This window comes from Ambystoma mexicanum, chromosome 2q, assembly GCF_040938575.1.
Source record: "Ambystoma mexicanum isolate Mex_15411 chromosome 2q, UKY_AmexF1_1, whole genome shotgun sequence".
NCBI lineage: Eukaryota > Metazoa > Chordata > Amphibia > Caudata > Ambystomatidae > Ambystoma > Ambystoma mexicanum.
In genome coordinates, this window is record NC_090924.1 from 1,273,428,380 (window position 1) to 1,273,716,737 (window position 288,358).

Here is a 288,358-nt window from a genome sequence, read left to right on the forward strand (position 1 = left end):
TCCTATGACTGATGATCCATTCTCGGCCACATATAGCTTGCAAAATGTTTCTCTATCCTTGAACTTGAGGTGTACCCATTTGTATCCTAAAATGCTGATTGGACTCTTGCCATAGCCTGTGGCTCTCACATTAATAGGTTTTAAGTCTATTTGACACCCACTTACTCATTTTGATAGCTAAGAACATCCACTATAGTGTAGGGTGACCCAGTGTCCACCATCACATCTAGGAGGGTCTTGTATTTCACCATCTGCTCCCAAGGACCTTTCTTCTTGAGGGAATATACAGTGAGAATGCATATCGGACCTTCTTCCTGGTCCGTAATGCTGCGGAGGCTGCTGGGTCCACCATTCTCTTCAAGGGCTTTTATACTGCGGCACCTTCTAACCTTGGGATTTTGCCATAGTGCCCCAACATACCACACCTAAAGCATTCAATGTTGACAGCTGGACACTCCTTTTTGCCATTATAATGTCTGGTGCGTCCACATCTATAACACCTTTATTGAGGTTGTGTACCCTGCACACACTTGTCAGGGGACTTCACTCTTTTGACCCTGTCATTTGCACTTAGCTTGCGCCATGCTTCAGAGCCTGAAGTTCTCTTCACTAATGCAATTGTTGCATCATCACTGTCATCATTGCACTCTTCCATCCTCTTCACTTCCGGGGTGGTGGAATCTTGATGTTCCATCTTGATGTACCACCTTCATGCACTTCTTGTCCAACTCATTTGTCCATGCCAAATCAATGGCTTGTCCAGCATAGGGTTTTTAACCTGCCACAACCTCTGTTGAATTTGCAGGTCCATGGTGTGCAGTATGAGCCGATCTCTAAGATATTGCTGGAAGGGATGAGACCCCTCAGCGCAGCAATATAATTGTCCACCGATTCTCCTTTGTTCTGGTTTCTTGTAAAAAAGTAGTACCTCTCAAGCACAACATTAGTCTTATTCCCAAAATGTTTTTCTATATTGAACAATGCTGATATTTCATGGCTGGCCCCAATGCCCTAGAGTCCTCTGCCCTCTCTGGGCTAGATGAATGAGTTACTTACAACTGGTAACGTTCTTTCGACTGGATATTCCACCAACGTTTTCCTCATCTTTGACATGTAATGTCCAGCTTCAGCTGCTTCAGAAAACATTTTTGGCAGAGGGCGCTGTGTGTCGATGGCGTTGAGTCGATGTCCCTTGAGGGCCTCCATCGAGGGTGCTGTCATTGAAGGGCATATATAGCAAACGCAGTGCCCATTGGCCTCAGTTCTGTTTTTCAACTCCTCTTGCAGCATAGATGCCCATAAATACAGGCATGACAGTACTCAGCCTTGGTGGAAGTGAAGCTGTAACAGCATGGGAAATTCTACAGAGGGGAAGGTTGGGAGGGCAATGAGGAATACGTTGGAGGAACATCCATTTGAAAGAACGTCACCAGGGTTAAGTAACTTGTTCTTCGAATGGATCATGTCCTCCAACGTATTCCTCATCTTTGACAGACTCCCAAAGCAGTATTATGTTAGCAGGAGGGTGTAGAGCAATAGTCTATAGATTTTCATTGGCAGAGCAGAGAACTGCCTTGCCAAAAAATCCATCCTCACCATGGGAAGAATCCAGGCAGTAATCTTTTGTAAACGTGTGGATGGAAGACCACGTTGCCACTTCACAAATGTTTCTAATAGGAACACCCCTTTGAAGGGCTGTAGATGTTGCCATGCCCCTGGTGGAATGAGCTCGCAAACCTTCAGGAGGGTTTTTCACTGCCAGCCTGTAGCACTCAGAAATTGCCAAAATGATCCACCTAGATAAGGTCTATTTGGTAACAGCCTGACCTAGTTTGTGTCCTGTATACTCTACGAAAAGATGATCATCAAAACATATTTTGGATGTTCTCGAAATGTAAAAGCTTAGCGCTCTTCTAGGATCTAACCTAGGATGTCTTTCCTCCTCTAGATTAGAAGGAAGGCAGAACAATTATGTTGCTCAAATGAAAATCCAAAATGATTCTGCTCAAAAACGAAGGTTTGACGTTCAAGACAACTTTGTCTTTGTGGACGACTGTAAAGAGTGGCTTGAATGACAGTGCCTGCAACTCGCTCACTCTGCAGGCGGATGTGAGAGCAACCAATACAATGGTTTTAAAGGTTAATAACCTTAGAGGACATGTGTGCAAGGGTTCAAAGGGTGCACACATTAGGAACTTTAAAACCAGATTTATGTCCCAAACCGGAACCTGGAAAGGAGATGGAGGGTACACATTAGTGAGCCCTTTCAGGAATTGAGTCACCAGTGGCATTTTGAAATAGTAACATTCCTCTAACGAGCGCTTAAAAATGGACAGTGCCGCCAAATAGCCTTTAATGGTACCAATCTGGAGACCCAGCTTGGCTAAGGATAGATGGTAGGATAAAACATCTGGTGTTTTACACAGAAAAGGATCTACATTCTTTTGCTTGCACCAGTTGCAGAACTTGTTCCCAACAGCAACGGTACAAAGATTTTGTTGCTGGTCTTCTAGACGAAAGCAACACCTGAATAACGTCATCTGGGAGGCCCCAATCTTTATAACTTCGCCTTTCAGAAATCAAGCGTGAAGGTGGAGAGTGTTGACCTCTGGATGAAGAACCTGACCCTCCTCTCGCGAGAGAAGGTCCTCTCATTGTGGAAGACGTATTGGAGGACAAGTGGACATGTCCAGAAGGTCCGGGTACCACGTTCTCCTGGCCCCATCCGTGGCAATTTGGATCATGTGTTTTCTGAACTTTCTCAACCTCCTGATTACATTACATGAGGAATGACGGGACTGGCAGGAATGCGTACAGGAGTGGAAACTCCACTCCACCAAGAATGCGTCTCACAGAGCTCCTTTTGGAGGAAATTCCCTGGAGCAGTATGCTTTGCACTTCCTGTTGACCGCAGCTGCAAACAGATACACTTGAAGGGTTCCCCAAAGGGTTGAGATCTATTGAAGGACTTCATAAGCTAGTTCTCCCTCGTGTGAGACTGTACTCTACCTGCTCAGAACGTCCGCCACTGTGTTCTCCTCTCCGGCTAGGTGAACCGCTGATAGGGTGATTCCTTCTTGAATTGCCCAATACCAGAGCTGCATTGCCTCTCAGCACAGTTGGTAGTGACCCTACACCTCCTCTCCTGTTGAGGTAGTACATGGCCACTGTGTTGTCTGTCATTATCAGGACAATCTTTCCCCACACAGAGGGCAGAAAGGCCTTCAGCGCTAGTCTGATTGCCCTCATCTCAAGGTTGTTGTGTAGTTTGACTCTGATGGAGACCAGCGACCGCTGACTGTCAGATCTTTGGCATGGGCTCCCCACCTCGTGAGTGAGGCGTCCGTCACTACTGTAATCTGCGGCCATGGTTGCCAAAAGTGTTCTCCATTCAGCATATTTTCCTTGCAGGCCCACCACAGAAGATCCTGTGAGACTCTGTCCAACATCTTTCCTGAGAACTGTGACCATTGTGTTCTTAGAGCCCATTGAAGGGATCTCATTCTCAGGTGGGCCTCTGGCACCAGAAAAATGCAGGATGCCATGAAGCCAAGCAACCTCAAAAAAATCGAAGGCCAGAAGATTCTGGGCACTCCGAAATTTGGTAACCATCTGAAGAATATCTTGGACCCTGACCTTGGATGGCAAGCTCTTTCCCAAGGATGTGTCTAGCACAGCTCCGATGTACTGGAGCTATTGAGACGGTGTCATGTGGGACTTCTTGTAATTGAAGGAGAAGCCCAGTCTGTGAAGAGAGGGACAGGTGAATGAGATGATCCAAGACTTGTTCGGGAGAACGCACCCTGATCAGCCAATCGTCCAGGTAAGTATAGACATGAATCCCCCCATCTCCTGAGATTCGCTGCCACTACCACTATCAGTTTGGTGAAAACCCTTGTCCGGAGGTCAGCCCGAAAGGCAGAACTCAAAACTGATAGTGAGAACCGCCAACTGCGAATCTCAGGTATTTTCTGTGCTTGAGATGTATTGGCACATGAAAATAAGCATCCTGAAGGTCCAATGACACCAACCAATCCTGAGTTGGAGGGCCTGAAGGATCTGAGAAAGTGTGACCATCTTGAACTTGTCCTTCCTGAGGAACTTTTCAAGTATCTCAAGTCCAAGATGGGTCTCAGTCCTCCGTCCTTTTTGGGGATCAAAAAATATGGGTAGTACCAGGTCTTGTTCCTCTTCACTACAGGTACTGGTTCTAGAGCACCTTTCTCTAGCAGGGTTAAAACTTCCTGCACAAGGAGCAGATCTGGAATCCTCAAAGAGCGGTTCCCCAGTGGATTGTTCTGAGGTCTTCTTATAAAAGAAAGGCAATAACCGTGGGCTTTGGTTTTATGGTTTCCAAAGCCCAAGCATCCAAATGAATGTCTTACCATTCTTCTAGATGCAGATACAGTCTGCCCCCCACTGGTTAACTGTGACTCAAGACCTCAGAGTGGCTTTGTGGCTGCTGCCGCAGAAGCCGATGGTAAGGAGTCTGCTGCTTGTGCTGGCTTAGCACCTCTACCTCGCCCGCCACAAGGAATTCTTCTCTGGCCTCTTTAACTGGCCATTCCTCTCGTCCTTCCAACTGAGGAGTAGCAGCAAAAAGATCTAACCCTCTAAGGTTGTCCACTAGTGCGAAAAGGCGGAGGTTGCCTAAAAGCAGGCCTAAAGATTTGGCTGCCTCCTTCGAGGTCTGCAACTTCTCAAGGCTCTCATCAGCCTTGGTGCCAAAAAGAGGAGACCCGTCAAAAGGCATGTTGAGAAGCCTAGACTGCACATCCGGTGAAAAACCAGTCTTCCTCAACCATGCAAATCTGCGCATAACAGTGCTGGTAGCCATGGATCTGCTGGTGCTATCTGCAGTAACCAATCCTGATTGAAGGGAATCACAATTAGCTTCCTTGCCATCCTTAACAATAGCTAAGAATTCATCCCTTTCTTACCTTTCGGGAATGTGCTCTGCCGCCATAGAAATGAAATCCCACAGAGTATACGAAAATGTTGCCAGGACACAAGTGGAGTTGGCAGATTTCAGTGCCATGCTCCCTGCAGAAAATACCTTTCTCGCCCATCCATCCACACCCTTTTCGTCCCTATCAGGAGGGATGGTAGGGTACGCTGCTTGTTCTGAAGTAGCTGTAGCTGCCTGCACCACCAGACACTCTGGAGTGGAGTGTTTCGACAGGCAGTATTTTTGGTCAGATTCTTATTAACTGCCGGATTGGCCTCTGGAGTTTCCCAGTTTCTAGCCACTCTTTTTTGTAATGCCATAAGAAAGGGAAAAACAGGATCAGTCTGAGGACCCTTATCCAAAATATCGGTGAGATCATCTGGTTCATAAGGGAGTGGTGGCCTACTCCATCCCATGTACTCCACTACCTGGGACATGAGTTGCCTGTATAAAGCGTCAGCATGTTCGCCAGGCTCAGGTCTTCCAAACTCCAGTTCGGGTGAAGTATCTACTCCACTTGCAGACTGCAAATTATCATACAAGTCTTTAATTCTGGATTACTCCGATATGAAACACTCTGGTACATTTCGTGTACCATATTGTAACCCAAAAGGAGCATGTTCCTCATCAGAGTGTTCCTCTTTTTCAAAAACTGAAGTGAGCGTTTTCAAAAACTCCTTCTTGGAAAGAGGAGCATAAACTTTTTCCAGTTTGGAAGTCCTAGGCTTTGAAGACGTCGAAGGCTTTAATGGCACCGACAGAGGAGGTGCGCTCAACTTCGATGGAACAGCTGGCGTATGTGGCGCAGTAGGCGTTGAAGGTTTCGGCGTCAAAGGTTTTGGCGTTGATGTCGAAGGTTTCGGGGTCGATGTTGACGACGATGTCGAGGGCCTGGCGGGTGTCGAAGGCACCGCGGGCATCGAAGGTCTCAATGGTGTCGAGGACCTCGACCTCAACTTTTCTTTTTCGTGCTCATTATCGGATGAAGGCCTTGAGGGCTCCCGATGCTCATCAGGCCGTTTTTCCAGGCTTGAGGGTGTGTGGGATTTCAGGCAAGACCTATCCTTACCGGCTTCCTTTGAATGCTCAGTAGGAGCATGACATTGCTTTTAGAGATTTCTTTACATTTTCAACTGAAAAGCTTCCCATTCAGCTGGGGTGGATTTTTTTTGTAGGGCAAGCTTCCCTTTTCGGGGGAGACACTGGACGAAGAAGTCGACGAAAGCGACCTCCGGTGCCTTCTCTTCGACTTCTTCAAAGATGAAGAAGAGTGGTGGGAGCCACTCCTCGACCTAGAACGATTGGCCTTTTTCCTCCGAGGAGAGTCGCCTCTTGACTCATCGGTCGAAGGCTCAGCGGGATGGGGATTTTGGTACTTTTCCAACCTTGAGTTTCCCCTTGTGTTCCCTCAATGCCTTTCCTGTCATGGACTGACACCTGGAACTGGACGTATCGTGGTCATCCCAGAGGCACCACACGCAGATACAGTGCGGGTCAGTAAGAAACATCTTGGACCCGCAGTCCTGGCATTTTTCTGAAGCCCGACTTTGGTGTCGAAGATGAAGACATTATTTTAAAAGAATCTTGTAACAAACCGTCACAGAATGAGGCGTGCTAAATTTTGTATCGAAGGAAATACTGTCGCAAAAAGTGGAACTAAGGCAAATGGGTGCTGCACGTGCTATATATGCCCATCGATGACATCACTCTCAATGGAGGCCCTCGAGGGACATCGACTCGATGCCATCGATGCACAGCGACCTCTGCCGAAAATGTTTTCCGAAGCAGCTGAAGCTGGACATTACATGTCAGAGAGGAGGAATATGTTGGAGCACACAATCCATTCTAAATACCAGGATGGGTAGGGAATATTTTCAAAGCCTCAGCACCAATGCAGTTCAACAGTGAGGCTTCCTTTAAGTCATCATTGAACTTGCGACCTCCAATTGCTCAAAAGGTACACCTGGAACAAATCAATCCATTGCCTCCAACGTATGGGAGGATCTCCAGTCGAAGCAAGGAATGAGCACGGGGCAGGTACATTCAGCATTGTAGGAATATTGTCCAGTCTTGTGGTTTATCTTTTCGGTATCTTCATTTTCTATGATAGGTACTGGCATGAGAAAGAGTGCATCAGGAGTAAAACAGATTAAACATCAGTTGCACCGTTGTCTTGCATTACCCCTTTTCAATCTTTCTCAGCAAACTTCCTTTAGCACTATGGCAGGTACTGGCACAAGGAAGAACGTGTCTGAAGGAAAGCAGAGTGCAGCAGACACAAATTACCACCAAACTAAAATTACCTGAGGTGCCTCCCTCTAATGTTCTGACGCTCCGATGCACCGCTCTGCAAATGGCGCAGCTCTTCTCACGCCCTCCATTCTCAAACGGCTCACCCGTTGTTCCAGTGCCATAGGAACTGCCTGGCCACCCATCAGCATGTCGTGAGCACACAGCAGGAGCAAAGAAGTTGCAAACACTCCACAGGCGTCTCTGGCTCTGCCGCGACTCACCTTACACAACTCCGCCACCCGGCATCCCTTCAGGCACTGCAAACTCGTCTGAAGGGATAACAGCACTTCCCTTGCCTTGCCTTGCTCAACTCCACTCAACCGCTCTTCCGTGCCACTCTAGAATCCATGCAGAGACTCTAGAATGGCACGGGAAGAGTCATCAAAACACTTGGTAATTATTTTAATTGGGCAGGATACAACATGTCGTATATATAGCACTGGCTCCTTGGCAGGTTCTTCGCCTCCTGAGCTGCCTACTAAACAGCTGGGAACATTACAGAAAGCTCGAGTTCTTAGAAGTATTATATTCAAGGACCGCTGTCTCCTGTGCATGCTTGAGTATAACATCTATTTCACAATATTAGCAGACAGATGATACACTTGGCACCAGCTTTGGCAGATGTGTGGTGTGATCTTTCTTCAGTGAAATGAGGAGACACCTGGAAGTGATCCAGCAGATCCACAAAGAAGTGCCCCATAGAAACTGCCATGTAACCATTCAGGGGCCACATTATCCAAACCTTGCCCTTGTACAAACATTGAGCAAACGAATTTAGCAATAATTGCTACTTCGATCATTCCGAATAGAGCAAACAGGTTTAGCCCCAATCCATATCATCTCAAAATGTTTTCACAAGTGCAAAAATGATGCAGGTAGTTTAATCTAGTAGGTTTGCTACGTAACATGCGAAGACATTTCAGAAGTACATTTCTTTTTATGTCAGGCCCCAAACCCGATACAAAAACAGTACGATTATTGTTGCTGTAGAGCAAACATTTTTAGATAGTACATATTGCGATACTATATGAATTTATCATTTAATCACATTTTAGCATTGATGCATATATCAAATAATCTGGCCCCAGTATTTTTAGTAGTAACAATGTGCTGGATGGAAGGTTTTGAATGAATCTTAACCGCTGCTCTGGGCAACCATCCACATCGCCCTTTTTAGCACTCCTAAGCCAATGCAGAATGGGATCAGCCTTATGCAAATCAATATTAGAACTGCCACCAATGGCAGAAGACCAGCCAAACGTTTTAGGCCTCGCCCCCTCTGCACAGAAAAACCAGCAACTCCAGAGATGTTACGGCCTTGTTGGGCTTCATTAGTGAGGTAAAGCTTGATTTATTATGGCGGTGCAAGCAAAGGACCCACGTTTGGGCATAAGGGGGGCATTGTGCATAACACTGAGAAGGGAAAGAAGGAGCTTCAGTGAGGAAGTTGGCGGCCAAGAAAAGGAGAAAGGCGGAGCAAACATTAGGATGTAAGAAGAAAGGAATATCAGGGTGGAGGTTGATGGAGCAGATAAGGTGAATGGCAGTGAGAATGGTGATGAGGATGGATGAAAGAACACTCTAGAGAAGTAGAAGTGAATATTCACAAGGAGAGTACAATCAGGATGAAGAAACAGAGAACTTTGTGGAGGAGGGAGGAAGGAACATCGGGGTGAAGACTGAGATAAACATCCAAGAGAAAAGAGCAATGATGGAGCGTAAGGGTGGAACTTCAAGGGGAGGGAGGTGGGAACCTCAGGGGGAGGGAGGGAGGAACCAGAGGGGTAAAGGTAGAGAGAACACTCACGAGAATGAAGGAAAGGGCATTCACGAGGAGTTAGGAAGTGGAAGTATTCAGAGGTGTTCTCGCCTCTCATTACTTCCCAGAAACCCAGGAAGTTGTAAGTAATCAGAAGGTAAGCATGAAGTCTAACAAGAGTGAGACTAGGAAGGGATGAGGCACACGCACATGGCATGACCTTGAAGAGATGCAAGGGGAGAAGGAACATCTGGTAGAACTGAAGGCCAGGAGACAACCTTGCAGATAGGAGACCATTGTTGCAGACCATTGAGGAGGTGGACGAGGGTCTGAACTTTGCTGGAATTAGCTAGAAGCCCCAGAAGCCAGTTTCTAACGAAACCATGGAAAATAACAGCCTCCAGTGAAATATCTGGGACTGGATAAAAAGCATCTCTGCACTGAGACCTCCAACTGCTCAGGCCCAGGCTGCAGGCGCCCATAGTCCCAGCGATCTGAGCAGGGTCTTGCCAGTACTGAGGATGAGAAGCAGACGACCTCACGTCAATGGATCAAAGAGTCCAGAAAGATGTGCCTTGGGGCACTTGCAGGCTGTTTCCTTCACATGGGACGGGTACCAGGATGCACCCAAAGGACTCAATATTGATATTACTGTGCACAAGGAGAAATCATCCAGTTTATATTGGTGATTAATGTGTTGCTTTATCACACTTTGCATCACCATTGTAATTCCCAGAAAAAAAACATTTGTTTTTATATAACTTTCTTTCTTTTGAGATAGAGAGGATTCTAGCAGTGGCATTTGTTTTTTCAAGAGAAGGCAACAGCAAAACCAAAAGACACTGAAAACCACTGTACTGTTTGGTGTAAGAGACACCACTCTTTTTGCGGGAGAAGAGACAATAACAGAACAATCTGTGATATATTTGGTGGGTGAGAACACAATAACAGAGAAACATGCAATTTATTTCTGAAGGAGTGGAGCACCATGTCACATTGAAACACACATGATTAATTTACACAGGAGAACAACACATGACATGCATGACTCTGCAGCACCGATTTATGTGGATGGTGTGGCAATGCCTGCAATGTACCCTTCAGAACAGAAATAACTCTTTGGAAAGAACAGGGCAGTCTGATACAAGGCGTTCTGGTGTTTTGTAATGAAATGTAATGTCATATGCTTGGATCGGATGGGACAGGTGGTAGTTTGGGAGAAGCCACTCATCCGGGCTACAAGCAGAAAAACAGATCTAATTAAGTTATGCACAAGGAGGCAAATCAACAGACAATGCACTGGTGTTGGTTATTAAAAATGAGCCTCCTCTCAGTTCATTTGTTTCAAAACATGGCAATGAGTAAGACAAAGCTACAACACAAATTGTATATTCTGTCACACTGGGGTAGACTGAGCAACATCTTTGTGGGGGATACCACTGACATCAAGGAGGACAGCCACACAGATCAAGAGAATACCGACATTGGTGATCCAGTGGAAAAGACAGATCCAAACATGGGTCTCAGACAACAAGTGCCAAACACGTTAAATCAGTTTCTTTATAAAGATAGCCTAAAATGTCCAATGGGGGCTATAGCAACTCGTAATAAAGCAAAATTACCAAAACACCATCAATAGCACCACAGCAATCTCTGCAATTCACGGTATTACCCAAATTGTTCGTTTACAATTGTTCGAATGAACAATTGACCGAATTTAAAGGGTCATAATTGACCTTTTCACAATTGACCATATATATATATATATATATATAACATGGCCACGGTAGTGGCCATGTAGTTATGGTTAAGTTGCTGTTTCCATAGGAAGAGCACCTTTTGGGTGGCTTATAACTTTGCTCTCCCTGGACGGATCCTCACCAAACTTTGCAAAAAAAGTGTTTGGGTCACTCTGAATATTTTTGCATAGTTTGGTGAGGATTCGTCCAGGGGGGGGCAAAGTTGGCCAATCGTCTTGCGTGATGTTCGCGGACATGCAACGTGTTCGCTGATTGGACGGCGTGGAGCGTGAAGCGCGTCAGATTTTTCGGTAGCGCCCGCCATCTTGGATTCCCGGACGTCCGCGGACAGCGCGGTGAAACTTTGTTCAAAATGTGTATTTAGTAGAGTGTGTTGGTGTGTAGGAGTGTTTGGGGAGGGTGGGAGTTTATGAGATAGGATGAAAGTTGTGTTTTTTATGTGTTAGACGTTCTTTTTGTGTTCGATTTGTTTGCGGACATCACGGGTGTTCTGAAATGTTCTAAATAAACTGACTGGGGGGTGTTCTAAGGACTCAATATGTGTCAGTTTTGTTCGGAAGCAAAGTGAAACTGTTCTAAGAACACTTGCGGTGTCCGGGGAGTGTTCGTAGGGGGTGTCCTGAGGACGCTGTCTGTATTGTTCTCTGTCAAGTTGAATGTGTCCTAAGAACACTCGCGGTGTCCTGAAATGTTCGCAAATAAACAAGATGGTGGTGTTCTGAAGACGCTTCTAAGAACACTCGCGGTGTCCGGGGAGTGTTCGTAGGGGGTGTCCTGAGGACGCTGTCCGTATTGTTCTCTGTCAAGTTAAATGTGTCCTAAGAACACTCGCGGTGTCCTGAAATGTTCGCAAATAAACAAGATGGTGGTGTTCTGAAGAAGCTTCTAAGAACACTCGCGGTGTCTGGGGAGTGTTCGTAGGGGGTGTCCTGAGGACGCTGTCTGTATTGTTCTCTGTCAAGTTGAATGTGTTCTAAGAACACCCGCGGTGTCCTGAAATGTTCGCAAATAAACAAAATGGGGTGTTCTGAAGACGTTTTTGAGAACACTCCTAGTGTCCTGGAATGTTCATAGGGGGTGTCCTTAGGACGCTGTCCGTATTGTTCGTTGTTAAGTTGAAAGTGTTCTAAGAACTATCGCGTTGTTCTGAAATGTTCGTAGGGGGTGTCCTGAAAACGGTGTCCGTATTGTTCGCTGGCAAGTTCAAAGTGTTCTAAGAACACTCACATTGTTCGCGGACATTAAAAGTTTCCCATAGATCATAGTTGAAATGTTTGACTCTATGGATGTGATATGCTGCAGTGGTTGTTGCCAGGGCATAGAGTCTTGGGTGCATGGCCATTTGGCCATGCACCCACGACTGTATGCCCTGGCAACAACCACCGCAGCATATCACATTCATATTTGCTTATAACTTTGGGTGAAAAACAAATGTATGGTTCTCTGTCAAGTTGAATGTGTCCTAAGAACACTTGCGGTGTCCTGAAATGTTCGCAAATAAACAAGATGGTGGTGTTCTGAAGACGCTTCTAAGAACACTCGCGGTGTCCGGGGAGTGTTCGTAGGGGGTGTCCTGAGGACGCTGTCCGTATTGTTCTCTGTCAAGTTGAATGTGTCCTAAGAACACTCGCGGTGTCCTGAAATGTTCGCAAATAAACAAGATGGTGGTGTTCTGAAGAAGCTTCTAAGAACACTCCCGGTGTCCTGGAATGTTCGTAGGGGGTGTCCTGAGGACGCTGTCCGTATTGTTCTCTGTCAAGTTGAATGTGTCCTAAGAACACTCGCGGTGTCCTGAAATGTTCGCAAATAAACAAAATGGGGGTGTTCTGAAGACGTTTTTGAGAACACTCCTGGTGTCCTGGAATGTTCGTAGGGGGTGTCCTTAGGACGCTGTCCGTATTGTTCGTTGTTAAGTTGAAAGTGTTCTAAGAACTATTGCGTTGTTCTGAAATGTTCGTAGGGGGTGTCCTGAAAACGGTGTCCGTATTGTTCGCTGGCAAGTTCAAAGTGTTCTAAGAACACTCACATTGTTCGCGGACATTAAAAGTTTCCCATAGATCATAGTTGAAATGTTTGACTCTATGGATGTGATATGCTGCGGTGGTTGTTGCCAGGGCATAGTGTCTTGGGTGCATGGCCATTTGGCCATGCACCCAAGACTGTATGCCCTGGCAACAACCAGCGCAGCATATCACATTCATATTTGCTTATAACTTTGGGTGAAAAACAAATGTATAAGGAACAAAGGTATTAGATACTATGGATGTGATATGCTGCTATGGTTGTCCTTATTATTGTATACTTACTGTTTGGTCTAGTAATGGGAGTCCATGTTTTTCTTCATTTCTGTGATAAAAGAAAATAGCATGTTAGTATTAGTATTTTGTAATGACTTATTACATTGCATAAGCAATATACTTTTATTTTTTTTCGACCCTCATATTTAGTAGAGTACAAATCAGAGTACTGTGCAATTTGCTCAGTTTCTGTATTTGTTGCTAAAATCATTGGGTCTGTGGGAGAAAAAAAAATCCATGTTGGATTAAAAAAAAGACCTTTTTCTGTTATGCTACAGTTTATTTGTTTGTTTGTTTTCAGTGTTCACTTGTTGTTTCTGGCTAATGCTTTATACTTTGCTTTGTTGTATTTTGTTTGGAGCAGTAACAGATTCTTCATTTGTTTTGATATTATAAACTTTTGGAGCAGTTAGATACCAATTGGCGTATTCTAACTTTCTATTTTTTTAATATATTTTAGTGGTTTTGATTTATCTATTTGGATATTGTTAAATTTTGGGACAGTTAGATACCAAGTGGCGTATTCTAACTGTATTTTTTGGTCTAATTTAGTGGTATTCATTTATCTGATTAGTTGTTGTAGAATCTTTGAGTAGTTAGATAGCTTTTGGAGTATTCTAACAGTTTATATTTTTTTAACACAAATTTACTTAAAGGTTTAAATACAGTTTATTTATCAAATTTTGGTTTTAAGAACATCAAATAAGCGTTTGTAAGATTTGCTGGTAATCTCTGCTTTAGAGTAATGGTACTATCATTACATTCAAACCATCCACATTTCTTTTTTTATATATGCCGTGTAGTGCCCTGAATTGGTAGTGGCTCCTGCGTGGTAGTTTATACCTATTGTTGTGAAGGTTTTCTTACCAAGTGATATTTGACTATGTGTGAATCCAGTCAGCTTGCAGTTGTTTTTGGTACCATCTGCATTGTAACGTAGAAGCATTAGTATTACGTATTTACTATGTGTTTGTATTACTAACGTGGAGCGATTATCAGAATTGCAGGTAGAGCATAATCTACCATGGTTTGCATTTTGTACAAGTTGCTGAAATGGAATGGATTCACAATTTGGTATTGATATATACATGAAGCGTTCATTGGGAATTTCTTCTTGTGTCACATTGTTGCACAGAGTGCATGTATGTTTCCACATGTATGAAATCTGGAAGATTTCCTTTATAGGTATGTTTTTGTTTTCCAGTACTTGTAGTAAGTACATTAAAAATTCTTGTGGATCTTCCTGTGAGTTTATAGTGAATTTCACCATTCCAGCACAGTAGTCCAATTGTTGCCCTATTCCATAAACACTATATGTGTTGTCAGGATTGTTTTTTGCGTTTCTATGAAGTACTAACATTTGCATACACAATGGGTCTCTAAAGTGTAAGTAAATGTTGTCAACAATTGGTGGTAATTGAAATAGAATATTCATTGCTACATTTGCATAGCAACTTACACCAACTATATTTGAGAATTTAAATGGTCCAGGTAGTTCTGTATCTAACTGGTTTTTTTGGAGTTTGTCTTCCTTCTTTAAAGAAGTACCTGGTTTACTTTCTCTAATTGATTCTTTTTTGTTTGTGGTACTTGATGTAGTATTAGTTTCTTTTACTCTCTTTGGAGGATTTGCAGTGACGTCCTGTTGCATTTCTGTTTGATTTAGTTTTCTTTTACAACGTTTTAGTTTTTGTGGAACAGAATATGTGTTTAGATGGGGAGTGTATAGTGAGCAAAGTCTATTATATTCTAAAATGCAAGGAATATCAGCGTTTACTTTACTTGCATCAAAGTTGATTAGAAATAGACCGTCAAGTGTACGTAAGCGTGATAGTGCTACGTAGCTCATGCCTTCTTTAAAGACTGTGTTACCAATATCTATCATTGCTTTGTCTAGGGTAAGACCTTGTGATTTATGAATCGTGACTGTGTATGCAGGAGTTAGAGAAAATTGTTCTCTGCGTACATACATATCTTTGAAGAGAAGGAATCTAGCTGTTGAGCGTCCTATCCGTTTTACTTCTGAAAGTTTGTCAAAGAGTATATTGACAAACTGAATTTTGTTGTCACGTGGGTATGTTTGAAAGCCAACAACTGTACCCAGTGCTCCATTAACTAGTCCTTGGTCCACGTCAAGGTTACGTTTAAGCATTACTCTGCAATTTAAGGAGAATTTTAACATCTTTTCTAAGCCTGCTGTGTTTGAGATTGATTTTTCTAAATTATTTAGTCTTGTTGTGGCTTGGTCACACATGGGTAGTGTCATACCATGTACATCTAGTTTGTCTGTGGCGCTAATTTCCATTATTGGTTGCATTTCTTTACTTAACATTATTTCATTGAATTTGAGACAGCTTGCAAGAGTTGGCATTAAGGCCATACAATTGACATTTTTGTGGGCTAATTGTTCCATAACATCTGTAGCACATGCATTATCGCCATAAAGTGCATTAATGTGCCGGGTTTTCAATGTTGCTTCTGCTTCTTTAGAAAGTATACCAACTCTCAAACTTTTTAAAATGTTGGCATAAGTTAGATCTGCAGATTGGCGCATGTTTTCTGTTAATTCTCTGTATTGGAAATGTTGCCAAAGGTTGACATTTCCAATGCTGCCAACTGTTTTACGGCAGAGTTTGTGCCCTAATGTTTTAAAAATAGGTTCACCTTTTACTGGTGTTAATTGAAGCAGATCTCCAAAAACAATAATGTGTTTTCCTGCAAAGAGCTCTTCATAGTCTGTTTTGAGTACTTCTTGTAATCTGAGGTGAATCAAAGCAAACATCAGGTTGGAGACCATACTCACTTCATCTATTAGTAGCATTTTCATTTGTTTCAATACTCTGTGTAATTCCATTGCAGCTTCTGCAGAAAGTTTGTAATAGTCTAATTTGTTCTGGTGTTCTACTGGTAATAGTAGTAATCGGTGTAATGTAACACCACCTATGTTGTAGGCAGCTAAACCTGTGGGGGCAGTGACAACAGCTGACAGTTTGTTGTTTGTCAATTGTTGAAGGAACTTACTAATGATTTTGATTAGGAATGTTTTGCCAGAACCAGCTTCACCACTGACGTACAGTAGTATAGGTTTATAATTATGGCAGGAACATTCTTTATTTTCATGTTTTACACCATGTGCAATTTGTTTTGTTACTTCTTGAAAAATGCTACTTTGCTCATTGTTTAGTTTTGATTGTAGTATAGTTAAGTCTTCCTTATCTTCATACTGACACATGGTGTTTTCTACTTCTATCATAGGTAATTCTGCCTCATTTGTTATTAGTGGTTCTCCGAGTGGTTCTTGGCTTCCTGTTACAGAAGGTTGACTACTGTCAGGAGTATCCTTATCTAGTTGGGCTTGGAGTTCTTCTTCATGTTGCTGTTCATTGTGCAATATTGTTTTGTACTGTGTAAAGTTTACATCAGTTATAGTGCTTTCATTTGCTTTGAAAGCATCCTCATATGAGTCATAGTTATCTAGTGATTGTTCTTCTTTTCTCCATAGTTTGAAGAGTTGTAGCAGGGACATGTAATATACTTCTTTATGTTGAGGAGTCTTCAATGACAATTTGATATGATTAATTAAATTTGGTTTAGTGAGTTTAACTAAGCTGCCTTCACAGTCTGTCACTCTATATTTACCTTTTTTTTCATCAGGTTTCATATTATTTTTGTATGTGTAGTTGTGGGCTATTTGGTATAGACACATGTTTTCCAAAGTATTACTTCTGTTTGGGTAGTATGTGTCCAATAAATTGTTTCTTAAAATGTCTTGGCTGTTGGGATCATGTTTGGCTATTGTTTCTATATCTTCATATGATTTTAGAACTCTTTTTCTAGATTTAGCTGGACCAAGACTTAGCCATACTATATTTTCAGATTTACCATACAATGAAGTACCAGTTAAACGATCAGCTGCTTCATAAGATCCACATTCTCTATGGGTGAGCATTTTTATGCCCAAGCTGTATAATTTCTGAGATACTGTTTTATCGGATGACGGGTCATTCCAGAGGTCTTGGAGCTCTGTCTTTTCTGCTTTAGTTAAGTATGCTGTGACATATCGTGCAACTGCAGTAGAATTGTCTGCAATGTACTGCACATGTATGTTTGCATTCCATAAGTGGGCAATGATTGCATTATAATCATTGATATATTTTTCTTCTTTTCTTTTTATGTAATATGTATTTTTAGGTGACTTACCTTTAACACTATGTCTAACTGAAGACATGAGGTTGTTTACTTGACCTGTATTTGTAACTGGTCTAGGGAAACCAAATCGGCATTTGGTGTAGTATTTGCCTTTGTTTTTGTATTTGCGACGACAATATTTTCCACATTTGTGTCTTTGAAATTGTAAAATGTGTGCATGAAGATCACTATTTGTGGCTTCTGATGGAATTTCACAAGTGACTTATTTTTCAATAAACTGTAAAACAGTGGCGTCACTGTCTTGACCAAATTTAGGAGCATCTTTAATCCATAAAAGCATGTGGATATGTGGTGCTCCTCTGGCTTGGTATTCTTTTCTCCAAAAGAAGTGTTGCACTTCTCCAAGGGGAGGAACAGTTTTATTACAAATAAAATGTAGCATAGCAATGAAGCGATGGTGAAAATATCTTGAAACATTAACAGGATCCAAAGAACAAAGTTCTCCAGGTGTTAGAATATCTATGTTTGTTTTGTTTTTATTTGATATGCGTAGGAAATCATGTAAATCTTCCCATGCATATTCTGCACAACTTAATGTAACAAACCAAGTGGGTGGGCCAAGGTTTCTGATCATACAACGTACATCTCCATGACGTCGAAACCAGTACTCTTTAGTACCACGCATATTTGCTAATAGATTTGTAATATTTGATTGTAAAACCTCATCCTTTTGTTGCACTTTCTCTAATAATTGTGTAGCTGTCATATTTTGAAAATGTGATCCTGATTTTAATATGTGTGCAACTCCGTAACATAAAGTTGCTAGTTCACTTTCAAAGAGTAGGTGGAATATGTATTCCACATTTTGTCTAAATCTGGGATCTTCAGAATACATCCGTAATGAGTGGTATTCTGAAGCTGATATTTGAATAGGTCTATCATCATACCTTCCTCCTTTGCCAGTAGGAAAGAGTAGAGGAAAAGCACGTGCTTCTATACTTTTTTCCCATATACTGATTGGCGATCCTTTTGTTTGACGCATTTGGTAAGTTTCCAGTACATCTTGTACGGTGTCATTACAGTGCAAAGGATGCATTGTATAATGGTCTAAAGTATTTGATATTGTAGCAGGATCTAGTAGCTCAAATTGACCAGCTTCTTGTGTTTCTTGAATTATTTCGGTTGTATCTTTCAAGTTTTCTTCAATATTAATTTCTTTGTAATATTCATTATTCTCTTTAAGATATTGGAAGGCTTGTCTAACTTTATATAAATCTACCAGCTGTTGCCATATTTTTTTGTCTTTTGTAGGTATTCCATTTACTAATATAATTAAAGATTGCTGCATTGGACGTTGCACTCCTAGAGTATGCACATTTTCTTTTAGATTTAATGGTAAATAAACTACTTTTCCACGAATGCCTTTTACCAATTCAGAGGGAGGTAATTTTGCTGTTTTTGGTTGAAGGCGTATTATTGCTTGAAATGGGTGTACTGTTTGAATTATGATGCTCTCATATAAATTAAGTTGTTTTAGAGGTTTTGGTACTGGGCATAATTCCAAATTATTTGTGTTAGAACGTGAAGGAGTTTGGTTGTTGTCAAGTTTTGTAGTGCAATAACTGCAAAGTATTAAGGGCTCAGTTATTTCATATTTGGTTTCTGCTACAAGGTAGAGAGCTAATTCAAACCATTTAGAATCTTCATTGTCTTCTATTTTGTATGATAGGTCCACAGTTTTTGTGTTACTTTTATAAAAAATTCTACGGCAACATACACATACATGGTTTGGTACTTCAGCTGATGTACGTTTAAACTTTAGTATTTCTTTTTTGTATGTGTTTAGCAAAAGGTTGCCATGTGTAGAATTGTTGCTTAATTGGTTTAAAGCTATTTCATTCTGTAAATGGCTTTCACTGCCAAAATATGTTTTCTGGATATAGTGAATTTCTTCAAGTAGGTCTTTTGCTGTACCATGTAGAAGGATGTTATTTAACTTTGCTAGTGCTAAAGCAGGACTTTTAGCATAGTACAGTTTATAGACTAGATTTCTTATAGTTGAATGATGTGTTGATATCCTTTTGATATCATGGAAAGTGGTTTTACAAGTAGGTCCTGTAATGCAGGCCAATGAATGTCCTTGTAGTCCTGTGTACTTGCGCACTGGACAGGTATCTATATTTTGCAGTAATTTAATTTTCATTTTGTCTTTGCTTTTTACATATTTATTGAGGAATTGGCGTAAAGATTTGAAACATTGTTTGGGAATGTTACACATTGACGTGCATGGCCATTTGTACACTAGACATTCTGATTCAGTTGAATGGAGGGGTAATTCTAAGTTTTCAGGGCATATTTTTGTAAGAAGTACTTCTTGTTCCATTATGGTATTATTCACTTTTTCATAACCTCGACCACTGCTATGTATGGCAATTGTATTCATTTGTTTTTGTTTGTACGCTTCTACATTAAAATATGGTTCTGTGCTTGTAGTGCGATTCCATTCACCTCCGCTGATACTTAAGAAGTTCTTTCTGTTGATATTTCGCTTATTGAGAAGTCTTTTTTGTAATTTAGTTATTAGTTTTGTTAGTGGTTTCATTTTGTTTAACAGTAAAATAAATCAATTTCTTTTGAGAAGAATTGCACTGTCCATCAATGCTTCTAAGATTAATTTCCTACGATAGGTTTTAAGCTTTGAACCTGATTTCTCTCCTGTTTTTATAAGATTTTGAAGGACTTTGTGACGGTATATTTTGGCTAAAATACTTTTCTTGGTATGCTTACTTTGCACTATATTAAAATTTGAAGAAGTAGTTTTATCTGTACAGATAGCTGATTTTCTGTTAATTGTTTTTTGGTTTGTTTTACATTTTGATAGAGGAAGCGAAGTTGTTGTACTTGAAACTTCTTGTGTTTCACTAAATGATTGTATTAGCTATTTTGTTTCAACTTTTTTTACAAATTCTGCTAGAGATGGATGCTTATGTTGGACACCTTTATTTTAATTTGCTCTACTTTTGCGTTGCTTTCTACGGACTTGACTTTTGGTAGGCATTCTTTAGGGTCTGTTGAAAAAAATAAAGAAGATATGGGTTGGGGTGTTCTGGAATGTATGTGTGCTGTGTGCATGAGTGTTTGAGTAAGATGATAAAGATGTAAGTAATGGTGTGTGATTGTGCATTGGGAACTAAAACTAGTAGGGATAGGTATTCTTGAATTTATGTGTTACTAAACTGGGGTTCAGATGACAAAAAAAAAGTAAGCTAGTGGTGTGGAAAAGTACAAATAGTAAATCTAATGTATACAATTAAAACAGTTGTTTGTTCTATAATATGAAAATTGTAGTGGTTCAGTTGGGTAATTTGTGTGTCCAAAAATAGAAATTTGTGGGCCATTCTGGCTGTAAATCGCTGTTTAAGACATGGAAATTTTTGGACAAAATGGTACAAAATCTCTATTTTTAGAAACCGAAATAGCTCGTATTAGCGTTATAGTATATTTGATTAATAATACAAATATTATGGTGATATTTTACTTACTTTTTTTTTAAATTAACAGGTAACTTCTTAGTTTTTCTTTCTTCTTCGAATTCGGCTGCTTCTTTTCAGGAAACTGGTCTTCACTGCAATTGTAAAAGCTTCAAATTAGTAACTTTGTTTGTATATAGCACTGTTTTTAATTTAGATATTGATTTTTTTAATTGAAATCCTCAGTGCCTTCTTTAAAACCATTAAACTAATTTATTTACATAAGATACATTGCATCAGTTCAGTACATATGATATGTTCTTAATGAACAAATTGTATTGAATGACTAACTGTAGCAAAAAAAAAATATCTTTCCTATGTCTTGTGAAATTTATAATATATTAGTGAATACCATTATTTCCGTAAGTAAACTGTTCTAGGTAATAGAGCCTCAATGTCATGTCTAATTTAAAGTAATTAAGTAAATAAATAAATAAAAACAAAAAATATGAAATTGTATAAGTATTTTTATAAAGGTTTAAACATAGATTGTGTTTGCATGCAATTTTGTTTGAATATATGTAGTCTATATATTTCATTTAACAAATGTTAGTTTAACATGATTTGAGTGTGTGTGTATAAAGAAAGTAAATAGTATAAAGGTTTATAAGTGATAGTTGATTTTAGGAAATTGAAAAAAGTACAAGTACATTTTACAGATTTTACAAGGTAAAAGTCTGTTTGAAAATGTGTTCATTTACTATACAGAAAATATGCATACCTGAAGTTTGTGTTCATGCATATGGATATGCATGGAGCTGCAAGTAGAAATCTTGAAGACTTGTACAGTATTTCTGGTAGATGCTGCTTGCCAATGATATGACACTTGTACTCAGAGAGATTCAGAGTACATTTGCAGTGCTGATCTATGATGATGCAGTTAGATGTAGAGGTCTTGAATGTGATTGGTGCATGGTCATGTGATTTTTGAGGTACATCCAATGAGGGAATGGCAGAGAGAGTGTAGTGGAAATGGTAGAAGGGCTGTTCATGTTACGATATGTCCGCGGACATGGCGGTAGTTCGCGGACATCGGGAGTTACATCCGGGGATTTTTGGGTTCAGAAGTCTTGCAAATGAGAATAAGCACTGAAAGGGATTGGTCAGGAAAGTTTGGTGGGTGTGTTGTGCCAGGAGAGATTTTCTCAGATACTCTTTTTGCTGAGAGAACAAAAGATAGCTATGGCTGTGTGTTTCAGAAAACAGATTGTTTGGATTTTAGGAGATTCGTGGATACATTGGTTGAAGGTGCATGCAGAAAGCTGTGGAGTAGCTGTAGATCTTGGATCCCCACATGTGGAAGTACACTGGCATGGAGTACGTGGAATGAAGTGGTTGGACTTGCTACCTCTCTGTGCTACTTTGGAGACAGAGCAACATCCAGACATAATTGTAATTCATTGTGGAGGGAACAGTTTAGGACATGTGACTGGAATTTCTTTGCAATTTGCTATGAAAGGAGGACTTAGGAAGGTTATGGACATGTTTCCTAATTCTCAAGTGATATTTTCACGGATTGCGCAGAGACAAATATGGCTTCGTTCTTCTTCATTTGGTCCACAAATGGAAAAAGCAAGGCGCAATGTTAATAAGGCTGTTTGTGCCTTTCTAAGAGATTTTGGCATGTCTTCTTTTCACAATGAAAATATTATGTTTTGTAGTACATACATTTTTCGCAGAGATGGAGTCCATCTTACTTATGCTGGCAATCGGATTTTTCTGAGAAATGTACAAAATGCATTGCGACCTTTTTTGGAAATACAACAACGATTTTGAAGTAGATGTTAAGCATTTACAATTTTTGACTTACAAACACCACCCAAAGGCTCTTTTCAGAGCCACCACTTCTTTCCAGAGAAAATTACAATGTTTGTGATGGAGTAGTAACCCAATTTTTTTAATGTTCGCGAACTGTCCGCGGACTTCTAAAAAATACAAAGAGCCCTGCTTCATTTATTTTCACTTCTATTTTTTAACTGGGAAAGGCGGCTCTGAAAAGAGCCTTATTTTTTTTTGATTTTTGTAATTTTGTATTTTTTGGTTTTTCAGACACGACACACTAGGAGAGGAGGGTAAAGGAGGGTAAAGGGGGGGACACCAACCACAGGGATAAGAAAGGGCGAGCTGAGAGAGGAAGATGTAGAGTGGGTTTTATTTGGGTAGTGAGCAGGTCTTCTCGTGCTCTGAGACGATAGTCTGAAAAGCACTCCGAAGTCGCTCCCCCCTGCAGAGTACTGTGTCACAGTACATACATACAATTGTGACCCTCGAAAGGTAAGGGTCATCAGCATTCTGTATGGCCTGTGAGGCAGCTTGAGGAAGACGCTGTCCCACAGAGGTGGTCCTTGTGGTGACAGGATCAGAAACAGAGGATGAAGTAGAGGAAATCAACCTGCTACGTTCTTCGCAAGGTACAACCCTGCGAATAGCCCCAGAGTGAAATGACCTCAGGTGTCGCTTCATAGTAGTGGTCCCAAAGCTGTACTTACCATGCTTCCCCCGACTGAGTATCATTTTGCACCCATTGCAGGTAACACGGTTCGCACGAGCCTTAGGAACATTACCATGAATGGTAAATAACTGCCACACCCAAGACTCACGCCTAGTGCGGGTAGTAGGGTTTTCCTCTACCTCATTCTCATCATCCTCTTCTTCCTCCTCCGCATCCTCACTCCTGTTCCCCTCTTCAGGCCCTTGGGGAGGTGGTGGTGGTGGAGGGGGTGGGGGTGGTGCTGAAGCAGGTGCAGCACCAAGTGGCAGTTCAGCAGCCAAGGATGCCATCTCGATGATGGTGTAGTCTGCAGGTGGCAGCAAAAATCACTGTGTTCTGAAGAATAGCCACAAACACAATGGGAATAAGCTCTTGGGCGTGGTCTTTTATAGGGGTGCTTGTGCGCGGTTCGCGGACATGCGCACTGTCCGCGGACAGATCGAACACAAAAAAAGGATCGGAAAGTTTCAAAAGGTATATAGAAACTCAAGATTGCTATGTGGGACTTGTGCCATGGTGAGATTTTATTGAAAAATATTATGGATTAACTGAAAATGTACTTTTAAATTGTTCGGGGACACGAACAGTGTCCGCATTTCAGGACACACGATGAGCGTGGGCGCGGTCATATGATCCGTTTGCGAACTAGTCCGCGAAGGAAGCGCCTGTCCGCAGGACACCAAGTGCACGGAGATTGGTTAGCGCATGCGCATTGATGTCCTACGGACACTGTTCGGGTTCTGAAGTAATTAAAAGTGCGTCACACGTGAAACGAACATTTCAGGACACCGCGTGTGTTCTTAGAACAGTTTAAACTTGGTAGCGAACAGTAAGGACAGATATAGTGTTCTTCAGGACACGTGTAATTTCGTTTATGTACGAACATTTCAGGAAACCAATTGTGTTCTTAGAACAGTTTCAATTGGGTAGCGAACACTACGAACAGGTATAGTGTTCTTCAGGACACCTCCATTTTCGTTTACGTACGAACATTTCAGGACACCAATAGCGTTCTTAGAACAGTTTGAACTTGCTAGCGAACAGTACCGGACAGGTATAGTGTTCTTTAGAACACTTTAATTTTTGTTTCTTTACGAACATTTCAGGACACCACGTGTGTTCTTAGAACAGTTTGAACTTGCTAGCGAACAGTACGAACAGGTGTGGTGTTCTTCAGGACACCTCCATTTTCGTTTATGTACGAACATTTCAGAACACTCGCACTGTCCGCGGACACTAAAAGGAAACTATTCACAATACAATATAAAAATTAAACTTTATTTAACATATATTAATAATTTATGACAGAGAAGGTGAGGCAGAAACAGAAAAAAAAACAGGAGAATTTGGGGTTTCAACATGATTGGTATTAGGTGAAGAAGGGATGGGAGTCTCATCAAAACGTTTTGGATTATGGAGAGGGTTTGGGGATAATTGACTGGGATATGGTGAGGAGGGACAAGTACATGTGGGGCAATGGTACGAGGTTTTTGGTTTGAAATGATTTTCTACAAAAGTTTTTAAATTATTAAAATTAGCCAACAATACATCCATTTTTGCTTCTATATTGTGAAGACTGTTATCCATAACAGGGTTTTCTGAAGTTTTTTCTATTTGGTATGCTCTGTACAAAAAAATAATATATATGTTAAATGTATATAAAAAAAATAATAAATAAATGGTTTATATTATAAAGTGTTTACCATTAGTTTCACTAGCTTGTGACATTTCTTCATGTGGGAAATTGTCCTCTAGCCATTCCAGAGTACTAGACATTTCTGTGAGAAAAAAAAAAAGATAATGGGCCTCATTACGACCCTGGCGGAGTGGGTTTACGCCAGCGGTATTCGCGGCGGACCCTTCCGCCCTACTACGAGTTCCCGTAGCGCCATGGAGCCATTTTCCGCCTGGTTTTTCCGGGCGGAGAAATCCATGGTGCTACGGGACCTTGTTGTTAATTACGCCACCGTATTTTACGGTGGCGTAATTAACGCCTTCCCCACTCCCATTATACCCTATGGGGCAAAAATGGGAATGGGGAAGGGTAAAATGGGGATTGGGGATTTACCGCCCCGCCAAGGTCGGAATGGGGCAGTAAATCCGCCAACCCCCATGGCGGTATTGGCAGCTTTCCGCCGTGCTCCATGGTGCATATTGCACCACGATTTCCGCCAGGGTCGTAATGAGGGCCAATATATTTTTTAATCTAATACAGAAAGTTTATAAATATATGAGTAAAATGAAGTACACTTACTATTTCTGGTAAGATAAGTCCTATGTATTCAATGGGTCTGGTCTTGTTCTCAGTTCTGTTGTGTCTGTGAGGTAATTATGTTGGAAGCCAATTTATCTTCTTGTGGTATATTCCATTTCAGAACATATTGTATTTAAATGAATGGTTAGTGTGTTACATATATGGGTTACATTTCTTATGTATTACTATATATAATGCGTTTGTGTGCTGCTTTTTGAATTTGTTAAATGTTCCTATATTATGATATAACAATCAAACATACCCCCCCACCCCCCCCACAGCTTTTTAGGTAGTGGTACTGTTCTCCGAACATGTCCGCGAACATTAAATAAGTTTGCGGACATCAAGTTCATAAGAAGAGATCTAGTCAGTTCCATATGACATGTATATAAAGTCAAAGTCATTATTGTTAAGTTGTGCTACTAAAAAACTATGAAATTCAGTGAAAAAACGTTGTTAAAAGGACGTTATGGTTAAGTTGCGCTACTAAAAATCTATGAAATTCAGTGAAAAATACTTTGTTAAAGGGAGGTTATGGTTAAGTTGCGCTACTAAAAACCTATGAAATTCAGTGAAAAAACTTTTGTTAAAGGGACGTTATGGTTCCAAGTAAAACCGAAAAACCCTTGAAATTCGCCAGTTATGGTAAGCTAAGCAACCATAACTCGCGCCACCACCGTGCACTGCTAAGACTAACACCCAGGACATCAAAGATGACATCACAAATGTCATTGATGACATCACTGATGACATCACATGTGTATGTACTTCTCATGAAAAATGTGTAGAAGGGATTCTTATTATGTTGCGAAAAAAGTGTCAAGAATCATTGCAAGAAATATACCCTAATAAGTGCATTGAACGATGCATTGATATAAATAGCATCCTATTATGGGGTTCTATCTAGTATACTAAGCTACTCATACAGAAACATAACATTGTGTGCAGCGTACAAGATGAAGGTATGATATTCGTAATGTTAATATGTTGAATAATGAAATGATAATTGTTTTCTTAATAGATTTTTGTGTACTGTGAAATATGTAATAAGTAGCTAATAAATCCCATGTATTACATAATTGCATTACTATAGACAAAACACAAAGACACAAGAACACATACCAATATGGGTATATACAGGGAAAGTGAAGTTAGCAAAAAAGCACAAGTAGTAGCAGAAACAATTCATAACTTAACTGATTAGATTCATGCAAATAAATGATTGCTCTGTTTCAAAGCTGCGATCTACCCTATGTATATGTATCACTTGATGTGATTGGACCCTAAGGAAAGTAGTGTGAGTACAATGTATACAAATATGACCATATACAGGGAAAGTACAGCCATAAAAAAAACAACAGAACTATCAGAAAGTGCTCCTAAGTCTAGTGATTATCTTTATGCACAAAAAGGATTGCTGTCTTTCAAGCTTGTGTTTTCCCATATGTATATGTTTCATATGATGTGACTGTACTCTAAGGGAATTACTGTAAGAACCTACTAGAAGGATATGTCTACAAATAAAATAAAATTCTTAGTTTCTGACTGTGACTGAAGAAAACCATGTGGACTAGATATGTCAGCAAAAGAAAAAATAGTGAGCCAGACATGTGATGTCATCAATGACATTTGTGATGTCATCTTTGATGTCCTGGGTGTTAGTCTTAGCAGTGCACGGTGGTGGCGCGAGTTATGGTTGCTTAGCTTACCATAACTGGCGAATTTCAAGGGTTTTTCGGTTTTACTTGGAACCATAACGTCCCTTTAACAAAGTTTTTTCACTGAATTTCATAGGTTTTTAGTAGCGCAACTTAACCATAACGTCCCTTTAACAAAGCTTTTTTCACTGAATATATATATATATATATGGGTTTTGGGGGGTTTGGCGTTGGGTGGGGGGGTTGTGTGGGGTTTCCCCCCACTTATATGTTACAATTGACCTTCACAATTCGGTCAATTGTAATTCGAACAGTTGTAAAACGAACAATTCATATACAACCCAACTCACACAGAGGAGAACTGAAGAACAGGAAGACCTTAAAGTCCAGCTCGGTCCAGAATCCAAATCTACTGTGTGGAGTTTCTACAGAGCAAACAAGCAAGGGCCACATGGTGCCAGCTGAACTCTGTGCAAGAAGAGCATCTGCCGAGGGAAGTGTTTGGCATCTCATCTCCGAGGTCCCATTTAAGGCAACACCACCCATGTGTTTGGGGAGAATTGACAGAGCATCATCAGCAGGTCCCTGTTCTCCTGAGCCACTGACCACAATTCCACACCCATACCATTACCATTGGGAGTCTAACTGACTAATTAAGCAAGCAATGACAAGATTGTGCCCCAATTCCCCAGCCTATCACTGAGCCATTCCGGTTAAAAGGTTTCACAAAAATATAAGGGAGTGTGATTACTAACCATCAATTGTCAAATACATTAATATATTTCTATTAATACGCCAGACCTTACATGTATCTAAGTTCAAATGTGGGCTATGTGAACAGCTCATCCATCTGGCCACTTCAGACCATTTGGCCAACTTTCTTTGTCTCCCTATGTTAGCTTCAATGCCAAGAGAATATAACCAGACACTAAAACAAAACACAGTAAAGCCAGTGTCTAGAACCCCCTTATAGGATGTTTTCATTTTTTTCCTGGGCCATTTCAATTTCTTGCCTGCAGCTATGACACTAATCGTGCAGCTTTCTCACAATAGGAAAACATATGTTCACACTTAAAAGGTTCAGGTTCGGATTTCTTCTCATTTATTTATTTGTGTGAATGTTTGTATTCTTGCTGCCAAACATTGTGAAAGGATACATAGAACACATAACAGCGTAGGCTTTCTAGCATTACAGTGATGCATAAAAGGTTCACTATTTGGTTTATAGCATGTTGTGCGTTTGGGTGTGTTAGCCCCTGGAAGAGTCTCACTTACATCGTGAGAACTGGTGTAGATGAAGACGTCTCATATCAGGAGGATGGTAGAACGTTGCTGCCTATACAGAGTGTCCTGTACAACATGAGCATTTTATGTGGTAAATGGTTATGTAAATTAGTAAGTTTGGATTTTCTGACCTCGGTGGGTACCGGATGGAACATGCCACGCGTCTAGCGCAGTAGACTCTGATTGGGCCCCATGCACAGCTGAAATCCCATGTGCATCACGAGGATAGGTGGTTCATCTGTGTCATGAGGGTTGACTGAGCCCTGGATAGAATCGCAAGTGCATCTCAAGGGTTAGTGGCAGTAGCCCTGACTAAAATTCCATGTTCAGCACATGGGTTGGGTGTTGCTTCCATGGACAGAATCATATGTGCATCACCTGGGATAGGGTGGCTTGCCCTGGGTGAAATTGCACGAGCATCATATGTTTATAATTGTAACCTTGCATGGAGTTGCCTGTGCATCACATGGGTTGGGTGATTTTGGCCTTGATGAAGTGTCATGCAATTCTCAGGGGTCGGATGTCATAGCCGCAGATAAAGGACTGACGTCACCTGGATCCTCACATTCCACAAGTTGGATGCTGTCCCCTCTGGCAGAGGCTTGTGTCAGTCATGCAGGGTGGGTATTTAGCCATTAGGCGAAGTCTCACGCAAATCAGATGTGGGTGGGAGCAGTCTCGGCTAGACTCTTATTGTACATTACACATGTTGGATGTCATCATCTAAGGAGTTGCCAATCAGCAAGCCTTTTTGAAGCAGCAGGTTTTCAGCAGTCTTCTAAAAGGCAGCAGGTGCTCGATGGCGCTGGTGGGCAGTAGCCCTAACTTCCAGGGCCGAGGAGCACCGACCCTTAAGCATAGGCCACCAGATGTGGTTGTCTTGTCTGTTCAGCCTTCGCTAGTATCATGGCCATGGCTTGCACTGCATGTAGACTTTAACTTTGGGGATTTTCAGGTGCTGCGCTTTGTAATATGCATTTAAAGTTAATATATCCTTTAATAGAGTGCCTGTGCACTTGATGAAATGTTGATATTTAATCCCAATGTCCAATTTCAATGTCTTTACAGTGTTTTATATGAAAACACACAGGGTTGTGTCTTAGCGCCACTCGATCTGCGGCAGTGAGCCACCATATATTAGCTGAACTTTGGGCCTGCAACGCACATGATGCAATATATTGGAAAGGCAATGACCTCCATTTTCTATGTACGGTATGGTATTTTCCCAACTTCAATATTCGTCCATTACTTTGGAAACGCATATTTCATGTATTAATGCCATGGTTGTGTAGTCAGAAAAACAATCTCAAAATATGTCAGCATATAGTGCACAGGAAACCTCAGACTGACTCTTAATATTGGAGTTGCAAGAAGCCGAAGATATTGCTGTTTTACCAACAATCCATTCGTCTTCTCAGGAGCTTCACAATAAAGTTTTGAGTTTCACGGGCTTGGTGTTTCTGGGATATTAATGGTCCCTGTTGTGTTGTCCTGCTGTGTGGCCAGCTACTTGAACTCTATGGGAAATGACGAAGATGGCCGCTCAGCATCCCGCAGGTGGTGGTGCCTGTGGCTGTGCCTCTCGCATGGTTTCCCGCTGCCGCTGAGCCTGTTCATTGGAGCGGAGGGAGAGCTCAGCGCCGCTGCTGGAATCTCATGGCTGCCATTGTTGCATCGGTGCACTAACACTGGGTCCTTATGGCTGGATTTGCTCTTCAGGAGACGCTGGAGCACCTGCTTGTCGGAACGCTCCTTCCGGAAGTCGTCTTCGTAGACTTTAAGCTGCCAAGGAGAGTCAAAAGATATAAAGTCAAACCTCACCTATCATCAGATGCAATTTGGAAATTTGAAAAGTATAACAACTTTAATGCGCATTCAGAAATATTCAAATACAGTCACATTTGTCATTATTGTGACTGATCTGAAACCCCCCCTGCGGCATCAACAGCAGATACATTTTTAAATACATTTTTGCAAATATTTTATTAACCATTTTAGAGTATAAAAACATAATCACAACATTGTTGCTTACCACAAGCAGCTGCACCAGTCAGTAAATAGTGCAGATTAGAATCGTATTTCTAGAAACATCTGCTCCGAAAGACAGAAAAGTAAATCACAGAAAACAGCTTATGTTAGAGGTGGTACAGGCTTTAATACTCTCCAGATTAGACTACCTCACTCTGCAATGATGGGTCTCCCAAGAAGCAAACTGGTACCACTCTAGCCCATCCTGTAGATGAGCAGCCACATGCCTCTGCAGGAAGTCCCGCCCCCTATAACATATATGCTGGGAGCCTGAAATCGTAGCATGTTTGACACCGGCAGTTGTGACCATTCCGCTGTGAATATTCGAGAAAAGGTACCCGTTGAGAATGCCATATCAAATGTATTCCCCAAGAGGAGACAATCTAATGGTGGAGCTCTCCTAGGGGATATGAAAATGAGAGAAAGAGGAGCTGGTGACATCACAAGAGGTGAGCGTAGCGCACTGAGAAGACTGGCTGAACAAGATGTATGGACCTTATAGAAGCTGATGATGAAATAAAGAATTGAGCAAATATTCATATGCGAAAAGGAGCACTTCAGAAAATCTAAGCCATTTCATAACTGTACAGATGAAGCAACGCAAGCAGACTAAGCGATCATAGAAGCTGGCTATACGTAGTGAATAGACTGCAGGCGGAGCCGCCATTATATAGAAGCTGGACATCAGTGTCACAAATTTAGTAAGTTCAAACCCATGGAAAAGAAGGGCCGAAAGCTGTGTCGCAGCAAAGAATTAGCTGGTATCATGGAAGTAGCGAGAAGGGCTGTTTGGCCAGGTGTCAGGGCTGAAGCAGCCAAGACTGGTTATCTATTCTTGAAGGCAGTAACCGTGAGATGCTGAATCATCCCTTGTTAAGGTGCAAAGAAAGAACACCATGAGTGGCGAGTTTTATTCATTCAAGACAATTAAATGCTGCAAAATGGGCCGAATTGTGATCTCCTGTCATGTGAGTCAAGGATAAAAAAAGGAGTTGGACATGCAGTTCTGGTACTAAAATAGCGCGTGCTCGCAATCCCTTTTATTCCCAGAAACGATAATACACTGCAAGACCAAGTTCAAAGAGAATCTTCACGACAGAAGACATGGGTGATGAGACGTTGGGCTAATTGGATGGGGAGGTAAAGTCAAGTCCTCCTCCTGAGTATGAGCTTACGTACTGCTAGTGAGCCGACTGTTCCAGACTGCCAAGAGCGAGCCAACCAATTGTAGAAGGACATATAAAGCAAGGCCTTATCATTTGAGATCCAATCATATACTGTGTATATAATAATGATGAAGAATGACTTGCAATAGAGGTGGGCATAAGTAGTCCACCTGACAGTAGATGTCCAATCACAACCCAACCCCTTTTAGAAAGTATACTTAGATGTTCCCCTTGAGCGTATCATAACTCTTAGGTTTTTCTTAGTTTGCCACAAAGTATGACATCACGTATGACAAATGTTTGCTATAAAAGTGTAATTCTTTATGAAATGCTTTGAGAACGCTTGTGGGACGTCCGTTGATGTCCGTTGTAACTCCCGGTTTTAGGTAATTGATGTTAAAACAGAAAAACACTTTGCCATCTTCCTGAGTTGGTTCGATTATTTGGTGTCTGAGTTATTCTGCATCCCATCCAATGCATGTGTGCTACCAAAAGGGCTCTAACGCTCAATCCCATCTGCAGCAGCACAGCTCATATTTGGTACAGGCCGCTGTGTACGCATAATGCCAAAACTGATCTCCTTACACTGGCTCTCCACCAGAGCCAGCTTCGTCTTTAAAGCTGTCTGCATGACCGGCAAAGCCATACACCAACATTCTAACCCTCACCGTCACTGGCAGTGTGCAAGATCAGGACTCCAAAGGGCTGCTTTTTTTAATAGTTCTTCAGCTCAGAGAGCAACATACCCTGAATCGGTCTCAACCTGTTCTACAATTTGGAATGCTGCATTTCCTTGTTGGAGACTAACCCCAGATCTTAGCATGTTCCTCCTGAGGAAATACCTCATCAAGTAATTGTGAGATTCCGAAGGTATATGTTGCAAAGATGCCTTCATAACACCATGCTTAATTATAGGTCATCATAGTTACCAATTCAATTGGTTTGATGCATACAAGCGAGATTATATGCATATGAATAATGGGTGTCAAGGCTTCGATCGTACAACTAGTCTGTTGAGCTACTGTGCATGACTTGCGTCCTACCTACTTCATAGCTCAGCCATTTACCAAATGTTTGTATGTGACATCTCCTTCTCTTGAAGTCTTAAGGATAAGGCGATTGAGGATATGATTATTTAAGCAGGGAAGAGGAAAGTCATGATGGCCTTTGCTAAAAAAGGAGATGTCTCCAATATAACACAAGTGCACTGGTAAGGATTTCACTAGTGAGGCTAAGCCGGATGGTCGCCTACATGCCTTATTTTAAGTGTCGGGACAACCATAGAAAAGGATTAAGAGGATCTTAATGTGCGGGCAGGGAAGCAGTACAGGAGCTTCTGCTGGGTAAAAAGAGGCCCTCATCATGGAGTGCCCTGTGGGACATGCAGAGTATCTTAAAGTTGATGTGCTGGTACACATGGAGCCAGTGCAGTTAGTTAAGCACAAGGGAGACAGGATCAAACATTCTCAATCTCAATAATAGATGAGTCGCAGCATTATGCAGTCTCTGCAGCCTAGTAAGAAGGTATTTGTGTAGGAGGAGGTATGTGCTATTAAGGTAGTTTTGGACAGGACAAAGGCAAATGTTGCATGCACTCTGCTGGGAAACCTTGAGTAGGGAAATGGTCTTTAAGGTATAAAAACAACTCTGCACGATTACACTTTCTAATGGGATCATATTAAGATGTGGCATCCAGTAGGATGCCCAACCTTTTCCCCAATGGAGCAGGAGAGGAGCAAGGGGCCAGTGTTAGGGCCAACGATTAAATGGACATTGTTCTGTTTGATTCTCTATGACCATAATCTCTGCCTTTGTTGAAGTTATTTTTCGACTGTTGGCTTGCATGCAGCTGCAAATGTCTGCCAAACAATCCGAGAAGCTGTTTTGTGCAGTGGGGTCATAAGGACTATATTTAAAGATGAATTTTGTGTCATCCACATAGTTATAAGTGGTGGCACCAAATGATTTAATAAGTCATAGATGGGGGCTGCTACACATGTTGAGCAATAACCTGGAAAGTGTTGAGCCCTGAGGGACTCCACAGCCGATCACCTATATCTTTGGCTGAAACAGGCGTATTGTTACCATTTGTTCTGTGTCAGGAATGAAGGGAGTGAATCAATTTCAGGACAGCATGACCAATGTTCAGTCTTGCTAGGCGGGAGAGCAGCATTCTATGGTATACCATGTCAAAAGCGACAGAGACATGTACATTGGTGCCCAGAGCAGCCAGATCTGCATGCCATTTAAATCATCTAAAATGGAGGTGATAGTTAACTTTATTCCATGCAAAGGCGTAAACCCTGCTTGATGGGGTGGTCCATTACTCCATTACATTCTACAAAGGTGTGCAGTTGTTGTCCTACTGCTCTTTCTATGGTGTTAGCCAAAGAGAAGAGGTCGGAAAGTTAGATAGATCCAGAGAGTCTGTAAAAGGCTGCTTTAACAGAGGGGCAAATGCTGTGAACTAATGGCTCCTGAATAGACTGTGCCTAATAGCACACAGAGGGGCACAGGGAAAAACAGAGAACCAAGGAAAGAGGCGTAACAGGGTTTATGGCCAGCTTCCTAAGAATTGTAGGGGAAAGGTTTCATAAGGGGAGCCTGAGGAAAACCTCTGGTGTATGCCAGTTTGATAAAACACTGGTAATATCCGATGTTGTTTTATTTTTATTGTTATAGAGGGCATAAGCACCTCCTGGGAGACTTCCTGACATAGAAGAACACACACAAACTGACAGTGGCAATTTGGCTGCCGTAGTTTGAGGCCTATCTTAGAAGGCAAATTGAAAGCAAAGTGTATTTAAAGATTTTCGGGATTTACCACAATCCCTCTCCTCCCATAGATGTAATGGGAGTTTATTCTAAAGTTGTGCTGTGCAGAAAGCAGAATAACCGACACCTCGTCTTTGAAGGCACATTTCTGGTATACAGAATGGATAGAACTTCGCTGAGCATAAACAAATCTGACGTTTGCCACCATAAAGGCCAGTCCTCTTTCATAGAAGGCTGTATGTGCTATGCACAGGGCATTCCATTCTATCCATTCTATCCAGGCCCTCTGGCAAATCAGAAGGAGGACTAGGATAACAATGGGTCATGGTAGATACATATTTATTCTAATTAAAAGGAAAATGCCTAACTGACCCTACCACTATGAGTGAAATTCCCTACTTTATAAAAACAAAAGCTAAGGGTGCTCGTCATAGACCAATATAAAGAGTCCGGAGTCCAAAGGCCTACGTTCCTAACTGGCCCCAACACTTTAGAAAAAACCTATCTAAAAAGAAAAGGAGGCTTGCAGAACAACCTTGGCATGTGCTTCTGCCAGGCCCGGCTCTTGGAGCACTTCTCTCAGTCGCAAAGTTCGATTAGGAAAGCCCTACACGTGTTCACTTACAATGTGAGTATTTTTATACAGTTCTTGCTTTCCCCTCCAATTCTTCTTGTTTTTTCTCATTTGTGGTTTATGACTGGCTAAATTCCTTCAGGATCAATTTAGCATTTATTTCCATGCTCCACTCTGCTATATCTGATACTCTTGATGTTCTTGCCCCTGTCATGAGGATCCGCTTGACGCCCAAAGCCAAGTGCAACTCCTAGTACGACTCAGACCTTGCCACCCTTAAACGCAAGTGCAGGGTGGCTGAGAGGAAATGGCGTGCTTCTGGTGCATCCTCTGACAAACTGGCCTGCCGCCTGCTCCAAAGGCAATACCAGCTCTCTGTCCGCACCAAGAAGAGAGCACACATCCAAGAGCGCATCTCTGTGGCATCCAACAACTCTGCCGAACTCTTTAAAATCTGCAAGGAGCTGGCCAATCCTGCTGCAGTCTCTACCTCTCCTGTCCCCTCCCAGGACCTGGCTTCTCATTTCATCTCTAAAACTCAGGACATCCTGTCCTCTCTCCCTTCCTCTCCCCCTCCTTCCTCTACTCTCTGCTCCTCCTTTGGCCCCCTTGTGGTCCCTTCTCCTCCCTCCTTCTCTGCCTTTCCCCTGTTCTTCCCTGATGAGGTTTCTAGATAAGTCTGATCTATGAAAGTCTTGTCAAAATAGGTTCTCCCCTGTTCCTGCAAAACCATCAAGGACCACATTGACAACCTCGCCCCTGCTCTGGCTGATTTCTGCAACCACTCCTTCACCACTGGCGTCTTCCCTTCTATCCTTAAGCACTCTCTTGTGCACCCCCTTCTTAAGAAACCCTCAGCGGACCCCTCCTCCCACTCCCTCAGGGTCAGTCGTTTCTCCAAGCAACGAGTTGGTGGCAGATCTATTTCTTAGGCTGGGGCCTCCCTCTGTAACAGCCTCCCCGCCTCTCTGAAACTTGAGGAGAACCATCTCCGGTTCCCGGAAGCAACTCAAGACATTCCTCTTTGCTTCTGCTTTCTCTCTTCTCCCCTGCTGAATTCCTGGCTGAAACTGAAACTGGACTGGTCACCTGGCTACCCACTGATCTCTGGCCCAGGTCCCCTCCCAACCAGTTGCACACCTGCACTGCCCCCCTGGCAAACCATTGCACCTGGGGTCTGTTTTTTGTACCCCTAGAGTCCCCCTACCAGCACTTGGACACCTGCTGTCTGCGCTTACCTTCAGTCTTCCCTTTGTTCACTGTTGTGAAGTTGTTGATTTGTTCTCTTGTTATAATTGCTATAAATGGGGAAGGGGATACATCATGCAATGCTAGAGGCTATGGAGTCGCTGCTGCCTAGTTCTGATGATGTCATAGAGCATTTAGCTGCTTGTCCAGTCCCCAGCGTTCTAGGTTTGTCAGTTGGCGAGTGTCCCTTGTTCACATCAGATGTTACTGGTGGTGCTGGGGGTCTTTTACCCGTTTACCTAATAAACTCCACGTTATAAAGACTTACCTGTTTCCACGAGTGCCTACATAACATTGGCGACGAGGATGGGATGTGGAATGGAGATCTGAAGACCCCCAGCAGAGTCATCCAGAAGCGAGCGCCGCTCCGCCTTCCCCTGGCGTTGTAGCGGCGGCCTCAAACCAAGTGTTCCCAACCCTTGGTCTCCCGTGAGACTGTGGCTGCTCCGCCAACCATAGCTTGGTAGCGGCCACCCCGTTCAGCTGCATCATCAAGCCTGCCTGCCAAGTAAGTGCTGCCGCGCTGCGCTGATCCCCATCCCACGGGCCCAGCGAACGCTCGCCGCGTTACTTTTCCCCGGCTCTCTGCTGTAATGCGCACGGCGGGGCGCTCCTGTGAGGATTGAAGCGGGCTTGTTTTGTCGTTTGGCCGCCCACACCCGATCGTCTCCTGCGGTGAAGACATACGCGCATCCTGGAAGGTGGGAGGGAGCTGCGCCTGAGCCAAGAGGGAGAATTACCGTACACACGGTAATAGAAGCGCAGCAAGATGTAGGCAGAGGCTCATGCAGTGATATTAGCGCAGTGGGAAAGTGAAGAACTGACACTCCACCCGCTTATACTGCGAGGAACAGTGAGAATTAAATAAAAATGTGTTTGATATTGAAGGCGCATGAGTGGACACCTTAAAGAGGGGAGAAGAAACCTTGACAAATCTTACAAAACAGAGCCACAAAAAGGGATCAAGGGTGTTTATTGAAAAAAAATGAAAGTGAATTTGGAGGCACATTGCTGAAAGTTTGGGCACGTTCCTTCTCTAACACAGCAACTTGTGGGGCCATCAGCCGTATCCACGTTGAACAAGGAAGGGAGAGAAAACTTCGAGGAGGAGGCGGTGCACGCAGAATCCAGTCCAGAAATACAGTGTAAAAAGGGGGCAAAAGTTCATGTAGACTGTCACAAGGAGTGTATCCATCCACTTGCCAGAGTGAATTGAAGAATAAGGTGCAAAACCAAGAGCAAAGGTGACAAAAGTTCACGTGAAATACCCCAAGGAGAATAGTTATTTACATCCCGGAGTAAATTGAAGAGGAATACAGTCAGGCCTACAAAGCAGTCAAAACCTAGGAGCGTGGCAGGTCACCCTGGAATAGCAGGTCCCCCAATAAACCAAAAACCAGTGCAGAGGACAGAAAGAAAAGAGGACAGACTATGTTTTCGATGTGCGAGTAGTACGCATTTTGCTTCATCCGTTGTGTGCCCTGGCCGTAAAGCGACATGTGCAAAGTGTAAGGAGAAGGGTCATTTTGCCAACTGCTGTAAGAACTACCAATTTGGTCAATACAGCCAAAAGAAGGTTCTGTACATCAATGAGGAAGAAGATGGAAGATCGTCAGAGGAGGAAGTGATAATTCCAATGCAGAATGTCATTGTTAATACCACTGCGAGCGACCGTATGCGGTTGTGAATGTGAATGGTCATGAAGTTTCCATGATGGCTGATTCTGGCTCAAAGATTACGCTAGTATCCAGAAGTGTATTTGAGAAGCAGCTGTGCGGGGTGGTAGCCCAATTAAGTGAACCGGATATCAATCCCGGAGGGTATAATCAGGACAGGATTGAGTTACTGGGATATGTATGGTGTGAATTCGAGTTCAAAGGAAGGAGGTGTAGAGGAAAAGTATATGTTACCAAGAAAGGGCAATCATTGCTCGGGTGGAGAGAACAGAAGAGTTTGGGGCATTCGATTAGATCCCAATCACCCCGAGCAAGTGCTTCAAGTGTCTTTGCCGTGCGATAAGACAAACAAGTATGTGACAGACCATAATGGTGTCTTTGAGAAAGGTTTGGGAAAGGTGAAGGGATTTCAACACCAAATTGTTCTAAAAAGAGGTAGTGTGCCTGTTATTGCTAAACTCAAGCCGGTACCTTTCTCTTTGAGAGAAGGTGTCAAAAATGAGCTAATAAAATTACTACAGGTCGGTGTGAATGAGAGAGCAGGAGGTGTCGAATGGGTTTCACCGGTTGTAGTGGTAAAAAAAAGTTCTGGTGATCTGAGATTATGCATTGACATGCGTGAGCTCAACAAGTGTGTGATGGTTGACAGACACCCCTTGCCAAACATGGGTGAGATGTTAACCATGGTGGGCCATGGGAAGATATTTTTAAAACTTGATATGGCGTCGGCATACCACCAGGTTGAGCTGACGGAAGAATGTAGAAAGGTTACGGCTTTTATAACGCACAAGGGTGTATTTCAATTCAGAAGAATGCTGTTTGGTTTGGCGTCAGCTTCATCAGTGTTCCAAAAGATTATGGATCGGTTGCTTGGGTCTGTAAAGGGAGTGTTTTGCTTCCAAGATGATGTGCTGATATGTGGTGAGACGTTGGAGGAACATGACAGGAGCTTGAATGTTGTGTTGAAAATCTTTGAAGAGAGAGGCATTAATTTAAGGGAAGAGAAGTGCGAGTTTGCGGTATTGAAGGTGGATTATCTGGGTCACGAAATGTCATCTGAGGGGGTGAAACCCAAGGAAAGCATCATTAACTCGATAAAGGAAATCGAGAAACCCACAACAAAAAGTGAACTTCGCTCATTTTTAGGTATGACAGAGTTTTATCAAAAATTTGTGGAAAACTATGCAACGAAGGTTCTTGAAATGAGGAAAATCTTAAGGAAACGTGCTGATTTCATATGGAGTCGCGAGTGTGATGTAGAATTTTCTAGAATCAAAGAGGAAATAGATATGGCAAAACCTTTGGGATGTTTTGATACAAGAAAAATGACTATCATTACGGTAGATGCAAGTGAGGGCGGCCTGGGAGCTGTTTTGGCACAGAAACAAGATGATGGATCGGAAGTTATAATAGCACATGCTTCACGTGGCCTAAAAGGGGCAGAAGTACGTTATTCAGTTCTTGAAAAGCTCTAGCATGTTATTGGGCTGTAGAGCGATTTTAAAATTTTGTCTGGGGTGTGGAATTTGTGATCCGGACGGATCACAAACCCTTGAAGGTCATTTTTGAGACGAAGGGGCTGGACAAGATTTCACGAAGAGTGGCTGGATGGGTCACCATGTTGCAAGCCCATAAGTTTGTTATGGAAGTGATTCCTGGAAGAGAGAACACCTTGGCGGACAATTTATCTAGAGTAAAGGTTAGTTCCCAGGATAGGATCGAAGATGATAACATGGAGATGGTGTTTGTGAGTACAGAAGGCATTGTATCCAAGCAAGAGTGGTTGGATGAGATAAACAGAGATGTCATTTTGAGCAAGGTGATATCGTATGTGGTCTCTACTGTTTGGCCAAATAAATCAGCCTTATTGGAGGAAGAAATACCTTTCTGGGAGGTGAAGGATGAATTATCTGTTTCGGATGAGATATTGTTCAGGTGGGAGAGGGCAGTAGCACCAGTGGGCATTCGAGGGAAGATTATCGATCTGGCGCACAGTGGACATATTGGCATCGCAAAGACAAAAGGGATATTGAGAACAGATTACTGGTGGCCAGGCTTTGATAAAGAAGTTGAAGCTTGGTTGAGCGAGTGCCAATTTTGCATAAGAAGTGGGAAGGGTGTAGAGGGCAAGAAGCAACCTTTGATTGATGTTGGTGTTCCGTCTAAGATTTGGTGTGATGTAGCTATGGACATATTAGGACCTGTCGATCTGGGATATGGTCGGGGAAGGTTTGTGGTTCTAGTTGTCGATTTGTTCTCTAGGTGGGTAGATTTCAAAGTTGTGAGAGAAATATCAGGAGAAAGTATGGTTACAGCTTTGCAAGAGATCTTTGCAAGTGAGGGTCTCCCAGGAAGTATTCTTACAGACAATGGGACGCAATTTACTGGTGGATGTCTTCCCAAGTATTTGGAAAAATGTGGTGTGAGCCATTAGAGGGCAGCTCTTTATCATCCTGAAACCAATGGAGTAGTTGAGAGGTTGAACAGATGTGTGATGGAGAGCATTCGCATGGGGGAAGAGTGTGGGTTTGACAAATTGGCGACTATTCAAAATAGGATATGGGCATTGCGCATGGCACCTCACACTACCACCGGTTTGTGTCCGTTCGAACTGAGAGGTCGAAAACCTTACTCCATGGCATGTCTGCCGTGGTTAGGCAGGAGCAGGGAATCTGATGTGGTCATTGATGAGGTGAGGAGGTCTCTCAAGAAGAAGAATAGTGAGTGGGTCATGCGTGAAAATAAAAGGAAAGGAAGGAAGGAATTGCGTGTGGAGTGCGGTGACTGGGTGAGGATTAAGAAAGGAGTGGTGAGAAAGAAAGGTGATCTGTTGTATTCTGACCCAGTTAGAGTTGTGGCTGTCCTGAAGGGTGCAGTGCGTGTAGCTGGCGGTCAGGTTTGGAATAAGGACCGTATCGCTACTGTAAAAAGATGTCATGTGTAAAATGAAAAGAGGTGGTGAAAAACTTTAATGAAAAAGAGGGAGATGTGTTGTGAAGTTGTTGATTTGTTCTCTTGTTATAATTGCTATCAATGGCGAAGGGGAGACATCATGCAATGCTAGAGGCTATGGAGTTTCGCTGCCTAGTTCTGATGAGGTCAGAGCATTTAGCTGCTTGTCCAGTCCCCAGCGTTCTATGTTTGTCAGTTGGAGAGGGTCCCTTGTTCACATCAGATGTTACTGGTGGTGCTGGGGGTCTTTTACCTGTTTACCTAATAAACTCCACGCCACGTTATAAAGACTTACCTGTTTCCACGAGTGCCTACATAACATTCACCCTCCCTTGCCTCGTCGTGCCTTAAAACACTTGTGTATAGGCGTGTTATAAATGCCATATCATATCATACCAGTAGTAAAAATCCCTCCAGGATTACTTTTGCAAGTATTCTCCTTGATTCCACCTCCTATGGCACTGGGACTCTCCAAAGATCTGTGACTCTGTAGTGGGTTGTGGTATCTTCAATTCAAACACTGACACATTTGTTGGCTTCCCCATCAGGATACAAATCACACATATTGCTTTGACTGTGGCCCACAAGATGTGTGTCTGTATATATCTCTCACTTTTGGATGTTGATCTCATCTTCCTCACCCTTGATAAATAGTACTTGAGTTTCTTTCACTCCCTTTACATGGGGCTATATGCCTGTTCTATGCTTTCAGGTTTTCACTCTCACAGTGTCTTCTCTGGCCCTGACAAGCGATATTAACAACACTTTATCCCAGGTTACCATGGTTGTGTCGGTTTCCAAGTGTATTGTAACGGGAATGGTTTCGGAAAGTTCTGACCCCACGCCGTGCTGCTTTCGCTGGCATCCTCATGGCAGGAGCGCTCATCTCCCTGTTCTTGCTCATCCCACTTGGAACTGCACTCACTGTGTGGAGCTCGGAGTCTCTGGCTCCTGGCTTGTGTCTGATTTTGGCATCTGTTCCTGGGTGCCCAGCCCACCACCGATTTCAAGTGGTCGCTCCATCAGAAAGGACGGGTTTCGTTCCTCCTAGACCTAGACTCCCCTCCTTCTCACAGCCTATGGCACGGTTAGCACACCAGCTTCTTAGCCTCCAGCTAGCAGGCTTCCTTCCCGCTGGCTTCCCAGTTGTGCATTACTCTGCCCCTCTGGGGACAAGTTTCCAGAGGCTCGCCTCGCCGTTCCATGGACTCTCCATCCCACGTAGGAGTCGCGCACAGTTTCCCCAGTCCCTCTCGATTCACAGATATTATTTTGTGCACATATGTCATCACAATTAGAAAAGGCATGTCCTTCATTTATGGCACCTCCCAGATAACAGTCAGCATTTTCTGAATAGGGAGGAAGAAGGATTGATGGTACTTGAAGGAAAGCACTGAGAATAGTCAGTATTTTCCCATCCCATGTATGCAGATAAGGTACTTCTTTCAGGGAGGTCCTCATTGGACCGGGAGTCCTTGTCCCTGAAAGGGGAGTCATTGCCAGTGAGGTACCACTTACCCAGACTCCTAGAGAGGGTCTTGCAGAGTGGGCACTCCACCCTAGCCTCAGATGGGGTGGCTTCCCTCTGGGGAGAAGTGACATATTTTCCAGATTCATCACAGTCCCTAAGGGCAACCAGTGTAGGCAGAACAATATTGGTGTTACATGACAAAATGTCCTTAGTCTTGGGAGCATTTGAGCAGTCATATTCTGCATTCTCTACAGTCTTTGAATTAAGATTTTCTTTTTATATTAAAAATTGATTGTTGTTCATATAGTTGCAAATGTGAACACCCATTGACTGTGTAAGTGAAAGAAAAGAGGCCAATTAGACATGAAATAAAAAGAGCAACAATAAAAAGCACTACTCACCCCAGAGTCCACTGTTTGAAGCGGAGAAGAGAAAGGCACAACTCAAAATGCTGTGCCAATTAATTAGAATGGATTTATTTACTTATTTGTTTGAATTATTGTTTAGCGCTGGCCCCACTAAGAGGGCCTCGGAGTGCCTTACATGGTTCAAATATTGGAAAGGTGGGAGTTGAAAAAAGAAGTTACTAAATGTTTTCAGGAAATGATAGGAAGATTAGGATATACAAATGATAGCAGTGGAGGTGGGCAAACAAGTATGTTTCAATGCTCTTTCTGAAAGTGGTTATGGAGGATTCAGTGCGTATGTAGAGAGTTAGGGTGTTCCATGCCCTGAAGGCCCAGTGTGTAAATGCTTGCCTTTGTGTGCATGTGAGTTTGTAGAGTGGAATGTGTAGTATGCGTTGGCTGGCTTGTCTGGTATGGTGTTAAGGTAGGCCTAGATATCAATAATCAATGAAAACCAAATAATCAAATCAGCTCCAAGTGCACGAAAAAGCCCAGCTTTATTCCAATACAGTCAGTTGCCGGGAGAGCGTCCAAAGGACAATCTCACAATGGAGTTAGAAATAACAAGCTCTTAACCGTATAATGTGTCATACTGACGTCATGTTAGTAATCATTATAAAAAACCTCTACTCACTAATTTGATAGGACGATAGAGTATGCAACATATATTTCTCTATAGGTGGACCTTTTTAATATTGGGCCTTTCACAGCTACCAACTCCTAGAAGATACATCCTACTACAAATAATACAATGTATCTTACTTGATATTAGCTGGCACTCTACTACAAAAGTTGACAGAAGAACATAATTTAATTGACAAGTCGTTCATTCATCTGGCCTTGGACACAGTGATGCTGTGCCAAGTAACATGGTAGGGTGGAGAAGTGGGTGAACCGCCATAATCTCGTAAAAGTAATACTCCCAACTCGTTCCCATACTTGAAGTCCATCTACCATCCTGTTTGTGTCCTTCAGCATCTCATCCTGGTGTCTGGACGAGCAAGGGATGTGGCAGTTGCACTATCTAATTGGGCCTTTAATGAATGACCATTGTTGTGGTCATGTGGTGAGGGACGCTGTACTAAAATCATACAACCATTTATGGGGATTTTCCTACTGTTTTACATGTGTGCGCTTTCCTTCAGTGGCCATTTGGGGAACTGTATGTTCATTCATCGTGGGATCATTTGGCACGGTAGCTACCTGCATCTAGTATTCAGGAAATGTATGTGTGTTTCTCACTGCTACCAACTGCAAATGACTAACCTTACAATTGTATGCTGTGTGTTCTGGCAAACGTTATCTAGTGTAGTTTCGGCTCCTCAAGTAAACCTCCCTGCCTGTCCTTGGCGTTGCTCTGTTGTTTGGGCTTTGTGAGGCCTGGTAAACTGTAAGCTAAGCAATTTACATTTGGATGTGGCATTTCAGAATTGATGCCATGATAATTTTAGTCAGAGCAACGGCGCCACATCAGGTTTCTTTCTGCCATTTTAGTGCTCTTCATGTCTGTTTCATGTGTGCCCCATCTATGTGCCCTTGAACCTCTCACTTTGATACGTGTAAATCCCCTTGTGCCCTACTTGTCCTGCACAGCATTTCTATTTTTAATTGTGGCTGTGTGATCCTTTGTGTTTTGATGACAGTACACTAAACATTTTAGTTTGTATCGTCGTTCATAACTGGGAGCAGATGGGGTGGGGCATGGGCTGGTGCAGCTCTCGTCTCCATTAGCACACACCCCCCTCTGGTCAATTTATTGACCACCACTTAATTTCCCTCCAGCCTATGCATATTTTGGTTTCTATATTTTGAACACCTCCCTCAAGCTGCCCCCTTGCGCTACATATTCTTCTTGCCCACATGTCATGAAGCAACTTTACTTTACTTTTACTTCACGTCATTTACACCGCGCATCCTTGGAACCTTGGGCATTAGGGCGCAAACATAACAAAAACAGCCACATAAAACACAGACAGAGGAATCCTAATATAAAGCCAGAAAATATGAATCAGAGTGGGATCTATGCAAAGAGCCAGGTCTTCAGTTTTTTCTTGAAACTAGTAAGCAGTGCTCGATACCGCAGATCTGGAGGAAGAGCCTTCCAGGCTTCTGGGGCTGCAGTAGAAAAGGCTCCCATTTCCATCTTTTTAGTTTAGCTTCTGGGAATGTTCATTAGGTTCTGGGATCTGTATCTAAGGGCACGGCTATTCGATTTCTTCGAAATCAAGCCTTGAAGATAATTCGGCATTAAGCCAAGCCTGCCTTTCATGGTTATCGTTAATAACCGAAAGTGGATTCGGGATGCTACAGTGAGCCAGTGCAAGGACCTTCTTGCTTGAGAAACGTGATCGCAGCGGGTCAATCCGACTACTATTCTAAGAGCCCCGTTTTGCACCACTTGAAGTCTATTAATAGTATTTTTGCTAGATCAAATGAGAAGGTTGCCACAATAGTCCATCTTAGATCCCATAATGGCTCTAGCTAGGGTCCCAGCATTTGCTTGAGTGATAAAAGGGCGCAAATGAGCGAGCAGTTTAATAAAGTAGATTGCTGAGGAAACCAGACTTCTCACATGAGCTTGCATATCTAGATGTTGATCGAATACTACACCTAGAGTTTTCACTTTCTTCTGTGGCTTGATGATAACATTGCCAAGATGAAATTCAGAGTAACATGATCATAGATTGTGTACCAATCAACATTAATTCAGTTTTATCCCTGTTAAGGGCCAGGTTGTTTTCTATCATCCACTCTTCCACTAGGGAATACACTCTGTTGAGTTCCTCCTCATCACAAGAATGGGACCCTGACAAAGGGATGACACACTGCGTGTCGTCAGTGCAATTGGTGAACAGCACTCCCTCTTTTTCTAAGGTATTGAAAAACAGGGCAGTAAAGATGTTATAGATACAAGGGGACAAGCAGACCCCCTGGGACACTCCAAACGATACAGTCACAAGGTCTGCTATTGCCTCATCTATGTAAACACGGCTGATTCGGTTGCCAAGAAACGATATGGTCCATTGAATTGCTTCAGGTGAAAAGTCACCATCTCCTTCACAATTGTATAGTTGTTGGGGTCGTAAAGGGGCTCAAACAGTGCCTGAGACACCAATTGGCCTGTTGATGACGTGCATTTGATGAGGCTCATCTGTTTAGGTGTGGATATTGTGAGGGGTCAGGCATGAGAGACAGACACAAAGTGGTAGTATTCTCATTAACAGACATTTTATTAAATAGAAATAGGTTGGATAAACACCTCTCAAACCCTATCCTAAAGAAGAGTTTCCCTTCCCAGGAAACTAAAACTAAAGATCAGTCTGTATCAAGTCGTCATAAACTTAGAAACTGTCCGTGTGTCCAGATTTTAACTTCTCTTGTACTTTGTGCTTTGGTGGGTTTTAACTTCTCTTATAGTTTGGCAAATTGCCTGGTGTCCTCCTTTACCAGGAATCCTCCCATGAACTCTTTGGATCTCCTGGTACACTCCCCTGCCAGGTATCATGCAACAGTGATAAAAGTCTTTGTACAACTACAAGTGCCTGGCATATCTACCTGCCAGGACTACTTTCATATGCTTCCCAGATCCGCTGGTATACGCCACTGCCAGCTATCCTCTCATAATTATAGACTTTTCTTTACAGCTTTAGAGGATTGCCTGGTATACTCCTCTGCCAGGAATCCTTTTACGGGCTCTTCAGATTCCTTGGTATACTTCCCGGCCAGGTATCTTCCCACAGTTTTAAAGTTCTTATATTTATACAGTTTCAAAATCCCAGGTATATTTCTCTGCCAGGTATCCTGCTACAATGTTAGTGTCTTTATACAACATTGGTGGATTCCCTGGTATACTCCCCTGCAAGGAATCCTTGTCTGGCATCTTGCAGATTCCCTGATATACTTCCTTGTCAGGTATCTTTTACTAAATGTGAACTGCCTGGTGTGATCCTTTTCCCCTGACTTCTCCTTGGTTTCACTGTCTGCTATAACTCTGTGGTGTTTCAATAGGTTTACTTATCGGAATACTTGCTCCAGCTTTCCCCCATATTGACATCTAATACATAGGCATTTGTTCAGGTTTTGTTGCTGTCGGGATTCAAATATTCTTCCCTTTGGGCATTAATTTACATTGGGACTCATTCCGAGTAGGGCGGTAAGGGTTAACAGTCACCGGTAACGAGACCGGTGCCATTAAACCCTTACTGCCCTACTACGAGTTCCCTTTGCGGGTCCTTCCTTAACGCCTGCTAAAAGCAGGCGTCAAGGACGGAACCCGCAAAGGGACTCTGGGGTCAATAACGGTACCGTAATTTACGGTACCGTTATTGCCGCCTTCCCCTTTCCCATTGAGCCCTATGGGGGCTCAAATGGGAATGGGGAATGGCCCTGGTGAATGGGGAATTACCGGTCCCTCCGACCTCGGAATGGACCGGTAATGAATCCATTCACCAGGCCGGAGTTTGGACGAGTTCGGAGGCAGCCATGCCGCAAATAGCGGCGTGGTTACCTCCGAATTCGGAATGAGGCCCATTGTGTTGACTGTGTATCGGCATGCACCGGGGTCCCTAAGGGTTCTGGGAAGACTCACCGGTAGTTTGCGGCACCTCCGACTTCTGGTGTGCCTCTTCGGTGAAGCTTCCTTCTTGGGATGGCTTTCTACACAAACAGGACATGCAGCATTTCCTGCAGCTCTGCTTTCACTCGGTGACTTCCCTCTGTGACTAGGACTGAATAATGCTTCTTTCCGGCACAACCGTACCTCCAGGAGCTCTGCTGATGCTCCCAGCGCTTAGACGGTCCTTCAGGTGGGCCTACTGCCTCTCTCCTTCCTACACGCCATGCCAGTATGAGTGACTTGCGAGCTGCCACATGGATGGGCCCATTGACACTCTCTCTGCTTTCTGCGGCACGGTTCTCTCCCATGTTAGTGTGGATGCCATTTTTAAATGTCCCGTACAATTGTGGTTTAATCAAACAGCTAATCTGCACATTAGGTTTTGGGCTTTGCTTAGTCTGCATCAACTCATCTCTCCTCTTCTTCGTCTACGTACTTGAGGCTTTATGGGAGCTGAAGTCCATAGATGACATTTTATTTCTAAAATAATATTGTTCAAAAGTTTTAAATAGAGAAACATTAGAAACTGGAGATGCTATGTGTGTGTTGTGAATGTTTGAGGTATAGTTTGAATTTTGTTTAGAGTGAGACAAAGGAAGGGGTTTCTGATTTCTACAATAAGTGGGATTTGTGGGACAACAAGCCATCACGAACGTCTGTATTATAAGGTCTTCTCCAGGAGGAAGAGGAGAATACAGTGTCTCAACTGATGGAGTCAACACCCCCCTACCCCCCCCGACGGGCTGTCTCCTCACATGTGATCCTCCCTCATATATCCACCCCCAGAGTCAGGATCAGATAGCGACTGCCCTGCCCTGGCCACATTGGAGGAGGTCCCTGCCAGAGAATCAGTGATGACTCCACCAAATTCATCACAATATGCACCACTGTGTCTTTACCCAAAATCACTGTCATCATGTGTTGCTCTACAACCTTCTTGCTAATCTTTCTGCACTGTGAAATTATTTGCAAGATACAGAGAGCTGTTAATACTAATACTGGTACACAAAAAGAGATGTTCCTACCAGTAGTTAGTTCAACATCTATTTTATAATTTCTTTATACGAATTCAATTAGTCACATATTAGCATCGTGTTCAACAAACTTGAGATTATTAGATGAACTGTTATTTGTCTTTATTCAAGCAAGCATTTTTTATTAATTTGAGCATGATTCTCAATTATCATAGTGCAAAATTTCTACACACGATTATAACATAGTTCAACAAAGGCTTGCATAACAACAGTATTACAAACGTGCTAGGGAAAAAGGTAGTGTGAGTAACATAGTATTTACATCATTTAGAAAAACCACAGAGTAATGCAAAATAGCTGAAAGGTCACAAATTCATTTTGCGAGAAGTCCCGGGTCGACGCATAGTGACTGCGTTTTGGAGTGAATAAATTAACCGCCTTTGTCAGGACAGGGCTCCCTGGTGGACCAAAAGAGAATAAAAAATGTAATAAGTAAACTAAACAGTCCTTAGTGTATGGAAATAACACCTAATATAATAGAAAACTCCACAATTCGGTCACTATTCTAAAACTCAACAAATCTTTTTCACATCCAAAGAAATGGTCAATAGGTAGGGTCCTCCGTATGGGATCTTTAATACAATTTATACAATTCTTTCCTACTAGGCCATCTTTGGCAAAATGCAACCCAAATACAAAATACAGCATGGCAGACCAAGGAGTCGGTCCCCGCATCCTAAATGGCACAATGTAAGGAACAGGAGAATCAAGCAGAGAAAGAAGTGAAGTGACATACCTCTAGTAATGAGGAATGCTGTGTGGAAAATATACATATATGCTGACAGAGCAGTCTGGAAGGGTAGAGGAGTGAATCCCTCTAAGTGCTGACTGAATCTGTAAAGATGGGAATAAGAGAAATTATATGTTAAGGGGTGATCAGATATCTCTGTTTATTAAAGAGAAAGCAACATCTAGTCAGGCAAGTTTAGCCCGTTAAGCTTACCGGGGGCCAGTCAGAAAAAGGAACTGGCAGGAGTGGCATGCGCTCACGCTCAGGATGAAGAGCCCGACTGACTGGAGACAAACAATATATATACAGATAGACCCGAGAACATTTGTGATGTCATTGCGTCACGTGAGAAGAAACCTCAGCGTCATTGGTGCAGTAGTGGACTGTCTCGCAACATGCCAGTGTTCCAAATAATTTTTAAAATGTAGTATTAATTTTATGTTCTTTTAAACCCATGCCCAACAAGAATTGTTGGCACGGTACATTAGTAGGAGTTGGAAGTTACATCAAAACATCTTGTCATTACAATGATTATTGGTTTTCTAGTGAGGCATTCTCTCAGAGTGGCTCACAGGCAGACTGTACATCACGCTATAATGAGCAACAGTGTAATCAGTGATTTTGGCATAACAATCACTGGAAAGTCAACAGAGGAGGAGATACAGAAAGACCAACAAAAAATCACTTTCTACAATATGGTTATGTTGATGGTTACATAGTTGTCATTCACAAAGGGGTAATCATCTTCTCACATTCAGTTTATTTCAAGATGTTGTGCTCATTAAACACAGGCTGAGACTCCTTTTAACAGCAGCTGGTTAACTTGATCACAGGCTCTGTCAAGGGTCAGATCAACAATGTGGCATCAAGGGCACTCTCTTGATTTATTAACAAAACATTTTGGATCTGTGCTCCTAATGCGAAAGTGTAGCTCGAGCCTGATGTCCCTAGATAATAAATTAGAGAATCTGAGTCGTTTCATTTGCCAATTATAAAGTGTACTGCTTCCAAGAGTTGAGGCAGCCTTTTTTGGAGAAGGAGTGTTAGAAAGATAGGTACTCGTTCTGCAAAGATAGGATATGGTTTCCCCCAAAACCTAGCAAGGTACATGGGGCCTCATTGTGAGTTGAGCGGTATTCTGGTGGTAAATCTACCAGAATACCACCCAATGGAATTACCAGTACTGCCACTTGTTCTGGCAGAACTACCACCAGATTACAAGTGGCGGTGGCGGGGTTTATCCCCTTTTTTGAGAGTCCATTGGACTCTAAGGGGAGTTTTGGGCGGAATTACTGCTGCGGGAATTCTGCCGATTTTCAGTGGAACGTGGGAGGATTTACCTCCAGCTTGATGCTGGTGGCAAATCCCCCACTCCAGGGTTATACTATGGCGGTATGGGAAGAATGGCAGTAATTCTTTTACCACCAATTTTTCCCTGCACCGCCACACTTGTAATAATCTTTTAACATAGAGGTTGTCTTGTTGTTGCACGTATACTGTGACACACAGATAATGCAGCTTGGGGCAAAACAACAAATGCTGCATATGGTTAGTGTGGTCTTTTGAGGGGAGTTCTGGAGATAGGGGGATTTTCTTCATTTCCAAATAAATGAGTAATGCCCCTCAGTGAAGCAAATTACATGTTTCAAGAATGGAGGTTCAAAAACATTTGCAAGTGATGCACCTGTCATTCTTGTTGCCATTCACTAAGAGTTTATACCACTGATGGAAACAAAGGAGGCTGTAACATCGGGGTACACTCACAATTGGTTACAGTTAAGTTTGAAACAGAAACTGTTCATTCAGGCCATTGATGTGAGGGCCCATCCTGTAGATCCAACAGGATTCCCTTTGGAGTAATATCTGTTCAAAATTATTGTGGCACTTTACATAGTCTAAAACCCACCACTTGATGTCGTCAGGTGAGTGTCAAGCTAAGAACTGTTGGACCAAGGGTGCTGCAGTGACCGTACACCGGATACAGGGTCTGCGTTCTGACACTCGAATGTTGTCGTTTGGTCAACGTATCTTAAATGGCAGAGACATTCAATACAGTACATTACTTGTTTAGTCCTACAGTTAGTGAAGGCCAGCACTAAACCTTATAATTTGCACATGAAATGACTAAGAATCTCTCTATAATGTATTATCTCGGGACAGCAGACTCGAGCTACACTTTCGCACAGATCCAAAATGTTTTCTTAATACATCAAGAGAGTGCCCTTGATGCCATATTTTTGACCCTTGACAGAGCCTGTCGCATGTTACTATGACCAAGTTAACCCGCTGCTGTTAAAAAAAATCTCAGCCTGTGTTTAATGAGCACAACATCTTCGAAATAAACTGAATGTGAGAAAATGATTACCCATTTGTGAATGTCAACTGTGTAACCATATTTTGGAAGGTGATTGTTTGTTGGTTTTTCTGTATATCCACCTCTGTTGACATAGTTTGATTTCCAGCGATTGTTATGCCAAAATCACTGATTACACTGTTGCTCATTACAGCGCGACGCGCAGTCTGCCTGGGAGCTGCTCAGTGAGAATGCCTCACTCGAAAACCAACAATTATTATAATGACAAGATGTTTAGATGCAACTTCCAACGCCTAGTACTGCGCCCTGCCAACAAGTCTAGTTGGGCATGGGTTTAAAAGAACATAAAATGAATGTGGATTAAATGTAAAAAAATGATGTGGAACACGGGCAAAATGCAGGACAGCCCGCTACTACACCAAAGACACTGCAGCTTCTTCTCACGTGACGTGATGACATCATGAATGTCCTCGGGTCTATTTGTAAATATAGTGGAGATCTCCAAGCAGTCTGTCTGTGCCTCCAGAGACACACGCGCCTTCTGCACGTTCCATTTTCTGACTGGCCCCCGGTAAGGTTAACCAGCCAACCTTGCCTGACTAGATGTTGCTTTCTCTTTAAACAGAGATGAAGTATCTCATCGCCCCTTAGCACATAGTTTATCTTCTCCCCATCTTTACAGATTCAGTCACCACTTACAGAGGGATTTACTCATTTTCCAAGCGGCATTCCTCATTACTAGAGGTATGTCACTTCCCTTTTTCTCTGCTTGATTCTCCTGTTCCCTACATTGTGCCTTTAAGGATGCAGGGACCGACTCCTTGGTCTGCCATGCTGTATTTTGTATTTGGGTTGTATTTTGCAGAAGATGGCCTAGTTAAAGATCCGATGCTGAGGAGCCTACCTATTGTAGACCATTTCTTTGGATGTAAAAAAATAATTGGTGAGTTTTAGAATAATTGCCGAATTGTGGTTGCATATCTTTATATTAGGTATTATTTACGTACACTAGGTACTGTCTAGTTTACTTATTACATTTTTTATTCTCTATCTGTTCATCAGGGAGTCCTGTCTTGACAAAGGCGGTTAATTTATTCATGCCAAAATGCAGTCACTCTGCATCGACCCTGGAGTACTCTCAAAATTAATTTTGAAAACCTTTAGCTATTTCGTGTTACTCTTGTTTCTGTTTTTTTGAAATTATGCATATACTATGTAACTCGCACTATCTTTTTGCCCTAGCAGGTTTGTTATACTGTTGTTATGCAAGCCTTTGTTGAACCATGTTATAGTCTTGTGTGGAAATGATGCACTATGATAATTGAGTCATGTTCAAATTAATTTGAAAAATGCTTGATTGAATCAAGACAAATGACAATTCATCTAATAATCTCAATTTTCTTGAACAAGATGCTAATATCTGACGAATTGGAGGTATCGGGTAATATCCCCACATATATGGTCGCCGTATATAATATCGCCGGGAAAAGGTTGTGGCGATATTACATGGGTGACATATAAATAGGGACAGGGGCAGCAAAAAAAATGTTTTTTTTAAAAGTGTTTGGGGTTGCGGGGGTGTCCCCCGCATGTTCCATGCAATAATGGCCCCACAAAAAACGGCAATTTTTTGGCAATATTTTTGCATAGCAATATTTTTGAGGGGACATTATTACATGGAACCGAATTGGATTCATATAAAGAAATTACAAAATAGATTTTGAAATAACTACAGGTAGGAAGCTCTCTTTGGTTATATCAGGTAACTTCCACAGTTCCTATCATTGTAGGCGACACCCCTCCTGCACTCCTGATCTTGCAACTGCAGCTGCTGTTTTAGGGACCTTAAAATTACCTTTGGATTTTAACTATTGTTATACTATTGTGCCACTATCTCAGGTCCAGAGAACCCAGTGCCCAGGCGGTAATCCCGGCCTCGATGGCAGAACACTCTACCTTAAGCTTTAGTGAAGAACAAACACTAGATATTATCAATGCACAATCGAGGACGTGGCCTGAGCACAAGATGTGAAGACGTGCTGGGATTGAGCTCCCACCTAGATCCTACTGCAGAACCTTGAAATAATGGCAAAACTCAAGCAATGAAAGGATCAGCGAACGTTCACGGAGCGGAACCGATCCTACACATTGTGCGAAAAACACGAAGTAAATCGGAGCCTGCAACCCATCGAACCAAGCGACCGAAGCAGAGTCCCCGTAGCAGCCAAGATGGCGGACGGCACAGCGACCTGAAGCTGACGTCGCGGGGAGCTGCACGCGGCGAGCAATGTCCCGGAAGGGAACAAAACGTAGGCACTGCCTCAGCGGACCTGCCTGGAGCAGAGGGCGGCTCAACTCCACATCTCCTGGGCTTGTGGAGCGAGAGCTGGGGAGCGACTGAAGGAGAGGAGGATGCCCACCGGCTGCTGCAGATGCAGCCGAGAGCAGCTGGCGCTTACACGGGGCCACTGCAACGACATCCCAAGAACCAACGGCGCTGACAGAAGGAGGCGCTGGAAGACCGCAAGAGCCTAGGAGACCCAAGGCCGGAGGCCGGTCCGGAGCTGAACCAGACAAGAGGTGAGACCCCGGGGCCCGGACGGAGGCGCACGTGCCTCCAGGGCCGCTAATCCCTACCAGAAGTGCGGTGGGGGCAAGTAGCAGCTGGGAGACGAAGGGGCAGGAGCGCAGAACGCCCTTGGGCCACACTTTTTGAAAAACAGACCCTAACCTCTTGAAAAGGGAGCACTGCGGCCACAACACTAATTTCTCGGAGCAACTGCCACTGAATAAAGGGGTTCCCCCTCCCCCCATGGGACATCAGACTACTAGCTGGGCACACACCAAGATTGAATGGGGGGCCCACACGGTGAGGTGGCACCTGGGAAGTAGCAGCCCTGGGTAAGAGTACACACTGCCTAAAGCAGGTGCAACAGGGCACCACGCTGAGTCTACACACGGATACCTGGTAGACAACGACCGGCCGGCAGGCATTGCAAACCGGTCACCGATACAACCCTGCGCAGCCACCCACAGAGCACACAGCTACATTAAAGCAAGCCACAGATGGCGGGGCAAGCCAGGCTGAACCCCAAAATTAAGCACCTGCACTAAGTGGGAGCCCAGAACATTAACCAGCCCCAAACTGCACAGCAACCCGGCTAACCCAGAACCAAGCATCAGCAAGAGGGAGACACGTTGCATTAAGCGATACCACACCCCGAACCGGGTCAAGAAAAGTAACCAGTGGAGAGTACACCTCAAGGGCTCAACAGAACAGAGAGTCAGCCCCACCTATCCCAGAACAAACTGCCAGACAACACATTGAGCAGAAGCAGCAGACCATCCCCGGCTGGCCCTAGTGCGGGGTGGAGTACCTCCCAAAAACTAGCAAGCAACAAACAGCAGTGCCCAGGACCAAGAGAATACAGGAGGAAGTTCACAGAAGCACACATACGCGCAGAAACCCAGACTACAGGTGTTACAGCCCTGGCGGGTAGCCCTTAGCTGCCCCAGCCCATGACACACGGAAATGTCCTCCTCCAAGGGAAGATACAAAGCCAATATCATGGAATCCTTTGCTGCAGTCAGACCAAAAGAACAGAGATCAGAGACCAAAGAGCCTGCTCCAACCCAACAGCCTCCTGAGGGACAAACTAAAGACAAACAGATACTGGAGGCCATATCTGGGCTGCACTCCTTCATCGACACTAAAATAGAGGAGGTGAAATCGGATATGCAGCTAATGCGCCAAGACATACGCAACTTCACTGAACGATTAACAACTACAGAATTGGAGCAACGCGAAATGACCACAACACTAAAAGATGTACAGAACAGAGTGGTGGAACTGGAAAGACACAACAGGATACTGGAGGAAAGGGCCAAAGATGCAGAAGGTCGATCCGGATGCAATAATGTTCGCCTACTTGGTGTTCCTGAAGGACTGGAAGGCCCCAATCCCACGAACTTCATAGAAACCCTGCTACAACAAGAAATCGGTGTTGGCCGACGTTCACAGGGGTTTGCAGTTGAAAGAGCGCACAGGGCCCTCCAGAAAGAACGACCACCTGGCTCGTACCCACACCCGATCATAGCAAGAATCCTCAACTTCCAAGACCGGGAAGTCATACTACACTACTCACGTGAGGCGGGGGTAATAAATAGGGACAATGCCAAAATCACCATATACCCGACTATACCCGGCAGTTCAGAGAGCGAGAAACTCTTTTGTCCCAGTCAAAGCTAGGCTGCGTCAGCTGAGTCTCAAGTACATGTTATGTACCCGTCCAGACTCAAAGTCATATATAAAGGTCGAGCTATCTTCTTAGAAACACCAGCAGCAGCCAACATGTGGCTTGAGCACAACAACATGGCAGGCGGAGAGGAACAGGCCGCATGATTCACCTGTTGTCAAACGAAGAAACGTCCAGCTGAGAACAGATGGTTACTTAAAGGGGAAAACTAAGCCAATTTTCTCCTTGTCAGAAGACGGGGTACCTGTCACAACGTCACACACGAGCAGGATGGCTCTGGACCGCAAAAGGACTGGTGCCAACCTGTTGCTGCCTGCCCGAAATGTCCTGGAAAGGTCGAGATCTGGTGGGGGCCCCTGAGCGTTGCCCACATGGCGCAACTGCTGGCTACAGTTGGTTGAGTTTAAAAGGTTGTTGTTTGAAATGTTCCTCAGTCTTCGCTATAAAGGGTAGATGGGCACAGTGGGCACCGGAATGGATGATAGGGACATTACGACACAGGGATGGCGGCTGACATTCAGGTGTTGACATGGAATGTCATGGGGATGGGCTCTTACATGCGCAGAAACAGGATTAGATCCTACTTAAAGAGGAAGCAGTTCTCCATTGAACTCCTACAAGAAACACATCTCAATGCCGAGAACTCTGCAGGGCTTTTGCGCTCTGTACTCCCCAGGTGGAGTCAGTGTCTTACTTGGGAAGATCAATATTGGACCATTGCCTGCTCCTCATGGAGCGGAAAAAACGGGGGCCTAAACCACCTATACCTATGTGGCGAATGCCAACAGAGGTTCTAACAGATTGCGTTTTCAAAGAGGATCTTCGAGACAAAATAATAGAGTACCTAGATATCAACATGGGGAGTGTGAAGGGATGGGACACGATCTGGGAGGCACTGAAAGTGGTGGTTGCCAGTGCTGGGGGTATTAGGAAAACACAAGGGAGGGAACTAGAGGAGGGAGAGAGGTGAATTACACAGTGGGAAGCCATCACCCCGAGGACAAGAGAGGCAGAAGAGTAACTCTCCATAGTTCGAGGAGAATGCCAAAATGCTTGGGCCAGGTTGGCTAAGTTTGACTACGTGGCCAAAACCACCAGAGCACACGCGAAGGGCGGCAAACCAGGCAGACTCTTGGCGTGGCTGTGCAGGAGGGAGCACCCAAAACACCCAATTACCGAAATTAAAGATTCCACTGGCAAGATTCATACATCACAGTCGGATGTTAATGACACATTTAAGCAGTTCTATTCCCGGCTGTACAGCCACGCAACGATGACACTGCAAGGAGACATTCTAGATACACTTCATGAGATAGGCCTGCCAAGACTGAGCGATCCCCAACGGGCCACCCTAAACAGGGACCTGACTGTCAAGGACATAACTGAGGCAATCAAATCACTGCCCACGAGTAAGACCCCGGGCAGTGACGGACTGCCCCCCCCCCAGAGTTCTATAAAACATATGATGCAAACTTGGCCCCCACCCTCCTAGAAGTGTTCAAAGAGTCATACGAAAAAGGGATACTACCGAGAAGCATGAGGGAGATGCTGGTGGTGTTGATACCCAAACCAGGGCAACCAAGAGATGATTGCGGCTCATACCGACCACTGTCCACGCTGTATTATATTAAAATATTAATGACCATATTGGCCAAGAGGCTGGCAGGGGTGATGTAACGCTCACCTGATTCCCGTAGAGGCGCCGGTCTTGACTGGGCGTATACCGTATCTTCAAAGGTGATGTGTAACACACGGCTGGCTCTTTGGGCTGGACCTCTGTGCACTGTATGTCTGACTCGAAGGGTAAGATGTCTGCAGATAGAAAATATGGGATTAATGAACTGGGTTATTGAATGTCTCTCTCTTCTTCCCTTTCTCTTCTCCTGTAGAACCCCAAGGTTAACGCTCTCACCTTAGGTAAGTGAACGCCATGCTCTCCATCTGCCTCGGGGCAGGGTGCTGTAACCAGTTTCTTCACTGGATAAGGGGAGCAGGCCTCTTGACTTCAGAGGACTGCTGTCCGTCGTTTACTGCACGAACGGTAAGTTTCGAGTAATTCTAATGTCTTTAAAGTCTTTAGTAATGATGTCTCTTGTTTTGCAGGGTTCCGGCGATGGCGGATGACGGGCTGAAGTGAGTTGAAGATGGAGCCCGTGTGATGAATGGAAGCGCCTGGAAGCACGTAAGTAAGCGCTTGTTGCCTGCTTCACGATGCGCTCTAACTGTCTTTTTATTTTGCAGGTACAAGTTCGGAGCGGCTGCAGGGTGCCGGAATACCCACTGGGTTAGATGTGGAAAGGAGTAATGGCACGTGAGTATTAAAGTTCCCCAATGTCTTTAAACGCACCTTGTTTTGTCTTTCAGATGCGGGATGCAGCGCAGAAGGCCTCCGGAGCGTGCGAAGAGTTGGTAAGCTTTTGTCTTTCAGATGCCGGAATGCAGTGCGAAGACCTCCGGAGCGCACGAAGAGTAGGTAAGCCTTTGTCTTTCAGATGCCGGAATGCAGTGCGAAGACCTCCGGAGCGCACGAAGAGTAGGTAAGCCTTTGTCTTTCAGATGCCGGAATGCAGCGCGAGGCGTTGGTGACAGCCGATGGACCAGGTAAGTGAAGCGCTGTCACTGAAGACCGTAATGCTAACCTGTTCTTTCTTGTCTTTATAGGTGTTGCTGAAGACTGGATTCAGGATGGTAAGCCTTTTTCCTTAGGCCCAGGATCAGATGCAGAAGACACGATGAGCGTTCTGCTGCAGAGGATGCAGAATAACGCAAAGCAAGATTCATCCATCGGGTGTGGTTTAAATAGCCTCCTGTAGTGCTTAGGTGTCTCCTTCCACAGCCCGCCTAGGTAAGAAAAGAGTTCCTGCTTTCCAGAAGAGTTCCAGTGTTCTGAACCTAGGGAGTGGCTCCTGCCCCACCCAACAGGAAAAGTAGTTCCAAACAGAAGAGGATCAGAGGCTCAACTGGCAGGCAAGTAAGCAGCATGGTCTGCTGCAGGTAAGTCCACCCAAGCATTATGAGCCCGGCGCTTCCAGCGCTGGGACTGGGCATATTTATGAGCCTGGTGCCACTGGCGCCAGGACTGGGTCCAAAAGGTCCCAATTGGGACTGGTTGGCACTCGGAACCTGGGTTATGGATCTGCTTCCAAGGGAGTTGGGAAAACCCTGACCTTTTGGAAGCAGAGATCACGACAGTACCCCCCCTCAAGGCCCCTCCCAAACCGGGCTTCTCCGGGGGTTTTGGCTTGTCAGGAAATGTTCGGTGAAATCTTTTGATTAGGCGAGGAGCGTGGACATATTCAGCAGGTTCCCAGGATCTCTCTTGGGGGCCGTAGCCTTTCCAGTCAATTAGGTAAAATAGTTTAGATTTGGAGATCTTGGAGTCCAGAATGCTTTTGACTTCAAACTCGAGTTCTCCATCAACTAGGATGGGTTTTGGAGATTTAGTTAGTCGGGTTTGAGGTTGCACGGGTTTTAATAGAGAGACGTGGAAGACCGGATGTATCTTCATGTGCGGGGGCAAGTCCAACTTGACCGCTACTGGGTTTACTATGGTAGTGATGGAATAGGGACCAAGGTATCTTGGGTTGAATGTGCGTGGCCCTTTTAGAGGTAGATATTTGGTGGATAACCAGACTTGATCCCCTACTTGATATTGAGGGGCTTCCTTCCGATGTTGATCTGCTCCTTTCTTGTATTGTTCTTTAGCCCTTTGAAGGTGAGAAACAGCTTCCTTAAAGGCTTGGGTGATTGTAGAATGCAGGTAGTCTGCTGCTGGTGTTTCAAGATCTTGGAGGGGATCCAACTCCGAGGTTCGAGGGTGACTGCCGTATAAAAGAAAAAACAGGGTTTTCCCAGTTCCCGAATGGACAGAGTTATTGTAGGCATATTCGGCTATCCAAAGGATGTCTTTCCAAGATTTTTCAGTTTGTTGCAGCATGCAGCGTAAATACTGTTCCAGAGTTTGATTGGTCCTCTCGGTTTGTCCGTCGGTTTGAGGGTGGTGACTGGTCGATAGTCTCACATCAATTTGAGCCGACCGACAGCAACTTCGCCAAAAATGAGAAATAAATTGACTACCTCGATCCGAAATTAGAACCGAAGGAAAACCGTGCAGTCGGACGATGTTTTTCGAGAAATTCTCGGGCCAGAGTTGCTGCTGTTGGCAAGCCTTTGAGCGGAATGAAATGCGCCATCTTGGAGAATAAGTCCACGATTACTAGAATCGTATTATATCCGGAGCATGGAGGTAGATCGGTGATGAAGTCCATAGAAAGCGTATGCCAAGGGCGAGGTGGGATGTCCATAGGGCGTAAGAGGCCTGCTGGTCTTTCCTTTTGACTCTTGTTTTGGGCGCATACTCCACAGGACATTATAAAGTCTCTGATATCTTTTTTCCAAGACGGCCACCAGAAGTAGCGCTTGATCTTTTCTGAGGTCTTGGCCAGACCGGGATGTCCTTCCATTAAAGAATCGTGATAACAAGAGATTACTTTTTTCTGTAAATCTGTGCTGGGCAGGTATAATCGTTCTTGGAAATACAATAAGTTGTCCTTTACTGCAAAGTCCTTTCCCTGCAGATGCCGATTCTGTATGTCTGCTGGAGTTACAAGTTGCCTGGCTTTATCCTGAACTTCCTCTATGGATTGTGTGGCGATTACACCCAGAATTCTTTGTTCGGGAATGATTGGTACAGGTTTAGGGTTGATCAAGTGTTCTTCCACTCCCATCCGAGAAAGGGCATCAGCTTTACCGTTTTTTGTACCAGGTCGATAGGTAATTATGAAGTCAAACTCGGCAAAGAATAATGCCCAACGGAGTTGTCTAGAGGATTGGGCTTTTGCGGTTTTCAAATATTGCAGGTTTCGGTGATCCGTAATCACAGTAACGGTGTGTCGGGCCCCCAGCAGATAATGCCGCCAAGCCTTAAAGGCAGACTTGGTAGCCAGAAGTTCCTTGTCAGTAATCGTGTAATTGATTTCAGGAGGCGAGAATTTGCGGGACCAAAATGCCACGGGATGCAACTGATTGGTTACCGGGTCCTTTTGTGATAGAACTGTCCCCATGGCAAGGCTTGAAGCATCAGTTTCCACGATGTAGGGGAGTTCGGGGCAAGGGTGTTTTAAGATTGGTGCAGAGATAAATTTAGTCTTCAAATCCTGGAAAGCTTGTTCCGCCTCGGTAGACCATTCAAAACGTTTGTTTTTCTTTAACAAGGCAGTGATGGGCTGGACTATTCGAGAAAATTCGGGGATAAACCTGCGGTAAAAGTTAGCGAAGCCTAACATGCTTTGCACACCTTTTACGGAGGATGGTGATGGCCATTTGAGAACTGCGTCGACCTTCTTTGAATCCATACGCACTCCGCCAGGTAATAATATGAATCCCAAGAATTCAACTTCAGTCACGTTGAAAACACATTTTTCCAACTTAGCGAAAAATTTGTGTTGACGCAATCTTTCGAGGACCATCTTCACGTGTTTCCGATGTTCAGATTCCGATGAAGAATAAACGAGGATGTCGTCAATGTAAACAACAACACACACATCTATGAGCTCTCTGAGGACATCGTTCATAAAATATTGAAAGGCGGCCGGGGCATTGCAAAGTCCGAAGGGCATGACCTGATATTCAAATAGCCCATATTTGGTGCAGAAGGCCGTCTTCCATTCATCGCCCTCTTTTACTCGTACCAAGTGGTAGGGTCCTCTAAGATCCAGCTTTGTATATATGCATGCTTTTCTGACTTGGTCCAGGAGTTCAGGGATCAAAGGTAACGGATATCTATTCTTGACGGTGATCTGGTTCAGGGAGCGATAATCTATACAAGTTCTAAGGTCTCCTTCCTTTTTTGGAACGAAGAACAAAGCTGAAGAAGCAGGGGACTTGGAAGGACGAATAAACCCATTTGCCAGGTATTGATCCAGGTATTGTCGAAGGTGAAGGTTCTCAGGCTCGGTGAGGGCATACATTCTACTACATGGAGGAGTAGATCCAGGTATCAGGTCTATCTGGCAGTCATAAGACCTATGAGGAGGTAGAGAGTTAGCCTGGTCCTTCCGGAAAACATCTTGGTATTCTAGGTATTCGGGAGGTAACTGGGGAGTTTCTGAAGAAATTGCTGCCAGTGCAACACCAGGTGGAGGGTGACAAGTAGAGACACATTCTGGAAACTGGACCGTTCTTGCTCACCAATCGATCAGAGGATTGTGTTTCTCTAACCAAGGTATTCCTAGAATAATCTGAAACTGAGGAGCCTTGATCACATCGAACACGATCTTCTCATGGTGTCCATCTTGACTTACTAGCGTCACTTCTTGAGTGGTATGCGTTACTGGTCCGGAGGCTATCTCCGTTCCATCCACCGTAGTAATGACGTCCTTTACAGCCTTGGGACAAAGAGTTAGATTCATCCTCAAAACCATTTCATGATCCACATAATTGCCTATGGCACCGCTGTCGACGTAAGCTTCAATTGCATGTAATCGATCCGGATTATCAGGGCTAATGAGGACCATAGGTATCACGAAATGCGAGGTCACGGAACTGGTTTTCACGCTCGGCAAGAGGACCTCTATTCTTGTCGGGCGAGGTCGTTTCCCTGCTCAGAGTTTGTAACTTTGGAAACTGCAGCTCCTACTGCCTTCTTGGCAGGTTTCACCGGACAGTCTCGAAGTAAGTGCCCTGAGTTTCCGCAATAGAGGCATAATTGCAACTGTTTTCTCCTTTCCCGCTCCTTTTGTGTTAGAGGACCTTTCAGGCCCCCTATTTGCATGGGTTCCCCGGAGTCTACTCCTTTGGAAGGAGTTGGCGGTTTGGAAAATACTCGAGCATCAAATTTGGAACGATCGGCCTTCCTGTTCTGCAGTCTGTGATCTATTTGAACGACTAAGTCTATATAGTCCGAACAATCTTGTGGGGGATTCACTACTTGGGCTAACACATCTTTGAGCTCTCCACGTAGACCTCTATAAAACAGCGTAATCCTTTTGTCCTCAGGCCATTGAGTTTCCACTATCAGTCTGTTGAAAGACGCAATATAAGCCAAAAGGTCTTGATTACCTTGTCGCAACGAAAGAAGCTCATTGTCCAAGGCCTGCCCCTGTGAATGTCTTGCGAACAGTTTTTCCATACTGAGCTGAAAAGCTTGAAAATCATGGAGGACCGGATCATCTTGATTTACTAGAGGGATCGACCAGTCTGCCGCATTGCCACTAAGGTACGAAAGCACGAAAGCTACTTTAGCTAGATCATTTGGAAATGCTGCTGGCCGGCATAAGAAATGCAACCGGCACTGATTGATAAAAACTGCAAACCTCTTTGGGTCACCAGAAAATCCTTCGGGCGGAGCCAGAGGTACATTCCCAGGTAGGTTGATCTGCACTGGATTCATAGAGGATGTAGAAGGAAGATTTCCCCCAGATGCGGGCAACGGGGTCTGTCCGGCTTGTGACTGTAGCAATTGTCTAGCGAGATCATCTGTTCGCTCCTTGGAAATAATCAGTCCCCTTCTTAGAGCGTTCGTTTCCTGACGGGCTGCATGCACTTCTGCCTTTAGTTCCCCAAGTAACTGGGCTAGCTGGTCGGTATCCGAGGTTTCCATAGCGCCTTGACGGGAGTTTTGCGGTAGGCTTTGCGTTCTGTAACGCTCACCTGATTCCCGTAGAGGCGCCGGTCTTGACTGGGCGTATACCGTATCTTCAAAGGTGATGTGTAACACACGGCTGGCTCTTTGGGCTGGACCTCTGTGCACTGTATGTCTGACTCGAAGGGTAAGATGTCTGCAGATAGAAAATATGGGATTAATGAACTGGGTTATTGAATGTCTCTCTCTTCTTCCCTTTCTCTTCTCCTGTAGAACCCCAAGGTTAACGCTCTCACCTTAGGTAAGTGAACGCCGTGCTCTCCATCTGCCTCGAGGCAGGGTGCTGTAACCAGTTTCTTCACTGGATAAGGGGAGCAGGCCTCTTGACTTCAGAGGACTGCTGTCCGTCGTTTACTGCATGAACGGTAAGTTTCGAGTAATTCTAATGTCTTTAAAGTCTTTAGTAATGATGTCTCTTGTTTTGCAGGGTTCCGGCGATGGCGGATGACGGGCTGAAGTGAGTTGAAGATGGAGCCCGTGTGATGAATGGAAGCGCCTGGAAGCACGTAAGTAAGCGCTTGTTGCCTGCTTCACGATGCGCTCTAACTGTCTTTTTATTTTGCAGGTACAAGTTCGGAGCGGCTGCAGGGTGCCGGAATACCCACTGGGTTAGATGTGGAAAGGAGTAATGGCACGTGAGTATTAAAGTTCCCCAATGTCTTTAAACGCACCTTGTTTTGTCTTTCAGATACGGGATGCAGCGCCGAAGGCCTCCGGAGCGTGCAAAGAGTTGGTAAGCTTTTGTCTTTCAGATGCCGGAATGCAGTGCGAAGACCTCCGGAGCGCACGAAGAGTAGGTAAGCCTTTGTCTTTCAGATGCCGGAATGCAGTGCGAAGACCTCCGGAGCGCACGAAGAGTAGGTAAGCCTTTGTCTTTCAGATGCCGGAATGCAGCGAGAGGCGTTGGTGACAGCCGATGGACCAGGTAAGTGAAGCGCTGTCACTGAAGACCGTAATGCTAACCTGTTCTTTCTTGTCTTTATAGGTGTTGCTGAAGACTGGATTCAGGATGGTAAGCCTTTTTCCTTAGGCCCAGGATCAGATGCAGAAGACACGATGAGCATTCTGCTGCAGAGGATGCAGAATAACGCCAAGCAAGATTCATCCATCGGGTGTGGTTTAAATAGCCTCCTGTAGTGCTTAGGTGTCTCCTTCCACAGCCACGCCTAGGTAAGAAAAGAGTTCCTGCTTTCCAGAAGAGTTCCAGTGTTCTGAACCTAGGGAGTGGCTCCTGCCCCACCCAACAGGAAAAGTAGTTCCAAACAGAAGAGGATCAGAGGCTCAACTGGCAGGCAAGTAAGCAGCATGGTCTGCTGCAGGTAAGTCCACCCAAGCATTATGAGCCCGGCGCTTCCAGCGCTGGGACTGGGCATATTTATGAGCCTGGTGCCACTGGCGCCAGGACTGGGTCCAAAAGGTCCCAATTGGGACTGGTTGGCACTCGGAACCTGGGTTATGGATCTGCTTCCAAGGGAGTTGGGAAAACCCTGACCTTTTGGAAGCAGAGATCATGACAGGTGATAGCGACACTAGTGCATGAGGATCAGAATGGGTTCATACCAGGTCAGAATACATCAGCAAACCTACGTAGACTACAACACATAGTGGCACAAACAAAGGAATCGCACGAATCATATGCGGTCGTATCCCTAGACACCATAAAGGCGTTTGACTCTATATACTGGGAATGGTTGCGGGCAATTCGGGCTGAGAGAACACTTCATGCGATGGAGACAAATTTTATATAAGTCACCAGTGGCTTGAGTAAAGACTAGGAGGACAGTGTCAGGGCTGTGGGCAATCCAGAGAGGCACCAGGCAGGGCTGCCCACTATCCCCAATGCTTTATATCTTGGGCCTAGAACCATTCGCCATATACATGAGGAGACAGTTCTTCGATACAGGCATCATAGTATGGGGAGAATATCACATTGTCTCTTTGTACGCAGATGACGTACTGTTGTACCTGAGGGACCCCCACCTTAACATACCAACAATACTGGAGGTGCTACAAAACTTTGCCTGGGTGTCGGGGATCGCCTTTAGTAAGGAGAAGTCGAGTGTATTCCCGCTAGCAAGGCTGGCTGGCTGGGTGCGATGAAGCAGAACTCCCAGATGTGGGAATCCAAAGGAAGCCATGCACGTTTAGATACCTAGGGGTTAACATTTGGCATACACCTGAACAGATGCACGGGGGTAACACCTTGGTTGCGGTGCAGGGGCTAAAGAAATCAACAAAGTTCTGGTCCAGGTTGCCACTGTCTGTAATGGGGAGGGCTGCGGTAGTCAAAATGATAATACTGCCAAGGTTCTTATATTTTTTCCACAACGTACGTTACCTTATCCCGACCTCCTTCTTCCGACTACTTGAAAAGCTATTGAGAGAATTATTATGGGGCAACACTAGACACAAATTGTCTCTCAGTACACTAATGCTACTGTATAAAGCGGGCGGAATCCAACTGCCAGACCTGGAGAGATACTTTCTGGTGGCCCAGCTGAGCCACGTGACCAAGTGGCTGGCAGACGAAACTACCCCGGAAACTAGATTGCTTAGACGGCTGGTAGCACCAGCGAACTTGAAGGAAGCCCCATGCGTCCCGGTGGAGTGTTTGGGGAAGACCCCGATGATAGTAGTATTGGGTAGGAAAATTTGGGACAGGACTCTGAAATTGTTAGGAGGGGTATACCCCTATTCTCCGGACGTCCCAATCGCAGCTGGGGTGTGCAGGACGAAGGCAGACCTGGGCCAGGTGAGAAAATGGGAGGGGCACAGCATTTGCACCTGGGGAGACACATAAGAGGACAGGGCCTTCAGAGACTTTTGTGTCCATGGTGGAGAAAGAAGGCCTACCCAAAGGCCAATTCCTGTAGTATAGTAGTGTCAGAAAGGGGGCTAGAGCAAAATGGAACGTGTCGCCAGAAGAACCAGAGCTGGACCCATTGCTGACACTACTGTATAATCTGGGGGACGGATGGAAACCAGTGTCCAGGCTCTATGCTCACTTAGCGGATAAGCCCAACCACAAAAGTGGTGCACTAAAGCAGAGATGGGAGGCAGACCTGAGGGGTAATATTATGGAAAAGGAATGGGAGAGAATCCTAGTATACCCCCGAGAAGTGTCAAGAAATGTCCGGTTCAGACTAATCCAATTACAGATCCTATACAGGAAGTACATGACACCAGACAGGATAGCCAAATTCAACAAGACCACAGACCTCCTGTGCCCCTGGTGTAACGCAGAAGGAGCTGGAATGCTGCATATGTTCTGGGGGTGCCTGAAGACACAGAATTTCTGGTCCAAAATAGAACAAACCTGCAGAAGAGTGGGGGTGGTGAGGTACGATTGGTCTCCGAAGGAGTGCCTCTTGGACGCCTACCCAAGGATAAGCAAAGTGAGACATGTAATGAAACTCATGGACATGGTGTGCGTGCTAGCTAAAAGAACCATAGCTATGGCATAGAAATCTACGAGGGGCCCGCAGTTTGACAAGTGGCACAGGGAATTGGAGCATTGGACAGGGGTGGAAACCATGGTCTGGGGAGAGGGAGTGGCTAAAGCGGGTGGAGAAGCTATCCCTGCATTTGAGCACTGGAAGGCCCTAATCTGGGACATGTTCCACCCATCGGACGACAAATCCCTGTGAAGAGTCCCCCGGCTCATTGATAATGTAGTAGTTCTTTGATAATGCTTTCCTCCCAATAGCCAGGCAACTGAGCCTGGCAGTGCTGGTCAGTACACTGCCCAAAGTTTCCGGGGCCTAGACTGTTAAGCAAGCGGTGCTGGGAGCCCTAACAGGAGTGCCCTGCAAGCGACGACTGGTTATTGTGTTTTGTTTGTTTGAGTTATTGTTAATTTAAATGTTTACGTACATATGGACCAATGTTGCTAAGTGATTATTGAACTGATAATGTACAATATAAATGCCAATAAAAACAGTTTTAATTAAAATTAAAATGATCAATGAACAATCTCTTTTCAACTCCACGGGCAACGACCAGTATATTTCCTCCCAAAGAAACAGTGAAGACATTATAAAACTCCAAAAAAGTGCTTCTGTACAGAGCTCTATGCCCACTTCTTGTGGGAATATTTAAAAGCAAACATTATTCCTGCACGTCTTATTGTCAGGAATGAGCCATGCCTCTTCGTAGAGGACGCTGAATATAGAACTAACTTTAGTTACATTGCCAGTAAGTGAAATAGAGACCCGATGGCCCTCACTATTACTACTGCACAGAGAATTGGAAGTGAAATACAATATGAATTAGACAAGGAAGAGAGGAAGTTCCTTGACAAAACAGCCATGACTAGTGTTCGAGAAAAACCAGAAGAAATAAACAAATTAAAGAGTTTCAAACATCCACAGTAAACAAAACAAAAAACACACAAAGGATATTAGATAATTTAAAACTGAAAGCAAATATCCCTACCTAGCTCCAGATTACCGTGAAACACACAACACTAATAACAAAGAGATCTAAGCAACAAAACATCCCCCGACGTAGACTGTGGGTTACTTTGTCTGACACATCTACAAGTGACTCCTCAGGGGATGATCCTGAAGGGAGGCATAATCAGTCATATAGAGGAGGTAGGCCTTTTTAGGCAGAGGTGATGGGAGAGGGAGAAGCAGACCTTTCAACCCTCCAGTCTACCCCTTTTTACCACCAAGTACTATTACCAGGGACCTCCACCCCCTCAACGATTCCGCAGGAGGAACTTCTGCAGATAGAGGCTGCAGAGAAAGGAATTTTAAATATATTTAACATGATGCGCTCTATCAAGCAAATATCCTTACTAACCAAAGGCCTTTCCTTTATACCCACTTGCCTGTCTCATTGGTACAAAATTGAAATGAAAATAGGCAATTTCTGTGCAAGGTCAGATTAAAGACCTACTTCTGTGACATTGATGAACCAGAGATAATAGATGCCCAGAGATAAGTTGCCCAAAATCCACCTTCACTCCTCTGGAACACCAGATTCCCAAGGAATTAGTCACGTTTGAAAAATGTGTTCTACATGATCTGAGCAAGCTACATACAAACAATAGCTCATTTATATATAACCTTTGCAACACTGATAGAAGTGCCCTAATAACATTAAATAACAACCATGTTGTGGTAGTAAAACCAGCCTAAATGGGACGGGGGATAGTGGTGATGACGTCTGCACCATCTGAAAACATGAACTATAGTGCCATCAAAAAAGATGCCTCTAAAGACATACAGAGGTTCATTAAAGAATCCACCACTCTTGCCCTGCAGAGAGATTGGCTCACTAATAGAGAATTTGACTTTCTAAACCTCTCCACTCCACTGCTGAGATTCAAAACGATTACGCTCTCCCTAAAATGCACAAAAGTATAGACAGTCCACCAGGTAGACCAATTGTCTTGGGTTGTGGATCAGTGCTCGAACCCTTCATTACTTGTATATTTTATCTCATTGTTGAAATGTAATCAAATGTTTGTGAAAATAACAGGATTCTTGTGCTACCAAATACTACTACCATTGCTGTAGCATGAGACCTGTGATAGCTCTGGCATTCTTTTTACAGAGTATACAGCCCCGCTGCTCCACTAATACCTTGCTCGTCCCACCATCTGCCCCCCCCCACACCTTCCTTTTACTCCCTTGTCGGGTGGGGTATACGGACATAATGCCACCACCCGTTATTTCGGAATAAAGATGCAGACGTGTGACATCATCTATCAAAAGAACTGCCGCACAGAAGGTATATTGTTGTTCATAAGCAGCGGGGAGGTCGAAACATTTAAGAAGATCAAGTGAGTGTAGCTATGGAGGGAAAAGAGTTCTGAAGACCTGACGAAAAGTGAATGGGTGTTGAGAAAATAAAAGAGAAATAGACTACTGACGCAGTAAAGAGAATGTAATTGTACCAGGGATATGGAATTGTGCTAAAAATGTTCACAAATATTTTATTGGACAGAAACAATGTATAAAATGATAAAGCAGTTAAGAACAAAATGTCCGCTTCAGTTGACATTTGTCTTACAAATGTCAACTGAGAACCCAAAGAAAAAAAGCTACAAAACCATTATATTAAAAAAAGACAGTCACAAGGGGGCACGGATCTTGACAATCTTGACTACTCGCCAACACCCCCATTCTCTTGGACGCCTACTTGCAGCTACAGGGAAGAGAAATGGATCACCATTTGTTCAATCTGGGCCCCCCACTAATGTGAGTGGTGCTAGTGACATGAAATAATGCAAACCTCGTTTGCACTTAATTTTTGATTTTGGGAAGAGCGTGTTCTAGAAATTACTAGATTCCATTAGACAGCTCCAGTGCACCAGCAGACAGCCTGGCAGGGCTCAGGGACAGTGCAAGATGCGGCATATACCGCTCATCCTGCTGCTGCCTGGACCCAGGGTTCCTGAATGAGTGTATCCAGCACCAGCTGCCTTTGCGGCACATTTAACAGGGTGAATCCCAGAGGCTCCACCGGCAATGGTAGATGGACTATGTGCCGATGGCAGAAACCTCCCTCTCGCCCTAAATAAGATGTGCCTTTTGCAGTACATTCAAGGGGGAAAAGTCAGAGGACAAAGGAATTGCCAAAATGGAGTGGAAGTGGGCTTGGGGCAAAGACACAGTGGGACTAGGACAAAGGCAGAACAGAAGTAGCGGTACTCATCCAGATGGGATGTCCAGTTAGATGGAAGGCTGCTAGAATATATGACCACAATGAATAAAATAGGGAGCAGATTCCCCCATCTATAAAGGCAATATTCATGTTAGTTCGGTGGTAGACATACCTGCTCCTGCAATAACAGCATCTGTTGTCTCATATCTTCCTCTTTCTTCCTTAGCTTTTCGTTCTCTGCCTTAATTCTCTGTCGGTCCTTGTGTTCTGTATGATAATCGGCTTCATACATTTCTGTCTGTTGGGTAAAAATATCAACAAAAATCTTTACTTGGGTGACAACCCCACCGAAGGAGCAAATACACATCTGCCAGACGGAGAGTGAATTTGTACATTTCAGGCGATCCAATGCTTGCACTTGCTCAGTTATAACATACTCCCTTTATGTCCTTAACAGCATATCTTAGAAATAGAGGACCTTCTTTGAAACATTTGACTCTAATGGCCTTGATGCTTTACCATGAACTACCATGATGACGGAGGAAACCCCGCTGTCAACAGCAAAGAGAATTGTGGCAGCCATAATGTCTTGTGGATTAAATCTAAAATAACAAAGGGCTATACAAAATAGCTGCTTTCACACCTAGATTTTAAGAACTTCATTGTGTTCAAGTGTCCTTTCAAAAGTGCTCAAATCTTCTGTCTTCCTACTGGTATATAGCAGCGTCATTCATAAAGCTCTTGCCGGGGTGCTTTGGCATCAGTGGTCATAAAGGCGGCTTCTGTCCTGGAAATGGAGCTGATATATATGGGATAAGGTACCCCCTACCGTACGAAATAGGGATATTGCAAGTCACTGAGGAGTTTGGTGACCAAATAGAGGAACGAGGTTGAAGCCAGAGTTTCTCTATAAGGTCACCATAGTCTGAGGTGGCTTCCAATAGCCTTTTTAGGTAAACACGGGATAAAACATTTCTTCTAATACACGGCAAGACGCTCTCATCCACTTTAATACCTGGCCTCCTGCTTAATGTAATGTAAGGGATCTTCCATTTGCTGGTACATATAATCAATGTACAATCTGCTTGGATTCTAAAAACCTAATATGTAGCTTCTAATGAGATGTAAAAGAATATTGTGAGGTGCATGGTATTAACTGCTGTTTACAGTTGCCAAGTTTACAATTGTACAATTGTATGAATCGGGGCATGGTGTTGCAATAAAGGTGCTGATTCAGCACCAGACAGAGGGGCGCACCTATCAATTGCGGGATTAAGGGGATGGGCTGGATCACCCCAAAGGCGGGGGATGCAAGGGGGGTCACAGGAAGTTGTAGCCAGCCCCAGGGACCCAGCATGGAAACAAGGGGGGAGGGGGTGTGGCGGTCTGCATGATATGGACACAGGAACATGCTGAGTAAAAGTGAGGGAACAAAGGTAAGTGTACTCCATGGGGGCGCTGCAGGTGGTCCCTCACAGTAGGTTAGCTTTGAACACACTGCCCTCACGCAGTGGCCAACATAGGGAGGAAGCTGAACTCAGGATGCTGGTCTCCAGCAGGACGTGGTTGATGGGAACAGCACCGGGTGATACAGTCAAAGACGGCGAGCCAGTCCCACGGTTATTCGCAGCAGCCGGGATCTGGGGAGGTACTTGCATAACACCGAGGGTGGTTTCAAATTACCACTTGGCCCGAGGGTATGGGAACCAGGATGGCGGATGGAGAGGCGCTCCAAGAAGAACAAATCATATGGTAAGTTTTGGTGTCCCTGGAAAGTAACAAGCCCACAGAGTGTCCACAAATGTGTTTCTCATCAAGCAGGTGCCGGGTGAATTTCTTCCTTCCCACTAGTCCAGGGTGTCTTATGTTTCTTCCTTGCTGGTGCTGGCCGCCAATGGCAGATGAATACAGATCTGGAAGTAGGCACAATTATGTTATTACTAATTGCAAACTAATTGCGGGGTGGAGCGGGAAGAAATGTGGCACCATAATGGAATGAGATGAGCCCGGAGAGGGCAGGTCTAGTTTGTTCCAATCATATTCAACTAACATATGTCTAGCTATAGAGGCATGGCGTAGTCTAACCACTCAGTTTCATGAGAACGAAAAAGATGTGAAGTTTGAAATGCAACTGTCAACTGTCCACACATTGTATTAACAGTATAAAAGTACTGTCTGCTGTGAACCAGTTTGTCAGCTCTCATCAACCAGTTCTGTTCCACTGTGCCATTTGATTTGTGCTTGTCCAGCTGTAATAAACATTAGTATCCAGCGAGAGTCCAGCAGAATGCAACACGCATTCTGATTGGCTCTCGCCAGGTCGTTACCTGGCCGAGAATCCCTTGATTCTCGGCCGGGATTCCAGCCGCCTAGTCCTCGGCGGGCGACGTGGCAGCCCCTCAGCCAATGAGGAGGCTCAAAGCTGGGCCATCCCCGCTTCGAGCCTCTCCACGGCTGAGAGGCTACCTTCACCCCCCGCTGGGGACTCGGGTAAGGTTTTTTAATTGTTTTTTTTCCCCTTTCCCCCCCATCTTCCCTCCTCCCTGCCCTCCTAACCACACTTACCTTACCTTCTTGCTCCTTCGTCTCCGGTGGGGGACGATGGCAGCCTCCAGTCATGTGGAAACTCGGAGTAGGGATGGCCCCGCTTCGAGCCTCCTCATTGGCTGAGGGGCTGCTCCTCTGGGAACAGTTGTTCCCAGCGCGTCCGCTCCCGATGGCCGCCATGGAAAGGGAAAACGGACTCAGTTTTCCCTTTCCCGGCAGCCATTTTCTTGGTAGTTTTTGTTTTTTCTGTCCCGAAACGCCAGAGCGTTTCGGGACAGAAACAAAATGCTTTTTGTGCCCCGGTCACGCAGATATTGCGGGACGGGGTACTAATAGCAATATGCCCCTCGCAGCGGGGGCATTACTGACTCAGGTAATGCCCCCACCGCTCAGGGCATATTGCTTGAGTGTTACCTCTTGCCTGATGTATGCTCTTTTTTGAACTACTACTAGTAACTTATTGATTGTGATCTCTAGTGGACCCCTAGTACATGTTTTTGCCATCATCATCTGTGGATTATAGTTGTCTGGTGTTGGGGAGCTGTGGTTGTAGTCGGCATAAAGGATCTTGTGGGTGTGTTGTTGGCGCTTGATCTGGCGCTGTGTTTTGCTAATCTGTTATTGGTTGTGGTGCAACATGTTGGTTGCTTTGTCTTCCTACATCATTTTATGATGGATCATCATCTTGATTTGTCGCATGTCTTGATTTCTGCCCACTGTTGGTGGTTTTGTTTGTTCCTAGTGGGTCCACTGTTGGAATAATCTGTACATGCTATGGTGGGGCAGTGCCATACCAGCGGTCCGTTTGCTATGCTGGTCCCATGGCATTTCCCTGGGTGGTTGTTATGGGCATTCTTCTTGGGTTACACCATTTCATTTTATTGCTGGTGGTTTTTCCAGTTTGTGTGGGCTTTTAGCAAAGTATTAGGACATGGCATGTGCAGTGGTGGTTCCAAATCTTGTGGTACAGAGGGAACTTGTTTGCGCCTTTACACACTTTGGGATTTTGGTATACGATTTTTACTCAACCCAAAACGATTTTTAGAAATTGTGGGACAGACTTGCTTTGCATCTGTGCCTCAATTTCTAAAAATCGTTTTGGGTTGGGTGTATTTGTACATCTGTGCACCAGAGGGATGCACAGATGTACAAATACACCCAACCCAAAACGATGTTTAGAAATTGAGGCACCAGAGGCAGTTACAGGCCACGGCCCGGTTTATTTATTTGTTAAATGTTTTTCAGGTCCGTGGACCTGATTAATTTATTTATTTATGCAATGTTGGTCAGACCCAACAGTGCAGAAATAAATAAATTAATCGGGTCCACGGACCCGACAAACATCGAAAATTGTTTTTATTTTGCTCAACAAGTTTTGTGGCATTTAAAAGCAGAACTTGGGGCACTGCTTGTAGATATGTTTTCACATTCTGTGGCTGAATTGTTGTTTCGTGTTTAACAGTGCACAGCACTCGGACAACACACTTTATTTAGTCACAGCAGGATTGTACTTATATCTTTGGGCAATCGTGTATTTAAGTACTGTTCAAGATCACAACTATTAACGTTATGATATGAAACAAAGGAAGGTTTTATTAACCATTTAAGGCATATATTTTAAATTGAATTAAATTGTAAGCAATGGTTGCCAAACCAATTCACACAAAGGATGTTTGCAAAATGCAGCCCTGTGAATGAGAAATATTCACTATATGCCAAAAAGAGGCCCTTGTGTTTTGACTCGAGCCCAAAGTCTTTAGATGTATGTACGTTTTGACTGACTGGTGAACTTGGAGGCCGCCCATACACTGGCATCTATCTGGTCCAGGAGTCATAGCACACGTTCCTCAATGCCGCACGACTTTGGATTTGTAGAATATTGAAGAGGGCTTTAGTTATAGAAGAGTTCCTGATTGTTGCAAGCCAGAGATGCCAACCGCATGAGAGCTGGTAACGAACCTGTGAGCTTGCATGTGATAGGTTGGAAGCATAAATGGGATATTATGGGAGCCCCTGGGAGGCTCAAAATCGATATTTAAGAAGCCATTATTTGAATGGGTTTCAGAATGATCTTGGACCATTAAAAGGCGACATTGTACCAAGAACCGAGCTGTCCGGCACCTTTATTTCCAGACCGGCTCCCAATGAGGGCCTTTAATTCCATATTTGATCAAATGGAGGCACTTGCTGAGACCCGGTCTCCTAACCTTGATGTTTGATGAGGTTGAGTGGCAGAATCCATGCCAGCAATCTGATTGGCCAGGAAGCAATCCTACTGTTCGATGGCAGCAGAGGACAGACAGACAGGGGAGATCCTTGTGTTGGCATCAAATGCCTCCTCCATTACAGCTATAGGGATATTTCCATGAGAACAGAAGGGTGTCGGGAGGTTGGCATCCTGAATTACCTAAATCAAAGCAACAGAACTGGAGGACACCCCCACAAAGGTCAACAACAGGAAGATAAAGATGCTAGATGAACTTAATCTGTGTAATCCAGCCAGGGCCAATTCAGGAAAGTTTATTGCCTCCAGAGCCCATAGCCACCCTTTTCTTAATAGCCCGTAAATTCAGCATTCACCATTAGCAGGGCCACGATTACCTGGCACTTCATGGCTTGCAGTTGCTCCTTGAGTTCGGTCACTTCCTTCCCAGTGCCCTTGCTGTCTGCCAGCCGAGCTTTGCTGTGTTGTGTGAGTAGCTTGGCGTTCTTGGGCCTGGGGCTATCACCGCTTCTGGCTTTCTGGGCGGCTGTTTCCAATATATCACCTGCGTGCTCGCTGTAAGGAATCCTGTGTGGAGGCAACTGGGTGTCTATGATCTCCTCTAAGTCACTGGGTCGCCGCAGGATTTCAGAGCTCTAGGGAAACAGAAGACAGTATGTTTACACGAACATTGGGAATGGTCTACAATGTACAAGCTGTTCACAATCCCCAGGGCCACAATGTAGGTCAGATTGATTGACAGGTAACAGAACAGGTGTATTTCTAAATCACACGTTCATGCTCGGGCATCATGGCGCTTGAAACTGATGCTTATTGTTACCCAACTCAATGGTGCTCATTGTATCAGCCTCTGGAGGAAAAAGGCCGGAGTGGACCTGCTTGGATCCGAGCCTCTGACCATGAGGTGGAAAACAGTTTCCGGTCTTCAGTGCATTAGTCCAGTGAGCCACAGATCCAATGAGACATAGTTCGGTGTCATACATCCATATGTAAATATTTTTGATATTTGTCAATGTAATATGTGTTGCTTTAACACTGAATCTAGTGGCTGTAGCAATGTTTTATTTGTAGGTAACTAACTGCTACCAGTTTGAGATCTGAGTTTACAATGGACAATTCATCCATGTATCTAATTGTCTACCAAGCTATGTGGCTACCTGTATTCAATTCATTTATTTATTTATTTATTTAGACTTCCCTTAGCTCAATGTGCCTCACGTCTCTTTCATCTGACCGCCCATGTTGAGCAATGTGGACTTCATGATGTATGCATCTAATGTATGCCCATATGTGTCTACTTATGTATGCATTTATATTTAGGGCTTTTTAAAGCGTGGACAGGGCCATGAAGGCTTCACAGCACCTCACAGTCAACACTAGATTTTAAAAAACCCATAACAAATACGCACAGTGGGTATGCAAAGAAGCTGCAAACACGAGGCACACTGGCACACAGTATGAAAAAGAGGAAGAGGTTATGTGTTTGCAAATGCAAATGTGAAAGAAATAAGCAGAGAGGCAGCTCAAAGTTTTCAAAAGAGGAATAAAGAGAACATTTCCTGCTGCCTTGGTAGGCTGGGCTTGAAGCACTCATGGCTGTCAGGAATTGTCTGAGAAAGCGGGGTTGGAGAGGGCCCCCCACCACCCCCGAAGAGTTCTAGGTAAGTGATAAATCTGCGGGGAGAGGACAAGACACACGTGGGCATCAGGGACGATGGAGAACGAATGAGGAATCAGTCGATGTCTGATTAAGTGTTGGCAGCGAGGCCATATACATTAAATAATTGGATATATGAGATCCGAAGTAGTAACGGGCGTATGATCCAGCACATGTGTGTTGGGGATTTGAATATTGAGAAATGGCAAACATGCCATGTAAGGCGGTATGTGGAGCAAATTCAGTGAAGTGTGGGCAGCAGAGCGTGACATGCTGTAGTTATGGACGAGGGGTCACTTGGGAGGCATACAGTCAGTAAAAGGAGACATGCTCCCTTGTGCTCGTCTTCTACGGGTACGGGACATGCACGCTAAAGGGCAATGAAGCAGAGTAAGTGTAACTACAGTGAGAGCCCAGGGTGGTCATGGGAGAACGCCATGGACACCTTGAGGGGCCGGGAAGGAAACGGAGCTTTTTTTGGTAAGGTGAGGCTGGTTTTCATTTGCAAGAGAAGTGCACTTTCAGGAGGCAGGGGTTGGGGGTGGTGGGGGGTTTAGGTTCTTTGCATGAGATGATGGTGATGACGGTGGTGGGAGGATGAGACTTCCGAATTCTCTGGGACATCCGAAGAACTAGTTCAGAGTTTGGAGCCTCTTCATTAAATTCTCATTTCTCCTACTGGATAGAACTGTGGATCTGTACCTTCGATTGGTCTATATATCTGACTAGGTATTTAGCAGCATATGTCTATCTATGTGTTTGCATGCCTGTGTACATAGCATACTATATCTGTATATCTATGTCCTAAGGCCAATTGTGATTGTTCGTGCTCGCCACACATCAGTGTGGACTGTGTCTTCAGTGAAGGGGTTCACAGCAGGGGTGTTGCTAGGTCTGGAAAAGACCCGGGGCTACGCTAATGTTGAAACTGTCGGGACTGGGGGCTAGCTAGCCTTTTGGTTGTAGCTCCTGAGATTCTATCCGGGGCTACAACCAAAATACCAGGGGCTATAGCCCCCTAAGCCGCAACGCCTCTGGTTCACAGCATGGCTAGCTTTTTTTTCACAGCAGCAATCTGCATTAAAAAGCTCAAGGATGTAAAGTATTTCTAAGCAAAAGGGGACGATAGACTATGAACGTTAAGACTCCTGGCCAGATCGTTTGTATACAACATGCATTGCCATATACAGAATATGTACAGGGAAAGCTAGGTTATTCAGCATCATTGGAAAGGCAACGATGCCAGATAAGGAAACATGCTCGTAACCCAGTGCCAGCTATTCGGATGGCAGAAATCAAAAGACAACATAGAAAACAGACCGGATAACAAAGCATCCTGGAATGTTGCTCTGTTTGCCAACACTCTACCATCTGCACGTTCGGTTATCCAGCATTCAAACGTTATTATTCTGTATTTATTTAACCAGAACTGTTCTATTACTGGCAATGAGAAATGTATTTATTTATTTATGGTTTGCTTATTAGGCACTTATAGAATAAGAATATACTGTTTCGAAGTGCCCACAGAGCAGGGAGGGAGAGTGGGAAATACATTACAGCACAATATTTAAGAGCAGAGGGGGAAGAGGGAGGGGGACAAAGCTACTTTGCTTGCGAGTATTCAGAACGTGCAAGTGCAGAAAGGAAGAGGGAAGAGGGGTATGTGCTGGGGAGTCCGAGCCCTTGGGAGAGCCATGGACGAAGTGCTAGGAATGTTGAGTGCTACACGACTTGGGCCTCGGAAGGTTTAAGTGCGAGTCTCTAGAGTGGATGAAGTGCAGATGCAGTGCTGTGGAAAGATAGGAGCTGGGAAGAATTGGTGTGGGAAGTCAGGGCCCCGATGATTCAGCAACTGTGGGATTAGCAGAGGAGAATGAGGAGCAAAAGATGAAAGTCTTAAAGAACTTCAGTAATTTCAGATGATCCTGCTCAAGACGCAGGGGGGGTGTGAGGCTGTTCCAAAGGAGGGAGCCCGCAGAAGAGGGTGAGCTACCCCCTGCCCTCTGTTTAGCAAAGTGCTTTACACACAAAGATTGGTGCCAGGGGAGGCAAATGGTCTAGAGGGAGAGTATTTAGTAAGATAGAGCTGAAGGTAGTGTGGTCCCCGGGGCCGGACATACTTATGGATGATGCAGAGGGATTTGAATTAAATCCGTGCAGCAACCGGGCGCCAGTGAAGACTTTTTAGTGCAGGAGAGATGCAGTCCCTGGGCTTAAGGTCAAGGATAAGTCTTGCTGCCCTATTCTGGATAAGCTGCAGGGGTCGCACAGTGGAAGAATGAAGATTCAGGAGAAGGCTGTTGCCGTAGTCAAGTCTAGAGAGAACCGCAGCTTGAGTCACATTGAGCCTCTGGGGGAAAGTGAGAAAAGGAAGAATTCCTTTGAGAAGGAAGAGCCGATAGTTGGACTTCTTGGCAATGTCCTGAGTGTGAGGGAGGAAGGAAAGAGAGGAGTCAAAGATAACTCAGGAGGTTCCTGGCTTCATTTGAAGGCGCAGGGGGAGTGTCCAAGGAGGAAGGCCAGAGAGAAGGGATGAAAGAGGGAGCTGGGGTCCCAATGGAAAGGATCTCAGTTTTACAGGTGTTGAGGCAGAGATCATTGGAGCCGCACCAGGACTGGATGGCAGATAGGCAGTCAGGGATGATGAAAGGTGCAAGAGGGTCAGCAGGGCATCTGAAGAGGAGCTGTGTGGCATCTGCGTAACACTGGATGTTGGAGGAGAAAGAGGAGATGAGGCGTTCAAGGAGAGCCAAGTAGATGTTAAAGAGCCAGGGGAGAGTATAGAGCCCTGGGGGACACCACAGGTGGAGATGGAAGTAGGAGAGAAGAAGGGGCCTAGGATGACTTGGGAGGAGCGGTTAGTGAGGAAGGAGGACAGCCAATGTAGTGCCTGTTACGAGAAACCAAGTGTATCGTGAAGCCTTTATATGAGGATGGAATGGTTAACTGTGTCAAAGATCAAGAAGCATAAGGACAGATGGGGAGTTGGTGTCCAGAGATGCGAGCAGTTCGTCAAAGGTGTTCAGAAGAGCAGTTTCCGTGCCTCTGGATGCTTGTGGAGGCCACCAACAAAATCAATGTGAGAGTTAAGTTGGTGCAAGGCCAGCTTCTCAAGTAGCTTCCCCAGGAAGGGGGTGATGGACACAGGACAATAGCTGGCAGGGTAGTTAGGGTCAGAGGATGGGTTTTTCAGGAGTGGGCGCACACGTGAGTGCTTGAGTGGGGAGGGGAAAGATCCAGTGACAAAGGAGTGATTGCAGAAATCAGCAAGAGCAGGGGCAAGAGAGCCAATGTTATCCTTTATGGTCCTGGATGAGCAAGGGGAGACCTGCTTAGAAGAGATCTTCATGGCGCGGACAACTCTGGTAACTTCTTCAGGTGTGACAGGAGAGAAGGAGGAAAAGGAGGAAGGAGGAGGGAGGGGGGTGTGGTGGAGAGGGAGTACAATGGGTTGTAAGGGAGTGTAGTAAGGGTAGTCGGAATGTCCTGGGTTTTGGTGGCAAAGTGTAAGGCCAGTGCATTGCAGAGGGCCAGGGAAGGAGAAGGGGAGGAGAAGACTGCGAGGGGTTGGCTAGTTCCCTGCAGATTTTGCCATGTTATTGGATGTGCCGGATTCCCGTGCCTGAATGTGCACTCTTCTTTGCAGGGATGGCGAGTGTCTGTATTGCCTTTGGAACAGGCGGCAGGCCCGTTTGTCAGAGGGTGAGCCTGGGGTTTGCTACTTTCTTTCTGCTGCCCTACACTCGCTTCAAAGCTGCAAGTTCAGTGTCATACCAAGTGTTATTCTTTGAGGCAGGTTTCAGACGGATCCTCATGACTGGGGCAAGAATGTCAAGAGTGTCGGTGATGGAAAGATGGAGGTTGGTAAGGGCAGAGTCAGAGGTAGAGTCTGAGGTGGAGGGTGAGGGGGGTAATAAATACCAGTTATTAACACAGAGGGATCCTTATTGACCTCCTCTCAGCCAATCAGAACGTTCATAGTGCAGACAATAACTACTGGTATTGACTGCCCTCTGAACATTCGGACTTAAAAAGCAGATAGGGAAACAAGAATTCAATTTCCATGCAGGATGTCTTTTAACAACACCTTGCTAGGAGATTTTGCTTCCACTGCAATATTTTATAAAGATACCAACGAGAATGCTATATCATGGGAAAATGCTTTCACTTTTGTTAGAGAAACCATTTACGGTTACGCAAACCTTAATGAATGTTCATGTTAAATCCACTCCAGTTTAACCACGTTTGCAATTGAAATGCTTTACCTATGATGAAAGGCCTGTCATTTTAATACCAGAAAATAAAACCACATTTAATTTACTAACTCTGTCGATTTATTTTCTCATGATTCATCTAACGTTTTTAATGTCCGCACCAAAGCTCAAAAACATATATTGTTGCTAACATTATGTGCTGATAGCCCTGTAGATCTAGGGAGGGGTCATTATCGCATGGGTTAATGATCCATCACCAACTTATCCCTCAGCTTTCGCCTTGGCCATAACTTGGTGGTGGGTCATTATCCTGCGATAATGACTTCTATCTTGGTCTACAAGGCTATGATAGAAATGCCTGGTTCATAAGGTGCTAGATAACAAAGCTTGTCGTGTGTAAGTCTGTGTGTGTGTGTGTGCATGTGTATAATAACTAAATATGTATGTGCATCAAATATAAAACACACACATCAGATTGGCCCCTTCTCTCCAGCACGTAAGGGATTTAAAGACCTCTTCTTCATGGAACACTTTGTAACCTCTTGATCCCCAGTATCACCTGCTAACCCTCTTTCTCCAGTACCACTCCTCGACTTTCCCCATCATCCTGTTGCTAGTTAGGTTTGTGCTATAGACATTGTATGCATGAATATATCCATACATACTGATAGATGTCATAGTTGAGATGGACCAGGAGAGATCTCTGGGGTCAAATGAATGGTAGAGGTTGAAGATCAGGGTCAGGTGTTTTAGCAGGGGTGAAAGAACTAAGAAGATACCCAGGCAGAGCAGCTCAGACATGGACCAAAGTGAATGGGAGCCGGCATGGGAAAGTGTTCAATCACAATATTCTTCTACAAAGGGAAGAAAGAAGCCCTTACATCTGGGATCCTCCGTTCGCTGTTACTGTTCTGGTGTAGTTTCGACTCCACGTGCCGGATGTATTCTTGCAAGTGCTGATTTTTCTTGAGCTCCTGATGAAGGGTTTGTTCATAATACTCCCTCTTGTTCTATTGCACAAGAGATAAAGGGTTATTTGAGTTATTTGAGTCTCTGTTCAAAATACAGCGTGTGTGACTGATACGCTCAGTGAACAAAGCGGTAGCGTTGGTAATTGGTATGGATTGCTTCACCACCACCAAGAATTGGGTGAACACGTATTATCTAACATAATAAAAAGGCCAGATGTATGTTTGTCCTGCATGTTTGTACGATGCAGTAGCTTCACTTGTTGTCACCGCTAGAGGGAGCAGTTGCCTTAGAATATATAGTGGTCCTAATGTGTTAATGTAAACCTGCACTTTGCTTCGTGTACACGGGCTTCTTCACTAGTATGAACATAAACACTGACAAGATGGAGGTGCTGGCCATTAATTCACCAGGCAAGACATGGATTTCCATCTTCTGGCCTAACTCCTTTGTAATCCGTCCAAAGCCCAAAGAGTCTGTGAAATCTCTTGGAAGAAACGGGTTCGCTCGGTTGCGAAATCATGTTGCTTGCACCTGTGCAGACAACATCCCACCCCCAGACTCGGACTGGCCAAGAAGGCAATGGGCCCATGGGCAAACCGAAAACGCAAAATGCTGGTGTGGGCCAGTTTTTATGCTCAAAGAGGGACAATTTTTTGGCCAATTTGGCCAGTTTGATGAGTTACTTCACTATGCGGCTAATAGTTTTGACCAGTGTTGCTGAATAAATATTCTTTAACATGAAAAATTGCATTACATTTTATCAAAAAACTCCCCCTTTGGTACTATTCAAACAGTGTCACAAAAGAAATGAATTGTCATTTACAACTGGGGGCGACTTTTTCATTGGTGCCCGAGACAATTTTATGTCCCAGTCCGAACCAGCCCAGTCCCCAACCCCAGCTCCTCTTTTGTCTTTTTCTCACCAGGTTGTGGTTTTGAATGTCTTTATCTCTCTCCAACTTGATTGAAATAAAAGCATCTATTTAGGACTCACAACAGTGCTTTACCAGCACTTATAAAGGCTACAGAAAGCTGCAGTCAGAATGCAACTGAAGATTAAAAAACATTATCATATGTCACCAGGCCTCGTATCCCTACACTTTCTTCCTGTAAGGAAAAAGGATTCATTTTCAAAGCGATGCGCACGGTGCCCAAAACCTTTAAAAAGCCTAAATCATCTCCTTTTGCACATATGTTTATTGTCCCAAATGGATAAGATTGTATCTTAAATAAACCATAACTGTTACATCTCAAGAAACTTAACAGCGATGCAAAGAATAGACTCCAGCAGACCGCAGGACAGGATTTGCATCCATCCACCCGCGCACATCTGCAATCATGCGCTACTTGAAGACACATCGCACAACACCTCTGCCATTAGAATGCAGCTATGTCTTTTTAAGAAAATACAGTCTAACTGGACACATAATGCGTCTCTTGAACTTGCATACTCTCCCGAAAACCTCACAGCATCCATCCAAGAGCCAGCTCGACATGGGTCGCTAACAGGGACTTGGCCACCCCTACCTACTTCCGTATTGGCTAAAATGCGCACACGCATGCTAAACTCCTCTGACAAATCTCCCATATCATGGACTTCGGTACCCTGATGGTGTTCTCTTAGGCAATACCAATTGGAAAAGGGGTTATACAAATGCCACATTACATTATATAGAAGAGATCTGAATAGAAGAGATCTGGAGATCGCTCATTCTCTGTTCTTGCTGGGGCACACTGGAATCTCATGCCATTGCACATTAGAATGAAGGAGAGCTTACTGTCATTTAGTAAACGACTTACAACATACCTCTTTAAATTTCCTTTATCTCTTTTTTACCATTCACTGGATACTGCTGTTCTTTCTCTGTAGCACAAAGGTGCCTTCTGGTGTAAAACTGTGCTTTATGAAGACCAAAGTACATACATGCTATGCCAGTGTGCATGCGTCACATCCTGCACTATTGTAAAGTCCTGGGATAAACATGCGTGTCCAAGGTAATTTTCAATAGGGTGCCTATTGCACTAATTTGTTTGCCTCAATGAAACTTTATTGTATGTGATGGCACATGTAAGGAAGCCGCAAAGCTTGATAAAACATATTTGCTATAAAGTACAGTATGTTAAGAACACTTTAGTGTAACATTCTATATAATAAAGGCCAGATGTACGTTTATCCGATGCAGTCATGCACAGTAGGGACTGCCCGCTTCACCTGTTATCCCCGCTAGAGGAAGCTGTTGCCTTATGCATACAATAATAGGACTTCACGTTCATCTTCCAGGGAAACAAAACGTGTATTTCAATAATGATAAACATACATTTAGCTGCAGAAAAGGCCCAAGACAGCGATACCACTTTAACAGCATACTTCAAGTTGAATGAAGAGGATCATGCTGCACGTGAAATGTATTACTCTGACATCCCTCAACATTATATATTTGATTCCAAAACCCATAAGTGGAATCCAAGACAAAGAGGAGCAGATAGAACAATTGGCCGTATGTACTATATGCTGATCTTTCATCGGATTCTGAGAGATTTTGTTTGATGTTACTGCTCCTCCACATAAAATGAGCAAAATCCTTTACACATGTTTTTCCTATTAATATAAATTACATTAAAATATACCACATAACATAGTATTTTAATACTGCAATGCACTATACTATACAGTAGACAGAAGTGCCAGAACCACGAGATAGCCACGTAAAGGCAAGTGCAGGGAAGACAAAGGGAAATAGGGAAGGGGAAGACGGAATAATCTAGATCCTCCAAGAGCCGGTCCTGTTTAGCCACTTGAGTGATGCGCTTCAGTGATCAATGCTAGTTGGTGAGTAATTTCTAGTGCAGTAATTGGGATTAGGCCATAAAATCATAGGTTTGCATCTAGAGTAAGAAAATATATCCTGAACTCTCTACCCAGGCTGAATTCAGCGGCATATGGGTAAACCTCCTCTGTTTCATCACACAAGCAACGTGTCGACAGCTATTACATGCAATGCAGACATACATGGGCCATCTAATAATGCTCCCAAAACTATGATAAATACAAGAGCGTTGTACCGTACTGCATGATAAGAAGCCCAGGATTGAATATAGAACCTCATGCAAGTTGGTTATTCCGTACCATTCTTGAACCCTTGGGCTTGTGCGATTTGATTGAGATCAAGTGTGATCAGATGCCTACATGGCACCAGGGCACCACTTTTCCAGCCTTGGCTTTGCACTTAAAGAACGAATGGATTCTTGGAGATGCATTCTTTGTTTACTTTATTCACACACATTGGAACTAAACACCAGCCATCAACTATTTGTAAACGTTAATGTCAGGACTCGAAAAATGGTGTCCCAATGACAGTCATCTGGTCATTCTCATAAGGCACTCATTTCACCATTGCTCAGTCGGGCCAAGAATCGGTGCAGGGTGGGTGGAAATCATTATTAGCGATAGGATTTTTTTAGTGAGCCATGTTGTGAGTTCTGGTGTTTCTAGTACACGTTGGGAAAAGATTCCCAAATATTTTGACCCCTCACTGATATAGGGAGAGTCCTTTTATCATTTAATTTTGAGCATCTGAATCAACGTTCTTGTGTTCTGGTGCAAGAAAGCATTGATGCAAGCTGATGGCAAGAGTTCTTCCATGGAGAAGGGCTTTATTGGTGATTAGATGATGCTGTGCTCGGGCAACTTTGCAAACATCAGCTTCATAGAAAGCCCCACACAAAGTAAAAAATCTGAAGCCACAGTACAGTAATGCACATGAAATGATTTACGTAGATTTGCACTGGAGTAAATCAGGAGATGCGTGTGAGAATCTCTCATCAGGACCTGCTACCCTATGCCTGGATCATTCAACGAAAACTGGTGCAAATTAGGGTCTGCGAGATGCTCCTCTGAAAACGTGATTCACAAATAGTTGCTCTAGGCACCTCTGGATTCGACGCAACACATATTTGTGAATAAGGCTAATTTATTTGACTTTTTAAACATTAACCTTAACTGTGACCTGATTATTTTGTATAGATAATGATGTCTTATTTATATAGCGCCTTTATCCAAAGCGCTTTACAGAGCTCACATTTACATACAATATCACCCAACCTAAGTTGGTACTCATTTATCGACCTCGAAAGGATGAAAGGCGGAGTTGGCCTTGCCGGGATTCGAACCTGCAACCTGCTGAGCTATCTTACCAGCATAGGCATGGGCCTTTGAAAGGTCGGTTGAACACTAATCAGCTTCCTTCAAATACCAATACAATATCTTTATATTGGCATTTGGAGAAATCATGCTTTCTCACTGAACCACGATGACACCAGATTTGTCAGCACATTGATGAAGTATTTTAATGCCAAACTGTTTCATCTTCTTCATAGAGGCGTTGCAATCTAGAGTAAAATGCATGGGAAGAGGACAGCATGGGTTTAATCCCAACAGCACCAGCTCACCCTATTAATTGACTTCCCCGTGCCTCAATTATATTACTGGCTAAATTCTGGAGTTCTTAGAAATAGACTAAGCTCAAACCTCTGGCCAATATATAAAAACAAATACCTGGTCTTGCAAGACCTCCTTTGAAATACCTGCTCATGGTCCAGCTTCATTGAAAGTCTCTCGACGTGTTGCTTCAGGGCTACCACTTCCTGCTGGAGACACCCCACCGTTTGCTGCAAACCAGTCGTAGAGCTGCGGTAAATCTGATCCCAGTCTAGGTTTAGCTTCATGAGCTGGAATAGAATGTCAGTGAGACGACGGGCACATTGACTTTAGCAGCTGAGAAAGGACCTCATGCATGACATTCTAAAGTACATTCAGACGTGTTAGGCAATATCCGATGAGCATAAAGGAAGTGGGTAAATCGCCATTTGATTGGCCGCTTCCTACATGAGGTTGGGAAAAATGTGGTACAGAGCCTATTTGAGGAACAAAATCTGAAACAAACTTCTGCAAGGTTATATTTTTCATTATTAAATGTTTATTACTAAAATATGCACTGCAAAATTAATGCATGTAAGTTGGGCAATATTCGTTAAGAAGATGGCAATGGGCATAAACGAAGCAGATGCAGCTATATCCATATGTCCATTAGGTCACACATTCTTATGTTTGCACTAGATACAAGATCTTTTTGAATTCCTCTTTCCGTGTAGAGCATTAAGGAGAATATGGCAACATTCTATAATGTTGAAAAAGTATAGCATAATGATTGGAATCAACATTTAGCATGTAGTTTTCAAATATTTGATTGTCTTGAAAACTAAATTTAGAAATTAATTGCTTTAGTGTTATTTTTATATCAGCGGGTGTGACTAAATTATTAACCAAGTGCAACAATTAGGGGGAGAGTATTTCTCACGCCACCCATAGTTTTACTCCTGCTTCCCGACACACCTCTAACCCTTCTTATTTACGACATCCGTCCTGGTGCTGAAGTGCTTTGAAGAGTGTGACAGGTGATATGCTTTCCCTATAGAAAACACTTAAAGCAATAAACAAAGCTTTACTTCCACCACTTTCCCTTTGTCTGCCATTGTTTCCATCTTTATCTCTCTCCCTCCCTTTAATGCTTCTCGCTCTTCCCGCATCACTTTCTCCAGGGTCCTATATCTCTCCATCTGTACTTCCAACCCCACACATCCTGTTCTTCTGCTTGTAGTACTTACTTTCACCTGGCTCCATTGTTTGCCCTCTTCTTCTCCTTCACTCTCCAGGGACACAAAGCGCTCTGAAGTATCTAAAGTCCAATCCTACAAGTTGAAGAATTTTCTACTGTGCCTGTGAGTGCAAGAATATAGTCAAATGTTGTTTCTTTCACAAGCGTGTGTGTGCCTCCATAACTAGGCTCTTATGATGACTGTTCCCCTTTAGAGGTAGGGGTCTTCTCTATGGACAGAATTGCAACAGCAGGTTTTCTTATGGCTATTGGACCTCAGCTTTGAATGTGACATCAAATTGAACATGACTATTAGCAACTTTTTATGATTTAATGGATATGTTAATCCAAATGTTTCCTTCACTCTGCGCCTTCTAGTGCTCTTACCTCCTTTTTATTTTCAGTGACTACACTTATGCCATCTCAGCAACATGAAGCTGTTCTTGCCAACCACATGCCCGATTGTTACGCTTAATGGCAAAGCCTGAGAAATCCTTACACTGGTTGAATTAAAGCATTTTACTTCAGTCTGTCAAATGTTAGTTTCTGAGATTCCCCGTCATCTTCTGGGGGAAAGCCATTATTTTCAGATTCTTCCTCAAATTTCAATCACTTCTGCACTATTCTAAAGTGCTCGAAAGGTTTGTGTTCAACCATCTTACCAATTTCTTAAACATCCACAACCTTCAAGACCACCTACAAGCAGGTTTCCGCTCTTTTCAGTCCACGGAAACTGCTCTCATGAACGTCTACAACTTCATCGCCTCTGCTGAGCACTGCAACATGTCCTCTATCCTAATTCATCTTGGCCTGTGCGCTGCCTTTGACATTATTGATAATTCTGATCTCCTTAATACACTCTCTCTCTTCTTGGGATTCACGATCAAACCCTTTCCTGGATTGAATCCTCCCTGGCACCTCACCAGTTTGCGGTCTCCTGGAGCAACAACATTTCTGAACTCACTCCTCTAACTATTAGTGTTCCACAAGGCTCTGTCTTGAGTCCGCTCCTCTTTACTCTCTACACCTCTGCTCTTGGGGCACTAATCTTCTCCTTTGGGTTCTTGTACCAACTCTTTGCGGATGACACCCAAATCATCTTCTCTTTTCCTGAACCCTTCTCTGATCTCTCTATCAATATTTCCAACTGTCTCTCTGCCATTAAATATTGGATGGCTTAGCACTCTCTGATGTGAAACTCTACCAAAATAGAGATGCTCCTCTTCCCTGCCAAAAGCTCCCTCTCATACCTTCCTCTGCCTATCCGGTTGCCACCTGACACTCTCCTCTGCTCTTCTTCAGCTGGAAACCTCAGCGTCATCTTGGACCCTTCTTGTGCCTTCTCTACTTTCATCTCCAAAACTGGAACAGCTGCTCGCCTCAACCTCCCAAATATTAGGAAAATCAGGCACCTCCTTCCTTTCAACGCCACTAAGCATCTCTTAACCACTCTTGTCTTCTCTAAACTGGACTACTGTGCCAGCATCCGCTTTGGTCTCCCCAACGATGCTTTCTGTCCTCTCGACAAGATCATTAACTTTGCTACCAGGACTCTCTTTGAACTCCCTCACTTTACACTAACTTCCTCATATCGTCACCAGGCTGGATGGCTGATAATGCAAAACAGGGCTAGATTTAAATGTCTTCTCCTGGTTCACAAATGTATACGCGGTAAGGCACCACTCTATCCTCCTCTATCCAACTCTACCATCCTTCTTGTAATCTCCATTCTACCTCCTCTACTACCCTTGTGGCTCCTTGCCCTCCCTGTGCTTCCACTTGCTTCCGCTCCTTCTCTCTTCTTGCTCCACATGTGTGGAATTCTCTTCCCCCCGGACATCCGAGAAATAGTCCACACAGATTTGATCAAAACCAAACTAAAAGCCTACCGCCTCTCCTGAGAGTCTGCCTCTTAAACTACCTCTAATCTGCCAGCTAGCTAACATTTTTCCCTCACCTCTAATAAGCCCCTGTCCCTCTCTTCCTATGCTTTTCACTCGGGAACTTCACCCATCATGGTCACAACCCAAGCACAGCTGGCCGTACTGCCTACCTGCACTTATAAAAAGAATTCCAATGTTGGTCGTCCTTAATCGATGCATGTCCATTTAAGTATTGTCCCCGGTGACTGTTCCATTTACTCCCCTCCACAACCTGGGTAAGGATATCCCTCAAACTCACCCCATTGTAAGAAGCTCACTGCTTCTGGGTCAAATCTGATTTCTTATCTATTGTAAGTTCTTTTGTGATCAAAAGAGCATTGTTCCTCTGTATATAAAAAAAAAATTAAAATAATAATTTGAGTTGTAAAGTTCAAAACACGGTTCAATGTTTAAAAAGTTGATGTTGCCATTTAAGTGGCCTGAAGCCTTGCTGCACTGACACGAGCGCATATTTGATAGTACTTGAAATTGAATTCAGGAGGGCACATGAATTATGTTGGAAGATCTTAGCATGAAAGCATGTGGAGTGAAAAAGTCTTTTTGGTTTCAATGAAAACTCAAAAGACCGATTTAGAAAGATCACTCGGAGACCGCTGAGGGCGGTCTTTCTAAATCCAACTTTCATGACCCTGCCGCACGTGTGTGTGTGTGTATATATATATATACATATATATATCTTGTTGGGTGTCCTGACCCACGTTTGGACTATTATGCTGCAACACTTGGTGCAGTGGGCTTAGGAAATCCAAGAGGGCGGAAAAGCCCACATTTGCGCCAGAATCCTGGAGAACCGTGCAGTCTTTGCGCACAACAAAATGGTCGTCTGACCTGCCACCCACCAGTGTGAGGGGCCAGAAGCGCCATGAGCGAAATCAGTGCTAAGGAATATGGTGCTGTTCAAAATCTGTTATTAATGTCAAAAATGGGTGAAATACTGGTGCTCACCACTGCCAGACAGCCGGCGTTTTAAAACCACCAGACACTTGTGTAAAACTGAATAAATGAACCAAACCAGGCCAAAGAAAGACTTATTAAGAGGTGGATACAATGTAAAACTATATTCTGAAATGACTTGAAGGAAGTAATTGTCTAATGTATGTATTGAAAATAGCTGGGGATGTCAGCAGCTTAAGTGAATTTGGGTTTAAAGCCACTAAAATCGAAATGTTTAGAATAAATTAGTGACCTACTTTTGAGGGTCACATAGGTTGCAATTGTTGCAATTGTTTAAATGTCATAGTTTTGAACTTAGAATCAGTGTTCTAGCTGCATGTGTAAAAATTGCAAGTTTGGTTTGAATGTAGAAAAATGGGAACCAAAGTGACAATTAGCTGACGCCTGGCTTAAAGAGATGGAATTCTGCCTGACAACTACCCCCGACAGGAGTTGAAACTTGATCAGCAGCTGTGTTCCCAGGCCTGGTTGCATTCTGCTGCCCCTGCCAAAAGGAGATGACACCTCTCTGATTGAATTAGGGGAGTGGCACCTGGGGACTGCAGGAAACTGAACAAAGCACTGTCTTGGGCTCAGGCAAATGTTATATGGTGGGGAGTCGTAAAATAGCTTCCTCTTGGGAGAAGTGGGAGGAGAAGTGCCTCTGTGAGGAAGCTGAGCTTGGGGGAAGTGGACAAACCAGAAATTCCACCATGTGCTTTGGAAAACCACACCCCTTTGGGGCCAGAGCATAATTTTAAAAAGATGGATAATTCATAGTGCAGACTTGTAAAAATTATATAAATAATATCATTCTTGTGATTTTTCTGTGCACATTTTAAGAGGTGTCAGGACTCTGTGGTATGTTCTGGGGAGTAGTCGCGGAAAATAAGGTTGTTACTCCAAATGTATGCATGTTAAAAATCTGACACTTTATCATCTGAAACCCATATCCCTTGTGCACACTTGTGTAAAATCTGGAAAAGTTTAGAGGTTGTTATCTGGATGAAAAGGGCAGAATTCTGTCAAAAGTGGACACAACATCTTACAAAGACAGGGATCGGATGGTTTGGTGCTACAGAAAATATGTTAACTGGACATATAATATTAGAAAAATGGTACATAGATAAATGGGTATTTGGATCAGAAATAGATTTGTGTGCAATTTGACAAGGGGAGGATCCTCGGACCATAAACCTACCTCATCACTCTGACTCACTGTTCCCTTCTCAAATCAGGTCAAAGGGAAATCCTTGACCTATCAAATCGTGAGTGGGTTGGGCAAAGAAAGTTAGCATCCACACCCATTTTCAAAAGACATAAAAAGAGCCACTGGAACCCAGGTAGGGACATTCACTTTCCACTTCCTTGCGGGACGCTTTGCCGGGAGACTCCAGACTTCAAATCCATCAATCTCAGGAGAGACCAGAGATCCAGATCGCTGTGCAGTGCTGAGAGCTGACCCAGATCGCTGTGCGCAGAACCAGTACCCAGTTGCGAGAGAACCGCAGCCAATCCTGACCCGATCCGTGACGAAGTCGCATTCCTGTCCAAAATATAGTGCGAGTACTCAGCCAGAACTGTGCAAAACCAATCTCTTAGTTTAAAATAATCTAATTCAAACTATTTTAACCTATTGAGAACTGCATCATAGAAATCGTGTCCCTCCTGTTGATTCAAAGCTGAAAAACTGTCATCTGTCATTCTGAGCTTTACTTTTATTTTGAGAATCTACCTTCACAAAATCGTCTGTATCTCTTGAACCGTTTGTGATAGAAGCGAGATTTCACTTTTATTTTAAAGCTGAGATTCTAAGCTTTCTAACAAGCTCTACTCCTTACAGTTCCTTCATAATTGTGCTCGATGCACACAACTAAATTGCCGCGATTTGACATTTTGTTTCATTTCAGCCACGTGTAAAAATATTTGTCTTTTGCTTCCATTACGGAATTCCGTTTTCAACCTGGTAACCATCCCTGAATCATTGATAGGGCTGGCCTGAACTGATTTAAAGTATCTCTCACTCACCATGAACCTCTAGAGGGAATTACATCATTTTTAGCATATTTTTCCCTTCTTTGCATACCACCTTTAAAGTACTTTGCCCATGTTTAAAGTCATCCCTGTTTCTCTAAGCTTGCTAGGGGGGGAACTGAATTCGTATTGTACTGTGATTGTATTCCTGAAGACTGTGTGTGTTACTTCCACCTCCTTACATTGCATAGAGGGGGGGTGAATTGCCAAAAGGGGAAAAGTGATTATATTATGTTTTGCTGAAATCATATCAAGTTTATTCCTGTGTTGCTTCTTTTCCACCTTGCATTTCCTTGTACCATATAAAGCATTCTCAGCTACCTTATCCTCTATACTACTCCTAAGTAATTAAACCAGTGTGCTAGTATAACATCATCCATTGTTGATCACTCACTGTCATATGTCTAAGTGTGATATCAAATATTAATTTATTATAAAAGTGTGATATATATCTATTGTTTAATTTTTCAAATAAACCTTTTTAATTTGCAAAACAAACCTACTTCTTGGCTCAGTGGGGTCAGGGGGATTCTAAGAGAGGGTGCTATATAAGGGTTTATCATCCAGAGTATAACTTGTCATAAAAATATATAAATAAGGGCTTCCCTTGGGCGTCCCAGACGAGGCACTGTCTTAGTGGGATTGCTGAATTGAAGTTGTTTAACTATATATATATATATATATATATATATATATGGGCAATGTTTGTAGTGTGGAGGGGAGGCAGCTCGGGAGAAAGTGTAAATGTGTTTCTGTGGGTTGAAGAGGAGTGTTTGTGGCGTGGAAGTGAAGGGGCGGGTGGGCATGTAAGCATGTGTGTTTCTGTTTGTGTACGTCTCTCTGAGGGGAGGGCTGGTTGGCATGGGAATGTTTATCACGTGGAGGGGCGGGACAAAGAAACAAATGAGCGGTGGGTAGGGAATAGGTGTTCCAGAGGACTTCGGGGTGGAGGAGTGATAAAAGAAACCTGAATGTAATATTTGGGGATATTGAACGCTGCACTAAATCGGATTAAATAAATCGATCGTTTTTTCAGTGCAACCTTTTATATTCAAAAATATCACAAAGGACCTCTATAAGATCTTAGCATGAGGTCATGAGATTCCCTGTTTTCCATGCTGCTGCAAGTTTGGCAGTCTACTTAGATGATTTTGCAGGTGGGAGATTGTATCATGGGCGGTGATAACTTGAAGGCAAAGTAAATACGGTGGGCATGATCACGACTTTGGCGGTAACCCATAAATCCGGCGGTAGCGCTATTACTGCCGGATTTAAGGGTCCGCCAAATCAGGACTTCGGCGAAATCCGGCAAAAATTCCCGCTATTACAGCAGTGGGAAATCCGCCGGCGGTAAGAGCGCGAAAATTCCTCATGGAGCCCAATGGGGAATGGGGCATTCCCGAATGGGGAATGGGGATTAACATTACCGCCAAACTCGTGATCAGGCGCTATCAGCGCCGGGGAGTTTGGCGGTAGGGCTAATACCGCCGGCATTACCGCCAAAGTCGTGATCAGGCCCAGTGTCTTGGTGGTGCTAGTGCTGTACAAGAAAAGTGTGAGCTTGTGCACTTCGCTTGATCACAGAGCTGGCTGATCAACAACCTACCTAAATCTCAATCCACAGGGTTCTGGTCATAGTGGCATGCAGACATTTATTTTAGATATGAGGACAATTCAATTCAGACAGTAATAGCATTTGTTATTTGCAACGGTTGTAATGTAGATGCATACGTTAATATGTGGCCTTGTGAATGATATGTTTTGATTATGATTGCAATGTGGAAGAAAATATCTTTCCTTGAACCTTCAGGTGCATCTGCATCCTGGTCATCAAGGAAAGGGAAATGGTACTAAGTGCAGTCCCTTCTCCCCCTTTCATGGCGGCAATCTTTTTTGTTTACTTATTTCAATGTCCGCCATGCAAAGGGAAAACGGACTGTGTTGTCCCAGCCCCTTCCATGGCAGCCATTTTGTTTGTTTACTTTTGTTCTCTATATTTTGAATGTCTGCCATGGAAAGGGAGAAGGGACTACACGTAGTCCCTTCTTCCCGATCCCTGGCAGGCATTTTTGTTTCAAAGCCGTTCCTCAACTCGAGAAAAAAATGCTATTAGTACCCCGGTACGACGTGCTGGGGTACTAATAGCAATAGAACCCTTGGAGGGGGGCATCACCAGTCCGGTAATGCCCCCAGGGCTACATTGAAGCCCTTTCTCTTTGCTCAGGCTTCTAACTATTGCCCCAGGGCATTACCCTACCAGTAATGCCCCCATAGGTGGATTCAGAGTGAAAGTTGATAGGACTATTAGCAAAGTTGGTTTAACACAACTCTTTTACTGAGGAATGTGTCAATTTTTCTCCTGCTAGGAAAAAGCTGCCACTATCCATAGAAAACAGTGGCCAACGATAGTCTATTGTTTGTAGCAAGGGCTGTCATTGGTATCTCCACTGTGTGCCTGGCTGCAATATGGAGATCTATCCCGATTTACCACATGCAACAGTGAAAGGCAGTGGAACTTGGAACCCACGAACATTCCATGTCACATACGGCAATCCATTCACGCAGCCAATGAGAATAAAGCAAGCGGAAGTGGAAGACACTCACCTCCTTGTTGATTCGACGGAGCTCAGTGTTTTTGTTCAGCAGCAGCAGCTTCTCCTCATCTGAGGAAGTCACCGTCATGCTCTCGGAAATGACAGTCACATTCTCCTCAGAGTCGAGCCTGTCGCACAACGCAGGGTCCGTGTGCACAGCCGTGCATGCGTCACTAAAACAAGGGAGAAGGCGGAGAGCATAAGAGAGGAGGAAGGGCACGAAGGCCAGTCTTCTATAAACTCCCTGCAGGAGCTTTCTCGGCAAAGCCCAGTCCACATTGAAAACTCCTTTTAAGCTGAACACTGCACCCTCCAACATCACTCCCCCACCCCCCACTTTCTGATGTAAACTTATGCTGCTCCTCTTCCAAACACACCTGCTCTAGGTGCAACCAGGTGCAATCCAGTCTCGGGAGGATAGCTCAGAGGCAAAGTGCTCGGCTTGGAAGCAAGACGACACGGAGCAACACAGGATAGAGCCCCAGGCCCGCACTTAGAAACCTCTGGGTATTAAGCGCGTTATAAATAAACTATCTTATATCAACCAGCCACATCCTCACGTAACAATTTTCTATGATTTGGTGAAACCACAACTTTTATTGTGATTCCACAACAATTGTGCAAAATGTTCTTCACATGTAAACATTATTGTTAAATGTAAACTAAAGTGTTCCCTCTATTTTTAACTTAAGGTTCAAAAGAGTGCATGTGGCTCACAGGCAAATTCCCTAGGTATGTGGCACCCTGATAGATTGCCAAAAAAAGACCATAAATACAGCCATGCAATTAGGATACAATACTCAGATGCCTCCCAGTGCCCCGTGGATTATTATCAATACCAGTAGTATATTCTGTTTAGTTCAAAATATAATTTCATCAAACGGTACAATAAATATAAAATACAATCACCTTTACAATCAAAAATAAAATATATTAAAATCAAATAACACATTTACATAATAATTACACAGTAGACATCCTAGAGAATCTGAAATTTAAAACTGTGGGGATAAAACGCTAAAGACTCCAACAAACTCTACAACCATGTGAAAGGATGAAATAAACTTATGCAACTACATTGCCTAAATACAATTTCAGTAAGGCAATTTAATATTTCTGTCGAGGGAGCTGGTACCATGGACAAAAAAGCAAAATGTCCATATTAGTATCTTCAGAAATGTTATCCCAACAACATTTAGAAACATAACGTGAATTCCAGGACACTCGTTTCTCAGCAAAAAGTGACTGATATATAGTTTCCTTGACATGGTATTCGAGATACAAGAAAGATAAAAATCAATTTTTAATTAATCCATTTATTCATTTTTGGGACCTCATTCAAGTCACAGACTTCTTGATTATTATTAATTGTCTGGCTGTCAAAACCAGTGCATTGTTTATCAAATGTGAAAATCCAATTCACATAATGTCCCACTAATGTCATTATACACTACAAGTCCGAGGGCCGTAATAAGTTGGAGAAGGGACAAATTAAATGTGTTTTTACTTTATACTATGTAAATAACAAGGTGGTCTTTATAGGTTAAGCATTTGAATTACAAAGTTGGTTAAACTGAAACAACATTTGGTATCATCTAAAAGTAAAGTTTCTCCATAACAAACTAAAAGCGTTTTCTCATGTTTTAGCATTCTCTTTCATGTGTTAAATAGCATGTTGCAGCCAAAAGACATCTCAGAGAGGAAGTTTCCTGCTGAAAGAAATCTAGCCTGTGAACTGAACTGTTGTTTCCCTGTCTGCTTTTGAAGACAGATTGTTCAGAATGCAGTCAATACCAGTAGTTATTGACTGCACTCTAAACAATTGGATTGGCTGAGAGAAGGTTAATAACAATCTTCATGTGCTAATATAGGACATGTTGGAGATTCTGCAAATAGTCTGCAAATAGTCTCATTGTACTTTTTCCAATAATGTTGGCACATTTGTTCATTGGTGTTTATGTATAAGTCAGCGGAAATGGGGCTTCTTCTGCTGGCAGTCATGTCTGAGCATCATTTAAGGTTAACTAAAGGCAGCAAATGCTACACCAATGTGACCTCGTGCAAGCTATATGATTTTCCCAGTCTAATAATACAAATAAGCACACCTGCACCCTTTTCTAATTTTAGTAGCGGGCTGCTGGTGCCTAATGACAGCTCAGGGGCAACGCGCTACCTTGGAAGTAAGTCGACGTGAAGCAACACAGGTTCGATCCCCGGGTCCACGCCTAGAAACCTCTGGGTATTAAGTGCATTATAATACTGCAACTCCCCTGGTTTATTTTGGACTAGCAAAAGTGGCCATATTTCGCACGGCTTCTGTATACAGACATGATAACACTCACCAATTGTTGACAATCATGGAGCAGACGTGGAGGGGAGGTGAGAATTGGCGTGCTGTAAAATGATGGGGCTGTCTGTGCGCTCTCCCCACCTGTCGCCTCACCCTGGCATGTTGCAGTGTGCTGTGGTGCAGGGACCATTAAGTTATGTTTCTGGCATCCAGATGCTTGAAATGAGCTCTGTCTGGTCCTTCTACGGTCACTGTGATGTGTTTGCTGCTTCCAGGCAACTGTCTCATGTGTGGTGGGGCTGAAATCCAGGGAACGGTGTGGGGTGTCCACATGCAATATAGCCCAAAAAGATACATGTGCAAAATTTAGTGCAGATTGGTGGAACAGTGCAGAATTGTATGAGGAACAGAGGAACAAACAAACAAACGAACAGATGTTCTGTATATATATATATATATATATATATATATATATATATATAGATAATAACTAGCAAAAAGTGCCGGTACATGGCACGGGTTCTGCAGAGAGATATAACACTCATCAATTGTTGACAATCATGGAGCAGACGCGTCAGGGAGGTGAGAATTGGCGTGCTGCAGCATAATGGGACCTTCTGTGCACTCTCCCCACCTGTCGCCTCACCCTGGCGCAGTACAGTATGCATTTCAGTGCAAATATCTCGTAGACTGTGCGTCCTAGGTCCTTCAAACATGGATTTTAAGGTCCCGTAGGGACCAAAAGTTTTATGCCGGGCATCAAGATGGTTAAAATCAGCTTTGTCCAGTCCTTCTATGACCACATTGATGTGTTGCATGCTGTGGTGCAAATGCCTCAGAAACGGAGCATCCTAGTGCCTTAAAATGCATTCTATACCTCGCGACCAGACGCTTGAAATTAGCTCTGTCCGGCCCTTCTACGGCCACCTTGATGTTTTGCCACATCCAGGCTACTGTCTCATGTGTGCAGGAGCTAGAATCTGAGGAACTGGGTGGGGTGTCCACATGCAATGTAGCCAGTGACCTCCAGAGGGTGCTAACAGGGAACTGTGCAAAATGTGGTGCAGATTGGTGTAACAGTGTGGAACTGTATGAGGAACAAACAAACATAACAGATTTTCTGTTTGATATATATACAAGATTGTGAAACAAAAAGAAAAAGCCTAACAACAAGGGCAACACTTCAAGACCTGTTTTTTGCTCTAATGCGACTGCAGGATCATTGATTGTTGTACAAACACCCATGTACTCTCTGTGGCCTCTGCACTGGGGCATGCTGTCTGTCCACCACAATCCCAAAGAAGTAGTGTCAAGAGTGATTCTGTGACGTCTTGCGTTAGAAACATTTTAGAGTGTGTCACATGGCTATTAACCCAAGACTGAATCCAAATGGTACATTGGGCTCTGCTAGGACCACTATTGGGCAATAGGGGTGTCCATAAACCAGTACAAGATGTAGAAACTCTTGGGAAAGGGAAATAGCAAGCCCCTCTGAAATCCTGCAGTATAGAAAAGTGTGTCCAACTGTGAATTATCAGAGTCTTCTGCAACTCATGTTTCTCCTCTTACCCCTAGGGTGATCTGATGAGGCCCCTTACAATATAATAGATAATAATAGATGCACTATTCTCACTACTCTAGATGACCTTTCTCATGGGTAGTCTGGAGTAAAAAGAGTATCTTTCTGGAGTGTTCAGAAGTGGACAACTGAAGAATTGATCTAACCTCTCACCTCCTAAATACTAACACGCATGCCCTCATGACAACACTGTTATTGTTTCACATTCACTTTATCTTAAAATGCTCCCTTGTTGGTTGCTATTTGTAGACTTTGGTGGGATTTGGAAACACTGCAACCTGTGCTCAATGTAGATAGGGGCAGATCCCATTATCTACCACTTGTAGATGCAGTGTTGTAGCACAACATTTCGGGGCCCTCGGTGAGCCATGCTGATAGGGCCCCACCAAGCTCGGCAACAAATCACGAGTCACGCCACACTCTGGCCCGGCCTAGACTACCACACTAAACAATGATCATGCAGGGCACGCCACACACTGCACTAGGAGAAAGTTATAAATATGTGTTTTAATACATTATACAGCAAACTTTCTGTGAGAAATTGGCCCAAAAACCAGAGTGTTTGCAAATTGTCTTGTAGGGTAACACCAATCCAAAAATCCAATGCATGCAAGTCACCAACAGTGCCCATGAACATGAATGATTTAATTAATGTAATGTTTTGCTATTAAAAATGACATGCCACAATGAAAACATGTCCAACTGGCTTCACAATGTAGATATGCAATGCATTAAAATGTTTTTTATGTAAAATATTGATGGATGCCCAGAAAAATATACAGCGACACAGTAATAAATTACTAGAGTGGCTGCAACAAAATGCCAGTCTAGCCATTAATTACACATATCATGCCTGCCTAGTTTGGACATGGATGACTATTATGATTTAGCGCACAGCCCCAACCCCACCTCACCACCAGCATGTCCCCTCTTCCTCTGACCCCTTACCCCAACCCTCAAAAATCAGCATAGGCCCAGAATTACCTCCACGTCCCTCTTACTCATCCCAGTACTTACCTATGAGGCAACTTGCTTTATAGGTAAGTACTGGGACGAGGAAGAGTTGGACTGGGAGCAATGATGATCACAGGTAACTGAGCCAGGCATTACCTTCACGTCTCTCTGCCTTGTCGAAGTACTTGTGTATGAGGCAACGTTTCTCATACAAAAGTAAGGGGACGAGTAGGAATAGGACTAGGAGTAATGAAGATTAACAATAAGTAATCCAGGCATTAAACAGAAGTACATGCTCCATTCACCATTCACTCACACACACACACCCAGCCACCCATACATTTACATGTATACCCTTTTACCAAACACACGCACACCCAGGCAGCCACCCATACATCATGCACTTACTCATTCACAGACATCACATAATATACATGTTCTTACCTTTTGAATCTGTTGATCCAGGGAACGAGGCCTCCAGCTCCAATCAGCAGGAATGCTTGTTCCCTCCTTCCACAAAGGAGCTGGGGGCCTCCATGTCATGGGGTGACAGGGAGCCCTATGACTTCAAAAAGAAATCGTTTTTTTTAAGCCACTCTGACTTCATATAGAATGTATTTCCGTTATGGGACTGAAGTACTGTAATGGAAATAATTTCTCAATGGCCTCAAAAAGAATCTATTTCTTTTTGAAGTCCAAAGGACCCCCCCTTCTCCTCCAGGACATGTGGCAGCGAGACCCGCAGCACCGCGGGAGCTGTGGGGGCCCCCTGCTACACCAAAGTGTAGATGGAGCACACCATCGGAGAATCCCAAAGAGATGGATTTCACCCCAAATATCATTTGCAGCATTACAGAAATGAAAGACTATTAATGCAACAAAAACAAGGTATTGTCATTATAATCATTAAAGCTTTAGTAGTGGACTTGAAACCAGTCCATGTCTGGGGGTTCACCCTTGCAACTCTGCTTTTGGTTTTTGTTTGTTCTACTGGGATTTTTCTCATTGATCACTGATTTTACCAGGCTAGCTCCTGGACTGCCACCTTATTCATTCTAGGATAATGACTCATTGCTCACCCACCACATGCTACATTGCCCATTGGTAGTGGCAGTCTGACATATTGACTACTACTACTAATAATATTTTTAAAATAAATATTGAAAAAAAGACAGTTTCAACTCAAGGTAAAAACTTTTGTTTCAACTTCCTTCAGCATTTTACACATTACTTCATCATTCCAACAACACATTAACCAATAACAGTACTGCTCATATCACAATTCATTAAAAAGATCAGATAGATCAGTCTCACATTAGCCCAATTCACAAAATCTCATGCCATGGCTCTTCTTCATGGAACAATTTTTAGAAGCATGTCCATATAATTTACAATTGCACAAACATGTTTCACATTGTTTCAGAGGTCATTCTCGACCACCACTCCATCAAGTCATCGTCAATAGGTGCGAACTTCCCAAGATGTAAGGAACGTTGGTTACGGGTTTCTTCGCACTCATTTACTAAAGCGATTCGACAGACACACAGCAAAAGCGGCAGAGATTTTTCTTTTCTTTGCCACAGAATTTCTTTTGTTTTCGGTGTGTTTGTTTGAAACCTCAGAAATTGATCCCAATAATAACGAGATGGACATTGCAACAAGTAGCAACACTGAACATTTAGTTTTTTCTGTTCAACACCCACACGATGTAAGGATTGCATCTTTTCTCATTTATCTATGTTAACTATCCAAGCCCATGGGGGGCGTGGCCAGCAGCCGAACGATGAGGACGTGAGCTTGCATTGCTCCCGGGCCACCAGCTAGATCCTGAAATAATCCTGCTTTTCCTGCGTGACTGAAAGTACCCAAAGTGCCTCATCGACGTGGAAACTTCTGCTGCACACCCCTACCTGATCCCGGAGCAAATCGGTGCCGGGAGACCCACTAGACACAACTTGCAAAACGCGAGCCCACGCGCCGCAAGACGAACAAAATGGCCGCTGCGGACCGCGGATGAGCGAAGGACGCCGCGCGCCATTGCCAAACCCTGCCCGTGTGTCGGCGGCAAACTAGCGGGGTGAAAGGAGCTGGGTCGAGCTGCACAGCGAGCGAGGGGAAAGGAGAATCGCTGCCAGCGCCTTTCCCGGACTGCGGGGAGCGGATCCCGCTGATGCCTCCCCGCCTCCCGCCTGTGGAATCCCCAGAGCTGTGAAGGTTTCCTTCCTTCCAGCGACAGATCGAGGAGCGGAGGGGAGACATCGCTGGAGGTGGCACCGGGGGCTGACAACCGCAAATATCCAATCCTGCATTATCACGACGGTGTAGGCGCCCATACACTGCTTCCGCCTGCCCCGAAGAAAACTGACATAACGCCGTCAGGCCGCCCGGAGCCACGGTGGCACCGCGGGCGCTCCGCTCAGCGTCGAGCGCCTGCTAGACTCCTGGGGCGGCCCCGCTCATCTCCGGACGGCTGCTGGCGGATCAATCCTGCGGTAAGGAGAAGGGGGAACGGGAGATCAGGGCAAATCCCCTGCGCAACACACCTATACGCTCCCCCTCCCGTGGAGCGGCTCATCGCCTGAGGGCCCCACTACAAGAACTCCTTCAGTGGCCCCATCCAATCCATAAATATAGACGGGTGACCGCCTACAGCACACGTGGGACACCGAAACCCTGGTGCTTTGCTACCGTGCACAAGGACAATACGGTGCACCTGTCCTTGCGTAGGCAAGTAAAGTGGACCAGAAAACAAAACACTACCCATACTGTGTGGGCGCAGATCCATGAGCACTCCAGGGGATACGACACAAGCCCCCTGAAAGCAAAAATAAACTGACCGCTAAACCCAACACGGAATCCAGCAGACCACACCTGGGCCGCGGTGAAGATCCACACAGTGGGGCAGCCGCTCCCATAACGGTTACGGTTATACGATAGAAATCGCCCCTGCAACCCATCCTGGATAAGCAGGCGGAATCTGCGACAAACTGTCCACCGATTGACATCACAGACCATGCCAGCTGCTATGGGGAAGGATAAAACAAAAAAATTCACAAGTCAAAGCAAAAAGGACCAATTCACCACGACCATGGCGAGCATCCAATCGGAAAACGAGCAACCAGACACCATGGTGGAAACAGAGAACATTATATCCCTGAAGGACATCATGGCTGCAATAACAGACTCCAGAACCTCCATGGAACAAAAAATGGACAGCATTAGTCCAAACGTCTCACTCCTTCGCCATGATTTACAGAAACTGACCTCCCGCACAGGGGAAGCGGAGCAACAGATCTCTGGGACTGAGGACGGACTGCGCACTATGGAGCAAAGGATGGCTGGGGTTGTGACACGTCTGAAAACACTGGAGGAGAGGGCAGAAGACAGTGAAGGGAGATCAAGACATAATAACGTCCGCATCCTGGGTGTTACGGAAAAAGGCCCTTCCATGGAGCTGTTCCTTGAACAATGGATAACCAATATGTTTGAGCCCCAGACATTCTCGAGGTACTTCTCAATTGAGCGCGCACACCGGGTGCCCACTGGAAGACCGATACCCGGAGCACCTCCATGCACCATAATTGCAAAACTGTTGAATTATAGAGATAGAGATGCATTGCTCCAGACGGCACGGGCCAAGGGCACACTGATCTTTAATGGGTCCAGAGTGACATTCTTCCCTGACTACACAAGGGAGGTACAGAAGGCCAGGCAGTCGTTCGATCAGCTCAAAAGACAACTCCAGACCCTACACGTGAAATATGGCTTACTATTTCCGGCCCAGCTCAAGATTTATCATGGAGGAACAACGGTGCACTTCACTGACCCAAAAAAAGCGTGGAACTGGGCAGAGAAACACATTGAAGGTGACTTGAGACAAGGGAGCAACAGGAACAGAAACAGGAACCGACGTGAACCACCAGACAGAAGGCGCCCGACCCCACAACCTCTGATGCAGGAACCACCACAACAAGAGGAAATGGGCTGAAAAAGTAACACTAACAAGGAATACTACCCCGCCGTGACCCAATTAATGGGTTATCATACCACCTCGGCATAAGTGTGGCAGGCGGCCCGCGAGGCACGGATGCACTCATGGTAACGGCCAACGCCACGCCCTCGACTTGAGACTTGAGAGACCAGACCCGCTAAGGAGGAGTAAGTCGGGGGGAAGGTGTGAACAGTTCATACTAAATTAATCTGGCAACATAGTTGTTAGGCGCCAGTAGTGTTAGGGCGACAGATACTTCATGTTGGGAAAGAGTATGGGGAGGAGGGATAAGAATTTGTTTTATGTTAGTTACCTCCCAGGAGGTCATACTATTTATAATGTTTAAAATCACACCATCTCTAGCACAATCATTGTCACACTACTATTGCTAGCAGCTCACGTAACACAAATGGATGAGCATGCCCCGATGGGAAACCAACATATTCTTAATCATGGCAAACATTACCAAAGTGCGAAACCACACAGCACCCTCAGTAACCCGACGCATACAGTTGTCATCCACACACGTTTCAAATGGCGGGAGTTACTAACGTGAACAAAAACAGAACAATCCAAGTGTTGACATGGAATGTGAATGGGCTTGGCAACTGTATTAAAAGACGACTAGTACTGCAATCATTGAACAGACACTCCCCAGATGTGGCATTCCTCACGGAGACACATCTAGCCGGTACCAATTGCACATTCTTCAGGCGCACCAACTACAGACTAGCATTCCATGCCGGTTTTACCATGGGGTCACGAGGGATACTAATCCTGGTACACAAAAGACTTCTCTTTGTGCCCACGTCCACTACACAAGACACGGGAGGGAGGTTTGTGCTCACGACAGGAACACTCTGGGAACGCTCTGTAACCATGCTAGCTGTATATGCACCTCCCAACCTACTAACCCCACTGACCAATGACATCACGCCTCTAATTATGAATAACCTCGCAGACCTTACACTAATTGGGGGAGACTTCAATGAAGTAATGAATGTAGACCTTGATAGAACGCATATAAGATCCAGAAACCCGAACACACGCACCAAACTTGCCACATTCACTGACGCATTGGGGCTGCGAGATGTGTGGAGGATGCTACACCCTGACACAAGGGAATACTCATACCATTCCGGAGCACACGCCTCGCTGTCTAGGCTGGACTATTTTCTATTGCCACTAAATAACATGCATGAGGCATGTGAGGCACAATTTCTCCCCAGAGGTATATCGGACAACTCCCCACTCATAATAACAATCAAAACCAACAGATCGATCCCCCCCACCCAGCTGGCGATTGAACAGCTACGACCTAGGCTTCCCAGAACTAGTTGAACACATCCAAAAGACCATATTTTGAGATGAATACCGGCTCAGTAGACAGCCCGGTAACGTTATGGGAGGCATTCAAGACAGTGCTCAGAGGGGAAATAATAGCCTGGACCACAGCCCATAACAAAAAACAGCTAGAAGCAATACGTGATGCCGAAGCGAAAGTGCAAAAAGCAGAGACTGATCACCTAACCCATGACAAATCGGAAACACATTGCGCACTACAATTAGCGCAGACACAACTTCATCACATAGCCCTAGACAATGCAAAGCAGGCACATACTGCGATGCGAGCAAAGATATATGAAACAGGGGACAAAGCCGGGAAGATACTGGCATGGCTAGAACGAAGAGACCTAGGTCTCAACCAAGTCAGGCAGCTGACAACAGAAGAATCGGAACCATTAGTGACAGACCTGGATATAGAGGAAGGTTTTGCAAAATACTACGCAAAGCTATATAAGGCACCAACCTCACCACCTGTAAAGGACATCCTGGAGGAGATTACCCTCCCTACTCTAAACACAGAACAGTCTAATCTACTAGAACAAGTAATCACTGAGGAAGAGCTAACACAAGCCATGTCAGAACTCCAATCGGGCATGACCCCAGGCCCGAACGGCTTCCCCATCGAAATATGGAAAAAAATAGGCGCGAATGTAATTTCCCCACACTTACTTGGCTTACTACAACACTCACACTCGCAGGGCTGTCTCCCCCCAGACCTAAGAAAAGCCACAATAATAGTTCTGCCCAAAGCAGATAAGCCACCTGATAAATGTAGCTCCTACAGGTCCATCTCTCTTATAAACTGCAAGGTCAAAATACTGGCAAAGGTACTAGCCAACCGCCTGCAACAAGTCATACACACACTGATACATCCAGACCAGTGTGTATTCATGCCACAGAGGTCCACTAGGCAGAACATATATAGGTTAAACACAGCACTGGAAAAACTACCTGAGATACAGGACCCCCTGGCTCTATTCGCCATAGACTTCGAAAAAGCTTTCGACTCTATCTACTGGGAAGCAGTATGGGTTATTATACAGCGCATGGGCATAGGACCGTACTTTATGAGCTGGGTCAAACTGCTATACAACCGCCCAGAAGCAGCTACAAAGGTAAACGGACATGTTTCGAATCCTTTCCAGCTAGGCAAAGGCACGAGACAGGGCTACCCTTTATCAGCCCTAATCTTTGCAATAGCAATTGAGCCCTTAGCAATTCTATTGCGATCCACACAAACATGGAGCGGCTTCAGGTGGTCAGATGACTTGGAGGACAGAGTGTCCTTATATGCAGATGACCTGTTGGTATACCTGAAAGACCCACGCGAATCCTGCCCCATAGTGACGTGATTACTAATAAGGTATGGCACGTTTAGTGGCCTCTGCGTTAACTGGACTAAATCCATACTATTCCCACTGAAGCAAATAGATAACGCGGTGCCGGACGAGTGTCCATACTGTGTGGAAAAGGAGCAGTTCAGATACGTAGGCATCCAAATTACAAATAACCTAACAGACTATGTGCCCAAGAACCTACACCCAATAACGACGAGATTCAAGGAAGACGTCCGTCACTGGATGTCCTTGCCACTAACACTATTGGGTAGAGCTGCACTCTTTGAGATGATGGCGCTCCCCCGCTTTCTCTACATACTTCAAAATGCTCCACTACCTATAGCGCCCAGCGAATTCCATAAAATAGATCAGACACTTAGAAAATTGCTATGGAACAGAGGTCACCCTCGCTTAGCACTAGCCACACTACAAAGATCTGTATGGGAAGGTGGAATTGGACTCCCCCGATTGAAAACCTACTACTGGGCCGGTCAAATGGCAATAGTGAATGATAGACTTCATGAGGACACAACACTACCGCACAACAGAGAACAAGATCCCAACCAATATGAAAGATCCGTTATAAGGCACCATTATCGTAAAAAAGACCGATCTGCTGCCCCGTCCATGATGACGCACATATCCCTAATATGGATAGACACCCAAAAATACTTAGGCTGGGACAAAAAGTTAACACCAGCACAACCACTGTGGAATAACCAACTACTCCCAGAAGTGAACAAATTGCCAAAATGGCACTCCTGGATCCAACTAGGCATTACCAAAATTGGGGACGTAGTGAGAGGAAACGAAACAATACCATTTACAGAAATAATCACTGCCTTTGCACTTCCAACAAATGAGCAGTATCACTACACACAACTGAAGCATGCACTACAGATCCATCTTCCTGAAATGATTGACATGCCTGATTACACCCCCTTAGAACGTAACCTATTCCCAGACATGATTAAAAACAAAGTTACATTCACCCTGTATAGTGCCATAACATCCTTTGCCACCGGGGAGTTGTCGAGTCTGAAAGCCAAATGGGAGGGGGACGTGGGTGACATACTTCCAGAAGAATGGGTAACTGCCCTGATGTTCCCCAGAGAAACAGGGATCTCCTCCAGGCTCAGACTGATCCAATTAAAAATATTGCATAGAATATATTACCCGAGGGTAGCACTATTCAAATGGGGCAAGACCACCACTCCATCCTGCTTGAGATGCAAACGAGAAGAAGGCTCGTATTACCACATACTATGGGAATGTACCATAATCCAACAATACTGGCAGCAGTGCTGCGATGATCTCTCAAGGGTATTGGGCAAAACGATTCAAAGAAGTGCAAAACAGCTACTGTTGGGGATAGAAGATGAGGTTTAACTGTTACGATACGAAAAACTGCTCTTATCTACTACCACTGCGATTATCAAGAGGAATATAGCACAACTCTGGGGCCCTGAAACGGCACCAAGCTATGAGCAGTGAACCACGGAGGTGGACATTTGTATTGCAATGGAGAAGAGAGTCTACACGGCTAGGGGATACTCTGAGAAAGGCCCTAAAATTTGGCAAAAGTGGGAAGACGCACACTGAGAAGTAGCCTCCGCCAAGAATCGGGCTAACATCCAAAGACATCTACAGGAACCTAAAACTACGTGATACTAGCGTAACAATTGTAATTAGATGTGTTAAGGGACTCCGTTGAAGTGGATACACAGTGTGAAGTTGTTGTTGGGTGGAAAATAACTGTTACCTCGCTATGCGAGGCTGTATGTTTTCTCTATGTGCAGAAAAACAATAAAATGTTGTATTAAAAAAAAAAACTATCCAAGCCCATGACTCAGTTTTTGGCATATTGTGGCCGATCTTGATTGGTAATATCGACCGCATCAACAAATGCCAATAGTCTGCGAAATCACTGATTTAATAAGTTTTGGCACTTATCGACAAGTTAATTTGTAAAGATTTGATAAGCAGGAGTCGGAATGTCCAGAAGCATCTTTCGCATTACCGAAATAGATTTCCATACAACATTGCTATGAAGCGAATTTAATGACAATTCATGTCTTAATATCGTCATCGATATAGACTGCGGCAGTTTGAGGACATGGTGCCAGAATCGCCCTTCCAGCATATTCCAGACTTAGGGGGTCATTACGACCCAGCGGTAAGTATGCCAACTTTACCCCCATGGTGTAAACTATGTTTACACCATGGTGGATGGCGGATTTACCGCCCCATTCCAAGGTGAGTGGGGCGGTAAATCCCCATTTCCCATTTTACCCTTCCCCATTCCTATTTTTGCCCCATAGGGCATAATGGGAGTGGGGAAGGCGCTAATTACGCCACCGTAAATTACGGTGGCGTAATTAGCACCAAGGCGGTTTAGCGCCATGGATTTTAACGGCTGCTAAGAGCAGCCGTTAAAATCGGAATCAGGCGTTATGGGTTAACAACGGCGTTAACCCTTCACGCCTGAGTTGTAATGAGGCCCTTATTCTTTAATATTTCAACCTGCTTCTGCACCAGCAGTATAGAAAATTTACCATAATTTTTATTTATCTTGGCCCCTTGTAGTGCAAGCTTTATCATCTTTGATTTTAATTCCTTCACCCAATGATGTTCACAAATGGAATTATGAAATTGGATCCCCAAATATCTTATAGATATTACAGAAGAAAGATACTGACCCGCAACAGACCACCTGAAGGATTTGTCCCTCCTGATGCTTGTGTTGCTGATAGACACAATTTTTGTGTTTTCCATGTTTATCGTAAAATCGTTTATGCCCAAGTATTCATATAAGCTGGTGAGCAGATGTTGGAGACCAATTTGTCTTTTGTCCATCAGAACCAGGTCATCTGCAAAGACAATACATTTTACAGGAACTTGATTTATTTTGGGTGAAAAACAGTGCACCTGATCGAGATGTACTGGTAGATCAGCCAAATATATTTTAAACAATTCGGTGTCCAAGGGAAACCCCTGTTTGACGCCCTTTGCCGTCGGTATGATGTCAGATAGTTCACCACTTTTATTGAGTCTCACACGAAACAAGGTGTTCGAATGGAGGGCCATGATAGGATCTAGAATGTTTGCTGGGCAGTTCCACTTAAACGGTTTTGCCCAGAGCAGGCATCGATTTAAACTATCGGAGGCCTGCTTCATATCAATGAACGCCAAATGAATTTTGCCTTTTGATTTCAGGGCTTCCAATTCTAGGATTGTGAAAATCAAGACATGTACATCAACCCCAACACCCTTGGTGAAGCCTGTTTGTCGTACATCCAGAATACAAGCCGCCTGTGCCCATTTTGCAAGCTTCAGCCGCAAATGTGATCCAAAGATCTTACCAACGGGTATCCAGGAGGGCAATTGGGCGATAGTTTTCAGGATTGTCCCAAATGCCCTTCTTATGGATAGGAAAGACTTTAACCGTTGACCACGACTCAGGCAGTTGTTTTGACAATGCAAAGCTCAAGAACAACCTGTCAATATAACAAGCTCATTCCTTCGGGTTCCTCTTGAGCATTACATTACTAATCAAATCAGGTCCAGCTGCGCGTGAGCTTTTTAATGCCTTAATTGCCTGATCTATATCGCTATGTGACATATCTACTACCCAATGCGCGTCACCCAAGTTAAGTTGTGTCGCTGCCTTCATGGATGGTCTCACAAACACCCTAGCAAAGTGGATTGACCAAGCGTCGCCTGAGATAGTATTCCCGTCCGTACCCGAGTTATTGACATTTTCCATATTCAATATCCGCCAAATTTCACAAGTATTTTTTGTGACCAAATGGTTCATCATCAATTCGGCACGGTCTTGTTCAATAATAATAGCATGCGATATTGCCCAATTACGATAAACAGACCTTCTGATTCTTACAGCCTCAGGCACTTCATTCCAATTTATTTTTATAGATCTCAGATCTCTTCTCAAGACTTTCTTCGCCTCATGCATAACAATGCTCTACAGATGTTTGTGACAGCATCCACTTTTCCTTTGGTGATTAGTGTCACTTACGTAATCAGTTAACAATGGGGTATAGTCAGCTCTGTGCGAAGTAACAGACCTCATAAATCTAGTAGCAAGGTTTTCAATCTGATTAGCATTTATTCTCAGTCTATTTCCCCTAATGTTTATTTCCACAGGCAACTTATACATATTCTCCAAGGTAACCGATTCTAGCGAACAACTAAGTCTCATCAAATTATGATCGCTATATTTCATCTTTTGAATATGCAAATCTACTATCTTTGACTCAAAATTTCTTGAGACCCATATATAGTCAAGAATGCTATGAGACGTCTCACAGTGCCACATTGGTTGTGCCGGGATGTCTCCTGTAACCACGCCATTTAGCATGATACAATCACACGTTTTCATTGCGGTTGACCAGATTTGTCCCCTATAACAGATGACTGATAATTTATTGTGGGCAAGCATTGCCTCATCAATTAATTGAGTTAAGGCATTTACAAAGGCCTTAGTGCTAATTTTTGCGGTATTCCAGTACCAATTGATGATCAAAAGATTATTTTTGAGTCAGCAAATGACTGTCCATTGAATGTATAATTGTACCTTGAACGTAGGGATTTGGATTTACCGACACTGGCATTGACCATCTTTGGGTAATTCTTATCATTGTTATTAGTCCTGCACTTGGGCGCCCTTGAGCATTCTTTACAGTGGAGTTAAACAGCAATGTGACTCCATCTCTCATTGGGGCGTCGACTAACCATGTTTCCTAAAGGCTAATTGCAAAAACATTTTCCAAGGAAACCTCAAAGTCATTAAACAGATGCTTGAAGCCACGAGTGTTCCATGATAAGATAGTATATTGGACCTCCTGGGCTTCCAATCATGGCTATTCTTGTGCCTGTCGCCTCTTGAAATTTTCCTGTTTAGCAACTGGTCTGCCTTTCGATTTCACGATTTGACTTTGATTCGGTGCACTACACAAAGATATCCGCAGGTGTGCAGAGTCCATCTGCATTGTTTCATTCAGTTTCTCTTCAGCTGACGTAGTTGCGGCTTGCACATTTGCTTGAACAGGTTCAACTAAAATTTCAAATCCAAAAAACAAAAGGTCATCAGTGGCCCTAAGAAATGTACTCCGGACCCCAGCAGAATCAATGTGTAATAACACGTGATCGGAGGACTTCTCAGTGACATATTCGACAATTTTTATGTCGTCAGAATCAATCGTGTGAAGCGATGGCACACATTTATGCGAAGCGATGGCACACATTTTGTGCGGGACACCTCCTGCTTCTATACACTGGTATAGGAGGTGCTATTATTGGTTAATATAATGTCACTCCTTTATTGACTACTAGAAAAAAGCACCTATTCTCTGAACGGGCTTGGTGGACAGAAACGATAACACTCATCAATTGCTGACAATCAATGATCCTGTAGGTTGCTGTTCCGAGTTACTTATTGCTTCATGTGCTTTGCACTCTGAAGTAAACTACACTGAGAATAGGCGTGTGTGGCTAGCCAATGTACCCCGAGCAGACGTTGAGGGGAGGCTAGAGTTGGTGTGTTGCTGCATACTGGTACCTACTGTGCTCTCTACCCACCTGTTGCCTCACCCGGGGATGGTGCAATTTGTTGTGGTGCATTGCATTGCAAATGTCCCAGAATCTGTGCATTCTAGGGTTGAGGACCGGACCTTCGATGACCACATTGACATTTCATTGAATTCCAGCAACCGTCTCAAGTGTAAAGGGGCTGAAATCTTGGGGAAGGAGTGGGGTTCCCAAATGTTATGTAGCCAGTAATGTCCAGGGGGTCCTAACAGGTAACTATGCAAAATGTGGTGCATATTGGTGAAACGGTGCGATGATGAGGCACCTAGTAAGAGTAAGGAACTGTCTGGCTGCGGTAAGCAGTTTGGCCATGTATGTGGCCGAGGAGGCAATTGCATTGACTTGTTTTGTGAAGGAGAGGGTGGCATCTAAGTGGACTCCCAGGATTTTAACAGACGCTGAGACTGGGATTTTAAAGCCATCGATTAAGAACAAAGAGTATTGGGCAGAGAGTTTCTTTAGCGTAGCTGGAGACCCCCACCACTAGGATCTGTGTATTATCGCTGTTTAAGTAAAGATGGTTTTTAGCCATCCAGGTTTGTATGGTTGAGTAGATTTTGTTAATGGTCATAGTGTCATGTTCATAGGATCCTGACATGGTGAGGAGGATTTGGGTGTCATCAGCATAGTTGCTGTAGGATATGCCAAGATCATCCAGGGGTTTGGTAAAATATTATAAAGGGTAGGTGAGACACAGGACCCTTGCGATACGCCACAAAGGATTGGTACAGGCGGGGCATTAGCCGAGTCAGAAAAGACTTTCAAGGAATGAGGCAACCCAGGACATGACTTTTTGGGAGAATTGTATAAAGAACAATGCTTTGCCAAGCCACAAACCTGCAAAAAAATGTCGAGTTTTGCTGAAATCTGGGAAAAAAGGGGTGGGGTGTCCAAATGTCATGTAGTCAGTAATGTCCAGAAGGTCTAATATGTACCTATGCAAAATTTGGTGCAGATTGGTGAAATGGTGTGGAATTGTTTTAGGAACAATGCTTTGCCAAATCACAACCCCACAAACACATTTTGGCTTTTTCTGGAATACAGGGAACAGGGTGTTGTGTCCAACTGAGATGTAGCCAGAATTGTCTGGAGGGTCCCAACATGTAACTATGCAAAATGTGGTGCAGGTTGGTGAAACGGTGTGGAATTGTATAAGGAATAACGGTTCGCCAAGCCACAAACCCAGTGTTAGGCAAGAATTCTCAAGAGGGGTAAATGTGAGCTGCAGAGCTGTAGCAATGAGATCCACCAATACAATTATCCAAATAGCACTTACACTCAAGGTTTTCTAGTAAAATAATTATTTATTTATTTAACAGTCAGTTTTGAATAAGCATTCTTTACAAAGGGCAATATATGCAGCAATCAAATACACTTCAAAATACTTTCTCAGAATCGACACAAAGCAAGTAGATACTAGAGATGCTTCATACACACGTCCTACACCATGAGGTGACTTCACTACCTAGGACAGTAATGGCATTTATATATCACTTGTACATGTTTGCAAATTCTGAGGTTGGTAGAAAGGAAAGGTTAAAGGAAGGAAAAGGTTAAACAGTTTCTCAAAGCATGTGAGCACTTTAAATCTTCCAACGAAGTCTAGATAAAAACCTTTCTCAGCAATATTAGTTTAAAACCAATGCATCACAAACAGTGTAGACGAGTTTGCAGGGAGCCAGGACAGCCAAAGTCAATTGGTGCAAAGTCTATGGAGATGAGGCACTTCTTAGATAGACAACGTCTTGCACAAAGTTAGAGAGTTTTTTACAGAAAAAGCATCACTGTAGGGTCACAAGCTGTTACACTTGTGAAAGTTAGAGCTGAGAGCAACTCTAGAAAAAGCAGTTACTGTAAGCCTCGACTGAGAAGAGTAAGCTACAGACACTGAGGTAAGTATCCCAGGTCAGAACAGTACCTTTGGTTAGAAGAAGAGGGTCCAGCTGGCTCCTGTCTGGTTGCAGCGATGCAGATACTGTGTTCCTGGGCCTCAGTCGTGGGGACAAGAGGGATTACGTCTAGGGACTCCTGTGGCAGCAATTCGATGGTCGGCTTCAGCTTCAGGATCTTTTCGGATTGGTGGCACTTTGCGGTTTCAGTGCTCGGTAACCAGCACCACAGCGGATCTTAGACACTGGTTGGGCTTCCTTCACTCCTTGAGTCCTGCACTCTGGTAAGGTGACTCGAGCTCTGGTCGTCCTACTTCTGGAGGGTTCTGAGGAGACTCCTGGAGCTTTTGGCTGGCTTACAGACGTTGCACTCGACTACAGATTTCTCGACCCCTGGCACTTGGTTCCTGCAGCAGCAAAGAAGTACAGCCAGTTAGGGAAGGTCTTCCAGCAAAGTTCGTCTCCGGTTAGCTGGTCCCATTAACCCAAGGGAAGAAGTTGTCCCTTCCGGAGCTTCTCTCGTTGATCAGAAAAAGGGCTTCACTGGGCAGTTCAACGGTCCAAGAGGATGCCGCAAGCTTCATTCACGGTTTCTTCCTTGGGGCTGTTCTTCCCAGTGGTCGACTCCGTCTTCAGTCTCAAAACCCTTGTCTTTTAAGCAGGTTTCTCCCATTCATACACAGCCTAGCTGTCACTCAAACAGCAGGGTGGCTGTCCTGCAAGCCTGCAAGGACAGCCAGAAAGCTAATCAGGACTGGGTGCATTCATGTTACCCTGTAGACAAAGGACAGGGGAGTTTCGTGCACCTCCCTCACTTCCTGCCCTTGCAGACACACTGGAGGCAGAGGTGGGTGTCAGTACTGAAGCCCGCCAAAGGCAAAATGAAAAAAGGGGTCAAACCCGGTTTGGCACGCAGAGTAAAACCCAAGAAAGACCTCACAAACAGAAAATGGCGAAAAAAGAAGACCAGGGCTATTTTGACAAAATTGTCACCCACGAGTGCTATACTGCAGCTGAGGCTTCAGCCTGCAGTAGAAATGCACAATGGTAGGAACATTAAACCACTGCCACCAGCCATTTAAATTAGTGAGGGAAACATAAAAATGTGTACATGAGTAAGTAAGAAAAGGGGCTACTAAGTAACCCCCCCAGCACTCCACATAAGATGGGGTGGGCTGGACCTACAAAGAGAAAATGTAAGTAAAGTCTATTTCACTTTACTCTTCTTGGGAACTGTATTTCACCCAAGAAAAGGAGTTCAAACCTTAAAAGGATCTAAAAGGATTTCCCATGACACTGCACTGAAGACCCTGTGTGTCAACATGCAAAAAGTAGATGCCTATGGAGTTTGTCAGACTCCAAAAACAAAGGAAACAGATAATCCAAATCAGATCAAAAACACACGAGAGCGTGGGAAAAAGAGCTCACTCAATTCAGGGTTAAAATTAAAAAGTCCTAAAGTCCAGCAAAAGAGCTTGGGGTCTCTACGGTCGAAGGGAATTAGCACAGAATTGAGAATTCTCCCTAACACCCACCCACAAACCCACACATGTTCACTTTTATAAATATAGATAAGATGATGGGCAAAGTTAGCCTGCCACGATATGAACCTCTGTTCTGCAGAGTGCACATAGATTTCAGCGGCAAGCACATAGCCTACTGAGCTATCATGCCAAAAACCTGCAAAATGGTCCTCCATTCTTCATTCTGCATCTAGGATCTACTTGGCTGTTACAAGGAGTGGCCAAAGCTTAAACCCTCCAGTTACCATCAAATTGTACCGAGTAGTTCCCTTCTTTAGTTTGTTCCATTTTCCATCCATGCAATACCCCTAGCTAATACACCGTTCTTTATACTTCCTAACAAATAATGTCCTCTTTTGTTCCTTTCTTTCATTCCAGCAAAGATTTCAATCTTGTCCCTTAATGCCTGATTTTCCTTCATATCTCATCTTTGTCACAGCTCATAGACCTGACATCAGAAGAGCAGCTAAAGCATCAGCACTGTCTATAATTTCTCCACTTTTACTTCTCTAAACTCCTATCCATTCGCTTTTGCTGCGTTTACTCGCTACTCTATTGAGATGGGCCGGACTAAAGGCTAATCAGGCGCTTTGGTTTATAAGAAACAGCACATGGAAGCCATTGTTGTACTCCTCTCCGGCAATCACAATATTTGGAATGCAGTCAAGAACTATTGGTAATTACTGCATTCCAGATATTGTAACTTCAGAAGCAGGCAGGGAAATAGCAGAAAACATGTTATGGACTTAATTAACAGCAATGCAATTTCCCAGCAAGATGTGTTTCAACAAGTCACTGCAACCTAATTTAAGACACCAAAGTAAAAGCAAAGGGACAGTGATTTTACTTTTTGTAAAGAAAAGCCATTCACAATTGCACCTAATGCATGCTAATGCCAACACGTTTCCAGTTCAACAGAATTTAAAATTCAAATTCTAACCTTATAAAGGCAACGTAGTTATTTAATTTGTCTAAAACAAAACCACCTTTAATTTACTAACACATTTTGTGTACGATAGTCACTATAAAACTAACCTGTTTTACTTCATCACCTAAACTCCAATTTCGTTACTGCCATTACAACTAAGTCTTAATAGCCTCATAACTGATGGCAGCGTCAATATCGCCTGGGAAAATGACCCCTCCTTGGGGTCTGTACTACTGCAATAACATTTTCCAGAAGGCCCGAGAGCCTCAGAATCTCTATCTCGTTGTGTCATCTAAACTAGGCTGTTTGGCTTCAGCTCAAGCTCTAGTACTCCCTTTGCCTCTCTCCATACTTGACCTCTCTACTGCAAACACGATCTAGATCCTCGTTGTCACTATATGCTCTATACCATCATATCAATAACTTCTATAAGTACTTGGAGGCATTAACTCTGACGTTTTACCTCAAAAATCTGACCTTCGCTCTGGAAACGTGCAAGCATGCATATTTGGGAAAAGGATTAACTGTTCAAAGTGTGCATACTTTTTTCATTGAAACATCGACCATGTATAACACATTTTTTAACATGTTTATGATTATAGTGCTGTGAAGTCCATAAGAGAAAATGAAGGAAAAAGAGAAAATGAGCGAGATAGAGAAAGAAAGTGAGGGAGAGCGAGAATGTGGTCAGTGTACATACTGTACACCGAGTATGAGGGATTCAATCCATCTTAATTTCCCCAATATATTCCCTAGTTTATACAAAAATGTCACTGTTTAGCCATCACTGTCCTGGTGTATTTTGCAATTTATCTTATACACCCTAATGCAATTTAAACCTGTAACTCAAATATGCCAGTTTTACCTCTAAATTTCTAAAAAAATACACTGTTAAAATCGAACAACCCAACTCTCCTTTGCTGGGTTTTCTAGAAGTTGCCAGTGCCAGTCATCCTGTGTATCAGAGCGTCTACTACTGATGGGTTTCAAATCATGCAGTCTGGAAACAAAAGATCAGAATCTGGATCTCTCTCGCATTGCCTATGCACCATAACACCCTTGCGCACGTCCCCGTCTGCCTGCTGCAGCAATAGTCTTAGTAGTCTGAATGTCAAAGTTAAGAAAATCAATGAAGTGCAGAAAGGTGGCAGGGTAGGTAAGACTCTCTTTTGCATTTGTCAATAACATTGCGGTCTATTTCGATTCATGAGATTATATGCAACTGATTTTGAATATCACAGAAATATTCAGTAAATCCAGAACACTTACATTGAACATTGGGAAACTCCATGAGCTTTTAATTAGCCACTCAAGTGAAAGGATTAAAGTAAATAAACACAGACCCAGGACCTTTCGAAAAGTAGAGCACTGAGTTTATACATTTTGAGAAGAATGATGATAAGTATTTTAGCTTGAGTTTTCTTCTGCATATTGAGTATGCAGAGAATAGCAGTTTCAATTAAACGTGGATAACGTGAGCAGGGAGACTTCATAGTGTACCCCGGAAAACAACTAGGAAAGTGGAAATAATTTGCCAATACTTGATGCCGAAATGATCATATAAACTATAGATGCCTGCATCAGCTTTTACCAAAATAAACAATACGTGAAAAGCTTCCTACATCTTGGATGACAGGAGTGTGTCAGGAGGGATGTTCTTAGTGGGGGAGGCCCTAAAAAGGAGGAGTGGTGCATAGGCAGAGTAGCAGTGAGGATAGGGAAGAACCTTTTGATTTGAACATTGCGTCTTACTGCAGGAATCGAAAAAAGGCTGCATTACCGCAGGAATGATTATCATGGCAACAAAAGGTGTGGTTATTGTGACAAAAGGCGGCACAGAAAATTGCCAGGAAAGTACTGAAGAAATGAAAAAGGGGAAAAAGGGATGTCATGGTCCACTGGCCAAAGGCTGTGGCCAGTAGACAATGGTCTTTTAGCCTAATTGTGGCAATGAGGGCCGAGGCCATGGCTGAAGGCCATATCCGCAGCATTCTGGATATTTACTAGTGTGGGCAACTGCCACGGCCAAAGGTCATGGCCGCTGGAAGCTTGTTAATTGTTGTAATGTTGACAGTGTCCAAAAGCCATGGTCACTGACCATGCCTGAAGCCCATGGTCAGGGAATAAGGTTAGTTAGTAGTGGGGGTGATCTGGGCCATGGTCAGTAGGCCATGGCCATTTATCGTAATTGTTGCAGAGAGGACAGTCTCTACAGCTAAAGGTAATGCAATGGGGGCCTGCATTAGATAACACATAACAAAACCCTTTAAATGCACTGAAAAAATACTTAGTTAAAAGAGAGTTAAGATCAACCAATTTATCACGATAAAACCCATGACATTCAGTGAATGTGGTAAAGGAAGGCAATCTTAACTCAGTGTCCTCTACTCCACCCCCCATTGCTCAGCCCATGTGCACATACGTGAGATCACAGCAGATGTCAACACATTTTTAAAAAAATGACATCATGGGTGACATCTACGTGGGGATTCCAAGTTACGATTGTCATCCCCACATCTGCCGACTTGCATGGGTTTTGTTGCGATAAATTGGCTTTTTCTTAACTCTTAATTAGCTAAGGTTTTTTCACAGCTATAAATTGTTCCATATATACATTCATATATATATCAATCATACTTCTTTCAATGTACTAGTGTTGAGATAAAGGAAAGAATAGATTTCATAATCAGAATCCACCACTTGAAACTAATGGACAGTGTGCCAACTATTCATAAGGCCTTCTTGCCTCTTATGACTGGCACAAAAAGGAATTTGAAAAATTGATTAAAAAAAGGTCAGTTTAGGAGATGGTGTAGGATGCTTTCAATAGAACCCAAAATGTAACTTCTGGCTGAGAAAATCAAACCACTTCAAAGATAAACAACACACTGATGTTCTAATACCATGGCCACAAGAGCAAATGTATCAACGCAAAGACACTGCAACTTTGCCAACTGTATATACTGCAAAGACATATGTGAAACCATAGCACATAACTCTGGCGCTCGCCCCATAACAAAAGACATTTGATTCAAAAAGCAAAATGAAATTCTTGGACTCTTCATTGACAGATCTGAAGCATGTGGCCTGATGTTCTGCAGTGATCCAACCACACAGGAACAATCTAGGCGAATTGAGAAAAACAGATATGGCCTGGAAATTGTTTAGCCATAGTAAATGATGTCTCTATTAGATACAGAAATGCTAGTATTCACTTGAACCTGCCTGCAAAAGCACAATTTAATACTAATCTAATACGTTTGCAAAATATCAACAATCCTGCAAATTGCAGTAGTGTGCAATTTCATGGTTTCATTATTGGTTGCAGAGGTACAGAGTCTAGTTGCAATGAAGAGGTCCTTGGGTTTTTGGTCTACAATATACATTCCCATTTTAGAAAAATGTATGTCTGACTATATTAATGGCCACTTTTTTTCCAACATGCTTGTAGTCTGCTACACGTCGCCCACAATTGTATCTTGTCCATATCGGGCATTTATGCGCTATCCAGGAAGCCCAATTCTAGGTGTTTTTGCTTTTTTCTGCTGTATGTTGAAACCTAGACTTTTCCCCCTCTATCCAGGAAACTCACACTTGGGTGTTTTTGCTTTTTCTACTTTATGTTGAAAAATAGGCTTTTTCCCCTTTCTCCTGGACACTTGAATCTAGACAGTTGCAATGCTGTTGTGCAGAAGTTGGATGTTGTGCACTGCAGTTTCTCCCTCTCTCATGGTGCTTTCAATCTTCCTTATCTTCTCTAACTGCTACTCACCTAACTATCTTTCTTTCGAAGTCTGGAATGAAAAAGTTCAAGAAAGATCTCCTGGTCTCCAATCCAGCCCTGCACATCGCTGACACCTATGTCAACGCTTCTTGCAGGCAGACTGTCATTGACATCCTCTTTATTGTATCCTCTCTGGACCGTTGGATTCCCCCTTTGGTCTCAGTGCTCTCCCCTTTCTCTTCCTCACCCATTAATTGTGGCACCCGTTGGGAAGTACTCTTGGCATATTTCCCATTCTATAGGGTCATCATTAATGTCTACCTGAATGGAACTGTAAGGGACCAGGGCTCTCAGCCCAACCTCCTCCTTCTGGATAGGCGTCTTCTGTCTCTATCAACTTCCTCCCTTCTCCTGCCACTCCTCTGAGTATATGGCCCTTTAGGTAACATGCATGCAATGGATGCGGATGCAGAATAACTCCGACACCAAATAATCAAACCAACTCAGGAAGATGGCAAAGGTGCTGTTTTATTAACAATTATCTAAAACAGGGAGTTACAACGGACAGCTCGAGCTCTCAGTGCATTTCTCATAAAAACATCTTTATATGCAAAAAAATACGTCAGAATTAATGTCATACTACGTGGCAAATAATAGAAAACCTATCAACAGCTGTGATAGGCTTAAGGGGAACCTCTAAGTATACATTGCATAGGAATTAGGATTGTGATTGGTTGCCCACTATCAGGTGGACAACTTATGCCTACCTCTAAAAACATGTCATCTTCAACACTATTAAGTACACAGTTTATCATTGGTCTTCAAACTATAAGGCCCTTAGTTTTACGGCCCTCTATAATAGGTTGGCAGGCTTGTGCCATTTCTGAAACATTCGGTTCACTTAGCAGCACGTAAGCTCAGTCCCAGGTGTCAGTAGGTGGGCTTGACTTCACTTCCTCACCCAATTAGCCCAACATCTCTCATCACCCATGCCATCTGCCATGGATATTGTCTTTGAACTTGGACTTGCAAAAAAAAATTCCTTGGCTCACGTGATAGGAGACCACAATTTGGGTCATTTTGCAGCATTTAAATGTGTTAAATGAATCAAACTTGGCATGCTTGGTGTTCTTTCGTTGCACCTTAACACTGGATGATTCAGCTTCGCACTTTCACTGCTTTCAAGAATAGATAACCAACCTTGGCTGCTTCAACTTTGGTACCAGGCCAGACAGCCTCACCATTCGTTTCCACGATCTCATCTTATTCTTGCTGTAACAGTTCTCACCTTTTCTCTCCATGTGTCTTGGCTTACTAAACTCATGACACTGATGTCCATTTTCTATACAATGGGGACTTTGCGTGCAGTCTATTCACTACATATAGCCAGCTTCTAAGATTACATAATCTACTTGCGTTACAGCATCTGTACAGTTATTGAACAGCTTGCATTTTCTGCAGTGCTTTGCACAGATGCAATCTTTTCGCACATGAAAGTTTACTCGATTCTTAACTTCGTCATCAGTTTCTATAAGATCCATGCATTCTCTTCAGCCAGTATTCTCAGGTCATCAGGCTCGTCTTTCGTGATGTCACCAGCTCCTCTTTTTGCTCCTTTTCATATTCCTTCAGGGAGTTCCTCCCTCATTATCGTCTCTTCGGGGATACATTCGATAGGGCTGTCTCAGTGGGTACCTTCTTTTGAATACTCGCCGTGGTATGGTCACAACTGCTGGTGTTAAGCATGGCACAATCTCAGGCTTCCAACATATAGGAAGTGGGGGTGGATTTCCTGCAGAGGCATATAGCTGCTCCTCTACACCTCCTTCTTCCACCCCTCTGCCACCACTGCCGGGAGTACCACATTCCTGTACCCCTCTAACGACCTTCAAAAGTGGCAACCAGCTCCAATTAGCTACCCTCAACTCTCGCTCTGCCAATAAACACTCCTTTGAAATCTGTCACCTCCTTGAAGACCTCGACCTTGACATCCTCGCTCTCACCGAGCAGATTTTCATCAATCCGCAATACGGGCGAGCTGAAATTTCACAACACGCGCTAAGAAATGAAAAGGCACACTACGTGAGTGAAATCCATGATGAGGTTACTATACCATCCATAAGAACAAAGGCATCTCACAGACGATTGTATCTGCTTATCTTATCCAGCTGAGAGACAGATCGTTATATAAAAGACATTTTCTGTGACCATTTTGGATTGATGAATAGTAACTGTTACTCATCAATAATTTTATTTTATTATATATATATATATATATATATATATATATATATATATATATATATATATATATATATATATATAGGCATAGGCTGCTTGAGTCCAATGCAAGAATAACGTGTATATAGGATTTGATCACATTACTAACATCACATAAGTATTATGATTTCATGAATTATATTATGATTATATAAGACATTTTGCACATAATTTCTGATCGTAATAATAAATGAGACTGAGAGCCCTGAAGAAGAGAAGTATTTTTCAAAACACGTGTCATCAAGGTACTCATGGTTTTGCTTTGATTTATCAATAAAATTATGTTAACTTACATACTGGATGTATGATATCAATCAGTATTTATAAGGGTCAAAGGCGCATTAGAGATTTGAGCATGTACGTATCCTTTGAATTTACATGGAATGCTAGGAGAGCTTTTCATACCACGCCCAAATCCTGTGTGACACAGACCGTTAAGAACTGATTGCTCGAGCACATTGATCAGGTGGGAACATCCCCTACTATTGAATTTAATAGACTATCCATCCGCTCGAAGGAGAAGGCTTATATCCAAGACAGCATCGCTGTGGGCCACTAACAACACAGCAGAACTGTTCAAAATCTGCAAGGAACTGGCCAATCCTATTGCAGTCTCCATTTCTCCTCTGCCTTCCCTGAATCTCTGCACTGCTCTGGCCTCTCACTTCATTACTAAAACTCAAGTCATCCTGTCCACACTCTCCTCTACACCACTCCCTCCTCCCTCACCGCTCTCAGGCCTCCCTTGGCCCCACTCTCCTCTTCCCTCCTACTTTCCTCTTTCTCTCCCATATCACCTGATGAGTTCTCTAGGAAAGTCTGTTCTATGAAAGTCTCGTCCAAACAGGTGTTGCCCTGCTCCTCCAGAACTATCAAGGACAGGATTGCCTCCCTTGCTCCAGCCTTGGCTGATTTCTACTTTGCCACTGGCTCCTTCCCGCTACACCTGAAGCACTCCCTTGTGCACCCTCTCCTCAAAAAGCCTTCTGCCGACCCCTCCTGTGCAGCTAACTACCACACCAAATCTGTTGGTTGTCTCCATGACCACCAGTCTGGCTTCAGAGCAGCCATAGGCACGGAAACTGAACTCCATCTCGATTCCAAATCTCCTTCTTGACCTTTCCTCTGCCTTTGATACAGTCATTCATTGCAACCCTTATAAATCGGCTCTGTAATACCCTTTGGCATTACGGACCTGGCTGTGGCCTCGTTGACCTCCTTCCTCTCTGACCGACCTTCCCAGGTTCAACTGGGCCCTTTTCTGTCCTCCATCACACTCTCCACCTGTGGTGTCTCTCAGGACTCTATCCTCACGCTGTGGCTCTTCAACATCTAACTTGCCCGTCTAGCCCATTTATTCTCCGACTTCTCGCCAAACAGCAAGTGTTACGCAGATGACACGCAGCTCTGCTTCAAGCTTCCCTCCACTGCCTCCTCTTCTTGCTCCTTCATTCCTGACTGTCTGCCTGCTATTCAGGCATGGTGCACTGCTGACGATCTCTGCCTTAATTCCAGTAACTGAGATCCTTCTCATTGGGACCCCAGCTCTCTCCTTACCTCCTACTCTCTGGCCGCCCTCCATGGGCCCCCTCCCCTCCTGTGAGGCAAAAAACATTGGTGTCATCTTCGACTCTTCTCTCTCCTACTCTCCTCACATCACAGACCTTGCCAAGGAGGCCCACTTTCAGCTGCACCTCCTCAGAGGCATTCTCCCTTTCCTCACCTTCCCACAGAAACTCCAGTGCTCTTGTCCTCTCCAGGCTGGACTACTGCAGCAGCCTCTTCCTCAATTTGCCCAATAGCTCCTTCGCCCTCTTCAACTAATCCAGAATAGGACCATGAGATTTATCCTTGGCCTCAAGCCAAGGTACGCATCTCTCCAGCCCTAAAATCTCTCCACTGGCTCCCGGTTGCTGTGAGGATCAAGTCCAAAACCCTCTGCATCATCCACAAGGCTTTCTGGGGCCTGGGACCCCGATGCATCCAACTCCCTCTCCTTAAATACCTCCCTGCTAGAGCCCATCAGTCTTCTAGCTCCAACTCTCTGCAGATCAGACGCTTTCCAAGTAGGGAGTGGGGTGTAGATCTCTCTCCTCCAAAGATCCCTCCCTTTGTTATGGCCTCCCTGCCCATCTCAGATGAGACGGATCTCCTTCCGTTGTAGAAGCTGCTCAAGACCCTCCTTTTCTCTTCCTCCTTACCTCTCCCCCTCCCGTGCTAATGTCCCCCTCTGCCTCGTTTTGAATGGCTGCCTGGTTCCTTCTGAATCTTACAGGGCACCAGCCCCTCCTCGACCAGTCTACCCCTGCACTTGGTCTCCCCTGACCCCCAGCCCCCTAACCTGCACTTGTCCTTCCAGGCTACCTCCCCCTGCACCAGCCTGGCTGGGCCTGCACCCCATTGAGCCCTACCAGCCATGTCCTTTGCACTTAGTGCGTGGACCTTCTTCCCTTGCACTCTCTGCATTCCCCTGGCAATTGTCCACCTGGCCTCCCCATAGCACTCATCTAATCCATGGGCCCTTACTCCACCTTGACCGGCGCTTATCCCTGCCACTCTCCCCGCACTTCTTGTTACTGAACTTGCACGACTCGAATGTCACAAGGCCTAGTAGGACTGTTTGTTTTTTCATCCCTGTCCCACCCTCCCCCCGCCTCTTTTGTATTGTTGCACTTTGAAACACCTTTTGCTTTATAGGCGCATTATTTTATTTATTTTTACATTTGTAAAGCACCTAAACCTGGAGGCATCAAGGCGCTGTTTCAATACCAGTTACTCAGAAAGGGAGCTTCATAGAGGGCGCTAGAGGGCCATCCAAGAAGGCCGCTTAAGTCTCAGCTCCCGTGTAGCCCCGCATCAATCCTGCCTGATCCTGCGGTTCCTGGCGCTGCTGTGTCCCGGAGCCCCTGTCCCTGAAGTGCCAGCCTCCTTAACAACACTCTCCTGAAATTTGGAGGAAAATCGGCGCTCCCTGCCCGAAAATCGGCCCAAGCGGCCCGACCGCCGAACAGCACAGGGCCGGCCCACTCGACTTCACGCTCCCAGGGCCGGCCAGTCTAACTACATCGAGCACCTCCCGTGCTGTCTACGGAGAGTGTGCCCAGAGAGAGGGAGAAAGATCAGCAGCGGGCCAAAGAACGCGCCCCGGCCGGTGACGAACCATTGGGTTATCCTGACTTCCCTCTCTCCCCCACGTGCAGCAGAAACAACAGTCGGTGGATTGGGCTGCTTCATCGTCCGCCCCCATCTGCTCTGGCAGCCGGCTTCCCAGCCGTGGGCCGTGGAGCGTAGCCTCACCCCCTCCGCTGAAGAAGGCGGTGAAGAACCAGAGGGAGCAGCAACGACGCAAGGAATCGGCGTGCGGCTGCGCCCCCAGCAGCCTCTTCATCTGAGCCCGGCCTCCTCCACCGAGCCCGTCCGGCGATCGGAGCCCGATCAGGAGAAGCATTAGAGTGCCCAGCGCGAATCGAACACAGTTGGTGGCGTCCCAGGGCTGCCGGGAGGTAAAGAGGGGTGGAGAGACTGCGAATCTCCCCAGGAGCTGTCCCGAGGGGTGGGGACCCGCTCCCCCAGCTAAACTTACACACCAGCCCCCACCAGTCAAGGATTGTTGACACACCCGTGTGCTCGGAACGCTTGAGGTACCTTGTACTACTACACAGGGGTAAGGACATTAGACTATCCCCCCTCCTCCTCCTGCGCTAGATTTGCCCGAAAGGCCCAACGTTAAACATCCCGGACATCTATCAAAGGCGCCCCATGACAGCCCATAGGGCGGGCATCCCTCGTCACACATCAGTCCTGCTACGAAACTTATCGTGGAATCTGCGCCATTGGAGGAGGGCTCCATATACGACGAGAACCGACCCCCCCCACCCTACTCCTGTACTGCCGCTAAATCTCCTATTACGCTCAACCTCGCCCAAAGGTGGATCCAAGAGGGGTGAAAGGGCACAGCAAGACCTCCCGCATCCCAAATTTAAGCTGCTTCGATCCCGCAGCCACGATGGGGAAATACGATAAATCGCAGAGGAAGCTGAACTTCGAAAGTGGCACGACCCCCAGGGCTCTGCCCCACCAAGAAGACCAAGCTTCTTCGTCTGTCTGCCCCCAGCAGGAAGCAGTCGCGGAGAACCCCTTTCAAATAAAAGAAATCCTTCTGGACCTGAAAGCAGGCATTGGCAGTTTGAGTAACAAAATGGACGGTCTAGCATCCAAGGTCGATCTCCTACGACATCGCATGGATTCCCATGCCGAACCCATGAACGAGATGGAGCAAAGGGTGTCGGATCTCGATGATAGCTCGGCAACCCTAACCAACAGAGTCTCTCAGCTGGAAACACAGATGAAACTAACCACTGCCAAGTGTGAGGACCTAGAGGGTCGATCGAGGCGGAACAACCTGCGGATAGTCGGAGTGAGAGAATAGCAAACGCAGGAGAAAATGGAAGACTTTGTGGAATCTCTATGCACCAATTTATTTGGCCGTGAGGCCTTGTCCCAACTATTTATTATTGAGAGAGCCCACAGGATTCCCGTGACGAGACCAGCTCCAGGCGCTCCTCCCAGGCCAATAATAGCGAGGTTGGAACAAGTTACTTACCTGTAACTGTTGTTCTCCAGCATGGGTCAGGCATGGATTCACATGCTCATGAATATTCCCCGTCGTCAGGCTGGGAATCCTCGGTAAAGAAAAAAAAAACAGTATCAGTTTCGTTTCTGATCTGTCTTTCGTAGTAATAACCAATCACTGGTTTCTGCGTCATACTGACCACAGCCAATGACTGCCCTCTACCTAAGCACCGCCTCTGGCAGCCATCTTCAGATTTGGAAGCACGTGAAGTGGCAGTATGACCAAGTGAAGAGCCGCAGAGGGGTAGGCGGGAGGGTTCGCATGTGAATCCATGCCAGACCCATGCTGGAGAACAACAGTTACAGGTAAGTAACTTGTTCCTTCTCCAGCATGGGGTCTGGCATGGATTCACATGCTCATGAATAAAGAATACATAGCAGTACACACATGCACAACCACGGGAGGTGGCAAAGGCTCAACATTAAGCATTACATCAAACTCAACATTAAGCATCTTATCTCCTCACCAGGCTCACCTCAGGTGAACAGGTTGCGCAGCACTGCTTGGCCGACCCTGGACTCCTCCCTGGAATCCCGATCGACGCAGTAGAATTTCGTGAAGGTGTGCGTCGACCTCCACGTAGCAGCCCTACATATGTCCAGCAGGGGCACACCAGAAAGGAACGCCGTGGTAGCTGCGATCGCTCTGGTGGAATGGGCTCTCGGACGGCCAGGCAGCGGTCGGTTTGCCAACCGATGACAGTACATGATACAGCCGGAGAGCCATCTGGAAATGGAAGCCTTCGAGAGAGCCTTCCCCTGATTGACAGGTCCAAAGTTCACAAAGAGTTGTGACGTCTTCCGAAAACACTTCGTGCGGTCCACGTAGAACTTCAGCGCTCTAGCCACATCCAGCGAGTGCAATGTCCTCTCAGCCGGCGACGAAGGCGACGGGAAGAACACAGGCAACACCAAGGGTTCGTTGAGATGGAAGTCCGACGGTACCTTGGGCATGAAGGAGGGGTGCGTCCTGAGCACTACCCTCGTGTCGTGAAAAGTCAAGTACGGGGCCTTGCAGGAAAGGGCCTGGATCTCTCCCACCTGTCGTGCGGAGGTGATGGCCACAAGAAACGCTGTTTTCCACGACAGTAACTTCAACGGGGCCGAGTGCAGAGGCTCGAACGGAGGTCCCATGAGCTTGGTCAGCACCACGTTGAGCTCCCATGCCGGGGCCGGAGCCTTCACCGGCGGGAACGATCTGAACAGTCCCTTCATGAACTCTTTCACCAGACGATGAGACCACAAGGACGTCCGCCCCGTGGTTCTGGTGTATCGGGAGATCGCAGCAAGATGAATCTTGATGGACGAGTGTGCCAGACCAGCTTTGGCCAGCGTCAGCAGGTACGGCAGTACCTGGGGAGCCGTAATCCGTAGAGGGTTAATCTTCTGTGCGTGGCACCAGACAGAGAACCTCTTCCATTTGTGTCCGTAGCATTTAAGAGTCGAGGACGCCCTGGCCTTTGCAAGAACCTCTCTGCAGTCGGCCGGTATGTCGTATCCCCCAAACTCTAGCGCTGCAGGAGCCAGGCCTGCAAGTTCAGCGATTTCGGGTTGTGGTGGAGGATGGCGCCTCCTTCCCTGGAGAGTAGATCCGCGTCCACCGGCAGCTTGATTGGCGGGGACGCTGACAAGTCCAGAAGGTCCGGGAACCATATCTGCCTCGGCCACGCAGGTGCGACGAGGATCATCCTGCACCGTGACCTCTTGAGCTGGTTGACGAGCCGGATTAGCAGTGGCAAAGGAGGGAACGCGTAGAGGAACAGGCCCTCCCAGGGGAACGAGAAAGCATCGCCCATGCTCCTCGCCTGGGTAAACCTGCTGGCGAACCTCCGGCACTTGGAGTTCGTCGCCGTCGCGAACAGGTCGATCTGGGGTGAGCCCCACCGTCGGAAGAGGCGATCCACTAGATCCTGCCGTAGTTCCCACTCGTGGCACGAGCGCAGCTCCCTGCTGAGTGAGTCGGCGATGGTGTTTTTTATCCCTGCCAGATGAAACGGCACCAGAAACATCCTTTGGGCGACGGCCCAATGCCACAGGTCCTGCGCCTCCTTGGACAGTGCTGGGGACCTGGTTCCGCCCTGTTTCCTGATGTAAAACATGGTGGTGATGTTGTCGGTGAAGATCCTCACCACCTTGCCCTTGAGGGACGGAAGGAAGGACCTGAGGGCCCAGAACACTGCACGGAGCTCCAGGACGTTGATATGGAGGGACTTCTCCGTCGGGAGCCAAAGGCCTCTCGCGTGCAGATTTTCGGTGTGCGCTCCCCACTCTTCCAGGGAGGCATCTGTGGTCACTGTCTCCTGGTGGTCTGGGGTCTGGAAGTCCATGCCCGCCGTCAGATGCGCGCGGGTGCCCCACCACCGGACCGCTCGGCGGAAACTCTCATCGAGTGTGATCCTCTCCTCGAAGCCGCCCGTCATTTGGATCCAGCGCGCGTCCAGGAACTCCTGCAACGGGCGCATCCGGAGCCTGCACATGGGAATGAGGTAGATGCAAGAAGACATCATTCCGAGGAGGGACTTGATGGACCTCACCTTGGCCGCGTCGGAAACCAACATCCGCTGTACCTTGCCCAGGATGGACCTGGTCCTTTCCTCCGACGGGGAGGCCAGAAGGGACACTGTGTCGAGCTTCGCTCCCAGAAACAGTGCGTTTTGCGCGGGTTCCAGGTGGGACTTGGCGTAGTTCACGGAGAATCCCAGGTCCGTGAGAAGGTGGACGGTCCTTGCCGTGTGCTCCACGGCGAGCTCCCTCGTCTTGGCTCGGATAAGCCAGTTGTCCAGGTAGGGGTAGACGTGGATCCCCTCGCGGCGCAGCTGCGCCGCCACCGGTGCAAGGCACTTGGTGAATACCCTGGGTGCCGACCGTAGTCCGAAGGGGAGGGCTTTGAACTGGTAGTGACGCTCTTGGACCACAAACCTGAGGAATTTTCGGTGCCCCTTTAGGATGGGAATATGGAAGTAGGCATCCTCCAAATCCAACGACGACAGGAAGTCTCCCTCCTCCAGCTGACCCAGGACGTGCTGGAGGATGACCATCCAGAACTTCTGCGCCTTGATGAACTTGTTCAGACGTCGCAGGTCTAGGATGGGGCGCCATCCTCCCGTCTTCTTCTTCACGAGGAAGTATCTCGAGTAAACTCCGGAGCCCCGAAGCCTCTTTGGGACGAGTTCGATGGCGCCCTTCCTGAGCATCGCCCTTACCTCCAGGAGAAGCTGAGGGACGTGAAGCTCTTTCCTGGCCACAGGGGGGACGTGCGGGCACCTTCTTTGAAACTCGAGCGCGTGGCCCCGGGCTAAGGCGTCCAGCACCCAACGGTCGGTGGAGATGGACTCCCACACGCTGACGAAGCTCGCCAGCCGGCCTCCCACCGGGGTGCTTCGGTGGGGGCCCGACCCCACGGCCGGTTCAATCCTGTTTCGTCGGGCGGAGAAGCCCTGGTGGGAGGTGACGACGGTAGATCCTCGTCGTATACCTCGTCGTCCGTGCCCGTCGCTGCCGTGTCAGTCCCCGTATCATCCCCTCGGGTGGACAGGGAGGAGGGCTGGACGGGGCGCGACGGCTGAAAAGGAGGTGGAGGGTGAATCCTTCTTTTCTTGGGCGGGGGAACACCAGAAGGTCCCGGTTCAGGATCCCCCGACGGGAGAGGTTCCTCCGTCGGCAACGGTAGTCTCGTCCTTATCTCTGAGCATAAGGACTGTATAGCCAACAAAATGGCCGCCGAGTTGTCTTGCGGCGCTGGCAGAGGGGAATCCGACGGGCGATCAGTGGCCCCGTCGGCACCCTCGACGATGTCGTCGTCACCTGCGTCGGGATCCATCCCGACGGGCCGGTCTTCTTCCACGCCAAGGCCCTGGCTTAAGACCTCGATCAGCTCTTCCTCCGAGGTTGAAGCCGAATCTATGACGACGCCCTGCCCCCCCTTTTTCTTCCCCGCCGGGGATTTCACGGGGGTCCTATCGATGGGTACAAAAGAGGACTCCCTCCGAGGTGGCAGGGAGACTCTGAGCCCCGAGGTCGCCACCACTGGTGTAGCCTCCACAGGCTGAGCCAGGGCCGCCGTGACAGCTTCGATAGAGGGCTTGGCCGGATGGATTAAGGCCTTCACCACCTTAGGTGCGCTCACCGCCTTATCCTTGAGGGGGGGGACACTGCCTCGCTCCCCCTCCAATGGGGCCTTCGAGCTCGACCGGGGCCTCTCCAGGAGCTTCGCCGGGTGCTCGCCCTTCCTCTTACCCGACCCAGAGCGTTGGCTCGTGGCTGAAGGTGCCGGGGAGGGTGCGCCCTGCCTGGCGCCCGTAGAGCCCGACCGTTCGGCGCTCCCGGTGCCAGCGGACTCGCGGTGCTTGGCCTTGTGTTGGACCCCCGTCGCCGGGGCGTCCTCAAAGGTCTTAGAAGACCGCTCGGATTTCTTCCTCTTCTTCTCGCCTGACGGGCTCTTCCCTTCCAGCCAGTTGGCGAGACGTTGATGGCGGTCCTTCATGGTCCGCTCCGACATATTGCCGCAAAACGCACAGTCCTTCTCCACGTGCGTCTTGTCCTCATGTAATCAGTAGATACAAAAGGAGTGTTCGTCCTCCTTAAAGACGTTCTGCAGCTGGCATCCAGGGCAGACCCTGAACAGCTTTCCGGGCGTCGAGCTTCCCTTCTCCTGGGCCATGTCCGGGCCTGAGAAGCTTCTGGAGTCCTCCAAAAGCGTAGCTCGACGAATTCTTCACCCTTGAGGGGCGCAGACGAATCCGACACGGGTCCCCGTTGATCGGATGGAGAGTCGGTGGAGCTTGAGGCTCTTTTGACCGAAAAAAAAAAACAAAGTTTTTTTAGAAAAAACGTGAAAAAATAGCACTAACGCTCGAGAACAATAGCACGAGGATCCCAACACATGAACGTGCGGTAGAAATCTGAAGATGGCTGCCAGAGGCGGTGCTTAGGTAGAGGGCAGTCATTGGCTGTGGTCAGTATGACGCAGAGACCAGTGATTGGTTATTACTACGAAAGACAGATCAGAAACGAAACTGATACTGTTTTTTTTTTTTCTTTACCGAGGATTCCCAGCCTGACGACGGGGAATATTCATGAGCATGTGAATCCATGCCAGACCCCATGCTGGAGAACTGAATTACAGAGATCGCGACGCCCTGCTCCGTCTCGCCAGGGAAAAGGGCGAGCTAAGCTACGACGGGGACACAATCCACCTCTATCCCGACTTTTCCCCAGCAGTACAGTTACAAAGGAAAACATTTGCTAGTGTCAAACAGAGACTCCGTAACAACCAACTGCCGTATTCAATGCTCTATCCAGCACGCTTGAGAATCCAGCACGAGGGGAGGGTCCAGTTCTTCTAAACCCCAGACGAAGCAAATCTGTTCCTTGATCGCCTAGGTCTCCCAGATCAGAACCAGGCTCACCCCAGACCTCAAAGAGACAGGAACCCCAGGAATCCTCCTTAAAAGGCACTTCAAAGCTACACACAAAAAGCGGCACAGCAGCGCAGAGTAAACCAGTTCATTTACAGCAGTACAAGTCGGGGCAAGGTCACTTGGGAGGCCCCAGGTGCCCCCAGCACAGCTACTGTTCAGTTACTGTTTGCCTATGTTGAGTCGGTACATTCGGGGTGTGATCTAACGCCTCGGCATGGCGACTCCATGGGCCTTCTTGGTTTTGTGTTGGGCAATTCAGAAACTCCCGGCGGGCCATTTTGGGGTTGCCCACCCAGGGGAGAGTTACGTCTCGGGCCTGTTGAGGTTAGCCCGTAGTTCGAGCCCCTCGATGTTAAGGGGAAAGTTAAGCGCCACCGGATCACGACTGTCCAGCTCCTCGCCAGCTCCCTGCCCGCTGCCGAACCCATCACCGCACCGGGGCCCACAGCCCGGGAGCGAAGACCCCGACGAAAGCTCAAATACGGCCAGACCTTCGCAACCCATGAAACCAGAAACACGGCTCGATATAAAATCTAAGTCGCCCCATTCAATGTTCTAACGTGGAATATAAGAGGCGGCAACATTCCGGCTAAATCCAGGAAAATTCTGCAATACCTAAGGCGCCACGAAAGACCACCAGTGGGCCAAAAGCTGGGGCTGCCACAGATATTTTTCAACTTACTCCACATACTCGAGAGGAGTCGCCATCCTTATACACAGGCGGCTCAGTTTCCGGATACTACACACAGCAAAAGACGACGAAGGCAGAGCACTATTGGTGAGCGGCATTATCGCAGGTCAGAAAGTGACCTTTGTTAATTCTTATGCTCCGAATATAGATGGCCCCGACAACTTTGGCTGGGTGTTAACACAGCTCTCGTCGCTCAACCCGGCAACAATCGTCTGGGGCGGAGACATGAACACGGCGATAGATCCTGTAAGGGACAGATCGACGACCGCTCTACATCCACCCTCCAAGGCCAGTCTCCAGATAAAAGAAATTTGTAGAGCATTTGATTTACAAGACTCGTGGAGAGTCTCCAATGGGGATCAGCGTGAATACACCTTTCACTCGACAGTCCACAATACAAGCTCCAGGATCGACTACTTCTTCACCTCAACAAACACCCCCCTATCATGCGGCCAGTGCTCCATCCACCCGAGAACACTCTCAGAACACTCACCAATCCTCCTTAAGCTCAAACCAGCCAATCCCGCTCCGCCGCTACAGCGTTGGCGCTTTAAACAGGGATCACTTCGGGATGAGGTCTTTGCATCCGAACTAAGAGAGGAGATCGACATGTTCCTGGGGCAAACCTGGGGTCGGTCCCCTCAGCAGGCACAATCTGGGAATCCTTAAAATGCTTCATCAGAGGAGTCTGCCTCGCCAAAGAAAATGGCATTCTCAAACTTATTAGGAGCGAGCTTACAACCAGCGAAAAAAAATTGAAGCAACTCGAGATCCAGAATCCGAACAAAACCAACCCGCAGTCAGCAGTCGCTATAAAAACGGAACTGCAGAAATTCAACGCAGCAGCAGAACGTGAGGTTAAGTTTCTATACCGCACCAACCAAGTCCGTCAATATGGTGAGGGCCAGAAACCAGGAGCTCTACTGGCAAATCTAATCAGAGCTGACAACAAGCAGTCCCAAATCGAAAAGATCAGAACCAGGCAAGGAGAGGAAGTCCACACGGATGAAAAGATAGCAGAAGAATTTAGGTTTTTTTACCAAGATCTCTACAGCGCCAGGCTCCCGAAAGACTCGAACCTCCCTCTGAAATACTTAGAAGACACTGAACTCAATTGGGTCGAGCATCAGCTACGCGAACCTCTGAATGAACTGATTTCACAGGAAGAGATCCGAGCAGCTATAAAAACCCTACCATCCTCCAAGGCACCAGGCCCTGACGGCCTAACGGGTGAATTCTATAAAACCTTTGCAGAAACCCTGGCCCCCCTGTTGGCAGCAGTATATGAGGAAGCGTTGGAGCGTGGGTCCCTTCCTCACTCCTCCCGCAAAGCCAATGTCATTCTACTACACAAATCAGGAAAACCACCGGAAGAATGCGCTTCGTACCGCCCGATCTCACTGCTTAACCTGGACAATAAAATCCTTGCCAAAATCCTAGCGAATAGATTGATGCCCATGATGCCTGCCCTGGTGCTAGCTCACCAAGCGGGCTTTATACCAGGCCGCAATATGACCTTCGGCATCCGAAGAATGTTTGGAATCATCGAGACTCTTGACCCAGCAGACCAAGCAATTGCAGTCCTGTTAGACGCAGAAAAGGCGTTCGATTCGGTGGAGTGCCCGTTTATGTTCCTGGTTCTCACCAGGATGGGGTTGGGGGCTCGCTTCATCAAGCTCGTCTCCCTCCTATACACCAATCCACAAGCCAATATCGTAGTGGGCACAGCAAAATCATCCTTAATAAACCTACAGCGTGGCACAAGACAAGGGTGCCCCCTTTCGGCACTAATATTCGCTCTGTTAATGGAGCCACTAGCCTCCAATCTGCGGGAACTCTGTCAACAGAGGGGTCTCATCATCGGCCCACACAAGCTCATAGTATCTCTATACGCCGATGACGTGGCCCTATATATACGTGACCCAGAGGTTAATCTGAACCCAGTCATGCGGGAAATCATCAAATTTGGGGCGGCCTCCGGATTGAAAATCAATCATTCAAAATCAGTCGTCTTCCCACTGACCCGAGACACGAAACAGTTTGCCGATGACTTCGGACTCACGTGGAGAACCGCCAGGGTTCGATATCTGGGGATCCAGCTGTCGCTGGACCATCAAGTAGTGTTCCGGGATAACTATGAAGAGGTGCTCAAGTCCCTGCACGACAAGGTTTCTCGCTGGAAGACAGTCCCACTGACACTGGCCCTCATTACGACCCTGGCGGAAATCGAAAAACGATGGCGGAAATGCAATACCGCCATCGAATAGCGCTCGGTGCGATTATGACCCGTCACCGCAAAGTACGATGCCATTAGCGACACCGCAGTGAACGCCAACGCTAACTGCACCAAGTACGCGCGCGCGCGCCATGCCAAACCGCAATTACCACCATGGCGCAACGGTACGCGAATTCTGACCCCAGCAGACATGCACCTAACGCCATCAAGCACGGCGGAAAGTACCATTCCGCCATGGTGAGAAGTACGGCATCACGAACCAACCGTAAACGGCCCTACTGAGTGCCTGTACACCGCTCCCTGGCCACATTGTACAACTCCCCGTAGGTGCAATGAAGCCACACAATGCAACCAGTGAAATGTACAAGTCATCCATGCCTGCCAACGAACAAATGAATCTCAAGAGGGGCCAATGGAAGCTGCAGGGCACAGATGGCACGAATACAGAAGCCACACAAATGGACATGACCTCAGTCTCCCTCCAAGAAACGCACGCAAACACAGGCACCTGTGACCAGCAATATTCTGATAATCACATCATACCACCAATCCAACTGGCTGACCGGCATCTGTTACACAAAAGCCATTCCCCCGCCCCTGAGCATCACATCACCAAAACAGTCACATTGGCAGCCCTCATCCCTGACCTCACTGGGCTTCGTAGGCAAACGCGCCCAGCACAGTACCACGCAACTATACTCCGAAGCTGGAACCCAATGCAGATCTCCTCACAATACATCGCTCCCCAAATAGGAATATGATACATCACCTGCAAAGAAGAACGCTACACGGTTCATATCAGAATAGGAATAAATGCACAACAAATTCACCAAGCCCATACAGCCATCAGGCCATGAACTCCAAAATACATTTCACCATTGTGGGCTGCATCCGCAATAAATGACCAGCTACTTCTTGTGTGACGCCCTGTACCCTCATGGCACACAGGGGCTACATTCTCGTACGAAAAGGCAACATGGAAGCGCCTCGACCCGCAGGGCCGTCCCAATAGGGAGGCACTAGTCCAGCTGAAAGGCCGAAATGTTGCTCCAAGCTACTAGTACTGCATAAGGGCATGTGGCCCATTGGCGATCGTCCCATAAGATCGTAATGCTGCTCCACTGATTAACACGAAGCAGCAGGTGTCGGGAGTAAAATCCATCTGCAGGAGTGGCATACAGATGGCAGTGGCAAAAGGGGAGGAGATACCTGTCACCCAAACGAAATGAAAAAGAATAGTATGGCCATCAGAACTACATTTGAATTACTCACTTCAATGATCACACCAAATCCACAGCCATATGCATGCTAGCCCACTCCAAAGGATCATCACCAACCAAAAACCACTAGCGAATCATAACTATCTATATCGAGGTGAAAACACTATCACAAACGCCTGCTTCCATACTCACATGACATGTGAAACTTCCATTGAGTCTGTGCGTAATGCAGCCTGCAAAATCCACTGTGCCCCAGCCCGTAATTCCAGTGTTCTGAAGCAACATGTAATTGGGAACGTCCGGCCTTATCGCCCACTTCGCTATTGCGCATCCCATACTATTCATATCAATCATTGCATCCTCGCCATGGCCCCTGTCCCAAGGACATTGAACAATAGAACGTTATATTCGCAGTCAGACCTGTGGGCATCTCCTCGCCGCTAGCTGAAAACCGAAAGCGCCGTCCTTCGAATTCCTCATTAGCAACATCACGTCGAAAAGGCATCTGTGGCCGCTTGAAATCACAAATTAATCCATCTAGTGCGGCTGTGTGTGAAAATGGCAACTGGCTACACTCACAAATGGGACGCCCCGCCCGTCGGTGAACCGCGGTACAGAGCTGCATGAGGGTCCACCGTTAATCGAGTACTACATTCCACTGACCCTTCACAAGTTTGTTCCCGACAGCGAATATAGTATGTGAAACAATGGGAGCATAGCAGAATTAACATATGAAGCGATATCTCACTGCCATCGGGATGAAATACATGATTGTAATAGCAAGATGCCATGCGTCGATTTGCAGCGTTGTGTGCGGGACGTGCTCGCCCAAAGGGGATTGCAGCTTGCACAGGTGGAATGAATCACCACAGGTGGAGGCTATACAGCTTGGAAACACATAAATTGCACACCCAACCCCCTCCCACAACCACACCCACTCCAAAATGCTGCCGGCAGGACTTGCGATGTTGGCCCTGGGGGACCTGATAGCACTGCAAGTACTCCAACTTCAAGAAGAAGACGAACACCAACTACTACAACAACCGGCCGCACAGAGGAGACGCAGGAGGAGGAGGAGGGCAAGGCAGGGCCAGCAAGGCCCACCAGCACAGCCACTACCACCACGCAGGCAGCCCGCAATCCCACGCCTCCGAGCACATCCGTTCAACCTCACTGATGAGCAGATCCACACCCTCTACCGTTTGGACCGGGACACCATAACCGCCATTGTGGACATGACACACGCTGACCTTGTCAGCATGATAGATAGCCCAACCGCCATCCCACCCCTACTGAAGGTGGTGTCTGTACTCCACTTCCTGGCCACAGGCACCTACCAGCACACAGTCGGACAGTTGCATGGCATATCACAGCCACTGTTCTCACGGACACTATTGCAAGTGCTCGATGCCCTCCTGAAGCACGCAGACGACTACATCTCTCTACCACGCTCGGAGCAGGAAATTACCAACACAAAAGTGGGATTCCATGCACTTGCCGGCATACCGGGTTGCATTGGTGCCATCGACTGCACCCATGTGGAATTGGTTGTCCCACATGCCATGGAGGCCCAGCACCGCAACCGAAAACAATATCATTCTCTTAATGTACAAATGGTGTGTGACTAAAACGGGATCATTACACATTGTTGTGCCCGATTTCCTGGATCAACCCATGATTCCATGGTCTTACGGAACTCTACAATACCACGCTACATGGAGCGACATGCAGGGAACAGATCCTGGCTATTCGGTGAGTCTCATTTCATGCATGATAATGTGGGGTATGTGATGCGGCAATGACCTGCCAGGAAGGGGGGGGGGTGCTTACGTAGCAATGTCATTCCTCAAACATCCTTTATTGTCCACATACAGGTGATGCCGGGTATCCACTGAAGAGATGGCTCCTTACACCACTCCGGAACCCACAGGACCAGCATGAGGAGGACTACAACCATGCCCACTCACGTACCCGTGTAGTCATAGAACAGGCATTCGGCCTACTGAAGGCTCGTTTCCGCTGCCTCAGCAGGTCTGGCGGGGCACTCCTGTACCGCCATGAGAAGGTTGCTAAAATGGTCATGGCATGTGTCATGCTACACAACATGTGCATACGTAGAAATGTGCCCATGCCCCCTGACGCAGAACTGCAAGCACCAGAATATGGTCATGATGTGGGTGGGGATGTGGCAGAACCTGAAGGAGTCCGCGAGGCACAGGAGGGCCGTGAAATTCGTCAGATTATCATAGATTCATGCTTCTAGCACTCACGCCTGGTGGTTGATACATGGACACGGGAGTTGTGGCACTGTGTGTGTCTGGAACATGCACAATATGGACTGTACGCCTATGATGGCCTCGTACACAAAGATCAATGTCCACACATCTCATTGGATGATTGTGAAATGTTTATAGCATATGTGAAATTGTGTTACACACCCCATCGACCCGCCACCCAAGTAAGCCCAACACACCCCCTCCACCCTCCTACCTCCCCCCCGAACACCAGTGTCCAAAGATGCTCATTGTCAGTGGGCAGTCGCTATTGCAAGCCCCCTCTCCGGGTATCAGGGGCACCCCTGCCTGTGGAGCGCAGGTTCCTCCCAGATCTACGTTGGGGGCTGCCCTGGACGGAACTTGCAACGGATGATGTCTCTGCCTGCTCACGTCCATGCATGTCCCTAAGGGTTTGTGAGAGCTCAGTGAGCACACGGCGCTCAGCGGCAAGTTCAGCACATACGTCTTTGGACGTCGCATGCAGTTCCCCCCTCAGGCTCTCGGTGCTTCTCTCCATTTGTACTCTCAGGCTCTCAGTGCTTCTCTCCATTTGTTCTCTCAGGCTCTCGGTGCTTCTCTCCATTTCTGCCCTTAGTGTCTCTGTACATGTTTCTATGGCTGCCTTGGTACCCCCACATTCATCAGCATGCTCCTTGAGGAGCGTGGCCAGTTGCTGCTGTTGCTCGATCACCTGGTCGAGGGACTGTTGCCTCTGCTGGGCCATGGCCATTTGCGGTGGTGTCACAGAGGGGCTGATCACCTCATGTTGCCTTGACACAGGGCTTGTGGGGGATGGCCAGTCGTCGTCTTGTGAGTGCCCCTGCGTGGTATCCTCACGGTGTACGGGATGAAACAAACAGGGGGATTGAGACAGGTCATGGATGGATCGTACATCGACATCACCGTTTTCTGTGTCGGAGCATGCTGCCATTAATGCAGTGTCACCTATGGTGCTGCTGCCACCAGAAGCAGTGCCTTCTGTGGCATCCATTGGGGGGGCCTGTGGTGGTGGTGGTGTTGTGGCCATGCTGGCTGCTGGGGTGCCTGTTGAAGTCCCCTCCTGTGTGCTGCCACTTGATTTGTGCTGCAGCCGTGTCTTGATGCGTGCAGCTGAGGTGGAGGGTCTTTGGCCGTTGGTCTTGGCCCTCTTTGCAGGTGTGCTGGTAGGGGTGTCCTGGAGCTCGTCGTTTGAATCGGACCCTGTGGTGGAGTAAAGGAGGGCGAGCGTTATTAATGGGTCTGTGGAAATTGGAATGGCAATGTATCACATGCATTGGGGTGGTACCTGAGGGTGATTTGGGTCAGGGCCTTGGAGGTAGTTTCATTTTTGTGTGGATTGAGGGTGCAGTTGTATTGCAGCCTGCAGTTAGGGGGTGCCTGCTGCACGTGTAGAGGGTGTTTTTAGGAATTTTAAATATTTATTTATTTAATTTGACTTTTAATGTCCGCTATCAGGCCAATGTAAGTGGACGTTCTCCTGGACATGTGTTTCTGTTGCACTATGTGGACACATGGTACTTCACATGATTGGACATTGTGGTTTTAGCATAGTTTTATTTGGGCCACCTACCTGATTCTTCGGATGTCTGCACTCCTTTCTCCATCCCTCCGACTCCCTCTATGGTCTCCATTCCAATGGTGGAGGCACAGATTTCTTCCCAGGGGGTCAGCTTGATGGGTGATTCCGATCCTCCCCCGGTAGCTGTGGCAATGTTTCGGTTGGCAGAAAGTATGCTACGGACGCGGATCCGCAGGTCGTCCCATCGCTTTCTGCATTGCTGTGGGTTGCGGGGTGCGGTCCCCACCGCACTTACCCGCTGTGCCACCAGGGCCCATATGGCCTTCTTGTTCGCAAGTGCCGTCCTGGTCATTTGCGTCGAGAAGACGACGGCAGCATTCTCCTGGAGGGTCTCTGTGAGCACCGTGAGTTCCTCACGTGAGAAGTGGACCTGCCGCTTGCGGTCGCATGCTTTTTTCGCTACTTTTCCCATTGTTTTGGTTTCACTAGGGTGGATGTCGGGTTGGGATGTCTCTCAGGGTAGTATTTTTAATGGTTGTGTGAATGTTCTGATTTTATAGGTGTACGGCGTGCTGTTTCCCGTTCCGGGACCATGTTTTTGCTTCCGTTTCCGTATATTTACGGTCACCGTATTTTCCGATTGCCGCTCTTTGCGGTGACCGCTATGTCCGGTGGCGGTATTGCACCTAGGTCGCCGTACGACGGCGGTGAGGGGCGTTTTGGGGACATTTCCGGCATCGCAGACTTTGCACTTCCGCCATGGCGTGGTGTTCGTGCCCGATGGGTCAGAATGAGCCGCACTTTGCTCCGTCGTGCAATGGCGGAAACGCTATTTACGCTATGGCGGTCCGGTCGGTCGATTTCCGCAAGGGTCGTAATGAGGGCCACTCTGGGGCAGAACCTCATTAGTCAAAATGGTAGTGTTGCCAAAACTACTGTACCTCTTCAACAATATACCGCTGTTACTACCACAATCCTTCTTGAAAAGGCTCAAAAGCTTGGTCCTTGAGTTACTCTGGGCTGGCAAACCAGCTAGAGTGGCGTATGCGATACTGACACTCCCCGTGTCCAGCGGCGGCCTGGCCCTCCCTGACCTTGAAAGATATTTCTGGGCAGCCCAAGCACAGTACCTCAGCCACTGGTATGCAACGCAAACAATCCGCCCTCATGTACAGGTGGAACGAGCCCTGGCGACTCCCAACTTCCTGACTGCAGTGGTCTTCGCCCAGCTCCCCGTTCCCAATCGCACGATGAACGTGATGCTCACAACATACACGGTCTGGAGGACTGTGGCAAAGAAGTTGGGGGTGCACACAAGGTACTCTCCCCTCTTGCCAGTCAAATTTATCCCTGGAATCCCTCTGACATCAGAGAAAGTGTTTCACCAGTGGGTTGATAAACTGCATATACGATCCCTAGGGGATCTATTCACAGAAGAGGGTTTCATGACACCAGACCAAGCCAAACAGAAAGGGGGCACCACTGCGCTAGATGTGTTCCTCTACTTCCGAACTCGCTACACCCTGCAGACCCTCCTACCAGACTTCCCGCGACAACCACCTATGTGGCAATTGCTGCACAATGTCATTCAAGCACAAGGAGACGGCAGGTTGGTGTCGCAAATATACAAAACTCTAACCACTGGAACACACCCCGTCAACACTGGGGCAAAAACCAGATGGGAAAAAGCGCTAAATAGAAATATAACAGACGCAGATTGGAGCTACATATTGAATCAGACTCAGAAAATTGCACTTAATTCCCGGCTCAAACTTATTCATTTCAATTTCCTTCACCAAACATACTACAAACCGGAAAAAGCTATCAAACACCATCCCAACGTCCAGGCAGAGTTCAAGAGATGCGGAACCATAGCCGTGAGCTTTATACACTTGGCATGGGAATGCCCCGAGGTAGCCCCCTTCTGGAACAGGGTGCTAGATACGTCAACGGCAATCGTGGGAGAAGCAATACAACCGAGATGCACGGCAGCCCTGCTGGGGATGACCAGACTGCTATCCGCTCCTTCGAGGAAACTGGCCGGAGTCCTACTAACACTGGCCTGCAGGAGAGTCGCCCTGGCATAGGGCCGCGGCCCCCCTCCGTCCTACACAGCCTGGCGAAAGGACCTACTCTATTACCAGGATGTAGAGGCAGACTTCATTAAACTTCTTCCTTGTTGATGTTCTTTTGGGAGGTACCTGCAAAGAGGACTTACAATAGTCAAGTCTAGCACCAATTACAGCTCGAGCAATGGTAAGGCATCTGGAAGGTGTCAGGAATTGTCTGGCATCATTGATCAACTTGGTTGTGTAGACAGATGATGAGGCAATCAAGTTCACTTGCCACGTGAGGGAGAGAGTGGTGTCCAGATGGAATCCAAGCGTTTTCACTGAGGTAGAAACCGGGATCAGATTACCGTCAATAGAGAAGGAAGTGAATTGAAAGTTGAGTTTCTTCAGTGTTGCTGGTGATCCTACCAGTAGGATCTCCATCCTGTCATCATTGAGGCATAATTGGTTTGTGGCCATCCACGCCTTGATTATCGAGTACATTTTGTAGATAGTGATGGAGTCATTGTCATAAATGCTGGTCAAGGGATTGAGGATTTGGGTGTCGTCGGCATAATTTGGATACAAGATGCCAGTGCAGTCCAGGAGTTCGAAGAAGGGTTTGGTGAAAATATTGTATATTGTGGGGAGACGCAGAAGCCTTGGGGGACTCCACAGAGAATGGGAGCGGGAAGTGCGCTCGCTATGTCTGGGAAGACTCTCATAGATCTTCCTTTAAGAAAGGAGGCAACCCAGGCGGTGGCTTTTTGGGAGAAGTTGGCAGCTGCTGTAAGGTGGTGTCCTCCAAGTCAAAAGCAGCCAATAGGTCAAGGAGAAGGAGATGTGCAGGTTTACGCTCCTTTCTAAAATTATCAAGTTGGTTTTTCAGGTCTAGTAAGGCCCACTCAGTGCCATGTCGTGGCCTAAAACCGGATTGTCGTGAACCTAGGATGTGGTTGGTCTCCAGGAAGTCTTGTATTTGAATGTATGATGCCCTGTCCAATAGCTTTAGCAGGGATGGTCTGTGGTGATTGGGCGGTAGGTATTAGGCAGTGCAGGATCTAGTGATGGTTTCTTCAGAAAAGGGAGGTCCCAGGATTCTTTAAGGTTGTCAGGAACCATGCTAGAAGTGAAGGAGGCATTGATGAATATTGTGATGAAGGGTACTAGGGTTTCAGTGCAGTCTTTGATGATAGTAGCTGGACAGATGTCACCGTTCTTGACGGCTTTAGACTTTTTAGGATGTGGGTGTTGTCTTCTTTGGTGATGTCTTTATAATCAAAGGTCGGGTGTGATGGTTATGCGAGAGGGGGAGGGTGTGGTGTCCCTCATTGGATACATCCCCTGTTCCTTGTCTGTATCATCTGATGCTACACTCAGAGTGGCAGGGGGAGGTGCGGAGGGATTGGTCCCTTGGTCTTTCACCTCCTGCTGGCTTAGCATCAACTTACGCCTAGCGGCAACCCCTCACCCTCCTGGAACCTTTGCCACAACTAGAATATTGCCATGCATTTCGTCAATTTAATTTCTTCCCCATATAAGTACACTGTATGTGTGTCAATTGTGATTGTTGCACGTCTTTGGAGAAATTCCACAAGGTGGCCATGGTTTGGGTAATTTACCCTCAGTACCTTTGGACCAGTCTTTGCTATATTTACATATCTTTTCCTTATAAAGTGGAAGTGTCTTGCACAGGTGCTGAAGGGGCATACCCCCCCACACTTGCTTTGATACATCTCAATACATTTTACCTGACCTCAAGTCGAGGGTTTTGATAGTCCGCTGTTTAGGGAAAAAGCACAATACAATGATAATACTTTCCAGTTTCTATGAGCCTCTCTATCAGGCGTGCTCCACGCATCGCCCCTCCTTCACAATCGCTGCCTCCTCGGGCACACCCACAATCCTGCGTGTGCACCTTCCACACACCACCACTGATTGTTCTTGTCTGCTAATCCCAGGTTTCCAATACTAGCTCCTCAATGTCTTAAACTCTCCGTGTCCTGTGTGCAAACCTAAGGGACACGTCACCAAGCTACCAGAACAGCAAAGGAAAATGAAATATCGCGTGCACACTGTAAAGGCCCCTTACTCCTAAACCACACAAAAACCCCACAGCTGTCTTCCTGCACTCTAGGGAGAGTATAGCAATATTCTCTTGTGATCAAACTACACCCACTGCGTCGCCTAGCATACGAAACGCCTCACTCCAAGAGACTTAACCAGTCAACTCACCTTCCGCAATCTAGGCCAGCTCCCTTGCTAACCCTCACAGGGATACCGTCATCCATGCCCCGAGCTAAAAACGCCCAACCCACAGGAATACCGCTATTTACATATCTTCTGTCATCCAAGCATTCAAGTGAATAGTCTAGGTTATTCACCAGAACCTTTTACCTCTTAGACCGAATGTGCCCTAAACAAAGAAAAAGGACTTCTACCTCCGCTCTCTACTCACTATAACACTACTCAACAATACTCAACAATCCCCAACAATACCCCAATACCCAACAATACTCAGTAACCTCCCCCATACCCACAGTTGCTATTAGACTGGGTCAATTCTTACGCTCCATGGTGTGCTAGCGCTGCTCGGCTTCCAGCTCCCCATCAAGGCGCTTGCCTCCCCGTCTTGGTCTGCCTGAACAACTCGCTGACTTCAGGCAGGATAATTCACAAGGGGCTCCTGACACCCTGTAAATGAGCACGCATTTTCCCGTCTTTTTGAAAAATGCGAGGGTCCCGCAGCCTCTCAGTTTCGGCAGCGAAGGAGACGACCTGGTGTCGGACTGGCACAGCCAACCATACCTCTGCTATCAACTTGTTGGGACAAACTCAGAGGTATGCCAGTGGGCCACTAGGAGTTTGCAGACCCTCGGAAGGCCCAACACCTTCCACAAGACACACAGAGGACCCAGTTCAAACTGTGGTTTATTACGGACAAAACCAACAGGGATCAGTACAGGGACAGAAGAAATCCATGGACATCTCAATATCTCCTGGCTCACAGGCCAATTTTGTACCCTAATGATGTCAGAGTGATGTAACAACCTGGGCCCTTCTCCAGAAAATCTATCGGACCATTGGATTGGGTACTAAGTAATGTACCACTGATAGTGGACACAATACATGTTAGTCTACAGGCCGTAGCATGTTAGGTGGCTGGCCTGGTCCATCCCTAAGTCACTATCTATTACAATGTTGCAGTGTGAGTGTCTTGCCATTGGTTCTTGCCCGTTGCTACCCACTCCTAGGCTACTAAACTGTGATTGGCTAGAGCTGACGTCCCCAGGCCTGGGATCTGCAAAGGTTCTCATCTCTTGGTGTACCTTTTCAAGGTAAAAAAAATTACTACGTGTCTGCAATGTCTTGCGGTTTCTGCGTTACTGCATTTGGCTAATGGCAAAATAATAAAAGCAATGACAGTATGTATATGTATCTGTCCTCTGAGGTGCAGATGGCACATGTGCTTCATATCTAATACTGCTAAATCGTGGTGTCTCCAACGATGTCAGCAACATGGCTTCTTGGCGCTTTAATCGATACTGTCGATTGAGGTGTCTTTGGTTGCAGCCTGGGTCTCCTCGTCCACTCTGGGGTAGATTTGTCCCGCCTCTATGCATAAATGGGCCACATCGTGGCCACAGTGATTAGCCCCGTGGGTTCACATACCAGTGGGGGGCAAAGTATATGATCTCAACAAGAAAGAAAGGATACTGGTATGTGTTGGGTTGGCTACTGTGAAGTCTAAATAAATTGGAAAGGTTCACCTGGTCTCAACCCATATAGTCTTGATAATTTATCAAAATTTACATGCACAGAAGGTGTGCTGGAAACTTCCACAATAATGGAACAAAAAAAGGTTTTTTAGAAAAGAAACTTTTATATCACAACTTAGTGCATATAATAAAAACCAACTTGGAGGTACATATATAATTGAAGACATAAATACAAATCTTCCATTTGTGGAAATAAAGAATGACAATTTTAACACAAAGGGAAAAAAAGGAGAAGGATTAGTGCATCAAAAAGAAGACATACATAAAAATACATACGACAATTTTCCTATTAGCCAAACAACAGTTATTTATCACTAGAGTATTGGAATAGATCAAATAGCAAAACATTAGAGTAAATATAGTGATAAGTACCATACTGTCTCTATTTGAAATTATAGAAACTCAAAAATGAATATTCTAAACATTAGAGTAAATATAGTGATAAGTACCATACTGTCTCTTTTTGAAATTATAGAAACTCAAAAATGAATATTCTTCAGTGTTTTGAATCAATCCCCAAGGACTCAGGGATGAGAATGGGGTCTCATCCCTGAGTCCTTGGGGATTGATTCAAAACACTGAAGAATATTCATTTTTGAGTTTCTATAATTTCAAATAGAGACAGTATGGTACTTATCACTATATTTACTCTAATGTTTAGAATATTCATTTTTGAGTTTCTATAATTTCAAATAGAGACAGTATGGTACTTATCACTATATTTACTCTAATGTTTTGCTATTTGATCTATTCCAATACTCTAGTGATAAATAACTGTTGTTTGGCTAATAGGAAAATTGTCGTATGTATTTTTATGTATGTCTTCTTTTTGATGCACTAATCCTTCTCCTTTTTTTCCCTTTGTGTTAAAATTGTCATTCTTTATTTCCACAAATGGAAGATTTGTATTTATGTCTTCAATTATATATGTACCTCCAAGTTGGTTTTTATTATATGCACTAAGTTGTGATATAAAAGTTTCTTTTCTAAAAAACCTTTTTTTGTTCCATTATTGTGGAAGTTTCCAGCACACCTTCTGTGCATGTAAATTTTGATAAATTATCAAGACTATATGGGTTGAGACCAGGTGAACCTTTCCAATTTATTTAGACTTCACAGTAGCCAACCCAACACATACCAGTATCCTTTCTTTCTTGTTGAGATCGTAGATTTGTCCCGCGCCTGGCCTGTAGGGCTGGCTAAGGGGGTACCCCTCGACATACTTGTCAACCATAGGTCCGTTTCGAATTCATCCGAAATAGAATGGTTGGTTGCGATGTTTCCTGGTCTTCTACCGTGTCATGTATTTTATAGGAGGGGGAGGAGAGGGTAGGCTTCCCCATTCCTCTTCAATGTCAGCTAGAACCCTAGGATCATCTCAGAGTAGGTGTTCTGGTAGGAAGTTATCTTACTGACAACCAGCCCCCCTTGTCCATTTTTCTTTCCTTTCCAAAATTACATTGTTTTGCCATCAGTGCAGATTCGTGCATGTTTATTCTGATGCCCAATACGTTTTCCTTGTCCCCAAATCCTTTTCTTCTCGCCTTTGTTGTTGTGCCAGGGAGCCCATATACTCTGTTTTCCACCCACCTGCCACACCACCCTACCGCATGCTTCAAGTTTCCCTCATCTCCCTGTCCCCATTTCCCTTTTCTCTCACCGCTGTCTGACTCTTCTCAACCATCTAGTCTCTCTACACTGCCTGACCCCTGACTGACTCTTGCTCTGCTTCCTCTCACGGTTACTTGACCTGGAAATGGAAAGTGGACTTTGCATGCATGAGCTCTTCTTTACTTCCTCCAGTTCCCTCATTGGGCAAACTGCTTTTGCTTGATCTTCGTTACGCCATTAAACTGCATTGTTGATGAATATATATTTCTTATTGAGCATTTGTGACCATGCAGTCAGCAAAACAGCAACATCCTGTATGAGCGTCATTTAATACGTCCTGTAGATAGTTGATAAAAGTACCCTGCATCCGTATAAATCTCCTTCCGCGGTCATGCAGTGGCATTTTTACTGCTGCAAATTTAAAGAGCAATTTAGTTAATCCACTTAGAGACTTCTAGGGAATGCCTGTGTTTTGTATTGTTTAGCAATTATAGAATGAGCTAGAATAACCTTGGTAACAAAAGCATAATTGACAGCATATTAATGGTGACTACGGCGAAATATAGAAAACTCTCCAGGGCGTTATTCCATTTAAATCCCCTACTAAGAAATGTAGATAGGTTCCTCTGGTGGCTTCTTGTCCTTGTGAGCAGATGGGCATTGCCCTAATGAATGAGCCGGCCCACAACACAAAGGCTCCCTCTCTCCTTGCAGCAACCCTGAGCTGCCATGAATGCCTAATGGCTTGGGAGTACTGCCTCTCCCAGCCAGGGATTGGTGTGTTTTCTGTATTGCATAGGTACATCTGAATGGCTTAAACATTCATTGCTTTTACCCAAAACAGAATATTCAATCCTGTTTAAAATGCAGAGGGTCATTTTCCTTTGAGACCTAAATAGCTCAGAAGGGACAACTTCCATCTGCACTTATATGCAAAAGGTCCCCTCTGTGCAATGTTCAGCTTTCTTTTTTTAACAATAAGTGGTAATTTAATGCGTAAAAGGCAGGGGGAAATGGTGTTTACACCTAACAGTTCCACAACAGGTTTGGAAAACTGCAAATGCCTCCCGCCGTTAACGACTGGAGAAAGCATTTGCAATAGATTCCTATGGAATCTGCAGGGTTTTCCCGTGTGAAGAAGTCAGCTGGATTCCATAGTAATATACTGCATTACCGCCAGCATAAAAAGCTGATGGCGGTGGTACTCTCAGCAGATTTACCAGGCGGAGCGGGAAAAGGAGATGGATGTGTTATGGCTGTCCCCTCCCCCAAATCTACCTGCCAAATGAATGAAAATCCAGCGGTTAGGCTATGATAGTTATTTATAACGCCCTTAATACCCAGAGGTTTCTAAGCACGGACCCGTGGATCGAACCTGTGTTGCTCGTGTCGTCTTGCCCCTGAGCTATCCTCCCCAGACTTTGGATGTCTTTGGAATCTCATAGTAATCTGAAAATAAATGCCCATGTGTTTTACGTTTCATAAACTATGCGTAAACATCTACTTCCTTGTGAAAGAGCCATCCATGAGTAAGACCATAACAAATCTAAGCTAGTTTCTATAAATTCTATTTCAGGGGTCACCCATGACATAACATATACCTGACCTTTCCTTCATTGCCAGGGTAGGTGAAGAGAACTATTTCTCTTCACCTACCAGCCGCTACAGCACAACTTTTTGGCCAAGGGATGTTGCACCCAGCTTCGACTGGCACTTTGAGGGATCCACACTACACCTTCTGTCTTTTCTGCTCCTAGTTCCATCATGAAGAACCCTCTGCAGGTTTGCAGCATCACTCTGAAACCGAACTTCTAGTGCGGCATCAACACCTGATGAGTCATTGGAGGCAGGTGGGATTTCATTTTGGCCCGTGTACCCTGTGTGGGAAGAGTTTGGGGATTGTGGGAGACAGCAGGGTAGACCCCTGGGAGAAATGAAAACAGGATTCTGGCCCTTTCCCCTACAGCTAGACAAATGCCTTGCAATGGCCTTGCATTGCCCCCAACAGGAAAAAGACCTAACAAGCCTCTAAACACAGTGCCTGAGCATGTTAGTGCTAGGTTTCTACAATCTATCTGCCTGTCAAACAACATACTAAGGAAGGTGAAATGGGTGCCTGCGGGATCCAGATTTTAAGAAGCCCTTTCTCTAAAGTAAACGTTCATGCGTCACATAACTCTTAGCATGCAGCTTATTGTAAGGAGTGGATTTTCCAGAGTGCCCCTTTTTCCCTCATCTGTCAACTCGCAGTTGCTGTTTTTGTTGCACTTGGGGTACAATGTTTTTAATTGCTAAAGAGAGCGAAAGAGACCAAAAACAAAAAGAGAGAGAAGGATTGACAGTGGCAATGTGGGCTAGTTAAATAGGACCTGTCTGCATGAGGTAGGGAAGCAGGGTTGCAGGTTGATTTGCCTTCTAAGTCCCACTCCTATCTTTACCCAACTAACTGACTCCCCTATTCCTCCTACCAAATTACACTACACACAAAAATCCCCACAGAATGCTGCCACGGGCTTAGCCGTTAGCAGATCAACACAATCGAGCCATAACTAGGATCTCCTCTTTATCCCTATCACACTCTCCCACATCAGTGACTAACCAGACCTAGAGCATTGTAGTCTATCAGATCTTCGGCTCTTCCTTATAGATAACATACTCCTAAATGTCTCCATTGGCACGCAAGAACCAGGGTCTCCTGACCTGCACCAATCACCACCACAGGTTTTTCATCTGCCCCTTCCCCTGTATCACTAATTTTCTTACAGAGACAAGTGCTAGGAGGCCAAAATTGCCAGAAGGATGGCATTCAAGACAATTTACATATTCTAACAAAATAAGTACTCCTGCAGGAGGGAAGAGGCTCCATTCTCGCTTTATGACACGAAACTAGAGTTGTACTGAAAATTGGCCTCGCCTCCTCTGGCTTGTGGTATTTGACTCTTTAGAGGATCCGTTGAGAACCGTTTCAGCCTGGATCATTAAGAATGCTGGTTGGGTCCAAGCAGGGAAAGGGGATTATCTTGCGTTGCGTCCTAAAAGCATGGCTAAAAGAAGCTTTTTGTATGTAGATTATTTTGTCTGTTCTGGATGTGCGTAATGCCTGCTTGTCCAGGACTCTTGGCATTTTAGGGTTTCAATGGTTTCAATGGTTCACCTTTGATAGCAATGGGTGGGATCCAGGGAAAAGCTGGCGGCAGATGGCAGCTCAGAAGGACGGGCTGAGTAAGGCAGGTAGTTAAGTAACAAATGAATGGGGTCCGAGTATAGAAAGTTATAGGTTCTGTGTGTTTATGTCTGTGTGTGCGCCTTTTAAGTGTGTGTGTGTGTGGTTTGTTCTGTGCATGTGTATATGCGAATGTGGGTGTATGTTTTGGGAGTATGTTTGTGTATGTGCAAATATGTCTCTTGATGGGGCAAGACTGATTCATTGTTGTTTCGAGGCATCTTGAAAACATGTTAAGGTACCAATGCTGGCATATTTTGTGGGCACATGCATCATGAAAACATGTTTAATTGGCCAATGGTGACATATCAGTCAGACAGTCAATATAGCTTTATTTCGTTGTAAAACCATAACAGCAACATCACAATACAACAATATAAAAATATAAATAATTCATAGCTCCGGCATCATATAAAAGATTAGGCACCACAGTTCCTCTTCAAACTAGTACAACTAGCAAATTACATTATTATTATAGCAGCATAGTAACACAGGATATAAAGTGCAGTCTATTCGTGCATTAAATAAGATTTTGACCTGCAAATCTATCTGAGAAAGGCCGCTGTGGGGTTAAAACAACAAGGAGAGTGTTGCTTGCTGCCTTGAAGAATAAACCCATCATCCTAAATTCTGGTTCAGGGCTCTCTGTCTCTGCATCCAGGCCCTAGGGATGTATCATGCTGTTAAATATACAAGACAGAGACTTTGTGACTGGCCCTAGTACAGCGCTGCTGTTCCCAGGTGGCAGATCCCAGCTGCCTTTAGAACAGGCCTCAAATATCTGCGTCTAAGATTCTTAGTTGTGTAACCGATCAGCAGAAAATGTATCAAGGCTTCTTTTGCCACCCCACACTTTGGACACACATCTGACTCCGATAACTTAGTGGACAAAGGATTAATTTTATCAAGGTACGGCTTGGGGCCATCAAACAATCGTGACTCAACATATGCAGGGCCTGATTTCAGGGTCATCGCTCATCGCTTTTGCCACGAGATGCGCCCGTGCTCTTTGTTTTGCACCCATGTTAATGCTTCTGACCACAGCACTTAGGTATCCCATAGGGTCATCCCACACATTTCTTAAGTTCAGAGCAATGAAGCTGTGCTTTACATGGCTGACCCACTTGGAGCGTCTACCACTGTTCAAACTCATGAAATGGAGTAAGGCGTCTGGATAAATGTCTAAGCCTTCTTGCCTCCATATTCTTAAGCAATACATAACAGGTTTATAAACCGTCTGGCAAACCACAGGCATTATTTCAAACTCTAAATGAATCAGCGATGATGGAGCACTTTGGGGTAATAATACCAATTTCTTTAGGAACTTGTGTGCACAAGTACTCAATTTCTCTAAATCACTGACCCCCAAAACTCCCAGCCAAATGTTGCTGCTCGGACTGATTGTTTTTGAAACATGTCCAGTGCAGGGGAGACAGCACCACTACCATGTCTTGTAAAAAAAGAAAAAAAGAAAGAATGGCTGCATTATATGGTTCCATTGTGGTGTTGGACTTGTCCAACTGAGCGACCTGCCTCCAGACTCATGAAACCTAATCCCCAAGTAGTCAGAAAATGTGACCTGCTCCAGTGGTAATTGTGTTTTAAAAATTGCGGCTTAAAAACCATAACTTTGGATTTGCCTATGTTAAAATCCAAATGCAATTCTTTGCATTTGGAAAAAAAAAACAGACTGCGTCTTCTCCAGACCTGAGAGGGTTGTTGCCAACAAGACCACATCATTGGCATAGAAAAGCGCTGCATACTTTTCACACAGCATTTTAGGGTAATCCTGGCACCCCTTCATCAATGTATTGACAATCTCCTAGATGTAAATGTTAAAGAGAAGGGGTGCCAGGACAAACCCCTGACTGACAGCCCTCCTAACTTCAAATTTCCGCGTTGGTTGACCCCCCCTCCCCCAAGCCATAGTGGACAGTGGCTGATGTTCTGAATATATATCATGGACATAGGCTTCACAACGTTTTTCACAGTGGCAATGCAATGCTGGCATATATTGAGGGCACATATATGAGGGCACAGGCATTACGGTGGCAATGCTCGCATGCACACATGTAATCAAATATGCTTTAATCGGGCAATGATGACCTGTATTATGGGTATCATTAAAGTTTTCGCAGTGGCAATTCTGTCACCTATTAAGGATGTGTGCTATAAAAATGCGCTGGACAGTGGCCGTGCTGAGCACTATTCACCTCAGTCGCAGAATCTGGGTCTGGGACTTTCCTCCCTTGATGGAGATGTGGGTCTTTCACAATCTATTCTAGGATCCTATCAAATTTCACAACGGGGTTTTACAGATATATATCAGATGTTCACATGTTTCGACAGTTCATAACGATAGAACACTTGGCACATCTCTGCCTTCATCAGTACCAAACGATTCATTAACCGTGACCCATCAATGACATGAATCCCTAAAACAATCCAGATGGGCAGGTTGTGGTCCCCCTCGTCAACAAAAATAAAAATCAACATAATTCCCAAATATTTACAAGCATTAATGTAGTGGCAGGAGTATAAACCTTACAAATGTACATGTAATGCTTTAAAGACGAGCCATTCACTTAGTGGGCAGCACCATCAGTGCCATCAACAATCTATGTGCTGTTTATAGGCAACTAGTGCCATGCAGTGCCCAGATCCACAGACCAAGACATTCCTGGTGCCTCTTAAATGAACAACAAACTCTTCTTGGGGCCTAGAGTCCTACCTTTCAAAAGCTGTATACTTACTCTTCTTCAGTGTTAACAGTTAAGATATGTGGCCTATCAGACTCCGCTCTCTCCTTTCAAATGGAACATGAAGTACCACTTCCATGCACAGTGCGCCACCGCTGCCTATTTAGCCAAACTCTCTACTCTAGTTATGGCAGCTCAGTAGTTATATTATGGACCATCTACTTATTTCAGTCTACCCATTTGTCTTGACAAGCACAAAAATAGAGCTGATGTACCAGGCGATTTCTGCTTATGAAAATATACAACCTTCTACAAATCCTTACAAGGAGATACTCAGCCTAAATATTGGTCAAAGTCCAGAAAAGTATATGCATACATTATTGAACTCCACTACCTCATTTCATTTCCTGCGTTTGTGTGTGAACGGTTAAACGCCAGTCTACAAAGCATCTTGTGACATTCTACTACAAGTCTTCTGAGTGTTCCATGGACAGTCTCTCGACAATCCAAGACAATGGTGATAGGATAGTTACCTATAGGTATCACAGTGCTTTATCATCACTCCGGCGGCTTACTAGACCCATCATCTTCCTAGAGGAACAACAGACTACCCATATTAAATGTGCCACTTTACAACTTACATGGACCAACACTCTGTAGTTTGACCCTTTATGTGATTTCCCACTAAATCCCCACATCGGCGTAAGACCCCATTTGTGGAGCCTCTTCAAAAACATTCCCCGATAAGTGCCTCCATCATCACATATGGTGGTGACATAACAAGGCTCACAGTGTAGCCATATGGAGATCTACACAAAGCAGCCCTAATGTTCCCATAATTCATACCAAGAATTAATCCTACAGAGGAACGACTTTTAACATGAAAAGGGGCAAGATCGCCAAAGATTTTCAGAGCTCCCAGGAACATAAATGTAGATTATAATAACAATCAATAGTAACTGTCAAGCAAAACTGAATTAGTGGATAATGCTATGGTACTATCGGGAGTTCATGCCATTCAGTTGGATTCCGGTCAATGTTCAAACACCGAAAAATATTAATTCCATCCATGGGTATATAGCCAATAAGCCTACACCCATTCCAAATCCAGGCATTCATTGAGGCCCTCATTGGTGGTCTTCCACCTCACTATCCAGTACTGCTCCTTCCATCATCTACTCCAGATTCAGTGTTCTGTATAATGCAATTACCTTATCTGACACCATCCAGTTGGACTCAGTCTCATGATAGTTTGCAGCTTTAAAATATACACCCGGTTTGGCTGAAGAACTACCCACCCTCATTCTCGATCTAAGTTTATTGACGTGGGCCGAGATACACCGAATCCCTCCCCTCACATATATCAAACTGCAGAGACACTGCAGATTGTTTACCACTCTGGTTGAGTTGTAACGTTCTAAAAGAATAAAAGTGGGGTGTGCAGTCCACCAAGTTTAATCTCTTTACTCTCAACTGTGAGGGCACAGGCTACACACACACTACATATAAAGTGATCACATAATTTTGCAAACCGCGAGCATCATGTGTACGGTTGCTCCTCAGGTTTGACCTACATATGCACCAAATGTTGGCAAAGTTTCCACCTTCTGTTAAAGGCAACAGAAGAAGCTTGTTAAAAATATTAACTTGTATATTATATGCCGATTGTGCCTCACCAGCCATTTCATTTTTTTAGTACACTGTGAGAGGGCTGTGGCAGACTCCCAGCCAATGAGGAGGCTCAGAATGCAGTCTTTACCACACCGGGAAAGACCCCGCTACTTACCTGCGCTGCTCTAGCCCTCGCTGCCCCCAGGAACAGTATTGTTCCAGTCGCATCTCTGCTGTGTGAATGGCCACCATGGAAAGAAGAAGGGACTACATGTAGTCCCTTCTCCCCAATCCATGGTGAGTGACAAATGATTTACATGCTGTTTCTCAGCTCGAGAAAATAAACTATTAGTAGCCCGATACAACGTGCCGAGGTACTAATAGCAAAATACCCCTCGCTGGGCCTGTAACTGGGGTCCTGTGGCATTACCTGATGCAGTAATGCCCCCCAGCTCAGGGTTTATTGCTTAAATAAGTAACACCACTGTATGTGGTAGCACATGGTGGTCTCTTGTCACTTTTTTTTCTTCTTGGGGTTTAATAATACAGTGCGGTCAGCATAGCATGCTTGAGTTATGGCGGCACATCATTTTGGAGGGGTAGCCTCTGCTCTTCGCTTTGTTTAGTAGAGTCAATGCACTTGTCGCATATTCCTGTGTGCTCATGCAATGGCTCCTATCTCTGAGGAATTGGTCATATGGTAGATTGGATCTGAAATGAAAGGGCTGGAATGATTATACTCTAGCAATGTATTCTTACAGGGGCCATGGTATAATGCACCACACTAAACACACCTTCAGTTACTTAAATCCACAAATCAAGAAAACAAATACCTACTTTCTTCAAGATCAACATGAATCTTAGATTCCTATACCCCCAGGGCTCGTTCCAATTTTGGAAGTCTGTTAATAATGCCATCTGCCCATGCCAGAAGAAGACTATGGCATTGATTTAATGGACTCACTGTCTGTTATAGGCAAAAAATCAATGTGTACGATGGAGTATCATCCATGCTTTAAACTCTGCCATAAACAAATTGTCTATGCGAATGTAACTTCCATGTTTGTCCAACTCAATTGTAAATATAGTTGGTCTTATAAAATCTTTAAAATTCAGAGTGAAAGGTGTTTTTTCAAGCAATACTTTAAAATTCCTTGGCACCAGGATCAGCTGCTCCCTTCTTTTTAAGGTTTCAAAGATAGTCTGCAAAGCTTCATTTGTGAAATGTTAATGTATAGACTTTCGATGTCAAAGGTCGTAGACACTCACACTTGATCAAATCCCACCCATTCAATCTTAGAAAACATAACTCCAGCGTACCAGACAAAAGTAACAAAAGTATAAGTATAATTGGTTACTTATAACGCGCTTAATACCCAGTAGGTTTCTAAGCGCAGACCCTGTGTACGAAACACGATTTCACGCAGTCTGCAAACACTAATATGAACACTAGTAAGGACCCTATTCCTGGGACTATCGGTCTCTCTGGGGGTACATGGAGGCTTCTTGCGATGCTTGGGCAGTGTGTATAAAGCAGGTATCACTGGATCTGTAACATTCAAAATACCTCGCCCATGTTCACCGATGCCAACGCTTTGATAGCCTATACGCGTGAGTGTGGTGACCACCTTTCTCAATTCCTCAGTCGGATTTCAGAGAGGATGGTAAAGGAGGGGTTGGCATAACACTTCGAGATTATACTCTGCCATATTCTTAATAATAATCCCACCTTCCTTATGGGCCAAGTTTGATAGTTATGGACTCTTCACTGCTGAGGCGATTTAGGGACGATCTGTCGCCTTTTTTCAGTTTGTTTCTCTCATACCATTCTGTTTCTAATTCTTTCATTCCTTGACAAATCTTTTTCTCGAACATAATAATTTCAGGTGGCACGGTGTCTATGCCAGGAAGAAAAGTGGAGCGTGGTCTCAGGTTTGTAGGATCCTCTGCTGGAGGACCACAAATGTTCTCGTGTTTCATGCAGATTTTCCGAAATAACCAAAAAAGCTCCAGTATAAACTGATAAAAATTCACTTGTGCTGGAGGTAAAAAGGAGAGTCTATATCTTGCGATGCAAAATTCATCTTTGGAGAGTATGTGTGTTGATAAATTAAACATGGGGTGAGAATTTATCTCTGAACCCCACTCTCTTGTTGACCTTGTCCGCTCTCTTTTCAATATTGCTTAGTGGCAGTTGACCCAACCCGTTATTTAAAATAATTATCGGGGGACAACAGCTCGTTGCTTTGGGCTCGCTTACTACGCTTGCTGGCTTGGAAAGGATTTGCACCCTTGCAGCCACCACTGCGCCACTGCTTCTGTAATCTTAAAATCACGATTAACAGCTCCGATTCCTTTGGTTTATGGGCTATGGAATGGTTACTTGATGTACTGTGAGTTTACCTACGACAACCAAACATCAGATTAGCCACTCACTATAAACTGTAATGTATTTCCCTAAGAAGTAGGTCGAACAAATGTGTGTTTACAGAAGGCGCTATACCCGTGAGGCGTAAAAGGAGGCTGTACAGATCAGGGGACAAGAAGAGCCAACTGAGGACTGCTACCGGGACATCAAATTAATGTAGCATTGACATTTTGCGTCAGATGGTTAGAAATTAATTGTTTCGTTCTGTACACGCATAGGTCTGTGAAATACACACTATGAAGTCGCTTCTGCAAGAGAGATGAGACAAGGGAAGTGTGACGTCTTTTAAACTCCCTCCTACAACCCCAACGTTTCCGCCTGCCTATCCCAGCCTCGGAGTTCCCCTTTCTGAGCTGCAATCTCTACCTCCAGGGCTCGTCTTTAAATAGCTGCAATTACAGCGTGTCTACATGCGGTTCCCTAAAAGGCAGCCCAGAGAGTGAAGGCAGGAAAGCCATGGCCGAACCTACAACTGTCACTGCTTAAGGATTTACAGCATGAAGTTTGTGAAGGTTCGATGTGGGACAACAGCAGGGAGGGGGCGAAGTTTGCAGCAGCCCAGTTAGGTCACTGCATCAACTGCAAGTAGAATCATCACCATGGGAGCCCAAGTAGGAAAGAAGAGAGCATGGACAGAGAGTACAGAAGTGGCACAGTCTGAGTGGCTGAAAGACATCCAATGACCAATGACATGAACCTCTTCTCCACTGGAAATCCTCAACATCAACATTTAATCAAAAACAGTCAAAAGTGGGTGCAAAGTGGCAGTAATTCCGTTATTGCCACTTTTCTGCCACATTACTGCACCACCATTTTACATCTGTACATTGATTTGACACAAGCAGACCCAGTTTCCACATAAGAGAGTGGTCTTTTACTACATTTTGTTTTATATGTATCTGACTGTGCGCGGTCTATATGTGAAGCTTGCACTGCACTTTATTTCTAAGCACTTCAAACTCTTTCAGCATTTGTTGTATTGATCAATTGGTTTAAGTTGTCTCATTTAGGATAGAACTTGTTGTTATATCAGATATGTATTTTTAATCCGCTTAGCTTCTGTACATGTTAGTCTGCACCGACTTTTGAACTGTGTATCAAAAAATATATGCATGTGTGTATACAAAATAATTAGCTCAAGACCTTCCTTTTCTCCTCTGCTTTCTCTCCCTCCCTCCCTTGCTAACCTACCTGTGGGCTCCGCTGACTGGTTGCTTGGTTACCATCAGAGTCTCACTGGGTACCGGGCACCTCTTTGACCAGTTTCCCACGCACTGCCTCGGGGCCTATTGTGCACTAGGGGCTGTAACTGTAACCTCTGCAGTCCCCCTCCTCCTTGCACTTACCCAGAGCCGCACTGCCCTAACTGCACTAACTCTTGAGTAATGCTGCCCTGATTGCACTTTCTCCTTCCCTCCCCCTTGCACTTCACTTCCACAGTTTCCTTCCCTTACACTTTGCGTTCTGCACTTGCCCGATCTGAATGAACCAAGGCCTAGTAAGATAGTTTGTCTTGTCCTCCCTCCATACCCTCTCTTGTCTTGTCGCGCCTAGAAACACATGTATACAGGTGCATTTTAAATGACTTATCATATATCACTTCCATTTCCCACCCTGAGTTCTTGAACTTTCTAGCAAAAAGCCGCCCCTCTGGCTCTCCTGGAGATCCATGTCCCCCTCGCTCCTTAAAAACATCCTATCCACCACCTGTGGAGGCAGTGTTGCACGGTCCATAATTAACCATTCTCTTTCTTCTGGCATCTTCCCAAAGCCTTCAAAACCTCCAACGTCAAGCCCCATCTTAAAAACCCTCTTTCGAACACCTCCTTCCTCCCACCAACCACCCTACTCAAACACCTGCTTCATTGACAAACTCCTAGACCACACAGCACATATGCAGAATTCAACTGTCTTCTAGATCCTGCCCAATCTGGTTTCAGACCCTTGTGAGGCACAGAATCCTCTCTTGTGTCAATCTTGGATGATTTAAAAAAAGAACAGCAGTTTCAGAAGACTGCGCTGCCTCCTTGACCTATCTGCTGCCTTTGCCACTATTGAGCACACCATACTCACGGACAGACTCCAATATCCAGGTATCAGAGACTGTGCCCTAAAATGGATCTTCTCCTTCCTTTCCAACTACTCTCAAATCATGCTCCTCCCCCTTTATGCTCCATCGCTCGCCCACTTCCGAAAGGGGTCCCTCCGGGAGCATCCCTATACCTTCCCCCCTTCAATCTCGACTTAGTCCCCTCCCAGCACTCATCCGCTCTCATTACCTTACCTGCTACAACTAAACAGATGTCACCTAGATCATTTTAAAGATCCGCAAGTCCACGGCCTCCCCCGCCAGGACCCCTCCTTCTACCTCTCTGAAATCGACTAATGGATGATGAATAACCACCTCATACTCAACCCTGGCAAAACTGAAATCCTAATAGGTGGCAAAACATCTCTCCTTCCCTAACGAACCCCTGGCCACCCGCGGCTTCCACATCTATAAAGAACCTCGGATGCACTCTGGACTCAGACTTATCACACTCTCACCAAATCAAGACTGTCCAGAATCTGCCATTTTCAACCTTCACGTCCTCAGACAGATCTTCCCCTAGTTCTCCTACCCACACAGAGTCTCTGCAATCCTTGCTATCACCCTCTCCTCCTTTGGCTATGCCACTTTCCTCTATCTGGACACTCCAGCGTTTTAGCTCAGGAAACTCCAACTAATCAAAAGAATTCATCCTGATTTTACTAATGTTTATTTCAGAGAATTCCTATTTCAGTTACAAGCAACAATTTTATCAGCAATTGTCAGGAACATCTATGGGCACTATGATGTCTCATACTTATGCCAATTGTTTTATCCATAAGTTTGAGTATGACCAAATTCTCAACCATCCAGTTTGGAGCAATTTTCTTGCTTTTTGGGTAAGACACATAGACGACATATTCGGAATACGGAATGGCTCTTTAGAGACCCTACAAGATTTCCTTATCTACATCAATGGTATAGCTCAGAGAATACAATTTACAGTGGAAATCAACCATAGGAAAATTCACTTCCTAGATGTAAGGATCACAGTTAACAGTGATGGGCATCACTTGTATTAATAGAAAATCTACGGATAGGAATAGTCTCCTGCACCGATTAAGTTTCCATCCACCAAGTTTATTGAGGAACATTCCATTTAGCCAACAACTAAGGGTTAAGCGGATTGTAAGCTATGAGAATGAGTTTTGCACACAAGCATTATGCGCCAAAGATTTTGTGAACGTGGCTATCAGAGCGATGAGGTCAGTGCATCCAGGGAGAGGTTAGATCACATCACACGTAAACAACTCGTAAATAGTTCTCCAAAAGAGAAATCTCAACCTGATTTGGTATTTGTGTCTAAATACTTCATTCAAAGAAGGAAAATTAAATCTATCTTCACTAAGCATTGGAATCTACCGACTAGTGATTCCAGAACTGAACACCTGTTTCGAAATCCTCACATTTTTTGCATACAAACGCAGTACCAACTTAAGAGACAGACTGATTTACACAAATTCCACACAAAGAAACCCTATGAAGGCAAATAAGCCACTGGTACCTTCCACTGCATGCAATGCACCAACTGTAACTTTGTTTTGAAAGGTTAATTTGCATATCACCCGAGGTTAGTTGGGAAGATTTTACTTTGTCATTATGCCACCTATGATACAGCCAACAATGTGTATACTGTACTTTGTCCCTGTGGGATGTACGATGTAGGCCAATCATGACGCCCCTGTAAATTATGCTGGAACGAGCATCACTCTAACATTCGGACAAAGAACAGGAACACGTCACTGGATTGAGTAACAGCATAACATATCATAGGTTTTGGTTGGAAGTCTTGGAGAAAGTTCAGAAAAAAGGATCACATCAGTGGCGGCCGCTATCATAGGGCGGCAGGGCGCCGCCCCCCTCCACTTAGGCCCCCACCAGGCGTTAGTACAGGCACATTCAGAAGAAGTTCAGAAGTTCTTCTTCTGAATCTGTTTATATTTTTCACCTTGTGGGGGCACTGTGGCGAGCCACTGGTGACAGTTACATCCTATTGTTGCAGCCGGCCCATGAATAGGATTCCTTTTCATGGGCCGGCTGCAACAGCGGGGCGCGTCCCGTTTTACACTGCATTTGCTTATAGTAAAGTGCGTGGAGCTCGTAGCTCCACGCACTTTACGTAACCCATTTAATTAGGATGCTGGCGGGGCGCTCGAGGGGTGGCCCCGCCAGTTTCACTATGTGCGCAAACAGCGCGAAGATCTGTAATCTGCAGGGAGGGAGGGACTAGTCTCCTTCCCTCCCTGCATAGATACAGTAATCTCATTGGCTGTTTACCAAAGGCTGGCAAACAGCCAATGAGATTACTGTATCTATTCAGGTAGCAGCCAATGACTTCAGTGTGGGGGTGGGGTGATGGCCCAGGGCCCCAGGCTGCATCCACCCACACTCTCTCTCTCTCTTCCATCGTCCTCGTGATTGGAACCTGTTGAGCTGCCTTGCTGCCCGCCACCAGAGAGAAAGAACAGTAGGCCGAAGAAGTTTGCCCTCTGTGTGTGATCTAGGTGAGTGCATCTCAATGAAGTGTGTGTTTGCCTATGTCCCATCTTCTCCAGTTGGAGATCGGGGCAGCCAGACTTCACCATGTCATGGGGCGGGAAGCATGCATTGCAGCAGTTTGCAGGCTCTGAGGTAACCCAGGGTCACGGTGTCGGGAGACTAAGAGTCCAAGACCATCACTGTGAACTGGGGTATTTGAAGAGCCCATCGATCCAACGAAGCTGTTGTGCACGGGAAGGCCAGAGAAATTTGAGAAGAGTGGAACTTGTTCCTCTCTCACGAGGAAGCAGCGCATGGCGGGGGTGAGCAGTGTGTCTAAGCACTATCTAGGAGGGGCCTGGGCATAGGAACTCGTATGAAAAGAAAGGCAACGGAGGGGAGGAGGTGGAGGTCAGAGATCGTCCGACTGTCAGAGATGTGGGCAGCAGCTGCAAACCTTTGCCTGGCCCGTGTTAAGGCACGAAAAGGCAACGCTGCCTGCCGTGCCCATGGGCCTGGGCCTGTGTATCTGTCCCGTGGGATTCAGTGCGAGAGGTGTCAACGCTGGATGATTTCCAGTTATCTCTTCTTTTGTGGTGTGATTTTTGAATTTCGGGTGCACATCTGCGCCAATCCTATGTTTGCTCTTGTAGTCCGTTATGTTAAACTAGTAATTGCGTTTTCAATATGAATTGCCTTGTGTTCACAACTCTTGATGCTTAAAGAAATAGGAAAGCTATATCGTTCACATGGTGTTGATAAAGTTGCCATAGCTAACTGGCAATGCCAGAACAAATGATATGATAGGTTATTTATAACGTGCTTAGTTAATATCCAGAGGTTTCTGAGCGCGGACCTGTGTTGCTCTGTGTCGTCTTGCTTCCAAGGTGAGCACGCTGCCCCTCCCTGAGCTATCCTCCAGAGACTGAATGCAATGAGACCTGTATATGACTGTTTTCGTTAAGTTTGAATGTTGTAGACTGCACGTTGGGCTTTTAGTCCAGTGATTTGGTGAATTGTTGATGGCACTACTATTCTGTTAATCTTCAATTTGCTTTAAGTACTGTTTACCATTTTTTTTCGGAGAAGCTCGATCCTGGGCAGCAAACATGCCTTCTGTTCTATTGTTTTTTTTTTTTTTTTAAATGGGTAGGATCCATCTTGTGACCATTCCTCTTATTAGTTACAGGCCCTAATTCTCATGACTGTCTCCAAAGGCTTCTCCCTCTTTTATGTAACTAGAATTCCCATTTGTTCGTTGGGATTAATGAGGGCCAAAGTTCTTAAGCATGTGGTCTGCAACCAGATGTAAGCAAACTGGGCCAGCCGCTTCCAGTCCTGATTCTGCATCAGATTTTCCATAGAAATGGCACTCAGCCCAATCTTACTAATGCTCACCACTTTCATCCGTTAATCCTCCTCAGCGTTCATGATGTTACTGTTCAGTCTTTGTGGAGTGATAGGTGAGGTGGGGCCAATTGCACGGCTGCTAAGGATGTTGAGCCTGCAACATTAGATGTTATTGGCTGCTGACGTTTGAGGTGGCTGTCAAGCCTTGGGGATGGTGCAAGAAGATCACACATGTCACGTGTCTAGTGCCCTCACACTCGTTCTCTCTCCCACACACACTCCCTCTCTCTGCAATCTTTCTCTGTCTCTGTTTCACTCTATGGGCCGTATTACAAGTTTGGAAATAACAAGTAAAAGTGGCGGCAAATGGAATTGCTGCCACATTTACCATTCCGCCAAATTTCCAAGCTCCTTAATTTTGGCGTTAATTTCTGCTGTGCTAATTCTTGCAAGGGCATTACCGCTGGGCACTTGACATGTACTTACATAAATGATTTCGCTTTACGTACAGGCTAGCTGGTTCCAGCTAGAGGTAAGTCATCTATGGAAAGGGCTCTGGCATTACATATAGAACGCATATGAATGCCAGTAACAGCATGACAAAAAGATATTTTTCTATCATTACTAATACTTACTATATAATGATGAATTTCTTTATGCATACATTATAGTACCAGCTATTCTCAATACAAGCTGCTGTAAAATACACTTCCACAAGTAAGAATAATTTACCACCATTAGTATGTAAAACTTAATGCTTTTAATGTTATGTTTTGGTCGGTTTTGACAGTAAATAGCACATTTTGGAGGCCATTTTTCAAAGAATTTCAAGCGGCCCGGACCCCCTGGGAACTTACCGCCCCACCAGCTTTAAAACTCACCAGCCGCCACTGGATCACATGACAACCTGGCACAAAGACCAGATCAGAGAGAGAAGTCTTCTGGATCGATCGGTTTGATTCAGTTACTCCACATGGAATGAACAAAGAGTGTAATTTCATTTATCTGTAACTATGTGTCCTTTTTTAAATCTGACACCTATTAGGTCTTGCATTTAACTGCGCTCTTATCATTATGATTACTTTGCGTTCTGTAGCATTTGGACATCAATGAGGTTTTGTATATTACTGCGCATTTATAAGGATGACTATTACCACTCATGTTCCGTATATTTAAGCAACCATTACACAATATGATTCCTCTTCAATATGGGGTCCCTTTGATTTATCATATGATACCATGGCATCGATGTAGTTTTTTCTACATAAAGGCGGATACATGTAACAGCGGTTGTTGCTTTTACCCATAATGGGATCGATCAGTATTCTTGTCTTGCATTTCTTTGTTAATATTCATATTGCTGTTATGTATTTTTTCATTCTTTTTTTATTTTGTATGTACAACTGGTTCATTCCTAGTGCAACCGTCTGCATTGTCAGCACAGAGATTTTTGTTTACATTGAGCTGCCGCTCTGACGTCACACATGATGACATCACAGTGCCGTGGCGTCGTGTTGTTGTGACATTACCGCGACGGGCCCGCCGGTACGCTAATGGCTACTTATAATGGTGTAGTGGGAAGTGTAAATGAGAAGTTTGAAGCCGCTTGCTGACACACCATTCTGGTGTTCTCTGAATTTTTGCAGCTGTAAGTACCAGCATGACTTCATTATTCCTCTAGTCTTGTAATTTAGAACTTTTGATTTAGGCGTCATTACGAGTCTGGCGGTAGCCGTGCTGGAAATACCAGCCTGCTGCTGCTGGACCGCTAATCCCATTCCGCCTCCGTGATTGCCGGAATCACCGGGACATTACAACCCCGGTGAGCTGGTAATTCTGGAGGCAGAATTCTGTTAAGCCCCATTCCCATCGAGTCCAATAGGACTCCATGGGAATGGGGACCATGGAAGCACCAGTTCCGTTTATGACAGAGCCGGTGTTTCCATGTCCGCCTGCAGGCAGGTGGTGTTACTTCCGCCAGGTCAGACCTGGCGGGTGTGACACCTACCGCCTGCAGGACTCGGAATTTGCCGGTCCGGAAACAATGGTGGTGGTGGATTTACCGCCACCGTTGTTTCCAGACCAGCTGACTTGTAATGAGGCCCTTAGAATACTAACCTGAGTTTTCAACCCGTTCCCTTTCTGCTTTCAGGAGTGCTTTTCAACTTCATCATTAGGATTTGCGGTATAGTGAAACAGGTAACCCACTTTGTGTGATCGAAGTAGCCATCAAGTGTCTTAGCTTTCCGTATATTTTTACTCATTTAGGCATACATTTTCTATTCGATAGAACAGATTGAGCTGCGGATACCATAAGGTATTGGGACACAATACGCATATGCAACTGTATTTTAGGCAAATTTTTATTAATTTACTAACAATAGCTTTCTTTTCTCTTGTGTGCTATTGTTTGCCGTGTACATTGATCTTGTTGTGATGTCACATGGTAATCTTTAGGTGATTGTCATCTGGTGTTTGTTTATGTATCACTATGAAGGTTGCCCTGAGGACCGACCTTGTCTGATATGCACCGTCATACCTTGTGTTGGTTAGACTGCTCTCCTCAAGATCAACCTTAAAGAATCTGTTCACTTTGTATGTAGTGCCCAATTAATTATTTGTAATCTCAGAAGTACTCATAACCAATTAAGTTTGAATCCGCTTATTCTACCTGTATTAGCTCATTTAACACTTTTCTGGCATGTGGTTTCTCAGGAGGGATGTATTCAGATTTTGGCATGACTAACACCACTGTACCACCACTCATAATTATGTGGCAAAGCCACAGGACCAAGTGGTGGTAACATGAATCGATTTTGGAGGTAAATTACTGACGATTTACCACCAAACCCGTATTAAGGCCCATATTTTGAGCCATTTTGCGGGGTGTACAATCAAAATATTATTTGCTCTATGACATGGCCGATAAGTTCCCTGTTTGGGAAGTGAGTAGGAGAGTTAGAAAGATGCAAGTTGAACTTCCAGATTTAAGGACTGCTTGGGATATGAATGGATGAAGCAAGGCCATGCTCTACAATTCTAATGCTGAGCTCTCCTTTTATGACTCAATGGTATCATTGTCAGGTGCTACAATTCAGTCTGTCTATTTCATGTTGAGTGAACTATCGGAAGCGGCCTCTGTAGTTGACTGTCTCTACGAGCGAGAGAGGTGCGGCTTGATGGTTCCAGTACCTTTCTAGGTCCGTTCCTCTAATTTCGAGTGAGCTCCGGCGAGGACGTAGGGAGCAGACAGCTCTGCAGCGCCGAGTGTTGACCCGGCCCGCGCAGACCCCGCAGACCATCCAGAAATTCCCCTCTCACACTCCGAATCTGGCGTCTTGGCACCTAGGCTGGAAAACTCACGGTGGAGATTGCGGAGGTGACACGGCTTTGGAGCCCAAGTCACCTCTTTCCTGTAAGGTCGCCATACTGGCCGCAGCCCACCCCGTAGATTGAGTAGAGTGTGAGGCAGGCTACGGGTGAGTGCTTTTGCGAATACATCCGTGTGAAGGGGCACTGTGGTCTTTTGCTTCCATTAGCCCTCACGTTTTGGTAAGTGCGAGTGACTTAATTGAATTCTATGTTATAGAAGACGGTGTACGGTGAGCGGGGGTGTTGCTGTCGTTGCTGCCACTCGACTACCACGAAGGTAGCGATTTGCGGTGTCCCAGTGGCAACCCAGCATCATTGTGTTCTGCTGCCCCCCCATTAACTCGGACAGCAGGAGCTATATATATTTATATATATATATATAGGTGGGGTGCTGCGGGGGCCAACACTAGCCCAGGTTGGGTCCCCCGGTTAAGTATTACTACAACTTCTCGCAACAATACGCCAGTAGAAAGACAGCCATATGCTCATCCTTTGAGAGTGAAATTTGGATATGTGGCGGTTGCAATACTCTAGCAGAGTCTATAGATATTGGGAGTAGTCAGATACTAGGGGGGGCAAGCGCAAGCTGTGCTTACTTACTTAGTTATCATTGGGCACCATCCTAGACACAGTAACTTGCACCCAATACCTAGAATATAGAGCTGAGATACAGTGAGTGCGAGCGCTCAGGAGACTGTGGGGATTCTTTCCCTTTAATCCTGAACCTCGACACTATCAGGAGACTGCGGGGACTTATGCCCTTTGATCCTGAATCCCTGTGAATTGAATTACTCCCAGTATACCAAATATTAGATTCTACTCTGTCTGAGGTAAGAGTGGCTGGATTACCTTGTACAAAAACAAAAATGAATGGCATCCTCCAAAAAACCCATGCCTTCCAAATACAATTTAAGAAGAAAGAAGTCGGTGCAAGCAGAGGTGCCCACCAGAGATGAAGCGGCAAGAAGAATAGATCCAAGAAGGGTACTCCTGTTGATCAAGGAAGGATTACGGGATATTTCCCTCTGAATCCCCCAGCTGAAATAAATTCCACATTTTTGGAGGCCCCCTTGGCTCAAGAGACTAACATCTCTACTCTTGGTGGCTCGCTGTCGGAGTATACAGAGAGGCATGACCCCACAGCTAGCGGTGCCTACCGGGAGCATGGACATCTCTCATAGGGAGAATCAGCATAAAGAGCTTGTCGACCAACCTAACCTGGTGGGGACTATGGGGAGATTATCTGCCTCGCCTAATCTAATCATTGATACTACCTCTGACACTGATGCAGAGAGAGTAAGCAACAGCTATCTGGGTGCTGCGGAAACCGCTGAGCTACAAGCAACTGTGGCTGCTTTGCAATTTGCATTAAAAATCCTATTAAAGATGTCTGGTGTATTTGGGCAAACACTGATGCACTGATCTATGACAATACACAAAGAATGAATACGGCCGAGGAGGCGGAATGCGACCTATCGGAGGCCATTCAAATGGTAAACGAAGCACATCAGAAACAAGCATCAGACTTAGATCGAGTCCTACCGGAACACACAGAGATTGTACCCACACGCAGACAACATAGGATGGCCAAGCGAGCACCCAGGGGGACAAGAGCGAGCAGCCATGGTCCACCTTTGTTGGAGACGGGGATGCTTGCTATCCGTTCAAAAAAAGCGAAAAAGAGAGCGGCCCGTGCAAAGAAGCGGAATGCGTTGGGAAATGGCCTACTGACAAGCTGGCTGATTGCAGAGGATGACGAAGCCCCTGAGGGGGCCATTGAAATAGAGACATCATTGATTGAGTCTTTACCGGAGGAAGATCATGTTCCCGAAAGCACCTCTAAGGCTGCGATCCCCAGGGTAGCCCATATATTGTCGCACTCTCTACATCAGAATCTGTCAACGAGGGTGATGAGGCTTGCGGGAATCGTATTTGTCTTATTAAAAACCTATATCAAACTGGCAAAAGCATATGGCTTTCACGCTCAGAATTTCTGAAGAGAATGTACTCAGTTCCACAATTAAGAGTACTACAATCTGATGATTTCCAATTCCTGGAACCATTATCGGGATCTAAACCTAAGGTGTCAGCACTACATTGTAAATGTACATCTACTGCTCAATTATTAAGGACATACAAAAAAGAGCTGAGAAAAGTTGACATCGAGATAGATGTGGAACTGAAGTATAATGAACCCAGCTGCCAGGAGACAGAAATAGTCAAAGTCGATCCAATAGATACCTGCCCCAGCTTACCAACTGGAAAGAAGGTGGACCTGACAGATGTACAATCCGTAGTGAAGTGGCTGGCGGAGGCTTTACCTATGGTTACAGCAAGCAAATGAAAGCTATCCTTGGTATCATGGAACTGCTGGGGCTTTTCCCATCTATTGAATCCAATAGGGCCGATGTTGCAGTTAGCCACACACAACTGCATCTGCCTACAAGAAACATTGGCGATGAACGCCCTATATTTAGATGGGTTTAATGGACATCAGACATTTGCTAAAAGAGGAGAAAGGGGGAGGCCATATGGTGGATTATGGATTGGTGTGTCCAATATCTTTTGCTCTAGGAGGATTGATGTGAGCCAAGATGATCATATGATTGCTGTTGAAATAGCGCATAAAGGCAAAGGGAGTACAGATAGATTGTTAGTGGTCCGTTTATACAACCCCCCTGGGGCAGGGATGAGAGAGATATTACAGGAAGCCCTGCACGAGCTTCTGGCTAATCGGTTAAACATCCAAGATAATATTGATGTTTGTGTGGTAGGAGATTTTAACACCCATATGTTAGGGGGGGAACTGAGAACTACCAATCCGAAACTGTGTCCACAATGTTTAATGGTACATCATAAAATAGAGGAGGAAGGGTTAGGTTGGGTGCAATTTTTTCAAAACTGGGAACTCGAGATGATCAATGGTCGAACAAAAAGTGATTATCCAGGTAAACATACTTGGAACAATGGGCCATTGGTCAGTACATTGGGTTATATCTTTGTTTTCCCAAGTATGCTGCTACTCGTCAATGACATGGCCGTGGCTCCAAATAACTGGAGCGACCATGCTACATTGACATGTACATTTGACACCCCTGAAGTCGTTATCCAACTGTGCGCGATGGGGGAATTAAAAGTGAATCACGCAGGTTCAAGTATCCGGTGGTCTGATAAGAATGTACAACTAGCAGCTGAAGCGATAAACAAACATTGCTACCCATATTTTGAAGAACTTAATATGATGTCCATAGTTGAAGTAGAGGAATGGATACATCAGTTCTCTGATAAACATGCAGCTACCCCAGCAAGAGCCATGATCAGTGAACAGGGGAACCCTCCCACATATGACAAATACATTCAAGATGCAAAGAGATCACTGAGGGCAGAACTAAGAAGGGCTAAGAATGCTTCCATGTCATGTGAGTCTTATCTTTCTACTATTAAGAGGCTTAAGAATAGATATCGGGCAGATATAAAGGCTAAGAGAAACCTAGACAGAAACAAAACCTGGCAAAGGTTAGTGCAGACTATCTGCTCAAGGAAAGCAAGTAATATCTGGGCGCTACTGGGTGAAGCTAGGGGTAACAAAACACGACAGATAGTTAACCCAATTGGCAGCTCAGAATGGAGTAGGTTTCTGGAGAAACGTAATATAACAAACCTGGGTGAGGAAACAACATGGGTAAGCAAAATTCCTTCTGAACCCACTATTGATATCTCATATGACTCTATTCTGACTGAGATCAAATCGTTGAAATCTTCCAGGGCCCCCGGACATAACGGTTTGGCCAATATTGTAATTAAGAGCAACCCCGACTTCTGGGCAACTCTGCTGAATATTTTGTTCATAAAAATCTTGAGGGAAGATAAGGTCCCGCGCCCATGGCAGTCAGCGATTTTAATACCAATATTCAAAAAGGGTAATCGCCTTGATCCCAATAATTATAGATTACTCTCTATGCTCGACACCACAAGTAAGCTATTTGCCTCATTAATATTGAAAAAGCTCCAGCTATGGGTGGACCGCACTAAAATCTTATTTAAGTTCCAATGCGGTTTTAGGAAAGGTTATTCTACCACCCATAACCTTTTGGTTAAGGATATCATGCGCAGTAGGGCGCGACAGTGCGGTCAAACTCCCCTGTACGCACTCTATGTTGATTTCAAAGCAGCATTTGATTCAATCCCTAGAGAGAAACTTTGGAGGAAGTTGCAAAAACTAGGCTTCCCTGAAGACCTTCTATATTATCTTAGGCTATTACACCAGAATACCAAGGTAAAATTAAAACTAGACCAGCAAGGACGTATGTCCGAAGAAGTTTTACAGAATATAGGGGTCAAGCAGGGGTGTGTGATCGCCCCCCTATTGTACAATTTATATGTACATGACATTCCTCTAACTATAGCCAGGGCGAATAACTGTCCACCGAGCATTGGTAAAACTCCCCGTTTAGTGCTTGCATACGCTGATAACCTGGTGGTATTCGATCACACCATCAGTGGACTATGTCGATCAGCACTAGCCCTTTGGGAATACTCAGAAAATAATGTTCTTACCATCAATATAGAGAAAACTCACGTGATAGGATACACAAACAAAAGAACTACACGGGTTAAGTTCCACATTAATAATGTCAAAATCACATATGTTCCAGTATATAGATATCTTGGAATTGATTATGAACCCAAAGGTGAATATCTTATATGCAAGCGCAATAAGAGCAGAGCAAATTACAGCTCTTTTTAAAAGCTTTACAATAAAACAGGGAGGCGTTACCCTTTGGGGAACCAGACACCTCTATATCCAAGTATTTTCCCCTATGATGGTGTATGGGCTGGAAGCATTAACACAAATGGAGCTGAATTGGTTACAACTAATTGAGGGAAAAAACTGGAGGAAGATGTTGGGTCTCCCTTCTTGCATACCAATGGCTCTGCTACGACTTGAGCTTGGACTTATATCTTTGAAAGCACAGGTTTTGAAAAAGAGAGTAGGGCTATATCTAAAAATGGTGAAGGGAACGGATAATGCTCTATTGACGACAGTCGCTCTGGAAATAAATAAGGAAAATCTACCTGTCAACTCTCCAATCAAATGGAACAGTTGATAAGAGACCTCTGTTGGTCGCATCGAGCTGGGCCTCTTACGGAGGCTATGCAGGTGGCATTGGGAAGACGAGTGGAGCTATGGGACTGGCTGGAAAATTACGAACATCTCCGTAAATTAAAAAGATATAATTTTGTACAATCTAGACTATACACATTTAAAAAATCTCAACAATATCTAATGTTATGCCCGTCCCATAGGCTGAGAAGATTTATACTCTTGTTAAGACTAGAACATCTTCCCATCAAAATGACTACGGGGGTGACAGAGAATATACCCAAAGAATAGCGATTCTGTTGCCTCTGTATGAAACAAGAAATACCTGAGACAGCTAAGAATGTCCTCACCAAATGCCAGGTAATGGTGGGTGGCATTAAACAACTGCTGGGAAAGTATGTACACAATTACGATACTATAGAGGAGACCTGGTTTTGGAATCATTGTGTTAACTCTGAAAGTATATGCCTGTTAACTGCACTATATAACATTTGGTTGAAGGTGGAAGCCAGATTAGATATATCATTATGAAATCTCCTATGATATATTCAGGCCCTGTTTGTACAGCGAGAATGTGGCAATGAAGAACAAGGTCAAACTTGGAATATTTCATCTAGACTAAGAGAGAAAGGATTATCATGTAATACTTTATTTGATTTTGCTAAAATGTATTTTATTTTTCGTAATGTATATATTTTGCTTGTTTTTACATGTTTTATATAGTTATGATGAATATGTGTAAAGTTTATCATTTCAACTAAATCACATTAAAGATATTATTATTATTTCTTCATGTTGACCACAACTGAATCTCCTATACCTTTTTTAAGTGGTAGCCCAGAAGTGATACATTGCCCAGTAAAGTGAATTCATCTGGGCACCCTATGCAATATTAAGAGTAGGCACGGTCATAATAATGCCAGGGCTCCTGAACATCATATAGGACAAAACATGCAGTACAGCACACACTATCACAGACATCAATATGATTTTGGCCTGGCTACAGGTGGCTATATGATTTGCAAACTACAATAATGGTATTAGGTTGGCACCAGACAGTATAGAATGACAAAGGGGAGATGGCATGGTCTACGAGCATGTGCTGGTCACAGTCGGCCTAGAAAAACAACAGTGGCTCTGGATGGTGGAGCGTTACATGTTAGAAATTGCCAACTTGGGGGAAGTGTTATTTGAATTACAATTGTACAACATTAAGCTAAGTCAGTTGAACTAAGCATGAATTCAAGAAGAAATGTATGTAAAATGGAAGTTCCACAGAAAAGCCTGGGAGAAGACCGTGTGCACAGGAGAAAAGAATAGCAAAGTGTGAAGGTGGGGGCGTCAGAGTTGGGAATATTAATGGTGCAAATGGGAGAAACTGTGCAGATTATGTTGAGTGCAAAACGCTGCCAGGGAGATTGGACAGCTACTATCACCGTCATTACGTTTTCATTTGTGTTCAGTCTCTCATCGGTGGGGAGGATCGAAGTGCATTAGAATAACAACCAGATATCGCTTTAGCATATGTCGCTGGTGTGGTTAACCCACAGAGTGACACACATGCCTGCAAACATCTCCACTGAATGTAATTTTATGTACATATTGACTCAAGACTCCCATTGGCACAACCACTATTGGTATGGACAATAGTAGATGGCAAATGGTTTGAATACGCACCTGGCTTAGGGACGTGGCATTATTTCTTAGTGCTGAGATCTTCTGAAAGGTGAACATTCTGCGTGTGCCTTATATCTGCCATCAATGTGATAAAAAGAATGCTAGATGTATGGGATTTGAAGGAACAGTGTTTGTTTTGCACTATTTTTTATTGAAAGTGCTTGGCATTACATGTAAGGTTGACCACTGTATTCCAGCTCTTTAGCCATGCAATGAATATTATTGGAGAATTTGAGGATTACCTTGACATAGAACAGTGAAAACCTATTGGCTCATGTATCCTCGTTGATATCCCAAAAACCGGATTGCCTTTAAGAACTGGTAAGCATCATAGTAAAGAAGTTGAGTAAAAGGTGAAAGTCAAGGTGTGAAGGATTGGCATCTGGCAACAGCGTTGAAGCCCTGGCTTTTATTATCTTTTATTAATAATGAAATGATATGGGCAATCCAAATCAGGAATGGTGGTATGCTAAACAGATCCCCCTTTCATTAACTATGCCAAAAGCATAGTGTACACCTGTGCCCTGCTGCACTCGTCTGCTGATCTACAGCTCTGGCTCTCCAGTGGCACAGAGTAGGTTAGGAGTTCACAGGTGCCTTGTTTGACAGCTGCAGTGACAGCACAGCCACTGCAGACAGAGCTTTCATTTAAATCTGCACCTCTGATCCAAAACCATAATAATTATGATAGTTTAATACCTAGTGGCAGGGTAATCTTTAAATATAAACCATGCCTGGATTTTGCTAAGGTGGCCGACAGTTTACATAATTATTAAAGCCACTTCTGAGCTGTAGCATACACATATTAACACTGTGAGCCCAAGCCATCCATGGACACGATGTGCGTATTCTCGCTAGAAGACCTGTCTCTGCTGCAGCCAGCAGGACAATAGGCAGGAGGATGGCCTCTCTTTGACCCTTTTGGAGGTTGGGTACCACCTCCCTCTGGCCAGGAAGTCTCTCCAACCCAGGAAGCTCCCAGCAGCAGCTTCCAGGGAACAAAGCTTCACAGTTGCACGCCTTGAACAAAAGGGACAACCTCACACCAGGGTGTTGCATACCAATGGGCCTTTGAAGTTTCTGGCTTGAGAAGGGGGTGGGATTAGGCAGTAAGACAGAACAGAAGTGAATGGAGGTATGGTTCCCCATCTCGGTTTTCTGTCGGATTCTCTCTCCTTCCTACCGCCTCCAGTTCCTGCACAGAAACACAATTTGTTATGATGCGAGAAAGCAAAAGTCACTTAACCGGGATTGGACCCCTTAAACATGCTTGTTTTTGCCCACTCCTGGTTGGTCTTTTGACTTTATAAGGAAGAGGTATCACACTCACCTTTTGATTCCTTTGGACCTCTACAAGAAAAACGAAAGAATTAGTTTGAACCCAGTTGGAAGAGCAGACCTTTCCAAAGTCCTCCAGTTGTGATGTGAAGGCAGTTGTTCCAAGTAGAGGAAAGCTCTTCTCCCTACCTATCCTCAGAGCACATTGAGGGTGAACTGCTGTTGTACCACGACCTACCTCCCTTCCATCTACACTGGTACACAGGCTCCTCACTCGAGGTGAGGAGCTAGCTGCCCTCCCCCTGGTGGGAGTGAAGAGAACACAAACCAATTTTGTCCATTAGCACCTGTATTGGGACGCAACGCGAAGAAGAAGTAAAGCATTTAGTTTCCTACCTTCTCAAGCTTTGAAACAACCTAGAGCCTGAGTCGGCCATGCCTTCAAACCACTGGGACCCATGGTGCTGCTTTTCATACTTTCAAACTGCTGTTGCTGCATTCATCAAACCATTCAATGCCGCACTGTATCAAGCAGAGCATGTCACCTGTTCATCTAGAACAAACTGTGCCGCTGCTGACAACTTGGAACCACCACTTCTTCGAACATTGTAGCAGGCCATCCGAATAACAGCTTCAACCCGCCTGGACTGCAACTCAAACTGCTGGAAGCATCAGGTCACTTGTTGACACGACCCAGTAGTTACCAACATTTCAAACCAATTCGACCTTTCGAACCAATCCTAATGAGCCTGCTGAACTGCATCGCTCAAACACAGCCTTCAAACCACACAAGCAGCTGCTTCTGACTTGACTTCAGCTCACCACTTGAGCCAGCATCACTGCCACATCCAAACCTGACTCAACCCACAAAGGCAGCATCCCGAAGCCTGGTTCAGTGCCGTTGAAACGCCAAGAACTAAGAAAGGTACTGATGAGAGGCTCCAGGCGCTTTGGTCCACTTTTGGAACCCTGCTGACTGTTAAGCCACCAATTTGCACCTTTGTCAACAAGACATATCATTTCTGGTGACATTTCTTGTGATTTCTTGCTGTTGAGCCCTGCTACATTACACAGAGTGCTTGCATGAGGTATAATGAGCATATTCTGCGTTATTTGCACAGGGGTGGGTTTTGTCAGTGTTTTTGCATATGCTGTGGCAAATTAAAGTATATATATTTATTCATAGAACCATGATTGGACATTCCTCTATTTTGGACTGCTGTTCTATTGCTGTTTGAGTTGCTAATATGATCACATTCACACCCCTCTAAAGTGTATAGCCTGCCCTCAGCCAGGTTACCACAAAAGGAGGAGGAGATCTATATCTTGACTGTGCCTATTTCACCTTTATGATCGGGATTATTCTTGGTTTGTAGTAGGGTGAGAGCTGAGTAGGCATTTTAGCTACTACTCCTCATTGTAGTCTTGAATTTATGTAGTCATTTCCTCACACTGGTGGGCAGAAGTTGAGATTTGATACAGACTGTGCCTACAGTGTAGTGATCCAAAACAAAATAAATGTGCATCTAACATTAGAAAGACATTTTTTGAATGAGTACAATGGAACTCGACTTTAGCTCCACACAAGAGATGAAAGGAAACAAGTTATTGCTGAGCTATGTCAAGAAAGGGAACTCCCCTGTGGCAGAAAGGTTAAGAAAGCTGAACTGCTTGAGGGATGATTCTAGGGGGACAGTATCAATCTGGAGCTTCCAGCTCAAATGCACCATTCTCATGGGTCCGTAGGGATGGAGGGAGACAGCAATGAAAATACCAGTTCCCACCACACCCACAAGAAGGTGGGCAGTGTAGTACCTCAAAGGTCCCAGGGTTCTGCTAGGTCTGTGTTAGGTACGTGTCTCAACCAGGTCTTAGGGCGGTCTCTCCTGGGCAGGAATTACTGAAAAGAAGATACTCTTACAGGAAAGGACGGTTGCCTTAGAGGAACAGAAACTGAGCAATAAGGGGCATAAACAGGGGGACAATGTGGAGTTGCACACACTTGTTGGAGGATCTGAAGGAGGTCTACAAACAAACTTCTAATGGAGTGGGAAGTATCTCCAGCGGTGGTTCCTAAGAAAGTATAGCTACCACATTCCCAAGGACTTGATCCAACTGTAGGAGGTGGGGAAAGCCATCTTTGATTGGTTTGAGCTGTAATTCTGCCTCTAACAGACACAGAAAGAGTTATTGGGAACAACCGTTATGAGCCAGAATTAGGTCAAATGACCTTTTTCTTTTTTCCAAAAAAAGACCGATTTAGAAAGACCGATCCATGACCGCACAGAGTGGTCTTTTTATATCGAACTGTCAGCACCTGCACAGCACATGAGTGCGTGCAGGTACAGTCAGTCACAGTGAGACGGAGAGGGCGAGCTGTGGGAGTCAGAGGTAGGTGTATGTGTAGTGTGTGTGTGAGTGTGCGTCTGTTTGTGTGCACGTGAGTGTGAGAAAACGTGTGTGTGTGTATGAGGAGGGTGGTGGGGGCCGGCAGGGAGCAAAGGGGGACATTGGGAGGGTGAACCCACCAAATATAATAATACAAATAGTGGTGATGTCCCTTTCCTATTTTCTGGGGGGTCGCACAAAATCGACCGAAAAGAAATCTGTCTTTTTGAAATGCGAACTTCAGAAAACGGGAAAATTAACAAGAACCTACGAGCCATCTACTGATGGCTGGAACTGATATAATTATTCAATTGTCTGCAGAGGAGATGCCCATTTATGAAACAATAAAAGCTGACACCCCCAGGAAGGTCTGCAATACAGTACCTCAGGAGCTCTATTGAATTTACCAAGAAATGGAGGAAATCTTTGAGGCATTTGCACATCAGTCCTTGAAATATCGGAGTGAATGGATCACAGGTAACAAAATTAACACTTTTGAGGGCATTTATACTTTTGCTGCATGTGAGAATCTCCGTAGAAATTGTGAAATGGAGTTACACCAGCATCTAGTGGGCAACAGTACCGCAGACCCTAGAGAGCTTGCAAAGGCCTCCGACAAGTATGTGAGCACTCAACTCAAAGAAAGGCTCAGGGGCTACATCTAAGCAGATGAGAAGGCAACAGATAAAAGTAAATCCAAGGAAGGTGAAGGCACAGGGCCTCACCCTCCTGCCAAGAAAGGCCCCCAAAAGCACAAAGGGAAATCATAGGCACATGATTCATCAGCTCCCACAGAAAGTAGTAGTGAGGGCCCCCCTAACACTGGGGCACCCACATCCACAGCCCCCAGAGTCTGCTTTTTGTTTGGCGAGATGACAGATAGGAGCAGAGATTTGAGGAGCTCTGAAATCCCTTCAGAGAACCATCAGTGGACTCTATGCAACAAATCTGGGAGGGGAGCGGTCTCCTCTTCTCGTCATCAGTCACGAGAGGCAACACCAAGCCATCCCAGCTGTAGCGAGGCTTTAGCCGGTTGACAAGAAAGACTTTTTGCGTCTGCCTTGGTGTCTTTACAACAGTGAGGTATTTAACCTCACTAATCTTTTCCAGAATTACATAAAGTTCAGTCCAATTATCATGCAGGGTACTGGACTTGACAGCTTCCATAATCCAGACCATCTGACTTGGAGTATATTCTGTCACTGTGAGATCCTGTCCATGCCAGAGCTTCAATAGTTCCTAGCTGAACTGCAGACCCGGGTACATTATACACTATGGGGGTCTATACAAGCTATGCGGTAAAGATTTAACGGCGCCGTTAATGGTGCTGGCGCTGTTAACCCCTTACCGCCCTATTACGAGTCTGGTCGCGGGACCCGGAAAGGGCGCCTGGTAAACCAGGTGCCCTTAGCGGGTCCTGCTAGCAGACCAGGGAGCTAACAACGGGCCCCATGGGGGCTCGAATGGGGATGGGTTCCAGGAATGGGGAAATACTGGGTCATCCAAAGTTGGAATGGCCCAGTATTTCCTCATTCCTAGAACCGGCATGTGGTATGGGGGTAGCCATGGCGCTAATTGTGCCATGGCTATCTCCATACTCGTAATGACCCCCGATGTCCCATCCTTCCTGCACCAGTCTTCTAACATGATGGTGAAATAGAAGCTGAAAGGGACTGAACCCTACTCCTCTCTGTGGCACGTCCCGGTAGACCTGTGGTCTGCAACCTTTAGCTCTCCAGATGTAATGTACTACAACACCCCTCAGCCCCAGCTAGCATATGGAATGTTGAGTTATTATGGGATGTGTAGCACAGACCATGTGTAGAGCTGAACGTTGCAGACCCCAGCGGTAGACAAACAGAAGGCATAGCAGGAGAGGTTCTACGTGATTTCGCCGACCACTTTTTCATCGTGGTATTTTTCATCGCCGACCCTTTCATCGCCAACATTTTTATTTTTTTTTTATTTTTTTTTATTTAGGGGGGGCTGCGCCCCCCCAAACACCTCCTTACTTAAATAATCATACCCCAACGCGCACAAACACCCCCCCCCCTAAACATTTATTTTTTTTAAAAAAATGGCGATGAAAGGGTCGGCGATGAAAAGTCCCACGATGAAAAAGTGGTCAACGAAATGCATGTATACCAGCAGGAGAATATCCCACTTTCTCCTTAAGTGCTCTTCTAAGCCAGATGTCATGCCTTTCAGGGTCTTGATGAACTGCTCATCAAGCCCATTGGTTTGTGGATGGAAAGCTGTGGATAATTTACAAATTACACCACATTCATCCCACATGGCCTTTATAGACGCAAATATGAAGTTGGGTCTCCCGTTAGAAATGACGATGTGTCAAGATTGTTTTAGAATACATCCTTGAATTTGGGAGAATTGTAATCCCAGGAGAATACTGAGGTCCCAGGAATAGGAAGCATGTTTCTGTGTGAAATGCCATATACACCTGATATTCTTTTGCTTGAGAATGGTTGCACAAATGTTTCTCCTTTCTTTGAGCATTCAAAGAAATACCTTCTAAATATTCAAATTTGTAAACATTGACTATACATTAAGATTAGCACTTTTGTACTAACCCCTATGCACCTTATTGAAGATCATGTTTTTTCTATGAACAAGTGTCGGTAAATAAACATTTTAAGATATAAGTAACGTATTTATGTGTACATAAATTAAATGAAAACCTTTTTTTGATAGAACAACGCATATGCGGATATTTGAAAAATGTGTCTTGTGGTCCGAGTTCATGTTTAGCCTAATCTAGTGCTTGAACGAATGAAAATGCATGAGGGTGGGGTTGTCTACTTCTGTTGAGTCTTCCTTTGTAGCTCAAGATCAGGTTTGCATGGTTGCTTTCTAACTGGGAAACTACCGAGAAACCAGTACAAAAAGAAAACATCTTAACAGTTACAAAATCATAATCTGTGATCGAACGGGCTCCAGTGGACAAATAGATTGATTTGACGATTATGTTAAAAGCCAATCAACAAATGCTGTTCGGCAAAAAGAACTTTATAAAGAAACAATATTGCAAAAAGTGTCAGTATGGTAAAGTTTCCATTGTAACGATGGGAATCAAATTTCTCAAACAGGTCAAAGAAACTTTCTAAAAACCTTCCCTAACTTTAGAAAGTGGTATAGATTTGGAATGTAAACGCTAATTGTCATAGGGTTTGTATATTTTGTAATACATTTTCTGCATTTTTAGGTGTGTTTTGGTTTGCATAAATGTAGTATTTCATTTGCCATGTCAGGGCCTATGGTTTGTGTTTTCTGGTTAATTTTGCATATGACTTAAGAGTTCACCAGTTTATCTAGACTTACCCAGGTACAGACAATCCCTCATAGAAACTCTGATATCATATTCTATCGGAGAGTGCATTTTATTGTAAAAAGAATAGTTTTAAGTTTTCAAGAATGCTTGGTTTCCATTGGTTTTAGGTGGTACCTTGTCTTTGACAAACTACTTTTTCTTTTATGGTTGTTATGAAGATTTTGCAGATGCTATTTATTGATGTGGATTTTTCTGAGTCTTTCTTTCTTTCTATCTTTCTTTCTTTCTTTCTTTCTTTGAAGGGTATATTTTTGATTTGGTAAGTATCTGAAGATTGTGTAAACATTGTTAAGTATGTACATTTTGTATGAAACATATTCTTAAATATTTTGTTAAATTGGAATGTTCCCAATCAAATACAAATAAATAAATATATGTATATTATTATTAGGGCATTTCAAAAGTGCAGACCTAGCTTTGGGAAACAACAAAGCACTTTACAAGTCATAGGGGGAAGTACACACCACAGAGAGGGAAGCAAACCGCCTGGGCAATTTGGCAACAAGGGATCTACAAGCAACCAGGGAATGAAACAAAGGGGAGCAGACTGCCTTCTCTCAGGTTAAGTAGACTGGAGGGTGTGTGTACCTAGCTGTTAAAGAGGAGCCATTGCTTGAAGAGGAGGGTCTTGAGCTCCTCCCTGAAATGTTGAAGTGAGGGGTCTATCTTTACCACATACTGTGTTGAGGGCAATTAAGGCCCTATTGACACAGGAAATTCTGAACAAGGGATGAAAAGAAAAGAAGAATACATTGCATTAGACAAGATTAAATTGGAATGCCCTGACAACAGGTGTGATTGCATTGATGAGACATTTCCCTTATTCATACATATTTTAGTTAAGTTTAAAGTGACAAAAACATTTAACAACCTTTTCCATAGTATTTTCCTGACAGAAGATATGTAAAGGTCTTTTGTTATTTCTGAATTGAAGCTATGAAAACAAGAGCATATTAAGTGCAAATGAGGAGAAACCACAGATAACTTTTCTTATATAAAGACTATTGGGCGAGCCATTTATCTCACCAGACTACAATATTTACTATTATTTAAAGAAAGGTACAGAGTAGCTACACATTACTTACCTGTACCTTACGTTATTAGATAAACTGGTGAAGGGAGAGCTCAGGAGGGAGACCTGGAAAGATGGGAAAAGTTGATATGTAGTTGGGTTGTCTGTCAGAAATTACGATGTGTTAAGATTTTAGAATACATCCTTGAATATGGGAAAATTGTAATCGCATGGGCTCAGGGGTGGGTATAGGGAAGGAACTGGGGGTCTGTCACTCCACTTTCACTCCTTTTAGATCCAAATGGACCTAAAGGCCACCTGCCAAAGTCCGAAAAGACTCGCTCACTCATACGTGAAAAGACCTAAATATTGTGAAGTAAGGAAACAACTAATCTATTCTTGGACTAACGTCTTACAAAATATAGTATGTCCCAACTGATGTAATACATTTATTATTCTATCACTTCGCCCCAAAAAGACCACAACCCTTTTGCATTGCCTGCTAGACCATCCTTCCCAACATTGCTTCGAATCTTAACATCTTTGCCACCCGAGTCATCCCTTTGCGCATCTGGCACTGGTTCTTACCCCTTTCTTGATCCTACAAAAACCTCCATGTGGGTCTCCAATTTCCGCACTATCCTCCGTAACAAATAATTCCTTACCAAAATGCTTCCCTCTACAGAAAGCATGCAATTAAATACCCGGATAACTCTTAATAAAAAGTCTTTTTCAATCTTGTAATGCCTTTGATGTCCATGCCACCATATGGCAGGCATCCATTTACCCAAATTAATTTCCCTACCCTAGAGAGAGAGAGAACGAGGGAGTTGGAAATTGCCCTGCTTGCTTTATGCCCATGAAAAGGGTGTGGCAGTTCATGTGGTCGAGGTGGTGGATTGGAGGTTTGTTTTGAAGGCATGTGCACCCCTCTACGCTTACGACCAGGTGGTAGCTGTGGTTCCACGGGGGTCTTGGTGTTGGCCCTTAGGACACGAGGTTTGGGACCCACTTGTTTCAGAAAGGTGCGGCTTCAGTGGGAACTAGGTGCTTATGAGGAGGAGATAGAGGATGAGATTACATAGATGGCGTTCATTAGACACAGTGGATAACCAGGAAGTGCATGGCACAATATTGACTGATGGCGGAGGATTGCTGAAAAAAGCAGGTGTAGACTGCGGTGTACTGCTGGCCGATAAATGAGCAGGGGATCCCAGACACTCGCTTCGCACATACTTTCCTCTCTCTGGCTGTCCCATGCGAGTCTCTCATCAAGCAGAATCTGGGCTGGCCCAGAGCATGCTCACCAGCCCTTTACTTGGCAGACATTTGTTCAGTGCCATCCTGTGATATCAACACAGTGGTATATTTGCACCCTCGCAATCTCTGATCCCTTCAAGTCTCCCATGGAGAGCTCCCTGTCCTGTGCCAGCAGCTCCTTAAGCTACCAACAGCAGTCATTTTAGTAATGGCTGCTAGCCTGTCACATGATAGAATGTTAAAAGGCCTTCCAGCCAAGTCACCCCCTAATTATTCCCACTGCCCAAGCTCGACAGCCCACCTTGGGATCTGATCATTGCCATATAGCCCAGTTGGATCAATCTGTGGCAGACACAGAAGGTTGGGATTTTTAACATACACAGGCTTATTATAGATGGTTACAATGACTTGACACACCGAGAAAAATGTAACACAAAACAGGATCTTCATAGGGTTCCAATAACAAAGCTGCTGAATTTAACCTCAACCCAGATTCCTTTCATGGGATTTATTGCCAATTCTCAGTCACATGGAGTATGGGAGTTTGAGTGTCTCTGCACTTCTTGTCATGGCTCCTGGTTCCTTTAGTTCAGGTCTTCTGCTTCTGTGCCTTGGTTCCTGGGGGGTGAGGGGTCTGCCTGGATCTTGGGCTATGTTAAGCCTTCCGCCAGGATGCTGGCAACCTGTGTTGGTCTACAAGCTGGCTGTGGTTACCTTTCCCTCCTTCCTTCATTATGGTCCTGACGCTATTCCCCAATGCCCTGTTCTCATCCATCTCTTCTACAGGTTGCATTGGCCTCATGCTTAAGGGAACCTCTCCTACTCCTCCTATCTTTTCCACCATTACCCTCAATCTGTTCCTCCTGGACATCCTAGTGCTCTGCTATGTGTCTCGATCCTCCACCTGTCCTCAACTCCCTCCTCTCAGGCTTTTTGCATGCCAAATTCTTATCCTTTAGGTCTTTAACCTCTCCCTGCTTTCTTTGCATCTTCTTCTCCTGCTCTTTTTCTCCAACCTCATCCTTCTGGCTCTCTGCTCCTTCTCCCCTGAGGTCTCCTCAACCTCCTCCAATATACGCTCTTCTTCCCCTGTTTTGCCACTACTACAACCTCTTCACCTATTTTTCTCCTGTATAGGAGGTGCCACACCTCCCTTTCAACTGAATATAGATAACATGTTAGGCAGATCAAATAGAACTCTCTCCTGTCCATCATTGTAGAAATCAGGATTAGATTCCCTTCATTAAAAGTAAAATGTGCAAATGGCACTATGCACATTTGGCTTGGGATAGCATGGGAAATGGAGGGTGCTTTACTCTCACACATACTCCATTAAGTGTATAATGATATATTATGAATAAAGGATACAATGTGAGAGGTGCTTAATTAAACAAAGAATATAGCTCCCTGAAGAAAGGCACAGTGTCAGACAAAAATATATTTCAAAATGGATACTCAAGTGCAAAATGGTTTCCAGTCCTAAGCCAGGCGTGGAGGATTATAACTCATGCCAAGAGTTTTCAGACAAGCAAGAGAGACTGACGCATATGGAGATAATTTTTGGCACAATCTCGCAGTGAGATAATGAGGGTTTGTTAGGTTAAAACGGAAGTTGGCAGAAAAATCAGACAAGATTGAGATAAGGCAAGGCAAGTAATAGAAGCTTAGATACATTTATCTACGTTCTTATAGATGAGGGTACAACATGTGTCATACAAACTATTTTGAGAGACCAGCTGTATTAGTTTGGCACCATAAAATAAGAGTATATATATTTTCCAATGGTGTTAAGCACTAAACTAACTTTGCATAACCTCAGCAAACAGATAAAGGACCAGACATTGACCCCTGGAGATGTTCTTGGCAGGAGTTGAGCACTGTCGTAGTTGTGTCCAGCCAAGTCTAAAATAGGCATATTAATAGGTATCAGGTAATAAAATTGCGGCAAAAATGTCACTGGTAAAAAAGCTTTTTGCCGTGGTTTGACCAGGTAAATGTATACCCCATTATACCATTTAAGGGGAGCGGTGGGTTGCGGGGGTGTCCCCATGTCCCCTTACATGGTATAATGGATCCAGGGGTTGCGGCGGTATGCCCCACATCCTTTACATGATTGTGGCACAAAAAACCATGTCATTTTTGCTGGGATATTTTGTATTCTATTTTAAGACATGGAACCTATTAATCTTGTGCGTAAGAAACAATTATGAATGCCAGATATGCTAACGTAAAACTGTTGTGCATGTGATAAAGTTATCCAATGATACTGAAGGAATGTTTTCACTCTGACTAATTTGGCCTATCAGAGCATACCATTTTACAAGGTGTTAATTGGCATACACGTGTTGTGTGATCTCAGAGATGCTATAAAAATGGGTTGGAGGCAAAAATGCCTGAGTGTGTCGGGCATTGAAGCAATAAAGACATGTTTTTGAAACTCCCAGGTGGCTGATTTTTCCTGCCTCTGACTGAAAGATGAGTTTTCATGGATGCCTGATGGGATGGGAAGAAGGATCCCTTGTACACTCCCTCCTCCTATTTCTTTCCTTTCTTCATTACTCCCTTTGGTGTTACTCTTCTTTTTCTCCTCATTCCTCACCTCCTCCTTGCTCTGCACCCCCTCCTTCACCTCCTTGATCTTCACCACCGCATTCCTTCTCTCCTGGCTTCTGGCCTCCTTAATCTTGCTCCAGCTGACTCTCCTGCTGCCACTGCTCTTGCCTCCAACACTGTCACACCCCGTTCCTCCTCTGACTCCAAACACCCACACTCTGCTGGCATCTCTAAAATGTTTGGTAGTTTTTAGTTCCTCTCCTGGGCCCACCCTCTGAGTGGGAAAATGTGTCCCACTTAGGAGGGAGCGGGCAAGGGAGAGGAGATAGTGTGACTTTATTAGGTCTTTGTGGGGATTACATTAAGCAGGCCAGACAGTGGGAATTACCTTCTTGACTTAACTGGACAGCATGTTGCACAATGAGCCAAGATGATGCATTGCTCGGTCAACATCTTAGACTATGCAGAGCGGACGATTCATGAGTGCACTCCTCTTTCTCCCTTAACTTGGCACTCACTTCCCCACTGGCTACTGTGGCTTGCATATGATGTGTAGGGAAATTATTGGAGGTTCTTTGCCAGGGTGGAGATGTGGGGAGGAATGTACCATGAGATTGTTTGCACTGTGAAGGTGCCCAGTCCTTGAAAGACATAAGCATACCTTGATTAGCCTCACAATATAAGGGTGTCTGAGGCTTAGGTGTTGTACACATGTTTTATGCGCATGGCCCTGTGAGGGTGTTTGAGTTCTGGCTACAAGGTACATGATCTAAAAGTCTAGCGGGGCTAGGTCTACTTCTCTGCAGCGAGGACCTGCCAACTGACTGGGGCATGGTTGGGAAGGCCAGGGGATCCACCTCACTTTGTCCCCGGTATCAGCATTGAGTAGTGGGCAGCAGGATCCTGCCACCATAGCTTACACACCCTTTACCCCAAGGGTCAAGTAAGGGACTACAGCAGAATTCACATTGCCCTTTTCTCTGCTTATTTATTCTTTTTTAGGGGATTACAATCCTATAACCCCATCCTAACCACTGCACCTGCATTATCCATTTCCCCAAAGCAGCAGCCAAGCACCATTGCCAGGTTTCACCCTGAATGTGGAGGATATGACATACGACCACGACTTCCACCATGCCAGCTGGTGCTGCTTATCATGTAGGGCATGTGGACACCCGCATTTCCCCACTCACGTATGTCCACATTGTGCACCTGGGACATTGCCAATGCACCCACCATAAAGCTCTCCATTAGAAGCACCCATCAGCTGCACGGGTTGTTACAAGATGTTTCCTCCTCAAAACCTGCATCTCTCTCCCTGGTCTCTCGTCCTGCCAACCCATCAGTGAGTAGAGTGCAGGATATACAAGGATGCAAGTCACACCCCAGTCACACAATGGCCTTGCGGAGTAGGCTGCCCCCTCTGAATATAAAAATATTGGTAGACTCAATGTAGGAGGAAGCATAGCCCAGGGGAAATGCGTTTGTCATGGAAGCAAGACAATGCCCAATACAGGCTCGAATCCCGATCCTTCACAGGAACCTACTCACTGGTTTTAAGCACGTTTTAAAAGAACAAGTATAAAAAAAATAACAAATGCAAAAAAGATTTTCAAAATAATAGTGCACTTCTAAGCAATCCAGCACTATGTAATTACAGCAGGTTAATTATATTCTCTGGGTGTGCATAGGTCCTGCATACTACAGAAGGGGCTTAATGGTGTTGATAACTGAAAAGGATAACAATTTTGTAGTTGGAGCAAGGATAACCAGTTTATAGTGGCGCCGAATAAATGTAGAGAATAACCAGGTTACTCACCGTAGTGACCACCTTACTCTTAGTCCATAGTCCCCTTCCTCCATACTTATGGGACATCTCTCCGTCCTGTGGGACGGGACCGGAGCACTTTTGTAAAAAAGCATCCAAAAATGTTTCCAAAAATGTGCCCTTGCTCTCTTTCTTGCGCGGGGCCCGGCACGCGGCCGTAACTCCGCCCATCTTGGCTCCGCCCCGTGCATCACCCATCAGTCCTTTTCTATCGCCAGGTCAGAGACCTATTAGCAATAACAGAGGAACCTTATTAGAGGGGACGGCGGGCGGGCGGGCGTATGGAGGAAAGGGGACTATGGACTAGGAGTAAGGTGGTCACTACGGTGAGTAACCTGGTTATACTCCTACATCCCGTCCCCTTTCCTCCATACTTATGGGAGATTCCCAAGCACTCCTAACAGGAACTACGGGTGGATGGAAATACCCCCTACTGAAAAAGGTTCTTCAGCACAGCCTGATCAAACTGAGCATCAGCTCTTGCGCTCAATTCAAGACAATAATGCTTACAAAAAGCAGATGGGGAGGCCCAAGTAGCTGCCCTAGCGATGGACTCCCAGGGGACCTATTTCTGAAAAGCAACTGCGGCTGCCTTGCCCCGCACCAGGTGTGCATGAATACCCTTAGGAGGTTTCAGCCCTTGGACGGTGAAAGACTCTGTGAAGCAGGCGGCGATCCACCTAGAAATAGTCGCTATAGACGCCTGCTTACCCTGAGGGTTACCAAAGGTCACAAAAAGTTGAGAAGAACTCCTAAGCTCGAAAGTCCTGTAAAAGGTAGAATTTAAGAGCCCTTCTGACATCAAGACAGTGCAGAACCCTTTCAGCCTCTGAGGCAGGGTTCGGAACAAAGACCGGTAGGGAGATCGACTGATTCAGATGGAATTCAGTCACCACCTTCGGTAGAAAGGCCGGGTTTGTCCGTAAGACTACCTTGTACTTGTGAAAAACCAAGAAAGGGTGCTCCACTGACAAGGCCTGGAGCTCACTCACTCTCCTCGCTGACGTAACAGCGACCAGAAAGGACACTTTCCAGGATATGTACTTGAGGTCCACCGTAGCCATTGGTTTAAAAGGTTTATGTCACCGCCGTCAGGACTACATTTAAGTCCCACGGCGGGTGCGGACTACGAACTGGAGGGTAGAGGCGTGTTAAGCCTGCAAAATGCCTCTTAACCACTGGGTTACTCAGAGAATAAGGGCATTGGTGTGTAGAAAGATAAGCGGATACCGCTGACAGGTAAGTTCTGCATGACAGAACGTGAACACACGACTCTGCTAGGGAGGACACGAAAGACGGCACAGTGTCAATCGTAGCCACCCTTGGATCCAACTGCTTCTCCAAACACCAATGACAGAACCTGAGCCATTTACTCCTGTATTCGGATCTGGTTGAGGGTTTCCTGGCTGCCTGGATAATACGCATGTTATCTGTAGACGAGTTAAAATGTTCTAAAGACTTGAACTCAGGCACCATGCCGGCAAGCTGAGCGATTGTGGGGAGGGGCGCCACATCTGCTGTTCCCCTTGATGAAGAAGATCGGGGGTCACTGGTAACCTGATCGGCGGAAACACCGACAGGTGTTGAAGTTCTGAGAACCAAAACCTGGCCGGCCACCACGGGGCTATGAGTAGAAGAGAACAGTTCACTGAGTTCTTCAGCTTCCAAATTGCTTGATGGACTAGAGGCAGAGGCGGGAAGGCGTAAGCTCTCCTGTTGTGCCATGGAATCTCGAGAGCATCCCCCAGAGAAGAGGCTCCCAGCCCCCCTCTGGAGGCATACTGAGGAAGCTTCTTGTTTACCACCGTAGCGAAGAGGTCCACCTCTGGTGTGCCCCAACGCAAGAAAATCCATGGGAGGACCTCTGCCTTCAACTCCCACTCGTAGCTGACCACTGTCCGCCGGCTGAGGGCATCCGCTGTGACATTCAGCTGGCCCGGGATGTGCACTGCAAGCAGCCAGACACCATGAAGCATGGCCCACTCCCATATCTGGATGGACAGTTCCACGAGGGGAGGAGACTTCATTCCCCCTTGCTCGTTGATGTAATACATTGACACCACATTGTCCGTGCGTATGGGGACCACCTTGTTGGCAATGAGCGGTCTGAACGTCCTGATCGCTAGGAAGAACACCAGAAGTTCCAAATGATTTATGTGCAGGAGCTTTTCCTGAGACGACCAGAGGTCCGAGACCTGAAGAAGATCTAACGTCGCACCCCACCCCAGAAGGGAGGAGTCTGTCGTGATCGTCACCGTGGGGGCTGGGTCCTGAAACCCTGCACCCACCGACAGGTTGCTGAGAGATGACTACCAATCCAGGTCCACTCTCATGGAATCCGGAATCATTATCAGCTTGCAATCCGGGTCCACAGCCTGACGCCAGGAACTCCGAAGAGCCATCTGGGGCCGCCTCATCTTGAGACGAGCAAGAGGAAGTGCCAGCACGCACGAGGCCATGGGGCCCAGAAGCCTCTGGAATCACCAGACCGACATGCTCTCCGACTGAGCAAACATCTGACACGTGGCTAACAGATCCGCCATTCTGTCCCCGGTCAGGTACACTCTGCAGTCGATCGTGTTCCAGCAAAAACCCAGGAAAATCAGGTCCTGCGAGACCGTCATGGAAGATTTCTGCCAGTTCACTGACAGCCCAAGATGGAACAGGAGCTGAAGGAGAGACTGGAGGTTGCCCGCTGCTGTCAACGGACAAGGGCTGCGTAAGAGCCAGTTGTCCAAGTATGGATACACATGGATAGTCTAGAGATGAAGATAGGCGGCAATCACCGACATCATCTTCGTGAAGACACGCGGCGCCGAGCTGAAGCCAAAAGGAAGCACTGAAAACTGGAAGTGCTCCTCTCCCAAAGAGAAACGGAGATATCTCCTGTGCGGGTTCCAAATCAGGATGTGCATGTACGTGTCCTGAAGATCCACAACGCTGAGCCAATCGCCCATCTGCAAGGAGGATCGTATCTGGCCGGGCATGATCATCTTGAATTTCTCTTGGGGTAGGAAAAGATTGAACTGGGAAAGGTCTAGGATGGTGCGCAGGCCAGCCTGGTTGGGTTTGGGCACCGTAAACAGCCGGGAGTGAAAACCCTTCCCTCGCTCCCCAATGGGAACGGGTTCCACAGCTCTGAGGTCCATAAGTTTCTGAACCTCGGCTTTGAGGGAGGGCGAGCCCGACATCTGAAAAGGAGGGTTGAGGGGTCGGGTAGGGGGTAGAGATAAGCGAAAGCCCGCTCGAGCGACTGACAAGACCCATCTGTCTTCTGTGATGGTCTGCCACGCTTCCCAATGAGACGCAAAGCATCCTCCCACCTGGGTCTCGTGCGAGCGCGGAAAACCCTCATTTAGCAAGTTTATCAGTGGCGGTGCCACCTGAACCTGAGGCGGAGGCTGAGGAACGGGAGAAAAACCGCGTCCGCTGTTGCCTACGGCGGTTATTCCCCACAGGAGTATCCACTCTGCAAGACTTGCGGTCGATGAAGCCCCTAAAGCCAGAGCAAGGTTGACTTTGTGACAACGGTCTCTGGGATTTGAAAGGAGCCTTAACCAGGACAGACAAGGATTTAGCTGTCTGAGTGCTATCCTTCGTCTTGGTGAGCTCTATGTCAGTTGTAGCATGAAAGAGCTCCTTCCCATCGAACGGAAGGTCCAGCACCTTATCCTGCACTTCTTTCTAAACTTTTGTTGCATGCAGCCACGCCTGCCATGATGTACCAACCCCCAGCATAAGGCCCCGAGCCGAGGTGTCTACGTGATGAGCCGCAGCCTCCAGGAGATCCTGGGCCAAGACCCTGGCGTCGGAAAGGCCTCCTCTAAAGTCTTCCAGCTTATCGACCAGAATAAACTCCTCAAACGCTGACAGACCTTTCCACATCTGCATGTTAGCTCCCGCTAAAATCAATTCAGCGTTGGCCTGCCTGAGCTGCAGGGCTGAGTTGGCGAAAATGTTCCTCCCGAGGGAGTCGAGGAGCTTATCCTCCTTTCCCAGCACCTGAGTAGCAGCAGTGGAAGAGGATGCTGCAGGTCTGGACTGCAAATCGGCCGCAGCCACCACTGTGGAGGAGGGGAGCGGACAAGAGGACAGGGCCACCTCTTCCGAAGAATGCAGCCTGTATCTAGCGTCAATTTTCTTATTGACAAAAAGTCCAGAGTGTGGCTTTTCCCAGACTCTGCGGACCTTGGCCAGAACGTCCTTCTGCAAGAACAGGCCGGTACACTCCAAAGGAGACAGGGTGAACGCCCCAGAAAGCACGCCCTCATGCGGAGCGGGTGCCTCAGCACCGGAACATCTAAGAAGTTCATCATGTCCAGTACCCGGTCATGAAAAGCTCTGATAGAGCGGGGGAGGTCCTCGCTGTCCTGATCGCCTTGCGCATCATCCGACAGATCAGGGTCTTGCTGAGCCATGTCGGGCGCTGCCTTGTCGACAGGGGACAATGGGGGCAAAGGCGGAAGAGTCGGAGGAGGTACCATAGGCAAGGGAGGTGCCGGCGAAACCACCGGAGGGACAGGTGGAGCCGGAGGCGCAGGAGGGCATCTCTCCCTAAAAAGCCCTTTGAAATACTCCCTCATGGGGTCGGTACGCATAAGCGTTTGGAATTTACCGAAAAAGGCTTCCTCCGGGGACCGTTTCGGAACCTGAGGAGGCCTCTCATGAGGTGGACAAATCCAGGGACGTAACGGGGATGGGTGCCACACGCCCCTCCACCGACATATCCACGTAAATCAACGGTGCCGATCCTGCGTGCAGCGAAACATTTGTTTCGGAAGAGGCATCCGAGCGTTCCAGTCATAAACTGGCCGATAAGGATGCGCACAAGCAACTCTATGTTCAACCAAGGGGCCAAGCCCTACGCCGGAGGCCGATGGCGTAGTTGTAGAAGTAGCACCCAAAATGGCTGCCGCGGTCGTGGCGGGAATGGGCGCCATTTTGTCCTCATCTGAGGGGAACTGCAGCACGTGAGGAAGTGAGGCAGGGGTCCCCGTCGCTGGATCAGGGTTCTTAACTTTAGCCTTAACATAAGGGACCTTGGCAGAGCCGGTACTGTGAGGCCTGGAATGTTTTTGTGACATACCAACTGCCAAATTAGCCCTCGAAGGAAGGACCTCGGCACTGCCAGTAAAAGAAGAACTTTGCTTCTTTGCCTCCTCAACAGGTCTGGTGTCACCGCATGAGCGGGAACGGTGAGGAACAGCTTTCACAGACAAGGCCATGTCAGGCCTCTCAGAACTGTTGGTAGCTTTAGCCTCTGAACGAGGGACCTCGGACCCAGGTCCGGTAACAGCCTTATCTGCACGGGTCTCGAACATCCGTTCAGTAACAGCAAGCCCACTCAAGGCCTCGGGGCGCACCCCGGTCTTATTTTTGAGGGAAGCCAACAGAACGGCCTCAGAGCAAGCTCTGGTACCCCACAGCTCAGTAGAACTGGGTCTACAAACAGCCCCCACAGGAGGGGCCTCGGAGCGTACTCCGGTATCCACAGGCCCCTTACGGAGACCCTCGGAGAAAACTCTGGTAGAATTATTAGGCCCAATGGGCACCTCAGGGCGAACCCTGGTGGCAGAGCGATCAACGCCCCTCCCGGCCCGAGAGGAACCCGGAAAGGTATCCCCCGGCCGGGGTGCTCTGAAAAGTAAAGAACTTACCGGGCGTTTCTTCTTCTCGTCGATGAACGCCTAAAAAAGCGAAGGAGGAGTTTGTCGGAACACCTCCTCCCACCGTTCCAACCGACGTTGAAGTGACCGGACCGAAAGGGAGTGGCAGTAAAAACAGGATTCCCAACGGTGATCCGAACCCAAGCACTCTAAACAAAGAGGATGGGGATCCGCCCTCACAAAACGACGGTGACAAGATGAACAATCTGGAAAATCTAGCTTGAACAACATAGAAAGACCAGCACACGATCGCTAGCGAGAGCCAGAGAGGAAAAAAGGGAAGAAGCTCTTCCGAGGATGCAAGTGCGTCCAGTCCCGAACGAGCAGAGAAAAGGACTGATGGGCGATGCGCGGGGCGGAGCCAAGGTGGTGGGGTTATGGCCGCGTGCCGGACCCCGCGCAAGAAAGAGAGGAAGGACACATTTTTGGAAAATATTTTGGATGCTGTTTTACAAAAGTGCTCCGGTCCCGTCCCACAGGACGGAGAGATGTCCCATAAGTATGGAGGAAAGGGGACGGGACGTAGGAGTAGAGACTATACTATTGCCAGTGCAGAGAGCTGACAGGAAGAGGGGAGAGTGCAAGAATAGATCTGCCCTCATTTAGCCCGGCTGGCCTTTAGGGACAGGGGGCTGCTACCAAGTGTCAATGAAAAGATAACCAGGAAACGTTTATGTCAATTTCACAAATAGTCAATATACTATTTTTTCTTCATGCCTGCATCCCTCGTGCCCCTGTGTTTCCTCTTTGTTCTCGGTTACGTGCCTTTGTTTGGGACTGTGCTTGCCATCCTCTGCCTTGGCTATAGTCACTTTCAGTTTATCTCTTCTGTCATACTGTTTGGGGTTCCATACTCTGAGTCGGATACTGAGTGCACCATGTATCTAAAAAGTAGCAGTACTCTATTGGGCCTTCCATGCCCGAATTAATGAGCAAGTGAGTGGGAAATGCACCATGTATCTAAAAGGAGCAGTGCGCTCTTTGGGCTGCCATACTCGACTAAACGGGATACTGAGTGGGCAATGCAACATGGGCCAGGTGTAAAAAATTAGCACAACAGCGCAGATGATGTATTTTTTAAATTTACATTAATTTAGAAATACGAAGAGCACCTTATGCCCAAAGGTGACCTGCACGGTTCAGGGGGGTTGGACAGTGATGCAAACGATGCGCAAGCCAGCCCATTGCATAATTCATGTATGACATTCTCCCAGCGCCCACCTTGGTTCCGGGTGTTCATTTCACAGTGAAAGGACCTTAAAAGATCAGTTACTAAGCTTTTCTAACCGTTTTTGACACAAATGATACTCTAGCGTCATTTCCACCTATTTATTTATTTATTTATATTTATATAGCGCGTAGACAGCCGAGGGGCATTGTGGCGCTGTTACTTGCAGGAACTTAGTTACAGGGGGTATAGGATTGGTAGCAGTCGTTGGCACATTATGATTGCTACAAACAGATTAGTCATTACAGCTAGACATGGTTTGGGAATGTGGTCCTATGTATCTAGAGGGAGAATTGCACATTGCACCTCTAAATGCAGCTTGTTGGGGTGTCCAGTCATTTTATTGCAAACAAAACGGATGGTAAATTTCAGAGTGGACTAGAACCCCAGAAAACAGTGCAAACATTAATTAAATACATAAAGGGTAGTGGGGTAAGGGGTTAAAAGGGGTCGGGTGGGGTTGGGTGCTGTTAAAGGGTTAATAAAGGCAGGCGTGGGACCCGCCCAAATAAAAAATAAAAATAAATATATGTAGTGGTTTTCAGTGTTTTGTTGGCTTTTAACAGGGTAATTCACAGAATTTCGCAACAAAAGTGGCGCACGCGGCTGGCGCACAGTGTGCGCGTGCGAATGTCTGCGCCAGCCGCATGCGCTAAAATCGATATCCGCGCACAGCGTATTCATGGATTTCAGCCTCCAAAACCAGCCGTGGCACAGCGACCCTGCAGCTGCGCCAGTTACGCCCCCAAGAACGACCTCGCGCAAGGAAAAGCCATCAAAATTCACAATTCATCGCAAAGGGCTGCGATAACCCTGGACCAGCATACAGGGCTGCCAAACAGCAAACGGCAAGCGGGGAACGTGTATTACTGGGGTGCGCGGGAAGTTCCACACGCGATAACAGCAGGATAGGTGTCTTACTGGTGTGTGCAGGAAGTTACACACGCGGTTTCAGCAGGGTACGTGCATTTCTGGGGTGCGGGGAAGTTTGACACGCAATTTCAGCAGGGCACGTGTATTACAGGGGTGCGCGGGAAGTTACACACGCGATTTCAGCAGGGTACCTGTATTTCTGGGGAAGTTCAACACGTGATTACAGCAGGGTACGTGTATTACAGGGGTGCGCGGGAAGTCCCACACGCAATTCCAGCAGGGTACGTGTATTTCTGGGGTGCGGGGAAGTTTCACACGCGATTTCAGCAGGGTACCTGTATTACTGGGGTGCGCGGGAAGTTCCACACTCGATTACAGCAGGGTACGTGTATTACTGGGGTGCAGGCAAGTTTCACACGCGATAGGCCCAGTGCGAGTGGGGTACGTGTATTTCGGGGGTGCAGGGGAGTCCTACACGTGAATTGGCAGTGTGGGTCCTCCCAGGTGGTCCGTCTACACCCTCCACGGCCCCTGCAGGCAGACAACACCTCAGGGGACTACCCTGCACCCCTGGTCATGTCCCGCAGGCAGCCAATCCACCATGGGCATGCCCCCCCAGCCAAGCCACATGTCACCTTGCACTAGTGATCACCAATGCATTACCCCCTTGCACCCCCACCACACAGCAGTGCAGGGCACCTGCCAGCAGGCACACACTCATCTTCCCCAGCACCTCCACCCCCCAGCAGTGTGGGGCACCTGCCAGCAGGCCCCCACTCATGTCCCACCCACGTCACCTTGCACCCCCACCCCCCAGCAGTGCAGGGCACCTGCCAGCAGGCCCCCAATCATGTTCCCTTGCACACCCACCCCCCAGCAGTGTGGGGCACCTGCCAACAGGCCCCCACTCATGTCCCGTTGCACCCCCAGCACTGAGGGGCACCTGCCAGCAGGCCCCCACTCATGTCCCCTTGCACCCCCACCCCCCAGCACTGAGGGGCACCTGCCAGCAGGCCCCCACTCATGTCCCCTTGCACACCCACCCCCCAGCAGTGCGGGGCACCTGCCAGCAGGCCCCCACTCATGTCCCCTTGCACCCCCCAGCAGTGTTGGGCACCTGCCAGCAGGCCCCCACTCATGTCCCACCCATGTCCCCTTGCACCCCCACCCCCCAGCAGTCCAGGGCACCTGCCAGCAGGCCCCCAATCATGTCTCCTTGCACCCCCAGCAGTGAGGGGCACCTGCCAGCAGGTCCCCACTCATGTCCCCTTGCACCCCCACCCCCCAGCAGTGCGGGGCACCTGCCAGCAGGCCCCCACTCATGTCCCACTCATGTCCCCCTTCACCCCCAGCAGTGCGGGGCACCTGGCAGCAGGCCCCCACTCATGTCCCCTTGCACCCCCAACCCCCAGCAGTGCGGGGCACCTGCCAGCAGGCCCCCACTCATGTCCCACTCATGTCCCCTTGCACCCCCACCCCCCAGCAGTGTGGGGCACCTGCCAGCAGGCCCCCACTCATGTCCCCCAGCCAACACGTCATCACAATATAGATCCCTGGCCCTTATGGCCAGCCTCCACATGCCAAAGACCCACCCAAGTATTGCATCCACCCACATAGAAATGCCAATTTTCATGATACAACCCCAATGGCAAGTATGTAAATGAACACATGTCCGTCACACACACACAATGGGTGCAAGTGAATGTCAAACCCCATATCATGACACGCATGAAACCAATGAGATAATACCACACATCAAAGTATGAACAAAAAAATGTATTAAAAGCAACATGAATGGAATAAAAAACAAACAAACGACAAAGGGAATTAAAAACGAAAATCTGCATGTCCGTAAAATAATGAAAAACAACAAATCATAATCCAAAGGAAAGGTGTCCAAAGTCACAGTTCAAAAAATGAAATCCAAGGGCACCGCGAAGGACTGACAAGGACTGTTTGCTGTGCTGGTCTCTTGTCGAGGAGCTCTGCGCTTCGTTTTTGCACGGCCATCGTGCATCGGTGGACTTTACTTCTCTGTGCCTCGCCTCTCCTGACTTTGTGCTGCCGTGAGAATAGGAGGAAGTCTTGCGCTGTGACACCGTTGTGCCTGACCTACTTCACGTCAGGAAACAGGTGCTTTGAATTAAGCTTCCCTCACTTTGAACACGCCCCGCCTACCTCCATAAATTCACTCGACCCCAGCGCACTCGCGCTGCGCACCGCGAAGGACTGACAAGGACTGTTTGCTGTTCGCGGCGCGCGGCAAATGGCGGGCGGTTGCTTCTAAATTGTTAATCAATTGTATTGGGTAAGCCCTACTTTATTCTTTAGTACTCTGTCCCTTTATTGACAGTTTAATTCACAAATACCTACGGCTGTGTTTTTGGAACGCAACCTTTAAATAAAAAGTAAAAAATAAAAAACTATTTATTATTTAAAAAAAAAAAAAAAAGAAAGAAAAAAAACCACATCACACACTATTCTTGTGAATTGCTAATGTTGTGATGGTATTATAGGTGACGTGTCAGACGCCAATCAACCACTAATTTATGGATTCTTCTTTAGTCATTTTAAGGAATGGGAAACGATTGCGGGAATCCAACATAAAACCTGGTCTTAAATCTATCTCAAAATCAAAAATGGAAGTAGTTAGGGTATCAGAAACTTGTACACAGTCTGAGCCTCTCGCTGACAGACAAACGACGTCTATTCCCAATCCTGTAGAACTACTTACTGAACAGCACACAAGCATGGAAGGCTCTGTTCCTTCACTTGAACTACAAATGCATACACCTTTCACTCTACAAACTGCTAATGACATAGATACTGAAGCTAATGTCTTTCTCGGGGTGATGGATAATGGCCCTATGCCTATCTCAGACACCTCTATGCTCGCTCCTGGCATAATCTCGGCCTTAGAAAGGCGAATTAGTCTCTCTCTCGGCCCTTCTACTCCTGTATCAGCTTTTTGCGGAGCGAGGGAACATGTCCATTTTCATCAGACGCCATGTCCGCCTTCTGCGCCTTGTAATCACCCCTCTTCATCCAGAAGTCACTCACGTGAAATGTTTGCGCTGAGCAAAATAAGAAGCTCCCCCACTTTTAAACCTCAATCTCTCATGAACCCACAATACGAGAATACTGGATTCTCTGATCCTTTGAATAATCATTTACCACATGTGCCTTCCCTTGATCCTATTGCTCCCCATTCTCCTATATCCCCAATATCGAACAATGAAAATTCCTCACATTTATTGGAGCGTGAATTACATTCCTTTCCTGTATTAACCCGCATTTTAAATTTATTGGACAGGGGACACGAACTCACACACGTGTTGTTAAAGGATATAAAAGAATCTATTGTTGACAATTCGATTAAACTAGCAAAAATCGAAGGGTTTATGTTAGCCCAGGAATCCTGTCATAAGTTTCATGTTGCTTGTCCTGAACGTATGGCTGAGCTTGTAAAGAGTGGTTTGCCTGCCAACCTGGCAACACAGGCTTCAACATCACAAAGTACACAAACAACCGAGATTACATATTTGTTAAATGGCATGGCCACCACTTTTGCTAATGCCACTGCTGGAGTTAGTTTGCCTGCAACTTCTACTTCTGGTCCAACTCCAATGGACATAGCAGAGGTGGCGAAACTTCAGCATGAGAGAATATCACAAATTGAACAGCTGCTATATAGATCAGAGCTGTTCTCAGCTGACCTTCTTAACAATGATTTAAAGGCTCAGGCTGCTACTGCGGATGAGCAGGCTCCTGATAGTCCCTCAGCGATTACAAACTCACTTGAGGATTCCATCTTGACCTCGCCCGATCCGACTGAGGTGCCTTCAAATATTTATCATCCGTCTCGGAGGATAAAAAAATCCTATCAGAGATCATTGAAACGAAGAAATAAAGCAAAGAAACACGATGCCGCCATTGCGAACGGTGGCAGTGCAGCCATCTCTTTGCAGGCGTCAGACAAAAATTGCACTCACGGGGATATAACACTAAATACTTCACAAATTGGAAGCGAAGACTTTCGTTTTAATTCTAGCCAACTGAACGAAGAAAGCTTAATGGCGTTACAAATAAATTCCTCCAAAAAAGCCAAAAAAAAGCAAAGAAAGGAATGTGTTCAAATTCTCTTAAACCCATTATTGAGAATGCATTAGAAGATCTTACTCAGGCTGGAGAATTAGCTGTCTGTGGAGATGCTGTAAGTTCTAGCATGTTAGTTCAGGCAAATCTCACTACTTTCTTTCCCCTGATTGCAAACAAAAAAACATCGGGCTGTAGTGGGACTAGCAATGTTAAGAAAGAAGCCCTAGAATACATTACTCCAACTACTATGAATGTTCCAGTAATGTTTCATCAACCCATGTCTACGACGCAATTGCAAGAACCTCAATTCTCTCTCCCGCAGAACACTGACACTCAAATGCTCCTTCCAACTGTGTTGACAGCCACTAATAATCCCAGTGGAGTAGCTCTAGCAATGCAAGCTGGTTCATCTTCTGGCATCGCCACTTCTTCAGAGGTTACCCCAGTAGTGGCTGCATTTCCTTCTGCGGTGGCGAGTGTGATCTGTCGAGAGCCCATTGCTGAATGTACCCCGGCTGTCACACAGGTTATAGTTAATCATGATCTGCGCTCCTTCAATGAAATCCCCGAAGAGACGCAGACCTTGATTGGCTGGTCCAGTAATCAACAAATCAATGGAGTGGCGCCCATCAATCGCTCATTTTTGATGAACACCATATATAAAATCCCTTCGCTGCGTAATTTAATTTCCCAAGACATCGAATGGATAAAGTTACCCTTAATCAACAATAATCGCATGCTTTGCAAGGTAATTTCGCCCATTATTGCAAAGCTAATTTGGGAGCATAAATTGGACCTAGCTTTCTTGGGATTGGAACTACAAGCATTTTCTTCTTTCGAAAAAGCAATGCAATTCTTGGAATTCATTCCCCCACTCATCCCGTCGAAAAGCAATGCCCTGACTAATTCGGCCCTTACACCTTTTGAGAATTAAAAAAATTTTAGTTCAGCTGGCCTCCCTTACTTCGGCTCTGAATGGACTTTTGGGAATTTTGTCGCTTTCTCAGAAGCCTTTACAAACAATGAGCACGACTGCGGCATCATCATCATAATGTAACAAGCTTATTGTTCAATCCTGGAATTGCTGCGGCTTAAACAATCTTCTCACATGGTTTACAAATAGAAAACTGAATGCTCTTCCTTCTATTTTATTTTTGCAAGAAACCATGTGCTGTAAAGAATTTTGTCTTGATGGATTCACAGCTATTCATAATACCGCATGCCAGCCACCGACTGGTCGGCCAGTTGGAGGCATTTCCATTCTTCTCAATAATGATCTTGTCTTTGTAATAAACTCTAAATTGTGCTCTCAATTGTTTGTAATGACAAATATTGACATTGACATTTCTGGGCTAAAAAAGGTGATGTTGATCTCCATTTATTGGAACCCCGCTAAGCTTCCCATTGATGAAGCAATCCATATTTTAAATGAATTACTAACAGAAACTTTTTGTAACTATCCAGCGACAGAAGTGTTGATTTGTGGCGACTTTAATGCTTATTTATTCGCATCTAAAAAAGTTTATCCTTCACATATAGCCTCTCAGCACTTCAAAACAGCACATGCAAATGGATTAAAATGGGCCCAATTTTTTTGGTCATGGGATCTAATAGTAGTAGATCCTTTACTCCCTCAAACTTTCCTAACTTGGCATAGGGGAACGGCTTGCTCGACTATTGATTATGTGGTTGTCTCCCAAGGTTTAGCGGGCATTATTGGTCCTATCACTTCGTTCTTTCCCGCATACGGTGATCATGCCATATTACAGTGTATCATACTTGCTAAAACCCAGTCCTTTAGCAGACTCCAACCGCTGTCTCTAGTTCAAAGCGATAGACAATTTTCGTCTATTCGTTGGAATATCTCTACCTGTCGACGTCTAACATTTTTAGTAAACCGGGACTGGTGGCCTGATCATGATCAAGGGGCACATTCATGCCAGATTATCCTTGCATGGAATCTGCAAATGATCCATAATCATTTAATTGCCCTTGCAGAACTTGCATTGATACAGCCGCAATCAAATGCTCCTGATTATGTTTTGACATGTAAAATCGCTAAATTAAAATCGCAAAGAAATCATGAGCTAAGAATTCTTAAAAGAAACTGCTATTCCACACACTGTAGCAATTATCTTGTAAGTAAGAAGTTATTACTAGGCAAATATAGATGCAATATAAGAGCGGCCAGTTCGGCATTTAACTTAACTCGTAACCAAAACATGGTACGCCTAATCTGTAACCGCAATACGCGGGACATTTGGAAACTACTGCGTACAGTGAACATAAGTAGTAGGCCTTCGTTTGATTCTTCGATTGATGGCATTGCTTGGTCCAATTTTTATGCACAGAAATACCTGCTCCCATCAAGATTCTCTTCGGTAGATATTATGGACCTAGTTATCCATATTCCAATGACTTGCCCATGGACTATTGAAGACATTCTGTTTGCTATTTCCAAACTTAAAACCTCAAAATGTGCAGGTCCCGACGGCCTCCCTCCCTGTGTACTCAAAGACGACCCACTGTTCTGGGCCAATACTTTTTTGAAGATTTTTCAATCTATCTTTATTCAAAAACATCTTCCGACCTCGTGGGTTTGCTCTATTATCATCCCATTACATAAAAAAGGACCTACAAATAACCCCCTCAATTATAGGCCTATTGCACTTATGGACGTGGCATCTAAAATCTTCTCTCTCCTCCTATTGAAGGAGGTTGAAGCCCACATTTCTGAGAATCATATTTTAAACAAAGTACAGACTGGTTTTCGAAAGAATATGGGCACACAATTAAATGCCACAATCCTAGCACATCTAAAAGCTGAAGTGCTTTGTCCTAACCATGGTCCAATCTTTATAGCATCCCTGGATTTATCTTCTGCATTTGACTGCGTTATTCGCAGTAGGCTCTGGAACAAAATGCTTCAACTGCAATTCCCTCCCTACTTAGTCGCACTAATTGCACTGTTACATGACAAAACATCTTTTAGAGTACGTATCTCGAGTCAGGGCAATTTGACTGCCCCCATTTCCACTGCAATTGGGGTTAAGCAGGGGTGCAATCTCGCAGCAGTCCTATTCAACCTTTATCTATCTGACATTGAAGAGCTTTGGGACCCGGCTTTTTCTAACACAATTCGTCTTGGCAAACTTCAGCTGTCTTGGCTAGCGTATGCCGACGATGTGCTTCTTTTTGACAGTACCCAATCAGGTTTACAAAACAAACTGAATATTTTTCAGCATTATTGTAGCGATAACAATTTGACGATAAATTCTACAAAATCGAATATTCTCGTGCTCTCTTCAAAAACAAAAACTCGCAAATTTCGATGGCACTTGAATTCTTTCAATATTCAAATTGTTAAACAGACTATCTATCTGGGCTACAACCTGGCAAATAATTCTTCTGCTATTTTTTGGCAAATTACACTCGCAGAAAAAACACGACCTTTGCAAAATCAAATGAAAATGATCTTCCATAAGTATTGTAAATTCTCTCTACTTCCGTTGTTTGAATTTTATTCCAAGAAGATCGAAGCAATAATTTTGTACAGTTTAGATCTTTGTCTCTTAGATCTATCAGTCTTTCTAAATAAACTTCAAGCAAAACTGTGGAAGGCCACATTAGGTCTTCCGAATTATCTTCCTAATTCAATATTACTACATGAATTAGGGCTGAATTCTTTAGCAGTGCGTCATGACTGGCGCATTTTAAAGAACTTTGCAAAAATGTGCACTCCGATTGAAAATTCTATTTATGAGGACTTTAAAATCATGTTGCAGGAAGCTTATCCCATATCGATTAGAACTTTCTACAAGCGTATGCTTTCTATTTTAGCGAGCATAAACATTTCTGCTGAAGCTTTTCCATCTAAATTACTCAAAGCACAAACGACTGTTCGAGAATGACTGGGCGGTTATCTGTTCGCAAATTTCGGTCTACAAATCGTTCACCGAATATGCAAAATTCCGTCACAAGCAATCGCCAAGACTACCATACTTGTTACTCTGCCCTTGTGCAGAAACCAGAGCCCTCTATATGCGATTCCGTCTAGACCTATTACACACGAAATCAAGAACGAAACATTGGGAGAGGAATGCTAATAATACTTACAGTATCAGCTGCAGATTTTGCAATAAATTGGAAGTAATCGAAACTCTAAAACATCTTTTTCTAGTATGTCCATTCTTTGAAACCGAAAGAGTGAAAACGATTAAATCTCTCAATTTGACAGACTCGAGTTTTGCAAGAGAATTAGTTTGGTCACGTTGTATGTGGGGTTCCTCAAATGCTATCATCCTAGCGACAGTACGCTTATTGAAAATCATTGAGGAGGCACTATCATCGAGCTTAGAGACTGCTCTCCATTGAGTCAGAACTTTTGGTGTGTAGGTCAAGACTATATACATACATATATGTGTGTATCTATATATGTATGTATATATTTATTTGTGGTTATCACCAAGTTTTCTTTTATATGTTCACTTTCTTTGCCTTACATTATGTCTTGTAAAAATCAAAAAAAAAAAAAAAAAAATGTTTTTGTGTCTTCTTTATCTTTCCTATTTAGGTAAAGTATTACATGATTTTATATATGATATCTGTAATTTGCCGTTCTGTTTTTGGCCCTTTTTAAATTCTGTTTTAATTCTGTGAATTGATAAAGAATTATGATATTGTTGTTTATGTAATTTTGGGAATGAACTGAATGAACGAAATTTTACAAAGATGTTTATCGGATGTAACTTTTATGAACAATGCTATAATTTTGTAAAGATGCGTATGCATCAAAAACAAAATTTTGATTAAAAATTTTTTAAAAAAAATCCAAGGGAAAAACAAAAGTGAAAACCATTGCTCCATGGGGAAATAAAATAATAAAAAAGATGAATCCAATAGTGAACTATATACAGAAGAACAATCCAGGGTCCATGATCCCAACTGAAGAAATGAAACCTATCAAAAATACTACCTAATGAAAAACTATATATACAGAAAGGTGGTGCATTGTCCAAGCGCAACCAAAATAAAGAAAAAATCAAAGGAAACCTAACACCATCTAACTATTTACAAGGGCAGCGGGCAAGTCCAACGGTTCACATGTTGATGTTCCGGGCCAGGGCATCATCGAACTCCTGCTCGATGTCCCGGAGGCGGTCCTCTTCCATGGCCCCGAGGGTTCGCAGGGACGATGAAATCTGGAACTCCAGGTCCCTGCGAACGGCCTCGAGGCACTCGGCCCGCCTCAGGGCCCTACGCATGGAGTTCTCCGCCCTGACCATCGTGAGCCGTGCCTCTTCCGCCCGCTGCCGCTCCGCATCTATCGCATGGCCCAACCACTGCCACACGAAAGACACTTCCCGTCCAGGGTCCTCCTGCCCTCCGGCCGATGACTGCCCCTCCGATGATGAAGGCCCCGAGCCATCATGGCTCCCACCTTGTTGCTGCTGCTGCTGTGCCGCTGCCTGTGCTCTGGCTCCTGCTGCCTGCACATCCTCCTCCAGCTGGGGTGCAGTTGTTGAGGTGCCCACCCCTGCTGGACGTCCGACTCCCGACTGTGGCAGTGATGTGTCCTCCTCCAGCCTGGCCGCAGGGTCAGAGGCAGCTCCACAGGGCACCCAGGTGACACATGGGTGGGAAGATGGCACGAAGGACGACTGGCGCATAGGGGGGGTTCAGTTGAGGAGGGGGTCGGAACAAGGTCCACAAAACGGAGGAATCCGGCAATGGTGAGCTGTCCCAGTGGGTCAACGAGCCATGCGAGAAGACATGCAGTCTGCTCATGAAAAGACTGCAGGTCAGCTCGCATGGCACGTTGACGCAACGCCACCCCACCCAGGACAGGCTCAACCCGGTGCCGGATAGCCACATCCGCAGGGAGAGGAAGGCCAGTTGGTGTAAGCCAAACCCTCCCAGAGAACGGGTCTGGACATAGGTATCCCTGCTGGTGCAAGATGATGCAGCCACAGGATCGTGGACAGGATTACACACAGGCACCTCCGCAGCGGCCTGTGCTGCCTCCTGTCCCTGCCCCTAAACTGCACCACTAGCACCAGTGGAATCCCCACCTCCAGACCCCGTCTCTGTCCCTTGCATGGCCTCCTCCTCCACCAAACCCCCCACCAACCTGGATGACTCCGTGCCATCTTCCTCCGTTGGGCCCTGTGGGGTCTCCGCTGCCGAGGAGTCCAACTCCAACCTCCGCCACTTGGACCTCCCCTTGGAAGCTGCGATCTGGGACGCGGCACCGGACTCTTCACTCCCCGACGAGATGACAACCTGGGAGGGGAGCCGGGCCTTGCGTCTCCGGCTGGCGGTGCGATCCCTGCCGCTGTGCTCCACAGCACCTTCTCCGCCCTCTTCATCAGTTGACGCTGCAGACAGGGAGAGATAGGAGACAGGCATCAGGGCACTGTACAATGGACTCATACACATATGACAGTTTACAAACTTCAGACATGGCATCACAATCCCCAACACACATGTCATTGCAACTCACACACATGAGCTATTCCACAGCCATATTGCAACAGCCAGCACCATCCATACACATACAAACAGCATGAGCAGCCAAAGGTGAGCCAGACATCACATGAAACACAGGGAGTGCACTAGACATGCACACACAACACCACAATTACATGCATGTGTACACCTCCGCCAACTGGTGCAGTGATGGGGTGGGCATCCATGTCACATCTGGCAATCAGTCTTCCACATATCAGTCTCACATGCATCCATGTTGCATTACTGTTGCACCCATGTCAAATACACACACATGCACATGTACACAGTGCAGATCCATGCAGCTGGAACCAACACCCATGTGTGACACCACAACCATGCCAACTTACATACACAGTAATCAAAACATGTGTGCTCACACATCTGCATTTGGCCTGCATGCTTACCCACACATACACCATCCATGTGTCTCACACATGAAAGGACTTGCATGTGTCAGCCTCACAGCCCTATACATACACATCCATACATGGCCCTACAAAACCACATGTACAACCTGCACTCTACTGGCACACCACCACACGCACAGCTTCCAATCAGTATGCATGTACACTTACCGCTCGACTCCAGACGGGTCTGCCTCTCAAGGACCTGGACGTGGAGCGCTGGGCGTATGCGTTCCAGGACCCTCATCTGATGTTCTGACAGGTGGCCCCGGCGCCCCTTAGCATCCGCTGCCTTCAAGAGGCACCGGGCCTTGTTGAGGGTCCTGGACCTGAAGTCCTCCCAGCGCTTCTTGACATGTTGGAAGTCACGGACTGCCACCCCCTCCGCGTTGATGGCAGTCACGATGTCTGTCCAGATCCGAGTCCGTCCTTCCTTGTCGGCGGCCGACCTTCCGAAGAGGGCATCATACTGCCCCAGGACTTGCTCCACCAGGACACCAACTTCGGTGGCAGTGAAGCTGGTGGCCCTCTGCCTCTCTGGCTGGGGGTTGGCAGTGGTGCCAGATGGTGTAGTGCCCGACATGGCAACCCCAGAGGCAGGTGTGGGTGGGCAACTGGGTCCTGGGGCTGGGCTGTGGAGTGATGGAATAGCAGTCGGGAGTCTTCGGTTCCAGCAGGGGTGGTCACAGCAACAGCACCCCGGGCTGACGTGCAGGCAGCAAATGGCAGGGCACGTGGGCAGCAGGCAATCAGGCAGCAGCAGATGGCAGCTGGGAGCATGCTCAGGGGTCTGGGGGGCAGTAATTCGGCCTTCTGGGCAGGAGCGTGGTCTTCCATGTGTGAACGCATGGCCAGCTTGATACGGAGTGATTTGGCATGTGAAAATCTAGCACGTCAGTGTGTAATTCGAGGAAAGGCCCTTAGCGCGTAAGCGCGTCAGCACGCATAAGCTATTCATTGGACCAAAGGCCCTTAGCGTGTAAGCGCATCTGTGACGTGCGCGCGCGGGCGTTTCCCTGAACCCGGGTGCATGTTACACGTCCAAGAACTGCACGTCCGAGTGTCAGCTCGTGTAATTGGAGGTTAGGGCCTTAGCGCTTATACGCGGAAGTGACGACGTGTGGGCCGGTTCAAAAGGCACGTGTAGGACGTCATTTCCTTGTACGTGCTTTTCGTGGAGAGCGAGTGGGTGAATTCTGTACTTCTTGTCGGTTCACACACGATTTACTTCACAGCGTTTCTAGTTCGTACTCCCTGTTACCTCTGACAGCTTTTTTTCTGATTTTCTGTTGGGCCTGTTTCCTCAAACAGCGTTCACTTCTTCTTTTGTCCTGTCTCCTCAGACAGTGTACAATTCTTATTTTGGCAGGGGTGTTGCCAACGCGCAGACGTGCGTATTTTTCACGCTCTTTTTCCAGGCAGACGGTGAGTCGCGCACGTATTTACCAATTGTGCTTGCCCCGTGTGTCGTGTACCCCTTCAGAGGTCATTGTAGGCTGCGTGTAACACGCGTACATTCATTTTTGTGTTTCTGGGTGCCACAGTGTAGTGCGGGTTCATTTTTCCACGCACGTGGTCTACGAGGGGTTGCATGCACGTTATTTTCTGTTTTTGGGGTGCCTGTGCATTGCGTGAACTGTCATCTTTCCCCAGGGGTCACATACAGCCTTGCTAGAGCACTAGGGTACAAATTCCATCTAGTACCCTACCCCTTTGACACCCAATTGCCCAGGACAATAGTTTACTGCAACTCCCATACGCACAACAACATCAGTGCCATGGTTGGGAGGTGACCAAGCGGTAAGGGTGGCAAAGGTGGCCGAGCCTAAAGAGGTGGCCATGGTGGGAGTTGTAGGGGACGTGGCCGGGATTTGCAGGGTACCCCTAGCCCCCCATGTGTGGAGGACCAGTCAGGGACACCCATGCCCCCCCCATAGTTGAGGGAAACGTGGCTGACACCATCTCTGCTCAGCCCTTGTTGGACCGGCCCATTGTGGCACATGACCTGGCAGAGGGTGACTCCCGGGCTGACTTCCAGGTCGCCAAGTCTAGGCCACGTGTGGCGGTGCAAGTTGGTGTCACCAGGCCATGTGGATCAGGGGCAGCTATGTCATCTGCTGCCCCGAGTAGGCGGGGTGGGGAGGCTGCAGGGGCAGCTGCAGCTCCATCCACCGCAGCTCCGACTCTCCCAGTCAGGGCAGTGTTGGTCCCAGTCCATCTTGGTAACGTTCCCCCTGACTACGTAACACTTCAGCCAATGCCTGCACCAAGTCCCATGCTCAGTGTGCATTCCCACACTCCAACTACCCAATCCACCGGTGCTCCTGCCCCTAGTGGCCAGAGCGGCGTAGGCCACTCAGGATTCCCACAACCTTCCAAAAAAAAGAGGAAGAGTGCTCGTCCACTACAGGCTGATACCCCAGACACGGCTACGCAGTCCGGCACGCAAAGGAAGCCTAGCTTCAGTGATGCCGAACGTGATGCACTTGTGCAGTATGTGTCCGCCCATGACAGCGAAATGTTGATCACTTCAGGGTGCAAGACCACACCTGCTCGACGTCAGGCACACTGGCAGACCGTCGCGGTCATCATAAGTGCCCTTGGATCAGTGAGGCGCACAGCTGGTGAGTGCTACAAGCGCTGGAATGACCTTAAGCGCAGGGCAAAGAAAAAGCTGGCCTCAAGTCATGCCGCTACTCTGGTGACTGGAGGTGGGTCTCCACAAGAGGACATTGAACTCACTGTACATGAGTCTGTTGCTGGGACCTACGTCACAGAGGAACAGATCCAATGTGTGGGAGATCTGCCAGATTACGAGGCATTGTCCGGTGAGTGCACATGCATGTGTGTGTGATCCATGTGTATGTTGTGTGTGTGAGGGGTTCTGATTGAGTGCCAGGTGAGGGTGTGTGTGCCTGAGTGGTTTGGGTCACCCATGTGCTTCATCCAAAACATTCTGCGCCCCTGGATTTGGGTATTACAGTATCCCTTCTGCCCACAATAGACTTTTTGTGCAACATCACGCCAGTTGCCCTTGAAGTGGCATCTTGCAACAACATTGTTCCGTATTTCTCATTGTTCATTCAGGCTGATTGTTTCGATCCTCCCACTTTCACTACGCATTTCTCAGCCCTATTGTCAAACGATATGTGACATGCCTATGGTACATGCCATCTGTGTGATGGCATGTGTCATGTATGTGGATTGGACATGCCACTCACAGGCCAATGTGTGATGGCTCTGCTAGCCAGCATGCAGCTAATGTGTTGCTCTTCCATCTTGGTGTCATCAGTTTCTGACATTTCCCCCCCTTCAAACTCAGTGACAGTGCATGCATGGGAGGGTTATAGTCATGTGGGACATGCGTCAATCAAGTACTGGTTCTGTAGCTTGTGAGGCCTAATTGTGTGCCATGCTGCTAATGCCTGTTTCCATTTTTTGTCTTTCATGTTTCTGCAGGGGATGACGCACTTAATGCTGTTGCGGGTGAGGAGATGGTGCAGACCCAGGAGGGATCTCAGGCACGACCGGGCACCAGTGGGGGACGGGGTGTGGTGGTGGGTGAGAACCCACTCTTGCTGCAGACCGTTCTCTCCAGGGGTGTCTCTGGGTGCACCTCCCCAGACCTCTTTTCGGGTGTTGATTCGGATGATGAGACCTATGTGGCTTCGCAGGTAGGTGTTTCTGGGAGGGATTCTGTTCTGTCCGACCCACCTGCACCAGGGGTACAGCCCACTATGGGGATGTCAGTGTTGGTAGGTCCGCCTTTGGTGGTTACGGATGCAGGGCCACACTCCGCAACATCTGATCCTGTTCCTGGGCCAGCAGATCAGAGGGGGAATGCAGTCCTGCAGCCTCAGGCAGTGCCGACACAGCAAGGCACAGTTCGCCTTGCCCCAGACAGGTGTGGTGCCCGCCAACGCGGTGGCCGTACGCCACCAGGCAATACCGCATGGGAGAAATCCATATACGGTATGGCAAACCAACAGGCAGCAGCATCTGAGATGATGGCTCAAGCTATGGAGAGGGTGGCCACTTCCATTGTCCCCCCCAGAAAGGCAGATGGAACAACTACAGCAGGCAACAGACTCCATTTGCCAATCACTCAGGGAGGACATGTTGGCGTCCAACAGGGACAGACGGGCAGCCCTGGACACTCTGCGGGAAGCCTTTTCTTTAGAGTCCCAGGGCCAGAGGGAAGCCCTGAGGGTAGAAGTCCGTCACCTCAGGCAGACTCTTGTGGAGCTTGAGGCTTCCACTGTCACGAGGACAGAACAGCTACTGGAGCGGGTCACACGTACGCTCTCAGCAGAGATGCAGCCAACTCGGGAGGAGGTCCGGGCATCACGTCAGGTGGTGCATGGGAATCTCCGCACCATATTCCTCCAGAACGAGACCTTCCACACCCGCATGCTTGCTGCCATGGAGGACCAGACGAGGGCTTTGCGTGGGCTGCCTCCCATAGCACCACCACCTCCTGTGGTGGCAGCAGCACAGGGTGATGAGAGCGACCACAGCGATTCTGAATCTCTCACGATAGCGTAGCCGTGCAGGCCATGAGCCCATGGAGGTGTTTTTTTTTTCGCAACATCCACACAGGTGGCTGTTGGTGTGCACCTTGTCCTCGGACCTCCTGAGTGGCCTCCCCCCACCCTCCTGATCCCCACATGGCCATTTTTGATTTTTGATTTTTGGTTTTTGAGTTTTTGTTACAGTGTGTTGCCTTGTGTGGCTCCCGTGGGCATCCACTGTATTCCGGCTGGGCACATGTAGGCTTGTCCTGAGTTTGGGTTAGATGCTTGGGGTCGTGAGACACACACCCCTCCTGCTTCCCGTTACCATGGGCTTGCAAAGAGTGTGCCCAAGTGACAGTAACTTACACAGTAACGTTGGACTCCCATGACATGTGTGGGCAGTCTGTAGTCAATACTGTGTATACATTCCTAGTGCATATTGTTGTAGTATTGTACACTGCATGGTGTATTGATGTGTGCTTGTGCACCATGTCTCCCTCCTAATTTGCAGGTTCATTCCTCATGTCTTCACAAGGCCGTCTACTTTGGAGATGGAGTTCATGTTGTAAGCAGTGCACTTCCAGATTTGCGTGGCACCAACACTGTACAGTTGGAAGTGGTCGATGTGCTAGCATCACCAGGTTGCAAGTCTACGTATCCTTTAACTTAGTACTGTCATGTGAATGCTATGTTTGGGGTGGCTAGCTGCATTGTATTGTGGTAAGTCTTTGGTCATGTGTGTTGTCAGTTCTACATTAATGGGAGCATATTGTGTGTGGCCATTTTCCATTCGGGACACTGTACTTTGTGACACTTGTGTCATGTTTTGGAGATTCCTTTGTTTGCTCTCACATAGCATGACATGCCATGGTGTGTTGGGTGGCGGTGCTGGGGAGGTGTTGGGTGACATGGCACTGTTGTCATGTTGTATCTTGCAAGGGGGTAATGATTTTAGCAGCATAGAAGTGTGTCTTTTGATGACACAGCATTGGTGGTGTTTGTGTAGGTAGGTATGCACACAATGGAACACTACCAGGTGAACAATCTCAGGCTGGTATGGTTGTGACAGTTGACTGTCACTTGACTCATCATCATTGATAGTCAGCTGGTATGTGCCAGGGCTGTGTGCACTCCACAGGGGTGCGATTTTAGGTGAAGTAATTAGCCACCAGCTGCGTACGGACTGCCTCACCCCATGCCCTTTCCCCTCCCATGCGCAGCGGGCGTTCATGTGGTTGGGGATGTGTGGGCACCACCATGTCCACGGGCAGGCCCCGGCGTGTTGCAACGTTGTGCAGCACACATGCTGCCACTATGATCCTGCACACTACTGGGGGAGCGTATAACAGCTGCCCGCCAGAACGGTCAAGGGAGCGAAAGCGTGACTTGAGCACTCCGAATGTGCGCTCCACTATGCCCCGGGTTGCAATATGGGCTGTGTTGTATCTTACCTCGGGTGGCGTGGTGGGGTTCCGAATTGGCGTCATCGTGTGGGTGCTCAGAGGGTAGGCACTGTCCCCTGGGGAGGTGGTGATGGGTATCATTAGTGGGGTTGTGACATTACTCAGTATCTGACATGCATGCATGTGCTGTGGCATTTATACTCACCAATCAGCCATGTATCGCCATGCCGACCAGCTCCTAGGTCCCGGTTTAGGGTTGACATTCTGTAAATGAAACTGTCGTGGGTGGACCCTGGATAGTTGGCATATACTGAGGTGATGATTCCCTTGGCATCACATAATACCTGGACGTTGATGGAATGCCAGTGCTTGCGGTTTCTATAGGATGTGCTCAGATGCCCTGGGGGGGACGTAGAGCCACATGGGTGCAGTCAATAGCACCTAGCACTTTGGGGAAGTGTGCCACCCCGTAAAAATCCTGGACGACAGCCTGCCTTTCTGCAGGTGTTCTGGGCAGGTATATGTGCCTGCGTACTGATGGGCGTGCAGTCATGATGGCCAAGACCTGGTGTAGGCAGCGTGACTGCGTGGCCTGTTACACCCCCCCCCCACTATGGCACTTGTCCGCTGAAATGATCCAGTGGCCAAGAAGTGCAGTACATTAAGGACCTTCACCAGGGGGCTGAGTGCTTGGGAGCAGAGGGTGGGTGATGTGAGGTCATCCTCCCACTCACTGACCAGGTCGAGTATTATGTGAGGTGGAAACCTGTACCTCCCATACACGTGGTCATCAGGCATCCCAAAAAGGCTGGTTCTGGGTGTAAAAATTCTGGCCCCGACTATCCTCCTCCTCCTCCTGCGGTATCCCACGGCCACTGCTGCTAGGAACGGTATATTCATCCTGGCATCTGAGCTTGTTTGTTGTTTGCGCGCACTTTTATGCTGTGTAGGTCGACGTACGCCTGCTTCCTGCTTGCGTATGTGTTTCCGGATTAGCGCGTCTTTTTTGGCATGTGCATGTGGGCGTTCCGCGCATTTGCCTCCTGTACTTCCACGCCCACCACAGTAATACACGTACCCCGCTCGCCCAGGCCCAATCGCGTGCGAAACTTCCCGCGAGCCCCGGAATTACACGTACCCCGCTCGCCCAGGCCCAATCGTGTGTAAAACTTCCCGCAAGCCCCTGAAGTACACATACCCCGCTCGCCCAAGCCCAATCGTGTGTAAAACTTCCCACAAGCCCCTGAAGTACACATACCCCGCTCGCCCAGGCCCAATCGCGTGTAAAACTTCCCGCGAGCCCCTGAAGTACACGTACCCCGCTCGCCCAGGCCCAATCGCGTGTAAAACTTCCCGCGAGCCCCTGAAGTACACGTACCCCGCTCGCCCAGGCACAATCGCGTGTTAAACTTTCCGCGAGCCCCTGAATTACACGTACCCCGCTCGCCCAGGCACAATCGCGTGTGAAACTTCCCGCGCACCCCCAAAATACACGCTATTTTTGACACAGCGGGTGTCCGTGTTTGTAGTGTACCCCTTTGCACGTCATTTGTCCTAGAGGGCCACAGTATGGGACATTCATCAGAGCTGTATATATGGCTTTTTGTTAGCGCACATTTTTTTAATGCGCAGGGACGCTACCGCCTGCCTTCGTGTGGCGGACATGTGTTGATGTACATAGTTGACTTTTGGTTTGTGTCGTGGGATCGCCATTTCACTGCTGGGGGGTGGGTGTGCAAGGGGACATGAGTGGGGGCCTGCTGGCAGGTGCCCCGCACTGCTGGGAGCTGGGGGTGCAAGGGGACATGAGTGGGGGCCTGCTGGCAGGTGCCCCGCACTGCTGGGGAGTGGGTGTGCAAGGGGACATGAGTGGGGGACTGCTGGCAGGTGCCCCGCACTGCTGGGGGGTGGGTGTGCAAGGGGACATGAGTGGGGCCTGCTGGCAAGTGCCCCGCACTGCTGGGAGCTGGGGGTGCAAGGGGACATGAGTGGGGGCCTGCTGGCAGGTGCCCCGCACTGCTGGGGGGTGGATGTGCAAGGGGACATAAGTGGGGGCCTGCTGGCAGGTGCCCCGCACTGCTGGGGGGTGGGTGTGCAGGGGGACATGAGTGGGGGGCTGCTGGCAGGTGCCCCGCACTGCTGGGGGGTGGGTGTGCAAGGGGACATGAGTGGGGGCCTGCTGGCAGGTGTCCCGCACTGCTGGGAGCTGGGGGTGCAAGGGGACATGAGTGGGGGCCTGCTGGCAGGTGCCCCACACTGCTGGGGGGTGGGTGTGCAAGGGGACATGAGTGGGGGACTGCTGGCAGGTGCCCCGCACTGCTGGGGGGTGGGTGTGCAAGGGGACATGAGTGGGGGACTGCTGGCAGGTGCCCTGCACTGCTGGGGGGGTAGAGGTGCAAGGGGACATGAGTGGACATGAGTGGGGGCCTGCTGGCAGGTGGCCCGCACTGCTGGGGCGTGGGGGTGCAAGGGGACATGAGTGGGACATGAGTGGGGGCCTGCTGGCAGGTGCCCCGCACTGCTGGGGGGTGGGTGTGCAAGGGGACATGAGTGGGGGCCTGCTGGCAGGTGCCCCCGCACTGCTGGGGGGTGGGAGTGCAAGGGGACATGAGTGGGGGCCTGCTGGCAGGTGCCCCGCACTGCTGGGGGGTGGGTGTGCAAGGGGACATGAGTGGAGGCCTGCTGGCAGGTGCCCTGCACTGCTGGGGGGTGGGGGTGCAGGGGGACTCGAGTGGGGGCCTGCTGGCAGGAGCTCTGCACTGCTGGGGGTGCAAGGGGACATGAGTGGGACATGAGTGGGGGCCTGCTGGCAGGTGCGCTGCACTGCTGGGGCGTGGGGGTGCAAGGGGACATGAGTGGGACATGAGTGGGGGCCTGCTGGCAGGTGCGCTGCACTGCTGGAGGGTGGGTGTGCAAGGGGACATGAGTGGGGGCCTGCTGGCAGGTTCCCCGCACTGCTCGGGGGTGGGGGAGCAAGGGGACATGAGTGGGGGCCTGCTGGCAGGTGCCCCGCACTGCTGGGGGGTGGGTGTGCAAGGGGACATAAGTGGGGGCCTGCTGGCAGGTGCCCTGCACTGCTGGGGGGGTGGGGGCGCAAGGGGACATGAGTGGGACATGAGTGTGGGCCTGCTGGCAGGTGCCCCGCACTGCTGGGGGGGTGGGTGTGCAAGGGGACATGAGTGGGGGCCTGCTGGCAGGTGCCCTGCACTGCTGGGGGGTGGGTGTGCAAGGGGACATGAGTGGGGGCCTGCTGGCAGGTGCCCCGCACTGCTGGGGGGTGGGTGTGCAAGGGGACATGAGTGGGGGCCTGTTGGCAGGTGCCCCGCACTGCTGGGGGGTGGGTGTGCAAGGGGACATGAGTGGGGGCCTGCTGGCAGGTGCCCCGCACTGCTGGGGGGTGGGTGTGCAAGGGGGCATGAGTGGGGGACTGCTGGCAGGTGCCCCGCACTGCTCGGGGGTGGGTGTGCAAGGGGACATGAGTGGGGGCCTGCTGGCAGGTGCCCCGCACTGCCGGGGGGTGGGAGTGCAAGGGGACATGAGTGGGGGCCTGCTGGCAGGTGCCCCACACTGCTGGGGGGTGGGTGTGCAAGGGGACATGAGTGGGGGCCTGCTGGCAGGTGCCCTGCACTGCTGGGGGGTGGGGGTGCAGGGGGACTCGAGTGGGGGCCTGCTGGCAGGAGCTCTGCACTGCTGGGGGATGGGGGTGCAAGGGGACATGAGTGGGACATGAGTGGGGGCCTGCTGGCAGGTGCCCTGCACTGCTGGGGGTGGGTGTGCAAGGGGACATGAGTGGGGGCCTGCTGGCAGGTGCCCTGCACTGCTGGGGGGGTGGGGGTGCAAGGGGACATGAGTGGGACATGAGTGTGGGCCTGCTGGCAGGTGCCCCGCACTGCTGGGGGGGGGTGTACAAGGGGACATGAGTGGGGGCCTGCTGGCAGGTGCCCCGCACTGCTGGGGGGTGGGTGTGCAAGGGGACATGAGTGGGGGCCTGCTGGCAGGTGCCCCACACTGCTGGGGGGTGGGTGTGCAAGGGGACATGAGTGGGGGCCTGCTGGCAGGTGCCCTGCACTGCTGGGGAGGGTGGGGGTGCAAGGGGACATGAGTGGGACATGAGTGGGGACCTGCTGGCAGGTGCCCTGCACTGCTGGGGGGTGGGGGTGGAGGGGGTCATGTGTTGGTGATCAGTAGTGCAAGCTGACATGTGGCTTGCCTGGGGGGCATGCCCATGGTGGATGGGCTGCCTGCGGAACATGAAGTCCCCTGTGGTGTGGGCTGCCTGCAGGGGCCGTGGAGGGTGTAGAGCAGGGGTGAACAACTGATTTTGACAGAGGGCCGAAAGTACCTTACATGAGGGCTATAGTGGGCCGAAAAGTAAAAGTGGGCGGGGCGGTGGGCAGGACATGTCAGGAGGCTTTTTCAACCCCCAATTTGTATTAAACACATGGAAAAAGATATGTTTTTGAGGGGTAACGATTTTTATTGCATTTCAAACTTACATTTTGTACTACACATTTTCCATTGCTATCATTTATTTAGATTTAGTTGTATATCGTCTGTTTAATTAAATTATATATATTTTATTGACCCTTGATTGGACATTCCGTTATTTTGGACTGCTATAGTTTGCTGTTTGGCTTACCCAAGAGGAGTATGGCCTTCGTTGAGTCAGGTTTCCTCAAAAAAGCAAAGGATGTACATCTCCTAACTGTGCCTGTTTTAGCTTTATTATTGAGTTCACTCTTGGAGTGCAACACTATGCCCCATGGCCCCCACCCCCAACCAAACACTATGCCCCATGGCCCCCACCCCCAACCAAACACTATGCCCCATGGCCCCCACCCCCAACCAAACACTATGCCCCCTGTCCCTCACCCCCCAAGCAAACACTATGCCCCCTGTCCCTCACCCCCAACCAAACACTATGCCCCATGGCCCCCTCACCCCCAACCAAACACTATGCCCCATGGCTCCCTCACCCCCAACCAAACACTATGCCCCCTGTCCCTCACCGCCAACCAAACACTATGCCCCATGGCCCCCTCACCCCCAACCAAACACTATGCCCCATGGCCCCCTCACCCCCCTAACCACCAACCAAACACTATGCCCCATGGCTCCCACCCCAACCAAACACTATGCCCCATGGCCCCCACCCCCAACCAAACACTATGCCCCCTGTCCCTCACCGCCAACCAAACACTATGCCCCATGGCCCCCTCACCCCCAACCAAACACTATGCCCCAAACACACTCAAGCATGCATCCATACAGACCTGAACCCCCAACCCCCCAAATCAGCACACACACAAACATGCACCCATACAGACCCGAACCCCTCACCCCCCAAATCAGCACACACACAAGCATGCACCCATACAGACCCGAACCCCCCACCCCCCAACTCAGCACACACACAAACATAAACCCATACAGACCCGAACCCCCCACGCCCCCAAATCAGCAAACTCTCAAACAAGCACCCATCCAGACCCGAAGCCCCACCCCCCAACTCAGCACACAAAAAACATTCAAATCAAAACATTCATACACATCCGACACACATCCGACACCCCCCGACCCCCGCATCTCAACATACACTCAAAATACATTCAAATACAAACATTCACACCCCCCCACATCTCAACATACACACAAAATACATTCAAATACAAACATTCATACACATCCGACACACCCCTCCACCCCCGCATCTCAACATACACTCAAAATACATTCAAACACAAACATTCATACACATCCGACACACCCCCCCACCCCCGCATCTCAACATACACTCAAAATACATTCAAACACAAACATTCATACACATCCGACACACCCCCCCACCCCCGCATCTCAACATACACTCAAAATACATTCAAACACAAACATTCATACACATCCGACACACCCCCCACCCCGCATCTCAACATACACTCAAAATACATTCAAACACAAACATTCATACACATCCAACACACCCCCCCTCCCCCGCATCTCAACATACACTCAAAATACATTCAAACACAAACATTCATACACATCCGACACACACCCCCACCCCCGCATCTCAACATACACTCAAAATACATTCAAACACAAACATTCATACACATCCGACACCCCCCCACCCCCGCATCTCAACATACACACGAAATACATTCAAATACAAACATTCATACACATCCGACACACACCCCCACCCCCGCATCTCAACATACACACACAATACATTCAAACACAAACATTCATACACATCCGACACACCCCCCACCCCCGCATCTCAACATACACTCAAAATAGATTCAAACAAACATTCATACACATCCGACACACCCCCCCCACTCCCGCATCTCAACATACACACAAAATACATTCAAACACAAACATTCATACACATCCGACACACCCCCGCATCTCAACATACACTCAAAATACATTCAAACACAAACATTCATACACATCCGACACACCCCCCCACCCCCGCATCTCAACATACACACAAAATACATTCAAACACAAACATTCATACACATCCGACACACCCCCCCACCCCCGCATCTCAACATACACTCAAAATACATTCAAACACAAACATTCATACACATCTGACACCCCCCCACCCCCGCATCTCAACATACACACAAAATACATTCAAATACAAACATTCATACACATCCGACACACACCCCCACCCCCGCATCTCAACATACACACAAAATACATTCAAACACAAACATTCATACACATCCGACACACCCCCCTACCACCGCATCTCAACATACACTCAAAATACATTCAAACACAAACATTCATACACATCCGACACACCCCCCCACCCCCGCATCTCAACATACACTCAAAATACATTCAAACACAAACATTCATACACATCCGACACACACCCCCACCCCCGCATCTCAACAAACACTCAAAAAACATTCAAACACAAACATTCATACACATCCGACACACACCCCCACCCCCGCATCTCAACATACACACAAAATACATTCAAACACAAACATTCATACACATCCGACACACCCCCCCACCCCCGCATCTCAACATACACTCAAAATACATTCAAACACAAACATTCATACACATCCGACACACCCCCCCACCCCCGCATCTCAACATACACACAAAATACATTCAAACACAAACATTCATACACATCCGACACACCCCCCCACCCCCGCATCTCAACATACACACAAAATACATTCAAACACAAACATTCATACACATCCGACACACCCCCCCACCCCCGCATCTCAACATACACACAAAATACATTCAAACACAAACATTCATAAACATCCGACACACACCCCCACCCCCGCATCTCAACATACACACAAAATACATTCAAACACATCCAACACACCCCCCCACCCCCGCATCGCAACATACACACAAAATACATTCAAATACAAACATTCATACATATCCGACACACCCCTCCACCCCCGCATCTCAACATACACACAAAATACATTCAAACAAAAACATTCATACACACAAACATAAAGCAAAACAAACCCGACACACAAACACAGAGCACTTACCGGAGACGTGCAGGAAGGCAGGTAAGCTGGAAGTCGCTGGAATCGTACTACGGCTGGCGCGGTCCAAGGCTGAAATGCCTTCCGGCATCAAGCCTTATGGACCACGCCAGCCGTAGTGCTGGCCCTCCATTGGTGCAGCACACACGCATTATGTGGCTCGTAGGAGCGACGTGATGCGTGTGTGTGCTGAGCCAATGATGGCCAGTGTTTTCACCGGCCCGGAAGTCAACAAAGACTTTCCTAATGAAGGGCGGCCGCGCGGGCCGCCCTCCATTAGGAAAGTCTTTGTGCCTCGCGGGCCGGTCAAAAGGGCATGGCGGGCCGCAACTGGCCCGCGGGCCGTATGTTGTGCACCCATGCTGTAGAGGGAACACCTGGGAGGAGTCACACTGCCAATTCACGTGTAAGGCTCCCCTGCACCCCAGATATACATGTACCCCACTCGCACAGGGCCTGTCACGTGTGATAATTCCCGCGCACCCCCGAAATACACGTAGCCCGCTCGACCAAGGCCAATCACATGTGAAACTTCCCACGCACCCCACATTTACACGTACCCAGCCCAATCGCGTGTGAAACTTCACGCGAACCCCAGGAATACACGCACCCCACTCTCACAGGGCCTATCGCGTTTGAAACTTCCCACGAACCCCTGGAATACACGTATCCCGCTCACCCAGGCAGGATCGCGTGTAGAACTTCACTCGCACTCCTGAAATACACGTACCCCGCTCCCCCAGGCTCGATGGCGTGTAAAACTTCACGCGCACACACGAAATACACGCACAAGCTAATTTTTCACACAGCGGGTGTCGCTGTTTGTCGCGTACCCCTTTGCACGTCATTTGTCCTAGGGGGCCACAGTATTCATCAGAGCTGTATATTTGTGCTTTTTGTTAGCGCACATTTTGGCGCACATTTTTTTCCAGCGCAGGGACGCTACCGCCTGCCTTTGTGTGGCGGATGGGTTTGGGTCAGTGCGCGTCTTTGCCCGTGCGCTGGTTTGCCCTATTCGAATCCATGAATACGTGTTGTAGGCGAGCGTGTGGGCGTTCCGCGCACTTGCCTCCTGTACTTCCCCCGTGACGCCCACATTTTCACGAGTTGTTCCCCATTCCGAGTGTTACGCCCCGTGTTCCGCCTACTTTTGTTATGTGCGCCGCGCTATGTGCGCTTTCGCTGTGGCCTTAGCGCACGCCATTAGATGACCTGTGCGCTGGCGTGCGCCGCGCACTTTTTCAGCACACATCCCTGATTTTACTCACGCACGGGCTTCCATGAATAGATGTGCGCTGGTTTCCCTGCGATATTCGCACTTGCACTGCGATTTTCACTCTTCCACTGCGAATCGCACGTTTTCACACGCTTGCGCCGAAATTTTCGGCGCACATTAATTCCATGAATCGGCCTGTAAATATACCACTCTGCAATTGGGGTCGGTAATATCTCCTTTAACCACTTGCTCTCCTTCACATTTTACCTCAATGGGATGGCGTGCATTGCACCATGTGTAGCATCTATGTAGGACGCACATTCCTCACTGTAAATTCAAAGTCTATGAACTCCACCTTGATGTCAAGCAGATGAGATGATGTAGCTAGATTGACACTAGCGGCAGTTGCAACCCCTGTCATTATGTTATGCCATTACATAATTGCCCTCATTATGAGTTTGAAGGCAGCGGGCATGGCTGCCTCCAAACTCGGATCCAGGTTCCCTGAATGGGGAAATACCGAGCCATTCTGACCTTGGAGGGCCGGGTATTTCCCCATTCAGGGAACCCAGACCCGGACCATCCCCATTTGAGCCCCCAGAGGGCTCAATGGGAATGAGGAGCATGCTAACAACAGGCCCGTTAATGACGGGCCCGTTGTTAGCATGCTGGCCCCCTCGCGGGACCCGCTAAGAACGTCGGGTAAAACCAGACATCCAGAGCGGGTCCCGCAAGGGGGCCTCGTAATAGGGCGGTATGAGTTTAACGGCGCCGGCAGCTCTACCTGGTGCCGTTAAACCCATACCGCCAGGGTCGTAATGAGGCCCAATGTATATGATGAGGCCACAACATAGACTAATAGTTACCCGCATCTGGGTCAAAGGACATCAGTACAAGAAAACTGTCATTTCTGAGTCCCATTAAATTAGTTTTTAAAAAGTGCAATGTTAAACCGGGGAGATGTATTATCTGTAAAATACCGGAAAGCAGAGCAATACTTTGAAAACTAGTGAGTGCAGCTGGTAAACTATGCCTCGGAATGTGACCATAAATTGACCAATCACAGACAGAGAAAAAGTCCAGGGGTCTTTTGACAAAATAATCCATGCACTTTAATGTTGACTGCTTTGTAGATATCACCTGATACCCAAGATTATACTATTGGACCATAGTAAATAATCTGCTATGCGTTTTCATATTACATGTTATAATTATAATCATTCTTTTATAACGCGCTTAATACCAACAAGTGGTTTCTAAGCGCTCAAACGGGATTCGAACCCTTGCTTCCAGGACAAACGTGCTGCCCCTGAGCCATCTTTCCTCCCCTAATAACATATCTCAGCTTCACTCTTGTTGAAAACCTTAACAGTGCATGGGCATATAAAACATTAGTCTAACAAGTGATGCAGATATCACGGAGAGCTATTTCCATGGAGAGCTTAAAGTGATTGCCATGCTTAGGCAAGAATGAGTATAACTGATCAGGTTAGATCACTTTCTAGGCTTCTCATTGGTTGCAATCCACTGTGAACTAAGGAAAATTAGGAACAGGTATGACAACCCCCCTGTGAATTAAAATCACTGCTGTGGTCTCTATGCACTTTGACTGATGTACCGCAAGTCACCTGGCGATTTTGCGCCTCTTGCTTTACCAAACCGCAAAATAAATCTCCTTGTGAAGTACGTTTGGCAGTCCATTAGTCTGTACTCACCTCAATGGTGCATATGTATTCACAATGCTACTGTTGAGTGCTAGCCTTCTGAAAAGGGCCATTCAAGTCACTGAGTTATGTAAGAAGCTCCAAAGGCAATACAGACTCTCTGTCCGCTTTAAGAAGAGAGCCTACATCCAAGCCTGCATCTCCGCGGCATCTAACAACTCGGCCAAACATTTCAAGGTCTGCAAGGGGCTGGCCAATGCTGCTGCAGTCTCTACCTCTCCTGTTCCCTCCCAGGCTCTTTGCACGACCGTGGCCTCTCATTTCAGTACTAGACCTCAGGACACCCTGTCCACCCTCTCTTCCTCTACCTCATCTTCCTCCTCCTCTACCACTCCTGGCCCGTCTGAGGCCGTCGCTCCTCTTCCTTTCCCCTGTTCACCCCTGATGATGTTTCAAGACAAATCCGATCTATGAAAGTCTCATCAAAGCAGGTTCTCAGCTGCTCATCCAGAACAATCAAGGACCACTTCAAACCTCTTGCTCTAGCCTTGGCCGATTTCTGCAATCACTCTTTTGCCACTGACACTTTCCCCTCCCCCTTAAGCAATCTCTTGTTCACCCCCTTCTAAAGAAGCCCTCGGACGATTCTTCCTCTCTGGCTATCGCCCGATTTCCATCACTCCTTTCCTGGGCAAACCCTTGGAAAAGCTGGCCATCTCCCAGCTTAATCTACGTACTGAAATGTGGGTTGCCTCCATGACCACCAGTCTGGCTTCTGAGCTGCCAGAAGCATGGAAATTGCTCTCCTGAACAACCATGAAGATTTGCTCTCCAATCTTGACTCTAATCTCCCTTCAGTCCTCATTCTTGTTGATCTATCCTATGCTTTTTGACACGGTCAACCATGCCATCCTGCTCAATCGTTTCTGCGACAACCTTGGTATTACTGATCAGGCCCTAGCCTGGTTGACCTCCTTTCTCACCGACCAACCCTCTCAGGTCCAACTCAGGCCTTTTCTCTCTTCCAGCTCCCTCTCTGCTTGTTGTGTTCCCCAGGGGTCTAACCTCTCACCCTGGCTCTTCAACCACTAGCTGGCACCTCTTGCCCACAGCATCGCTACTTTCCGCTCCAATTTTCAATGTTATGCGGGTGACACTCAGCTGTCTTTCAAGCTCCCCTTAGCCACCTCTGCTTCTTTTCTCATACCAGACTGTCTGGCCGCAATTCAGAAATGGTGTGCCACCTATGATCTCTGCCTTGATGCCAGTAAGACTGAGATCCTCTTCATTGCGGCACCCGCTCCGTCCTTTCCCCTCTCTCTCTCTCTCTGGGCCCTCTTCCTGCTCCTTCCTGTGAGGTTTAGGACCTTGGTGTCATCTTCGACTCCACCCTCTCCTTCTCTCCTCATATCTCTGACATCTCTAAGAAGTCAAACTATCACTTTCCCCCAGAAGCTCACTGTCTCCAGAGCTCTAATCCTCGCTAGGCTGGACTATTGCAACAGCCTCTTTCTAAATCTTCCTGCTTCTAATCTTCGACCTTTACAACTTATCCAGATCAAGACTGCAAGACTTGTCATTGGTCTCAAGCCCAGGGATCGTATCTCTCCTGATCTGAAATCTCTTCACTGGCTACCTGTGGCTGCAATGATCAACTTCAAGACCATCTGCATTGCCCACAAGGCTTTCTGGGGCCTGGGACTGCTCTACCTCTAACTTTCTCTTCCAAAACATCTTCCTTCTCGAGATCCAATTCCAACTCTCTGAGGGTCAGACACTTCTGCAAGCAGAGGGTTGGGGGCAGACCTATCTCCTCGGCTGGGGCCTCCCTCTGGAACAGCCCCCATGCCTCTCTCAAACTTGAGCAGAACCACCCCCGGTTCCGGAAGCAACTCAAGACCTTCCTTTTCACTTACGCTTTCTCTCTTCCTCTCCTCTGCTGATGCACCGACTGCTCTGCGCACTGGTCACCTGGTCACCCTCTAAACTCAGGCCCAGGCTCCTGCATGTCCAGTTGTCCTTGCACTTCCTCCGGACTCCCCAGCACTTAAGGATCTATATCTGCAACCTTACAGTCCCTTTTCTCTTCACCTATGAGCCACCCGCTGGCTGCACTTGTGAGTTAACTGCACTCCCCCTGGAACTTCTTCCCTTCCCTCTGTCCCACACTTGCCCGATCTGAATGACGCAAGGCCTAGTAAGATCATTATTTTGTCCTCCCTCGTTTCCCACTCCTTATCTTGTCACGCCTAGAAACACTTGTGTACAGGCACATTATAAATGCCACATCATATCATATCCTATCCTATTTTCCAGGTGTCGCACACATGGAATTTCAAAGGCAAGCAGAAGGCAGCCAGCTTTACCCTGGGCAACAGGTGGAACACAAATTAGTACTGAACCAGGCTACACCTGAGTTGAGGAGTCTAAAGACACGGGGGTACTTCATTAAATTATATTCAAATAGATTAACAAAATATTAAGGAAAATGCCTGAGTAAATGCTAAAACTTCTTGGCAATGAGACAATTACTTGTGACAATGGGGGTCATTACATATTTGGAGGTCGCTATGAGCGGCATGGCTACCCCCTTACCGGGTACCGGGTTCCTCAAATAAGGAATTACTGGGCCATTCTGACCTTGGAGGACCCGGTAATTCCTCATTCGAGGAACCCTTCCCCCTTCCCCATTCCCATTCGAGCCCCCATACGGCTCAATGGGGAGGGTGCTAGCACCCGGGCCTGCTCGCGGGACCCGCTAAGGGCGCCTGGTATAACAAGTCGTCGTTAGCGGGTTCCCGCGAGCAGACTAGTAATGAGGCGGTAAGGGGTTGATGGCTCCGGCACCTTTACCGGCGCTGTTAACCCCTTACCGCCTCACTTGTAATGACCCCCAATGTGTTTCTCTTCTGTGCCACTACTTATCAAATTATGAATGATGCTGTGCCATGTTGTATCTTATGTATGTTAGTTTGTGTTGCGCTATGTTGTACTGATGTGCTGTTTTATAGTATGTTATGCTATATGCTGTGCTGCGGCATTTTGTATGCTATGTTATGTCTTTTTATACTGTTGTATTATGCCAATGTATACCATGTCCTGCTATACTGTACTACGTTATACTACCATAATATGCCATCTATACCATGTCATGAAATGATGTATGCATATCATTCCATATCACAATATGTTATTATGTATTTTAGCACATTGAGATCGTTATTGACCTCCTCTCAACCAATCAGATTGTTCAGAGTCTAGTCAATAACTACTGGAATTGACTGCATTCTAACATTCTGACTTAAAAAGCAAACAGGGAAACCACAATGCAATATAACAAGAAACTTCCTCTCTGGGATGACTTTTTTTTTAATTTTTAAACAGCAACATCATATTTAACACACCACAGAGAAAACTAAAACATGTGACTATGGGTTCCCTTTCTGAGAGTCAATAAACCATTTAATTTTACATGATGCCTAATGCATGTTCATTTTCAACCCACTCCAGTTTAATGAAGTTTGCATTTGAAATACTTATGAAGACAACCTTGTTATTTAAACAGTACAAAATAAAACCACATTGTACACTAATTTAGTTTGTCTGTTTGTGTTACTCATTATTACACTAACGTTTTTTCTTCACTCCTAAGACATGTATTGCTTCTACTACCACTATGTGAAACTAGCATTATAGACCTCGGGAGGGGTCATTAACGCTTGGGATAGTGACCTTTTGCCAACTTTGCCTCGGGCCATAACTTGCTGGTGGGTCATTTCTCTGTAATAAGGACAGCTCCCTGGTTCTACAAGGCTATAATACTGTAATTTTGATCCATATGCTACGCCATACCATCATTGTGACAGGCTATGATAGCACTGGTTACATAGTGCCCTGCACGCCAGCCAGTTTCGATGATTGTAGGGGATCAACTAAAATACAAAATTAAAAGGCGTCACAGTACAGCAGTTTGCAGGATCGGACTGGCTTAGGGCAATAGGCCAAGGCCCAAACCAAAAACACAGACTGCTAGTGTGGTCCGAGTGGGCCACTTTTTTGGCGCACGTGGGCCAGTTTGATACTTCACCATGTGGCTAGTAGTTTGGACCAGTGTTACTGAATGAATATTCTTTACACTGCACAATTTGCATCACATTTTATCAAAAACCTCCCCATTGGGTCCTACTCAAATAGTTACAAAATGAATAAACTGCCATTTGCAACTGCGGGACACTTTTTCATTGGGGCCCGAGACAATTGTATGCCCCAGCCTGTCCCTGGCAGTTTCGTCCAGAATAAACCAGTTCGGGTAAAGTGTGTTGGACTCGTTTCTCGAGGTTGGTCTAATTATGTAAAAGTGCAGACGAGATTAACAATGATGGAAAAGTCTGCCTCGAGGGCATTAATGCAAAAGAACCAATGAGCTGCGGTCATATAACAATCCAAAGTAATTCATAGCATTGTAAAAGTGCAGACGAGATTAACAATGATGGAAAAGTCTGCCTCGAGGGCATTAATGCAAAAGAACCAGCTGCGGTCATATAACAATCCAAAGTAATTCATAGCATTGCAATAAAGCTCTTCCCCTCCCCTCCCCCGGAGACCCGAGGTCGTTGGAAAGGTGTCCGCCTACCTGAGGAAGTCCGTCTGCGTCCGCCTCTCCAGTCCCAAGTCACAAGCAATCCTTTCTTGGGCAGTGAAATATTCCGGTTTGGGTGGGTTTTGGAAGGGCAGGTAAGTCTCGGAAGCCATGGTCTCCTTCGGCGGAAGCAGCGCGCTCCTCTCACTCCGCACAAGACGAGGAAAAACCGCGAACCGTCCTCTGGCGAAAATCTGAGTAGAAACGGTCAGGGGTCCGAATAATGGAACATCAAAAACATACATAAATGTACAAAAAAAAAAATACGTTCCACCCTGCACTGATGAGAATTATAAATAAACTACTCAGAAAAGGGAATGAGCTGCAGTGGATGTGGGGATGGTGGCGGACCCCGCTAGGCGGCGAGGAGTGGGCTCCGGGGAAGTGGCTGCGCTGAGGGCTGGGTTCCAGTGGGGCCGAGTTGTGAGGGGGTGGTGAGGTGTGGGCTGCGGTGAGGGGTGGGCTCCGCTCGGCTGTGAGGAGTGGGCTCCGCTGGGCTGTGGGGTAGGGACTGCGGTGACGGGTGGGCGCCGCTGGGTGGTGAGGAAGGGGCTGCGGTGAGGGGTGGGCTCCGTTGGGCTGTGAGGAAGGGGGCTGCGGTGAGTGGCGGGCTCAGCTCAACTGTGGGGGAGTGGTGCGTGGTGGGCTCCACTGGGCTGCGAGCAGTGGGCTCCGCTGGGGCTGAGCTGTGAGGGAGTGGTGAGTGGTGGGCTCCACTGGGCTGCGAGCAGTGGGCTCCGCGGGGGCTGAGTTGTGAGGGAGTGGTGGGCTCCACTGGGCTGCGAGCAGTGGGCTCCGCGGGGGCTGAGTTGTGAGGGAGTAGTGCGGTGAGGGACGGGCTGCGGCTCCGCTGGACTGTAAGACACGCGTGGACCTGGGACCCCGCGCCCAGTCCCGTCTGCGCGCCACCAGGAAGTGCGACATGTATTTTCCAGCCGCTGCTCTAAGAATGGGGAAGTCGGCGCGGGTCACAGGCAGCTGAGCTGCTGCCAACCCTTGCACACAGGAGGAGTTCACAGTTCAACACGCGTGAAAACCAAAATACCATCCGTGGCTGTGAGAAAGAGGGCCGTGACGTCTGCCGCCACACATCGAGGGAAAGTGGTGGGGCGAGGCGGGGGGTCATGGAAACTCGCGCTGCTTATTTACTCCGGACGAGGCCGCGCACATTTGCATGGTTTTGGTAAACGGTGACAACTTGCGCAATGGGAAATGAGTGTCGCTACCCGTCATATATTTTTTAAAGCTAATAGTGGAAATGATGTTGAAAGTTCTGGTGCCAGGTGACGCTGAGGAACGTTCGCCAACACATTCCTTTGATGTGCCACGGTAAATGTGTGTTTTGTGGAATAATAAACCCACGAGACAAATGCTCGGTCTGCACGTGTAGGCCCATGAGGTTGAGGAAATTATGATACTGTTAAAAATCAAAAGGCCTGCCCTCTCACTTGACGTTATCCCTTCTTGTAATTTAAACAACATGTATCATTCATAATATGAGAATACACGTACGCATCTGTTACTCGATATCTATACGTTATTTTGTGTGATAGAATTCAGAAACAAAAGACTTTGCGAAAATGCAATTTATGCATCATTCTTACAATAGTTAATCGTACACACAAAAGAAAATATTTTTTCATTGTATATGATTTATTCAAACCTTTACAAAATGTCCAAAGGCAATACAATTACTCTTATAAAGCAGAAATACATAGTAGAAATACTATATTAACTTATTACAAGTTCATCAGAAATACATACTGAAGACATCCCAATTTTAAATACATAGGCGTACGCATGTCTCAAGACGAAATAAGCAAAACAGTTCTTTCCTAAAGTGCGTGAATTAATCTGCATCCATTTTCAAAATATATGTATGTTTTTTCATTAAATTACTTCAAGTTCCCCACTCTTCTCACCATCCTTAACATCTAACAATTAAACGCGGATACCAAATTGGCATGCGACAATTAGACATCCTAAAGACTGTGCTTGTAATCAAATATATAACAGAGCAATGAGACCTCATTTCAAGATTCATATTGGAGGTACAAAAAAAACACAGACCTAACACCGCAGTCAAATGTTAATTTTATTTATTTATTGTACGTGGTTTAAACCACACCTTACTCTCAATCAACATTTAGCTTGTTGCGCAAAATAACAATGACATATGTCATGAATGCAACAATTAAAAACTTCCTGTCTTCCATTTAGAATTGTATCACAGAAGCCGTTGGTTTGTAACCTCTTTGCTTCATAGACACATTTACCAAAAGTGCATGCTCTCTTCAATGATAAACTAGAGCACCCCACAAATAAATGTTTAATGGTTTCCACATTTCCGTTTGTTCCACAATGACAACATTCCCTAGTCAAAAAGGCAGCTGCCCGGAGCGCAATAGCCCCAGCAACACAATTGCCCCGGCCCCTGGGGCCTCTGGAGGGGATGAAATTCCCCAGTTTGTGGGGAGGCGCATTGTCATGGGGAACGTTTTGCGGGTCAGGGGCTGGTGCTGCCCCTTCCTACTGTAATGTCACGTAGTACACAAGTACTACATGACATTACTGAAGTCAGAGGCTCCCTCTTACCACTTTCGAGCCAGTTGGGGTGGGTTGGGGGCATAACTGCTGCACCCATATGCATGCAATAGATATTGGCCGACCCCTTACCCACACTCGGAATAATTTGGCTCACACAATCTTTGTCAAGTGTTGGCAATAAAAGGCCATAGGATTTTATTGTACAGATATGGTTATGGCGATAACAATAATCGCATATCATAATAGTAACATACTTTTGGGCATCGGGTCCTGAGGTTACCCCCTCTGGCCCGTGCCGCCTTCTCATGTCCCACGACTTGTTGTTGGCACCGTACAGTGCCTTGTACCTCTTTTCCTTTGTTCTTCTCACTTATTTTGTAGGGTGGGAGGGTGTGGTAAAGAAGCAAAGGTTGGACGACACTGAGTAAACACTGAACCTTCTGTTTGTTTGGGTCCCTGTTTAGGGTCCACAAACAGATTGTGTTTTCTCAGAGCATGCAGCTTTTATTTATAAGACCCAGGGGAGCCCTGGGTCTTTGATGTGTATAATATTGGGGGCTGTGGGCCAGCCCCCGGCCGGATAGCCGACTGTCTGACACCCTGGGGGGCAGGTCTTTGAGGTTTCCTTAGGTGCTTAGCACCTTGCTGTTTGGAGGAAGGGTGAGGTGATTGCTCACACCTCATCCTTCCTCAGCTTTGTGTGGCAGAGACTGCGTGTCTCCGTAGCTAACGAAGGGGAGAGGAGCAGGCAAAGGGGGAGGATAGGGCTACTCCTCTCCTGGCCTGCTGATGGTAACAGCAGTTACCCTGCCTCACCTTGGGCTGCCCTGCGGCATTGCCCATAACTGTTGCACCCATATGCATGCAATAGATAATGGCCAACCTCACACCAACACCCGGAATAATTTGGCTCACAAAATCTTTGTCAAGTGTTGGCAATAAAAGGCTGTAGGATTTTATTGTACAGATATGGTTATGGCAATAACAATAATCACATATAGTATCATGCTTTTGGGCACCAGATCCTGAGGTTACCCCCTCTGGCCCGTGCCACCACACGCGGGCAGGTTGACGGCTTACCGTGTTCCCCCAAAAGTATCTCCTAGTGACAGCCCCTGGAGGCTAGTGTTGCTGAAATTTCTCAAAAGAAATGTTCCATGCCCTGGTTTGATAAATGCGTGCCTGTCCTTGAGAAAAAGGTACGGATCTCCCATTGTAATGGCTGGGTGTTTTATGAAACCCAGTCCTCTAGCTATACAGAATTTCTCTAGCCCCCTGTTGAGTTTTCTTCTAGAAATGTCTACAGATTTGTAGCAGTTGGCTCCTTGCCATTTCTTTCTGGGTAGGATGGCTGAGAAGTATATTTCTGTTTCCCTCCAGTTGTGAGCAATACCTGCTAGGGAGGAGCAAATGTCCTCGAATACATTTCTCCTTCCAATGGACACCAGGTCATTGCCCCGTAGGTGTATAATCAAAACGTCTGGCGGGCCGCTGTATGCAACCAGCTCAGCTAGTGTTTCGTGGATATCGGCCCATTTTAGGCCTCTGTATCCCCACCATGAGGCAATGGTGTTTCTGAAAGGTGGCCCTTCTTTGGTCTCTTCTGCCCATCGGCCCATCCTGAAAATAAATGAGTGGCCGACGATCATGCCGATCGGAGTGGGGTCCTCCCTTCGCCTGTTGATTCTGCAGGGTGGGGGGAGAGAAAAAACAGGGTGAGGCGGATGGCTATATTAACTGTGGTCTGATGTATCTTTTGTAGCAATCTGACTTCCATTTCCCTATGTTTTTCAGCTGTTGAGGTGTTAGGCCTCCTTGCCATGCTGAGGTGGTGGTGCCTATTCTGAAGGAGTGAGTGCCGAAACCCTTGGGGTCCCACCCTACTTTGCTGATTGCTTTCATCAGTACCCCTTTAAATTGATAGCTGCTTAGTGCTGAGGTGTCCTTGTGGATTAGGAACCTCCCCCCCCACCTTGGGTCTTTGTGTGAAATAAAGGTTGGTGATACATACCGGGCAGTTAGTTGCCTCATCAATGCAGCAAATGTTGATGGTTCTTTTGGCCCCAGTTTTTGACTGTTGCATCTCTATAATGATGCTCTCCTGCCTAACCCTGACCTCCATGACCCCCAAACCGTTTGTTGCTTTGGTGCTGGAGGCGATTAGTTCACCAACACAGAAAGCCCCGAAGTATGCCAGAAAAAAGGCTGTTTTGAATAATATGATCTCGTATGGATGCCAGCATATAGCTTCGAGCTGGCTTGCTATTTGTACCAGTTTGTTGAAATCAAGGAGGCGGCAGGTGTCCACCTGGGGGCCCTCTATTCTGCCCCATCCTTTCATTGCGTAGGAAATGAGGGTGTTCTGGGTAGGGTCAGAATCACCCTGTATTTTTGAGAAATATGAGATTGCAACCAGGTGTCTTTTTGTCCAGTGTCTCTTAAAGCCCCGCTCGTGCGCCCATTTTAAAAATATTTATATATCTTTGATCGTTATTAACTCCACATGGTTTAAACCTGTGACTCTAAATACTGTTTGAAAGCACTTACTGTACTGGGCTGCGGTGGTGCTTGCCAGTGCTTTTTCTGCCATCTCTGTTAGGAACGCTGCGTTGCTGGCACCCGTTTTTGAGGTGCCTGGTTCTTGTTGGGCATCCCGGCCTGGGCTCTCTGGCGTTGATGCCGTTCTGTTGTTGGCTGCCGTTTCTGAGGTGCCTGGTTCTTGTTGGGCATCCCGGCCTGGGCTCTTTGGCGCTGGCGTTGATGCCGTTCTTCTTGATTTCCCATTATTTCCTATTATTGTCCATTATAAACCAAAGATCGCTCAAGGGCGTTCCAGTAAATGGCCTGCAAAAAATCATGAAAGACGGCATAGCCCAACTGATACATCTGAGTGGCGTAATTACAAAAATGATTGGCAAAAAAATTCGTCTCATTATTCAGACCGCTATAGGTCTGAACGAGACAATACACACCAGCGAAGAAACTCGTACAGGCGCAAGAAATCTCCTTCACCACACTCAAGGAATGGCTATAACCATGAAAGATCTTCTAACAAACAGGAATTAAGACCCCTATCGGCTGGAACAGAAGAGAACTGGAAATGGCTGATGGCACTAGTGGCAGATAAAATCAAGATGCCATAGGACGGGCTTTCCTTAGCGCCCATGCCGCTCACAATAGCCTCATGTAACACAAGGGGCTTCAGTCACCTGTTGCAAGAAGTAACCAATCAAATCAAAACGCATGATATCTTCTGTTTTCAAGAGACTTGGTTGCGTACTCCACCCATAGTTGAAGGCTATTCAAGCCATCTCAACCCAGCAATCAAAGGAAAAACTGGCAGACCAATGTCAGGCCTACTGATTCTTATTAACAACCAATTCGACTTTGTAATAGTAAAAGAAATCATGCCAACCTCCCTAATCCACATTGTAGTAGGATCCATTAAAATTGCTAACTAACAAACAAGGAAAACGCTGATAATAGTTAACCTTAATTGGAATCCAGCTTCTGTCGCAAGCATGAATTTTCCAGACCAAATTGAAAAATGGCTAGTGCACTGTAAAGAAAAATGGGTGGACCCATGGTTTATCGTTTGTGATGATTTGAATTCGAAATGTTGGGATGAATCCACAGGCCTCTTAACAATCGACAGCTTCACACTAACATCAGCGGAAAAGAGAGGATATAAGTGGAACATCGTTATGAACACGCATAAATTGAACATAATCAACGGTAATACCACTGGAGACATCCCAGCCAACATCACCAGAAAACATGGCAATGGTGGCCACATCATAGACTATATTTATATTTCATCGGAACTGATTTCGGCAGAAAATAGAATGGTGATAATACACATGAACAACAGTGACCATAACTTGCTGTCAGCCAAACTACTACCAATTCAAAATAATGCAAAATTCACAAACATGAAGTTGGTTGAAATCAATATGGGAAAAAATCGCATTAAAATTCCATCTAATAAACTTCCATCTTTGACTGCAAAATCAACCACTCTTATAAATCATCTGCATTTAACAAGAGAGACAGAACCTCTGAATTACCTCAGCTTATTCAAAACATATGAGACAAAATCCCAAAGCTCCAATCTGAATCCTAGTATACATCAGCACTCCTTTGACCATCAAATCATCCTCCAAAATAAACTCTGAGGAAAAACCTAAACACCTTAAAGGGTGATAACTCTGCACTAGCCAAAACTAAAAGAAAATTCCTATGCCAGCAATATCGGAATTGGCTAAGGCGACACAAAAAGACACTAAATCGCAATGATGCAGAGAAAATGCTGCGTATCATTCAGTCATCAAACACTGCAGACATGTGAAAACAGTTAAATCAATTACAGACTGATCAAAATTCCTTGATAACAACGCCAATACACCCAGCAGCTTGGATTTCCCACTTCAAGGCTCTGTTCAATCATGAACAGGAAGACATGCCATCCGCACAAGTCAACTAGAAATGGCATTTAATAGACACCTCAGTGAACACCATCGAGAATGTCATTATGAAGCTGTCGAAATCTAATGCTCATGGTCCTGATGGAATAAGCAATGCTACCCTAACTTCTGTCAATTCTGTTCGATTATATTACATCAACTCAAAAAATTCCTATTCCATGGAAAGAAGCAATAGTTGTACCCATTTACAAAAAGGGCAACCGACACATTCCAGCCAATTATCGCCCTATAGCGCTGCTAGATTCTATGGGCAAAGTATTTGGTACACTTGTACTTTGAGCATTGCGAAACTGGGCAACCACATCAGGCCATTTTGATCCATGGCAATCAGGTTTCGACCAAGCCATTGGGACATCCCTTAACATATTCATTCTAAACCTGCTGAAAAGCCGCACAGAGAGAAGAAAAGATTTGAAAATATACATAGCTTTTGTTGATCTAACTCAAGCGTTTGATAGTATTTCACGCCAAAAGCTATGGACCAAATTAGAAAAATGGAGTTGTCCTGTTTCAATCATAGACCCCATCAAAGAGTTTCACCATCATACCACTCTCCGTGTTCGGTTGAACAAAACTGGTCTACTAACCGAGCCAATTCCGACCAACAAACGCATCAAACAAGGCTGGCCGATGGCCTCTGAAATATTTAACCTTCATCTCTGACATAGATTCTGCAGCCAACAACATTAGATGCTTTCCTCCTTCAATAGCAAATATCCAAGTCGATCGCCTAGTCTATGCTGATGATGTGGTCCTCATAGACCAAACCCCAATTGGTCTCAAAGACAATTAAACGCCCTACAACAGTATGTGGAAACCAACGGACTCACAATCCGCAAAAATCGGCCATATTACCTTTTGGTGTTCAAAGGAGCCAGTTGCGAACTAAAACAATGCACTGGTCACTACTCGGAACAAAAATCCCCATAGTTCAATCCTTTAAATATCTAGGAGTTTGTGTTAACACAGGCAAGATCGATGCTGCACGGCTCCAAACACTAAGAAAAAAAATTCTGAACCTAACAGGTCTAGGAAAAATTATCTTGAAACGATATTGTGGCTTCAGTTTAATTCCAATTATTAAATTCTATAAAGCGAAGGTAATTCCGATTCTTACCTATGGCGCCGAAACATCATTCAACTTTAAAGCCAAAAATTGGGCAGTTCTAGAAGGCCACTTTTGGAAAAACATACTTCGCCTTCCTAAAGGCACACCAATAAAGGCAATCCTCAGAGAGCTGGGTTTAACTTCCATGCTAGCAATTGTAGAATGGAAGATGCTATCATTCTACAGAAAATGCATGGAGCAAAACCCCAAAGGCGGATTTAACTGCCTAGAAAAAGCCCTAATGGAAGAACTTGACCCAACATTGAGTGGATGGCAAACAGAATGTCGACTTTTACTTAATGCTACAGGAGAACAAATGGATACTTTAATCAATAACCCAGACAAAGTAAAAAAAAAACGGTATTCCTATGACTGGTTCAGAACCGAAATGGAATGGTTAATATGTAAGACCTATGGAAAGCCCTGGGAGGACAGCAAAAGACCAAATTCCTTACCAAGATATCTAAAACTGTTTCCTCACTGGTATTTCAGAGATCAATTTTTTAGATTTCGGCTCAACCTAATTAAAACAAGAGAAACTGCTTGGCCACGAAATCATGATACTCCTCTGAATTGCAGACTTTGTCAAAATCCTGAGTCACCAGAGAATCTGTTTCATCTGTTCATGACCTGTCCGGCCCTATCGCCACAAAGGGCAATCTACATGATTCCCATCATTAACAAGTATGGACATAAATCAAAAGAATTATGGTGGAAAATGCTTCAATCGGGCGATAAAACATCAGTATCTCTTGATGTAGTCAAATTTTCCGTTCGCCATACAGAAGCAGTTGTCAATGTTTGAAAATTCGTGCCAGGAAATTTAACATTTACTTAAAACTTGAGAAAAAGATTTTAAATTGTTTAAAACCTGATAAAAGGTTGTAAATTGTATAACCATACATCAATAAAATAAAAAAAAATAAAAAAAAATTATTGTCCAGCATTCCGCTGGTATTGACGTCATCAGTTCCTGGGCGTGTGGTGCTAGCTCCCGGAATCTTGGCTACTGAAAGCGAGATAAAGCATCTACAATGTTATTATCGGCCCCCGAGATGTGTTTTGGTTTGACCACAATGTTTTCATGTAGTGAGACAGTTGTGATGGCTCGTAGGACTTTCAGCACTAAAGGGCATTTGGTAGACCTTCTGTTTATGGAGCCTACTACCGCCATGTTGTCTCACCAGACCAAGAGTTCCGTGTTAGCTAGCCACCTGCCCCAGAAGTGTAAGGTTAGCCAGATGGGAAATATTTCTAGGAGGGTGATGTTTTTTGTCCACCCTGCCAGTTGCCATGAGTTGGGCCAGTGTCCTGCCACCCATTCTGAGTCTAGTATGGCTCCAAACCCTTTGCTTCTGGCTGCATCGGTGAACAGGACCCTTTTTGTCCAAGTGTTCAATGGCGTTCGCCAAAGTGAGGTCCCGTTGAAATCCTTGAGGAAATTCCTCCAGGTTTCCAGATCTTGTTTCACCTCTGTGCCTAGCCGGATGTGTAGGTGGGCTTTGGTGTATTATTTGATTTTTAGCTCCAGGCTTCTGGAAAAAACCCTCCCCTGGGGGATAATTCTGGATGCGAATTTGAGACTACCTGCTAATGATTGAATTTCTTTTACTGTGCCTTTGTCTTTAATTGTCAGGCTTTGTATTTTTTCCAAGAGTTCTGTTACTTTTGTTTTCGGGATTTTGCATAAGCTCCTTGCAGAGTCTATTTCAATTCCCAGGAAAATTATGTTGGTGTCTGGTTTGGTTGTTTTTTCAATTGCCAAGGGGATGCCCCACAGTGAGGCCATCTGTTCTAGTCTCTCCAGAGCCCTCCCGCATTCGTCAGAATTTGGTGGTCCCATTACCATTAAGTCATCGAGGTAATGCACTATTTTGGTCCCTGGTCTCTGCTTTTGGAAAGCCCATTGGAAAAAAGAACTGAATTGCTCAAATAGGGCGCAGGATACTGCACACCCCATGGGGAGGCATCTGTCTGCATAAAATTTGCTCTTAAAAGTAAAACCTAGCCATTACTGTGAATCTGGGTGGACTGGCAAAAGTCTGAAAGCAGATTCGATATCCAGTTTGGCCATCAGGGCTTTCCTGCCACATTCCTGTATGAGTCTTACTGCTCTTAGTGTGTGTAGGATACCACGGATTCTGTGTGTGGAATGCCGTCATTTAGTGATTGGCCTTTGGGGTAGGATAGATGATGGATTAGCCTCATTTTCTCCGGGTTCTTTTTTGGGGACCACACCTAGTGGAGATATTATGTAGTCTTTGAGGGGCATGTGTTCCCAGGGTCCTGCAATCCTGCCTATTAGTAATTCTTTCTTGATTTTGCTCACCACTATTAAGGGGTTGTCCCTGGCTGATTTCAGATTCATCGGGGCATTCTGTGACCCTGTGCCTTTGAATGGGATGATGAAGCCCTTGGTAAAGCCCTGCCATATCGCCTCGCTGATTTCCCTGTCTGGGTACTTACTGAGTGCCTCTCTAAAATTGTTTGGGTTGATGGGAGTTCTGCCCGGTGTTAACAATGGGTTTGGTGGGGGGGGGGTTTTGGCTGGCAGTCTGGTGCAGTTGCTTGCTGCATGGTCACCATTGCAGTTTGTGCAAGTGTGCTTGTACCAGCATTCCTTCCCCCATGTGCACTGGTTTTTTCCAAAATTCCTGCATGGAATGTTGGCCTTTGGGGAGTAATTTTTGTTCTGCCTGTGGGTGTTAGACTTAGCCGCCCATGGCTGGTTCTTCCGAAAGGGCTGTTCCCCTTTTTTGTGTTTTTCGTTGTCAATAGGTCTGAGCCCAGTGCATTTCTGTTATTTTTGGAGGTTGTTTGTGGGGCCTCTTCCTCTGATGGAGGCTCTGCGTTCAGCGTGTATAAGTCATTCTGGACCTCGTCCCATTCTTTGGCTGGCCTCTCTGACATGTTTCTCCTAAATCTAATATCATATGCTAGCCAGGTCTTCCCTCTTTGAGTGATTGTTACTTCTCTTATTTTATCCATATAAGCCCATAGTTTTCTGCCATCATTGGGGAATTTTTCTTCATATATTGTTGCCAGGATAGCAAAGGCCTGCAGCCAGTAGTCCCAGTTCTGTTCTACCTAGGCGTTTCTGGCTATGGCTTTCTCCTCTATCTTTTTGGGATCCCTAAAAGCATCTTTCCCCTTGCATTGGGCTTCTATCAGTGAAAAGAGTTCGATGAACTCTTTGGCCCATATGGCTTCTTTGATTGAGGTGTCAATGTTCCATGCTAGGCATCTTTTGTATCTATTTAGTATTTCAGTCTGGAAGGATTTCATTTTTAAATCTAATTGGGCATTGCAGATCATTACTTTATCTGTTGGTTTGTTGGTGCTTGCCCCCGTCTGTCCCAGAGTGTCTGTAATGGGGGTTGCCCATGCTTTTAAAGCACCTGCTAGGTCTGCTGTTGGCACAATTATGGTGTCTGTTGTTGGTGTTGTTGGCACCTGTGGCAGAGGTGCTGCAGGGACCGGTGTTGTTGGGTTTGTTGCATGTGGAGGGGTGGCCGCCGTTATAGCGGGTTGCAGTATGGTAGGATTCGTGGCCCCCGATCCCCCTGTGGGGGGTGGTTGTTTTCCCCTGATTTCAAGCAATATTTTTTTTGTAATTCAGACATGTTTTCGCATAATTTTGTCAGTTTTTTGTTACCTTTTCTTGCCCCTTCAGTTAACTTCCTTATCTTTGATTGATGGTGTTGTGTCGTCATCTTGGCTGGGTGGTATGGGTGTTCCTTCCTTTGGCAGGCCATACATGTTTTCCCTGACCCATGCCCATCCATAGTGCTCTGCCGCCTCAATGGCTGCTAGGAGGTGAGGTGATTTGGGTTTTAGTGCCAAGGTTGGGGGTTCCTGCGATTTCTGTTTAGGACCCATGATCCTTTTTAGCCTGTTTGATCAAAAAAGAGAACATTTACTACAAATTACTGGCTGTTGTAATTGTGCGCTTCTTGTGAGCTTGCTATGTTGTTGCCCGTGTTGGGTAACTGGTGGATGTTCCCACCACAACCTTTCAGCTTATGCTCAGACAGCTACCTTCACCCCAAGTGCTGGCCTGGCTCTGGGTCTCTGTGCTGTTGCCCCTGTACTGCCCCACCCAGGTTTTGCTGCAATGATCTTATAGTGAGCTAAAGCTAAACATTTTTATTGTGCCCGGGTTCAAGTTTAGGGTATAAATTATGCTCTGTTGTTATCTGTAAATCATTTGCATACTAACAGACCTCTGTTGACCTTTCGGTGTCTGAGCGCTGCTTATTATTACCCCGATCTCTTCGAGATGAAACGAATTATGACCGTTGTTGGCCTGGGCCTCTGTAATGCATCTTAAAGTGCTGTAGAAACAAAAACGGTATGCGCGCTGTTTATTAATGTCAAGAGACCTGTTTCCTTACCGTTCCTGCTTTTTGTAATTTGTTTTCTTAAGCACGGTTTCCCCGCGGCGTGGGATTCAAACGTGAAACATTCCTTTCTGTAATTGACGTGCGGCGCGCGTTTCTGAGTCATCCGGGAAATCTGTTCTTTGACGGCTGCTTGTAGATGTTTATCTTAATGCATGCGCTTAAAAAGATGCATTCTTTTTCCGCTTCGCAAGCCCGGCGTGGCGGCTTACCTGAAAGTGGCAGCTGAAACTGACACCGCCTACGCCGGGCTGCTCCGCTCGTTCCTCGTTTCCTCGTTCGCGTCGGGCTGTAGTCCTCTTTCCCCGCAGCACGCTCCTGGGGACTCTTTGTTTATATTTCTTTGCTCGCTGCTCGCTCTCCCGGGCTGCAGTTGATTTGAACAGTGCAATGTTCAATGGGGATACAAAGACGCTGCGAATACAACAAACTTCATAAGTTTGCAAAAGAAGCAAAGGTTGGAAGACACTGAGTAAACAGTGAACCTCCTGTTGGTTTGGGTCCCCGTTCAGGGTCCACAAACAGATTGTGTTTTTTCAGAGCATGCTGCTGTTATTTATAAGACCCAGGGGAGCCCTGGGTCTTTGATGTGTATAGTAGTGGGGGCTGTGGGCCAGCCCCCGGCCGGATAGCAGACTGTCTGGCCCCCTGGGGGGACAGGTCTTTGAACCTGAGCCCTGCCTGACTGTTGGTTTCCTTAGGTGCTTAGCACCTTGCTGTTTGTAGGAAGGGTGAGGTGATTGTCACACCTCATCCTTCCTCAGCTTTGTGTGGCAGAGACTGTGTGTCTCCGTAGCTAACAAAGGGGAGAGGAGCAGGCAAAGGGGGTAAGGGGTAGGGCTGCTCCTCTCCTGGCCTGCTGATGGTAACAGCAGTTACCCTTCCTCGCCTTGGGCTGCCCTGCAGCATTGCCCATAAGCACAACAATAAAAACACTTGAGGTCCCCCTGCAGCTAAGACCAGCCCCTCCCATCACAATGCCTGCAGGAAACTGCTAATGGTGGGGCCATTAGTCACTGAATGGTTTCATGCTGGCATTGTGATGGGAGGGAAGGTGCAGTGGGGTGTGAGGAGAGGGCGTTGATTCTGGGCACCTTTGCCTCTGTGCAGGTGTGCAAGTTAACACTTCACACTCTCTGACTCGCATTCATACAAATGCCACAGAAGCGCTTAAAAACGTTTAACTGAATGCCCTTGTTTCTCTTTGTTTAAGTATTTATTCATTTCTTCCTCGAAGATTGAGGGGATAACTGAAGGGTCTTGGCCTTGCAGGGACGCACCATCCGTTTGAGCCCATGGTGCGTCCTTCAAAACCCAGGAAATGCCCAAAATAATAGTTTAAAGCAGCGCTATTTCTTTCATGCTGCTTCTTTTCAAAACTATATATCAATTCCACTTTAAACCACTTCCATGGCACTGGTGATGAGTTACTTCATTATGCTGATAATAGTTTTGACCAGTGTTGCTGAGTAAATATTCTGTAAGCCACGACCCGGTTTATTTATGTACGCAATGTTTGTCGGGTACATGGACACGGATAATTTATTTATGCAATGTTTCTTGGATACCTGTATCTGACAAACATTGCATAAATAAATATACAGGTACCCGACAAACATTGCATGAATAAATAAATAATCTGGGTCCATGTATCCTTATAACAAGTCAACAGTCAGACTTTACTGTATCAAAGCATACACTTGGCCCCATTCAAAGAATTATAAAATGATTGTTTATTGGGTCAGGTGTCTCCTTGTCATTGGCCTTTTGGCTTAGGTTGCCTCGAAACCCCCTTCAGCATCTTGTGTTGTTTGTTGGTTGTATATACTGCATCCTATGCCATATTCATGGTCTCTTGGTGTGCTCAGTCCTCATTATCTGCAGCCTAAATGGGACTGGGGCATACAATTGTCTTGGGCACCAATGAAAAAGTGGCCCACCATTGCAAATGGCAATTCATTCCTTGTGTGACGGACTGTTTGACGTTGGGTAGGGGCAGGGCTTTAAGTGAGCTGGGGCCTGCCTGGGCTTTCCTGAAAAAGCTCCTGAGCCAGGGCCTTGCCGGGGCCCTCCCCCGACTAGCCCCAGCCAGCTGACACCTCAGGCAGCCCGTGTAGAGGCTGCACAGTTACACTAACTGCCTGCAGGTGTCAGCACTTCGGTTTAGAAAAAAAAGACACACCCAATTCCTCCTTCCCTGCAGCTCTCTGGTCTGCCTCTCTTGGCCCTCTTCCTGCTCCCACCTGAAAGGCAAAAAACCTCAGGGTCATATTCGACTCCATACTCTCCTTCTCTCCTCACATCTCTGACGTCTCTAAGTCTCACTACCATCTGCACCTCCTCAGAGGTAGTCTTCTTTTCCTCTCCTTCCCCCAGAAGCTCACTGTCTCCAGAGGCTTGGTTCTCTCTAGGCTGGACTATTGTAACAGCCTCTATCTAAATCTGCCTGTCTCTATTCTCCGCCCTCTGCAATTTATCCAGAACAGGACTGCAAGACTTGTGCTTGGCCTCAAGCCCAGGGATCGTATCTCTCCAGGACTGGAATCTTTGCACTGGCTCCCAGTGGCTGCGAGGATTAAGTTCAAAACCCTCTGCATTGTCCACAAGGCCTTCTGGGGGCTGGGGCCGCAGTACCTTCAACTCGCTCTTCCTAAATATCTTCCTTCCCGAGCTCTTCGCTCATCTGCCTCCAACTCCCTCAGGATCAGTCGCTTCCCCAAGCAACGAGTTGGTGGTAGATCTCTCTCTTCAGCAGGGGCCTCCCTCTGGAACAGCCTTCCTGCCTCCCTGACATTTGAGGAGAACCATCTCCGGTTTCGGAAGCACCTCAAAACCTTCCTCTTTGCTTCTGCTTTCTCTCCTCCTCTCCCCTGCTGATTTCCTGGCTGAAACTGCACTGGTTACATGCCCACCCTTTCTGCTCTCGGGCCGAGGCCCCGCCAGTTGCTCACCTGCACTGCCTCCCTGGCAACCCTTGCACCTGGAGACTGTATCTGTATCCCTACAGTCCCACTACCTGCACTTATGCCTGCATTTACCTTGCACTTGCCACCAGCTGGCTGGTTTATTTATTCTTATTTATCCTACTATCCCATGTACTGCACTTTCCCCTCTCCCTTCCCCCTCGCACTTTTCCCTTTCCCCCTTCCCCTGCACTTGCGCAATCTGAATGACACCTGGCCTAGTAGGATCGTTATCTGTCTTCCCCTGTTCCCCCCCTCCCTTGCCTCGTCGCGCCTTGAAACACTTGTGTATAGGCGCGTTATAAATGCTATATCATATCACTGCCTTTTCTTTTTTCTAAACCGAAGTACTGACAGCTGTAAGTAGCAAGCGTAACCGTGCAGTGCGGGCTTCCTGATGTATGTACTCGAAACAGGGGGAGGGCAGGACTGCCCAACTCTCCTTTTGTTTCGACTAACTAGTCATCACGGACTAGTTATTCGAAAACAAAAGGAGAGACTGGACCCGCCAGCCCTCTTCCTGTTTCAAGTACAGACCTTTCAGTCAAGGAGCTTGTGGTAAAGCAGGCTCCTTGAAGGGAAGGACTGCCTACCAGCCCCTTCTTTTGATTAAAAGGAGGGGATGAGCGCATCAAAGGTAATAATGGCAGTGTGCCCCATCTCCAACTTTTAACAGCTGCCCCCCTCCCTTAATAAAGGGGGGGCTCTCGTTAGGGGCTGTGTCCTTAGGCCACACCCCTAACTAGGGCCCCCCTTCCAATCCCACTTAAAGCACTGGGTAGGAGTCACTTTATTGTGTAGTTTGGGAGTGGCGTGCGGGATGGGGCGTGGGTGGGGGGCGCATTCCTAGTGTTTCGCCCTAGGCACCAAATGGACTAGAAACTGCCCTGGGAAAAAGGTTGCGCCTTAATTTAAAAAAAATACTCTATTCTGCGTTTGATGCTAAAAATAGACAGGGAGGCCACTGATTTAGCTTTCTCTCATCAGAGCTTAACTGGTAAAATAATTTATATGTATTTCTCTTATCTATGGTTGAGGACCAATCCTCCTGAATACGTTTTGTCAAATGAGCTGTAGCATTCACATTAGATCCTCTTTGGTCACTTTAATCCTATCCAGTATATCCAGACAGTTTCTAGTACAGAGGTTGAGAATCGAGCTTAAACAATTGCCATCCTATCTAAATCCTGATATAGAGAATTAGGCACAGGAGAAAGAATCTTGGCGTAAATGGAGAGTGCTTTCCACTCTACAATAACCCTAATGAAGGAAAGTGCGAGCTCTTCCCTAATTACAGAAACAGGAACACCTTGGGGTAAGGTCACACCGGTTGCCAGATTTTGCCCTCCACTCTATCCCAGGGAAATGTAGTATCCTTGAATTCAGCTTCATATGTTAGGGCTGGAATAACTTTGCCCCTTTATAGAAATGAATGACCGGCCTAAGTGAACATTTCCCATATTTCCACATCACTCTCCCCATCCGTGCTGCAGGAGCGCCACTTCTTACTGTATAAGCGCCTAACAAATGCACACTTAATACAAAATAAATAGCCTTAAGTCAATTCTGTTTCAAAGCAACCACAGGGGAACATGGGATTGAAACAATAAATACAGTAGAGGATGAGGACAAACCTACTATGCCTTGTGAGTGTTCAGAACGGGCAAGTGCAGCGAGAAGGGGGGAAGTGGGAGTGGGGGTAGGTGATATGATATGATATGATGTGGCATTTGTAATGCGCCTATACACAAGTGTTTCAAGGCGCGACGAGGCAGGGAGGGGGGAACAAGGGGAAGACGGACAACAATCCTACTAGGCCAGGTATCATTTAGATCGAGCAAGTGCAGGGGTAGGGGAAAGGGAAAAAGTGCAAGGGGAAGGGAAGGCGGGAAGTGCAGTACAGGGTAAGTAGAATAAAAATAAATAAATAAATAGGGCCAGCTGGTGGCAAGTGCAAGGTAAGTGCCGACAAGTGCTGGGAAGGGGGGGGCTGTAGGGATACAGAGACAGTCCCGCAGTGCAGGGGTTGCCAGGGAGGCAGTGCAAGTGGAGAGTGGCTGGGCCAAGGACCGAGGTCGGTGAGAGTGGCCCAGTTGCAGATTCAGTGCAGTTTCAAGGAGAAATTTAGCAGGGGAGAGGGAGGGAGAAAGCAGAAGCAAAGAGGAAGGTTTTGAGGTGCTTCCGGAACCGGAGATGGTTCTCCTCAAGTTTCAGGGAGGCAGGAAGGCTGTTCCAGAGGGAGGCCCCTGCCGCGGAGAGAGGTCTACCCCCAGCTCGTTGCTTCGAGAAGCGGCTGACCCTGAGGGAGTTGGAGACGGATGAGCGAAGGGCTCGGGAAGGAAGATATTTAGGAAGAGAGAGTTGAAGGTATTTACGCCCCAGGTCCCAGAAGGCCTTGTGGACAATGCAGAGGGTTTTGAACTTAATCCTCGCAGCCACTGGGAGTCAGTGTAGAGATTTCAGTCCTGGAGAGATACGGTCCCTGGGCTTGAGGCCAAGGACAAGTCTCGCAGTCCTGTTCTAGGTGCTGGAATGTCCATGCTTGTGGGTGAGTAGCAGATGAAGTGCATAGTATGGTAAGTGCTATGCAACCACAGGCTCCATTGGATAGATAGTGCAAACCTACATGAAGTAGGCTGGTGGGTGCCGAGGCAAATGAAGCGAGGTAGGCCGAGGCTGGGGTGATTGGGTGTGGGGAGCCAGGACTCTGAAGGATACGTAAGTGCCGTGGTCACCAATCACAGCAACTGTGAGATTAGCAGAGAAAAGAAGAAGGGAAGGAGGCGGTGAAGCGGAAACTCTTGAGGAGCTTCCGGAATTTGAGGAAGTCCTTCTCAAGAGGAAGGGAGAGGCTGTTGCATAAGAGGGATTCAGCTGAAGAAAGTGATCAGCCTCCGTTCCTCTGTTTAACTAAAGGAGTTACACACAGATAGTTGATGCCAGAGGACCTTAGTGTTCTAGAGGAAGAGTATTTAGTAAGACAAAGTTAAATATAGCGGGGTCCCAGGCCCTAGACAGCCTTGTGGATGATGCAGAGGGATTTGAATTTAATCTGTGCAGCAACGGGGAGCCAGTGGATAGTTTTTAGCATAGGAGAAATGCGGCCCCTGGGCTAAGGCTAAGTCTTGCTGCCCTATTCTGGATTAGCTGGAAGGGTCATAGTGTTAAAGAAGGTAGATTCAGGAGAAGGCTATTGCAGTAGTCAAGCCTAGAGAGAACCAGGGCTCGGTTAACATTGAGCTTCTGGACGAAAGTGAGAAAAGGGAGAATTCCTTTGAGAAGGAACATTTGAAAGTGGGACTACCTCGGAATGTCCTGAGTGTGAGGCAGGAATGAGAGAGAGGAGTAGAAGATGACTCCAGGGTTTCTGGCCTCAGATTAAGGAGCAGGAGAGAGCCCATAGAGGATGGCCAGAGTGAGGGGATAAAAGAGGGAGCAGGGGTCCCAATGGGAATGATCATGGTCTTGCTGGCATTGAGGCAGAGATTGTTGGAAGTGCACCAGGACTGGATGGCAGATAGGCAGATGGAATGATGTAAGATGCAAGAGGGTCGGCAGGAAGTTTGAGTTGTGTGTCTTCTGCGTAGCACTGCAAGTTGGTGGCGAAGGAGGAAATGAGTGCCAGTTGAGCAAGGTAGGTATTGAAGAGGCAGGTGGAGAGGGTTGAGCCCTAGGGGACACCACAGGTGGAGAAGGAGGTAGGTGAGGAGAAGGTGCCAAAAATGACTTGAGATGATCAATCAGTTAGGAAGGAGGTCAGCCAGTCCAGAGCCCGCTCTGAGATGCCAAGGGTATCATAGTTCCTTATAATCATTTAACTTTGCATACTTTTGCTTTAATTGCTAACCAAGTTACTTCCACAAATCCACCTTCTCTAATTCAGTCTCGTTTGGATACCATTTTAATTTACCATGGTTGCCTCCCTTACTGGAAGTAAGTAAGATTTTAGTTTTTTCAGGTTTGTAATGCTTTATTGAGAGATCACCCTCAACACTGGGAGTTCCTTCCCTCCCCAATCAAGGTGCCACACAACAAACTATTTAATGTCAGTTCTTTGTTCAGCCCTATTTCAGACGCATATCATACCCCTTGGATCCCTCCCCCTGTGCCACCAATGAGCCAACACCCAGGCCAGTGGACAGAAAATGAATGTATATTTATTTGAATTTGATGTTAAGAAAATCACACTTAAAAGTCAAACACCATTGTATCCGTGGCACAACACAATAAACCTCTCTCAACATAAATAAATCATACTTATGGTTGGGAAGAACAAAAATAAGAATTCTTTACTTTATACACATTTCACTTCAAGAAATAATCAAACTGGTCAATAAACAAAATCAATTACGCATGCAATGCTGTGCAATGTCGATCTTCCTGGGTGTTTTAAAGGCTAGCGGTTTGGTGTACAGATTGGTACAAATGCAGATGGCAATTATGATTTCACCCAAACCTTTTTCTTTAAAATAAAATAAACAGTGTGATTTAGCAGTTGGTTTTCCATGGCCTGTTGTGGGATGTTTTTACCCATGCATCCAAGCCCTACCATAAAACTGTGCATTACTGGCATTGTGTCAGATTGCACCAAAGTATCAACTGAAAAGGATACGATATTCAAAAGGATACAGGAGGTAGGGTCTTCCGGATCCCTGTTCACCCGACTTGATAGTCGTGAAGTCAACAAAGACCTTCCAAATGATACAACCCTCTGGCTGATAAAACAGGCAGAGCGATGGATCACTGGAAAGGGCGTGGGTAAGGTATAGTAATCCAGCCTAGGACAAATTAAAGTATCATGAATAACTGCTCCAACCTGAGTATGATGAGTTAGATAATGACAGGAATGATCACACTGACCTGTATCTCTGGGTAGAACAATCCAGAAGCCTCTTGATGGATTTGAATTGAAGAACAAAACGACAGGGAAGGGAAAATTAGTAAGGGAGACTTATCCCGGACGGAACGAGGCTCACGCTAGATACGGGTTGAATTCACCACAGGATAGCGTCCAAAGTTCAGTTCAAAGTCACTTCCAATAATCCTTGAAAGGCTTCCTTCCCACTTAGGGATCAATCCTTCTGTTAATTCCACAGATGCAGGAGTTAGAAGAAAATAGCGTTTGAAGACAACGTGAGCGTGTGGATTTACACGCGGGCAGGAATCGCGCAGCCTGGGCCAGCCGCGTGTGAAGACAGCGTGCGCGTGTGGATTTACACGCGGGCAGGGTTCGCGCAGCCTTGGCCAGCCGCACTTGAAGACGAAGAGCGCGTGTGGATTTTACACGCGGGCAGGATTCACGCAGCCTGGGCCGGCCGCACTTGAAGACGAAGAGCGCGTGTGGATGTTACACGCGGGCAGGATTCACGCAGCCTTGGCCAGCTGCGTATGAAGACAAAGAGCGCGTGTGGATTTTACACGCGGGCAGGATTCACGCAGCCTGGGCCGGCCGCACTTGAAGACGAAGAGCGCGTGTGGATTTTACACGCGGGCAGGATTCACGCAGCCTTGGCCAGCCGCGTATGAAGACAAAGAGCGCGTGTGGATTTTACACGCGGGCAGGATTCACGCAGCCTTGGCCAGCCGCGTATGAAGACAAAGAGCGCGTGTGGATTTTACACGCGGGCAGGATTCACGCAGCCTTGGCCAGCCGCGTATGAAGACAAAGAGCGCGTGTGGAATTTTACACGCGGGCAGGATTCACGCAGCCTTGGCCAGCCGCGTATGAAGACAAAGAGCGCGTGTGGATTTTACACGCGGGCAGGATTCACGCAGCCTTGGCCAGCCGCGTGTGAAGACAAGGAGCGCGTGTGGATTATCACGCGAAGGGATAGCTCCAGGAATCAGCGTGTGGCGGAACACACGCTATCGAAGGCCCAAAAGTAGCTGTAGGAATATACCAGGATGTAGATCAGAGGTTCAGCTACACGACGCCAATAGAGACGATCAGAAGCAGCGAGTGAAGTTTCTACGCTGCTTAAATACGTGATACCGTATTTCACGTGACGAAGCAAAAGTCACGTGAAGTTAGCGACGTGAAAAGTGTAAACGTCGTTTTCCCGGTAAAGTATCGAATAGCCTCCATTTGGAGTAGAACAGTCTAGCTGTTCTACGAGCGTAGCGTCCAGCATGCATGACACATTGAAAATATCATGATGGCCAGAACTCCCCAGAGAGTGCACAGGGAAAACATGAAGAATAGGCTGCACCCATTTTTGCCTATGTTGTGAGCACAGGAGGGCACTGCCTAAAACCACCATTGGGCTACACACACAGTAGCCCGAAACCATTGGGAATGGCAATGCTGATTGCCAAAAGCAACCCAGAACTGTGGGGAATTAATTTTCTTAATGTCAAAAATGGATGCAATACTGGTGCTCACCACTATCAGAAAGCCGGTGTTTTAAAACCACCAGACTTTTGTGTAAAACTGAACAAATGAACCCAAACCAGGCCAAGGAAAGACTTGCTAAGAGGTGGATACAATGTAAAACTATATTCTGAAATGACTTGAAGGAAGTAATTATTTAATGTATACATAGAAAATAGCTGGGGATGTCAGCAGCTTAAGTGAATTTGGGTTTAAAGCCACTAAAATCGAAATGTTTAGAATAAATGAGTGACCTAATTTTGAGTGTAACATAGGTTGCAACTGTTAAATGTCATAGTTTTGAACTTAGAATCAGCATTCTAGCTGCATGTGTAAAAATTGTAAGTTGGATTTGAATGTAGAAAACTGGGAACAAACATGACATTTAGCTGAAGCTGGGCTTAAAGAAGATCGAATTCTGCCTGACAACTACCCCCGACAGGAGTTGAACTGGCTCAACAACTCTTCCCAGGCCTGGCTGCATCCTGCTGCCCCCACCAAAAGGAGGTGACACCTCTCTGATTGAATTAGGGGAGTGGTATCTGCAGACTGCAGGAAGTTGAACAAAGCCCTGTCCTGGACTCGGGCAAATGTTATATTGGGGGGGTCATAAAATGGCTTCCTCTTGGGAGAAACTGGGAGGGGCAGTGCCTGTGAGAGCAAGCTGAGCTTGGGGGAAGTGGATAAACCAGAAATTCCACCATGTGCTTTGGAAAACCACACCCCTTTGGGGCCAGAGCATGATTTTAAAAAGATGGATAATTCATAGTGCGGACTTGTAAAAATTATATAAATAACATCATCATGCTTGTGATTTTTCTGTGCACATTTTAAGAGGTGTTAGGACCCTGTGGTATGTTCTTGGGGATAGTAGCGGAATAAAGGTTGTTACTCCAAATGTATGCATGTTAAAAATCTGACACTTTATCATCTGAAACCCATATCCCTGGTGCACATTTGTGTAAAATCTGGAAAGGTTTAGAGGTCGTTATCTGGATGAAAAGGGGAGAATTCTATCATAAGTGGACACAACATCGTACAAAGACAGGGATCGGATGGTTTGGTGCTACAGAAAATATGTTAAATGGACCTATAATATTAGAAAAATGGTACATAGATAAATATGTATTTGGGTCAGAAATAGATTTGTGTGCAATTTGACAAGGGGAGGTTCCTCTGACCATAAAACCTACAGCATCACTCTGACACTCCATTTCTTTCCCCCAATCAAGGGAGAGCGGAAAGCTTGGCCAATGATAAGTGAGAGGGGCAGGCTTAGCTAGGCCCAGGCACACACCCATTTTCAAAACACATAAAAGGAACATTGAAACCCAGGTAGAGACATTCACTTTCCACTTTCTTGCGGGCCGCTTTGCCGGGAGACTTCAGACTTCACATCCAGAGATCCAGAAATTAACTCCAGAATTTGTAGCAGAGAGGCCTGAATCCACAAGCTGAATCCTCTTCAGCAGGCCCCAAAACCAACCAAACTATTCAACAGCCGGGCGAGCTGTTTGAATTCTTTGCCAAGAACTTTTGCAAGAATCTGTAGCAGTATCCAGAAAGCAGTGCTGTATCCGGAACCAGAGAGAACCAGAGACCAGATCGCTGTGAAGAACTGCTAGCAGAAGTCCAGCCAATCCTGACCCGATCGGTGACGAAGTCGCATTCCTGTCCAAAATCTAGTGTGAGTACCCAGCTAGCACTATGCCAAAACCAATCTCTTAGTTTAAAATAATCTAATCCAAACTATTTTAGCCTATTAGAACTGCCTCCTAGAATCGTGTCATTCTGTCATCTGTAAAACTGAAAACTGTCATTCTGAGCTTTAAAATTTCAAATCCGAAAAACTACTATTTTTAATAAATCGGCCGTACCTCCAGAACCGTTTGTGCTAGGAGCGAGTTTTAGCTTCTAAGCTTTCCAATGAACCTAAAACCGACTTGCTACCCCTTATAGTGCCTCCGTAATTACGCTCGATGCATGCGACTAAATTTGCCGTGATTTGACATTTTGCTTAATTTCAGCCACGTGTAAATAGATTTGTCCTTGCTTTCCATCCCTGAAATCCGTTTTCAACCTAATAACCATCCCTGAATCATTGATAGGGCTGGCCTGAACTAATATAAAGTAGCCATCACCTACCCTGAACCTCCTAGAGGGAATTAAAAGCAATTTTAGCACCTTTTTCAATTCATTGTTATTACATTCTAAGCATTTTGGGCCTGTGTTTAAAACTCCCACCTGTTTCCTCTAAGCTTGCTAGGGGGGAACAGAATTACATTGTTTGCATTCCTGAGAACTGTATGCTCTCCTTTTCATCTCCTTACATTGCATAGGGGGGAGTGAATTGTCAAAGAAAAGTGATTACATTGGGCCTCATTACACGGTAGGCGGTAAAAATCGTCAATTACCGGCATGGCGTAATTAGCGTGCCCGTCCTCGCAAGAGGCCGCAGATTGCATGCCATTACGAGATCGCGGGCATGAGCCTACCGCCATGCCAGTAATGAGCCTACTGCCATGCTGCAAAAGTCCCCAAAAAGTCCCTTAACGGCATCGTCGAAAGCGTTGTTGGCACTTCCGACCTGCCGCCACATGCAAATAGCGGTTTTCGCAAATAGCGGTGACCGCCATTAGCGGTCACCGCTAATAGCGGTTAATGTAATTTTGCGGAACCGGAAATAGCGTCATCGCACCGGAACGGGAAAGAGCACGGCGGCCATCTTTAAAAACACAATCCATTGCCATCCTCCTTATCCAGGACACCTTACCAGGAACCACGTTGGAAAATACACCAAGGACACCGTAAAGATGCCCAAGGCCATTAAAAAATCGTCTGAGCGGCAACGCAAGGAGAAATTTAGCAAGGAGGAGCTCTTTATGCTCACGCAGACACTAGCAGAAAATGCACAGGTGGTCTTCAATAACGACATGCGTCGGGAGACCATTGTGAAGAAGAAGGCCATCTGGGAAGAGGTAGCCCACAAGGTCAGCGCGGTAGGCACCACAACCTGCACAGTTAAAGACTGCCGAAAGAGGTGGGATGACCTCCGGCTCCGTGTGCGGAACATTCTATCCATTAACTGCAACCTGGCTACGGGCACAGGAGGAGGCAGTGAATCACCAATTAAGCTCACTGAGTGGGAGGAGACGTGTGCATCAACTATCGGGGTGGAATCCATCGAGGGAGTTGGACAAATGGAGCATGGCGTGCCCATTTCGTCCGATGGAGGTGAGTGTATGCATCAAACAATGCACAGTGATGTGTGATGTTCCCCCCAATCATGTGTCCATATGAATACCGTGGATCCAGCCACAAACAAACATGCATGCATCACCACATACCCGTACAACACAGAGCCATTCATGCATGACCCACCCAACATCCCCATTACCTGCATCCACACTAAAGAGCCCTAAATGCATAGAACGGCATGACGTATTCATTTAGCTCTAGGCAGGTCGACCCATGACTGATGGTTTTGCACATTTCTCACCCGTATAGGATCACACACTGACACTGAGGAGGCACGCACTTCCACACCTGCTCCCACATCCAGCAAAAAACCCAGGAGGGATGCCACAGGGGACACCGCCACATCCGCAAGGGCAGCCAGGACGAGTGACCATGACCACAGGGACAAAGGCAGCCGGAACACCAGTTGCAACCATCCACAGGCCATGCCTGCTCCCGTCGTGGCACCCATGGAAGTGTGTCTCCAAGCAGGTGAAGGCAGCATTGAGGAATGCACTCTGCTGCCACCAGCTCAACGGGTGAGGCAGCAGCCACTGCCCCACCTTCAGATGAGGAGGAAACGCCTGCCATTGATGATGAAAGCCAGAGCCCCAGACCAACAAGCCCCTTACTGGCAAGCCCGAGATTCTCTTCAGGTCCGGGTAGTCAAGGAGAATCACCCACCCCTGAAGGGCCATGGAGCCCCCAGGTATTCTCTAATGATGCAAGTGCAATGGATCCAGGTGCATCAGCCATCCCACCAGCACCCACCATGCGACATGACCTCTCGTCCATCTTTCAGAGGCAGACCGAGATAACTGGCCTAGTAGGGCAACATGTGGCTGAGACAGCCCGCCTGAGGGAGGACATTGCTACACTTGCACAGCAGACGAGGGAGGGCATGGAGGCATGCACCAACCGAATCTGCAGTGAAATGGCCCAACTGCGGCAGGCCATGAACCGCATAGCAGACGCAATTGAGCATCAGTGCCCACTCACGGGCCAGGAAGAACCGTGCCCCTCCTCGTCTGGGAGTTCACATCATACTAGTCCCCTACGCCAGTCTATGCGGAACCTGCGGCGCACCGCTTCACAACCACCAGATGACAATGCAGGCACTGGCAATTAGGGCCACCAAGATTCAGGTGCCACATGTGGTGATGGACACATTCACGCCATGAGACTCACATGGGAGTGTTGAGGGGGGAGGGGGGTAAGGGTGTATTTGGGTGTGTTGAGGGGGTGGGGGTAAAAGTGTATTTGGGTGTGTTGAGGGGGCAGGGGGGTAAGGGTGTATTTGGGTGTGTTGAGGGGGGATGGGGTAAGGGTGTATTTGTGGAGTTGGGGTAATGCACTTTTTATCACATTATGTTCAATATACACTGTTCTGAGTTTGAAACCCAAGCGTGGTCTCCATTATTGTGTATGTGTCATTCATTGTGGACAGGGTCCTTTGTGGGCCTCAAAACATGCACCAGGGCAACAATACCCGTCAACGTCCATGCTATTTCACCTTGGTGCCTGATGAGATTCCAGAATCAGATGCTGATGCACATCGTGTGCCTCCTTGGCACTGCCTCTTTCATGTCCTGCCGGGGCATTCCACCCATACTCATCCCCAGCCACATCATACTCTTCTGATGGTTGCATGTCAATTTCAGGTGGCATAGGCACATTCCATCATATGCACATTTTGTGATGCTCGACACATGCCATGGTTGTCTTTGCCACTTTGACACGGCCGTACAGGAGTGCCACACCCAGGCCGCTTAGGCAGCGGAGCACTGTCATTGGAAGGATGTGCAATATTGTTGTCCTCTTCCTGATGGTTCTGTGGGTTCCGTACTGGGGTTAGGAGCCACCTCCTCAGTGGATAGCTGGCATCGCCTGTATGGTGTGAGGAATGGGTACCTGTTACGGCTCACCTCTGGTGCTGGCTGTTGTTGTTGGTGCTGCACTGCTATCATGTACTCCAGCCCATCATGTCATGCTGCTGCTATTGGGACCATCTTGGTGTGGGAAGGGGTGTGGTGTGCTCTTTTGTGCTGCCTGTCTCCATTGCATACACCTGTGCTGATTGTGTCCACCTGTGGCAGATGGGTACACTGCTCAGGTCTCTTAACGGGTGCTTTTCGATGCCGTTATTAGCGCCATGCCGGTAAGGGGTTTTTAGGTGTTTTCCATGCCGCTAATGCCATGTCCGCATGGCTTGTGATGCCCTGGTATTAGCGCCATGGCGCTAATTCCGGCATGGGGGTCGCGCGCCTGCGGCCTTGCCGCTATTATTGGCACCGTAATTAACTGGTGTGCTAATAGCGGTGGGTCCAGGTCGCGATTGGCTTGGGAAATTACCGGTACCGGTAATTCATTAGCGGTACCGGTATTCCCTTACCGCACAACGTGTAATGAGGCCCATTGTCTTTTGTTGAAGTCATATCAAGTTTATTTTCTGTACTGCATTTTCATTCATCATTGCATTGTCCTTGAAGCCATAAAAGCATTCTCAACTACTTTATCCTCTCTATATCACTTCTAAGCCATCAAAAAGAGTGTACCATTGTAACATTATCCATTGTTGATCACTATCATCTTCACAAGTGTGCTATCAAACATTAATTTATTATAAAAGTGTGATATATATATATATATATATATTGTTTAATTTTCAAATAAACCTTTTAATTTGCAAAACAAACCTACTTCCTGGCTCAGTGGGGTCAGGGGGATTCTGAGAGAGGGGTGTTATATAAGGGTTGTCACCCAGAGTAAACGAACTGGACATAAAAATCCATCAGCATCCCAGAATTTTGGATCTTAGACCTCCCCTCCACTTAAAGGCCTGTGTTGGGGAATCTGGTCAGAAACAATTGGGATGATTTGAGAATTTTGGATCTCAGACGCAAATCCACTTGAAGGCCTGCGTTGGGGAAGCGGGACAGGACAAATTGGGATGATTGTAGAATTAAGGATTTCAGACCCCCTCCACTTAAAGGCCTGTGTTGGGGAAGCTGGACAGAAAAAAATTGGGATGATTTGAGAATTTTGGATTTCAGACCCCCGTCCACTTAACGGCCTATGTTGGAGAAGCTGGACAGAAAAAAATTGGGATGATTTGAGAATTTCGAATTTCAGATCCCGTCCACTTAACGCCCTTTATTGTTATGTTATTTTATGTTACTTGGCATTTACATAGCGCTTTATATATCATTGGTATGACCTCAAAGTGCTGATAGGTTGAACGCCCTCGGGAACCGTAGTTCAGGTCAGTAGAGAGAGATGGAGTCGTAAGGTGCGTGGGTGCACTCGGTATGTGTGCAGCTGGTGTAATTGTCGGATGCTAGCTGCTTCCTAGCGATAGTTATTTTTGAGAATATCAGTTTGATGTGTGCAGTCTGGTGGGTGGACACCCAGACTGGGTTCTGGCTGCGTTAGGCCTGAGGGACACCTATGTGAGCAGCTAGGCCGGAATATGCTTGGCTAGTTGCGTTTTATCGGGGTGATGAGGTGTTCATGGGGTCGTATTCATATGTGAACAGCTAGGCCGAATGATCAGGGGTATAGCTGTGTTCTAGTTGAATGATTATGTATAGTATAGAGTGAGCACAGTGGTGTGATATGGTGGTTATCTGTAAAGCGCCCGAGACCAGGCATGTGAGACAGGATGGTGGGGACATAGTTACATACAGATGTATAGGGACAGGGGTCGATACAGGTATATATGGGGATACAGGTATATAGCAACAACATTGGGGAAGCTGGACAGAAAAAATTGGAATGATTTTGAGAATTTTGGATTTTGAAGCCCCTCGACTTAAAGGCTTAAGGTGGAGAAGTTGTCAGTTTAGAGATTTTTTTAGTTTAGGGACAAAGACACCCCTCTTCCTAAAGAAGTTGTGGTCAACAGGAGAAATAGGATTATCCAATTAAAATACAGTCTATAGTTTGCAGCGCACACCAGGAAGGAGCTTTGTTAATTTCTAATTTTAACAAAAATCACCCCATGGTGTTCTGCCAACGGGAACTGATTAAATTAATATGTTTAGTTAATTAGGCAAAGGATCTATACAGTCCCCTCCCCCCTCACCCACTATAAAGGGTCGGGATCTAAGGCGAGCAGATTCCCCCACCTTTCGTGCTCACAAAGGCTCAGTTCTAATTACATGGAAAGCCTTGGTTTAGAGTTCTGGAAAGCAAAATGCATTTCAGGACCCTCTTGGAGGATAGGACAGAGAGGTCTGGTCACTCCACTCTCAAGGATGCTCCCCAGTTCTCACCATAGAGTCCAGCTTTTAGGCCTCCCAGCAAAAGAAGGCAGCAATAGACAGCTCCACCCAGATGTAATTTCAGCAAAATCTCCTTTTGGTGTTTCCTGGCAGCTGTCAGGTGGTAATTTTCAGCAGCTCTCTCCCTTTCCTCATAGTGCATCCAATACATATATCAGTGATGACACCATCAACATTTCAATACTGGGCGATGCCTTGCAAGAATTCTCTCAACCATAATTGGACAGTTACCCTTCTCTCTACCCCAAGTTCAGCCTCTCACTAAAGATTGGTTTAGGATTCTAGAGCAGACATATGGTAACTCTCATTTGAAATCCCTTTTTGTTGTCATGTCAAATTTTGTGCAAAAAGTAGTTTTTGTAGCAAAACTTCATAATTTACGAGTAACTGACATAATAGATATATATTCTTCTTCAGCTAATAATGGGAAATATAATAAAATGACAATCGGGTCACTAAGTTGCATGGCCGTTTGTTAGAAAGTTTCTGCCATTTACACAAAAAGCATAATAATTATGAACATGTAATTTACTCTCCAAGTACCTAATTTTACAATCCCCCACCAGTCCACCAACTCTTGAATCCGGGACAGGTTCAGAGCAGCCAGGAACACATTTTAGCTTGCCATTGCAATTCCCTAAGTCACTGGTGAATTAATTTTATTTCAACAATATCACCTGGAAATCATCTAAAACATGACACATAAATCAAGGCAGTATGACTTTTGGTTGCTGGGAAAATGCATACAATTGTGATAGTCTGTTTAAACTTAAGGGGGAATCTTCATGTTGTCAGGTTCACTATCGGAGCAGGGACTTAGATCAAACTCCTCACCTGAACTGACGGGGTAGTCAGGAGGCTGGTGTCTTCTTCCTTTGTCTTTAACCACCTTCTTCTTTTTCAGAATAAATGGCTGTCCACGAAACAACGCCACAGTTATCTGCCTCAGAACCAGATGATCTGTGGCCCCCAAGAGGGGAAAAAAGAGGGGAAAAAAGCCAGAGGCACAAAAGAAAACCATGTGATGAGTTGTTTCTGAGTTGCCGGAAGGTGTCCATGGGGAGGTACTGCACAGAATTTGAGGTACCAGTTCTTGAGTTCCAATTCTGGTAATATTGCGGAAAAGGTGTAATAGCAGGTGATTGATATTCACAGAGTCCGGGAAACGCAAGTGGGTAAGACTGCAGCTTGTGAGAATGAGGTGGCTGGGTCGGAAACGATTGCCTTGGTAAGACCGCAGCTTGTAGGAAGGAAGTGGCTTGGCCAGGAAACGGATTTCCAGGTGCTGTTGGGAAGAAAGATATAGGGACCTCAGAAATAAGGACAGATAAGCCAGGAGAGCCACAGAGTGGCAAAATCAGAGAAATAGAAGTGTATGGAAAGAAGGGCAGTGGAGGGCAGACTGCCGTGGAGGAATCCAGGCAAGCGGGAGAGAGAAGAGCAGTGAGAACATGGAAAAGAACTGACAGAGCGAGGGCCGCCGGAGGGGAGCTGGCAAGAGAAAGGGACAGAGGGAGAAAAGAGGCAAGGCGAGGGCTATGAAGCAGGAGGAAAGGGTGCCAGAAATGGGTATAACAAGCAAAGCAGAAAGACAGGAAAGATGGCAAAAGTGCAGATAAGCGGAAAACGTACCAGCGTATAGCAACAAAAGCGGAAGCCGAGGAGAACAGTTGCAATGCGGCGACCATCGGGAGTGGGAGGTACTTAAGCTCCCGGTGGTCACCATGTGCAAAAAGACTAGATAGCATGAACGTAAGAAGAAAGAAATAGAGAGAGTGTGACAGCACCGTCAATGGCTACAGTGTTTCCCACAAGCGCCACTGATGCGGGCACATGACAGTATGCCCCCTTCGATCCCAGGGGAAGCTAGGCTTGCCTGGGTGAGCTTGGTGAAACTTGCAAACCAGGTCAGGAGCTCGAACATGAAAGCTGGGTTCCCAGGAGTCTTCGGAAGCAGGATAGTCCTTCCAAGACACCAGATATTCCAGTCTGCCCTTTCGATATCGGGATTCTCTTATTGCTGATACCTCATATTCTTCGGGGCTTGTTACCGTCTTGTGCAGGGCCCGTTGGATTGATGTGGTGGTTGCTCTACTCTCTGCAGGATGAAGCATAGATGAATAGAATACATGGTGAATGCGTCCGAGGGCTTTGGATAACTTTAGACAAAAGGCCACCGGGTTAATCTTATCCAGGATCTCGTATGGCCCTATGTAACGAGGAGACAGTTTAGATGGGTGGACCCACCTGGGGAGGTATTGGGTAGAGAGCCAGGCCTTAGTTCCCACCCTTAATGAAGGATCTTCCATCCTTCCTTTGTCTGCATACTTCGTGTAGGTCTTTTGAGCTTCAATAAGACTGACCTTAGCGCTTCTGTGAGCTTCTGCAATTTCCTGGAGTCTATCTTCAATAGAAGGGAAATTGGTGTTAGGAGAGGCCACAGGAAGTATCCCAAGCCATAACTACAGTAAAACGGGCTCATACCTAGAGCGGTATGGATGGCATTATTATACGCGAATTCAGCTGTAGGAAGTAGGGTTACCCAATTGTCTTGTTGTTCTAGAGTGGCGTTGAGTCTTTTCGTCTGGCCATTTGTTTGGGGATGAAAGCCTGATGTTAAAGCTCTTTCGATACTCATTCTTTTTACACAAAGCAGTCCAAGAACAATACGTGAATTGGCTACCTCTGTCAGACACAATCTTAGTGGGTAAGCCATGGAGACGAAAAATATCCCTCATGAATACTGCTGCCATTTCAGAAGCAGACGGAACTCCCTGAAAAGGTGAGAAATGTGCTAGTTTGGAGAAGGAGTCTATTGTGACCATGAGAACCAAATACACCAATGAATAGGCTCAAGGGTACTCGTACACGAAGGGCTCCCACAATTGGTTTGAAAAAACGACTCTTCAAAATTGTTATCATAGAGAAAGATCTCTGTTGTTGGATGGTTTGTTGGACACCATGATGATGTCTATTCTCTCTCTGTAAATTGTGTTGTTGTGTTTTTGACTCATGCAATTACAACATAAAAAGTCCTCTAGAGATCTTTCTCTATGATAACAATTTCGAAGTCATTTTTTCAAACCAATTGTGGGAGCCCTTCGTGTATGAGTACCCTTGAACCTATTCATTGGTTTATTTTGTTTCTGATTTAACCCCCCTGGGTAGAATAGGTTCCATACCAGGAGTCCGAATGTTTTGATTCTATTGTGACCATGATACATGTGTACCCTTTTGACGAAGGAAGATCCACCACGAAATCTGTGGATAAGTGGCTCCAAGGGCACTCTGGTACGGGTGGTTGTTCCAGCAATCCTATGGGCTTTTGTGTACGATGCTTGCAGCTAGCACAAATAAATCACTTAGAGACGTAGTCCTTAATGTCGGCCTTCATACCCGGCCAGAAATAATAATGTTTGACAAGTTCCTCTGTGCCTTTCAAACCTCGATGTCCGGCAGTATTATGGTTATGACACCAAGTCAAAATTTGATGCCGGAGATCCTTCTGGGGTACGTACAGTCTCCTATTGATAAATAGAAGACCCTCCTTCTTTTCAATATCTGCTGTGGTTGTGAGATGTTCTAACGGTTGTTCCGCTGCTGTGGCGTCTTTTACTTGTTGTCTTTACGCTGAGGAATCCGGGCAAGCGGGAGAGAGAAGAGCAGTGAGAACACGGAAAAGAACCGACAAAGCAAGAGCCGCCGGAGGGCAGCAGGCAAGAGAAAGGGAGAGAGGGAGAAAAGGGGCAAGACGAGGGCTACGAAGCAGGAGGAAAGGGTGCCAGAAATGGATATAATGAGCAAAGCAGAAAGACAGGAAAGATGGCAAAAGTGCTGATAAGCGGAAAACATACCAGCGTATAGCAACAAAAGTGGAAGCCGAGGAGAACAGTTACAACGCGGCGACCGTCAGGAGTGGGAGGTACTTAAGCTCCCGGCAGTCGCCATGTGCAAAAAGACTAGACAGTGTGAACATAGGAACAAAGAAAGAGAGAGAGCGTGACGGCACCGTCAATGGCTACAGTGTTTCCAATGATCCCACAAGCGCCACTGATGCGGGCGTATGACATGTGTGCAAATATGAGCTCCCCTTCCTCTAGGCCATTTGTCCCTCTTGGCCAGTGTTTTTATTAGTTTCTTTGTTGTTTGAGGTTTGTTGTTTGAAGTTGGTGGCTGCTAATCGTAAATGGGGGATGCTACCAGAGATCTCCCGCTACATATAATCAGCTAAGCCGGCCCTGTGATCTCATGAGGCCCTACTGCCATATGTCCTCGTATCTGAAGGAGACCACCAATCTGATATGAAAATCCTTCTATTTCTGGTCTTTGTTTCAGAGTTCCATCTTTGATTGCAGTCCCTCTTTTCACAACTTCTTCCTACATTCCTGCGATGTACTGGCTAGGGCCATTTGTCCTGCAAAGAGCTGGGCTTTCAGAGACAGCAAGTCTGGGGGACACTCACTTTTCAACACTCTTAGCAGCCACACTTTACTGCAGTTGTAAACAACTGGAATGCAAGCCAGTCTTTCAGTGGCTACCTGATTTGACTACAGCAGCCAGAATACCCAGAGGCCACCTTTGGTAGTAACAAGTAACACCTGCACAGACTGCCTCCCTCATGATTGCATAAGGCAGGAAAGAGCTTGGAGGAGAAGGTCACCTGACCTGTGGAAGGTATGCTGAGCTGGGAACCAGAGTGTGCCACTCACACAACCTAGTTTGATAAAAAAAACAAATAATATATACTCTTGAGTGACATAATGAAGATAACTCTGCCCCTCGTCTCCACTGAGAACTGATATTGAAAATTGGGAGAGAGTTGGATACTGGCTGGCTCTACACTACAGTTACCAGAATTCCCTGCTGTCACATCGTGGTACTTCCCAGAGGGAGTCAACTCTTAACACCTGAATCCAAGCAGCCTCCCTGAAGATTGCTGAGGCATGAACGCGCTAGGAGGAGATCGTCTTAGGACTGTTGAGCTTACTGCAACTGGGACCCAGAGTAGCACCATTGCCACCCTTCCTTTATGTTTGCATATCTAACTGGAGATTGGGGCTGTAGATGGCCTGCACCGGGGTTACACATACCTGACTTTGGAGTGCCATACGGATTGTAAATCTCCCCACCGGTCCACACGGAGGTCTAATATTGAAAAATGGGGTAGAGTTGGATCCTGGCCGGCTGTACACGACAGTTACCAGAATTCCCTGCTGCCACATCCTGGTCCTTACCAGAGGGAGTCAACCCTGAACACCTTAATCCAAACAGCCTCCCTGAAGATTGGTGAGGCATGAAAGCGTGCTAGGAGGAGAACATATTTGGACTGTTTGAGCTTACTGCAGCTGGGACCGAGAGTAGCACCCCTGCCACCCTTCCTTTTTGTTTACATATATCTTAGTTTCCATTTGATTTTTCATTCCTCAGATGGTTCCCCTGCTCGACTTTCATTTGGCTCCTCAATCAGTCATAAAGCTTGACTGGGATGACCGTTTTTTAACTGGTTGATGCAGACCCATGTTTTCTGTCTGTTCTGCTTTTGAGATGAGCATCTTGTAGGCAACAGGTGATATTTTATCTACAATTTTGAAAGGCACCATGCCAAGAAAGGAGAAACATCCGCTCCTTGGTCTGATTCCTTTGAAAATTGTACGGGTAAACCTTGTCCCTACTTCATACTCTGTCTTGGTGGTATTTAGATCATAATAGGTCTTCATTCCTTTAGCTGACTTTTCTAAATTGTGCTGAGCATAAACAAAAAGGGGGCTGGAGTTGCTGCCTTACATTTTTAATGTACTCATGAGTAGTGGATGCATTTATTAGTGTCTGCTCCTGAGTTCTGTAAAGCAGATGCTGAGGTAACCCACATTTCCGTCCGGTCATGAGCTCAAATGTAGACACCCTTGTTGCAGAAGATGGTGTAGACCTAATAGCCATCAAGACAAGCAGTAATCAGATGTCTGCCACAAACTTCTTTAAGAAACTCACAATTGTCTTGTTGTATCTCCCCGCTACCCCCCGCCTGTGGCCAGACGGTAGGCAATCTGGAGTTTACTTCTTACCCCTAGAATCTCACACATCTTTGCCATCACCTCACTAGTAAAATTACTTCCTCAGTCTGACTCAATCCTTTGAGGGAGGCCAAAACAAGAAAAGATGTGGTTGATCATTAGTGCAGCAGCTGTTTACGCCTTACAATTCAGGGCTGGAAGACATTCTACCCACTTTGTGAACAAGCATGTCACAGTCAACATGTACTTGTTTCCTCTAGAGGAGTGAATCACTAACCGGATGAAATCCACTTGTAAATCTAACCAAGGCAGCGTCATGTTTGAGTGAACTGGGTTGAAATTGAGCACACACAAGACACTCCTTTACGTAAGCATAGAGGTTGTGGCCTATGTGTGGCCACTAGGCAACTTCACGCAAGATTTCTAATGTCGTGTGAAACCCCCTATGACCGGCTGTGGCCGCGTCATAGGCATGGTTCAACATCAGGCTTCGGAATGTTGTAGGTACTACCCACTGGTCACAACCAGATAGGGCTCTCCTTACCAACAAACTGTCTTGGATCCGGAACATCCTGGAAAATCAACACCCAGAGATCCTCTTTACTAGTATTATCTGACTCTGTTATAGAAAAACTCACATCATCCTCAATGTTTTTATATACTTTTCCAATGATCTGGTCCTCTTTCTGTGCAGTGATCAAATCTGCATGCTGGGTATCCTTTCTCCACTGGGCAGTCAAGAGTTCACTAGTCACACAAGTTTGTAACCTGGTGACAGCAGCAACTTGAATTATCCCCAGTGGGGTTTCCATTTCTATGATATCCCACTGCAGGGCTCCGGTTTTAGACCAGTTTGCCAGCCAGGTCATTCCCAGTCTTATCTGGCCCCTCTATATTGGAATGACCTCTTATCTTCTTTCGAATAGATAGACACCAGATTGTCAATTGACTGGATACGTTTGGCATGCTTTAAGGGTTTATTGTTGGCATTCCTCGATTCTTCCAGTTAATCATGTGCTCCACAAACTCATTCCTGACATAATCAGAGTCAGTGATTATGACCAGTTCTTTGAATTGGTGATGCAGTGAGTTGCAGTGCTGTCATTAATGAACAGCCATCAACTCTGCAACCTGACTACTCCGGGGTTCAATTTTGTAACCAGCTGTGTATTCCTGGGAATCATTGACCCAGGCATTCCTAATGCCAGCCACTATTCTTTTTCCTTTTGTTATCAACATGGTAGGAGCATCCATCCACATAAACTGTGGGTATCCCCTGAAACGTGGCTTCTTCATAGACCTTGTGTGGGGAAGTTATGTACGCCCTCATGTTGTTGTTGGTCATTACATTTTCGTGCTCTAGACAGTTTTCTTGAGCACAATCATGCAAGTCCACCAACCCTCGTGCTAGGGGACTCTTCTTGTTTTGCTCATATCTGATCGCTTAATTGAGGGGAATAGTAAACTGTTGCACCTGTCCTGGGATGGTAGCCTCTTCTTGCACTTGAACTTCATCCGCATAAGCCAGCAATTGAGCTGACCGGAGATGCTTTTTGGGTCTTGCCAATGTCCATAGGCTTACCCCCTAGTCGGGACCATGCTTTATTATTAATTAGGTCCAAATTGATTGCAAATCAGTTGGTAATGTCACTTTCCACATAAAAGGTGGAAGGTACATCTCTCACGGCCCAACAATTATGTTCTATGCTTTTGTTTCCAAAGGAAATGTTTAGTATACACCTGCTAGGCAGGAGAGGTTTGGAGTTTCCAGACCTACTTCTCAATTGTCAATCACTTTAAATGTGGGAATGGTCTGATCTTTTGGATATTTCCTGAAGAATTCTTCGCTAATGAAGCTCCTTCAATTATTCAGGCATACTCTGACTAGCACCGGCTCCTCCCCCCTCATTTAACTGAATGGGGAAACACAACTGTTCACCCTTTTTCTGAACGTCCACCAAAGTTTGAGCGGGTTCTTCCTTGTCTGGTTTCACGGGACTGAAGGTTTCTTCCAATTTGGGACTGTTGTAAAATCTTAGGGTGTTCCCTTCCAATGTGGCTTGCCACTTAAAACAGGGAGGAAGATCGATTTTCAAGAATGGAGAAGATCTGGTTATGCTTGAAATGGAATTCTAGTTTCTCAGAAAGTCGATCAATTAAATGACAGGTATCATTCATGCTTAAATAATTGGTACTCATTTTTAATTTTATAGTTCGGTTAGTTTGGGTCCAGAGGCCCTTGTTTACACAGTCGATCAGAGGTGATAACCTCCTCAGGAGAACGTTCCCCAGTAAAGAAGGTGTGCCTTCTGGAGTCATGACTATCAATGGATGTTTTAATCGGTGATGCACAATTTTTATTTCCAGATCTGAGGTCCCTTTAACGGAACTGTCATTCCTGTCGAAATTTTGGAGTTGGCTGGGAAATTGTGTTAGGGGAATTTGGTGGCCCTCCCTGTCTTGAGTTTAGTTGGTCAAAGTCCTTTTTGGACAGGGGGGTGGCTTGGGATTCAGTATCCCCCAGAGCCGATAATTCACACTGTCCCTGCACCCTTACCGGTCTGTAAAATCTGACTTCTTTGTCATCTAGTGTACAGAGAATGTGTGAGTTATTTGCCAGCCCGGTGGTCATTTTCTTAATATTGAACTCTGACACCGTGTGATCTTGGTCAATTTTCTCTGTCAGAGATCAGGCAGCTCTAAAGAAAATTTTACAACTAACAATGGGCGGATTTGGGGAATCCTCTTTGGACCCCGATTCTTTGCTCTCCTTCTTGTCATGGAGGCAGTTCTCAGAACCTGTTTGGGGAAAGGACCCCTTCATTTCTACCTTCACTGGTTCACATTTTGGGAGTTGAATAGTTTCTTGATTTGGGTATGTCTCCATATTTACCCTGTCCAAATCAGGGTCTTTTGGGACCCATTTTTCTTTGGGAGGGATCTCCCCATTTCTGAAAGAGAAGATCTTTTTACCTGAGTCCTCCAGGGACTCTACTCCTTGAAAGGGGGTGATCTTAAACTGTTCCACTTTGGCCTCTCCTACCTACCCTTTGCTCTTTGGGTTCTAACCTTTCAGGGGTAGAAGAGTCCCTTTCAGGCTGAGAGGCTTTTAGGGGTTCTGTCTGGGTGAGAAAGGAAGCTTCCTCTAGGCCTTGGCATCTCCATTCCACCTGGGGCCCCCTCCTCAGGAGCCTGTGGTTTGTCAGACATTTCCTCCCGTCATTCCTCCCCCTCCTGCCCCTGGGGCATCAGCCCTGGGTGTCGGGGTATTCTTGGAAGCAGGGTTTGGTTGAGGGTTGAACTGAGCCTTCAACATGCACCCCAGGTCGTCAGTCCGTTGGTGGACCTGTCGCTCTAGCTGCAAGACCTTTTCTGTGTTGTAGGCAGGTCTCGAGTCATACCTCTGCTGCTCCCAAAAAAGGGGTAACTGTCCCTTCTCCCAGAGTAGCTTGGGTGCCGGGAATTTCCCCTATAAAATTCCATCCTGAATATGCCCTCTCCTGTGTTCATGTATATATTGTCCTGGAACTGGGGAGAGAGAGGAGAATTATTTTGGAAGCTCTGGTTTTGGGAATATCTGGGGAAAAGGTCAGACTGGGAGGTGGACTGATACTTCTCTCCTGAGGGAAGTTTTGGAGGGAAGTTTCCTGGGGAAGTACTTACCTGATTGGCCTCCCCCCCCTGCTCCAGGCAGAGTGTATACATATCTCAGGATTGTTTTGGTACCCCTAGTACTTGGGGCTTATATAGGTGGCAGGGTCAGAGGGGTCATTGATCTGAAATCCTGCCTTACTACCCTTCGATTGGACTGGGTTCGAGGGTCTCCTCTGCCTTTCATTCTGCTTGTTGGCAGAAGGAGTATTTTAGGCCCCCTGTCTCCGGATCCAATGGAGAGGTAGGTTTTACCTCCACCACCTTCGCAGCAGCAGGGGTGTTGGATGGCTTGGGGTTTTTGGGGCTGTTTTTAATCTCAGTGGGCTTCTGGACCTCACAGATCCTGGTGGCCTGTTCAATCACCCAATCCAGGGCCCTGTGCTCATGAAAATCATGCACCAACTGAGTCATTATGTACTTGGGGAGCACATGGAAATATGTAGTTATGAACTCCCTACTATTTGTGTACACCCGCCAGGAAGTCTGAGCAAATGCCCACTTTAACTCCTGCACAAACTCTCTAGGCGCCTGATCCTCCCCACATTGCAAATTATATGCAGCTTCACAGGCCTCTTGTGGGCTCCTGTGTGTGGAAAAATGTTGGACCATTTATAATGATTCTGATCCTCCAGTCCTGAAAAGAAACTGGAGTACTCAGGAGAGAACGTCCATTTCACAAATTCCATACAATTTCTGTAATTTTTAATTCCAAATGTGGATATCATTTGTTCATACAATTCTAGATGTTCCCACACCGAATACTTAGCTTTTTAATGGTATGAGGTAATGAAGCTCTTGATGACCTTGATCTGTCTAATTGGGTCTTTGACGAAACCCTTTGTTTCCTGTCTACCTTTTTCTCTGCACCGGAGTCCATTCACCTTCTGACTCAGAGCTGCTATTGGTACTCTATGTCCCTATCTTATAGGTGCTTCCTATCTATATGAGACTGGGAATACTTCCCCGAACTACAGGGTCTGGACTCCTCTTGCCTGTACTGCCCTGAATTCCCAGAGTAATTTCCCCTGCAGTCACCTTTTGGCACAGGATAATGCTCAGTCTTTCCTCAGACTGACTCAGCTTTGCAGTCTCCCCCCTTCCAGACAGTCTGGGGAAATTCACTGCTTCCCCTGAAAGTAAGGAGGTCTTTAATATGCCCCTCCTGGGCTGAAGCTTTGAATGTTCTTCTTCAGTGAAGCAAGCAAGGTGGTCTCTCTGCAATCTCATTTTCTTTATGTCCAACTCTCTCATTTTCTCATCAAGGGAGTTTTCATGGTCTGAAGTACTCACTGGATTATTCTTAACTTCCTAGGAAAAACTGGTCCGGCCATCTTCGCTTCTATGTGATAGAAATGAGTATTCCCCAATATCAGGTAAGGGCTGTCCTTCAGGATCAGTTTGGCTAGGCCTGGGTAAGACTAGATGCCTCATGTTTCCTTGGGCTTTGTAGGTGGAAAGCATGATGTCAGTCGCAGTCGACCCATAGGAGGTTTTGGTTAACTGGCATGAGCTTCCCGATGGATAGGGCATCACCCCTGCATCAGAGAGCCCTTTACCATACCCTGATTGGTCAGGGTGCATCAATGCCTATTTGTAATTTTCAATTTCATTTGTCAAACTCTCACACCTGCTTCCCTCTGTCCTTATTTCCTGATGACGTTCAGAGAGCTGGCTTTTTAACTCTGAGACCAGGGCATGAATGGCCTCGAGCACTTTACTCTGGGCCATTAATCGATCTTTCCCTGATTTCATTCTGACTTGGCTCATTTTTGTTTTATGCAGCCTGCATTGTGCGCACTTATTCAAAGTGGTTTGCTTTCAAAAGACTAATCTCTTTCTCTTGCACGTTTCTACACTGTGCTGCCTGTAACAGGCAGCTTCCACTTTCCTCATATGCTCCATCAGTTCTACATTATCTTGTCTATTTGCAGTCATTTCCTGAGAACCTGATTGACTCTTTTCTGCATCCATTTTCAAATGATGCACCTTGTAGTTCAAGAGGTCATTTTCCTTCACCAGTTGCATTTTCTGTTGTTTTAAATGATGTACCTGCTGATATATCTGATCGAAGTCATTTAAGGAATCAACACCTTTTATAATTAACTAACTGTTTTCATTTTTCAACTCCTTTATTTGTAATTGAAAGGCCATAAGGTCATCTAACAGCCCTCTATTATAAATATTCGGATCATTTACCTTATGCAGTGTGCTCACATTTTCCACACACTCTTTATGCGTACCTTGCAGTGCAGAAAATGGCGTTTCACACTGTGCACTCTCTTGCTACTGGGCTTTTAACATCTTTTTGAGTTGTTCCATGAGACTTTGTTGTTTTAACTCAAAAATATGCCTCTGCTGTGCACGATCTTCTAACTGTTTAAGTTCTTTCTGCACCTCATTCAGATTCTCAGTCTGACTCAAGGCACAGGCCTGACTCTCCTTTACTCGCTCTTCTACTAACTGCAAGGGGAAGTATAGATAAGCTGAGACATTTGATTTAGTTCTTCTTGTGGATTTTGGGTCATATAAAATGCCTCTAATGCTTTTTGCCATATCCCACCTTCACACCAGATGTCAATTCCTTCTGATGCAACATCCTGCCTCCTTTTAGCTTGCCGGCTCCCTTCATCTATCTCTGTCCACTCACCACGAATGAACAGCCCAGTAAGGAAATGTCTCCTCCCTTAATCTAATTCAATTGCATACATTTTTAAAACTGGCCTTTTCCTTTGCTCAGGGGCAACATCACCCTGTTCCCGCTTAATTCCCACTCACGGTCCCAAATCAAAAATAAATCTTAATTTTCCACCTAAACAGCTCCCTGGAACTCAGGGTCAAGTCCTTGCGGTACTTTAACAAGGAAACAATGACTTTCCCTCTACCTTAATGCAATTATATCAAAATGAATAGTCTGACATCAGTCAAAATGAATGTGCTCCCCAGATTGTTGTTCCTATTTCACACCCTTCCGGTGGCAGTTCCCGTGGAGGTTTTAATAAAGATGAAAAGAGAACTTCTCTTCTTTTTCTGGGCAGGAGATGGACCCAGAATTGCATACGAAACCCTTATTCTCCCCAATAGAGAAGGCGGGAAGAGCTACCCGGACGTAAGTGAGTACTATAAAGCAGCCTAACTCAGAATAATAGTAGATGACTAGAGGGAAAATAAAGAGAAACAATGGGTCACCCTTGAAAACATTCGTTTTGCGCTATTCATGATGGGAGAATGGCTGGAAGTCTCTCCGAGCAGACTTACCAAAAAGATCAAGGCCAACCCTGTATTGGCTGTTTTCTGGGTGCCATTGCAACCAGGGGCAGAGGGGCAGATATGACGGGCCTTCCCCACTGAGCTGCATATGGGAACCGCCAATAAGAGACCCAGTGGTAGACTTAGAACATTTCCAAGAATTGTATGAAGCGTGACTGACCCGGGCTAGCCAAATGTGGGACATGGATGTGTTCATATCCAAGGCCATCCTAGAACAGGTGCTGCAGATACAAAGCATCCCCCCACTCAACTATCTACAGCTTAGAGGGATTATATCCGACCATCGCTGGAAGGACCAATTGAAGAGGTCCTTAACCCCCTTTGAGCACATTCTTGAGTTGCACACTTGCACAAAAGGGTTTATGTCAGAAATATATACAGCACTTCTAACAAGAGGTCACCGGCCCACCCCCCGCACCCATACCAGTTGGGAAACAGACTTAGAGCTGTAGGAAGGTAAAGAGATCTGGCCCACCTTGTACAGAGCGGGCTGGTCATCAACAGTTGCAATGCAGTATAAAATGTTGAATTGTAGGCTCCTGTTTTGCTGGCAGCTGACCCCACTAAAAAATATATGCAGTGGTCAGTCATGTTGTAGGGGCTGCTCACAGACTTCAGATTACTGGCATCAAAGGTGGAGTTCCCCAAAAGAGCAGACGAATTGGAGGAAGGTGTTTGGTTGGGTTTATGCAATTGAAGAAATAGAGTGTATGTCCCTCTATTACTGCTATTCAGGGTTGAAAAAGAAGACGAGGACTATTATTTGCAACCTCACATCCCTCGGAATCTCTTTCTGGCAGCAAGAGCATGCTTAGCGCAACAATGGCAAAGGAACAACCTCCCATCCAAGGGGACTGGCTCATCAAAGCATTCAACATTTACGAGTTGAAGAGCCTTACTGCAACCCTGATGGAAACGCATACACATGTGGAGGCCAAATGGCTCCCCTTCATGGACTTTTACAGAAATCAGAAGCTAGAGAGCGGTCAGTCACAAGTCATTGGATGTCCACAGCAAAGAACACAAAGTTACCTCTGAATATTAACTCTTTAACACAACCTCTAATGAAGCCACTGCCACCTCTAGCTAGGTATAACAGAGAGGAAACACCAAAAAGACTCTTTAAGTGCCAAGAGAAACTTGATTTGCCAATTTGCCTTCTTAAATTGTTCACTTATCCACACCCCAAGCCCCTGTTTTGAGGCAGAAACCATTTCCCTGTGCCAATAAAGTTTGGGTACGAGGGGGGAATTGGGAGGGGTTTATTTTTCTGTTAACTACCAGCTACTGAGCTTCCAATATTGTGTAATTGCCACACAAGGTTTTATTATAATTTTCGTTTTACTGCACACAGGGAAACCGCTAATTGACGAGCATGACTGTATTGTTTCTTTAGGCGATCCCGGCTGCCGCAGCGATGTCCATTATCATTGTAAGTTCTTCTGTTGATGATTATTTTGCTGGAAAAACAAATAAAAATCTAATATAAAAAGAAATGAATAGTCTCTCGCAATGTACTTGTCATGAGTGTCATGCCACTTACCTGGCGCTGTGTCGCAGTGTCCCAGGTGCCCTCCTGGAGGCTCTACCCGCGCTGGAGATAGCCTCGGGTATCCTCGGTGCGGCCGCCGACTGTGATGCACGCCACCATTACAGCTGCTTTGCACGTGTGCGGGAGACCATGTTTGGCTCGTCACGCATGAGCAATCCACAATGCCCTTTGGTTTCCCTGCGTAACTGCTGCCGGCGTTCCCAGCCATTGGCTCATTAGGCTGCCAATATAAGCAGAGGGAAGACGCTTCTCCACACAGAAATTCTGTCTGTGTCCTCGCTCCTGGGATCTGGCCCTTGCTTGCTCTATTTCCAGTCCAGGCAGTCGTGATTCCAGTTCTTCTTCTTCTTGACTCTCTCTCCTATTGGGTTCTTTCCTTTTGTCCTCCCAATAGTTTTCTGCCTGTGGTTCCCTCTCTTGTCCTGCCTTGCCTTGCTCCATGTGCCTTGGACCTGCGGCAACCAGTTACGAGCTGTGTTGCTTCTTTCTCCTTGACATTGCAGTGTTCGTAATCCATTTCATCCATTCCTGCGCTACTGCCAGTTGGTCTCTTTTTCATCATCCTGTTTGCTAGAACACCTCCTGGACTCTGGTCTGTGTGGCCTTCCCTGTCAGTGCCTGCACTGTCTTTGCAGCAAAAAAATCAGGGAATGTCCGTCCCGTGGCGTGGAGAGCTGATCCAGCATAACCCTGTGCATTAGGGTGTCGTTGGGTTGGTGTCCCGCCTCACCTTGTCTTCTGGTCGTCCGACATCAACCCTGTGGCATACTGGCTTCATCATCTCTTCAGCAACAAAGAAAGCAGGTATGCAGCAAGCAAGGCGCTCTGCATGGCAATGAATCCAAAATAGCCAACCAAATCCTGGCCACAAACCCCCAATTTGTAGCAGTTCATTGAGCAGTCAACCTCAACATGGGGAGTTCCATCCATCGCCAAACAAGGTGCCACACAACAAACTATTTAATATCAGTTCTTAGTTCAGCCCTATTTCAGATGCATATCATGCCCCTTGGATTCCTCTCCCTGTGTCACCAATGAGCCAGGACCCAGGCCGGTGTACAAAAAATATATTCATATTTATTTGAATTAGATGTTAAGGAAATTGCACTAAAATGTCAAACGCCACTTTATCCGTGGCACAACACAATAAACTTCTCCCAACATAAATAAATCACAAAAGTGTTTGAGAAGAATAGATCACAATGTTTTACTTTCTACAGATTTAACTTGAAGAAATAATCAAATTGGTCAGTACACAAAAACAATTACGTATGCAATGTTGTGCAATTTCGATTTTCCTGCATGCACTCTTAAAAGGCTAGCGGTTTACAGATATGGGGAAGTGAATTGTCCCACTTGTCAAGTGGGTCTGAAGCTGGTCAAGGAAGATCCAGGGGTGAAAAGTACATTTAGAAAAGAACTGTTCAATTGTTGTTCAATAAACATCCTTGATCTGCGATCGCTTGTGTCTGTCTTTACTTTTGCCACCATGAGTTCGTTACAGTGCTCCCCATTAAATTTAGAGAGCCCTAAGGAAGACCTGCTGTTTCAGGTCGAAACACGTGTTGGCTACCCAGTAAAAGAAAAATTGCACCAACTATTTATGAGTCATGAATGAGTTTTAATGCAACTGTACACTCCACACTTACTAGGGAGCAGTGATTTAGAATGTGAAAGTATATTGAAGAACACTCAACATTGATTAGGTAGTAGCGCTATGGTCACACTTCTTAGTTACTTCTCCAAGTATATTAAGCAGGTGCATCAGGGGTTATATTTCCGTACAGCCCGTGCATATCCCCCATTTTCATTAATGTATTCCAGCTTTCACCGCTCATTCTAGATGCACTATTTATACTTGTAGATAGTGTCTCGGGGGCCTCATCTGCATAAATGCAGTTGGAGTTCTGGTCTCCAACCAACAAAATATTGGGTGAGGATCTAACATTCCAAACCGCAAAATGATTAATGAAACGGAAAAATAACTTTCCCTAAGAAATCTCTGCCGAAATCCAATATACATTTAAAAGTAAGCAATTTTTAACCTCTGCCAAATCCTGATTATACCAATAAATATCAACCACTAATATTTCCTTGCCTACCGAGTCAAGCTGCACAGTCTTAGCAATAGGGATAGATCGAAAGAGGTTATGAGGCCAAAGAATGGCTGCCCTTTTCCCCCTTTTTGTGCAGGTAAATGAAACAGCATATAACCATCCATCCCGGGGCATTCTACCAACCAGGCTTCTTGAAAGCATAATTTATCACATTCTCTAAGGAGCAATCATAATTGCAATCTATAAATAAATAATCTTTAACACAGAAGGTAGTCGGTTTCATGGATAGCCCCCCCCCACCCTCTGTGATTTGCCCTTTCGATAAAGAAGCTGCTAACCATGACCAATCACGATCTTCCCAATTAATGGCAAGCTTTGGTTGAACCGCTAAAGAAACATTACTTTGGTCCGGTTTACTATTATGCTTGTTGATTTTTAAAGGACTGGATATCCCTTCCTCTATCATCTTGGTTGTATAAGTCATTAAAACCCTCTTTTGTAAACTGTTAGCACATTATTTAAACTGAAAGATATCATAGCCCAGCTGTGCAAAGGCTAAGGCATGATCCATAACAATAGAGGTTAAATGTTAAAGGTATTTATACCACGCACCGTCACCAATGGAATTGGTCCCCAGACCCTCAGGCAGATCTGTAAAACAAGAAGGCGGGCGGGTTAGGTTAGCCGGGTGAAGAGGGAGTAGGAAAGTGAGAGAAGTGGTGTGCTGTTGGAGGCTTCAGTTCGGTTTTCACTGTGCGCTGAGCTTTGGTGTGAGTATCGGACCGATGCGAGACCTTCTGTACTGTTGGTGCGGTTTATGTGCTGTTTATTTGTTGTTGTTGCAGTGTGGTGAAGTGCATGCGGTTTGCTGGGCGAGGAGTGGTTGTGTGACTTTTCGGGTGTGTTAGGTATGTAGAGATTTGAGCTTGGGTTAGTAGGTTATATACTAGGCCATTGCAGGTCTTGTTCTATTTAACTGGCATTCATGTAGGTAAGCTTAATTGCCACTGTCCTTTCTTGCCCATATCATTGTTGCAAGTGATGGCGTGGCGAGTGCCCGGCTATGTTGTGTTTGGACTTCGTGTAATTGGACGGGCTGTGTCTAGTCCTCCCGTCTGGTATAGATGAAATAAATTTAGGGACAAAATGGATATAAACCAAATATGTCCCGTCATCTTTTGCAAACAAAACCAATTCGATATCTTTCAAAGTGATTTGTCGAAGACAAGGTATATTATGAATTAACCATAGAACATTGTCGATTAAGAGTTGTAGACTAGCTAGTTCTGAGGATTGCATTCCAACCCTCAAATTCTTTATGATAGATGTGAAGTTTGAGTCTTTGTGTGCAGCTTTGTGGGATTAGCGTTGAATTGCACCTTCTTTAGACGCACATTTCCCTTTTCTTCTAGTGTACAGAACTACGGCTTGTCAATGCTGTTATCAGGCACTTCAGGGTTATTTATCCAGGTTCTAAGAGACACTAATCAAATCTCTAAACTGCAGGTGTGCAAAGAGTTAGAGGCTGGAGTCGCCCCATTATTTTGGGGATTTAGTGTTGCTGGGGCTAGCTCTGCTGTAGGCGGTTCCTCGGTTATGTCTTGGGTAGAGTATGTTGACAAATCTGATAGATTTATCTACTCCTCCAAAGAGTGCGCTAGGGCAGGAATGAACATCACTTGGGACGTGTTTGAGACCTCGAAGTGGCAGAGTTACCAGTTAAAGCACTGGGGAGCTCCGATGATTTATTCCAGATGTCCACTAGCTTTGTCTGTTTGTGTTTATCTTCAAATTGCCTGCTAATTTACTCCTTCCAGAACTCTGCAGATACTCATTCTCTTCCGAATCAGCTCATGATAAAGTAACATTTCTGTCTATGAGAGACATTTTTAACTTATGAAGAAATTTCCTAGATCCCGTATTTTTCACTGGAGGGATATTTTTTATAAATGTTTTTCTTTCTCCTTCCCTTAACGTTCTTATGGTTACTCAACTCCTTCTCTTGGGATGAGGGAGACCCCTCAATTACCGAAGCTGATGCACCGGTGTTGTCGTGCTCAATTGATTTGCTAATAAATTTGTTTCCTATATTATTCTCTGTAAACCGTTCATTTTCTTGGGAGTTATGTAGCATTTTAGCATGAGCCCTTGTTTCATTCTGGGCTTCTTTCATGGTAGATTAGATGGATGGTTGAATCTGGATATCGCACAGATATATCCTGCTAAGAAATGAAGCTTGTCTGTGGAAGTAAGAAGAATCGCTTTTTGGTCTTTAAGCTGCTGGTGAATATTCTCATATAATTTAACCAAAGAGTATATCCCGAAGTTAAGAGCAAACATTGTTGGTTGTGAAGTGTGCAGGTTATCATTCAAGGGTTCTTGAGTCTTAGATAATGTAAGAGGCCTGGGTGAGGGATAATATGCACACAAGGAGCCTACAGGAGATTTCGGCTTATCATTGCAAAAAAAAAGAGGGGGGTCTGCCAGCAATTCTGCCGAAACACAAAAAGCGTTTGTTGGCAGAGAAACAGTTAATCCGTCCAATGTTGGCTGCAATTAGTCCCTTCTTCTTCCATTGCCATCAGTTATCAGATATCAAGCATAACAATCCACTGTTGGTGTGTGAATTTTGAAGGTCAACGTAGCACTCATACATTATGTAATGTTTACTTCAGTTTTCCCTATTACGGAAGTCGATGTAAGACATTCCAAACAAGCGGAACGAGTGATTTTCACTTGATGTTCTGAATCCTCAAGATTTTGATTAAAAATGGGAGAAGCTTGGGGGGCAATTGCGCTTGCTTCGCAGCCGTAAGCAGAAGTCGCCATCACAGATAAAGGGACATTTTTAAAATGCTCACTACAGGTAAATGCTCTTCTACTACACATGTACTTTATAGGCTGCGTTCAACATTAGCAGAGCTCCCATGGTACGCAGATGCTACGGAGTCGCTCTTTCTCGGGAGTGACCTTCTGGTCCCACTCAAGGCCCCCTTGCCCACCGTAGCAACTGCAGTAATTGCTAGTGCACTCGTCGGCACTCCCTGCGAGCGCTTTGCTCTCTCACCGTGATTTAAAACAATTAGGGTCAGCTGGCAAAACAAGCCACGTGAACAACTGTATGAGACTTCCAAACCAAGGCTGCAGTAACTGGAGTAAATGTCACGTTTTTATGCTGCACTTTCCGATGGATCCTTCATGCTTCTAAGTGCTTTATCAAAAGCTTTCAATATTACCCAATGTAATGATATTCAATGCATGGAGGTCATTTGGGGGTTATCGGGATAGCACCTGCTAAACCCTGACGATCCCCTTTGTACACCTGACAATTCCCTTGCAAACCCTATTTCCCTGGAATGTATGCTTAGATACCATTATCAATCAGTCAAAAAGCACTACTAGTTTTGAGAGAGAGAGAGCGTGCGTGCGTGCGTGCGTGCGTGCGTGTGTGTGTTTTAAAATGCAGCTGCTTGCTCAGTGGAAGAAGCTGCCATGAGAACTTCCTGCAGGATTGTGGGGTGTATTTCTTGGCATAAGGAAACTGAACATTTTTCAAAATAGTGCTTGTCATGGCATTTTCAGAATTGTGGGTGCTCAGCCAATCGGGTGGCTGGGTATGCAGGCAGCAACTGCCCCTTTCCCAGGTGCCCCATGTTTCCCTTAGACCCCACCTGCCCCCCTACGGCCCTCCCCTGTTCCTCCTCACCGCCCGCTTGACCACCGTGTCCCACCCTCCCTGCCCCTTCCCCGGGTGCCCCATTTATTTTTTCCTTGGACACCACCGGCACCTTTCTTCCCCCTCCTTTGTATCTCCTCATCCCCCACTGAGCCATCACGACATGCCGCACCACTGCCCCACTCTCCCTGCCCCAATCCTTACCTTTCTCCCGGTGCCTCCTGCTGCATACGCTGCACCTCGTCCCTGTCCGCTCTGGGCTCGCCATAGTAAACAGAAAAGGGAGCAAGCTATAGTATTGTTTTTTGGGGTGTTGTATTTAACTGTCTAATTACAATGTGTGTGTCATTTATATTTGCCGCTTGCTTGGCTGTGGCTTTCAGTGGCTTATGCGTGACACTTATTTCTGTATTTGTGTACATTTCTCAAAGAGGTGGACACGCCTCCTGTGAGTAAAGTGCTTGCTGCTTGTGACTGAGTTCATTCCACAGCCCTTCACAGGCTTACATTATAACAGAGCCCACTTAGTCTTTCATCCGTACAATGTTGTTAGAGTGCCATTGATTTGATACCACTAATATCTCTAGATTTCATTGCTCAAAATGGAAAGATCATATTAACAAACACCATACCGAAAATGAGAGAATAAACCAAACTTGTTTTACACAACATGTTTTGATAAATATGTCTTTCATTTTTTCAGGTTGATGTACAATGTGGTTTGGTGCTTTGCAAATCCACTTAATTAAATACAAACAACTGATTCTGCTCATGAAAAGCCAATGACGAAATCTTAGTATGTTGATAGCATAAGATGTGGTCTACTTGGTAAATTGAAGACTAAAAACGGACACGGGTCTCAAACCCTGGCTCTTCCACTGAACCAAACTGCATGATCCACATAGGGTTTTAGGTTCCTTAACTGCTCAAATTGAGATCACCTAAAAGTGTTGAGCCAACAAACGGATTCATTTAACCCTAACTTGCAGAATCTGGCCACGCCAAGCCCCACACCCTCACGCACTCTGCCTCACCTCTATCCATTCCAGGCCATTTTTAACATTCTGGTCTACAGGGCTCTTTGCCTTAAATCTGCCACCATTGAGGGGTATAGGTGACCCAGGGGCAGAAAGTGGGGCCAGGGGCAATGAGTCTACTCTTTGAGGTGTAATGATCAACCACTGAGCATGTGAGGCTTCACCCTACATATGATGAGTACATCTGGCATGTCAGGATTTACCTGATAAAGTGACAGTGTGTGGGCAAGTGACGCATATGATAACAGCACCTGTGCTTGCCAGGATGTATATGCCTATAATTACTATATATGGCGTATGAGGCTTAGTCTGGTATATCACGACACTACTTGGGTGTACAAGACTGCACGTAGCATTTTATGGTAGGGTCCCTGCACGCGATGGCTGCATTCAGCATATTATGACTATGCCTAACAGGTGAGGCTTTAACTGCCATGACGTCACAGCAATTCTCTATATGAGGTGGCTCTGGCATACGAAGGCACTGCCACAGGCCTACGCTACTTCGGATGAGTGTGCCCCTGTCATAGTCATAGTATACCAACTCGTAGCAAGTGCTGTAAATTCCACAGATGCAAAATCTGATTAACTGGATTATAAACCGGTTTATAAAACATAGCGGCCACTCGGTGACACACCTTTGTTACTAACCATGCCTGTTGGTATCTAAGCTTAGATAACAATGCTTCTATCTCCCCTGGATGGTTTGCAGGTCAATGAGGTTGCCATAGCAAAGAGTGTCATCAGAAGCCCGCAAAATTCACAGGGACTTCTTAAGACCCACCAGGTAGTTACCTTGTTACTAGCTTGTAGCAAGTGCGGGAGGTTCCACAGATACAAAGTCTGATTAACAGGAGTATAACCTTAAAATGGCTTATAAAAGATAGAGGCCACTCCGTGTCAACCGCTCCTTACTAACAATGTCCATTGGTATCCAAGCTTGAAACATCGCATCTGTGGAACTTACAGCACTTGCTTCGAGCTAGTAAAGAGGAAACTGGTGGTCCTTAAGAAGTCCCCATGAATTTTGGGTGGTTCTGATGACACTAATTTATGTGGCAAACTCATTGACCTACATACCATCCAGGATAGATAGAAGGGACTCCATTTGTTGACATAATGACGGGTCTACAGACATTAGATGGTGGTAGCTAATACTTTCCTGTGCAACACCATGAGTGTGGTGAGATGACGTCAATCTCTGTGTTTAGGTCCTGAAGAACGTGACATCAAAACGTTTGCCTGTTCTCCGAAACCGGTCGACCGACTTATCTGCAGATATCCTTTTTCAGTAAGCAGGATACTGAGTTAGACTTGTCAAGCCAATAGGAGTGATGTGAAAGCCAATAGGAATGTGGTGAATGGATGGCACCGCTCAGCGGCACACTTGAATAGACAGTGTGGTACACACTCAAGAAGGGGGAGAATAAAGTTGAATAAATATATCCCTGCCTGACTGTACCTCTTTTAGTAAGTTCATTTTTGCTTCTTTATCAGCAAGCAATTTTCATGTCATATTTTTAGTTGAGTTTACCCCTAGGGACCTCCTCTCTGGCTATCGCTATTAGGCAGGCGGCACATCAGCGTGACCAAGGGATAGCGGTCTACACAGGGGAAGTTGAGTTTCTCTTGAGGGAGTGGTTTAGCAGTAGGATCAGTTGTTATGTTTAGGGTGCATACACACATTGTTGTGATACTATGACTGCACCCATGGCATATTGAGAGAGCATCATAGATATAATAAGGTTGAAAACTAAAATAACCTTTTGTCAATTTTATTATTTGTTATTATATTCATCTTATTGAAATGTTTTTCTTTTTACATTTGTGATGCCACTCGGGCCTACCATTTTATGATATCACTTCATGTGATGTCATCAGGTTCAAAGGTCAAGTGATGGAAGTTTATGTGATGTCATCCAGTGTGTGATGCCCTTCCGCAACCCCTGGTATTTTGGTGAATTGATGCCCTTGATTCAATGTATCAAGCTGGGAAGGATGAAATGCTTAGTTGAATGTGCTGTTAATATTTTCTGTACTGCCCAAGTCACCATCGTAGTAGTCAAACAGCAGTGAGGCTTGTCCAAAACGTAAATTGATGGGTCGGCCAAAGGGGTACAAAGACCTTAGCCAACGAAGCACCAGAGGAGGGGAAGGATAAAGGGGGAGCAGAGTTAAACAAAACATTAATGATTTTTACAGGAAAGAGAGGACATGGAAGGTTGTGTTTGTGATAGTCTTCATACCCAAAGTATTGGCGAAGAGCCTTCAAAGCATAGCACTGATCAGGAAAGGGACAGGCTCCTAGGAATGAGCGTATAACCTCTGTGAGTAGTTTCTGGCACTTTAAAGGATTACTGAAATTAGTCAGAAAGTGGCTGCATGATGATCTTGTTCTGTGCCTCAGCGTACCCTTGAAGTATGGAGGTGTGTTTGTACGGTGTTACCATAACCTGCCTGGCCACGGGCAAACATCTGGGATTGACCAGCCATCTCTCAGAATTGACAGAGCCAGAGAGGGCTGTATGCAATGTGAATGCAGTGTACAGAAAATGTCCACCAGAGACATACACATCTGAGATTGCCCAGCCAGCTCTCAGAAGCGGCAGAGCCCAGAGTATTCAATGTGGGAAGAGAAACCAGGAGTGTGGACCATCCCTACGAGTGCCATGCCTTCATGGCCACATGCTGGGCTCCAGGAGTGACTGGGATGAAGCAGCAACATTTACTGTGAATAAAGTTTTAGACCAAAGAGGCCAAAAACCCTCAAAATTGTGTTTGTTTCGTTTTCAAGCAAGTTATGAAAGCCATGAAATCAGACTCAGTGTCAAATTCCCAGTTAGATATAGTTTGACTGCTCCATTTTGATATTTGATATTGTTTAAACTGGGCATACTTTTTAATCATGGGAATTGTTATCTTATAAGAATCACACTTTAACACATCACTGCTCATCAGTGTACTTGGTTGATAGTGAGGGATTACATTTTGCACCCCTAAAATGTCTTTTTACAGAGTTGTATGCACTATTAATGTTCGGTTTTGTCACTCAGCTTTTACGTGAATTTCTACCTTGGCTGAATAACACTTTTAAGGTATCATTCCTCATCCGTACACCCCACTGATATCAACAACTACTTGTCGAAACTCTAAAATGTTTCCTTGTACTGATTTGCATTCATGTTGTTTTGTGTGGATTCAAGGTTTTGGCAGGGACGGAGTCAGGGTCCGCCAACAATTTCAGATGAAATGGCCCAAGGGCTCAAGGGACCCCATTTGGGCAGTCTTCCTACAGAGCAAAAATCAGGTCATAAAATGTGCACTTTGCAGAATGTTGTTACTTACTTTTTATTAGTTTACCTTATCTTTGCTTTTATGGGGAGAGCACTCATGTTTTTTCTGTACTTCCACAAACACTCTTCTCCATCTATATCTCCCCCGGTTATCCACTGCCACCCCACCTGATTCTATTTGGTGGCAATTTCAAATTTGGCAATTTTTCCCTGATTCCAGTGCTTGAATTATACAGGGCAAAATTCTGGTCCTTGAATTCTACAGGGCAAAAATGGTTCCATCAATAACCTATGAGGGAGAGAATTGGGGCTTGCCACCTCTGGTGGATTTCGAGGCATGGAGGGCTTGTTTTGGAGGAAGGTCTTGCACCTACCAAATGGCGTTCCTACGGCCATAATCCGCTATGAGTTAGGGCTGATTTCCATAAAATGTCACCTTTATCGGAAGATCCTCTCATTACCGAAGAACATCATTTCTGCCAAGAAGGGGTCAATTTGGTGGCTACTAAACCAACTGTCACTTAAAAAATCTTGGGTTGCTTTACAAAACTGGGAGACAGAGTGTGATCTGCTCTATAAAAGGTGTGACATTTCGAAAGATACGTTATGCTACAATGTAACCAAAATTAAAAGGAAGCTAAGGGAATGTGACTGGATCGACACAATCAGCAAGGTCAGAAATTTCATCTGTATGCTGATCTGCTGATTGACGCTAGACCAGCTGGAATTTCTCCAGAAGATCTGCGTAGATCCCCCAGTGCACTATGGCGGTCAAAGATGATGAGACTACGAATACATTTGATCCACACAAATGAAGTTATGGGGGCAAGGAGCAAAGTTCCAAGAGAGCAACACATGTCACATTTTGGCCACTTAGTCCACCCACACGTTCAGGTTCATCCCGGTAGGGTATGGCAGTTGATTACGAATTCTTCTGGATGCAACAAATGGATGACTGCCGCGATTCATTTTTTAAAGGAAGTTATAGATGGATGTGAAAAGACAAATTGTTTGACATAATGGTCACCTGGATTATGTTCGTTCACTAAAGTATTAACTTTTTGTGAAATACTTGAATGTTTACTGTAATGTAGTCTTTTAATCTGTTTTCTTTTTTTTTTCTTTTAGCTTTGTTCTTTTGTTTTTTTCTCCAAATGAATTAATGTATTTGTGTTATTTTAATTGTGCTTATTATTGTCACATTTCTCACCAACATTTTTGTTTCAATCTTCAGAAAGTTTGGCACATTTTCTCTGTATGGGCACAAAACCCTGGTATTACAGCACTCAGCACTGGAAGTGGAACGCACACCAATATATCCCCCTACAGACCCAAGGACACTACTTCTATGCCAATATTGCTATCTCAGGTCGGAGGCTCGAGCACAGACCTGCCAAAGCAAATCACTCTGTCTATGTAGCACCATTTATTAAACTATAGGGACCCCCAGGCAGCTCTGCTGATGCAACTCAACCCTTCACTCAGGGGTGTTGCTAGGTCTGGAAAAGATCTGGGGCTCTGCTCATTTTGGGACTGTCGGGACTGAGGGCTAGCTAGCCTTTTTGGTTGTAACCCCTGAGCTTCTATCCGGGGCTACAACCAAAAGATCAGGGGCTATAGCCCCCTCAGCCTCTCCCCCTGGCTATGCCAGTACTACAACACTTGCAGCTGTGCTAGTACAACTCAGTCTTTGCCTGCGTCGCCCCACTAATCCAGTATTCTGGCACTCTGCAAAGACAGACCTTTTGACACCCTCTTCCCAATACTCAAGCAGTGACAGACTGTCTTTAAAAATCTGCCTGGGCAAAATGGGTCTGTGGGCACAGTCAGCCCAGGTTTCTGCAAGAGCCCGTAGTAAAATGGGAAACATGCATTGTATGATTAAGGGTCCAGCTTGCAAGTGTGAGCTTGTTATAAATGTTCAGTGCAGGATACCTTGAAGTGGCAAATGTAAAGAGAGACCTGATAACTCTCTGTCACCAGGACAGCACTTTGCACTTTCCTTTTCCAATCATTGGAATCAGGTGCTTTAGTCACATTTGTTCAATTGTTTTTAATTAAGACTGTGCATCCTAGAATGCGTGTGTCCATTAAACCAAAGCCTGGGGCTGGCAAAGATGTCCTCCCACCACCCACCAAACATGGCAACATTTAAATTCTAGTAAACCCATAATTCATATGTTAGACTATGTAAGGTGGTTTGTGATGGCGCACATTTTGGCCATTTGTCTAGCTTCTTGGCACTATCACTGGCAGGGCTGGACTGGCTTACAGGGAACTCTGGAGATTTCGCGGTAGGCCTCTGCACCCCAGGCCTCTTGAGTGCTATTTTCAAATGTTCCCATAGCAAAAGAGTTGGGCTTGCTGAAAATGTGTAATATGAGGCCACATTATTTCCAGGGCCTCTTTTGGATCCCAGTTTACTCCTGATCACTGGTCTCTGTGTATGAGACAGAGTTATTTCGAGTTGCGTTGACCTCATGTAGATATTATGCTAAGTAGCTTTGCTGTTTCCAAATATCTAGAACAGGTAGTTGGCAGAGGATGGTTAGGCTTTGGGCCTTGTGTGACTCCTGGGTGTCAGTGTTGGTGAAAGTGTTTTCATTTGTTTTTCTGGGAGAGTTCAGGGGTTGGGTACCTAGTGGGCTTCCGTATCTCCTACCTGTCTGGGTGTTCTTGTTGAGGTGGCACATGAGCACCTGTGAGATACCTGACTGGTACTGTCATGAACTATGGCTGGCACACTATGCCATCTTTGAGACAAGTGCTGGTGCCATAAGACCAATACGGTGGTGATTGGTGCAGTATAATTATTGGATAACATAACACACTGGTCTGTGTAACTTCAGCATAGTCTAAATCAGGGGAGTAGGCGAGTGGTGCAGTAATGTAGGGCGGGGGATTGAGAACCTGAATGTCGTCTCTGCATGCCCACCTGTCCATGATGTGTGGATGCCATGCTAAACTGTTGGGGAGATATCAGATGAATCCGCTGGAGAGGATGCTATTGCCCTGGCACGTGGAAGGCATGCGGTCGCTTCACTCACTGGTGTTATTGAGGTTTACCTTCCTTTCTCTGTATACAATCCTGTCGCTGATGCGTGGGCTGATGTGTAGCATAAAACAATCTCGACAGACAGCCCTAACTGATGTTTAACAAAGTACTTAATGGCATGTTCGGTGAATATGCCTATGACGAAATGGATGTGCAGTGGTTTCTAAACTACTTAGCCTCACACTACAAATAAGCCAGCAGTGATCTCGATCATAAGGGTGCAACAGACTCAATTTGAATGATAGACCTCCCCTCTTTTTAAGGTAGCATGGGCCGAGCGGAGGTGTGGCAGCATGGAAGTATCCAAAAGAGCAAAGTACTGTATTACCAAAATAAAAGATTGCCCATACAGGGTTCTGTAACAATGCCCAACTTTAATCAACCTACAATGTCATAGAAACTAATAAAAACACTACTCGCTCATGTAATGAAAAACATAGGAAATACACAGAATATGCAGACACGTGCTTGAAAGTGGCACCCAGGGTATGCAGACAGGGGTATGCAATTGTCTTTGGAGCAATGTTTAGTTTTAGGAATATGTCTTTTAAAAGGTCAGGAGTGGGGTCTTACTTGTCGCTAAGGCCCATCAATTAAGGCATGGGGACATAACCACTGTAGAGAACTAACCACTGTAGATAACTTAAAATCTTCTTTCTGAGGCTCAGCAGTTTCAGGTTGGGCTCCTGGGCATTTTATGGTGCATCAAATCAGGTTTGAGATGGTAGAGCTGTCGGCGTCAGGTCTTACCACAGTCAATCAGTGATGTTCTGTTTGTCGGAGGAATGGTCTGTCCTTCTGAGAAGCCAGACCACCAGTAGTGTAGGTGAAACACTGTGCTGTCTGAGCTTCGGGGGGTTGGGGGGTGGAGCAGACTATTGGAGTAAAAATTGTGAAACTGGAAAACCTCTTCAGATTTGCTGTTGAATTCGTGGAAGGTTGAAATATCCTGGTCCTCTGACAGAGGAAAGGTAAATCTTTGGTTCTCAGGATAACCTGTGCATCCATCCATTTTGGACCCATTACATAGCAATAACTCATTCCTCTTTTTCCCCCCAGAAAAGTGTAACATGAGTCTTGCTTTGTTTTTTGGCATAAAAAGGCAGCAGATTTATTTTCACAATATCATAACAACCACTGCACACATTAGTGGAAATAATTCTGAAGATGCGGCGACTACTCCGTGTACAAAATCCTGCGTCCCCCTTTCCTTCCAACAGTCCATCATAGGCCCAACTCTCCCAACCCTTTGTGCCTGAGCCTGGCCTGCCCATGCAGGTGTTCATGGGCGGGGAGAGTGCCGTTTCCTTGGGGGAAGCTGAGCCCTTGTTGTTCCCCCCAGACGCCCCTGCCGTTTAGGCTCCCAAGGGGCGCTGGTCTTAGAAGAGCGAAGACCCTTCCAGCTTTCCCCTGGCTCATCCGGAGTCTGTCTCTTGTGTTTGGTTGCCCAAACACCGCCACACCGCCTGTCGTCCTGCGACGTCGACGATCAGGCCTCCTTGCTCGTCCTGTTTGTAGGGTGGGTGGGTGGAAAACGAAGTCATCTGTTGGCAGGCGGGTGTCCCACTGCCAAGGCTGGATGCTGCCTGCAGTGGGAAGCCCGCTCACTATAAAGGGGGTAGCCCCTCCCCTTTCCATTGTTGCCCCCTTCGTGGGCTTTTTTCCTTTTTGGCGCGCTGCGACATTTTGCGGGCTTTTCCCCTGCTTTGCCGCCCTTCCGTGGGCACCTCCCCCTCCATCCTGTGGAGGAGGAAGGGGGAGTTTTAGGAGGAGGACACCACCCGGGTTATCGGGGTGCCTCCTCCATTTCGGGATTTCTCGTTGTCACCTTCATATCAACGAGACGGTGGATGCACATCTAGTAATTCCCCTAATAATTCAAGGACAATAGAGAGGAATTAAAGGAGGAAGACGGGAGTAGACAGGGGGCAAGGATAGGAAATCAGGAAATACATGGAACACTCACTGGAGGACAACAAGCGTACACTCTGCAGGGATCACAGTGCATTGAGACGCATTGGAAGGGCTGCCAACAAGCAGTTAACTTCTGCAGAGCAAGCCGATGTCAGCAGCTACGATCATGTGTCTGTCGGCCATCTCGGGATGGGGCGCATACTTCTCCATTGAGCAGGCAGCCTCCAAGCACCTGGAGGAGCCATAACAAGAGCTGATGCAACAGGATTCAACAAAGCGGTGCAATCAACAAGTGACAGTGGCACTTGGCTCGGAGAGGCTTGTGACAAACAAGTGATGTTCATGCCATCATAGCTCACAAGCACTCGAATCGGGCCGGAATTGCAGAGAGAGTCATAGGCAGCTTCCTTTAAACTTGGAGCACTCTGAGGAAAGTTAAGTCATTCTCATGCCATTTCCAAACCAGAAAGTTACCATGAACACTTGCAGGGTGTATTACGTCAGCAGGCAGAGTTCAGCATACCAGCATCCAAGCAGAAGTCAGGCTTTCCAACAAAAGGTAGTTGTGCTGTGAGACCCTGCAGTAGGACCCTGAGGAAAGGTGAGTCAGTCTCTACACTTCCCAGCCAGGAAGGTTGCCCTGGCCACTTACTAGGTTTGCCACTTCAGCAGGAATAGTTCTTGGTACCGGTGCTCAAGCAGCAGGAGGTCCTTTTCCAACAGTAGTTCTGTTCAGATGTTCCACTATAGTATTTATGGACAGGCCTTTCTCCTTGAAATCTTTATCTTCAACTCAATCGCTGGGAACTTTGGGTAGTCTTTACACCAACATTGTTCCAGCAAAATCCTCTTTAGTCCTATTACACTAAGGGCGGGATCTCACCACCTTCTGTAGTCATTTTGCCATAGCTATTAGTCAATTTCAAGCCTTCTGTTAGGAGCTTTTCTCACCTGCTGCATAAAGAGTTTTGTTCTGGTTAAACTTTAAACACCTCTGGGCTAACCTGGATGGTATCTTTAAAAACAGCAGGCAGTAAGTTCTCGATGCTTGTCTAGATTATACCACAAGACAACACATAAGCAAGTGACTGTACCTTTATTTTCTATTTATTGTATACTAGCCATAACCCCAGGCGTTGCTCCGGTCTGCAGCTGACATGCATGTGGGGTTCTACTATAGGCTTGTGTATGTTATATTGTGTCCTAACTTCCTATTTTTTAAAAATTAAATCGTCAGTCTCCCAAAATCACCTGTGCAGGGTGAATGGGTGGGGTTGGTCAAGTTTCAGTATCGCCAGTACACCCCAGACTGGTATGCCGACCTCGGGCCTGAATTTCAGCCCACAAACTGTTGTGGGGCTGGAGCCAACAATTCCAAAATCGTCAATCTCCCGAAATCACCTATACTGATAGCACAGTGCAGGATGAATGGGTGGGGTTGGGCGAATTTCACTAATCAGCAATACACCCCAGACTGGTATGCCGACCATGGGCCAAAATGTCTGCCCACCCACTGTTATGGATCCGGAGCCAACCCTGAACATGCAAACACACTTTCACAAATATATAAATAGATTTGTAAGTTACCTATACAGCAAATGGTGTTTCAAGGTGCCACAAGACAACAAAAGGGGGCAGGGGGAGGGGCGACAGGGGAGAAAGAAAACAATAACTTTCCTACTAGGCCTAGTGACATTGGGATTGTGCAAGTGCAGTAACAAGAAGTGTGAGGGGTGGGCGGAGTGCCGGTCCCGCAAAAATGTAAAGTGCTAGGGTGGGAAGGGGTTGAGTAGGGTAAAGAGGAGAGAGTGTAAGTGAAACGGTTAGCAGAGGGGGGAGGAGAGGGTCACTGTGGCTACGCGAGTGCTAAGGGGAGGCCAGAAGGGCAAGTGCCAGGGATTGCAAGGGGAGCAGTGGGTGGGGTCCACATGCTAAATGCGAGTAGGGGGGCAGACTGGGCCTGGGCTGTTGGGGGCTGGTGCCATGTAGCACTCAGAGGGTACCAGGCAGCCAGTCACTGTGGCAGTTGGGGGTGATAGCAGGGGAGGAGGTGCGGGAAGGAAGAAGAGAACATGAGGGTCTTGAGGAACTTCTGGAACTTGAGGAGATCCGGCTGAAGCCCAAGAGAGGCAGGGAGACTTTTCCAGAGGGAGGCTCCTGTGGAGGAGAGAAATCTACCCACACTTTCTGCTTTGGGAAGCAGTCTAAGAATCTAGAAGGTAGATGAATGAAGTGCTCTAGCAGGGAGGTATTTAGCGAGAGAGAGGTGGGTGTAGCAGGGTCGCAGACCCCAGAAAGCCTTGTTGATGATGCCAAAGGTCTTGAACTTGATCCTAGCAGCTACGGGGGAGCGAGTGGAGAGATTTTAGGGCTGGAGATATGCAGTC

The 288,358-nt window shown here is 46.0% G+C and overlaps 1 protein-coding gene across 2 annotated transcripts; it reads right to left on the reverse strand.

The window, feature by feature from the left end:
* Positions 1-28,217: 28,217 nt before the first annotated feature.
* LOC138570088 (TNFAIP3-interacting protein 1-like) lies at positions 28,218-227,991 on the reverse strand. Of its 2 annotated transcripts, XM_069648682.1 has the most exons (7): positions 227,058-227,991; positions 94,708-94,870; positions 86,124-86,267; positions 81,449-81,577; positions 75,074-75,331; positions 70,098-70,223; positions 28,218-30,204 (listed from the first exon to the last, which is right to left on the reverse strand). In XM_069648682.1, exons 1-7 carry the CDS (start codon positions 227,306-227,308, stop codon positions 29,929-29,931), a joined length of 1,347 nt encoding a protein of 448 aa, XP_069504783.1. In that variant the 5' UTR covers positions 227,309-227,991; the 3' UTR covers positions 28,218-29,928. The 2 variants fall into 2 exon arrangements, with proteins under 2 accessions (XP_069504783.1, XP_069504782.1); XM_069648681.1 differs by lacking the exon at positions 81,449-81,577 and having other exon boundaries at positions 29,788-30,204; positions 227,058-227,451.
* Between the last annotated feature and the right edge of the window lie 60,367 nt (positions 227,992-288,358).

Bases quoted from the DNA above. Each gene is read 5' to 3' on its own strand.
- LOC138570088 (XM_069648682.1), bottom strand. From the start codon at position 227,308: ATGTATGTTTTTGATGTTCCATTATTCGGACCCCTGACCGTTTCTACT. The intron at 94,871-227,057 runs GTAGGCGGACAC...CCCTTGTTTTAG, and splicing joins ACGCAGACGGACTTCCTCAG to TGACGCATGCACGGCTGTGC. The intron at 30,205-70,097 runs GTATGTCTACCA...TCTCCTTGGCAG, and splicing joins TGCTGTTATTGCAGGAGCAG to CTTAAAGTCTACGAAGACGA.